A 243,719-nucleotide genomic window follows, 5' to 3' on the forward strand; every position below is an offset into this window, starting at 1 on the left:
ACTTGGGTAATGGAGCCCGATTAGGCCAAAAAGAATAGACCGGAGATTACATGCTAATATAACAAATTTTACTATTAGGTCAAATAATTGACTTAAATGGCTTTATTTTCTTCTTACGCTTAAGTTTAACGCGCATTTAATCCTAGCAATGTGCGTGTGCACTTACAATAATTGTCGTACATTGAAAATTATTATTCCACAGAATCAGCGTCCCACAGCGAGCAATAAATAACTTAGCAATTATATTACACTCGAGCACAATAGGTGAAACCTGAGGGGCACATGCGAGGGCATTGCTTGTACATTAAAATGATTACAAATTGGCGTTAGATGGGCGCGAATCACGTTACGGCCCAAACAAAGCACACTTACCCTTATAATAAAACGACTTAAGTATTATGTCATCTGTATCGTTTCGTGTAAAAAGGGACCCCAGGGCTATTGGCGTATACATCATTTTTAACATTGCTAGCATACAAATGCTAAACTCCGTGACGTATGCGACATTTTCCTAAGCTCCCATTTCATACCAAAATGATACATTTATTTAGTTCTTATTTCCTTTTATTTTTAGAAGACTACGAAGTAAGAGTATGGAATCAAGTTAAGCTGGGTCTGATTCGGTTAAGAATGAATATGGGTCTCTTGGTGAGAGGGTTTGCAGGGCAACAGTCGTGTGTTGTTATTGTTGGTTGTAATCAAGTTAAGAATTATTTTTTGTTATGGGCATTGGGCATTTCTCGTTCGAATGCATTATAGATCATCTGACAGTGAACCAACGAAAAAAGTGATGTGAATTCGTTTTCAGAGTAAAGCTCGGTTGCACCTTGCACCAAACCGTAAGTATGTCACCGATAAAGCGTTCGCTAAATTTTATTGTACCTATGGGAAGTTTCATAGTTCACTGCTGAGTGACGTTGCAGTCCACTATTGTGGTTAGTGTAACTGGCCCTTAATCCATCCGGTTGTTTCTCTTCTCATGCTCGTATAGTTAGTTAGCTTTAGCCTGCCTGTTTATCAGTTTTATCACTAACCTTAACTTGTACACGTTACGTTAGATCAAGCAAATATTGCAATATTGTGTCAAAATATAGACTCGTTTTAGAATTTGGATCATATTCTCAGAAAAAGGCACTTCATGAGTTACCATGAAGTTTTGGTTTCGCAGCAATATTTAAGACCCATTGAGCCTCACAGGAAGTACATTTGGTGTAAAACTTGCTACTAGATCTCAAAAGGCCTATGTGTGTATGAAAGTCGCTTAGATTAAGGACTTTACGGTTTGCATTGCGTACGCGTCACCGTGACGAACGCAGCAGGCGGTCGTACGCGCACGCGCTTATCGCTAAACTGGGGTTATCGGTGGTCCACGAGCTTACGATGTCTTGAGGTATAGTAGTAGTCATTATCGTGTACGAACGCTGCTTAAGTGCGATTAAGTCTAGACTTAATGGGATGAAGAAAACGTTGTAACAGGTATTTCGGTTGAAGCATAAGTCAGGTAACAACTAATAATGACTCATTACTCTCATTAGTTAATAGAAAGTCAACTCAACTCAGATAATATTAGTGTGAAGTTGTAGGGCCTTGTAACCATAGCCTTATTGCTACGGCCGATATTGAAGTCTCGTCCAGTCCTGCAGTGGACCCACTTTGGTACAGTTGTGGAGCTACTTCACGAGAAGCCAGTGGACACACGTTACTATTGTTGGACCAAATAGCCTCACTGCGTCTCCCCCGATTTACGACCGATTTAAAAGCCGTATCCAGTCCAATAATGGGCACACGTTGCTACTATTCTAGTGCTATAATCCTATAATAGACTCGTCTCTTCTCAGTTCTATATCCGAATAAGAACTTGTGTCGTCAGATTTAAAAGTCGATCGTGTCCAGACCAACAGTAAGCACACGTAGCTATAGTTGTAGAACCACAAAAGCCTCGCTAAGTCTCGCTCGATTTATAGAAGTCGTGTCAAGTCCATGGGCACAGTTCTAAAACTAGACAGTTGTGTTTCAATGGCCTCGTCATTTCTTGACCGTTCTATGCCCAAATACGAACGTATTCGTGTCCAGTCCAGTCCAACAGTTCACACATATTGCTACAGTTGTAGGGTCACAATAGCCTCGTTACGTCTCGCTCGATTTACGATGCCGCGAACAATGCTAGTTGTTATCGCGCCGCGAATAGAGAAAACAATATTTGCCAACTTTACTCTCACAAACTTTTATCTTAATAAAAGCATTTCAACAAAAATGAACTCAACTGCACAACACATTAAACTCAAATTTAAAACGGCGCGCTTGTGAAGTAAGATTTTGTAAAGGTTATTGAACATTTATTTCATTTTATTGCGGCCCGACACTGGCCGGTGAAATTATGGTGTTACCTGGAATTCGTAGGTGGGTGTGCAGAAAATATTGTTGTCGCTAAATTCACTTTTGAATTTGATATTTATTTCATACAAAGTCCTCTTGATACGGTTACCCAAGGGGAAATATAAATATCAACATCTAAATATCTGGAAGTTGCTCGGAAAACATATAAAAACTCAAAAATGCGCGTTGCCCCAGAGATAAGACCTAGCTAGATCGATTCCTCGGCTATCGACTAACCTTTATTAAAACTATTATTTAAAAGGGGTGTATCTCAGCTTGTCATACACCACAGCAAAAAAGCCGGAAGCGGAATCATAATTCCCATTTAATTCTATGCAAGTGACTGTTCCATGAAACACAATATCGCACGCCGCATCTTGCGGCGTCGCATATCGCACGTAGGTAATTTGATCGACCCCGCCACCAATTTGAATACATTTGTATTCATTAAATACATTTTGTATTCATCACTGAGGAATTAATTAAATCATGACAGTCCGATCGGATTCCATATTGCTCTGCCGAATAAAATGACCATTAATTCCGATTGACTGCGATATCATTTCGATTTGATGCGCCCATAACTAACCGCCACCATTACCTACCTCAATTACACTCTGCGAATGCAAATTCGCACAATCGGTTGTAGGCAATACTTTTCTACGAGCTGGTTTTAAAACTTTTAAACTGCAGGTGATGCGTTATCCTACAAAACCTGATTTTTACCAATGACCTGTTTCTCCGAGTTTGATCTACATTTTTAGTTTAGGGAAAAATCGTAAGGAAGACATGTTTATGGAAGCAGTTAACTTTGCAAAGTAAGCGTCATTGCAAGCGCCCATAGCACGCCCATAGACTGCGGTGACTACTTAGCTTAAAAAATAACCATGTAAATAAATTCGTTAAAAACAGGCTCTTTTAGTTTTTCTCCGGGACTTTTCACTTGATTCGACACGTTTTTAAGTTGTCTAAAGTCTATTTTTTTATTCGGTAGACTAAAATGACATTTCATAGTATGAGATGACACATGATGTTCATACTATGAAATGTCATTTCAGTCTACGGAATAGAAAAATAGACTTTAATGAATTCTATTTAACATACGAGAGTACCTACTAGCAGCAATTCAAAATCATAACTATTTTTCTCACACGTGCCAGGGTCTTTGACCCATGCTAAGCATTCTCATTGAGGCAAAGCTATGAGCAGGCAATTACTTTAATCACCTCTTTTGCTGCTTAGACGCCGTATTCTGACAGCCGCTGGCCGGGAAAGTTTGACGGCTTGGCTGTTACTGTAGTGATTTGAGTATACGTATTACCTATATATTCAATTTGGTACGTTTAAAGTTTCAAAAATCATAGTTGCAATGTAGTTTCCTACAGACAATCGTTGATAAAGAAGAACACTTCAATTCAAAATATTATCGTAACTCATCAAACCACTGTTTTCAGACACATAACTTCACATCAGCAGGTCTAGCATAGAAGTATCTTATCCTAAAAGGCACAAAATATCTCTCAAAGTAAAGAAAAACCTGCTCGTCTGTGTCCTCGTCCTCGAGCTTCAGAATACTGCTCTCGCCCACTGCTACCATTCTTTCTAATTCTAGTACAAAGGTGGGTGTTAAAAGACCCAAAAAGATAAAAGGGAACTTAAACCCTATTGACTAGAGTTACGGCATTGTTCCTTTTAAAAGAACACTATTTGTCCAAAGCGCTGAGAGCTTCGTACATAAATTATTAGCATTGAGCACTTGCCGCTAAATGTTATCTCTTTGTACCGCAGTTTAGTAGGTACATATGTCTTGCTTTCTGAAGAAAGTCTTCTCTGAAAGTATACTGAATCATTCACTAGTAATTTTAAACTCAGCACAGGCCTGGGCACTGGATACAAGTGCAAAAAATAGGAAATTCGCAACGATTTACTGAATTTAAAACACGACTGAAGGGAGTCGACACGAGTTGCGAATTACCTATTCGCACGTGTATCGTACAACGTTTTACAGTACATATATTATGGCCCTTTAAATTTTCGACGTATCGTAATGTAGCACCACTGTAAAACAACTAGCGCTTGCAAATATTCGAAACTTTCAGATATTCGAATATTCGACTTTTTCTGACGACGTATTCGAATATTCGAATAATTATTCGAATATTATAAAAAATAAGAAAAGGAACGACAAATCGGTTTATTATCGTTTTATTCAAAAGCTTTTTACACATATTGCTAAAACTAACGATATTTGGCAGAAATCCACTTAATTGACTAGATTTTATCATCCTACTATTTATAAGATGCCCACATTTATAAAAACAAGTAAAACGCCAAAATTAGACGTATTTAATATTTCTAGATAAAACTTATTATAAATGCGTCGTTGCGTGAAATAATATAACTTTAACCATCCAAACACCTAGGTATGTAAGATATTTTTTTAGTGGGTAATTATTTTCCGATTTAAATTAACTTGTAATCACTAAGAGGCCTGTAAAAAGGCCTTTAATTTGATTGTATTTTGAATCTTTATTGACTTTATTTGTTTTGGCAAGTTATTATTCCTAATGGTCGGCTAATTATATAATATTGGAATATTTAAGGGAAAAAGTTAGTTGAGTACTGGGTGGATTATTCGTCAGCTAAAGGTGCATGGTTAGATTACCAAGTTGGGCAGGTTTGGTATGATTAAATTTGAGAATTGCGATAAGTGGCAAGGTTTAGACTTCAAAAATTCGCTTAACGTAGCGTATTTTTGCGCGACGTAGCGCGTTAACGTATCTACTGAATAAACAGAATGACCCTTTAACTTAAAACTTACGCACCGTAAAAATAACATACTTTTTGATTTCGTTTTCTTTTAAATTGAGTTAGGTTTCACTGTATTCACGAAGTCTATCGAGAGGAATACAGTAAAAATATTATTTCCTTCGTATTTGGGTACCTACCGTTCCTCATTCACTGTAAATACCCGTAAAACACACAGAAACTGTAACTACAGCGGATGACATAGATTTTTTTATAGTAATAAAACATATTCGAATATTCGAAACCTGAGCGGCCGAATATTCGAATATCAAAACAGGTCGAATATTCGACAAATTCGAATATTCGAATATTCGAATTGCAAGCCCTAAAAACAACTAAGCGAACCCTTTTCACTTCTCAAAAATGAGCAAGGACAGTTGCCATTACTGACATCGTTCAGTTTTCATCAATATCACCCTAAGTTTTAGGTTGCTACAAATCCTCGATATATTATAGATATAGGTATTATAAAAACCAATGCAACATGTATTACATGTATGTATATGTAAAGTCTATTTTTTTATTCGGTAGACTAAAATGACATTTCATAGTATGAAATGACATTTTATGTTCATACTATGAGCTGTCATTTCAGTCTACCGAATAAAAAAATAGACTTTAGGTAGGTGCAGCATGGATTTTTCCTACCCGAATTAAACTCCTATCTCATTCTGTCTAAACAAGTAAAAAAGAGACAGACATTATAATACTGGCGATAAACTAAGCATGCTGCCCGCGGGGTTGTATTTTCAGTTTCACGTCACGTAATATCGAGCGAGATACACCCCGCCTTATCTTGAATGGCGCACGATAATTTCCTTATAAAGAGCTTGGGCGTCTTTGAATGGCGTCGTACTGCATAATTATGTTTTGTTTACGAACTTTATATTGAAGCTCCCCTGTATCGGATTTAGAAAGTGTTTTCTAGCAATGATTTAGACGTATAAACATGTTGGCTGATACTGAAAGTCGTGTGTTACGTAGGTATTACCCAAGTAAAACACGCCGATTTTCAATTCACAAACAACGATTCGTAGATGCAGAATTTTATTACGCACGGTTAAGTATTATGTAATGCTTGTTTTCAAATTCTCTTATTAGTTGTAGTTTAAAACATTATAACAAATTATAAATTTTCATTTTAGGTATTAATTGTATTCGTAGAGCAACTTACTAAAATCCTTCCCCCAAATTACTGTAAATTAAAACCAATAATACTAATATATCCCACATTAATCAAACTGGGTAGAAGACCACAAAAGATTAAGCCGTGGTTGTGATTTAATCGTCCCCAACCCACGGCTTCGGGACTTTCAGGTGAAGTTTTTCCTGATTAAATTGTAACTGGAAATGCGTACAGAATACACAGAATCAGAAAGTTTACTTTCTACTTGGATATTGTGATCATTAACCACAATGTTAATGAAATTGGTAAATTAAGAGTAAAATAATTTTGATCACGATAGTTTTAAGTTCAATTCCATTGTATAGATATGTACCTACATCAAGATGTTTGTACCTAATATGCTGGGCTTCAATATAGTTAAGCACTCGAGATTTAATTTAAACCTCATTATCTCAAAACAAAGAAACAATAACAGATTTATGTGTTTGTAGGAAACCTAGTGTCAGTTTCTATGCAAAGGTATACTAAGCTAATAGTATTGCTCACTATGCCTAAGCTAAATGATTAGGTAAGTACGTTTTAAAATCAATAATTTTGATTAAAAAAAAAACAATATTCGAAGAATGTATACAGAGTGCTTCCTGTAACAGGAGCAATAAATTAAAGTGTAGGCTGTACTTCTCAAACTGACCAACATTTGTTCAGCAACTTTTGAAAATAACTCAGGTTTTGATTTTTATTACACTTTAAAGTTTATTCTAAGACCCAGTGTATTGCAAATTTTGTTATGTTTAAAGCGTGACAAGCAACGTCAAACACACTGATGTCAGCGTACATTGAAGGCAATATTTATTTTGTATGAAAAAGAGGAAGCACAGAGGAAGTCTAAAGGATTCATCATTTTTAAAAGTTGCTGAACAAATGTTGGTCAGTTTGAGGAGTACAGCCTACAGTTTAATTTATTGCTCCTGTTATAGGAAGCACCCTGTATACTGCACATTCTGCACTAGGTACCGTGTAGTAAGGCATAGGGCGGAGCAACAGCAAATTACATTTTAATTAGAACCTTCCGAATTACGCTCTTTGTTTAATTTTCCGCTCATTCCCACTCCCTGGCGCGGCGGCGCGCCCCGCGGTGCTCAGTTTGCACGAATCTGTTAGTAATAATTGTTTATACTTAGTAATTAAACTGAACTTGGTGTAATTATAATGGCCGGAAACTCTGTCATAACAGTACTACTACCTTACATAATTTAATGTTATTATTATGTACTTGTAGAGAAAATCCTGCAACCACCTATTTTAAGTTAGGTATTTTGCGTATTAAGTGTAAGATGGTGTAACTAGGTAAGATCTAAATGGAAAGAAGATTTATAATAATAACTTTATATGAATATGGGCGTAATTCCTAATTATATTATTAAGGTTTTTGGTTTGCCTCGTTTCAGCGGAATCGAAACGTCAGAACATATAAATAAACATAAGGAGGTATATTAGTCTCGTACCTTTAACAGTGTGAACTATAATAGTTAAAGTTTGTTTTTTTTTTCATAAGATTTATCCACCTTACCAACCTATATAAATATGTTACATATTTTAATATTGCTAAAAAAATACTCCGAGTATTATAGTATTGAGTATTGTAGTATTATACTCGCAACTATTTTATTATTCTTTACGTTACAATATTATCTTTCTGAATGACTTCCGCTAGTTCCGCCAAGTACACGTAGGCGTCGGTACACCTACATTATTCGGATGAGGTAAGGACCTTACGAACCCTTTCATGAACCCATATTCACAATATTATAAGAAAATATTTAACGCACATATACCAAATAGCAAATATTTTCACACATTGAATCCCTCCGGAAAATTGTAAGGAGAAGGAAACCTCTGCTCAAAGAAGATTTTTCAATATCATACATTAGTGGGTCACGTCATGCTTACAGCGGAATAATATGAGGCTTATTCGGTACGAGGTGAGATGAAGTATTATCAGCGGTTTAGGAAGGAGTAATGTTGTTCAATGTATTAGCTTTATAGCTACTTACTGCGTTTTTGAACGGGTTGCAGAGCGGCGGTTTACTTACACCTTTGAGGTGAGCTTGCAATTTGTAGGTACAGCGGTTTCCAGATCCTTCTTCTTCTTCTTCCTTGCCACTTCCCATCATTTGGGGTCGGCTCTCCTCGTTCTAAGGCGCCAGGACGGTCTGTCCTGGGTTGTCGCACCTGTAAGTTGGGCTCGCTCCAAGTCGCGGGTTATAGTAGCCAGCCACGTGGTTTTGGGTCTTCCTTTGCCTTTTCTGGTGCCTGGCATTGCCAGCGCCTTCCTGACCACGTGATCTTCGGGACGCCTCATTATGTGGCCATACCATCTGAGTCGGCTTTCGGTGATCTTTTCTGTGATGGGCGCAACTTTGTAACTCCCTCTGATATACTCGTTCCGTATTTTATCGAGTCTTGTTACGCCTGCTGCCCATCTCAACATCTTCATCTCTGCAACATGGACTTTGTTTTCGTGCACTTTTTTTATAGCCCAGCATTCGGCCCCGTACATTAATGCAGGTCTTACAGCAGATTTATAAACCTTCCCTTTTACCCGGATCGGCATTCTAGCGTCACAAAGAACTCCCGTAAGGGACCTCCACCTTTGCCAGGCAGCATTCACTCTATGGGTTACGTCAGCTTCGATATTAGCATCAGCTGTCAGCATCGCTCCTAAGTACTTAAACTGAGATACTTTGGGTAGTGGCTCTCCTTCGATGTAGATCGTACTGGGAGTTGTGGTGTCACCGCTGAAATTGCATTCAAGGTGTTCAGTTTTAGTTCTGCTAATACGAAGGCCGCTGGTTTCGAGGACGTGCCGCCAGCGTTCGAGAGTGATTTGTAGCTGTTGTGCACTATTATTAATTAGGACAATATCATCTGCATATAGCATGCAGCTGGGCGAGGGGGACTGGATATCTCTGGTAAGAAAGTCCATAACCATGTTAAAAAGTAGAGGGCTCAGGGCGGAACCTTGATGTACGCCGACTTTGACCTCGAAGGTTTTGCTTTCTCCTGCCAAGCTTCTTACTTTCGTACTACTCCGAATGTACATGTCCTGGACAAGAGCTACGTAATGTTCCGGTATTCCTTGTGCCCTCATTGCTTTCCAGACTAGGTCCACAACATGCTTTTAAATAAGTACTTTACTTGTTTAAGAACATCTTTGCGAGTCACAATAAGAAGTTGTTTGTTCACTTTGTTCTATATTCTATAGGTATAGTACCATTGGCGTGGCCGTGGGTGGTACTGCAAAATTCGTATTTTCATCTTGGTCAGTTCGTCTTTACACACATTTCAGTGTTTGATTACAAAGTTAAATTCCTTATGTTGTGAATTTTATGAACTTATTTTTCTCAAAGATATCCTACCCCGGATGATGGGAAATGGCCCAGCCAGATGACGATGATGTGAATGTTATGCATTTGTCAATTAAAAAGTTAACGAACGTAAAAATTCGAAAGCCATTTGTATATGACACCGTAAAATTGTGAACCCGTTAGTTTATAATGTAACGTAGGTTAGGTTAGTTTATAATCTCCCTACGGTCAGTTTATAATTTAACTAGCGAGATTATAAACTGACGAGTGTTTACAATTTTACGGTGACATATATAAGTAACCACCATGCAGACTTGCAGAGTCTTGTGCAATTTATCTGTTCTTTATTAGGTACTTAATTAAAAGTCAACAGCCTTATTTTTGTACCGTAGGTATTATTTTTCTTCATTGTCAAACTTGATTCATTGTCATTATTACCTAGATTCTAAAATACAGAAGGTAGGTACGTGTGTGTGTGAGTCTCGTCGAGGCAGGATGCTCGACGGGCCGATGTCCTGCCTGATTATTCAGGTTCACTGGCTTCAAGCATCATTCCTGGAGAAAAAGTTTAATTCGCAACTTCCTAAGTAGGTAAGTCATATAATTATCTCCTTACGCGATGGCCCAGAGAAACCCTATGTACCTACCTATCTGCATTTTTATAAACACATTTATGTATTAGCTCCTCTAACCCTTTATATGCGTAACTATATAATATTTATGTATGTAAATGTATGTAGGTTTGGTGCGAGAGCAACGTTGATTAGTTATATATTAAGGACAAGAGTAAAATAGTGTGAACTGAGCATTTCGCTAATATAACTTAAACCATTTTGTACCATTTTGTACCATTTGGAGTTGAAACTCTAGGTCCATGGGGTCCCAGCGCGCATAAGTTGTTCGCAGAAATCGCGAAGCGTCTGGTTGACGTAACTGGTGACTGAAGAGCTGGCGGCTACCTCGCACAACGTATCAGCATTGCGATACAGCGAGGAAATGTCGCCAGCATCCTTGGTACAATGCCTCAAGGGCCTATTTTAGATTTAAGCTAGTTTTTAATTTCTTTTAGTAATACACTGTATATATCTTGTTTGTAAATAAATGATGAAAAAAAAAACTTAAAACTGTTGAATTGACTATATTTTTTTTGATATATAGAGCTATCCATAATCTAAACGGTTTCATTTAAATAAAGATAGAAAAGATAAACAGATAACTACCAAATTATAGTCTCACTACCTTACTTTTTGTAACCAGTTACAATACTCGCCAATTAAGACTTCATAGAGAACCCATTTTCTCATGAGTTGTCGCAGCTTCTGTCCCATCTTCACGGTACATCGCAGACATCGCAGTTCTGGTTTTAGGTTAATGAAGCGGCGACGGACGAGCGGCGGGCGGGCCGCCCGCCCAAAAAGTCCAACTGACGTTCACAATACATCTTACCTCGACTGCCAGTGTGACTACTACTAACCAGAACCTAGAACAGGGTCCTCGCGACATATACATTGACCCTTCTAACTTCTTAACCTTCGGGTCGATCCCTCTTATATTCGACCTAGACAACTGTTAGTAACTTCACGTAGGTATCCAGACAAGTCGACAACCTACCTTCTTATACTGGCTACCTCTATGATTTTTTGGTAAGTCTTGTGAACAACCCAACTGAGCTAAGTAGTATTGCAAAACAAGCAAAGAAATAGAACTTGGAAACAATATGGTAGACCATTAATGTTTCTGGCTGAACAGATTTTTTTGTGGAGAGGGAAAAGTATTGGCGTGGATTGCACGAAATAATTGATACCTACAGAAAGTTGCCATGGTGATTTTTATATTTTCTTGTGTATTTTATAGGTAATCATGGGTAATTTTGACATGCTCACAAAAACTTAATTTGGCAAACACGTCAATTTGGAAAATTATGAAATTTAAAAAACAAATTTAAAGATTATTTATTACTTATATGACAGGAGACCGAGTGTTTCAAGACCACAAAAGACCTATTATAAACAATCTATTTTTATTTAAAGCAACTATAAATAGATAACATCAATTCTGCAATTCCTTTAATATTGATAAAATTACACCCTCAATCTGAAAACGAACTCAAAGAAAAACAAAATCTAATTATACGGTGGATATGTTTTTCAAAAGACGATCGGCTCAAAATAACTCCAAATCTGAAAGGTTCAAAACACAATTTCATGAAATGATTTAAACGATAACCCTTCCTTTAATCCTGAGATGACAACTACTTGCTCTCTAATACTCCTATTTCTTTATCTCGAAACTTTTAAAGTGAGTCTTATGACAATTTTAATAGAATGAGTTTTCCAGTGATAGGTTCGAGTTAGAAAAGACTGTGCTAAGCAAAGGGTCGATATTCAAAGCTGAGAAAGATATTCCTATGGTTACTGGGCATTAGCAAGTCGAGGGCTCTGGAGAGCCGCCTTCCTACAACCATTAAAATAATATGCTTTTCCGTTACGTGTAGCATTCACGACGGCGGTAAACAATCCTATATGATAAGGGGACACAGCAGCCTATGTAAGTACGCCTGTCTGGTGGGTCTGGTGGTGTCACAAGTGCGTTGCCGACAGGTTAAAGGAATAAATGCAAACACCTCACGGCCCATAACAGTGCATGGGAACTCTCACTATCATCGTCTTTCTGTCAGCCGAGTCAGTGCTGTGACATCGAAGATGATATAGTCACCAGACTAGACTCAAAGAAAAACTAATCATCAACATGGCTGATCGCTTAGCTAATTTCTGTTGTCGAGCGTGACTCCTATACATAACGGTTTCAAGCATAGAAAATATAAAACCTTTTTTTTTCCTGTGGTTCCAAAGCTGGTTCGCTTATGAACTCACCACCCGAACTCGCACTAGCATTGTTGACTACACAGCCCGTGCCGGAGGTATTAACCGAACGAACGTCTATTATGCAAAGATGAAGGGTGCAAACGAGGCGATAGGGTTGACAGCTTAGGCAGCTGAAATCGAAGATTTAGGCTGCTGCTGACAGTATTTTACGTAAAGCATGAATTTTATTTTTGAAATATAGATCTGTAGATGACGGTTACGACGTTGATCGGTCTCTAGATGCTTCAATTTACCAATTTTACAGTGAGTGCAGTCAGCATCAATAGTAACGACACGTATGGAACAACGCACCAAAATTATCTGCCATTTTCCATTAAATTGTAACTAACAATATCTACAAGTACTTGCAAGAAATCAATGTACACAGGTTTAGTATAATATGTTCCTGCGGGCTTAGCACGGGCGTATCATATTGCACGTGGTATGATACGTTGTCTTCTAACGTTATTGGTAAATTTGTCATATCGCTGAGCATGGCCCCGAGCTACGATAAGCCTACCACGTCGATATTGAATAAAGTTATCGACTATCATACGATAGTGACCACGACTGTCTATGCGTAGAGCTTATGAAAAATCTATTCAATGGCTGCCCTTATTCATATGTCGGACGGTGTCGGACATAGTTTGAACATGAATAGTCAATTTTATTACTACACTTCCAAATTGAAAAGTGTTTAAATGAGTGACAGCTTTATACAAATTGACCTACATTATAACATGCACGGATAATCGTGTTTGACAATTGAGTCAATTGACAATAATTTGACATTGACAAGCATCGCGTACGCGCGTGATCAGTGAAAATATCAGAATACAAACCAAGTTGAAGAAAAATACTGATTTGCTGTGAAATCTAAAGAAAATGCCACGCATAATGTAAGTTTCTCTAAAAACCAATAATTTATTTACAGAAAAAGTTATAATTCGTTTGATCATAACTGATTTTGTCATGAATATGTTTTTCAGTCGATTCTTTGACGCAGAAGAAAATGCTAGCAAAATATATAACTCAGCATCCCCTGTTCGCCTACAGGGAGTACAGGGAGGACCATGAGCCTCTCGGAAGCCAGAGATAAGTGCAGTGCTGCATACAAGTTCTATGAGAGCACGATCCGTACAGATCAGTGGCATCAGTGGCAACAGGCATGGAAGTCGGTAAGTACTATGCTAATAATTAATACAGATCAACCTCATCTCAAACTAAGCAAAGTTTGTAGTATGGACACAAGAAACATCCATAACTTAGCATTACTTAAAACATTCAGTGCCAGCGCGAGCTACGCGCTACGAGTGTAGCCGATAACACGGGAAAAACCGTATGTAGCAAAAAGCGCCTACGAACAGTGAACTCCCCTAGTGAGTCGCTGGCAGTTAATGTGTTAATGTTTGTTGTTTATCTTGTTGATATTAGCCCAAATCCAGTTTCTAACTACCGTTGCAGGTAGGGTCATCAAGTCATCACTGAATACAATTTAGCTGTTAAATGTGTCAATTATCTATAAATTCTATTTTTATTGTCAGACTTGTCGTTAATTGAGCTGCAAAGTTAGAAAAATCAATGTGGCAGCAACCCAGGCTCCGCTAGCAGTGAGCGGTAACTCAACCAATTACCGGGAGAACTGGCTTGTCTAAAATGGATCCAGAAGAATCAAGGATTGGAGATGTAAGTACACCTTTCTTAAACTAAAATCATGAAGAGTTTATTGTGCCATTTAAAACTATTGACACTGATCTTCTACTATGACTATGTTCTACTAAGTGACAAAAGTTTGTTAAAAACTGTTCTATGACTACTATAATTGCATGAAGTTGTCATGGCAACAATGGATGTTGTAAAAGTTGATCCAACTGTAGATTAATTACCTAACTAGAAAGTTCTAGTTTGTTATACTTGTTTTTGGTAAACTAGAGTTAACAACATTGAAAGATACACTACTAAACTACCAATTGACATTTTTTTCACACTGCAGAAAAAGGTCATAATGATTGTAACAACAATTAAAAACTTTGGAACCCGTAGACCTCACTTTCAAAATTGTTTTTTTACCCTGTCTGAATATTGTAGAAGCTGGTTTTGTATGTAAGAATTCAAGTGTATTGACAAAAGAAAAACACCACCACACTTTGTGCCATGAATCTAAGACATAAGGATAAAATATTATTAATATTTAATTTTTATGTACAGTCTAACTGCACAGGTAAAAAGGCATTCGACTGCAGTTTCCAAACCGGCTTTACCTGTGCAGTTGAACTGTACAGTGTACATGCTAAACTGCGCAGGCATAGCCTAGTGTGTATTGCCAGCAGTTTAATTGAAAGATTTAAGTAGGTACTCTTATTTTAAATGTTTTCATTTGCAATACCCTAAGTGGTTTGATTGTATACGTGACAATGGGAAGAATTATGATTTTAGCATGTAGGTATGTATTATGTATGTAGGTATGTATGTATGTGTGTGGGTATGTTTGTGTCGTGTATTACCCTAGCATAAAAGCTTAACTACTGAGACAAATATTGTTGAATAAGATGTTCATTGGTATGTTTTTATGCCGCAGGTGGCATAGACTACACTTTAATACATAATAGGTACTCTTTAATAAAATAATAATAACAAAAATGCTTTAAATAACGGATTAATAGTTACTGGAACAAAATTTAATTTATTTTCAGTCGAAACGAAATCGGACCAATGAAACTATAAAATCCCCCTGACTTAAAAACGACAGCTTTCTAAAAATGACATTAATTTCTTATAATTTGCAAATGAACCTCTGTACTAGCCTGCGCCACTATAGAATCATGACCTCATCTAATCTATTTGTTTCTGTTTCAGTCATAACATATTGGAGGACACTCAAGTTATCGAGGACACGATAGAAATTAACTAAAATCTGCAGCCTCAATTATTTAATGACTTATTTAGAAAAGGGATAGTCATAATATTTAGCTATAGAACGAGAGAGTGCGCCAAAAAAAAGTTCTGACTTTCTGCCTGGAACACACTTCTCAGCAGGCACGTCCATGCATTTCGAAGTCAATAGTAAAAGTGTTTATTTGTTAAGCATATGTAGGTGAAACTATTACAGTGGTATTTAAAAGGTTTTTTCTAACAAACCTTTAAGTTGCAATGTATGTATCAAGTACATATTACAAGATAAATTAGACCCCACGTCTCTTTATTCGATTGAGCTAAAACTTAATATACATTATTTAAGTTGGGTGATAACTGATAACGCAATATTATGGTACCACCGAATATCTGATGATGGACGCAGGATGTGGGCAAAGAAACTCTTTGATATATATAAAGCAACCTAATTTGTGTTTGGGTTTCTTAGAAATTGTTTTTATGAGTAGGTATTAATTGCCTGTTAAGGCCCCAGTACACAATGCGCCATTCTGGGGGACGCATTTATGCGTTAGAGGGAGCAAGTGATATTGCTATCTCATTCTACCGCATGGCTGCGTCCCTTGGTTTGGCCGGCGATGGCCCATTGTGTACAGGGGCCTTTATAGTCGGCAATAAAAACTTTTATCAAAAATATCATTTTTATTTGACAAGATATGTACTTACCACCTTATTCATAAAACTTTACGGACCTGATTTAGTTAAATAATTTTTTATCCCTTTCTTTCAAATACATAAGGGAGCCGGTCTACCTAGCTTTATTTGACGTTCATAAGCGCATTGTAATTATGCCTACTTGAATAAACTATCTTTTATCTTATCTTTATCTAAGTCAAAATGACAGATAAAGACAAACGATTCATAGCTAATTCAGGGCAGTAACACTTTTATGAATAATGCCACTAGGCTAAGCGTATTATGAGACGCAGGCGACGCAGTTCATGCAGCGCAGCACAGAGCAGATTTTGTAAAGTATGGAACGTCCTTACTCTGGAGTGTGCGTACCTAAAGGACGTTCTATACTTTACAAAAATCGCTCTGTGCTGCGCTGCGTGACCTACGTCGCCTGCGTCTCAGCATACGCTTAAGTTTCCGTCACACAGGCGCGTTTCCCGGGCGGGGCGTGAGCGTTTTATATGTAAAAGCGGCGCGCCCCGCTAACGCCCCGCCCGGAAAACGCGCCTGTGTGACGAAGCCTTTAGCCTTACGGCTTGGCCATGACATTGCTCGACTGGCTTCGGCTAAGGCGACAACCATAGGTTGTAGCGAGACACAGCGATCGGACCTTTCGTTCCCATCTAGCCTTCCCTGCCTTAGCCGGAGCCAGTCGCGCAATGTGGCCAACGCGTTAGTATTTTTATAGTTTACCCCGCGACATCATTAGTAGTTTGTTTCAGTTCTTATAAATTGAAATATATGTCATACACTAAAGATAAAGTGATCAAGTCCACCGGTGGCCAAGGCTGGAAACGAGGCAGAGTACGCGGCTAACGTCCCAAATTCTCTTATGTAAGTACATATATATGTTTTGACGACCGGTCTGGTCTAATGGGTAGTCACCCTGCCTGTGAAGCCGCGGTCCTGGTTCGAATCCCGGTAAGGGCATTAATTTGTGTGATGAGCACAGATATTTGTTCCTGAGTCATGGATGTTTTCTATGTATTTAAGTATTTGTATATTATATATATTAGTCTAAGAGCTAGCCACGGAAATAGGTACTTATGCAATTTATAGAGCAACGAAATCCCTCTAGTTAGTGGGCCATACTATCATTATTAATTAATCCAGCATGGCAGCAGTTCAGCGGTGGGTGTGTGAGTGGATGGGCAACAAAGGGGTTGTAAAATGATATCATAGCTAATTATATATTTAATTCAAATATAACAATGCCAGGCGTTTTATTTGGGGGAATAGTAGTGTCAGGTGATGAAAGTACACAAACCACTTGAGCGCCTGCAGGAAGACCATGAGCAAATTCCACCTGACTCACAATTGCTTCACGCATAGTTGTATATGTCTTCTACTTTTTCTTAACACATACCTAGGCGTAATCGAACAGAGTAGTACTATTATTTATTCTGTGACAGAGTACAAAAAGTACGATTGCGAAAAGTACGAGTGGATTATATACGTAAAGCAAAAACGCCTGGCATTGTTATATTTGAATTAAATACATAATTAGCTATAATATCACACCAAACACAGAGCTCTATAAATTGCACACCTTCAATTGATTTTACAACTCCGTTGTTGCCCAACCACTCTCACACCCACCGCTGAACTGCTGCCAGGCGACCGGATTAATTAATAATGATAGTATGGCACACTAACTAGAGGGATTACGTTGCTCTATAAATTGCATAAGTACCTATTTCCGTGGCTAACTCTCCGGTTATATCGTTGTCTGAGTACTCTGAGTGTGTCTGAGACCAAAACACTTTTTCCCTTTTCAGGTCATTACTATGTATACCTATACATTACGGCCCTCGCTCCGAGCCGTTCCTGGTGCAAAAGCTGCCCATAGTAATCCAGCGTTGAAAAGTTGCTAGCATCATGGGCACTTTCGCACCGGGGACGACAATTAATGATTTGTTTGTATACCATAATTTAATGTGAAAATAAACTTGGTTTATCTTTTTGGCAATAGTTGTGTTATTTACCCATTTATAATATTCTCTCCAGCAGCACAGAGCCGATATTGTTAAGAGCCCATCAACGTGCACACTAGCGCCACTGCTAAATAATCGTTATTATTTCAAATTAACGTCAGGTATTTAAAAAAGGGGGCCGCTACGTACTGTATTTTGTATTTGGGGCATTATCTATGAAAAGGGACCTTATTGTCGATGGCGCTTACATCGCGCGGCATTATATTTATATCGGAGCATCTTTAATAATGACGTAAGCGCCATCGACAATAAGGTCCCTTTTCATAGATTCCGTCACATTTAAGTACCTCTTGAATACATCAAACTAGTTTTTATGTTGCTGGATTCTTCAATCTATGCGTCCAAAGTTAAAACGGCCGTTTTTGTTTTAAGTTCATAGATCGGCGAATCCAGCAACATAAAACTAGTTTGATGTATTCAAAAGTTACTTTAATACTATGTAGATACAATACGTAGCGGCCCCCTTTAAAAAAATCTTTCGTTAAATTTAAATTATCACGATTATTTAGCAGTGGCGCTAGTGTGCACGTTGACGGGCTCTTAACTTACCTAGTAAACATAGAAGACTGACAACAGTGCCAACGCCGCGAGAATATTGACATTGTTGTTAATGGATTTAACATAGTTTTTTAAAATTTAACATTAATTATTAGAGTATTAAACTCTGTCTGACCGTAGTTATAGTTACTAAAGTAGGTAGACTTATAGCATAATAGAGCATTTAGGAATATTCTTATTTAACCTTTTGACCGCCACAGACTAACTAAATGCATCTTTAAATAAGAACGTGCTTAAAATGCTTTAATTATACTATAGTGTATATATATGAAAGTCGGATTAAATACGTTTAGAAGCTATAAGTAGTAACAGTGACAGATTTTGTACGCTAAAATGAAAAATAAGAATAAGCGACACCTACATGCGGGGAATGCTGTTTTGTATGAAGATTGACCATAGAAAAATAGGTAAATAGATTAGGTAGGTATTTGTGTGATAGTAAAACATAGTTGGTTATAGGCGAAATAAGTATTTATTAAGCTGGCTCGCACGCGCACATTCTCAAGAGCCCATCAACGTGCACACTAGCGCCACTGCTAAATAATCATGATTATTTCAATTTAACGAAAGATATTTAAAAAAGGGGGGCCGCTACGTACTGTATCTTGTATTAAAGTACCTTGTGAATATATCAAACTAGTTTCTATGTTGCTGAATTCGTCAATCTATAAACTCAAAACAAAAACGGCCGTTTTAACTTGGACGCATAGATTGACGAATCCAGCAACATAGAAACTAGTTTGATGTACGAGTATTCAAAAGGTACTTTAATACAAGATACAATGCGTAGCGGCCCCCTTTTTTAAATATATTTCGTTAAATTGAAATAATCACGATTACTTAGCAGTGGCGCTAGTGTGCAGGTTGATGGGCTCTTAACAACAGCCGGTTTTGTGCATGATGCTTAGGAAGTCCTCGGGGAGCGCCTTCCTTAATTTCCCCCTGTATCCACGAGAAGTTTTCTGGAAGAAAAATAAGGAAATAAGTAACAGCAGGTTCATGTGGCAGCTATGAATGAAATATTTTCACATGAGTGCAGGCTATTTGCACCCAAAATATAGCTACTAGTAACTAATCGACGGGAACGACCATTTCGGGGAATAATATCCATTGGTTTTTATATATATTATCCGCTAGTTTTTATATATATGTATTATCCATTGGAGTCTCGTGAAGAGCAATATGAACGCTTACTGATGCACACCAAAAATATGAAAGTTAAGTTTTGTCCTAGACTCAAAGTTGCTGCTTGCTGCGCATTCCGCTAGTCATCAAGCAATAGGCCTGTATTATTTTTTTTGAATAAAAATATGACTAAGTATGTTTGTCAACAATGCAGCACATTAGAACTAGAACTGGATGCCTTAGTTAAACCTTAAATGCATTCCCAGATTATGATATGATATGATTTATTTATCTCACAATATACAATTTCACTTAAAATTACACATGGTAGATTTTCAGGAATTTATATTGTGATTGTCAGTTTTTTTCACATAATGAATAATTGAATATGAAGAATAACAGTATGTATCCTAGACCCAGTAACTACTTAACATAACTATCAAACAATAGTTACCTATCTCATTGCACAATACAGCCACACTCATACTTATTCAAAAAAGTTACTAAGACACGCCTAGTATTACAGCTAATACTGTTAAAACCTAAAACAAATAAGAACATAGATGTAATATTTGTACCTAGGTAAGTAGACTTTCCCCTTTAGGTTAGGATATGAATGTTGAGGTAAAAAGTGGCTTAAATAAGTAACCTCTGTTAGTAAGTATAAGATTGTGCAACAGAATATCTTAACATACTAATTTTTACAATTATAATATGAGATAGTATTTAAGAGTTTAGTAGCATTGTCATTGAGACGCCTGTCTTACATGGAATACATATTAACTTTAAAGAAACACTACAATTTTATTAAGCATTACCTTTAAGGTGTTTTGGTAATCCATCACCGTTTTGAGACTCTGCGTTAAGTTCGGCACATAAATGCACTGCACACTCCTTACACTCTGTAAATATGCCGAAACTCTTCGTCTGGCATATCAAACGGGTTGCAAGCGTTTCTTAAAGCTATGCACGAGATTTTTCGACGCTTTGTTTCTTCAACAGCAGCCGCGAGTAGGAATAATAAAATTTGACTTCCCTGCAAATAAAATATTGACTATATTATATAAAGCGGAACATTATAACTAATAACTCTCAATATAATCATAGAAAAACGGATATTTACCTGTAATTTGTATTTGTAATAGGTTTATTCACTAGTTTTGCTTTCACGACAAGGCTTATCGTCACCTAAGAAGCACTTAGATAAAATTAACTAAGTTGAACTGTCAAAATGGGATAATATGTCAAATTATCCAACCCCCATGTTATGCAAATTGTCTTCTGTCATCTACCGCTGTCAAATGTGGATAACTCCATATATCGTCTGCTACCATAGTATGCATGATAAAATCGTCGGTAACTAACGTTTTATTCACATATTTTATACCATATTGCGTGATAACTGCTACCGTGCTAAGCCCACAGGCTCCAGATTGTATGTCTTTACCAAAAGTCGGTAAACACTGTTAACGGATATAAAAAATCCAATTTACGTCCGTTTACAACAGCAGCTAAGTATTAAAAAGAGGGAAGTCCATTGTTTAAAATACCTACTCAAGTTAGTGTGTCGACCCTACGAGTAAGTGTGAGATAAAGCCATGAGTTAAATGAAGTCTCTCCTTGTTGATGTTAGTTGATGCTTCACGATGAGTTTGCCGTTCGACAACCGGCAACTTGTGCTGAGGCAAGTAAGGGAACTAGCAAATGTAGTAAATTGATTAGACATAACAACCTAACCATAAATATATACGTTGCTCTTAAGACTTTAAGTAACTAATTTACTGACGGTTGACATATTGCCCTTAGTTTCTGTTTCAATCTTGTTCCACAGCAAAACATAATCAATCAATCAGAGTCCGGAGGAGGTCGGAAAGCAGAGGACTTAAAAAACTGTAAGTTTTCCTTGCGGCACATATTTTTCTCCCAATCCCAATCTGGTAACCACAACAAACCAAACCAAAAATCCACCCCGTATTTAATGAGTCACGAGCGAATTTCCAACATTTGCTAAACTCGCAACCAAATTTTTATGCAAATCACGCGTTTCAATCGCGCGGTAATGCCGACGAAATGAATTGATTAAAAATGATTGATTCGCTACCTGACGCGCGGTGATTGATCGCGATTTCGTTCAGGATTCATTAGTCGCGTTAATGACTTCAAACTGAGATGTTTACCCAATGGCTGCGCTATTTTAATGAGTTCTGAGGTTTTCAGCAAATTTTCAGTGAACTTTAAAACACAATTTAATTATGGTTTGAAATTAGAACAGGAGTGGTATTCCGATTTTAAAACATATCATAATATGGTTTTGATATTGATTTGAATGATATGATACGAGCGTTCGCGCTCACCTATTAGTAGAGTCATTAGTTAGTAGCGGAACTATCAGTACTGCTACTTGACAATAGATGTAGCACCGACCGGAAAGTCTTATCTCAACAGCATAAGATTTTCCGGTCGGTGCTACATCTATTGTCAAGTAGCAGTACTGATAGTTCCGCTACTCGATGCTAGATGCTAATAGTATTTTTGGTACTAAAACTGATGTATGGAGTGAGCACTCTATGTATTTTTTACCTACATTGTTTTGGAATTCACCCAATTTTACACACCTTACGCCAGTGGTTCCTAACCTGGGGGTAATTACCCCCGTGGGGGTAAAAGGTAAAACTGCTATTTTACGGGGGTAATAAGCTAACCTAATATAACAATACAACAAACGTACACGTTTTATTTTTTATTACCATTGGGAGGAGGGGTAAAATCAGGTTCCCTAGTTAGTCATAGGGGTAACCGAACTGAAAAGGTTAGGAACCACTGCCTTACGCGCTTAGTTACTTCTTCTGTTGTATTTAATTTCCATACCCTATTACCCAAAGTGCACGTGAGAAATGCGCTCATATCGCTGCTATTACTCGTGTACGGCATGAAACTGAACGTTAATTGCGTCATTTCTCCCGCAGAGGGCGCCATCAATCCGCTCCCGCATTTTCCCGATTTCCCTCCGAATTACGGATTTGGCTTTATTGTTTTTATCCACTGCGGCTCGTTAAACTTTATGATTTATTGTTGCTTATTCTGACCGATTTGTTAGCCGTTTGTTAGACTATATTCGTCATAATTTGCTTTGATGATGGATTTTTGTGTTTTTTAACGTCCATGTTGTTTTGTTTCTGATTCCGGTTGGAGTACCTAAATGATTGTTTGTGGACAATTTATGCCTATATATTAATATATATTTACATTGTTTTTCTTCCTTTTGAGACACTCATATATAATCTGTAGTCAGATTTGGGGTCGAACATAGCTCATCTATTTAAAAATACTTTTTGGTACCTACCAGATACCAAACTAGATAGAAGATAGTTTAACTGATAGTTTTAGATAAGTAAGTACTGATGAAACCTAGTATAACGTGCGGTTTTACTGAACAATAGACAATAGGATAAGCCTTCGGGCTCTACTAGAAAGCTACAAACTATACGACTGCATCGTTATAATTTTTTGTATTTCAGGCTGAATGTGAGTGATTTTAGATTACCTACTAAGCCATCGTTCTAAACGTCCCAAATTTTATAAAAACCTATAAGTACTTACTGCACTACACTCATTAAAACCCACATTAATTCGCGGCACTACGAAATGGGAACAGGAAATCGTAGTCCCAGTGTCCCGAGGGCCCAGGGGGAGATACGCATCTTTCAAATCTCACAGCACCGACAGACAGAAGAACTAAAGAGTACCTAAATGTCTGAGTATAGTATAAATGTGTAAGTATGTCGTTGCGTAAATATTTTTGAAACTTTCAGCCTGGCTTTTATTTTATGTTTTAAGTTAGGTAATTTGTAATATGAACATAAAAGTCAAATTTAAAAACGCATACCCACCAAAATATATAGGTAAACACATTGGTTACTACAAAAAATGCCCAGCAGGTTGCCGATGGTTAGGGCGCCGCGGATAGAGGAACCGAGTGTTCAAAACTACCATCTTGCAGAATTTGACCCTGGATCCAGATCCAGCCAACTAGCGAGAGTTATTATTAAAGATTACCAACAGTGGCACAACATCTTATGACTACAGTTGCTAATAGTTTGCTTAGAATGTGAAAATTGGTATTAACATACATAATGTAGGTACATATTTTATTTGTACTACTTAAAAAAGTCAATTGACCATATATTTTATTGATATAAATACATGCCCAGTAATTACATTACATATTCGAATAAACAAACTAGAGACATGTTTCGTCAGTTTTGTATAATTTTTACATTCCATTCCATAAAAGTTTAGTAGCGAAGCGACTTCCTATTAGTCGGTGTGCAGTGCAAATAACCACGAGGCGTAGAAATTACGCTGCACCGGTAGCTTGTAGAGTTTTCACTGAGAGAATTAAATTTTTCTGAATATTACTTTGTAGAATGCGCTTCGTTTCACAACTCGAGTGGTGTAATTATAACAGTTCCTTGAGGCTGCGGCTGTTACAACACTCGCACCGCTCAGAAAACCAGTGTAAGTGTGATCTCTGATTACATAAAGTTATTAAGAATCTGAAGTCCAATTTATACCAGGGAAGAGATTGACATTCTTATGAATTAGGAGTCGAGACAAATTCGGGCTGTCACCTGGTGCGCGTAGGAATTTTTCATTTGCAACCCTGGCACGAAAAACCATCAACCTGCTTACTTTTCTCTTTAATTAAAAGAAAATGGCGTTGAATAAATTAATTTCTAAAATATTTATTAAGTATGTCTACTTATGGTTACATAAGCAATGCACTTACTGTGGAAAGTTACATAATTAAGTAGATATTACCACTTTTATTAATTCATACTCTTTTGTTACCGAAGAGGTAAGTAATAAAACATAAACAAGACGATGAGAAAGATGTTTATCACACCTTGCAGGAAATTTATTGACAAAAAAAAACTGTTGATAGGTAATTGTATTTAATATCACTATCACTACATAGTATAAAACAAAGTCGCTTCCCGCTGTCTGTCTGTCTGTCTGTATGTTATGTACCTATGCATCTTTAAAACTACGCAACGGATTTTGATACGGTTTTTTTAAAGGTTTATGTACCTATAATTTGTTAACCCGTGCGAAGACGTACCTACATAGGATTTCTGAACTAAAATACCTATATTTTTTGTGGCAAAAATTTTCAAAACATGATTAGGTAATATCAGAGGGACATTATTAGGTATACATATAATTTATTAACTTAACTAATTATATTTTTCACATTCTTGCTTCAGAAGCTATCTTCTGGAGCAGTAGTAACGTTTAATTAATAACGTTATCAAGTCTAAACTGTAGTAAATAATAAAGTAGATATACCTATCAAGATCAAGTACCTAGTCAATTCATAAACGAACCACAAAAACCTCTCCACTCGATTTTACTCATTTTTCCTTCCCAACTACCCTAAGTCCTTACCGTCAATCAAGCCTGCAATCTCATTACATTACCCTAATCCGCAATATCCAATCAAACAAGGCACTCGCTTATCGCGGCCGCCCTATCTCGGGACAAAGCTCGATCAGTAATTACTACCCACAGTTACTACCCCTGATGTGATGTTGAATGTAACTAGAACTTCATTACCCTCCGTTTTAGTGCCCGGAGTGGTCCAGATTGCGTCGAAAGAAGCGTTCTTTATTTGTGGGGTTAGTAATAAAACCTACGAGTATACACTAAAACTATAGTTTTTTTTTCAGGAAAACTATTTTACAGTACTGTCGTTACAGTTATTACATTTATTAACTGATCGTGAATTCATATCGACATAGCCGGCGTGTGATAGATTTGTCCTAGCGGCTGTCATTTCTCCCAGCCGGCAAACGTAACTACGATTTCATTACTGCACCCTGTCAAACGTAACTACTCATACGACTTCATTACCGTCCTGCGTACGGTGTGAATCAATTGTCGAAGTCGTGGAATGTGCCGAGTCAGGTAAGTAATGAAGTTTGTGACAATGAGAGCTTCTTGAAGGGGAGGTTACAGCGTTCGGAATCTACATGAATTTAAACTAATACGAAGAAAATAAAATGTTATTAAACAAGGTTATTACATCATCATCGTTTTAGGTTAAGTTTATTTATTGCTAAATAATTAAGTATGTTATGTAAAACATCACCATTTTATATATATGTCATAAGACTTTTGAGATTTGTTGTAAAAATTTAAACTAATACGAAGAAAATAAAATGTTATTATGTTATTAAACAAGGTTATTACATTATCATCGTTTTAGGTTAAGTTTATTTATTGCTAAATAATTAAGTATGTTATGTAACACATCACCATTTTATATGTCATAAGACTTTTGAGATTTGTTGTAAAAATTTCGGGGGGAAAACTTGTAAAAGTACATAAAATCCTTGTTGATTGTTTTGACTAGTGCAAATAACATTTCTTAGAGGGTTCATATTTTACATAGTGGTGATGCTAGTGTCTTATTCTAATGATGTTATTTGCTTTTGGAGCAAAGTATACGGTTGTAGTATTGTTCTAACCTAAATAAGAATGAAGCTCGGGTATCAACTTTTTTGATTTTAGGCGTGATCTTCTCTCCCGGAGGGAAAGGAGAGATGGCCAGTTCAAGTTGGGGTATTATGGCCATATGGCCGCGTAGGCACACAGTGATGAAGATGTTTCTATCACGAATTAGGTATTCAAAAGGTTATCAGATATCAGTGACAACGTTCCCCTATGCATGATAATGATTAAAAAAGGAAAAAGGAGTTCATTTAGAAAGATAATTATTGCAGGTGTGGGAAAAAATATCACGTGCCTCTTCTCCTCCATAATTGCGTTGAGTGCGCTGTTTGCTGGTATTAGGTGGCCTAAACGGGGTCTTGAGAAGAAAAGGGACTTGGGGAATGAAAATGTAAAATATATTATACTCAAATGAAGAGTTATGTTATGGCCATCTCTCCTGTAATGGTATGATCATCTCTCCCGGATACCTCGGGAGAGATGGCCAATTGTATTTTTTTTTAAACATTTTTTCAAGCTGTTCGCAATAGAAATATTTTTTGTTTCTTTTCATTTTAATCAAAGTTTATGAAGAAGTAAATATTTCTTTAATTACATGTAAACTTATTTTTTTATCGAGCCCTAAAAAAAACTATGGCCAACTACCCCGGAATTACCCTAATTAAATTTGTTACAAACATTGTTAGAATTAACGATAATACGCTGAAGCACTTCCGTGCCATATCCTCCCCCACACATGTACGGAACACAAATAAACCTTTAATAGCCGCTCTTTAATTAATCGAAAGCAAACACACTGGGCCGCGCTTTTTATACGCCATTACAGCCCTTTTGCTAACCGATAAAAAATGCACTGACAGGTCCCCGAAGTTACCGTTAAAATTTAGATAAGCATGCAATGTCATGAATTACCTTCAAACTGCTGTAACGCAATAAAAACAGCAATTATGAACACGCAAAAACGAACGTATCAGACAATAATTAAATTAGAACAATAAAAACATGCAAAAAGTTTCGCAGTCGGTAGGATTCGAACCTACGCTCCCAGAGGGAATCTGATTTCTAGTCAGACGCCTTAACCGCTCGGCCACGACTGCTACGGGTAGCGTAACGAAATTAAGCATTTCGTTACGCAATCTTGTTTTATATAAATACAATGAATATTTTTGGGATTCGTGGATTATTGATAATGATAAATCAGATTTTGGTTAAGACAAGAAGCATGTTTGTGATGATTTGATAAAGTCGTAAATGTGATACCGTTACATGGCATATCCTACTTTATCAATTCTCGTTTACAAGTTACAGGTAGGTAGGTAGGTAGGTCTATTGAAAATTTCTGTCAATTTTATACGTACATACTTATTCGTGGAAATTTAACCACACGACACGCATACCTAACCTACTTTATATCTGAGACAGATGCACACTCCTCTTTAGAAATTATCATGCAGAGAAGCGCAGTAAATCGCTTTTGAAACATGAAATACCGACTAAACGTGACGTGTGTTATTTTATAAAAAATATCTAAGTAGGTATATATCAAACTGAAGAAAATGGGTAAATACTAAATTAGCAATCTTAACATGTTTATTTATACTATATGTTATGTGTATATGTTTATTTATTACCAAAGAGAATTAAGTAGATCCTTTGTGATACTACGTAAACACATTTTTATCTACATGTTTACGCAGCCGGATAACATGTTCGACTATTTCAACAACTCCACACGTGGCGCCGTGGCTTAGTTGGTTAAAGCGCCTGTCTAGTAAACAGGAGATCACGAGTTCGAATCTCGTCGGGGCCTAGATGGATAAGCTTTTTGAGTGTTTTATTTTTATTTTTTATACAATATTATTTAGATCACATTTTGGATTAGTAAATAGTATAACAATCATTATTTAATTTCCTTATTTATGTTTAAATTCATTGTTTTTAACTGTAGGATTATAATTTCTACGGGAAATTGACTAAGTAGCGGTTTGTTTCTGTTTATAAATCTTATATAATAATGTATCCGATCCGTTGGTTTATAAAAATGTACTTGGAATATTCAGTTCGGCGGGATCTTGACCCCGTTTCGGCCATCTCTGTCTATTGCATATTGTGGTCATTGTGGATGAAGGTATTTTTCTATACATACTTGCTTCTAATGTACTTCTTCTCTTCTTCTGTAGGTACCTACTGTGTATAAGTTTAACCCTTTCGGCGCCACGCCTATCGTGCGTGGTTCACCGTAAACTGTCGGAATGCACGTAGTAGGTTGACATTGCATTGGGCTGTTGCCGTGCACGTCATTTGACGCCTTTGGCAGTCAAAAAGTTATATAAGTACAAAGGTTATAGAGTCTGTGGGGAAAGAGAAGAGTCGTGGAATGTATGGGGCCCAATACATTCCACGACTCTTCTCTTACCGAACAGACTCTATTGTATAAGGGTTCCATAGATGAAGTTGAAGGTAGCCTCTTGACGAACGTTGTACTTCAATTTATCCCATATTTCTAGCCACTCCAGTTTTCGGTTAGTTTGCTCACGTTGTGGTTATTGTACCTACTTTTAGAGTAGATAGGCATATTATGTGGGAAATCAAACAAACAAAGTTCATAGTAATCACTCGTATATTCACATTTTTGTCATTTTATATTATTTACACATGTACAAACAAAGGTACGATAATACTCGCCCATACAGGGCACTTCGACTTAATTACACAAATAAACTTGCTCTTCCGATAATCGACTTTTATAAAGAAATATAAGCATGCTGATGCACAATTTTAACCAAATAATTTAACGAATTTATAAAAAAAATATCAGTACGGATATGATGGTCGTTCTTGTCTACGTGACAGCGTGATAAAACGGTGTCCGTCACTTTCTTTCCCACGGTGTTAAACAGTGACAGTTATTTTATCACGTGGATAAAGATGGATAAAGCTATCCATAATAGGCTGGCTGGTTTTCAGATGCCTCCATTTTTCTGACATTTGATTATACATATTAATCTCGTAAGGTCCAATATATTTACCTATATATGCCATTTGTGGAATGTACCACATTATAGGTTGAATAATAAAATTGAATTTTTATGGCGGAACCACCGACAATAAAACAATAAGTATCCTTTTGCTTGAAGCTTCTTGAGACAAGTGAAAAAATGACTTGTGTCCTAAATATTTTACGCTCTGTTTGAGATATAGAAATAAATTATGGATTTTTGGCCTTATTTTATTTGTTATCCTAAAAAAGTACATTAGGCCTTACGAGTTTATTGTGTTGTGTCACTTAGAAAAGATAATGCAATTGGCACTTGTTTACATAGCTGCCTGATGCAACGTGGTTCTTATTGCGATAAAATGTAACACCAATTTATTAACATACGTTCAATAATAATGGATATTTACTTGTTTGCTTTTACAATGTGGGGAATAGATGGGTTGCGTAATAACAGAATACATGAATCTTAATTTAAAGGATTAAGGGTTATTTTTGAATAGCTTTAAACAAATGGCAAATTAAAGGTGTAACACTGGTTTCAAAATGAACTCTAATTAAAGACAGAGAGATAAAAAAAGAAACTTGTGGCAACAGGAGTGGTATTCCGATTGTAATAATCTGATCTTATTTTGATATTACGCTAAATACGAACTACAAGTAATATCATATAAAAATCAGATTTTTAAGACGCTTCAAGGTCTGTTCCATTATCTGTTCGGTGACTGCAATGAAGTAGCAAAACAATTGAAATGAATTCACTTTCAAAAGTTAACAGGTACATTTTTGAGACACCTAAAACTACCTTACTTTATTACGGCAATAAATTTTGATACAATTTTTATCTCGGTATTATTTTGGCACGAAACGCTAGCAAGCTAATGAACAATTAAGATATTTTATGATTCGCTTTACTACTGTAGTAATAATTTATTGTCTACAAAATTCTTTGAACAGATATTAAACGGTTACAAAGTCCTTGTTTTTATACGAAGAAATCTTTACTATATGGTCGGTGATTGGCATAATTATTTGATACTTAAAACACAGTACAGACTTCCTTGTTTAAAAATGTTAATTTTATTACACGATACAAAGAAAATAAGGACAACAATTCATTTACATTTTATCTTCACGACCTGTTACTCAACTTAGAGTACTTACGATATTATAAAAAGAGTATAAACAGTTTACATTAAAAATTTAAGAGGCTATCATGAAGTGAATAACACGACGTAAAGATCAGTAGATATCAGAGACCGATTAACCATAAAGACTGCTAATGCCCACACAGTTTCGTAGATAATGTCCCTTTAGCGATTTCATTTTGGGCGCTTTCGGCAGTGATTTCAATTGTTTGCAATTTACCCATTATTATTTGTAAAGAATATAACTTTGTATGAGATTTAGCAGTCTGTATAATTGACGTGTCTCTAATAGTTATACGTTGGCAATACTTTAGGCAAAGTCGATATAATTTTATAATATAGTCTTAATTTAGTTTATATTTTTCTCTATTAAACATCTAAAATCTTTCATAAAATCTGAGGCACATTTAATATACGTATCATACATACAATCACAATGTAACTAAACTTTAGTACTAATCGATATTTACAAACCAAGTTTAATCTAATATGGCAGTAATGAGGTTTCAAACAATAATTAATTGTAAAAGTAAATTAGATGACGATTATCTTGAATTTGTACTTTGTAATTTTGGCACAGAAGAAATTATTATTTGAATGTCACATTCAACTAAGTAACTAGACAAACAATTGAATGTTCAAACAATAATTTATCGTTTTAAAAGGACCGAAGACGAATTCAATATAACCGACATCGGACACTAAAATGTACAATAACTAAATAAAATCAGTCTCTGTATATAATCACCACTTTTCACTCAATAACACGAAAGGGTACTGCGCACTTGGTATAAGGCCCCTAACGTTTGGAATACTGTATTGTTTTATTCACTGTTTATTTTTATACACTGTCTTATTTTATTCATCGCAGTAATTATTTTTGTCTATTTTATTTATTTTATTATTCATTTCGTTTCACTGTGTTAAATGATTTTCACTTCAGTAGAAAAAAAATGGTTGTTTATTATTTTCACAGTAGTAATAGTTTGATCTCACTTTGTCTTTTAAACCGTAGTTCTTTTCGATTGTGTTTAATTTTTGTTAACTATACCAGTTTTGTTTCACTGTGTTCATTATTTAGTTCACTGTTCACTAAACTAGTTTTTGACAGTGTATTAGACGAATCTCGTGAGTTGCGTGTGGAAGTCCCTTAGGAAGATCTGTAGCTGCGGCAGAGTGGGCCGGTCGTCGGGCGACATGGCCCAGCAGTACGCCATTACAGCGAACCTGAGGAAAAAACGTTGTGTTATAAAACTTGCTTGGCGTAAGGAATTGCTTGCATGAAAGTCGTTTCTCTATGTACATATATAGCGACCGATCTCAAAAAAAAAATTAGTATCTCGTTTAGGGGGGTATGATGCAAATTATGTTAAGTATATTTTAATTAGGTATAGCTGTTTTTTTTTAGTGGTCTTTATGCGAAGAAAAAAAAAATGTTGCCTAAAAGTTAAAAAATACTAGACTTAGAGTTACAGGCTTTTTTTGTCTATTATAATTTATGTTGTTTTTGTTTCATTAATAAACTTTCGGGCACCGAGATATCGTACGCAATGCGACATAGGTATCAGGGCATTTTTCCAACTTGGCATATCCGTTACAATTTTATTTTGAGAGTATAGAGTCATTCGAATTCGAAGTAGGTACTTACAATTCATCCGGACAGTTCGCCGGCTGTTGTAACCGGTATCCATCCCTCAGATACGCTGCGACTTCAAACGGGTCTACTTCCGCGTACGGCTGGTGAGCCAACGTGGTCAACTCCCACAGCAGCACTCCCAGCGCCCAAACATCAGCGGCGGGGCTGAACTGGCGTTTGCTCAGGGCTTCGAGGGCCAGCCACTTGATGGGCCGGTTCTCGTTGTCGCCTAGGCAGTGGTAGTCCGCGGGGAACAGATCGCGGGAGAGGGCGTTGTCGGCGATCATCACTCGGAGGTTTTCGTCGACACTGTTGAAAAACAAATTCTAATTAGATTACAGTATTCAACAATACGCTTGACTCCACCGAAATAATATAAAATGGGATAAATCGCGTTTGAATTCTGTTCATCACATAAAATCTTGCGTCAAGTCAAAATGTTTACTTACATGCAATTTCTGGCAGCAATGTCCTTGTGTAAGACATGTTGCGAGTGCAAAAACGCTAATCCATCCAGCGCGTGTAGTGCCATTCTGACAACATGTTGTGTTGTAAGCGGTGGCGGCGGTGGTGCGCTCCCCGCCGCCCCGCCCACAGTCACTCCTCGACACGCCAGAAGGAATTGCTTCAGGTTTCTCCAGGTAGCGCCCCATGGGTATAGGAGGAATGGAGCAGTTTGGTCTTCGATGCTAACGCCGAGCACTGATAGTACACGTTCATGTCGCAGGCCGTAGAGCATGCAGCCTTCTTGAAGTAGCAATGATACCTGTGAAAAGAAGGTTCATTTTAGCATTGACAACTACAATATTAGCATTGACAACTACAATACAATAAAAAATTAAGGTAGAGGCAGTGTGTGGGATAGAAGTGTTAATTTACCTGCACTTGAGAAGCATGTTCTGCAACAGTCTTAACGAGCACCTCCTGTTCCCTGGCCTCCTCATCAGCGTACGTTCCCTTGTACACTCTTCCGAACGTCCCCTCCATCGCCACTGAGCGCAGTCTGACGCGACATCTCTGAATCGTCAACTCTGCTATTCTCTGTTGCAGGTCCCTCGCGCGCTCTTCCGCTGCCGCTGCGGGGATGGAAGTAGGACGTCGGTAGCTGGTGTAACTGGCAGCTGACTTGCAGGAGGAGTCTGGGAGGAAAGCGTGTGCATCCTGTTCGTCGCTGCGTGCGCGTCGGAGTTTCCTTGCCCGGGCTCTACAAGCTGCCGCCGCTACTGCCGCTATCAGAATCGCAGCGCCTGCACAACCGGCTCCCGCATAGAATATGTCCGCAGATGTAGGTGCCTGTGCAACGCTGTCAACCCTAACCGCCGGCCTGGGCGCTTCTTTTAAACAAATCTTCCTCCTTCTGAAGTGAAGCGTGGTTGATGTCGATCCCATAGAGACATTCAGTGATATCGTAATGTCCACTTCGGCAGCGACGGTGTGCGTGCAAGGCAAATCGATTTTCCATGTTCGCGGTTCCGTCGGAACGAATCCTTCTCTCGTGATGTTGAATGTCGGTGGATGCATTGCGTCCGCATGTGATACTACTTCAACGTTTAGCGAGTACGGTAACTGTAACAAAAGAAAGAGGATTTAGTCAAAATTCAAATGTGAATTTCTTGCGTAAAGAATATTTCGTCGACATAGGTATGCGAGACAAATGTCTGATCGACATAAAATTCTCAGAGGACCGCAAAACGTATCGACAAAAAAATGATTTCGCAAGAAGCGTTAACCGCGCCTTGGGAACCCAACCTGGGCCCCGAGCACTTAATTTTTTATTCAGATTTGCTATTCCAATTCCATAAATAATACCACAAATGTACGTGAGCTCATTGCATGTCCCGCCTATGTGGAGTAACGGTAACGGTTCGGAGCCATCACGACGGTAACCGTATAAGATTGACGGACAGCACGCGAACACGGCGCGGGATCAAATGTCGAGTCTCCGCCGCGGGACCACGATGCCGCTCCTTTATAGGAACACCCTGTAGCCGTAAGGTCAGACAGCATAACGTACTCAAAAATGAATACTCGCATAATTGGCATCCGAGAAATGCATCGTGAATTTACCCGCATGTTAGGCTATGTAAATAAACCTAGCAAACTTGGACTTCCTGAATTTGCATTACGTGTGTGTACAGTAGAGTTTACGCTAGGTCAACGAGGTTTCCTTTAACGGTGGATGTCAATGCGGCCTGCCACTCAGTCGTGAATAGAATCCGCGGTAATAAGCCAGTCTTGAGTTGTATTCGGTATCTGAATGACATGTTTATGTACGTGAGATAGCTAATACACGTTCGAGAGTTTACTCGTCGAGGTTTTTGCGGCGGAGCTAACAAGAGAAAATAAACATGTGTTTCACAACTACAATTTGGGAGTATATGTAGATATGATTGAGTGCCGACTTCAAATGCATGCCGCGTGTAAACCGGCAACTTTTATAATGTAACGATTAAATTAGAGTCATTATCTCGTTATTAGGCGAGCGGTGAGAGCAAAGCAAATGAAACTATTCCCCGCAGGCCGCAGCAGCTACCTAATTTATTTTGAATCGGCTGTGTACGTCGCTAGTCCCTAATATAACTGGGCCTGGAGATTCTTAATGGTTATACGCAATTGCAGATCACACTTATTTTGGTTTGGCTGCGACCAGTGAGTGTTGTGAAGCTAAATAGTCCGAGGTGAGACTGTGAAGCTAATTAAATATTATCATTGCAAGACAATAGCGGCACGATCGCTCATCGGCGCTAGTTAACCGGTCACCAAATATTTGCTGTACCTAGTCAAAGGCGCCGACTGTAAATAAGGGGCCACGATCTGATAGCGCTCCACAAAGCCGCGGAGATGACGATAAGCCCCGCCTGATCGCGAGCATATTCGGAACATTTGCTTTTTAAATCCACCCGCTCCCTGTGGAGATACACAAATTCAAATCCTAGCCGCTACCTAAGCATTAAAAGTGCCGCCTCCATATCTGTTTAAATTTAGCTGAGCTTTTCAGCTTTTAGGCCGCATATTATACAGTGTCGGTGTGTCTCGTGTACCTACTGTCTAGCGCTCATATTAAATTTCAAACATATATATTAGACAAAATAGGAGAGTTATATACCTACCTACGAGCAGTAGCGTGGTAATACATTGTAAGTAGGTACATATTTGCCTATCTTATTTTATCAAAAACTACAGCTGAAGAATTTTAATTGAAAATGTGTCTGCGCCTTGAAAAAAAGAAAACAGGCCGATGAACAAAAGACTTAACTTAAAAAGACATGACATGACTTATTTAAATATTGCTTCTATTATCATGAAGAAACAAGTAAAAAGTTAACTTATCATAAGATTTTACCCACGTCCCGGATTCAAATGGCGACGTCTCGTATTGCAGCCGTACTTATGACTTGCAAATGTCCGTCCTAAATAAGCAGATGTCTTATTGACAAGTTCACTGAACTTGTTTGCGCTGTTCTGATGCTGGTCGTGCATTGCCTATGCTCACCGAGCATGGGGTGGTTACAATTTTACGCTAGCCACTGTAACGTTGACTTCGAGATACGTAGCGATTATAGGAGCGTACTTATACTGGTTTGCTGGAGCATACGAGTCGTGATAACTATTGAAATAACATCCTGATGCTGGCCGTTGAATATGTAAAGTTGCAGTCGTCGTGACGGTTCGTATCAAAGTTCCGAGGAGTGGTCAAGTGAGGCCTTTGTTTGGAGAGGGTTCAGCGGAGAGCTTGCAAACGTGAGAGAACAAACAACAGCAGTTTTCAAAGAAACTTTATTCGTTGTGTTTGGCGCTTCTTTCATCAATTTCCTAATAATAATCTGTGCGGTGAACAACATAAGTACTTTAATTTGCAGCTCTCATAACATAACGTACAGCAATTGATTTTCAATGTTCCTTTATGCATGTAGCTGTTGTCAACTGCTCGACCTAAAAGTACCTATTAAATGCCCATCATTCTGATAACAGGCTATTTAATCTATATTGCGAGTGCAAATACCTATGTAAGCTATTATTTCTCATCGCAAGAATTCAACCTCGATGATTCTTACGAATTCGAAAAAGAGAAATTTATTTATTATTATTTATTCACCTCCAAAACCCAGCTAAAAGACCGAATGCAACCCTACGCAAGATACATATATGGAAACGCGAAAACAAATAAATGCACATATTTGGTTAGCCAGGCGGGATGCGAAATGGCTGGAGCCGAGGATTTGCATGAGGACTGAGAGTGAGGAGCGATCAAACACGCCGGCGGAGAGCTGATTACTCAGGAAAAAAGCGCTGTCGGAAACATCCGTTAATGGTATTCTCAATGCTGAGAGCAAAGACGAGTCGGAGGCCACTGGTGAGTCTGATATGAAGAACTCAGTTCTTCTAGAACCGGCGATAGAAAACTAGAAATACCTCTCAATCTTGTGAGTCGTGATAGCCTTTTTAGGTTCATGACCTTATTAAGATTTGATAAACATTATTTATTCAAAACTCGGTCATTAGGTTATTTATCAATGTATTAGAAATTAAAATTATTACTATTAAAAGCGGTGGGCCTATATAATTAAATAATAGCTTAGTTATCGAAAAACTGAATACAACTGAGTTTCGATCGAGTTTCCAAAGTCAGAAAAAACTTCTTAGTCTCGTGACTTTACCAACTGTTAACCAGTTAAATTATTTGGTTCTTACAGGTTCCGATTTCTTACAGCTTATTCAGAGAGCTCATTTCTTATTGTTCGCCTAGTGCTCAACTAGGCAAGCGACTGTAGAATAACACCCCTGAGGTACCAATAGACAAGGAAGGCAAGACAACTACGTCTAAGTTACTGCCTGAGGTTGACTTCCTGTAAACAACTTGCAGCTTTTAACTTTTTTCTTCGATAATGATCATGTTTCACGATGTTTCCATGTTTTCACCAGGAAATACTCAATATGGTCACTGATTTTCTCAACATACCTTTTAAAAACTTAGGTTAAAGACTAGCTAGACTATCGCACTTAGTTTGATGAAGTCTTCCAGAACACCCTAAGTTCAACATAAATAACAATTGCTAAACATAAAACCAAATGGTTATTGCAGTTTAGTGTGATATCTAGTTTATAGTGACATGTTCAAACGACTGGCTTTACAGCTAAAGCAATAACTCCGTTTTATTGAACGGCCAGGTAATAGCAATTCAGATATGGATAGAGTAATGTCGGGCGATAATAGCAACAGTTTGTTTACGGGCCATCTAAATTCTGCCCGGGCCGCATTTCCATGAGAATGGCTTGTTCGCCAAGTCGGACCACGGGAGACTGAATAAACTTACCTGTCCAAGTTAATTACAAAGTTTGGGAGAAGCCAGAAAATGGCGTGGCTAAAAAAACTTCAATTAAGTACATTAACAAGTATAAGTTACTGATTGAGCTTTTGTTCAGCACAGGAAGTCTTCGGTTTATATGAAAAATACTGCTCATGCATAATCATGCTGAGTGAAACATGTCGAGCGTTTTCGACTTAAAATACGTGAGTGACCCGCTTTTAATATATTTAATATAAAAATATATACTGATTGAGCCGTTCATATAAATTAATACTTAGGTGTTTTAGGTGACAGCAACAATCGCCTTGCATAAATTATTTTGATCGTATCGCTTCGTGTCATGATGCTCAATTATAACAACGGATTATAAAACCACAATTGAATGCATTGCTGACTGCATAAGAAGCTGAATGGGTGGTATATTACAATGCACATACGCCAAACATTTCATAACAATCAAGGCATCGTAAACGGAATATAAAGTAGTAACTACACGAAGATTCATTTTCAAGACAGTATTTTAAGTAACCGATACTCGTAAAAGAGACATTCTTCAGTTTATCCTAGAGCTTTAATACTCAGACAATTTATGTTCAGTTGAGCGTTCACAAATTGTGAACGATGAACATAATATTCCAAGTTAAATATGAGAGGCTAAAGTAAAACAAATGACTCGTCGTTCGAGCTATTCGTGTTCAAAAGACGACCATTAGTTATGCATCGTTTAGAATTCTGTTCATACATGAGATTACCATAAGGTTCTATTGTTTTTATCAAATCGATTGTTCAGCGGTTAGTCATTGTGTTAGTGTAATCAATCAGTATTAGAATTTACTTCCTTTAAATATAGCAAACTAGCTTAGTAATGCACCGATATACTTATTGAAATTTTCTTTATGAAAAGTTGTCAGAGGACCAAAAGTTTACAAGGAGTAAAACATTTGACCCTTTTCAATGCGTTCTTTGAATACGTGTAGATATTTCTGACAAAATCCGAGAAGTTTTGTAACTTTTTGAGAACCTTCTGCAACTAATATACTAAACTGGCTACTTTTCTATCCTTCAAAGAAGCTGAGAAAACCCGCCATGTTTAAGCCTTATAGGGAGGCTAGACGAGACGACATAAGCGTCTACATGTTTTTATCCTCTATATTTAAGTTGTATCACAACAAGTACTAGTGAACACCAAGTGACATCCCTAGTTGTAGTTAATAGATAGTCGGCGCCTCCAGCGAAATTTATTGGCCATTAAACTGTTGAAACACGGTTTTTATCTAGCTAACTCCAGTCTAATCTTGAAATTTACTTGAGACTTTGAGTTAACAAGCCAACCTAAGTAGAATTTCGAATTTTACATAAAAATTGTATTAAAGCAATTCCTATTCCTATCACGCTTTCCGCTCTTTACTAATGAATTCTTAAGATAAACGATTCATTTGGAATAATCTAGCTACATGCCATGCGAAGACGGAGCAGGAATCCTCTACTGAAAATTATACTGAAGAGTGAAGATCCCTCAAGTATATATATATCTATATTTTTAGGGTTCCGTAGCCAAATGGCAAAAAACGGAACCCTTATAGATTCGTCATGTCTGTCTGTCTGTCTGTCCGTCTGTCCGTCTGTCTGTCCGTCCGTATGTCACAGCCACTTTTCTCCGAAACTATAAGAACTATACTGTTGAAACTTGGTAAGTAGATGTATTCTGTAAACCGCATTAAGATTTTCACACAAAAATAGAAAAAAAACAATAAATTTTTGGGGTTCCCCATACTTCGAACTGAAACTCAAAAATTTTTTTTTATCAAACCCATACGTGTGGGGTATCTATGGATAGGTCTTCAAAAATGATATTGAGGTTTCTAATATCATTTTTTTCTAAACTGAATAGTTTGCGCGAGAGACACTTCCAAAGTGGTAAAATGTGTGTCCCCCCCCCCCCCTGTATCTTCTAAAATAAGAGAAATTATAAAACTAAAAAAAATATATGGTGTACATTACCATGTAAACTTCCACCGAAAATTGGTTTGAACGAGATCTAGTAAGTAGTTTTTTTTATACGTCATAAATCGCCTAAATACGGAACCCTTCATAGGCGAGTCCGACTCGCACTTGGCCGCTTTTTATGTATCCTACTGTCTCCTCCATATATTGTTTACGTCGAAATAAATCATGTTCCAGCTACATGCCTACATGTTTGTTTTGGTATGATCATCTCTAAATACAGGCGCGCTGTCCTTTAGATGACTTTATCGGTTTTTATTGTTTCGTAGCAAGAGTGGCTCAAAAGACACATTGTCTTTTGGGATATTCTCGGTGTTTGACCGTCGGTTGTAAAAAATACTAGGTTTAACAACTTTAGTCGAATTAAACAGTTCTTTCTATTTCGCTGAATATAATGAATGAACTGAAAAATTAGCAACTCACCGGTCTCCTTGTCAAGCTCTGCCACGTAAAGTGCAACTCTCCGATGGTGGCCGGCACTGGCACCACGAAGTTCAACGCGTAGAAGTTTATCTGTCCCTCTCGCACGTAGAACAGCTCCGCTGTTAATCCTGAAACAAGAGAGGGTCCCATGAGTAATGAAAATCATTTATGTAGCCTGAAACCGCCCGCAATGTAGTTTTTGGCTGTATCAAAGTTGTAGGCATTTGTTTCAGGAACAGAAAAGAAGAGAACCAACCATGCTGAAAAAAATATCACAAAATTTGACATACCTAATTGTCCACGGCATGGGAGTTCACCACGCCTGATATTGTAATATAAAGACAATTAATTAGACACATGATATCGGAGCGGTACTTATATTAGATAGTATAGATAGAACACGATAGATAAGCATAAATAACACACGTGCGACGCCGGGCAGTCTGCCGCATTCGCCGCAAATTCGGCAAAATGTCGCGTAAACAACAAATTCAAAGAACATTCATAGATCAATCCGCATCTATAATGCACGGGCCGAAAAAAGGCCAATACAAAGCCGCGGCGAGATCAAAGCAGTTCAAAAACACCGCAACTAGCGCCTGCGCCACCTGCCAACCTATTCACAAGACAATTTTTACGCGGCTGTAAGCACATCTCTGGTACAACGTGACCTCTTTAATCATAAGAACACTGCGAGAACAGAATTGATTCTTACACTGGTCCACTTGTAAAATTTGCGTTGTGAACACGCTTGGCTCCATGGGAACAGATAAACCGACATTTAAAACAAGTCGAGAATAAAATGGTAAATCGCCCAAAAACCAGTAGCCCCGTATTTCATTTTTTATGGCCCTCGTTCACATCGTTAAATTGGGCGATCCCCGTTTCTGATAAGCTGCAGAACATGGTTTTATTTAGTTGGTTTGATAAGGCCAATTTAATTAACCAACTAGATATCTCTCCAGTTTAATTCTCTGATTACTCCTGATTATTGCACTGCGAGAATTGAATTTACTTTCTATTGCCTATTAAGTATTCTCTATTAGAAGTAGGTAATGTAGTGTAGGTACCGTTGTTATTTAGAAGCTGAAAACAATAAACCATAGGTACATAACTAACACTTTCCTCTAGAAAGCAGTCGTAAAGAACAATTTAGTAATAAAGGTCTTCCTCCTTAGGTATATAAATGAATACCTCGTATGACCATTAAAAGTAATATGAGAAGATTTTACAAGTAGAGATTATGAGTGATTTCCTGCCTTGCAGTATTTCCGAGAAACGTTAATGTTTACTACATGTACCCCTTGTTATAATAGTAACTATCGAAGGTAACAAGGTCTAGTGTTTTCGACATTATGAGCTAAGGGGCTACCTCGGCTATTTAACTCTCACAATATACCCTACAACAGTGTCGTGTGACTCAGTGTGAGTAGGGCATTAGTATGAATAGCTATAAGATCCTGTTGGTGACTTGGTGTTGGTTGGTAGTGGGTGTGTTATATGTCAGACAATAATTATAAGCTGGACTTTAAATGTTAATGCCCATATTGTTTAATTTTGTCACGTAGCTAATTGGCTGATAACTTGATGAGGGCTAACGAATCGAGTCTCCGGACCCGGACAGGAGAAGTGACGGTAAAGAGAGTCAATACTCGTATACATGGTCCCAATACTCCCAATAACACTCTCTGTATATTTAAACTTTTAAAGGTGCTGTATAGTGAATATTAATAGAAAATAATAAATATCATAAATTGTAGTTTAATTAAAAAAAATTTATGTTTCCATGTATTAACCAGTTTTAGTTATCATGCGAATATCCTCTAAAACTACATACTATAACTTGCAAACCCTCATTTTATCTGTTTGTTACCAGTAACAATTAATTAATCTAATATATGGGGTCTGCTCCTCGTATATTATGGACTTAAACAGGTTTTTATTATAGCCGCGGCGGATACGTGGACATCCAAAAAAGCAGTGTGAGGCATAAATTTAGGACTTTTTGGTTGTATTTCTACTACCCTACCTTTACAGTTACGCTTATAAATGTTACCGTAAAATTGTAAACACTCGTCAGATTATAATCTCGCTAGTTACATTATAAACTGACGGTAGGGAGATTATAATCTAACCTAACCTAACCTACGTTAGATTATAAACTAACGGGTTCACAATCTTACGGTGACATAAACATGTATACGCTTTTTCAATTTATACCATTGGAATAAGCTGAATGTGTCTATACTTATTTATGAACGCGACTGTACTGAGCATTCATTGTCGCTATCGTTATAAATTATGTCCTGTGTAAACTACTAATATAAATTTTATAGACGTGTGCAAGGGTCCCTCGTTAAATTCGGGGCCAAATTATTATTATGGAAAGTAAATATTTAAGGACAAGCTAGTAACATTAATAAAGTGTGTTGAATAATAAACAACCGATTAATTTATAGACAAAATCCGCAATTTGGTGGCTCATAACTTTATTTTGTTTCCAGCTTCCAATTAATATATCGTTGTATAAATCTTAGCTTGGTTGTTTTATGGTGCCTATAGAAAGCAAATACTTATTATTATACAGTAAGTATTGGTTTCAATACAAAAAATAAAATTAAAAAAATATTTGCCGTAACTGGACAATCTTGGAATTTGTTTTCATTATATTTTTATGCTCAGTTGTTTTTATTATAAAATATCTTGAGTAGTGCATTAACGTCACATGACACTCATTGAAATAACACAATAATTTCCAATGATAAAATCACATACCATCGTCGACAAAATAAACTGACTCGTACACCTTATTGCAACGAAATAACGTCTACTTTAGGTCAAGTGTATTGCATTACATTCACATCGCCGTGCCAACCAACCGTTTCATGCAAATGAGACACTGTGGATGCGATAAAATTAATAATTTGACGCCGTTTATGGTTATTTGTTTGTTTGTCGTGACACGGCGATTACCCCTCATGTCATTTGCATACACGACAGCCACAATAACTGACAAGAAATAGACTTTAACTCGTGGCAATAAGCTTTATGGTTGGACAGTAAAATGTGTCGATGTCAAGACAGGTCGCGCGGCTACTAATCGAAGCGACACCTTCCACTGGAAATACAAGACACCTAATTAGATATGTATCTAAAAAAGACAATCGCATATCCCTATTTTTAGTAAACCCAAACGTTTCCTATTTAAAGTGTGTTAACAAATTATTATAATTTTATTAAACATAAATGTGCATTTTTATCGATTAATTATTCTTTCATCCTGAGAAAAGGGCATGAAAGTATTGTTTTCCATTCACGGAAAAGGATGATAAACAATGCTCTTCAACAAGTGAAATGGGTGCATTTATTAGGTGCGTGTGCGTGTTCTAATTAGATATTTCTATGAGAAGTACTAGTTAATCGAAAATGAATTCGCGATCCGACGAGTGTAGTGAATTTGTAAAATAACGCAAAAGACTACGTCGCGTGAGTTCAGTGCTGTGCCACGAACGGTGTTAAGATATTCCAACCATTAAGATGAAGACCGATTAAAAAATGCAGATGCCACGTAAATTACATAGTAAAGTTCTGTTATATACCCATGTTAAGTACCTACTTAAAAGGTCCCGAGCGCGGCTACCGGGCGCGGCGCGTTTGAAGCAGCGGCAAAAAGAAGCTACGATACGACAAATAACAGAGATAAGCACCGTGCTCCATCGGCCGGCGCCCACTTTTTGCTTCTTATTTAAACTAATTTCTAAGAGCGCCGCTCTGAACTTCCCTTATCGCAAAATTTGTTAAAACGCGTATACATACGGCGCCGGCATAATATATCACCTTCCTCTCATTTTTAAAGAACTGGAATCACTCACTTGTATTACTATTAGTTACTCACTTTGCTATTACCTTTCGGTATAATACTGAGATGAGATAACTATTTACGAGATATGTACTTATTAACAAGTAAGTACCTACTGTATGTCTTGAACTTACCCTCCCACCACAAGAAGGGCGGTGAATAATAAAATATTAATAAGTCTCTATTGTGCTGTAAGAATATCGCGTGCTTCACTATTGACGCTATAGCATTCGCACCTCCGAATAAAGCGCTCATTACATTCGTACAAAACCCCATTTGTAAGGATAAAATGGCGACGCACAATAGACCTGATATTTCGTACGTCCCCTTCAATATATTAAGATTTTAGGGCACAACACGGGCATTATTCTGAAATTATGCGAAGCGAGGCGAGGAAGGAAATAAAATAAAAGTGCAGAGGTGGTTGAATAAAGGTGTGCAGAGTTATGCACTCGAGTCAGAGGCTCAGAGGGGTTCGTCGGGGAAAATGTCGTGGTTTATTATTGTCGCCTCCGTGCAAAATGCGCCGGAGCAGTAATGATTTTTATCATTTAAGAATATAATTGATAACCTCAGATACCCGTGCTTAACTAGGTACTTAAGGTTTCAATATTTACAGATGAAATACAAGCGAAAACTATTGGACATGTTGCGTTAAAGTCAGAGATCTTCGAAGCACATGATGAGCTGCCACGCAAGACACAGTACAACTGTACATTCTGCACAAGTACATAAATACATTCAGCGGGGGATAGTGGTTTCTACGAAGAGGTATGTCTCTCACAATTTTCAAAACTAAATGTCAAGTATAGGGATGATGACCAATGTACATAGTAGGACCAATACTGCAATGTCAATGCATGCATCGGCGGTTCGGCGGGTGAAGGTACGAATGTTTTCGATTGATTGTATTACCTGCTTCTTCTAAAATAACCCTTCAGGCAACCAGGCACGACAGTGAAGCAACAGGAAAACCACTAAACGAACAACAGTTTACAGCCTCACCACATCCCATAACAAACGATATGGTAATCATAATACGTGTGCTGGGTGTCGGGAATAGCGGACGCCGTTAACTTCGATACATAAAAAGTGTATTTTAATCGATGCATGTTGCAATAGCGACAGTTTTATTAGTTGTTAGCGGAACGGAGCATTGGCAAAGGCGCGAAGGTATCCGTGCCGGTTAGAATAGTCAACTTCATAAATGTGTGATCATTTTTCGCCTTGTTACAAAGGAATAAGGCACATATTTTAGCGAGGCATTCTGATTATAACGCTCAAGATAACCAGTAGACTGCGGCCTCGAAATCTGTAACAACTATGCTTAATAAGAGAGCGCTTTTTTTCTGGTTCGGTTAACAGTAAATACCATTATTTCGTTCGAACATTTGAGTGGAATAATCCGTGAATAATATAGGTTATTGCACACCTTGTTCCACACGACGAGGACATAACATAAATGGCTATACACATTTGAATTTTATTCCTTTCGATTCCTTTTTATGGCAGGCCGATTTAACGTCATCCACATAAACCGTATGTATTAAATTGTGCTATAACAATATCAGAACCAAGACACAGTGAATTCCATTAAGGGACCGATTTATAGCTTCGCTCGCAAACAAATTGTCTGGTTGTCGTATTAGAACTGTTGAAAGGTAATAACTTGTCGTGTAAGACGCGCGTGGGCAACCTAATTCAACCGTTGGTCGTATAGCAAGTTTACATTGCGCAGACACAGACAGAATTAGACTGGGATATGGCGACACGGCCCGCTCACAACAATCAACACCTACAAATCAGCTTGTAAAACACCTTAAGGCATCATAAATTAGTTTAATTTAGTGCTGTTTACACTAAAATGAGGAGGACAGGCGAAGGCGAAAATTTAGAAAAAAAACCTACAATAAAAGGTTTTTGTTATTCGAATAAAATAGAAGGTAACGTGATATGACACACAATAATAGATCAAAATCATCATGTTGTATATCAAAAGATCCGGAAGCAATGTGTGAAATTTGATGCCTTATAGTCTATTTGTCAGTCGGTTAACCGCTTTGTCCTTAACAAGATTCGTCTTAACAAAGAAATTCAACACGATCCCTTTCACAATGATTTGTGAATTAACGCTTTCAATAGAATAAGCGGAGGTGTGAAGACGTCTTCTATATAAGTACCTACGCTTGAACCCTCTTTTGTAATAAGATAAATATGTAATTGCATCGTAGGCTGTGAAATAAAACTATAGCGACATTTAAAGTACCATGGCACTCTTAGAACGAACGAAGTCACTAGACTTAGCGTTCATTTTCAACCAATTGAGCACTATATTATCTTAAGGGTATCGAAAAAAGAATAAGCCTGAGAAATAAGGCTCGGATTGCCTAGGAAATATGTCAAATACGCCGCTAGTACCCAGTCTAGTACAAATATGTTTATAACGATCGCCGACATGCCTGAAAACGCTCCTATAAAATGGAGCTTAATTTTCCTTCATTGGGGATTTTTCTCTTGAAATTGAACGCAAGACGACTGGCGCCCGTTTTACGGTTTCCTCCAGTCTTGTCTGATTCCGCCAAGCTGAATAACAACTCTAACACGTTCTTTTATAGACGAATAAAATAAGTAAAATGCCGGCGGCAAAATCCCCGCTGAAGGGGATTGTTGTCTCGTAAATATACTTAGTATAGTGAATTAAATAAAACCAAGGTGTAATGCATAGGTGTGCTTAAGCATTTCTAAGGGTGCAGGGGAAGCGTGGGCGACATCCAGGGGTGGATAATACGAGTAATAATCGCCGTCATTCTTCACCGCCGTCGCACGTCGCTTTACCCCGCCTTCCCCTCGTGTTTATCACGAATGCAATTACACCTACACTCGTTTTAATTGTGCAATTAAAAATACACTAAAATGTTCTTAAAATAAAGTTGATGACTCAATTAAGATCTTTTAATGACATTACTAATCCATACCGCTTTTATACTAATTGCAAATACCGACATCTGATACGCGAGTGTTTTTAATTTACAAATGAAGTAATTGGGATGAAACAGTCAATTAATTTGTGGTTAATCACGTCGTGTGATACGCATGCCGTCATCCATATCGACTGAATTAGTCAAGGGTATTTGACTTTTATTTTGGAACCGGCTCCTGCCGTAAAAGGTACGAGGTGCCGCATCCATTGCGGGGATTTTAGGAGTTCTGACGCCGTCTCTGTTTGAACAAGGACTTGGATGTGAATTGTTCTGAATCCCCCGTGAAAGTGAAGTGTTTTAAAAATATCCGAGCGCTTATTGGCCCGTTGATGGATGCCGCTTTTTGCCCGCGTGCCCCGGTTCGGCTTCGGCCTAATCCCACTGAATTAGTTTGACAGTCGGTATCTTTTCCTGATTTTTTGCGTCGAAAACCCCAGATGTTTATTGGACTCTCTTAATTATGTGAAACGACACGAAAACTAGGTTCATAAATTTCCTGAAGGCGTCAAAGCTTCCTTGTTACATAATCATTAAAGTTACTGTATTAGGGTTGGTTTATAGGTGTATATAGAATAATATTCGGTCGTTACGGAGGCGTAAGTAAACGAAATAATAAATAAGGAGTGTTGTAATAAAATAAACAGCAGTGTTTACGAGGCCCACCCTGCGAGTGCTGCGTTGACGGATTTATCCCCAGCGAGGCAAGTGTTCCTTAATACGTAAACAAAAATGCGTACCTATAAGGTGTCGCTGAATACTTACGCGAACACCAACTTAAAAATCTCCTCTCACTATCAAAGCAGAAATTCGGAGAATCCCAAACGGCTACTCCATTTGAAGTTATCATATATCTACAGGTAGTGCTTCTATATTCAAATAGGAAATACGCAGATTAACGAGGCACTATTAGCACTTTCCTTGACAAAAACAATTATCAAGCAACCGTGTAATTCAACCAAACAAGGACCGAATTTGTTTTTCGTAAATTTCACACAATTCTGACACTAATCTCTGTATAGATAGCCTAGTATAGTCAAATCAGTGTTTTAAAGGCCTCGGTTATTTGAAGTTGTATATTCATGATATAACTGAATTGCCAACAAACGCATCCTCTAAACCGTCTATCCAGCTTTGTCTGAAGTTCTCTAATTTACGAGATCAAGTGCAGCGGGTGTTAGTAACAAAGTTATGCGAAACACGATAACTATTAAACATGTTATTTAATTAGGGCTCTCAGGAGTATTTGATGTGCACTTGCTATTTCAGTATCCAATAAACATGTAGTTTCATTGATATTGACATAGTTGAAATCTAAACAATGACGTTGGCGTAGTCTTTGATCTGACAGACTTAAAGATGACTCACGAAAGCGTGCCTGATATGATCGGCCACCTAATTCTTGATACAGTTGACACTGCAGCGTTAGTCAACAAATTGTATTTTTATTTACCCTGATCGGAAGGAGCGGAATATGCCACTACTCACCAGTTTATATTTTAAAACCTAATTATTAAGTCTTACTTATAAATTATAATATAAATCACATTTGCGAAGGAATAAGTACAGACGACGCGGCGAATTTCATTCTTCAGCAGTAATGAAGACATAGTTATAAAGGAGAAAAAAAATTTCTGCGGGATATTTAACAGGATCGGGAGCTCATCACGAACTCGGTGAAGCGCAAATCATCCTTAATCCGTAAAGTAAATTGAAGCATCGTCAACATCAGTTGATTGGAACATTGGAATAACATTGCAACATGCAATTACGGTGATTCAGTTATCTTATCGAGCTAGCGTTAACGAAGCAACCTCATTATCAACGTAGGTGCGAAACAGAGTACAATATTGCAATTATGCCAAGGGGTGATCTTGTAATCACTTCACACGCGCAGGCATATCGAACGCTTTTTAAACCAGTATGTGAACGCTCTACAATTACTGATATGTAGTTGTAATGGAATTCGGTACTGATCCGACTTACCGCGGTCGACTCTGCGCTCAGCATTGAGAAGAATACTGGGCAAGCTCAAGCGAGCCTCTTGAAACAATTTTTTATCGAACACATGCCGTTGACGCGCACCAGTACGGATATGATGGTCGTTCTTGTCTACGTGACAGCGTGATAAAACGGTGTCCGTCACTTTCTTTCCCACGGTGTTAAACAGTGACAGTTATTTTATCACGTGGATAAAGATGGATAAAGCTATCCATAATAGGCTGGCTGGAATCTATCATGTTGGAATATCAATCTGCTCTATTTGTCAATTTACGTAAATATCTCAAAAGGCCATTTCCCTGGCAGCTAGAGTAATAATGAAATTGCTTATCGCCGAGCCCTGGAGACGGTCGTGATTGCGGAGAACGGAACCGTGCTGGCCTGCGGACCACAAACACAGCAACTAGAGTTGTTATTAATAACGCCGACAAGCAAATCTCCTCAGGCAAACCAATGTAGATAAAGCCTACGATTGCGCATAATTGTTACGGTTATTGATATCAAGTTATACTAGGCACGAGCTTACAATCGGGCCAAATAGGATTGCTAGATCGCGGCGGCTACCTAATAGCTCCGACACTCACAAAATTACCTATCCCCCAAGGCTCGGCAAACAACGGATATGCAATCTGAAACTTGTAAAAAAGTTACCCATTTCTCTCAACAGTTCGAGTGGCGAAGGCTCCGTCGACACAAGAGGAAAAAACAGGGGGTTTTATTTGTTCCAATCGCTTGCCGAAAACATACGAACCAAAGTAAATGTGACCTCTGATTACGCTGAACTGTTACGGATCTCGGAGTCAATGCTAAATGGGTTTGCATGCGAGTTAATGAGACTGTGGTGCTTTTATAAGTTTATAAGCAACATGAATACCTGACGATGAGAAAAAACACGACCGCGCTCGTGACATGTTTGTAAATGTGGCGGGAATGCGGAATCACATGAAACCCGCGTCAATTTCGTCTGTCGTCTATACCCAATTACCGAGTCGGGCCACGTGTATGGCACGACTAATATTCCAAGCCTTCTCTGTGGATTACTATCCTTAAAGAAAGGGTATCACTTATCAGACGGTAGCCCGCCACTGGAATTCATCGCTTATCACGACCGAATGCAATACAAGATTTATATTCCTCGATAAGATATTAGGGATGATAATGAAATCTTATACCAAAATTGAAAAGCTTTCTGTCAGATCTTGGAATATGCTTAATCAACAAAAAAACGGTTTTTTGTGGTAATACAGGTATGTACATAACTTATCCGAAAAAAAGGGAAAGAATTACAGACTGTCAGACAGGAACTTTTAAGAAAAAATTGTGCGTCAGATGTTCAAACATGTCTTTTCAACAAAACCATGAACGGCATGGAACCATGGTTTGTCAGTGCAATTCAAATAGAAACTGTGTACCGAGTGGAGGTGTCCGATGACAGAACACACGAACACGCTTGGCAAATAACGCTCACCAAATATTATCTGACTGCCACAGTGTATTATGTCGTGGATTTGTACTAACATGCCACGGCAGGACGGGAGCACGGTGCTATTTGCTCATGAGACTAGGGTGCCGGACATATTGAAAGGAAACATTTGCTGCATGCTGTGCTCATGTGCTGACATGACACTATCTAAAATAAATCACGATTTACATCTTGTCTCGGCGCTAGAGGCGAGGAAAGTTTTGCCAAGGGCCCTTTAGAGTTTTGTGGAGGAGCGTTGGAGTAATGTTAAATATGTTTACAAGCAGCGCATCTTGCAGAATTTTTTAGTGTGTATAAACCCATACTTGAAAAGACGTGACTCAAGCCTAGGAATGTCACGACTACCTAACCTAACCTACCTACAGCAAACAGAAAAAAAAGAATTTCTTAGAGCGTAAAACGAGACTCGATAAATTAGAATCCGCGATCGGGCGGAATCGCATGCAACCGGCAATTATCGAGTTGGCAACCGTTCAGAAAATATAATTTACGCCGCCGACGGACACGATGGAAATCATAAAATTTAAACATCGCCTGCAAAGTAAACAATGGGCAAAAAGAGCAAAACGGTCGGTGCGAGCCCTCGGCCTCCGGACGCCGCGCCGCGAACTCTTCATTTTTTTACTCAACTCTTTTTGAATATCATAAAGTATTCGGTTGTTAACCAGCATCGCTGCGCTGTTCCAGCGCAATTTGAAACAGTTTCATTATAAACGGTCTCTACTTGACCTGTTCTGTTCATTATAAAAATGTGTTCCGGCGTTCATTGTTGCGGAGGAGATAGGAAAAAGAAACTGCTGTCCTGTAAATGTGGCTGTGCGTTGGAGTGGAGGTGACACTATTTTATCGGCGTTAATGGAGCGGCGTGCACCGGACGGGGTTATTAGCGATCTAATTATACGGTTTTCCAGGGTTTCCGCCGCGGCCTGTTCCGGCTGCGCTGGCGTCGGCCCGTCAACCCGCCATTCGCTGCGCTTCCAGGGGCGTCATTGTAGTCAACGATATTATGAAGGACTATGTGAACCAATCTAAATTCTCTTTTCGGTTTCGCATAAGTGTTATGAATTACGAGATCACTTTACATTGGTTTGCCTGAAAACCAGGCTCGCTTGTGCTCGGAATGGGACTACACGGCCAACTCTAATGTGACGAGCCGTGACGGAACACGACAACTTCAGGATTGGTTAATTTATTTTATCAAAGGCAGCAGGTTACGCCATTGGATGTGACGGGCGCCATATCCCACCTGTTTCCCTTTAACAAGGCATTGTTAGTAAAATTAGAAATTCTAATCGCCTGACGTTTAAAATGTTTAAGCAAGCGTGAGATTCAAATAGCATAACAACAGAACAAATTCAATTAATTTCCCAGACACACTACGATAACATCTGTTCGGAATATAAAATACACCGACACGTCCCGTTCCTTGTTTAAAGCCCACATAAAAATTAGACCCCGAGCGCCTGACGGTAACGTGAAATAAAAAACCTCACGTATAAAAACTACCTACACGTACATTCAAGGAGATCTTAAATTTTGATCTAACGACCCTGAAAGGATCCATTATTATTAATAACCGATGTCTAAATAAAACATACGACGGACATAAAAATATAGGAATAAAAAAAAGGATTTTTGGAGTTGGAGTCATTTATTAACACTAAGGAGCGGTGAATCGAGATAAAACAAACATGGCGGGCAGCGCGCGCGCATATAAACATGGAGTTTATCGTGGGAGGCTGTCACAACAGCGACCGGCGGTGACGGCCGGTGAAAGCTAAGACACCCTGTAATACGACATATGAGATGTTATCGTACCCACAAAAACATTTGAAGCCTACGCGCGCCTTGTAATTTCTAATCTAACTTTGAATTCCATTACATTGAAGATCATTAACACACATCGGTAAACATCAAGCTTAACTACATGCGTTTATCATAAAAATATGTTTTCGATTTCAAGTGAAGTGATTTCGCATAATAATTAATAAAACATGACAACGTATGTTTTTCTAAACCTATCTCGTAAAGCACTATTCAAACGTAACAAGCTGCTCCGTTTATCAACGGAGCAAAACAACAAAGAAACGGATCGTGATCTTCATCACTGATCCATCAACGAGCGACCGCGAGATGGATTGCTCGTATTAACCCAACAAGCACCTATTCCATGGCGACGGAACCACCGCTTGGCAGCCTCCTTCGAAAGCCAATTTAAATTTCTTACGAACGAACTAACGACCTTTATTTTTCAAAATAAGGTACCTAAACAAACATTATAACGTAGTGGAGTAGATGTCGATCTGCTCCCGGTGATTTACCTTAGGTGGTGCCGTATAAATTTCATGCGAGATGGTAGATAAACGCAACAAAGCCTCGTTACGGCGCGGATTTCTGCGAAAAATCTTACACGAACCGTTATTAATAAAAAACCTATGGACTCGACCTACGCGGTTTAAAGCAGTATTTTATTTCATTCAAATACAGTGTTAGATAAGTAAGAATTATGAATGAGTTAATTGATGTAATGAGCTGGGAACGTAGGGGGAATCAACCCGTCGCGGGAGATATAACCACAACTCCATAATAACGGCATGCGGTACCTATGAATCATAATTAAGGATGCTAACCAGAGAGATTCGGCTTTCGGTGTCGATTAATGCCAAGCCGAAAACAAACACGGCCGGCCCCGCCTCGCTTTTTTGTTGAAGCCTCAAGGCGAGGCGGGCTTTCCATCTGGCCGCAGCCCATTACAATTAAACAAGCAGACCATAGTATTTATAGTCGCTACCGGTTGGTAAGATAAAGGCGACGGCACGACACACCGAATGTTTTGTTCTTATAGTGCCGATAAAGTCCGCTAAGTCACGACACGACACCGGCGACACGGCGAGTCGGGACTCGGGACGGAAAAATAAAAGTCGCATTCGCACATTTCGCACCACACGACGCAAACCCACGATCAGTTAAACGGTAGCGCTCGGAAATAAATCGGCAAAAGGAGTTAGTTGCAAAAATAAAATAGAACCGAGTCGTGCCGGACTTAATGCAATGGAATAAAGAAGTTTAAAAAGACTGGAGAAAAGAAGGTAAGGGATTATTTTCGTTAATGAGGCGGCAAGTACTAGGTCCCTAATGATTTATCATTATCAGAGGCCGAGCAGTCAAAGCTGTCTAGTGGAAACCGTCGACCCTAACTTTCCCTAAACAAAACCACACACTCAAGTAATTTTAGTTAAAGCTTCGAGCACCCATGACTCCCATGAGCATATGAATGCCCACTCTAGCGTGCACTAACATCCGGGTGAATACATATTTATCTTTCGCACAAACCATAAGTATGTACTTATGAGTTGTATGACTACCTAACATAAATAAAATAAGGTTTCAACATAGACTAGGAATCCTCTAGACTGAGTTTAGAGCAATTATTTCATGAAACCGATGCTGCCAAAAATACGGGGGTGCGGGGGGACGAGATGAGCGAATCCCGTGCCGTGATTGGTCCGTTCAAAGACACGGACCAATCACGGCACGGGATTGACTCGAAGATGGAGTAAAACTACCGTATAAGTGGCAGAGGGGGTAGCGTTACTATGCTCAGTCTAGAGGATGTCTTGTCTGTGGGTTTCAAGGAATTAAATTTCCAAGCAGAAAAAAGTATTTTTTTTTTCCAGAAGTTATATGTGTGCAAGAGATGCATTACATTTAAAATTGCACATGCAATATAAAACGAATACCTACAGTAAACATTTACATGCGGTATATTCCTGCAAACGATTTTGCATTTGAATTTGCACACAGCGAAGTATAAGACGCTTACACAGATCGTGCATATTAGCATAAGATTGATTTTTCTGAACTGTTTAAAAATAAAACATCGCACAGCGAACTGCTTAAATATAAATTCTAGAAACAAATTATTCCATCAAAAATTATGATACAAGTCAAACTGCCTCGCATCCTGGTAAGGTAAAAACGTGACTATATGAGACATTCTCGAATGTCCTCTGATCACGACCCCGCGATGCAATCTCCGCGACGGGGCTCGTACATGGTAATGTGGCACGATGGGCGCGCCGATACAGGAGCCATACTGCACAATTAACCTAACAACCCTACGGTTCGTTAAATCGTCAGCCCGTCTGGATTTTACTACAGTCTGAATCTGAATTCTGCGAGAAATGTTTAGCATTTAGAGATAGCACAAAAGATATGTAAAATTAGGTTCTAATTACGAGTTATTTCGTATCTCGTAGTCTATTTTGAAGATGAATATAAGTAAATTTAGTACGTGACGTAAAGGCATAAATCAAATAGTTCTGACATAACAGAAATCTTAATGATGAACGGCGCTCGGTTCGGTTGGTTTGAGCCCAGTCGCCGCTAAAATCCACACGCGGTCGTTACGAGAATTACGAGCGGTTAAATAAACGCACCTCCATTAATACGATTGGAACCCGAACTGAACGTTAACCGAGCCAAAAATAAAGTTAAACCCGACACCCGAAAGGGTAAGGTATGCAACAAATTAGTTAAGAAAATGCGTTAGCCGCGCTTGGATTAAGGGAAAGAGTACATTTATAGACTACGTTTATGGTGTGTCAAAAGCTTTTGTGACTTGTAAGATGATGGCCACCTTTGGCATGTAATAACGACCTCTGAAGAGTGTCCAAATATTAGTCCACGCGCACCTCCGAACGGATTCATCCAATATTTGAACAGCGCGACTGCTTCTCCAAAGTGTATTTTCTGATTCAACAACTTGTAACGTTCGACTATCGTGACTACAGTGACACCCACTGTGCACTGTGTGTACGCAACCAAGACAGCAGAGGAACGCAAATACCACCAACTTGCTCACAGCAATAAATGTAATTTATTTGTGACAATAGAACCAAAATGATAATAATAAAAGGTAAATTTATTTTCGTTCACTGGGTACCTAAATCCTGCAGTTAAAAGGCTAATGTCGATAGATGTCACAAAAAATGACATTATCCATGCATGGAACAAAAAATAAACACATAATAGTCGGGCTTATATAAACAAACTGACGCTCACAAAGCGACGCAGCTCCAGCGTCATTCCCCAGGGGTCGCAATGACAATTCGTGTATTTTATTGATTCTGTGACTAGACGTTATCTAGTCGGCCGTGGGGCCTCAGAGCGCATCACAATAACCCTTATTGGGACCGAGAATGTAAATTCGGGCCCGTGCGGGCCCTCGCAGCGCGCCGCGGGAGGCCCGCGCCCGCGACCGCTCGACCCATCTCTACTTCACGCTGCGAAACATACGAATTCACTTCCAGACATGTAAACGTTTCCTTCAAATCAATCCACGTCATCCATAAACGTTAAGATGTTTTCATTTACTCGAAATGACAACATTGGGAAACATCGGCCCAGACTCAGTGTCTTATACAAATAATGCCCACCCCACGTATTGTCCTCGATGCTTCCTCTGCGGAGATAGTAGAAAAACTGCTGTTTGCCAAATTCCTGCTGAGAAGCGACGATGGTGGTCGCCGATAAGCGCAGGCGTGTTTCACTATCTGCCCTAAGTAACATTTCAATCCTGACATAATGGCTATGGTGCAAATGCTTAGATTTTTTGTGACAAACCCGCACATTTTGTTTCAAATTATCACGGCGAAGTATGGTTAAGTCGAAACAGAAATATTGCTTCACAATTCCGTAAAGGAATTTCTAAGAAAATCTCAAGTTTATAAAGGACTTACACCTATTACATATTTCTTGCGGCTGAAAGTACTAAAATTTTACTAGTCGTAAATCGTACCTACCTACGAGATGTTTTCAGCTATTATTGATTGTTGTAGATTCACAGAAAGCCGTCGTCACATGTTATTGTAGTCCAACCTCAAATCAGATAGGGCTTTGCATTAGCAGTAAACTTCACGGGGACGCATAAAACCTGGCACGTCGCGTCTGTCCCATAAACCGTAAGTAGTCATCCGTCAATCCCATGGCAATGGTGGCCAATAAAAGATTATTATTTAGGAGCTCATAACTGGGACGATTTAGTGCTCATAAAACAAGGTGAGTTGACCGCATCCCACCCTCGAGATATATTTCTTGCACGATAATCCTAGCTCAAGTGGCAGTAATTAGATCATTGACCACGTCTGCATTTGAAGCGCATGATGGATATGTTCGACTGGCAGCCATATCCGGTGCAAGCAAATTTAACTCTAAATAGCCTTGTTTATTCAGGGGTGCACTGAACCATTAAAACGCAGCCGAGTCGTAACTACGTCGACCGCGTTAAATTCTTCAATACTATCATAATGCTCAGCTTTAATTGCTTTCTTACGAAGTCATTAAAATAAAAGTGGCTGCAACGCCATAGTTAAAGCCCCGGTTTAATTTAAACCGCAACGCAATAAAATTAAAACAATTACGTTCATAGAACCTCGTTACGCCGATTAACATTAGGTCGATAGCGAGGTGCTTAAATAATAGCATGCTTCAATCTAAAAGCCATAAAACCGGTCCCCCTGTTTAACGTCAAAAGTTTCAGGCCATTTCTACGCTCATAAACGTTTTGACAAAAGAGCTCGTGGCAAAAAGTGGAGTATTGTCGCGACCCTATTGATTAATTTGTTTCGCCATTAGAATTCTCTTCACGGCACCAAAACGTCCCGGTGGAGAGCATCGCAGCCGAATTTTAGGGCATTATTTATGGTGTGCCATTCTCTTCAAAGGACTGTATGATTTACAACCGACCGAACGCACAAAGCCACTGCCTTATTATGACGTGCTGGCCCGCGCATTGTGCCGGCATTTTATTCGTCCGATTGTACCCTGTTTGTTTATTTTGGGTCCTTCTCCGTAAATACAATATTGTCACAGACACACAATTGACTCGGGCCATATTTCACGGTTCTTAATTTTATTATGAGTTGAATTCGTTATGTTTTGCCAACATGACAAAACGCGGTTCGAAAACGAAAACCACTTCAAAGTTGAGACAGATACAAGCACGGGTTTTCTAGAAGACAATTGAAATGTAAACTTCTTAAAATGGGATCTACTTCAATTTGTTTTTAAAGCCATCAAGTAACAGGATTATATATAGATGTTGAAACAGAATACTTCGATATGGGAAAGTACTTTAAGTTATCGAGATGCTAACGAGGGCAAGAATGGCGTTCCATGATGATAGTGGGGTATCGTGTTTAGAGGTGATTAGCGATGGCCGAGCTAACTGGAAAGATACACAGACGGGGAGAAACAGCTACGTAGGTGCAAGCCAGTTACCGCCCAACGCCTACTGCATTTGTGGACATACTGATACAGACAGCGTGTGTGTGGTCTTAAATACTATATTTAAATACTTGTACCTCCCAATATGAATGAAACTGAACTAATAAATATTTTTGCCCCATGTGTTAGGCATCAATGCAAGGTGACAACAGTATGGCGATGACTAACATCACGTCATTCGTTTCAATATAAACCCTTCCTGTCGAAGCTCTGTCAACGAAACAGCTGTCATCCCTGAAGAGAAACGACGTGTGAAACAATGTTTCTTGGCAGTACCACTAAGTGCATTTAACAATTTAGATAATGCCCCAGAAGTGCTAAACCATTCCCGCGCAGTAACATAACTCGCTTTTAACAAAACTCACACGCAGGGACTCCGCGAAATAATCCTGTGAATCTCACACGATGGTTTATTACACACATTTATTTACACATTTCCATTTAACCAGCCCGGGTCGCGTGGCGTTCCCAACGCCTATTCAATTACGACGCAAACTAAACAAAAATTGTCACCGCATCATCCCTAATGGGGCATCTTTAAGCCTTAAATAAATGCACAGGAGAAATAATATACTGGTCGTGTGCCATTGCCATCACAACGGGAGATTTAATATCGTTACGCGTAGCGTGCGGTTTCACGCGGAGTGCTTCACGCAGTATTAAGCGGACCATTAACTATTGCTGCGCTTGTATTTTGGTCAACATCATCAGTAAGCCCCGAACTACTCAAACAGCCACCTTTCGATGTCAAAACACAACAAGTGACCGAATTGGATGTTAATGTCATTAGCGCTAAAACATTAACTTGTTGGACAGTTGCTATTTCAGTTTTAGGTGCATTCTTCGGTCGCACATCATCGATCATGGTCGGGGAGCTGTCAGGTTTTAAACTGAGCTTAAACTGAGTTTGAACTGAGTCGTCGCCGGTGGCAGTTGATGGATGCGTCGTGACGGACGGACAGCCGGCCTGCCGGGCTGACGGCCGCGTCAGCTTGCCCGACGAGGGTCTGCTGTCTGACCGCTTGCCCTCCGACTCCTCCGAGTTTAAAGTTTTCAGGAATCACATCACTTTGTTTACTAAATCGATTCCGACGTCAGAACAAAGAAAAGATACATTTAGCCAACTAATTTGTTCTCGTCGTCAACATTCCATTAGAATAGTTTTTGTTCGACTAAAAGCCCGGTAACGATATTAGGGATGGAGGAAGTAGGCAGAGCTCGTGCCGCGGCCGCGGCATTTTTCCCGTCGCCGGCATTGTCTCGCGCGCTTGTGCGAGCGTCCCAGAGGAGCCGCACTCTCACAAGTGATTATTTTGTGTCACGATATTGGAAAGAACACTCTCCTAGATCAACTGTTAGCGCGAGTAAGTCTGAGATTAAGAAACCATCTGCATGGAATGGCTTTTTCATTTTAAACTTTCTCGGCAGTTTATAGTCGGTAGGAGTAGGTTTCTCAAAATGATATAAAATACTATTGTGGTTTGTGAACAGTCTTAACAAGTTACTTTTGTGAAACATGAGTACATTTACAGGATACATTGTCCAAAAGTTCGAGACATTGTTGTGAAGTTTAAGACACACACGGTGTCGCCGGCGTCGCGCGCGCAATAACCTCAGCTCTGATCGATCGAAGCTTTTTGTCGAGCTGACGTCTCCATCCATTCCCGGCAAATTGCCACAAAACCGACGCGACACAATCCCTTGTCGAGGTGTGATTGAGAGCCCGTCCTAGCCTCGACCATTATTTTGAATATGCCTCTATCGATCACGTAAAGCTATTTTAAAAGTAAACCTTAGCCGGAGCAGCTCAATATTCTTGATGTGTCGGCTACATAGTTTGTTCACTATCATGCATCAAAATCTTTCACTGTCAGTAAAAATACCTGTCTACCTTTTACGTATGCTAAGATAGATGAGATATTTGAGAACTTTACAGACCATATGCTGTTCGCGAAGGTGTACTGAGACGTAAAACTAATATTTTTAACTTGAAGCGATAAATTATATCCATTTATCATGTATAGTTTTTCAAACAAAACTGCCAATTATTTTTACTCAACCGGGCGGTGTTATTTATGCGATTGTTGATGTTCGTTTTAATTAGTACTAAAAGGCGGCATCGTCAAACAGCGGTCTTGACATCACTACGAGAACCGGGGATAGAGCAACACTATGCTGTCTGTCATCTAGAGATCGGTTTTTTGCGCGTCATCGGCGTTGCGTATTACCTAAGTCCAAAACTCTGATTATTATTGTGATTCCGTAATAAATATTGTTTAAAATGGTGCTCTGGTGTTTTTACCCTTACAGCTTCAGAAGTGCGATAGTGATTCCTCGCCTACTACGATATAATTTGTCGAAATTGACATTACGAAATTTACCGCGCGTAGTCCTTCCTTGTTTCATTGTTCTGATCGTTAATCTGATTGTAATGAGTAAATGCACCAACACCACTCATCAGTTAGGGACTTAAATATACAAAGTCCAAGATTGGTGTCAAAATCATACCTACAAGAATAGCCTACAAAACTAACCTGTGCCGGCTATTGGCTGGCGTATCGTACCTTTGCCGTGTGTTTTGTGTGTTTTGTGTTTGATTTCAGATACCTATTTCAGTTTATGTACATCAATGATCATGACTGTCAAAAATAATACATATTGACAGTGTAATAAAGCTGCTGGCATGTATGTATTACAATATTCACAGCAGAAGATCACAAGACATAAGCTGACAGATACCATTAGGTACAATTGAATTTTGATATTGGTATGAATGAAATAAATCCTTGGGATTACAGAGTAACTCAGGTAAAAGTTAACTCAGGTAAGAAGTCTGTGTTGATCCAACACCTAACAATGCTCATAGTGGTAAATATTCACTGCCTCACTTATATGTTGTGTTATTCTTGTAATCTATGTGCTTTCAGATACATAACATAATGTGATTAAGTATGTCTACATGACATATTAACAAAATGCTATGAACATTTTCTAAAGTCTGTGTCGTGGTGAAATTTACATTCAAGTAAAAAGCATATAAAACAAGTTTGGTAATGTAGCCTTGATTGATGCTATATGTATGGTGGTAATATGCTTTCATGATTAACAATGAGTGCTATTTAATACTTTATCCTTTCAGTCAAATTAAAATAGATTACAAGTTTTCAAAAACACTGGAATATTGGTTACAACAACAATGAGGAGAAATTACTTGTTGTTTCATATGTGTTTGTGTGTGTGTGATATTACACATGCTTATTGCAACTGAAATAATGCTTTGTTGGTATGTTTTTAGTCTGTGTAATTTCCAGAAATTTGACAGCAATGATTCTTGAATTGTACGACCATACCGTCGTTGAAGGCACTAGAGTGGCTATCGGGTCAGGCCTCTGTAATGAACCCGGATGGACATGGCTAATATTTCAAAATTAGTTGGTTATGGATGCCAGGTATAATATGTCCTAGTGTTCAACTAATTCATTATATGGAGAAAATATGTTGATAAGTGACTAATCTCCGATGTCATGGAAAATGAGGTATTTATTTAGAAATAAAATGTTTGTTCATGTTGTACATGTATACTAACGGTCAGTACGTGTTACATTGACTGTGTGTGGTTAGTAAAATGCGCTTTGTGAATAAGCGAAAGGTGACATTTATTTCAAGCTGGTTAGTAGTGTCTGTGACAAATGTAGTCACTCTATGTATCCGGAGCCTCCTCGGACTGAATATTTTAAGACAGTTCATTTCACATATAACCTCCTGCATCTTTGCAATTAACATTAAGCTGCAGACATACTGATAAATAAGGCAGTAAATCATTTGAGATGTTGAGAAAATTTCTGTCTGTACATATTATTGATTGGTTCTATGTATGAAAAATCTTATGAATGTTTATACAAATTAATTGCATACAGCTTATAGTATGTTGTGGTTGTTGTTTTGTTCATTGGGATGTTGGTTAAAGTTTGCATTGCAAATATTTTTCACAAAATGTCATGTTATAATATGAACCAAAGACATATATTTAAACAGACTTACCAAACTAATGAAAGTTTTATTGGCATGACATTGTCAAGTGTTTGAGTTATTGACAATGATAATCATTTGTGTTCTAACAGTATGTTTCAGATGCATTTTATTATAACAAAACTTTATTACTGATGAAGTTTGATGAATTTCCAAGGTTAAAATCTTGTCAAAGAGATGGACATATTGAACAAGATATTTACTGAGCTGAGTATGACACTGGTAAAGCAGGTTGTTGCTAATGGTAAGCGAGGTAAATACTTTCAGGAGTCAATATGGATATTGACGGTCTACATGATACATGTCTTTTACATACAAGTGCGACTGGACTCTAAACGTTCCAGTCCGATAAGTGTTTTATGGGTGAATATTAAACGAAGGTAAATAGCTTGGTTAAAGCTTTCCTAATAACTATTTTAACCCATTCACTGCTAATGAACATTGACCGAAGAGTATCATGTCATGAGCTACTGTTTGAAGTTATTGACGGTTTTCGTCTGAACTTGTAGTGTGTTATGGTACCGTTTGCATTAATAAACAGTACACTTTTATTACTTCTGGGTTTCATAAATCAGAAGTTATAAATAATAATATGTTTCGCAAATTTTGTGGGTTCACTAAGTATGTATTTCATTGTTTTGAAAAATGCATAAATTGTGGTTTATTATGTTATGAACTCATTTATCTTACAATGTGTGCTTGCATGGCATTTAACAAAATTATTTAGTTTTGTGCAGGTATAAGTTAACCTGGATGATGATGTGTTGAGTTATCTACACATAAAATGCACATACACAGCTGGAGAAAATCAACCATGTGTGTCTTGGGATTGGAAGCTTTATGGTTTAAGCATATGTGCCATGATTTGACTGATTGGTCATTATCAATATACACTTCATGATGGTTGAAAAATACAATTTGTGAAACCTCGATAAGGCGAACCTGGGTAAGAGAGGAACCTCGATAACATGAACTTCTGTTCAGGCTCTACTGTAGTTCAATGTTGGTATAGTAAGAGTGTTGCCTTTATTTAGGGGCACGGAAGAGGCAAGCCAAGTTGCACATGATCATTTACAATTGGTTGCATAGTAGCAACTGCTTATTATTTTATATTTCCCATGTTAAGGGCAAATGCTGTTATTTCAGGTACCGTTTTCAGATTAAGAACTGACTACGAGTATATTCTCAGATTAGGAACTGAGATATAATTTTATGAGACACTCTGATTGAGAACTGAGTGATTATTTTATTTATATTACTTACTCTCGAGTTCGGAATCGAGTTGTGATTTTGTTTTATCCCAGATTTAGAACTGGGTTACTGTTGTCATACTTATGTGTTTTGTTAACAGGTTTGCCGACTAAAATAAACACATTGTGCTTGATTAATTTTATTAGACGCTCGGATTGAGAACTGAGTGATTATTTTATTTATATTACTTACTCTCGAGTTTGGAATCGAGTTGTGATTTTGTTTTATCCCAGATTTAGAACTGGGTTACTGTTGTCATACTTATGTGTTTTGTTAACAGGTTTGGCGACTAAAATAAACACATTGTGCTTGATTAATTTTATTAGACACTCGGATTGAGAACTGAGTGATTATTTTATTTATATTACCTACTTACTCTCGAGTTTGGAATCGAGTTGTGATTTTGTTTATCCCAGATTTAGAACTGGGTTACTGTTGTCATACTTATGTGTTTTGTTAACAGGTTTGGCGACTAAAATAAACACGTTGTGCTTGATTAATTTTATTAGACACTCGGATTGAGAACTGAGTGATTATTTTATTTATATTACTTACTCTCGAGTTTGGAATCGAGTTGTGATTTTGTTTTATCCCAGATTTAGAACTGGGTTACTGTTGTCATACTTATGTGTTTTGTTAACGGGTTTGCCGACTAAAATAAACACATTGTGCTTGATTAATTTTATTAGACACTCGGATTGAGAACTGAGTGATTATTTTATTTATATTACTTACTCTCTTCAATGTCTGCTATAGAGCTTTAATTATTATGTGCTCTTTAAGAAGGGCTGTTACTTTAGTCTTGGCAAGGGATGCTATCCTTAATAGGCTACTTCCTGGCGCCGGTAATCGCAACAGAGGCTTTAAGGAGCGGCCTGTTGCTTGTCACTATCCTTGAGAGGGTGGTTGTTGCTGATATTTGCAGTGTAGGCTTTAAGAAGCGGACCATTGCATGTGATATAAGACTATCCTTCAGAGGATGGTTGTTACAGGTATTTGCAGTGTAGGCCTTAAGAGGCGGACCATTGCATGTGATATAAGACTATCCTTCAGAGGACGGTTGTTACTGGTATTTGCAGTGTAGGCTTTAAGAAGCGGACCATTGCATGTGATATAAGACTATCCTTCAGAGGATGGTTGTTACAGGTATTTGCAGTGTAGGCCTTAAGAGGCGGACCATTGCATGTGATATAAGACTATCCTTCAGAGGACGGTTGTTACTGGTATTTGCAGTGTAGGCTTTAAGAAGCGGACCATTGCATGTGATATAAGACTATCCTTCAGAGGATGGTTGTTACAGGTATTTGCAGTGTAGGCCTTAAGAGGCGGACCATTGCATGTGATATAAGACTTTCCTTAAGAGGATGGTTGTTACTGGTATTTGCAGTGTAGGCTTTAAGAGGCGGACCATTGCATGTGATATAGACTATCCTTAAGAGGATGGTTGTTTACTGGTATTTGCAGTGTAGGCTTTATGAGGCGGACCATTGCATGTCATATAAGACTATCTTTAAGAGGATGGTTGTTACTGGTGTTTGCAGTGTAGGCCTTAAGAGGCGGACCATTGCATGTGATATAAGACTTTCCTTAAGAGGATGGTTGTTACTGGTATTTGCAGTGTAGGCCTTAAGAGGTGGACCATTGCATGTGATATAAGACTATCCTTAAGAGGATGGTTGTTACGGGTATTTGCTGCAATGCAGGCCTTAAAAGGCGGACCGTTGCATGTGAGCTTAGATTATCCTTAATAGGCTAATTTTGTTACTGGTATATCTGCAGTGCAGGCCTTAAGAGGCGGACCATTGCATGTGATACAAGACTATCTTTAACAGGCTAGTTTGTTCCTGGTATCTGCAGTGCAGGCTTTAAGAGGCGGACCATTGCATGTGATATGATATTATCCCTAAGAGGACCATTATTTCTACTACCGATGAATGTTTTATCTATATCGTATCGTACTATTTGTTGTTGACCTTGAGAGGTTGGCTTGAGACCTTGTTTACAAAAGGATATTTTAATGACCTTAAGACTGATGATCTCAAGGTTACCTTGAAAGGGTTGCTTGCACTTATACCTTCTAGGGATCGCTGGCGAAGTACCGGATCCAGTAGAGTTGGAGGGAGTGCCTGTTCGAAATACCCAGTTGGAGCGAGTGCGTGCACCGGGCTCCGTGACAACCTTATCGTGAAGGGCCGACTTCTACGGTCGTTGCGCCTACAAGGGCAGTGGTGTCCTAGCCTAGGCAGCTCCGCACATGCATGAGACGTGTCCCATGTTAGCCTCTCACGAGTTGTACGCATTTTTGTGCGTGCATGCGAGGGAGTCTTACATCCTACAACGGAGAAGCCAATTGTGAGTTTGTTCCAAGTCTTTGCTTTTAAAACGACACAAATAGTCATTGTTACGTTAAGCGGTCAGTATGAACGCACCGCTCAATGGAAGGTTTGGGTTAGCTGCATGGGTATACATGCTAGAAATTTATCAAAATCTAATAAATCCTTCAAAGTTATATGACGTTATTCACAAGAAAATAATTTATGTTAGATGGTGTTACAAAAAAAGGGGGTGGTTTATCTACCTGCCGCTAGATGTCACGCTCATCGCAATATTTTATTATTTTGCATAATTAATTAATTGGTATTTATATCCTCTTGGTGTCATATGCACGTGAATTAAGCCTTTTGTGTATTTCAAGCAAGTGCTGAGCAGACTTGCATATCCTAACACCTCTCATACCACGGATTATTTGGTACCTAGCCTGGTCATGCTTTCTTACATTTGGTTCAGTCGGCTTAAGCCCTTACTCCAATTCGACTGAAATAGAACTAAATATCTTGGTGTAAGTTGACAATAACGAAATAGACCGTTTCAACGGAACTCGAGTCGAATTACTCAAAAGGACCAAGGCTTGTATATCGGCTGAGCGTAAAAGGTGCTTGTTCAATTCGCAGAATATTGAACTGGTGGAGGCTACATCCACCTGGTGAAGACCCAGCTTGCTGCGACTGCGTTGGCTGTGGCAGACTTCAGTGGCTGCACTGATGACAGTGACCTGCGGGGCGCTGGTCGGGTCAGGCGATGGCCGAGCTAAAAGGCGGCATCGTCAAACAGCGGTCTTGACATCACTACGAGAACCGGGGATAGAGCAACACTATGCTGTCTGTCATCTAGAGATCGGTTTTTTGCGCGTCATCGGCGTTGCGTATTACCTAAGTCCAAAACTCTGATTATTATTGTGATTCCGTAATAAATATTGTTTAAAATGGTGCTCTGGTGTTTTTACCCTTACAGTACACATCACTTATTTGCTAAAGATATTGGTGTTGACACCGACAGTACACAATTAGTAGAGAAGTTTATGCGTTCAAAGGGTTTTAATTTGTAATTCTGTATCACAAATAAGAAGCTGGTTCATGTGGGTGTTTTCTGTTTAGCTAAGTGGGATGCAATAAACTTAAATTTGAGTAAGTTATATATTATAAGTGGCTTGAGATACCCATTTGAAATTGCTAAATTTAGTGGTAATTTAGTAGAGCCGAACGATCTATTTGCTCAGCTGCAGCCCGCCTGACCTGAATACATTGCCAATGTGTCACTAACGCGATATGAAACTACAGCAACTACGTAATGACATCAACAAGGCACACCCGACGCTTGTATTCAAATTCAAATTTCAATCGCACCATACCATAGATATGTAGCAGGCACCATGACTTCAATCTAGAAACTTCATAGTTGACGTAGCATAATTTGCAACGATTATCCATACAAATTATTAGAAAATAAAATCTTAAACAAGCAGAAACGTCTGCGACCGATGCTATTAAGCTAGATTTTAGAAAATGTTTGAAAAATCGGCGTAAACTATTTATATTGCGTCAACTGGGCGCATGATACGAGTAAGGTATATATATGTTAAAAACTAGTAAGATGCATACATAGTTACATTGAATCGAGGTGCAAATACTATATTCAAGTATTCACCTATAAGTACAAACGGAAATGGCAGGTAGTCGTACACCCGCAGAAGTCAGGTTTACAATAAAAACGGAGCTGTGAAGACCATAATATACACAACTCGAAGCATTGCAACCATACCACTACGATATATGCAGCAAGTGCATTTCAAGAGACGATCAATTTTATACCTTGTTCCAATAAAATAAGATAAACAATTGATTGAGTTTTCAAATATAGTTGATACTGATACGCTCAGAGCTAGCGTGGTTATCGTTATCGGGTAAATCAGTGGCTTGACGGATTGCCGCCCGCCACAATAACACGTTACTCGCAGCTCGTAGAAAGTAATCAATTCCTGTACGAGAGATAAATAATAATAGGCTTGTCTGTTAAAGATTACTTGGATAACCTGTTCAAAATGGAATTTAGGTTTTTGTTTAATGGGATTCCATGTTTTTCTCATTTTTAACACTCGCAAATTAGTGATAAAGCACAATGAGTACCTACACGAGTATGTAAGTTTACAACAAAGCTTAATAGCTTTTACTGTCTAAGATTACTTGAATGGTCAATGTAATGGAATAAGTACTCATTTTGTTTTATTTCTAACACACATAAAACTTTCTTAAAAAGTTTAAAATTCTACAATTCAGAATTTACCTAATGTTCGACTATTATTTATTACAGAATAAAGAATGTCTTTAGGCATTCAATAAATGAACTGTAAATTAAAGTATGTTAAGGTTCAATACACGACTTCATTTAAATTTGAAATCATTTTTACAAGTATATTAGCTGCTTGCTTCACGTTCCAGGTAGAATACTGAATAACAATTATCGGTTATGTCCGGCATTACATGGAATTTAAATTCAGAGTCGCACATCAATAAATAGTAAATACGGTATTACCAGCTTATAGATATCTTACCAGCGAACAAGTAAGGGATCGAGTTGAATTTCAAGTGCCGTGTATTTATAGAGAATCCTTAAGTTTTTACTTCGGCTCGGTTAATATTCATCAGGCAATAACTCATGAAACTCATTTTATGTTCGCTTAACAAGAGGACCTTATCTCGATTGTATGAGCATTCTTTCTGGCCTTATGAGAGTAAGTTTTTACGAAGCTTACAGGCTTGTACGGCTTGTAGCCCTAGTTGGTATTTGGTTTAATTTGCGGTCCGGGATCATTGCAGTGGATCGCTCAGTCGTAATTGTCTTGATTGATTCTTGCATAATAAGAGCACAAGAACGGAGATGGTATGTTCGTTTTCTGTTTTTCTGGTCCTAACGTAGGTAAAGCTTACTGCGTACCGGCACGTACGCTCGTGGTAGCGATAGGCGGCCAGAAAAACCTCCCATTATCACACCTTACGAAGTATATAAATGTGATTGGCCCCTCGTTATGAAGACTCCTATTGCGGCTAACCTATTAGCATTTAGGGGAAAGAAAGTCTGAAGCAAAAGGAATAGTAATCGTACGATCTTAAGTCGAGACACAAGTAATAAGTATATTAAATTGTTTATGATTGTTTTGTTTCATGTTTTACCATGCATGTATGTACATATGTATAATGTTTACCTGTGGCGACATATGCCCAAAGTGTATAAGCAGGTATATCGTAGGTAAATAACTCATGTCCACCATAACATGTCCTATTTCAATTAAAGTTCACATTGTCACTATGTTGCGTAATACCAACAAAACGCCGGCGCGCAATAATTGAATAGTCATCACCCATTTAGTAAAAGCAAACGCACAATACGCACATATGCGCAGACAGTTGACAGATGACGTATCTTTATGATAAATGTGCGCAAAGTCAAATGTGGACGCAATGACAAAGCATTAAAATTAAAAGTGCACGTGTCGGCAAAGGATTGCATAGGTCCGGGCTACGTTCAGGGTTGTCAGACACTAGGATTTTCCGTGACATACATGTAGATATACTTGTATCAAAATACTTATTTTACGGGTTTTATAGGCAAGCGGTTAACTTGACCATAATGTAATGCATGTTTTTTTTACATAATTTAAGCAACAAGTGATTTGCTTGCTAATATGTACTACCATACCACTACCAGTGTTTATCTGTTTTTTGGCCAATCGTGATGTAGAGATCATAGTGTAAAGTCAGTCGGAGTATTTTTTCTTGTAAGCTAAATAACGCGCGCGATTTTAATAAAACATCGGCATTACTTGCACTTTCGATAAGTGGCAACCCTACATCTAAGCCTCGCTCTCCGTAATTGAAAATAACGAGTTGCATATTCATGTAACGCGCATAATCCCGGCTGTCGCCTGCGGCTCGGCTCTGAACCTAATTCTATTTCTGCGTCCGAGTGCCCCTAAGTGCTGAAAGCTTATGCTGGATTTGTACCAAAATTATGCTCAACGAAACGACTGTCAGGGTAGGACTCTAGTCTTCTTTGTGGGTGTTATTTACTGCACACGTTAATAGGCTTTAGTTGCCTACGTCTATTATTTAGCTACAATAGTAACTTCATGTAATACCAAGTATTACGAAGATCAACTGATTTGATGAGAGATCTACTGATTGACTACCAAACTTTGGTTGGGTAAAAGCTTCGTGGTAACTTACTTTCATCGACGCTATATATTAGAGTCCGTAAGCTTATTTAAAACCCATATTTTGGATGGTTAGTTTTTAATTATATCTTTTTAATTCGAGTCACGGACCCGAATCGTGTTCTAAGTGAAGCTTAACCCGCAGGTACATCCACTGGAACACCCGGATAAAAACCGGGCCCATCCTCCCGTGAAATTAAATTTATTTAGGCCCACTCCACGTCACTCGTGTCAACGCTGTTTACATAACGAATAGTTCCCGAACGCGCCCATATTTATATAACGCCGTCGGTTTATTGAAATATTTCATTGTTAATTCTTATAACGACGTTCGCTGCTTAGGGGCGAGATCACAACTACTGTCGCTAAATGGAAAAAGTCATATGAGTGTTGAAGCAATGAACGTTTATGGATCTTTTTGGCTTAACACAGCAGACGCTCTGAATGCAACATTAATAGTATTTATTATAATAACAAAGAGAGGTTTATGTCTATCCCGGACCTCTTTATTGAATCTCTCTCCTAGTACCTGGAGAAAAAAAATGTGCCCGGATGTGAAGGATAAGCCATAGGACAGGACAGTTTACACGTAGTACGGGGAAGGTAATGTTGGCATAGGTCGGAGAGATCGTACTGTAGATAAGGGAGATAGCGCCGGAAACACCCTTCACACACCAACCTTCAGCCCTAAACAAATTGCAGTAGTAATCTATGTCAACCTTTGTTGACAAATGATAAGAGTTCTTAAGTTGGGTATTAGTTTTAGCCGTCAGGATTTGGCTCCATTTGGGAGGTCCGTAGACTCCAAATAAGTACTTGAAATATCTACAACTTCTAATAATTCAGGCCAAAATTACGTCAAAACTTATATTCACATAAGTATGACTCATGGCAACATGGCACGCTGAAATCCAATTTCCATTTATCTTTATGAGATGCACTAATCAATTTTGATTACTCGAACATTTAAATGCAGCATGTGGTCGGCTGGTCTCACGGCATACGGTACTAAAGCCAGTTATGGTAGGTAACCGTGTGAAGAGGTTACGGTGTCTAGACGAAACCTTACACGACCACCAAGTATCAAGTTACTTAAGTTTACTTGAATTTTTTCTTATTTTTTATCGCCCACCGCAGTTCTAGCCATGAAACTTAAGCCGTAATAATAAGATCTTCTTACCGCTGGATGCTGTAACGTTAGAACTGGTATTTTTTGTGGTAATTTTTGTTTTCTATTGTGGATACCTGATAGCCTGTAAATTATTGGTCAAATTATCCATGCGATAGATTTACGGCTGAATGCATTTGTGGTTGGCAATGTTGGCATACTTCCATAGGTACTTGTTAGTATAATTGACAGGCAATTGTTACCTATTGTTATATTGAGACAGTCCATCATACCATTGTAAAGGAGAATAAGACATGCATTAGCCGTTAGAATAAGTTTGTTTTACCACTCGGAATATTATAAAACAAAATAGTGCATGGCTTCAAGCCGTGAGACTACCTACAGACTGCAGGGAAATCCCCTTACAAATGTACAAATTTTGGAATGTATCATAGGCAGGAACGTAGGTTTTAGTCACGATTATATTTGTCTAAAGCTAAGCTATTCAATGAGGTTGGCCCTCACGTCAACGTCTCGTTATATGATATATGTAATTGATTAATAAAGGAATGGTTACCTACCTTTAGTTTGGCAACTAAATCTACATCCTAACGCTAAAAGAAAATTAGGAACACCATATCTTTTGATAGCTTAACTATATTTATTGGAAATGTAACAAAATGGTCGCTAGCGATGTAAACTGCAGAAATTTCCATTAATTCAATTATCTGGTAATGTACATCAAGGAAGCCCGCGCCCGCGCCGGGTGCTTGTGAAACAATGCGCCCGCGCACCTCTCTTGCGATCTTGCGGCGACGAAATACACAGACGGTCGGCGATTTGGGACAAATTAAACACCTTGCTCGCGATTCTGAGCAAATTAAGAGAACGGCGAGGAAAATATTAGTTAGTATAGTTAAACATTCGTATTTTACGTTGTAGATACTAGGACCTATTAGGACTTAGTTCTGCAAACGGGGCACTAAAGTTTTAGATCATGTAACACTCTAGGTTCAATTTAAAAAAATGTTAGGTTGGATCCCAAAACGAAATTCTAATTGATCTCGCATTTCACAAATTTAGTAAGTACCTACCTAGATTATGGTATGTTTTTAGGGTTCCGTAGCCAAATGGCAAAAAACGGAACCCTTATAGATTCGTCATGTCTGTCTGTCTGTCTGTCCGTCTGTCCGTGTATGTCACAGTCACTTTTCTCCGAAACTATAAGAACTATACTGTTGAAACTTGGTAAGTAGATGTATTCTGTGAACCGCATTAAGATTTTCACACAAAAATAGAAAAAAAAAACAATAAATTTTTGGGGTTCCCTATACTTAGAACTTAAACTCAAATTTTTTTTTTCATCAAACCTATACGTGTGGGGTATACAGGTCTTCAAAAATGATATTGAGGTTTCTAATATCATTTTTTTCTAAACTGAATAGTATGCGCGAGAGACACTTCCAAAGTGGTAAAATGTGTGTCCCCCCCCCCCCTGTAACTTCTAAAACAGAATGATAAAACTAAAAAAAATATATGATGTGTACATTACCGTGTAAACTTCCACCGAAAATTGGTTTGAACGAGATCTAGTAAGTAGTTTTTTTTAATACGTCATAAATCGCCTAAATACGGAACCCTTCATGGGCGAGTCCGACTCGCACTTGGCCGCTTTTTTTTATTTTTTATCGATTTGACTCCTATTCGTTTTCCTGTGGCTTGCACCATCGCCGACTACAAGGATTCAGATGAGCGATAGTGTGTAACCATAAACCATGCTGTCGTCTGATACGCCCAGCGCAGCATCCTCTCCGCACTAACTTATCATTATCATCATTCTGCAAAGAGTTTCATTATTACAGGCACCTGCAGTTAATACTTTTTCACGACCGTACTTGTTTGTGGAACTAAGAGCGTGTCGTGTTACGTTGGAGAAGAAAATCGATTGCAGCACAAATAAAATAAATGTATGGCTATGGGAAATTGGGCGTACAATATTAATTAACATTTATAGTTTAATATGGTCAGTATTCAGATCTTATCCAACTATGTAGCATGTAGCAGGTTCCATAAATAAACGGACAATATTAGTATCGGCCGTTATATTTCTGGACTGTCTTCTATCTTAATAGCCTCGCGCAATTGTTTCAAGGTATTTTAATGTCTCCGATAGTCACTGCTAAACCCAGTGCTTTGGAGATCGTCTGGAAGAACACATTCCTACATAATAATGTGATGTGCATTATCATGTTACCGTTCTCACGGCGTCCTCGCAGGCTTAGTTTTATAGACGTGTAGGTGTTTCAACATCCACCAATACCTACTTATAAAGCTTATTTATCGCAAATAAAAGTTCAGTTTTGCAATAATGTTATTTCTCGGAAGGTGATATGTATATTCAAACGTGTTAGGCGCTGGTTTTAGGCGTCGCTTATTGGCCGAGATCCATGGAATCTCCATAAATGTCAACAGAAATAAATTACAACTAACCACCAACCGATCCGGTCGCCGATACGAGCATACATGCCGTTCGAAATTTACAGATATCGAATAAAGATGTGAGATATGGTAATTTTTATATTCGTGTCGTTATCGATAAATTACAAACATTTCAAAACGAATGTGTGAAACTGTTTCTTATAATCGTGTATTTGTTTTTTAAACGCGACCAAAATACATTCGGCGTGGGCGATTTCATTAACGCTAATGTGATACCATTGCCAAGGAACGGTTTGTGTTTTCTTATAAATATTAGCGTAGTCCAATTTTCATCTCATATATAATTAATAATGAACTCTTAAATGGTTATTATGAGAGGCATAAAGAAGGTAAAATATAGACTTGCTGGACAGATACAGAACTATAAATTTCTCTCTATAACAGTTAACACCTAAATAGTTGGTATAAAATGAGATCTTTCTTTTAATAAGTATGCTTAGCTCCATGAACCTATAATATTACGGACAGAGTTTCGCTTACAACACAACTGTGATTCCAACATCCACCAGTTTCTAAGTATTTACGCGTGACACACACATATTGACAGCCCACATCCACCAGTTTGCCGTCAGACGGATCGAAACGTCATTGAAGTAAACATGTCGAAGAAAAATATAAAATATGCCGGCATGCGTAGTTAAATCCTGCTAGAATTGTACCGATCGTAAGAAAAAAAGTCACGGAATAACTTTTCATACTTAAGTTTATCAATTAGTACGTAAAATCACGATAATTTGTTGTTTATAAATTATCAAATTGCAAAACAGGAGTGTGACCAGTAACATGAATAAGGTAACTTCCCGAAAGTAGGGTAATTGATACCCTTCTTATTAAATCATTATGTATTAAGAGATCATTTAGGTAAATGGTTAAATTATTGATTGTGCATTTCAAACTATGGTAATTTCCCGATACTAAGGAACGTTTGTTTGTTATGTATTATAATTTTTTTGTTGAAAACCAGATATGTTTCAAGTTAAATGTATAAATTAAAAAAAACATGACGAACTCATTTCGTTACGATGCTAAATATCATTAGGTATTGAAAATAATGTTTGCACAAAGTAATTGTGCAATATTGCGCATTTTCAAGAACTATAAAATCAGATACGTACACACCTTTTTTATTGTCTAACGTAAAACTGTCCTAATTTTTTTATTTGAAAACAAGGAGGATATTAAAAATAATTGTTTCACTATTAGGGGAGAATTTGTGTTACATGGTAACACTCGTCTACACGCACACATTCAAACCGTCCGCCATTGCAGTGTCACAGTTTGTCTTAGGTGACAGTCCGTCCGTAATATTCTAGGTCCATGCTTAGCTCTCGTGCTTTCAAAAAATTCAAACGCGACGCAATGACTACTTTCACAAGTACGTAAGCGCTACTGGTGACAAATGGTGTACGTCCTTCAAGAAACCGTTCGTAGCTCATTATTGTTTTGTGATTCTAATTTCTAAGCAAGAACAAGAGGCAGATGTTCGAGACGGGGACAAAGACGAAGTGCTTTTACCCAGCAGGTCACAATAGGGAATGGACAAAAACTGGTAATGTGAGGCGCGTATACCTGCGTGGACGCATGCTTGTAAATCTGTCATTCCTTATCTCAGTGGACATGACGAGGGAAGGTATATTGTTGTGACGTCCCCTAATTAAAAGAAGAGATTAAATTTCCCAAAAAAATGATGAGATTAATTCTTCACGCTGTTTACATACAGTAATTGCTTAGGAGGGAATTAAATCTGGACTGATAAGTTATCTGGGATTAAGCTGGAAGGATTAAGTTGCCCGCATGGTTGAGTCTAGTTTAAAGTGTAGGTACTGTTAGTTATTAATCCTTAGGAAGATTGTCTTAGTCACGATTATCATGCCGGAAAGCTTAGGTTTGAAGCTAGTTGAATGTTCGGCTCTCGCACCTAAACTAAGTACTATTGGTTATATTAGTACCTATTAGTTGTCTACAGTTTGCAGTTTGTGCGTTGTCCGTGTCCGGTAGATCTAGTAAGTATAACAAAAGTAAATAAATAAGGAGTTAGTGTTCAAAAAATGATATATGGTATTAAGTTATCTTTCAAAATGTAAAGTTTTAAATGAAAATTGCTCGGTTGCATATTCGAACGATCGGGGGTAACAAAAACTTTCTAGTTTATTACACTTTTTTTGCATTAAAAATAACTATAAATTACCTATATAGCATGAAATTTTTTATCCGGCATTTCATCTAGAATCTACGGTACAGTAAATAATCTCAACAAGCACGATTAGGTAATTATTGCTTCTTACTTCTTATTCTTATTATAATGTTAACATTTTACTGCGTCAAATTTAGAACCTCATGCAGTCATGCTTACTTCCGCGGTGTTATACCTATTTGTAATCGTAAATAAAAAAGTTTGCCTTCTGTTAATTTTACTGTCTAACTAAATGTGTTGAGTATGGTTCTGAATACCTATGGGCATCCTATTGTAGTTGCAATAGTTGCATGAGACTTGCACCTTGCGTCTGCCTGTTTCAAAACCGATCACGATTCTAGGAAACTCCTTACAGAAAAAAAAACCTCAAAAAAGCCTTCTCCGAATAAAACGCGCGACACGTTTCTGAAAGGCACCTTTGTCAAGTGAACTCAAATAAAGGATCTGACTGAGCCCTGTTTGACTGTCGGCTCTGAAAGCTGTGAAGCTTATTTTGCTTAACAAAATTGGTGTGAAACGAGATTATAGCTAACTCGGTTATTGAACTTTTAATTTGCGACAAAAAAAACACACACAACTGCCAAAGAAGGGTGGTAAGTGATAAGTGGATGACATTGTAAATTAAAAATAATTTAAGACATTCTTACACACATTTACTAAACCTCATAGTAAGCTTAAAGGCTTCGTCACACAGGCGTGTTTTCCGGGCGCAGCGTGAGCACGCCGCTTTTACATACAAAACGCTCACGCCGCGCTCACGCCCCGCCCGGAAAACGCGCCTGTGTGCCGAAGCTTTTAGGCTGTTAGGTGGACTTGTGGGTAGGTAAATGCCTACCTAATAAGAGTAATAAGACATGCCTTTACGATGGACGTACGATAAATTATATACGTAGAAACATTAGAAAACACAAAAGTCACAAAACACCAATGACTGAGAAACAAATACGGTGTGCATACTTGTTCTTCAAGTGCCTTACCGGAAATTGAACCTTGGACACTAGACTAGACTAGGCTACAATCGACTCAGTCAGACCCAGTCAGTCCGGGTCACTATCGACTAATAGGCCACCAAACGAAGGAAAATCAGGGGAAATAATAGGTGTATAAGCGAATTTTGGCACAGTTGTAGGTAAAAGTGCTTTTCTCAAACATGCAATGAAATGTCGTCGCTCCGGGCGTTATATCAGGCTTCGAAGTATCACGTTTAGGGCGGAGCAACTCCAGAGAACTGTAAAGGAATTTCATACGAAATTGAAGGCCTAGGCCGGGAAGTAATTTTTTTTTAAATTCTAATGTAAACATGGGGTTAGAATCCATGAACAGGCTAGCCGAATTATATTTTTTATTTTTAGTGAATGAATGGTTATCGAACCAAAATATCCGTGTTAACGCCTGTTATACACGAACGTACTGATGATATTAAGAATACGAATCTGTATGATTCAATGTGTTGATGAATAAATTTAAAATCTTGTCTATACGTATGTCACCAGCTCACCAGAGACCATAGACAATATTTAAAATCCTCTGCATTTATTTTATTTATTGAAATTGAGATTCTTATTATCAGGTTGTGTATAATGGCGCTAATAGGGTCTATTCGAACACTACACACGCGAAATACGGACGACTTCCGTAAAAAAAAGTCATTATGGCAGGATTGGAAGGAAAATTAAAAAACTTTTGTCGTGTAGCTATTTGTGGTTGATATTTATAATTTGTTTTTTTGAGTGGTGATTTTTTTTTATTTCATTGCATATGTTTGAGAAAAGCACTATACATGCCTAGCCGTGAAAAGGTCTTGCCGACTTCGTATCACTATCCGGCCTCCCTACGGTCGGCCGTCTATACCTACTCACCCGGCAAGCCCTTCTTTCCCGGCGTCTGCAGTAATGTACTATTACACAACATACTGAAAGTACTGGTGGATGGGGGTTGTGCTAACGGGTGGGGGGGCTAATATCTTTTTGAATATTGACCTTAGAAAAAAAGTGTACGGAATCTTTCTTGTAGGCAATTTTATGTAGATTACTTATGTATAAGAACATTTTTTGCTATGAGCCACTGTTTACGAGTTATTTACGAAAAACTAAAAAAAGGGACCTTTAACCCCCCCCCCCCCCCCACCCGTTAGCACAACCCCCATCTACCAGTTCTTTCAGTATGTTGTGTAAGGCACTTTTACCTACAACTGTGCCAAAATTCGCTTATACACCTATTATTTCCCCTGCGTGGCTGTTTTTGGTCTTCGTTTGGTGGCCTATAGTGGTGGTAAACATGTGTACGGCCTGGTCGGCCTGACTGATGAATTGATAAGAGAACACCGCGTAGCCTATAGACGTTTACGACACCAGAAGGTAAGTAGACAGACATACTCATATTTACCAACACTCGCTGGATAGCAGGTAGGTAGGTTATACCTATTATCAAATAAAACACTGCACTTAATCAAACGTTTAGGTTTTATCGATATAGATACGAGTATAGGTACATATCTACTTGCTTTTGTTTTGCATCGAGATAAGATAATATTCATAGTTATTTCCCTACTTAGAACTTACCTACATGTCCTAGATAGAGTTAGACCAAGCTAAATTGGCAGCAATTTTGATAGACCAGACGGTGCAAATGTTATTTAAACGTCATATTCTCATAGAAGTTGGAAGCGATTTCGCTTCCAATTTAGCTAGGTAGGTCTAACTCTATTTGATTACCTAGTTAATTTCGGCAGCTGCATAAGAGGGGTTCATTCATACTGCAGGGATCTATGCTGCAGGGTATGGTGTCAAGGTGTCATGCACCTGCCAAAATGAACTACCTATCTAATCAAATATCAGGTGACCTAACTTCCACCATACTAATAGAGGTTATAGGCCACCAATGGGAACCTATTACAATATTACCTACAACTACACTAAGTCATTATTGTGTTCGTTTCTTTAATTTTAATTAAACAGCAACAATACCGGCTTAACTTTGTAGGTTATGTTGCTCTAGGACCGCTCAGAAAAACACAAGTAAAATTTATTTTCAAATAGGTGCACATTAAAGTCAGTTACTTACCTAGTAATCTCCATACTTCTGCACTGCTCAGGTAAACATTGAGATGAGCCAAACACGAGGGCAGCAAGAACACAAAAATATACCACTTCATCGTTCCACCTTTTCCTTCCAGTTTCTTATATATGAACCAAACCGGCAACCTTCATCTCGGTCTCAAATGTTCACAAACAACACAATATTAAATTTTGTTTCACATTTTCAACCACCGTCCGACCAAATCAACGAAGCAGTTCTCGGCGATACAAGATTATACACTAATAAAACGTAACAAATTTACAAGAAACACAGCTAACACGGGTATTATATAGATTAGTAGCGAATGTTATTAACTTTATTCATAAAAACATTGTCCAGGTAATTTATCTCGGCGAATTTTGTTTATAAACAATGATAATTTCAATGTTGTTGTACAAAAACGCGCAACACAACCTCCCAGCAACGCTGCTTTAATCAAACTAGTTTTCGTTTCGTACGATGCTCGCATCGCATTGCATCGGCAAAGGCGATTCACCACCCCTTGAACAGAGTTCAGGTCGTTTTGGATCCATCCCACGTGCGCTGTGCTTGCATTGAGTCGACGTAGTTTTACTTATATTTGCTAGATGGCGCTGTTGTCAATACTAATAATCGAAAAAAGAAAAATGAACCGCGCGCGGTTGAGATGGGTTGAGTGTTGAGTTAATAAAAACAAATTGATTTAAAACACAACTGTAAAATTATTTATATATAATAATAATTTAAATAAGAGTCACCGCACACGACAACTAAGCGCTTAAAGATATGTAATAAAAACAACTTACAACAACTATACGAATATCAATGTTCACTAAGTTCTTTTATAAATTTTATAATCGAAGACTAAACTAAACTAAAACATTCAAAGTACCTACCTAACAAATGATGATGAAGGTCGACTTTAGAACCGTGAGCGTTCTTATTTGCTACTAATGAGGTCTGATACGGGACCAGCCGGGACCACCCACGAGCTGCTACCGAACCGAACCGCTAAATGGAAATGGAACGACTAAAACATGCACAAATCAATTAAATTAATGAAACAGTAGTCAGAAATGAAAAACAAAGACGTTTCTTTTAAACTTCGAACTAGTTTTTATTTTCGTTTTAACTTGAGACTATATTAAGCTAGTAGGTAAAGTAGGTAGGCTAGAAGGGATATTCACGTATTGATTTTATATGTATTATCATAATTCTGTAGCCAGTTGAAAGTTAAAACACTAAAACTGCAAGTATTTCAAGAATACCATAGCTTAATATAATAAAAAAAGCGGCCAAGTGCGAGTCGGACTCGCCCATGAAGGGTTCCGTATTTAGGCGATTTATGACGTATTAAAAAAAAACTACTTGCTAGATCTCGTTCAAACCAATTTTCGGTGGAAGTTTACATGGTAATGTACATCATATATTTTTTTTAGTTTTATCATTCTCTTATTTTAGAAGTTACAGGGGGGGGACACACATTTTACCACTTTGGAAGTGCCTCTCGCGCAAACTATTCAGTTTAGAAAAAAATGATATTAGAAACCTCAATATCATTTTTGAAGACCTATCCATAGATACCCAACACGTATGGGTTTGATGAAAAAAAAATTTTTGAGTTTCAGTTCGAAGTATGGGGAACCCCAAAAATTTATTGTTTTTTTTTTCTATTTTTGTGTGAAAATCTTAATGCGGTTCACAGAATACATCTACTTACCAAGTTTCAACAGTATAGTTCTTATAGTTTCGGAGAAAAGTGGCTGTGACATACGGACGGACAGACAGACGGACAGACGGACAGACGGACAGACAGACAGACAGACAGACAGACAGACAGACAGACAGACATGACGAATCTATAAGGGTTCCGTTTTTTGCCATTTGGCTACGGAACCCTAAAAAGGTACCTACCTGTTTATGTCTAAGGCTCTAAGCAGGTAAATTAGTTTGGTACTGATGGTAGGTATAGCAAGGTAAGTAGCAAGAAGCAAACTACATAGGTAGTTTATTTTTTACAAATTACGCTCGTATACGAGTATACTCTCGGTAGATAATACGAAGCAAAACCGATAATAGACGATAATCTTATGGGATGCCAACCTAAATTAACATTGAGCAACCTCAGATCATTTTCTACCGTAATCAACGTACGTAAGTGTAGGTACCTACGTACCTACAAACTCACGGAGACGAAATAAGCTTGTTTGTTTCTGGAGTAATTTCCAGGGAAATTATTCCAGAATAAACCAGTATACAATGACCGTGGTATCTTTAACAAATACGCTGATTGGGAGCTCTTATTATGATGGTTCGTTGCTCCCATGGTATGAAGCGGTTGAAATAAGAGTCCAGCTAAATTACAGGGTGCCGAGTTCTGTAATAAGTCTGCGATCGGCCCATAACAAGTCTTGTTTGCTTATTATTAGTTAACCTTGTCTGCATGAGTACTAAATAACATCTCATTAATCTCATTATATATTTTGTACGTAGCTATTTCAGAGGAAAGAAATTATTGGTAAAGCTTATTTTTGCCGAGGTACTGTAAATGAAGACATGAATATAATAAGTTAAAAATAACGATATAAGTTAGAAATAACGATAGAAATACATACACATTACTTCAATATTAACAATTAATTAGGGTTCCGTACCCAAAGGGTAAAAACGGGACCCTATTACAAAGACTCCGCTGTCCGTCCGTCCGTCCGTCTGTCACCAGGCTGTATCTCACGAATCGTGATAGCTAGACAGTTGAAATTTTCACACATGATGTATTTCTGTTGCCGCTATAACAACAAATACTAAAAACAGAATAAAATAAAGATTTAAGTGGGGCTCCCATACAACAAACGTGATTTTTGACCGAAGTTAAGTAACGTCGGGCGGGGTCAGTACTTGGATGAGTGACCTTTTTTTTGCTTGTTTTGCTCCATTTTTTGTTGATGGTGCGGAACCCTCCGTGCGCGAGTCCGACTCGCACTTGGCCGGTTTTTAGGGTTCCGTAGCCAAATGGCAAAAAACGGAACCCTTATAGATTCGTCATGTCTGTCTGTCTGTCTGTCTGTCTGTCTGTCCGTCCGTATGTCACAGCCACTTTTCTCCGAAACTATAAGAACTATACTGTTGAAACTTGGTAAGTAGATGTATTCTGTGAACCGCATTAAGATTTTCACACAAAAATAGAAAATAAACAATAAATTTTTGGGGTTCCCCATACTTCGAACTGAAACTCAAAAAAATTTTTTTCATCAAACCCATACGTGTGGGGTATCTATGGATAGGTCTTCAAAAATGATATTGAGGTTTCTAATATCATTTTTGTTCTAAACTGAATAGTTTGCGCGAGAGACACTTCCAAAGTGGTAAAATGTGTGCCCCCCCCCCCCCCTGTAACTTCTAAAATAAGAGAATGATAAAACTAAAAAAAATATATAATGTACATTACCATGTAAACTTCCACCGAAAATTGGTTTGAACGAGATCTAGTAAGTAGTTTTTTTTTATACGTCATAAATCGCCTAAATACGGAACCCTTCATGGGCGAGTCCGACTCGCACTTGGCCGCTTTTTTTATTATATCTCAAGTGATCCGTTTACTTTTACTACAAATTGATTGAACTAACTATAAAATTCAACTTCTACGTCAAGTCTTCGGTAGTATAGTGGTAAGTATCCCCGCCTGTCACGCGGGAGACCGGGGTTCGATTCCCCGCCGGAGAGACCAACCTTTTTACTGTTTCTTTTTTTGCAATTTAATCAGAACTGTGCCAATTATCACTAAAAATGTATTGCTAATATTATTAATAGCTACATATAATTTAGTAGATTAACAGTCGATGATGACTACATCGTGACATGTCGTGAATACAATTTCTTTTTAATGCATACAAAATAGCTGTTTGCGAAAAATAATCCTTTATAGTACTTTGATGTTTTTGGTCATTATACTATTAGTATTTTCTGTTTGACACATATTTTATTACATTATAAAATTAAATATAAATCTAATACCTTTAAACGAGCAATTCTTGTATATTTATTTATTTATTTATATGTATATATATTTCGGGGTTCTCGGGAACGGCTCTAACGATTTCGATGAAATTTGCTATATGGGGGTTTTCGGGGGCGAAAAATCGATCTAGCTAGGTTTTATCTCTAGGAAAACGCGCATTTTTGAGTTTTTATATGTTTTCCGAGCAAAGCCCGGTCTCCCAGATATATAATATTATTCGTATACATAATGTTTCCGCCATCTACCGAATAGGTGATGCACTACAAAAATTGAACTAAATTTAGCAGCTAGTGCTGCCACCTGTTATGTTTGTACAAGTTTATCTTTGTACCTAAGACTGCTTGCTGCAATGGCGTTGTAATATGCCATATATGCCAAAAATACTTTTTCACCTCAGCAGCTCGAACAAGGGTACTTTGATTCTTAAAAACAGTGAGCAAAATGCGATTTTGCTCACTGAGTGAGACAAAATGACATTCAAGTGACCTTTATAGTCAAATGTCATTTCAACATGCGGGGTCTAATAAAAGTTCGAAATACTTGGGTTCTATTATCTCTGTCCCTTTTACACTGTTAGCAAAAAGAAACAGACAAAAAAAATAAGTTAAAACGACATTCAACAGTATATTCACGGTTTATAATAGACCCCCGAAAAACTTCAGACCGCATCGTTCCAAACCACGTACGAGTATGAATTCTTAATAATTAATAAATAAAAATAAAGTTTAAGATTTCATAAAAACTGATAAAATACTATATTTTAGGTATTTTATTGTACAATTAAAATAACGAACTCAAAAAATACACAGATCATCACGCAAAATTAATTATTTTACTTTTAAGAATTTCTACCATAGTTGACAAATAGTACGTATCCGCAATTCGGACCGTATCCTACAAAGATTTTTTTTGTTGTCAAAGTTGGCGATTGAAGTGTCAGTTAATGTTTGTTATTTCTATATTATTTTACTGGAATTTATTATTACGTTTTGTTTTTGTGTTCCATTGCGGTAATTAAACTTAATTGTTTGTATATCTTAAGAAAACATGAGTGCAGGTATTAAGTGATGAAGAAGGATTACATTTTTCAAGTTGTCTAATAGGTATGTTCTCACTGCGCTGAGGTGAAAAATGTTGTGTACTACACGAGATCAAAGTTATTTACATCTCGTGCGCTTTTGAGTCCCTTACTACGCTCAAGATTCTAAATTAGATTCACTCGCTACGCTCGTGAATCTATTATAGAATCTTTCGCTTGCACGGGACTCAAATAAGCACTCGAAGAAATATCAAACTTTGATCACTTGTTGTACAAATAACTATTTCTCAAAAATGAACGGCAAAGTCGACGTTGCCGGTTAAAAAATAGGTCGCGAAGTGTGTAGTTTATGGTCATTCTAAAAATTAAAAAGGTAAAAACATTGCAGTCTCGATTTCGGGACTGCAATGTGTTGCGGGACTGTAATTAAAACTTTAAATGGCCATATCAAATGAAGGCATAGGTCCATTAAACAGCCAAACAGATGATCAGCACTTATTATTATAATGTTGGTACCGCGACTATTTAGGTGTCTCAAATACGTTGGCGTATTTTCAGGAGAAAAATACACTGCTTTTTTTTAAAGGCGGCAGGCAAATCTTTTTAATAGTTTTACTTTTCTCTGCACGTCCGTTTAAAACGAATCCTCATTCCTCAGCCTGCAAGTAGCTACTTCCGAACCTCGACAATAATGTACTATTGTGGTCCGCTTTTTACAAATGGCGCCATTATAGATTTCCATATCAACCCTAACAATAGTGTCAAATTCTTGTTTTTTTTTTGTTTTGAATGATGACCTCGCCTGTGTTTTCATAGAACAAAACTAGAAACGGGAAACCTATGCTGATGCCATCTATAAAAACCTTTGCAGTTGCCAACCATTGTCAAGTCAAACGGATCAGGGTGCGTTGCCAACTTGCCATTCGTTTACGCTCCGTAGCGAACGAAACTATGGAAGAGTGATAGAGACACAAAGCGTTTCGTTATAGTACCGCCGCCGCGATTGTCACCTTGGCTAGGCATAGGCACCCTGAGGTTCGCTCTTTAGCTTGTAAGTAGGTATGGCTTTTTGTATTGTACGAAGGTACATTGCGGGTGCGGTCGGACCGCACTATACTAGTTTTATTTAAAAATATAAGATGCGAATTAAATACTTTACTTTACTTTAGGGTTTTGATTGACTATGGAAGGGCCACTAAAATAAAAGTACGAAATTTAATACAAAATATACTTTAATTTCATACAAAATTACAATAATTTCGTTTCAATAAATACGTCTCATATAAAACTCCTTTGGTTTAACAATTTATTCCAAAGAATAACCAAATATGATTAATAACATTAGGTTTTTAAACATCACGTAAATCATTAATATAAGGCAAAATAAATATCAAATTTTCGCGTTTACCAATACTCGACTGGGCTATATAGACTAGAAAGTACAAAATATGATTGTGTGATGAAAGTAGTTAACACAATAATATCTAACATGGTATAGGGGGTTACGTGGCACATGAAATCATATTCGAAAATTAAATAAACTTAGAGTAACAATTAAAGTAGAAAAGAGAGGTTACAAATATGGCACAGAGGAACTGTCGAGTGGCGAGCGCTCACTTTTCTTTGGGTTTCTTTTCCTTCTTGCGCGGCGGCGGCACCGGGGCATCGCCCTCCTTCTTGACGACTTTCTTTACGACCTTCTTTTTGGGGGCATCCTTAGGTGCCTCCGCCGTGGTCGGGGTAGAGGGCGTCTCCGCGATAGGGGTGGAAGGCTCTGAGGTCGGCGTAGAGGGCGCTTCCGAACTTGGCGTACTGGGCGTAGCGGGTGCCGCAGCGCTAGGGGTAGCGGGCGCTTTCGAACTTGTCATAGATGGTGCCGCCGCACTTGGAGTAGCGGGCGCTTCCGCCACTGGCGTAGTGGGTGCCGCCGCGCCTGAGGTAGCGGATGATTTTGTGATTGGCGGAGCTGCTGCCACAGCACTAGGCGTACCGGGCGCTTCTGCGATTGGAGTAGCGGGTGTCGCCGCGCCCGGCTTAGCGGGCGACTCTGAACTTGGCGTAGATGGCGCCGCCGCACTTGGCGTAGAGGGCGCTGTCGCGCTTGGCGTAGATGGCGCTGCCGCGCTTGGCGTAGAGGGCGCTGCCGCGCTTGGCGTAGAGGGCGCTGCCGCGCTTGGCGTAGAGGGCGCTGCCGCGCTTGGCGTAGAGGGCGCTGCCGCGCTTGGCGTAGTGGACGCTGCCGCGCTTGGCGTAGAGGGCGCTGCCGCGCTTGGCGTAGAGGGCGCTGCCGCGCTTGGAGTAGCGGGCGCCTCCGCGCTTGGCGTAGAGGGCGCTGCCGCGCTTGGCGTAGATGGCGCTGCCGCGCTTGGCGTAGAGGGCGCTGCCGCGCTTGGCGTAGAGGGCGCTGCCGCGCTTGGCGTAGAGGGCGCTGCCGCGCTTGGCGTACAGGGCGCTGCCGCGCTTGGCGTAGAGGGCGCTGCCGCGCTTGGCGTAGATGGCGCTGCCGCGCTTGGCGTAGAGGGCGCTGCCGCGCTTGGCGTAGAGGGCGCTGCCGCGCTTGGCGTACAGGGCGCTGCCGCGCTTGGCGTAGAGGGCGCTGCCGCGCTTGGCATAGAGGGCGCTGCCGCGCTTGGCGTAGCGGGCGCCTCCGCGCTTGGCGTAGAGGGCGCTGCCGCGCTTGGTGTAGTCGGGACCACGGAAGATTCTATTTGTGCAGCAGTGGACTTCCCCTTAGGCTTGACGCCGATCTGCGCGAGCGACACCGGCGAGGCGGGGGTGGGTGCGGGAGGGTCTGTGGGAGTGAGTTCCGCGGCGATGATAGACTGCGCGAGCGCCGCGGCGTCCTCGAGCTCGGAGTCGGGCGTGGCGAGCGGGTCGGCGGCGGCCGGCGGACTCAACTGCAGCTTTTCCACCTTCTTTCTGCGCTCGCGCTCCTCCGCTACAACCAAATCCCCTTTATTCTCTCCTCGTATTAGGCGTGGCGTTAGTATGGCGTCACATTAGAGAGCAAGCTCGGTTAGGGCCTGGAACAAAGTCGAGGGAAAACAGAGCGCGTGTTAGAGAAACTGTGCGGCGGAAAGTTAGATCGGTGTCAATTTAGCGGAGATCTGAAGCGCATTACAAGGATAATCATCAATGACTTCGGTGACAAGTTTTATTATCGTTATTAAAACTAAGTTCTACAAATGAAGTGTATTCTGTGCGCAGAAAAAATAAAAGAAATGTGTGTCACGATGACGAATGATTAAGCATTGAAGAATGCTCCTTGCAATGTGTGAAACATGTAAAGCAAATAAAACAAATTTGAGGTTGCAGCACTTTGTCCATCGAAAGTGCAACAACCTGGGATGAGTGAAGTGCATCACGCAACATGCAGCCAAGTTCACTCTGCAATTTGAGCAGTATTCGACTAGGTACTATTGCAGGGTAAATACGGCTCATTCCACCGTCGCCTCAGCCTCGCGCGGAGAATCTGAAGTTACATTCGATCCCAGAATAGCGTCCTGAGTCGTTGACCAAACGTATTTCATCCACTTGGACTCAACCCAACATCCGCTAATAAAATGACGTCGTTTATTCGAATTTCAAGGGCGGTGAGATTCGGAATGATCGATCTAGGCATAATAGGTGTGTGCGAATTCTGGCAATATTGCGTCGGTTCCAAGTGCAAGTTGTTAAATTACCTGATCTATCAAAGCCGCGTCTCTTGCGCTGCCTCCTCGGTAGCTGGGTGAAATAACAACGAATTTTGAAACGTATGCTCAGTAAATCAACATAAAACCAAAATCATCACAAAACGGCACAAAAAACATGTGGATGCATCGCGTTGTGGATCGAGACGTTTAGGAGGCGCGACCGAACAAGGATTCGCATTCGGACCGGATCATGAAACCGTGAAACCTCGAAACAAAGATATACCAATAGCCCATGAAAATAGTACGGAACCGAATGAGTAATGTTTCCCATAGCAATTGACTATGAACATTTAAAGCTGACTGAAATGATGTCCGAACTGTTGTTACAAATATTTTACTCAAAGTGAAATTTGGAATAACATAAAGGCGCGATCAATTAATCTACGTAATCTTACAGCCGATTTTCTTTTTAACGCGATCCTCATTCTTCGCCACGTGCTCGATCCGCGCCTCGTTTCGATGCGGCTACACATAAAACATTAGTAGAAGTCTAGAAAACTGCAAAATGAACTAGATGAGAGTGCAAAGCCGTTATCGCAGCCGTCCGGGTCTACTCACATTTAGCGGCGGGGTCTGCGGGCGCGTCGTCCTTCGACGGCGTGTTGGCGAGCGGCGGGCTGTCGCTGAACGCGGAGGTCGCGTCCAGGGTCTTCTCCGGGGTCGCCGGGGCCGGCGATGCGGGGGCCTCCGCCGCCGGGGCCGGCGACGCGGGGGCCGCGGGGCCTGCAGGGGCCGCAGGGGTGGCCGGGGCCGCAGCGAGCAACGCCTCCGCGACGGCGGGCGCTTCGGCGACCGGGGTGGACGGCTCCGGGGTAGACTTTGGCGTCGCCGGCGGTGTAAGCGGAACTTCGGGTTTGTCAGTCTTCTCTTTGATCTCCTCTTTGGGAGGCTCGGCGGCCGGCGCCGGCGCCGCTTCAACGGGGGCCGCCGCTGCGGGAACTATGGGCGCTTCAGCCGCGGGGGCGGGCGCGGGGGCCTCTGCCGCGGGAGATATGGGAGTTGGTTTACCTGCCGCCTCGGCGACCGGCTCCGCTGCCGGGACTTCGGCGGGCTTGGCCTCCGCCGGTGTTTCGGTGGGCTTCGCTTCCGCCGGGGCTTCCACGGGGGCCTCTTTAGGCGGAGACGGTTGTTTAGGCGCGGGCTCTTTCGGAGGCGAGGGCTGTTTCGGCTCCTCTTTGGGAGGCGAGGGCTGTTTCGGGGCCTCCTTGGGAGGCGAGGGCTGCTTCGGCGCCTCTTTGGGAGGCGAGGGCTGTTTCGGCGGCGAGGGTTGCTTCGGCTGGTCCTTGGGCGGGGACGTCCTCGGCTGGTTGAGGGTCTGCGAGATCTTGGCCCAGATGTTGTCGAAGGAGTCTGCGCCCATGTAGTCGATGTTGCCGGCCTCCCAGCCCTGGCGGCGCGTGAGCTCGTCCAGCGCCTCGCGCGCGGCCGCGCCCGGCACCACCCGCGCCAGGTTCCCCGCCACTCCGCTCTGAAATAGAACGTTACCTTATCAGTAGCTTTACTCCGAGGCCAAGCTCGACCGATAGAGTGAATAGGGAGGTTGGTTAATAAAAGTGGCGTGCTAAATACACTAGTCATACGGAGCATGCGAAGCTTTGTCAAACTGTAAATAATTGCGATTACCTGGCGGGTCCGTGATATTTTGAATGATGAAGTTTGAAGGCGATACATACCTGACGTCTGACTGAAGGGATGCACTTACTTGAGTTGCGTGGTTTTCGAGTGCTTCGTCCTCCGCTTCTGAATCTTCGGGGGTCATATACTCTGGCGATGGAGACGGCGACGGGGTGGGGGGTATTTCGTGGGAACAGATCTTTCGTCCGTACGAATCTATAGTGGATATATGTTTAAGATAGTAATTGTCGTACGGGTGCCTCGGTTTTATATCCTCATGATCACAACTTTCGGTCTCGGAGGCATCGCCGTTCATGTCTTTTATCGCCACCGGCACACCGGCTTCCCCGTTTCCTCTTTCGTTATCATACTCTATGTGAACGTGATGTACTATGTGAACCCGTGAAGTGTCTACTTGCGTGTGATCATAACCCTTACTCCACTGGGAGTTAGATGATTCGTATGGCTGGTCAGAATGGCTATGATCATGGTGATGATGGCTCGTGTGATCGTAGTGATGATCATGAGGATACTGTGCGTGAGTTTGCCCGTCACTGTGGTGGTTTTCACTATGATGACGGGGCGGGGTTTCGTGATTCGTGAAAGATTGACCTGCCTCATGTTGATGGTACCAGCCGTGGCGTTCGTCGGTGTGATGGATGTGAGTGTGAGAGTGGTCCCGGGAGTGATCTGTATGGTGGTGGCTGTGCGTGTGGTGGTGGGGTTGGTTGTGCCAGGGGGTGTGGTGCTGGTAGCCGGCGGGCGGCTGCCACGCGTCGGTGTGTGCCGGTGCTTTATATTCCCACGCGTAGTCTCTCACTGCTCTGTGATCACCCGACACTTCCGGGTTCGGATGGGGCGGGATGTTTCCTTTGTAATTCTGCCAGGGATCGTAGAAGTCTGTGAGGTCAGGTTTGTCTGCTACCGCTTCGTCTTGGAGTTGTGCGTCCGGGTGGTGCCACCGGAATTCAGATCGCGGGTCCAAGCTGGGCTCGTAATGTTGGGCGTCCGGAGGGGGCATCGGGGGGGCCTCTACCTCAACGTCCTCAACCTATCGGTTGAAGTGACAAATACTCAGTGGGGAGGCATGCACACACGCTTGAACTAAGCTTCGCGAACACGACACACGGAGCTTTGTCCAAGCGATTATTAGTTGGTCAATACTGACCGCGTGACTAAACAAACATACGGATTTCTTTTTTCAAATATCTATTTGTGAGTTCCTGTAATTGGCTCTATATATCTATTTAAGATTCCATTGTCATTTAGTTAGCTGTTGGATCTCCTTATGTAAATAAATAAATAAATAAATAAATAAATAAAAAGTTCATAAGCTTTCGGCGATATTAAAGAACACATCATCTATTTGTAGTTACAGTTAGGTAATAAGACCTGTTAAAAAAGCAAACATTAAGACGGGTATTATATCTGTATATTTATTAGTCAACGCGGTAATTTCACCAAAATACCAACACCAACTATATCCCAAACATTGACAACTTCAACAATCCGTGCAGCAAACAGGCTTAAAAAATGTTAGTATTTTGGGGAAATATTATCACAGCATAAAAGAAAAAAAAACGGTGCTAAGGAATAGTGCACGAAGCTGATGCAAGCGGTAGGTATTTAGTCACTCAACAAACAAGCACTATGCCAAAAACCTACAGTCTAAACTCAAACTTGTGCATAAGGTTGTGTACATATGTCTGATGCGTCTATTTATATAATTCTCACCTCTGAAACACTAACGTCCTGGTTGGAATGCTTGGAAAACATGGTGAACAATTAAGATCGGTGTTTGGTGTGGAAATGGGTCGGTTTACTGGACTCGTGAGTCGGCGGTTACGGCCCACCGCGAGGGATCGATTGCAGTGTCATTCAATATCGAGATGCACATGAGTGTGCAGGATGTTACTGAATATGTATTACCACTATGTGTATAATACGGTAGATAATAGCATTGATTGTATAAGATGTGTATAGTCTAAGACAGCTAATGTACCTACATTGTGCGGCAACTCTGGTTGTCATCAGTTGCCAAAAATATATGGTACAGCTCCATCTTTTTCGGCTATAAAACTCTGGGGCACGATTTTTTCTTAGTCTTTACACATCAAATACAATTCAACGATTTGACACTGAGTCCAGAAAACGGATTTTGCACACCAGACCCGAAACATTTTTAAACATTTTCTAGACGGCGAAGTATGTGTCAGGTTTTGAGAAGGGGTCTCAGACTTCACACTTAGGAATGCAAATATTAGATTGTCAACAAACAGTACACGAGCGCAAATTCTGTGGAACCGGTATATTTTGTTTTATATTTGTTTTTCTTTTGATTGCGTCAATGCTTTTAACTATCCAGTTTGTATATAACCTATAGCTACATACATAAGGTACATTGTAGGTACATATATACAATAAAATATCTGCATTACCTACGTTATTAACGTGTGGATTTTATCCTTCTCACCACATATTTCCTGAATCATGATCTAGTGACATAGGTAAAGTTAAAACACATTTTTTGACGACGATCATTCTAGTCGGAATGTGCTGCATGGGCTCTTATCTAATGTCAAATAATTCAGCACTCTTCCCATGCTATAACAGTTATCAAAACATGAAATATGGAACCTACAAGTAGCTTTTTTTAACATGGGCACAATAAGAAACATTATGCATCATTAGATAAAGATTTAACAATAAATCCCTAAATGTTTACTACACTCTATTTAAGCTAAGTCTGCACCAACTTGGCAAACGACAATGTGTGGTACGCTACTGTAAGCATCAAATGGAAAATAACTAAATCAAGGTTGATTTGATAGGCCATTAGGTTAAATTTAAATGAAAATATGACACGTATATAATGGCGCTGTCACACTTAATCACTGTCTGGACGGTATAAAGTTAAGGCTTCGTCACACAGGCGCGTTTTCCGGGCGCGGCGTGAGCGGGCGTGAGTGTTTTATATGTAAACCCCGCTCGGAAAACGCGCCTGTGTGACGAAGCCTTTAGCTTAGACGGCGTCTATCAATATACATAGAATAATGTTCGCCAGACCATAGAGAAAAAAATACATAGAGTGCTCACTCCATACATCAGTTTTAGTACCAAAAAGACTATTAGCATCTAGCATCGAGTAGCGAAACTATCAGTACTGCTACTTGACAATAGATGTAGCACCGACCGGAAAGTCTTATGCTGTTGAGATAAGACTTTCCGGTAGGTGCTATATCTATTGTCAAGTAGCAGTACTGATAGTTCCGCTACTCGATGCTAGATGTAGACACTGAAATTAATAGTCTGAATTGATGTATTTTTTTTTTTTAATATTTATTCATTTAAAACTTATGCTAATTTGATTGATATACAATGGTAATTATCCAATTTATGCTTAAATACTAGTACATTCATAGATTCAACTTAAAATAAGTAAAGGTCATGTTAAGAACTATAAATACCGGACAAATGTGTATTTTCTGTCGCTAATGGAAATTTGATAACTATGGATAATTTGTATGGAGTGAGCACTCTTGTCTTACTATATTTCTCTATGGCCAGACTTACCATGGTAGTGTCGAGCTGGTGGTGCACCTGGCCCACGAAGAGGTCCCACCACGCCTGCAGCAGGCCCCGCAGGTGGCCGGGCGCGGACACGGAGCGCGTCTCGAAGTTGTACGGCTGCAGCCACGGCTTCGCCGCGCCGATGAAGTGGATGATCTTCAGGTCTTGCCCGTAGCTGGAAAGTGTGGGGATAGTTATTGAGAATTGGTTTTAAAGTTACGACATTTTATTCCGTTGACTTTAAAATAAGTCACCCGGCAGGGTTGAATAAGGACTATTAAGACTGATAATCAGAGATCGGACAGATTGACGTCATTGCTCGCAATAATGTGGACATGACTCCAAATTTGATTAAATAATTAATCATTTAATTAATTATTTACCTGAGATTTAATTTTGTTCCCTAGTCAATAAATAGCACTTAAATATATTTTTGATATAAAACATTTTTATTTTTTTTATTTTTTTAAATAAATTTACATTATAAGAACTCTTTGTGTTATTTATTGATTAGGAATCAAAATTAAACCTCAGGTAAGAAATTAATTAAATGATTAATTATTTAATCAATTTTGGAGTCATGTCCACATTCTTGCGAGCAGTGTCGCAAATTTGTCCGATCTCTGCTGATAATATACGCTGGTGGCCTAGCGGTAAGAGCGTGCGACTTGCAATCCGGAGGTCGCGGGTTCAAACCCCAGCTCGTACCAATGAGTTTTTCGGAACTTATGTACGAAATATCATTTGATATTTACCAGTCGCTTTTCGGTGAAGGAAAACATCGTGAGGAAACCGGACTAATCCCAATAAGGCCTAGTTTACCCTCTGGGTTGGAAGGTCAGATGGCAGTCGCTTTCGTAAAAACTAGTGCCTACGTCAATTCCTGGGATTAGTTGCCAAGCGGACCCCAGGCTCACATGAGCCGTGGCAAAAAAATGCCGGGACAAACGCGAGGAAGATGATTAAGACTGATAATAAGAGTCAACATTTCCGGCTGACGGTGACCCGCCCTGATGGGTCCCAAGTTCAAAAAAAAGCGACGTCTAAGACAGCTTGAGGGCAACATCGATTCCAGGTGTACCCTCGAGTAGGTACGCAGGTCCCGCGACTCGTACACAATTTAAAAAAGGATTTTTTTTTTAAACTTAATAAATAAAGCTGGTCAAGCAAATATTGTCAGTAAAAAAAGGCGCGAAATTAAAATTTTCTATGGGACTATATCCCTTCGCGCCAATCGCGCCTACATTCTTCAAATTTGCCGCCTTTTTCTACTGACAAGATCTGTTTGACCATCTATAGAAAAACAATGCCATACTGTTTGAGTGCCGGCAGGTAGGAGTAGAAAGCAGCTGAGGTGACGTTGTAGAGGAAAGGCAGATGCTTGTTGATGTCGCCGCGCGCCCAGTCAGAGAAGAACGAGTTCAGCAACCCTTGGTCGCCACCTGACAACATCATTTGGAGGTTGAAAGAAAACTATGTGACTAATCCACAGAAAACCGGTGGTTGCTCTGTGAACTAATCAATTAGCCTGAATGCTTACCTCTATAACACCTATATTTCTAAAGTTTTTGGTTTTTGTTTCATTTGTCCGTTATTTGTTTTAATCCTACTAGATTTTCAGGCCTGCCTAGTGCCTATTACATATTTATTATTGGGGTGTTGTGGGCCTTTGAGTGCCACGTCAGCCAAGCAGTGATCTATTGTGACGGCCCTTTAAAGTTCACTACTAATGCCCGTTGAATCCAGGAAATTTCAGATTCTTTGGGCTGTAATGCTCTATGCTATGCTAATGCCTATAGTGCCTACCTATAACTCATGGACTTTTGAACACAACATCCGATGTTGACCGTTTTATCGCCCACACATTGAAATGGCCATTTCTAAACCTTATTGCGATGACATAAGGACTGTTGTTATTACTGTGTTGGTACAATAGGGTATTTGATTTTTTTTTATTAATAGTAAATATCAGTCGATCAGGTTTGTTTTGAGGATGAAATGTCTGTATGGGCCGCTTGTCTTAAAGCAATACAAAAGTACAAATGATGGCCAAAGTCTGGCACCCTCACAGTACTGACTAAAAGCTTCGAACAAAATGGCAAATACATCGTGACGTCACCAATGTAACGTCAGAAGCCGTTCTTGATGTATGGGAAACAAGAAAATTGCGATTTTGTCGGTGAAATATTGCGTTTATGTATATTGTTGCTTTACAATATTTTTTTAAATAAAATGTAAGGAATTGAATGATACCATATTTTTTTCCTATTTGGAAGTTAATTTTTTTTTAAACTTTAAGGTCTTTTATTTTTTTATTATTCCTATATATTTTTTAAGTTTCCAATGTATTGTGATAAATTGCTCATTTTCTATCTATTTAACTAGATTTTGTTATAAAATTCAACATGTGTCAACAATCCTATTATTACAAGCACTTATTGAATAACAAATAGCGACAACTTTTCATTTGTCAAATAGCTTTTATCGTTTGGCAGACGAGTAAGTGGCGCTAATAGCACAGAATAAATAATAGTACTAGGTACAGAAGACTCACTCTGTAACAAAACGCGTCTGTTACGATCAGCACAGATATGGCCGCTAGGTGGCGACAGCGCCACGCGCGGCTTATGGCTAGCCACCAAAATTGGTGTCGAACGGATGTACTTTTAGCTACCTGTAGCAAAGCGACGAAATCGCGGAGTGAGCCACGCCTGCTAATAGTTAATGACAAGGGGGTGATACTTGATAATTTATCTGGGAATATAAATGGCGCTATAACCTATTACAGAATCTTAATGTGTCTGGACAAGCGACGAGCGATATTGCGATCTATTTCAATATAAATATTTACAGTCCAAAAATATGCGTATGTCTAGCTGCCAATCATAGTGACGACAGACGATATGCACCTAGAGTGATATTTCTAGATAGTATAAACAAGATTGATACTGGCACTGCGTCACAGCGTCCGATAATAGGATGCAACATATATATTGTCGGTCCATTGACTATCAATGACACTCCTTTGACCATAATCTTTACGTTTTACTGACGTTGATCGAATCGTAATGTTTCTTGTTTAAACACATTTTATTAGACATTATTTATATCGGAGGTGTACCTACCTAATATGTTTTTCTACTTGATCTATATTTCTAGCAAAATTGGAATCTCATCCAATTTCTTCGGAATTGGAATTGCAAAAGTCGAAAGACAACCTTAAATTTGTCTTTGTACGTTTGTAGTTCCTACCTAGTGTAGTATATAGTATATACAGTGTAGTATAAGCATCTTCTTTAGAAACCCCTGGAGGCGTGACGACAAGGAGAACCAAGGTAAGAAAAAGTCGTGTTTTTTTCACTTTCTTCCCTTTCCTTAACCATAATTTGTTGACAATAAAGCTTCTCAAAATTGTCCGAATAAGAACGGGTAGGTACGTGAAAAGTTCTTGAACTTTGGATCATAAAGTTATAGTTTGTCAAAGGACTGTCCCATTTCAAACATAGACAGAAAGAATCATACTAGCTTTGTCTTTCACTAGTACTAGCACCCTAAAGAAAAGGATAAGTATAGTTTTTTGTGTTCTTATTTACTGCCAATTTGGTTTGACCAGCTATATATTACCGTCAAAACTGCCGCGCTCCTGCGCGAACTTGATAAGCGCGTCGAAGGTCGCCGTGGAAGGGCTGTAGACAAACACGCCAGAGTTGAAGCAGTCGGGCCAGCCGACGTCAGGGGCCGCAGAGAGCTCTTCCCGCTCGAACAGCTCATCGCAGTTCTGTACCACCTGCAAAAAGTTTCGAGTTCAGCTTCTGATCTGATCAAACAGTTTCTTCTAATATACCTACCTTCGTCACACCGTTAACTGACATTTCGTAGAATAAGAGCAAGAATAAGAAGAATATGCTTCCGATAAAATATAGTAAAAGTAAAAGAGACTGCAGAAATTATGGTTTTCATAATTGACAGCGAATGCGTTAAAAAAGTAAGAAGTATCGCGTGGGAATAATACAATGATTAAATGACTACTACCAGTACTACCTAATTACTGTCATGTTATGGCAATAAAATTATTAGTTTTACAGCTACATTAAATAACTCTATGTTCTCTTCAATTAAATTGTTTAATTTTCCGGTTCGCATCATCGAGTTCGGCTTTCACGAACTTTCATATGCATGTTTCCCAACACGCTACGATAAAATATTTTATTTTTGTGCTACTTAATTATTATGCCAGCCAATAACATGCAATGCAAATACGCATCAACTAATGTAAAGAAACTAGTATTCGTTTTAGGGTGGAGAAATCTTCGTACGGTAAGCATCCATTCATAAAGCACATCAATTGTGATATTATTTCGTATCACGAATTGACACTCCTAGTACCTATATACTTTAATAGGTAAGGTACGTGAGCTAAATCCCACGTGTGTGTAATGAGGAACATCGTACGACTGAAACAAGATAAATATTTAGCGCACTCCTAACAACACTAATGTCGCACGTGAACGCGAAAACACAAGCTGTTTAAGAAGCCTTTATCTGAGCGCCGATATAAGTAGATGACATAACAACCCGCGATAAAAAAACGTAGCAAGTCAATGAAACTGAAACACTATCTCATTGTTTGTTGTTGGAACCGAAACGGTAGGTAAATTAAATAATGCACACGCATCGAAGTCATGTTTTTACCTAAAGTCTATTTTTTTATTCCGTAGACTAAAATGACATTTCATAGTATGAACATCATGTGTCATTTCATACTATGAAATGTCATTTTAGTCTACCGAATAAAAAAATAGACTACATCATTTTTGTTGTTTCTTAATTAAACGCCTGAAACTATTAGGTATGTCAGAAAAATTGGGTCAGATTCTCAGACACGGTTGACCCAAAGACTTTCTTAGACGAGTATATGTAATTCCACGCTTTCTGTCACACATGTGCTATATGAAAATCATAGAATGAAAGTGTAAATGTTTGGAGCAGGTCCAAAAAGTCGGGAGGAAATATGTGGGCCACGGTTATGCAGGCCGTCATCTCGTGTTAGGCTAACATCCACATCCGGTAACATTGACTTTCTTATCATCTAAACAATTGCCTGTCGAAATAGACTTTACGATTTTCGTGTGATTTTAAGAAAAAAACAGAGCGGTTGTAGCGAATAGGTAGCCTTTCCTATCTGTTAATCATCGATTTAATCCATGCCTCGCATTCCAAGGTATTGTACAAATATATTATGTGATTCACGTGTGTCTGACCCTAAATTATCAAAGTATTGTAGCGCCCAAACAGATACATTGATTTCTATTAAGATTTTTTTGTTTCACCAATTTCAAATGTCTTCGTTGAAAAGTTTACATTATTTTAGTAAGTTTTTAAAAGGATCTCAAAGATTTTTTGTGATATCATGTTTTAGTGAGGATTTCAAAACATAGGTATCATTTTTATCACTGTTTTAAAATTTAAATTATGAAACAAGCTGTTGTTCTATAAGTTAAATTTCCTATAATGTTTCATGGGGTTTCCTCATCCTAATAGATGCGACTTAGGTATTAGGTACCGTAATTTGCATGATTTTATGGCAAGATTAGTAAGAGAAAGTTACTGATATGAATCCTTTATCTCTCATGTATAAAATAATAATAGGTAGGTATTGACTGTTGCCTGGGTAACGCAAATAATGTATAAGTACTCTGTTATCGTCATGGCGTTATCCTCATACTATCATAGAAGTTAAGTAGGCGGCTGGCAGATACAATGCACTGACTTTTGTATACGATATTACGTAATGCACAAGCTTATCGCAATAGTCTTAGGGCCAGTTGCACCAACCACATTTGACAGACTGATCAACGTCAGCCGGCGCGCCCCAGCGGTTTACTATGAAACTTTCCATACATAAAAATTTAGCGAACTCTTTAACGATACGAACAGTTTGGTGCAACCGACCCTTAATGAGGTTAATGAGTATCGCCTTTCCGTTTCATATGTCATCGCTCGGAGGGTAAAAGAAAAAAATACAAGCGCATGTAGGTTACGTTATTTTAAAACAGGAGTTAAGTAATAAGTATCCTTCCAAACCCCTTTTCCCAAAGCGCAGTCTCAAAATGGACATGGATGTTTGGATAAGACGAATAAGCCAGTAGTTATGTTTTAGGGTTTGTTTCTAAAAAGTAAGAAACCGTTTGTCCTTGATTTTGTAAGAGTAGTTAGGTACTTGTTAGTATCACAAATTTATACCTATACTTAATTCCTTAAACGAGATGGGCTTCAGCTAACAGTACCAACTTACCAGGGTATCAGCGTCCAGGAAGACGCACTTCTCGTACTGCGTGAGCCCCCAGCAGTGGATCTTTGTGAAGGTGATGCCCAGCTCGGGCCGCTGTAGCAGCGCCAGGTGCGCCGCGTCGCGCGAGTCCAACACATCCACGGTCACCACCTCCGTGAATATTGCGCGGAGACGTTCTCTGTGGAATTAACAAAATATGATTTTTACGTTTGGAAGAGAGGTAAACTTTTGAAATCCCTATTCTGCAAATGGTCATTTGTACGAGTGAGGTTTTCAATGCTTAAATTCAGAGGCCCATATTTATTAAACTTCCTTCTCTACAGATTACCATGCCATTCTGAAAACAGTTTGATTAGCTTTGGAGTTTATGTTCGACGAACGGAGCCCTCGTAAATATTAAAAGTACTTACCTACTCAGGGAAAAGCGTGTAGCACGCACTCACAATAAATCTTAATCTATTTTGTAGAGATTTAAAATGAATAGGTTGACTAACGAGGTCCTTGCTTACTCGGTTAAACAATAAACATCGCTGTAGCTTTACTCTCTTATAAAAATACCTACCTAAAAACATTCTTTTCTAACGGCATACAGAAAATAACTTAAATTTGACCCTGTAAAACCCACTACTTTGAAATATACTTAATCAGGTAAGTACTTGCACTGTGCTGTGACATTTGAAACATTCAAATGCTCATTAGTCACTCACCTAATTAATTCTCATTGGAGAAAATCCAAAATCCAGCAGGAAATCATTATCCCAAACAGCATTAATTAAATTCATTCATTAATTTTCCATTATTAATAAATTAGTCTGGATATTTGGGAGGCAGTAGCCCATCCGGATTTGGAATACTTATTTATATCACGTGCCTCGGTTTGCAGCGAGAGAAAGATAGTTCGTTGGCATTTTACGCTACAGACTCGATTTTTGACAAGCCACGCGCCTGTAGGCGATAACGAGCGAAGCCGGAGCAGATAGTGTGCTGTGCTGGCATCGGTATTGTAACTGAAATCCACTTGGAAATGAATAGTGTATCACCTCATGGCATCAGTAACTGATGGTGTGATGAGGACCACGGTGGAGTGCGTGGAATTAACGCGGCGCAGGGAGTGTGCCAAGACCAGTGCCCCCAGGCCGTAGGAGTCGTTTGTGGCCAGCGTCACCCATGCTCGTTCTGTGGACAAATACATACAATACGTTAAACAAGTATTTGTTGAAAGGTAGCCTGGGGGAATTCCAGGATCGCGACCAGACAATTCGCTACACTGTTGCTACTGAAGTTTGAGCTCCAGCGAGATCAGATGATGTGTTGAGAAATTCAGCCTGATCAGGATGTAAGTGTGGAAATCGAATAAATTGGAGTTTTTTCGCTGGTTTGCTAATTGGAATAAGCATATTTAACGTGCACAATATTATCAATTTTAATCTATGAAAACCAATGTTCTAATCCATCGAACTGTAAGTACCTGACAGCAATTTATCAAAATTCTAAAATGCTAAAACCTAAGGCTTGCTGATGTATTGTTAAGTAGAAATTATGCTAATATATTTATGTTTGAACATGATTGAGGTTTATTCCTGTTTAAGTGGGCGTAGCGTAGGCCTGCATTCAATTCAAATAGGAGAGCCCGTTATTTATACTGAGTCTGGTTTAGTAGACAAGGTAAGTATTTGAAGTATGATCCTAACTGCACCCTTGTGTGTGTATTAGTAGTAAATATTATAATTATAAGAATACAACAGAACTTGAAATTATTAGCTACCTACTAGCGACCCGCCCCGGCTTCGCAATCTATTAAAAAAAAAGCGGCCAAGTGCGAGTCGGACGGACGGAGTGGTAATGTACATCATATATTTTTTTTAGTTTTGTCATTCTCTTATTTTAGAAGTTACAGGGGGGGGGGGACACACATTTTACCACTTTGGAAGTGTCTCTCGCGCAAACTATTCAGTTTAGAAAAAAATGATATTAGAAACCTCAATATCATTTTTGAAGACCTATCCATAGATACTCCACACGTATGGGTTTAATGAAAAAAAAATTTTTGAGTTTCAGTTCGAAGTATGGGGAACCCCAAAAATTTATTGTTTTTTTTTCTATTTTTGTGTGAAAATCTTAATGCGGTTCACAGAATACATCTACTCCAAGTTTTAACAGTATAGTTCTGATAGTTTCGGAGAAAAGTGGCTGTGACATACGGACGGACAGACAGACGGACAGACGGACAGACAGACAGACAGACAGACAGACAGACAGACAGACAGACATGACGAATCTATAAGGGTTCCGTTTTTTGCCATTTGGCTACGGAACCCTAAAAACGCATCGAAATCCGTTGCGTCATACATAGGGGCAGACAGACAGCGGGAAGCGACTTTGTTTTATACTATGTAGTGAAGATATAATAGGTTGCGTGCCACAAATTTACTCCATCAATCGGTTCAGACTAGCATAGCTGCATAGTGAGTGATAGAATGATAGAGTATGTGCGGAAAGAGAAGAGTCATGGAATGTATGGGGCCCAATACATTCCACAACTCTTCTATTTCCGAGCAGATTCTAGACGCGGTATAGATATGAGACGTAGGTACCTTCCAAGTGCATACTTCCAAGTGCAGATGTTCTACTGGTTTCATTTTATTCCTCAGTTATATAACGATTTAAGAAAAACATAAAATTTTAGCGTCCGTAATATATTATATATCTACATAATACAAAGTACTTATATATCCAATTCAAGAGACCATTATATAGAAAGCTTTGTAGGAACCTGATCTCTCTTCAAAGGAATCCCGAAAATATTCCAAAATAAAACGCTGGGCTTGTTTTGATTGTTGTTGAGACAACGCGCATTTTCAAGGTTGAAACAGAAGTTTCATAATGTCAAAATATTTTAAAAATATTTACTTACGCTTTTAAATTTAGCCGTGAATTACAACATTGGATTCTGATCATCACCGCTCTCCTTAGGTGCCAAAGACGCAGATGTCTGAAATAGCTGGAAATCGCGTTTTAATGGAGTGTTACGCAAATCTGTATTTCTGCGTTTTCGACTTGGGCTAGGATATTTAATGCGTGTTTATCTTCCTGACTGCGTAGGTCCTAGACGTAGGAAGTTGGCATGTGGACGGGATTGGCGCCTAGGTGCGTTTGCGCACAATTATTCGCTGTCAATACCAACACGTGTAGAATTAACGGTCATTGAAATTGAAAGAATAATTGAAGCTTGATTTATTAGTTGATCAGTTTCTTTTTTATTAAGCTTTTACATATCTACATAATTATGATCTTTACAATCCAACGGGTATAGTACCTACAACTTGAGAAAAATTCAAATTACTTATAAATTGCTACTAATTTTGATACACTGGCTAAGTAAATCTAGATACAGCTAGCATACGGTTTCAAATGAAAACGACTGTACAAAACATTTACTGGTAGGTATATTTAAAAACATATTATAATGACATCTAACTACATGTTTTCGTTGTAATGCCAATTGGACAAGATGTTAATGTTTTAATAACACTTCAAACTTTATTTTAGCGAGGTTTGACAATCGTAAAAAATCAGATGACCTTTTGATTATATTTTTTACAGAATGCACATGTTTAACGTCTAGTCAGACGTTTAGTATTCTGAAAAGCATTCACGTGAATAATGTGTTGAAGTTTGTGGACGTGGGCTACTCGCATGTAATAGGCAAGTGCCGCACGCTGGTCCGAAATAGCGCGACACAAATAAAATTGAAAATAAAACCACTGGATAGCGTCAGATACTCAGCGCTGGCTGACGACGCCTTTGCATTCCACAATTAAACCGATAAACACATCAGTCTTCTGGGCTCAGCCTACGCTTCGTTAGACGACCACCACATGCAACTGTAGCGCCAAGTGTCAACGACTCATTTCAAATCGATTTATCGACAGATATTGGAATCATACAGGCATACATCTATCTATTCATAGATAGGATTTATGATGAACTACGTCAACTCTGGAAGTCTGGAGCACCAACTACTGAAAATTTTATTCGTAACACACAAACTAATTTTGGCATAGGAAATGCCGCCAGTCGAGGCTAAATTTTAATGACCAGGAATCTGCACCCACAAGATGTTTGTTTTTGAAATTTTAACTACGCATAACGATTTTCTAATCTCCCAAGGTTTCAGTCATTAAATCAGATTTCGGCAGTGAAAATATTATTTTGACGCTAGGTACTGAATCGCGTTGTGAATATTCAGAATAGTTCGGTAAAGTAACGCTTTTAGACAGTTGCTGATCTATTTATTAACACGAAGCATGTCAAAAGGAACCCGAGCAAGGCACTCGAGAGTAGACGCAGGATCAGGCGTGGGTCGGGAGCAATGTCCCTGCGGTTTCTATTTAGGTGCGGCCGGTCTGGCGGGATGGGACCACGCGGGCAGTCGACCGCTAAACGGAATAAAGGAATGCAATCGAAAACCCATTCATCTTCAATATTATGCCGCCTGTCAGTAAGATGGACAAATTAGGAATAAATTAAATTTGTAATAAATATGAATATTTATTGATTGCTGGTTTACATTCGTTAGTGATCCATAACAGCATACGCTAACTGACGTGAGTGTTCTGGTTGCGTTACTAATGTCTAAAATTCATATACCTCTTAGGTTTCAGCAACGCCGAAGCCACCGACCTAGTGATCATTGTATAGGTTATAGAGAAAGTAGGGTAAAGTAGGTAGACAAGTACCGGCAGTGGCGGATTTCCCATAAGGCACAGTAGGCTCGAGCCTAGGGCGGCGAGATATTAGGGGCGGCAAATTGTGACAAAAAAATCGCTGATGATAACAAGAAATAACTTAAAATTAGGCCAGGCAACGAATTCTCAAAAAAAGGTATAGAGGGAAATGCTTGGAACACAATTTTTGACTTCGTAACTTTGTTTGAACTAGTTAGGAGGTGAACATATCAAAAGTCCCCGGCCGTAGCCCTTGAGCCGGGGGAAGAGGGAGGTTTGAAGTTCCTATTTTTCGGTTTTTCGCGTATATCTCGGAAACTATGCGTTCTAACGACTGATCATTGTACAAAATGAAAGCTGATTAAATTTGCTACAAGTTTTATTTAGTACAGTTTTTCGATATCTTGAGGGCCCTCCACAGTTGTGCGCGAATCGCGGCGCGAAGCCGCGAACGCGAGTGTGGCGTCGATTTCACAGATTGTTCACGCCTTCGCGCCTTGTTCTCCGTTTTTTGTTGGTTTTTCGGCCAGCGTCAAAGGAGGCGCGAAGCGCGAACTTGCAAGACTCCACAATACACACTAATTTGGCTCATCAGTTGCAAGATAAATATTAATTCTATTATATATAGCGGCTATATTTTACGGTTTTACAACAAAACAAAATGGGAAAATAGCTACAGCAAGTATGATGCCTTAGATAAATGACAGTTAAACTCGATCAGCTGATGCTTTTCAGCCATCTTGGCCCGAACTAAACTGCGAAATCACCGAGAAGTTTGCGAGTGTGGGTCATACGTCAACGTCGCGATATGTTCGCTCGGCGAAGTCGCGCCGCGATTCACGCACAATAGTCTGGAGGGGGGCTTGTATAGGGCCCTCCACACTCGTGCGCGAATCGCGGCGCGAAGCCGCGAACGCGAGTGTGGAGTCGATTTCGCAGATCTGCTACACTGTTAAAATCTTTCGGGTTCCTTTCCTCGTGAGCACCGTGAATATTATTGATGGAAATTTAATGCAAAATTATAGACATTCAAGAGCGGCTATCTCAAAAACTAAACAAGATACTGAAGATACCTATCGAAAAACTCGACTGTATAAAACTTGTAGCAAATTTTATCAGCTTTCATTTTGTATAATGATCATGTCACAACGATGCATAGTTTCTAAGATATTATAAGCGAAAAACCGAAAACCTTTTGAACCTTGGAACCTTCAAATCAAACCCCCCTACCCCCGCTCAAGGGCTACGGCCGGGGACTTTTGATATTTTCGCCTCCTAACGAGTCCAAACAAAGTTACTAAGTTAAAAATGTGTCCCAAGCATTTCCCTCTATACCTTTTCGTTGCCTGACCTAAATGTAGTCAATATGATGAGTGCTGATGCTGAAGGGGCGGCTACAGGGTCTGAGCCTAGGGCGGCAAAGACTGCAAATCCGCCACTGAGTACCGGTAATCTGACAATGCGCTGCTTTCATAAGTGGTCGTTAATATTTTATGGAGGTTGGACAATGCCCTGAATATTTTTAATGAGTTACTCTTATTTAATTACACAAACGGGTCTACCGCGATATAATTTCATTGTTTTTACCTTTAATTACGACGTTTCAGCTGAGTTGCACCAGCTGTGGTCACGGAAAGACTGACGTCCCAACAAATGTCATCGGAGATATTAATAAAACACTACTAAACTACCCGAAATTAGTTAATAAAAATGTTCGGGGTAGACAAAGAAATTGCAGCTACCCGTCAAAGTTTAATGTTTATTGTCCACGGCACGACACGCAACACTCACAGTATCCGCACACTGGTCCGAAGATATATCCGCTGGTTTCAACATACAATAAAATGGTATAATATGGTATATAGGTAAAAACAATGAAATTATATCGCGGTAGACCCGTTTGTGTAATTAAATGTGTACAAAACGCGAGAGTTTAAAGAGTTACTCTTAGTTACCATGCCCTAACTTATGTGCATATTTATCAATTACTAATAGCGTACCTGTCGGAATTTATACTCACATTGACAATTTTTACAGTATTTATAGGAAACATTTCTGTAAGTTATTTTCACTGTACCTTATTTGCAAACTTGCACACACATAATAATTATAGACACAGGCATTCATAGATAGTGACCGCCAATAAATTTTAACGACCAACTAACTATCGCGATCGTAGATTGGAATTAATTGGGATTCGTTTTTTGGGATCCGAGTGGGTTTTCTGATTAATAAAACAGCGATCCTTTAAAAAATAACCATAGAATTTGAATAGGCAGTGAAAAACAAAGCATTACCTTATGAAGCATGTTAATTTTCGTCAGCAAGAACAAAATTCATCGTCAAAGAAGCAAGAGTGTTGGAGGTTGCACGGTTGGTCTACTCTACTAACTGTCCTGGGCATTTTTTCTGATTTGTTTCTTATTTTGATTATGGGGTTTAATTAAAGACATGTAAATTTGTCTTCTAGACATGACACCGTTTGTTGCACTTGACTTGAGTGTGGGTATGTATCATCGGCGCCAGACCAGCCGCAATGCCCGCAATCGGGTCGAATAGGACTGCGGCCGGGGTTAAATATCAGTGCAACCGCAACCTCCTGCGAATCCTACCTTAAGTTAATGCGACAATAGATCCAATGTTTTTTAGTAATTTATGATAATTATTACACAACAGACCAAAATTTCGCATTTCAGGAATATCGGAGAAAGTATCGGGACCACTATATTTATGTGTTACAGGTCTACATACCTATTGATATTTTGAAATGTTTAAGTTAATAACTATGGAAAGATGCGTCGCGAAATGACAAATACAAATTGTACATACTTTTTAAGGGTAGATCAGACTGATCAGATCACAAAGATAACAACGATCACAGTTATTAAGAATAAACAAATATTAAGTAGTGAGGGAGATTAGGATTTTGACATTTCTAGGTGAACTTATGAATGAAACTACCCACTGAGGCACTGACAGACTGCATGGTTCTTCAAAAATGTAGGGGTCATATCAGTATCTACGAACGGTTTTAGGAAGTATTTGGTTGTAGTTAATACAAAAATTTGTCAAAAACATTATCTGCAGCCTATGCGTATAAACTTAAAGTCATGGTCAAGACCATTCGCTAAATATAATAAGCCTCTATGATAGTGTTGTTGATTAAGAATGTGTATAGCAGATAGCGTGTGTTTATTTACTCGTACTGCACTGTGTGCCGCTTTGCGTTATCTTTAGAGAATAAAATAAAATTAAAATCATAGTTCATCTATAAATAGTTACATTAACCCGTGTATGATTTATTTCGTGTAAGTAGCTACTTACCTAAGTAGATTATACCAAATACAGATATAAATAGAGATTCTTCTATGTAAGTAGTCTATAGGCAAATTTTATCTTGATCTAAATTTGCCATGGTCAAAATTAAATGACTTCTTTTTCGGTCAAAATTATTTAATTCAACATTTTTATAGCGGGTAGGCGGAAAAATCTAACACATACAAACGTCGCATCAAATAAACTTAAGTATCAGGCCGAAGAAATCATAAAATTGGATTAATTTTAATTGAATAGAAACCTATTCATTACAAATTACTCAAATTAGACGGGATTGGCGGTATTTATATTTACCAGATATACATGTACCTATACCAATATACACATATACTTACGTGACGGAAATTATGTAGGTACATAACTTAAAATTCTTGAATAAGTTATCTGGAATTGGATGTAATTCTTATGTAATACAAATATATAGACCACTTTTAAGTAAGGTGTACCTAACCTTAAATCAATATTTATTTAAAATAATTAGGTAAGTAAGTAACAGTGTTGGGTATTCAATTCAATGCGATTTTTTGGATAGTAAATACAACAACACTTGCCGAGCATTTTTTTAAGAAGATACCCTATATTTTAACGAAGATAATACGATAACCTCTACTCAATACAATTTATTTTTCAGGCTTTCAATCATAGATTTTTTTAAATTTGAAGAAAATTGTATATTTTAGGAAAGTTGTATATTTGGACGTAAATAACATGCTGTCTAGAATAAAAAAAATGGTTAAAAGTTATTAAGGACTCACTTGACATTTTGAAGCAGGGTGTAGTTTCGCGTGTGACAGTTTAAGTCACCTCTAATATCACGAACTACACGCGCACTCCGCGCAGCACTCGCAAATGCATGCCCGAAGCGTGCGCGAGCCCCTCGGAGCGCCGGTCACCGACACACGCATGCACACATGCAAGGCTGTAACGTCATTATCTACGCACACTAGCAAGTTAGTAGCAATGTTTACATCAAGCAAAATTAAGCGAACAAAGCTGGTAAATAATTAAACTGAGCAATAAAAAGCAGGTAAACATGCCAATATAGCTAAAGTTGTAATTTAATTAGTAGAAAATGATGTCTTATCAATAATATTCAAAGAATGACAATAAAGTTTCGACGGTTGGTTAATTTAACTCTGGCAGCACTGGCGCTCATCAGCAGCATCAGCTGTTCCGCGGGATCGATAGATGTCGGTGGGAGTCGCTTTATTTTCGACATCGTACAATACACATATAACTAACTATATCATAACGGTATCCGTAGTAAAATCACTTTGCTACCCAATGCGCTAGTTTCTTTCATGGTCCGCGGTCTTTTTGATGTCATCGTTCGTAAACCCGGGTCGATGAACGAATTCGGTTTAAAGATGACGAGAAAATTATGCAATGCGAATTATATTGACGCATCCTTATTTATTTATGGTGGTCCGAAATAAATCACGGCCCAAAATGCGTGAAATTCCGTAAAGGGCAGGGTTGTGCTGTTGTGTTTGTTTTCGGTGTTTCGGTGGAAACGATGGCTAATTCTCCAACGAGCATTGAGACGCAAATAGACAGTTTCTTGGAGCAATTTAAGAGAAGTGCCTCTAAGGCGATGGAGGAGCGAATAGAATGGCCTGACGGTCCATCCCCTGGTGCGGTGGTGAAGTCTCGCAGCAGCTGCTTCGCGCTGGACTCTGCAGCTGGTGAGTCTATTTTGAATGGTCTCTAGTGGGTGAAGCTCTTCTAAGTACGCTTAAATAAAAAAGCTCTTGAAGATAGCATCAGTAAACAAAATCAAGTTAAGTTGTTGATAATTGAGATAACGATAACAAAAATACTTACATAGGTACTTGAATGACTCATGCCTACCTTGTATTAAATTAGATTAGGGAAATAATATTTTTCCAAAATTGCAGTACGTACACTACGTAAGTACTTGGCTCCAAATTATCTTATGACATGAACAAACCAATCGTAACGATTTTTTTGTTCCAATTTATGGCCCACAGATAAATAAACCACGTAAGTACCTACTTTTTTTTTTATGCCAATTTGGGTATTTAATCCGAGTATCCTTCAAACTTTAGATAGATTTCAATTAAAATGTTTCATGTTGTGTTCATTGTGGATCATGTGTGGATTTCGGACAAGTAGCTATCTACTTGAGCTAGTTGAGCTACTTCATAACAAACAATGGGAGGGCTCTTGATCAATTAAGTATTGAACGTTTAGATAACCCAGTAAAAATGTAGGTACTTTATTATTAGTTGGTAACGCACAAAGGAATCGAGTATCGCCTCGAATTAGGGCATCGTCCTCGGAAATCCGATAAACGAACTTTGCTGACAGGATTCATATTAGACAAAACAGGACAAAACTTAACGATGTCCAATTACTAAAACCTCACTAGGTGCGTATCAATAAAATTTAGTGTTTTTTTTGTAAAACAGTAAATGGGGCATTATCTATGAAAAGGGACCTTGTTGTCGATGGCGCTTACGGCGCACAGCGTCGCGCGGCCTTGTATTTATATCGGAGCGTCGTTAATAATGGCGTAAGCGCCATCGACAATAAGGTCCCTTTTCATAGATAACGTCACAAATGAATATTAGGTAAATTCATAATAAGAAAGGAATAAAATTTACATACCTAAATCATTTTAATTGCAGTTTTTATCAAAAATGTCATCGAGTCCGGTCTTCAGTCCTATTTCGCACGCTACGTGAAGGTTCCGCAATTGATAATTAATTAAACCCACGCGTTTCCATCTTTCTATTCGATTCTAATCAATGTGATATAATTATCTACCTACATATACTTAAGCTTGATAAGTCCTATTTACCTATTTAAAGTTACTTTTTAGAATTTTTGTTATTATGTACTTATGTCATGTCTGGGAAATCCTGAAGAAAGGCCAGGTCAAGAGCACCCTAAACCGGCGAGTGTGTATGAGGAATGTTATGAAAGTAACGGAAGGGAAAGACATATCGTAGCAAATGGAAATCCGTGGTCTCTGCCTACCCCTCCGGGAAATAAGCGTGATTATATGTATGTATATCATGTCTGGTGTGCCTTTTATGTGGGATAATGGTGCCCCGGATATTTGGGGAGGCGAGTGCGGGATCCACGACAGGAAGTCAACACACTCTTTTGTCCGTTCTATGAATTGTAAGATTTGTAAGGGTACATCGAGCACACGCTGCTGCCTGCTCCTGTCCATGCCACGGGGTGCATGATGTGCAGAGATTGCAGAGACAGTGTCCGCGTTTATGTACTTAGGGAATCTTATAGCTCTGGGCTATGGGGTACAAGGATGGTCTAACTTTAAAATGAGATTCCAAACGTCTGCCGAAATAAAATCCACCATCCACCATCACCCATTAGGGGCGACGTTAGATACGGACATGGCTCAAGTTGACATCAATGGTGAGGGCTAGTTTTAGAGAGGTTTCAATAAATAACGAAGGTATTCTTTGTTAATGTCATTTTATGTTGCTTAATTCACGATGACGTGACTAGTTTACGTACTTACTGTTTTAAATTAAAATATTCCTTATAAGATAATATAATATACGTTTTTGTCTCTTTATTACAAAACGTAAGCTGATTCAAAATGCCGAGGTAAAAATAAGCCCTCATACGCAGGTAATGTAGGTATTATTATTTGTTCCGCATCGTTACAGACCCTCTTGGTTGGTTTTATATTATTTTTACTCTCATATCACCTGCCTACATACGTTTTCCGTACACCGAAAGTGTCGCCTATGGTGATATTGGACAATATTGGTGGTAGTGTTACTTTTTGTTTAAAATGCGAACTCGATCACCAGCACCATGATGTCCATGATTCGTGTAAAAGCATAAAGGTTTAGATACCTATTAAATTCACCTAAAACTTAACCATTGTATTCTTCAGAAAACCTCGCATGGAATTATACGTATTCATTCATTCAGCATAATACGTTTTGGAATGTGGAAAAACAATTCTGTAGGTCCATTATCCTTTCCGCCGACTTGTATAGTTACTTATTGTGTATTGTATTGTGAATCCATTGACTTCGTCATTCTTATAAAAAACTTCATAGCGCCAATTGAATCAAAATCAATGGGCAGGTTTGTAATGTATATAGACATGTGATAGACCTAGACACTAACCTCTAGGACTCCTAGGAGTAACTAGGACCAATTGTAGAACAACAAGGATCTTTTGTTGTTCTTCAACTTACTAAAAAATAAACCTATCCAGTGAAATACCGCATCTCGTTATTCACTTCAGGTTAATATGATCAGCCCACCATCCTTTGCATTTGCACATATTTTTGACCTCGTTGGTGAGAACGAACAGGTAACGCTTGTTACCCATCAGGTACCATATGTATCTACTTAAGCTTAGCTTTATTATGTCCCGTAACAGGCTTAATAGTCTCCGGACGGTTGTAACCGAGAAACCTTAAAAGGGGCTAGGCTAGCTGCGGTCGAAGGGTTTTACAAGTAGCCTTATACAACTAAAGTAAAGGAGTCCAATTCTCCACTGTATCTTTCTGTAAAAATTCTGATAGGTATGTATTTTTATCACGAGCAGACTTTTTTACATTACATGATCCCTGGGATTTGAATAATTTATTCATTGGTCCCTTGCCGCTTTTCGATGGTTACGTCATGTCATCAGGGTCGTATCATGGGCGTAGAAAACTACAATTTGGCATGGGTATAATAACTTTATTTTATTAATCACGCCGTCAGTGGTAAAATAAAAACTAGATTTTTTAAGGGTAACCTAATACTTATTACCTCTACTTCCTCTATAACGCAAAGTGGGGATTTTCACTTTAACACTAATATAGTGTATGTGCATGTAAATATTGCAAATATTGCGGTTGTAACTAGATTTTTATTAAATTTTAAAACGCCAACATCCGGATTTTATTCGAAGATTCGGATTTCATCAAGAACAAAATCGAAAATTAGGATTTTGATTAGCATGCCCCGGATTTGCAATCACTAGTTACTTGTGACCTTTGTTTAGAAATTATTAGCTTTCATAATCCGTCAAATCGCGTGATTGTCCAACGCGGCAGTCGCGGCACCAGATTAATCTTTATGGCAGGAAATGCGGTGCTGAAGGGTACCTATAGGCGAACCGTAGGGTTACGCATTATCCATATTGTGATCCGTCAATTATATTGACGGATTACGATATTTATTGACGTGTAGGATAGTGTATTGACGGATCACAATATTTCGCTGGATTTCAATGCTTGTGATCTGATCCTAGATCCTGGATCGTGATATTTATCTTGCGTGTAGTGTCGCGTTTGATATTTATCGCGTCAGTACGCAGTACTGTACTGACTGAGTAACGTACTGACGCGATCCGTATTGATGGTGTAGGGTGTGCCGGCCCAAGATACATAATAAATATCATGATAATTATTACAATATTTATTGACGTGTAAGGTTCGCCTAGGTACCCAACTACCCACTATCCCGCAGATCCCGCTACCGAACGGCACAAATGATGGTTTGTTCCATGGTATAATAATATACTCCGCCTGGTACTCGCTTCCGAAATTCGCGAATGACCTTACTGTCACAGGCCTACGTCATCATGCGGTTTACAGGTTCTCAAACTTTAAAATGTGGGAGAATTTTAATCAACGGTGAAAATTATTTTAACGGCATTAATTTTAAGTTATTCATGTAGAAACATAAAGTAAAGTAAAGTAAAGTAAATTTTATTTGTAGAACACAGGTGATACAGGTCTTAAGTAAAAATAGGTGATTACAGAGCTCTGTGTTTTGCCTATTGGCGTACAAATGTTATAAAACTTAAGAACTATGGTTACTCTATGGTATATATTAATAAATTCTTACAATTAAATTAGCATGTTATCAGAAACAAAACAATTAACATTTAAGGTATTATTTATATGTACATCATATTAAAGATATAACATATCAATATATCAAATTTAACATTCAATTTTTTATATTAAGACAAATTATATTCATTACATATGAAGACTGGACAAGTTTTAATTGGGTGCTCTAAGTATCGGCAAGAAAATCATTTACTGAGTAGTAGCATTTATTTATTAAATATGATTTTAATTGTATTTTAAATTGATCAGTTGGCAGGGACTTTATATTATTTGGGATACTATTAAAAATTTTTGGGGCCATACCCAATATACTTTTGCCCAAGAAAGCTGTGTTGTGTTGACTATTGCAGATGTTGTAATGATATTGCATACGTACGGTATATACGCATAGTAAAATAAAACAAATCTATACTGCCCTTTTCACTCCTACTCTTACAGCCAACCATTTTTGTAACAAAACATATTACCATGTTTTATTAGACCATGGTTTGTTCCAATTCCAATCAACGTTTGTGTTGCACCATGCGTAATGCGACTAAATTCCTACATCGCTACCTATACACTTTCAGAAAATGAGACACTAATGAGTGAAGCGTTGTTTATTTTTAGGGTTCCGTATTCCGTACCTTCCTCAACGTCCGTCCGGTCGGATGTCAAGTGTCACTAGGGTTGCCAACCGTACTATATTATATAGTATTGTACTATATTTTGGCTCTCTGTACTATATAATTTTGGAAAAATATATAGTACGCTAAAATACTATATTTCGCTTATGTTTAGTTATTTTATCTAAAAGTACTATATTTTTTTGAAATTACTATATTTTTGATGCCTCATTCTGGAAAATACTATATTCCACGAAAAAATAGTTGGCAACCCTAAGTGTCACAGTCTCGTGTTTTATTTAGAATTAGCTTTTTGTGGGATTTGTTAAGCCACTCTTCTCTGACAAGCTATATGCCTTACATTGGGTGATAATGATTCTGTTCCTTCGTTATATTCATCTATGTATTTTATTAGTCTGTGCGGAAAGAGAATAGTCGTAGAATAGAATGTACTTATGGGCTCCCTAACATCTCTTTCCGCACAGACTCTAGCTTATTGATAGAACTCCAATCGAAACTTAAATAATGTATGGAAATAATCACGATTCACGCTCGTTGTTGTTTGTGAATAAGGCTGCTTACAGACGAGCGACAGTACGCGACACACTGTCGGCGACGGTCGCCGACGGTCGCTGACGACCGCCTGCGACGGCTATCGGCGACGGTCGGTGATAGCTGTCGCGGCGTCGCTCTTGTGTCACAGCACGCAGTTGTCGATGTGTAGTTCAAGAGATAGCACGTATTTTCTTTAAACAATAATGCATCAGCATCAAAATCGTCATTACTCATTTTGAAAAAGAAAATACGTGCTCTTTCTTGAACTACACATCGAAGACTGCGTGCTGTGAGACAAGAGCGATGCCGCGACAGCTATCACCGACCGTCGCCGACAGTGGCCGACCGTCGCCGACAGTCACCGACCGTCGCCGACAGTCACCGACCGTCGCCGATAGCCGTCGCAGGCGGTCGTCAGCGACCGTCGCCGACAGTGTGTCGCGTACTGTCGCTCGTCTGTAAGCAGCCTAAGGCGAGACGGTCCTTCTATTTCTGTTCTATTCTGTATAGGGCAATTTGAGGCACATAAGAGAACCGTGAAATTTGGAAAGGGACAGGACTCAGGACTGCTCAATTGGTTATAATCAGGGATGTTGCGAACATCCGCATCCGCAACCGCGGAACTTCCGCATTATTTTCAACATCCGCATCCGCATAAAATCGATGCGGAGCTTATGCGGATGCGGATGTCGAACAAGTCGGTACAGGAACGTCTTAGCGGCGGAGTAAGCTAGGTAATTTCGTCATTACCTAACCATAACGAAATCGTCTAGCTGGCGAAGTTAAATAAAATAAATAAATAAAAAAATAAATAAAAAAAATAAAAAAGCCATTTATTCTTACTAACTTTTGTTTACATTTTTGTGTTTTAAATTTAATTGTCCTGTGCTTAGTGGTGAACCCCTCTTTGGGTGAAGGCCTCCTCCAACTCAATCCATTTGCTTCTGTCTAAAGCTATTGACATGCTGGCGAAGTTACTGTTTAATAAATATATCGCACCTATACATATTCTTGCACAAATACTAAACGTTTTGTTTTTTTAAATAAAAAAATACTAAAAATGTAATACTTGACGTTTTCTAAGTACCTAATCTTGACATCCGCATCCGCATCCGCGGATGTCAAAAAAACTGCATCCGCAACATCCCTGGTTATAATCTTCGGAGTTTAATCTATAGGTCATTACACTATCGGCCTTACCCGTGCTCACATGCCGTGCAAGATCGTGTTTCCCGACAGGTTATAGCTGGGCTTGATGGGGGATATTTCTGTACCACACTATTCATAATGCTGTGTTTTTTCATATTACATTTTTAAGGAGGTTACTAAAGTTCTTATAACGATCAACTTAACGTCTTTACAGAATTTTACTACTCAAAAATATCAAAGCTAATCGCAACATTCGCAACCGCACTAATCGTAACATTGCCGCCATTTTACTGATTTTTGACTTTATTTATTGTCAACTTTACTTTTTTGTAACAAGGTATAGACTATAGTCTACTTCTTTTATAGGTTTACAGAGCCATACAGAGCCAAGGAATTTTGGGTGCTTTATACCTGCAACCTTAGTCGCTTTAAAAAAACGTGGCATTGTGAAGTCTTAAAAATCCGATACCTTAATTTGGGCAATGTTACACGTGGTGATCAATGTTTTTATTATAGCTGGTCAACCAAGTCTTGTCAGTAAAAAAAAGGCGTGAAATTCAAATTTTCTATGGAACGATATTGCCGCCTTTTTCTACTGTCAAGATCTGGTTGACCAAGTATATATTGTTTTATTTGATTATTATTGAATATTAAAAATTTTATTCTTGCGCGCGTTCTCCAGTTCAGGCAACTAGTTTTAAATGTTGGCGCCTTGAGTTGTCCGACAGCGTCAATACGGAAAGTCGGAAACGAACGACGGTGGCGCTGCCAAGTGGTGGCGCACTGTACTAAAGACGTGTTCTGCGGCGTCCTCCGATTTTATTCACAGAAAGTGTTCGCCATATTGCTTCCGTGAATTCAGTGGAATAATTGTGCATTTCTCTTCAATTATGACTGCAATATGAAAATAGTTTAAAGGAAAATAATCCATGTTTGATTAGTAACTGTGGCTATACATTTTTATGCAGCTCAGACGTTAAAATAACGTGAAAACCGTAAGTTTTATTCTTCCTCTGCTATGACTATATGGCCCAATATTCCACGGGAGTTCGATCCGCTATGCGATAATGAAACTTAAAAAACGCGATTAAGGTTAATAATTGCGCGATTTTTGTTGTGTTTATTTACATGAATTTGAAAAGTTATCGCGGTTTTCTCGTATTTGTAGCGGGGTTGTGAATTCTCATAGCAATCGGGGCGGGTTTGTCGCGAGGTTGTACATACACATATACGTAGGCACATGTGATTTAATGTGAACGATCGGTTGTATTGTAGCGTCGAGCGGGCAGCACACCCATGTCGTACGAAAAGATGGAGGTGGTGAATCCGGCAGAGAAGGAGGCGAGTGAGGTTCTTCACTCGCTCCTGTCGGTGGAGCGCCGGAGTGTGGACAGCAAGGAGGCCATAATCGTGGCCATTCCGCAAGACCAGAATGGCGGAGGGGAGTATGGAGAGAGCGCTCAGTGGCACACGCCTGTCATGGGCCAACACTCTGTGTTTGAGATGGGAGCCTCTCAGAACATGCAACAGCACAACTATAATGGTCACCAAGAACAGGTAACCTCCTAACTAGTCAATCAGCTGTTTCAACAGGCTCTATTTGAAGTGTCTTATCCTAACAGTAACATTACTAATTTCAGGTTTTATGGCAAGGTCACACTATCCAAGTGGAGAATGGCGAGGCTAATATGCAAGGAATGCAAGGTGCTTACAGCATTGAGTTCTCCAATGTGGATGGTGATGGCATGGAGGTTGAGACAAAGCCTAAAATGGAGAAAAAAGGTGGAGCTAAGAGGAAGAAAAAGGGAGCTGAAACAGATAGCGATGAAGAGGTCCTCGATAACAAACTTGAGGATAATCCTTTACAAGTAAGTAGATTATACCTGTTATTAGGAAATATATAAGGATCAAATTAAAACAAGAATGCAAATTTACCATAATGTTTCATAAGACTAGAATCCTGAATTCCATTTTTATAAAAAAAATTGCCTTAAATCAATTTTAGGTTAGATTAGACTGTTGGCGACTAGATCATTAAATTTTAACTTTACTCTAAATGGATCTACGAAATCAGCAAAGAGAATTATGTATATTATTAATTTTTATCAAGAATGAATACATATAGAACACCCAAGACTCGGGAACAAATATCTGTCCTCATCACATGATCACACAAATACCCAGGTCTGTCGGCTTCATAGCCACGGTCACTACTGACTAAGCCAGACCGTTCATCAATTATTACAGAACTTAATATATTTTATATATTCTTTATTGTTATTTTTTGTGTTTGTGAGAAACTTATCTTATGATGTGTAATGAATCTACCTCGTCTTTATGAGAATTAACACTATTAAATAAAAAAAATCTAAAAGAGGGGGAACATTAAACTATTTAGGTTTTGGCAACATACATGTAATTTTTATGATGAATCAGGATTTTTATTTAATTTCACATGTTATTGGGTACATGCTACTTTTATGATTTAATTAAGTAAACACTAAACTAAGCAATTGAAACCCCCAATTGGTTTTGTTGTATCCTTTGTTTATTTTAAAAGGTTGTAAGTCATCTATGCAACTGCAATTGAATTTGAGTGATAAACATTTAGGGTTAAGAAATGCAATAAAAAACTAACTTATGAATACATTCATTACAATTTTTAAGTGACAAAGTCAAGTACCTATTCCATTTTGTTTTGTTGACGTGATATCAACATGGATCTGAATGTCTAAAAGATATGTGATCTTTATAATATGTATTTACATAACTATTAAAATAATTACAGCTACAAGCTCGCCTTTTTATAACATAATTATTTAAATTTTCAGGTGAAAGAAAGATTAAGAAGAGGATGTGATTGCAAGGATAACTGCTACCGTGGGCTAAATCCAGAGGCTGTCTACCGCCACCGTCTCAACATTGCTGAACTGACCAAAAGTGAACATGACATGTATCTAATGGGCATCACTATGGCCAGTTTGGCTAACCCGGCAGAAACATCGCGCCACAAGGTCAGGAGGAGACTGAGGGCGTGCTACGTATACCAAGGAAGAAAGGTCTGCTTGGAGGCTTTTCTGTATCTAGAAAATGTAACACATTATCAGCTCAAACGCATCAGGCAGCACGTCATGACGCACGGCGTCGCGCCTCGGATACACGGTAACGTTGGCAAGAAGCCCTACAACACGTTCACCTTAGACATATACAAACATGCAACTAATTTCTTAAAGGAGTACCTGAAACAGCACGCTAGCTCGCCTAAAGACGTCCAGCCTTCCGGCGAACAGGGCAAGAAAGCCAGCAAGACCATTATTATACAGGGAGACTCACGGAAGCACTTGTTTGAAGCTTACAAAGAGTATGGGGAAATTCTCGAGCCCGGAGTAAAACTGATGGGATATTCCACTTTCCGCGCATTCATGAAGGACCAATTCCCTCACGTCAAGTTCGCCACTAAGAAACAAGACATGCCCAAAGACATGGTGCCGTTCCGCAGCGGGAAATGCATGTCGTATGACAAAAATAAGGACCCGATCAGGGCGCAACACGACAAAGACAAGGTGGACCATAAGAAGGCAGCTATGGAGGCTAAAAAGAAGGAGGATCACGACAGGGAGCAGCACGTGCAGCAGCAGCAACAGCAGCAACAACAGCAGGTGCAACAACAACAGCAACAGCAGCAGCAGCAACAGCAAGTGCAGCAGGTGCAAGTGCAGCACCAGCAGATGTCGAGCCAGCCGCACGTGGTGATCCACCAGCAGCAGCCCGGACAGCAGTCCATGCAGCAGCAGATGCTGGTGCCGCAGGTGTCGCAGCACCAGCAGGTGCTGACGCAGCAGGTGGGCAGCGTGCAGCAGGTGTCGCAGCACATGCAGCCGCTGGGCGTGTCGGACGAGCCGCCGCAGCCGGTGGAGATGGCGCAGCAGGTGATCCCGCTGGCGGTGGTGCAGCAGCAGCAGCAGGCGTACATCGTGACGCCGGTGTCGCACTTCCAGACGCGCGTGCAGGGCGCCTGGTACAGGCATTGACGGCGCTGCCACCGTCGCGCAGGAAGTTAGCGAGAATACTTAGGTTACGCCTATTCAGTATTGATAAACTGACATATAACGACTATCTGTAAGGATAAATTTAATCATATTTACACCAGTAAATTAGCAGTAGCTATGTAGTTTATTTTTAAATGGTTTTAAAATTGATAGCGTTGTTTTACTGAATTGACGGTTTATGTAGATCTTGCTGGTTAGATTGCGAATGTACCGAGTGTAGTTATATATTTTCCGCGTGTGTTTAGATGTATATGGATCATGATTATTTTCTTTTTAGACTATCTAAGCGTTCAGGTGGTGTTGTCAATCAATATTAAATTCACTTTGAAAAGCAGTGCCTTTAAAATTTATGATGTGGAATAAGACATAGCTATGATGTGTGATTATACTTTCAAAATACAGATTTAAGAGACAAAATACAGAGAAGTATGTATTAATGCATACTAAGGCGTAGGCAATACAAGTTGATGAAGTACATATCACTTTATTTTTATTGGTTCAGAAAAAGATAATGTCTATTTTATTTTTTTAATGGATTTGTCCTTTTGGAGCTTTTAGAGGATTCCATAGTCGAATCACTTTTTGTTATCTATTTCTGATCATGTAATTATATAATTAATGAACTGGCTATGATACTTGTTATGCCTCCTATGAGCCTCTGTAACATAGTTTTTGTCATGTCAGGGTATGAATTGGTCCCATTTGAACTAAATTGTGATGACTGTTTTTGATTTTAATCACCTAGCCTAGGTACAGTCGCCATCAATAACATTGTAATTACACTTTTTCACTTTGTAGGCTAAGCACAGGAGCAGTGCGACAATATCTCACCTGCGAGATAAGATTCCGTCCCTCTATAATTAATACAGTTAGAAAAAGACGGGTAGTCTATCTCGCGGGCGAGATACTGTCGCGCTCCTATGCTAGGCCTACTGGTATTTATCTGATGGCGACTACAATCAAGTGTAAAAATACGGCAACAACACAAAATGTTCCTAAAAATCCTTATACTTAACCTAATAATAAGGTTCATTCAGTCAACAGTACAATTGGAGAACGTTGAATGCACCCAGGCATGTTTGTTATTTTCGTGTAAAACGTACATCTTAGTCAGCTGTATCAAGGTGTTACTTGTATAAAAATGCTACTTAAAATAGCCCTTGTTGGCAAGCGGCAAAGAGATGTACTATTGCCTGAGATTATATCATTTTTCCACTTGAAAGTACAAGCAAAGCTGGCGGCTGTCGGATACAAATAAAAGACTTCCATATAATGGCGCTTATGAATTCCTTAGTTTAGTTTTTAGCCAGTTAATGGGTTTTGGCTGTATCTCCATTGATTGCGCTATAAGAAATAAATTATTTTAGTATAGGTAAAACCAATATTTTAGTTGTGGATGTTATAATCATCACATGCATTATATCTTGGTCTTTCACATCTGTCTATAATGTCGAAAACTGGGAGCACTTTTAGGACGTAAGAGTACTGATTTTAAACGTATATTTTATCTTTGATTTCATTAATTAAAACAATAATATGTATATAATACATCTATTTAAATTGTGTTTTCTTCATGATTTTATTAGTGGTGTCTCTTTATTGTCTCTTTTAACATGTTTAAAAAATGTACTGACGCAATAGTTGTTACCTCTGGAAAATTATCTTGAAAATCTCATATTTCTTTCAACTACGTTAAGATAGACTTAGTATATGTAACAAAATAGAAGTGTGTAATCATTATCAATTTTACTATAGACAGTACAGAATTGTGCCTAGAAAATATGCTTATCCATGTATTTTTATAGAGCAATAATGTGTGCGATTCGAAGCAGATTCATGTAACTACATAATCATTTTTCAAGTACGTCGACATTGTGTGAGTGATTGATAGTTGTTTCACCTGGGTCGTCTTCGAATCATAGTAATTCACTTAGCATAAAGTTCGGCATCTATGTCAAAATTGTAGGGAGACATCATGATGTGATAGAAATTAAACTTTTATACTCTACATTTGCTTCTTTTTATTTCTGAAACTATAGCTGCTTAGTGCTTAGTATTTACCAAGTGATTATTTACCAATATTTCACTCAATTGAATGATATTATTTTAAGTCTGTAAGGCGTTATTTCAAGAACCCTAAAACTTACCTATTAAAAGCCAGAATGCGCTGTTTCATGTAGTAAAAAAATCCTGAATCACTAGACACCAGTCTAACTTAGACTTCGTGGGATAATGGCACAGTTTACGAATCTCACGTTAGATGGCGCTGTTCCGTGTAGTGACAAATCCTGAATCGCGCTATCAAGATTTTTCCTGGGACGACCCCAACGCCTACTAGTTGTTTAGTTTATGAATTCAACGACAGGTGGCGCTGTCTCGTGTAGTGAAAAATCCTGAATCGCGCTATCAAGATTTTTCCTGGGATGATGACCCCAACTCCTGTAAACGTTGTTTAGTTCACTAATTCAACGTTAGATGGCGCTGTTCTGTGTAGGGAAAATCCTGAATCGCGCTATCAAGATTTTTCTTGGGATAATGACCCCAACTCCTGTAAAAGTTGTTTAGTTCACTAACTCAACGTTAGATGGCGCTGTTCTGTGTAAGGAAAATCCTGAATCGCGATATCAAGATTTTTCTTGGCATAATGACCCCAACTCCTGCAAAAGTTGTTTAGTTTATGAATTCAACGATAGGTGGCGCTGTCCCGTGTAGTGAAAAATCCTGAATCGCGCTATCAAGATTTTTCCAGGGATGATGACCCCAACTCCTGTAAACGTTGTTTAGTTCACTAATTCAACGTTAAATGGCGCTGTTCTGTGTAGGGAAAATCCTGAATCGCGTTATCAAGATTTTTCCTGGGATGATGACCCCAACTCCTGTAAACGTTGTTTAGTTCACTAATTCAACGTTAGATGGCGCTGTTCTGTGTAGGGAAAATCCTGAATCGCGCTATCAAGATTTTTCCTTCGTGGGATAATGGCACAGTTTACGAATCTCACGTTAGATGGCGCTGTTCCGTGTAGTGACAAATCCTGAATCGCGCTATCAAGATTTTTCCTGGGACGACCCCAACGCCTACTAGTTGTTTAGTTTATGAATTCAACGACAGGTGGCGCTGTCTCGTGTAGTGAAAAATCCTGAATCGCGCTATCAAGATTTTTCCTGGGATGATGACCCCAACTCCTGTAAACGTTGTTTAGTTCACTAATTCAACGTTAGATGGCGCTGTTCTGTGTAGGGAAAATCCTGAATCGCGCTATCAAGATTTTTCTTGGGATAATGACCCCAACTCCTGTAAAAGTTGTTTAGTTCACTAACTCAACGTTAGATGGCGCTGTTCTGTGTAAGGAAAATCCTGAATCGCGATATCAAGATTTTTCTTGGCATAATGACCCCAACTCCTGCAAAAGTTGTTTAGTTTATGAATTCAACGATAGGTGGCGCTGTCCCGTGTAGTGAAAAATCCTGAATCGCGCTATCAAGATTTTTCCAGGGATGATGACCCCAACTCCTGTAAACGTTGTTTAGTTCACTAATTCAACGTTAAATGGCGCTGTTCTGTGTAGGGAAAATCCTGAATCGCGTTATCAAGATTTTTCCTGGGATGATGACCCCAACTCCTGTAAACGTTGTTTAGTTCACTAATTCAACGTTAGATGGCGCTGTTCTGTGTAGGGAAAATCCTGAATCGCGCTATCAAGATTTTTCTTGGGATAATGACCTCAACTCCTGCAAAAGTTGTTTAGTTCATTAACTCAACGTTAGATGGCGCTGTTCTGTGTAAGGAAAATCGTGAATCGCGCGCTATCAAGATTTTTCCTGGGATAATGACCCCAACTCCTGTGTGGTGTGGGACGTTAATTAAGACAACCAATCGGTTATAAGTATGTCTTTATTCTGGATAATGTTCCTAAGTGCTAGCGTATATATAATAATAAGGCTACGTAAGAGTGTGCGTGGCTTAGCGCACACTACACCTCCCTTTTAGAAGGAAAAAAAAAAAGATTACAATACAAGTAGCTAATAGTCTTTTTTTTTTTTACCTACTCATATTAAACAAAAACATCAAAACACAACTGATACAAAAAAGGTAAAATTTTAGAGTACATTAATCAATAATATTTTTTATTTGATTATCTGATTACCATAAAATATAATAATAGATTTTTATATTTAAATGTTATATTATACCTACATTATAAATTCAAGTTAGGAATCATAACAATAATGAAATATTACCATTAAAAAACATTGTTAAAAAATTACACGCAATGATGACGAAACAAAACTCTAAAACTATTTTCAATGTTACATGTTATTTAATAAAGATATAATAAAATAATTAATATAAACTAATCGCAAACAATCTTATAAAAATAAAGATTAATTAACCTTGGTCGTACATTTCAGTCAGTTTCAAAATTTTTCATTTTCGTTTAATATTCCGTGAATGAGGTACCTTTTATTCATTATAAATTCATTTGTATGACGTCCCTTTTAATATAATACATATTTCCATTTACATACTTGCATCTAAAGCGTGCATATCTCTTTCGGCAAGGGTACACAACGCATTCACATGCATGGTCGGCCGACCTTACTATAATTATTTATTTATTTGCTTAGGATACAAGGGTATTTATTTTTAAGCGCGCACACATACTATTTATTTATTCATACAGGCAGTTCTTTTAACACATCCATACACAATATTATTCCGTGTGTCCAAGGGTCTCCACGATTGATGCTCGATCGAATCATGGTCAGACGCCAAGGATTCCGTGCCTGCCTTGTATCCTGGCGTACCCTTGCTAAATACCTAATCACTCAAGGCCGCCTCTCGGGCCACCGAAGATGTGATAGGCATATTTATTTTCTTCCATAATTCCCTCTCAAAACACAACATTCAAAAACAGACCACAACACAAGACCATGAAACTTCAACAAATAAGAATTTCAACAACTCTTAGGTGATCAGGCTAATCGTCCTTTGAAAAACTTATCTGTTTCAGTTTTCTCACGCACTTTTCCGACAGCAACCAAATTCCGTTTTACTAATACGCAATCTAAAATCAAACATACCATTACTTCACATTCCATACCTTTCCGAAACTTTCATAAACATTCAATTTCATTCATTACATACTAACTTGCGATCCGTCGATCGTACTTACAAAAACTGGTCCCACACTAACTTAATTCAATTCGGTTCTTTACAACACCTATCAATGATTGATACTAAAGGTCATGTCCATAATTATAATATTTAGTCATTATTTCGTTTGTTAAACATGTCACAATCGTGTAAAAAATTGTCTAGTCCGATACAATAGTAAATTGCTATTAATAAAAAAAAACAGTAGATAAAAATAATCTAAACTTCTAATACATGTATTTATATTTAAAAGTAAAACGTTAATCTAGAAGGTATATGGTTAAAAGTCGGTAAATATTGAGGCATAGGTACTTTGAATTTTTGAAATGTAATGTACGAATCTTTAATTAAATTACAACAAACTTTAAACGATCGAAAACCCGGCAAGAAGACTATGAAATGTGAGATGAAATAACAGACGACGCCTGCTAATCCATACATGGATTGCACGCGCCGCCGTCATGTCCATATATTCTAGGGATTGATGAAAGTATGTCATGTACCTATGTCATGTTTTATTCTAACCGAAAATGAAGTAATTTATAAAACTATAATTTAATATGTTAAAGTACTTAACTGAAATTCATAAATCAAATTCATTAAAAAATTCAAATAATCTCATTATTTTTCTCGGTAATCTAGTAATAAAATATTGAATCGAATTTTTTGTAATTGATAACCACCCTTTCAACCATACCTATGCATTTCGTCATCACGCTGCATTTGAATAACATCAAAACATAAAAATAAATCAAATATGCTGCCTTTAAAAATATTACAAGATAAAAATCAACCTAAAAAATAAGTATACAAAAAAATAAACATATGTCATTTTCTCCACACAAAAAATACAGAAATTTTCGGCCTATTGGACATAAATATAATTTGTTTTTATTACAATTTTGCTTATTGGATACGTATATGGCGTGACACTAATTTTGTAAATACGTACTTCCGTAATGACTTATCTACTGTATCTACACTAATGAAAATATATAGTTCTTAACAACTTTAAAAATAATTAAGTACGTTTAACACAACGACACAAAGTAAGTCCGTATTTATATTTTTATGTATAAGCATGTATTGTTCCACGTATCATAAGCATGTACCAAATGCCATGTCACCACGCACTATCGAATTCCATATCGAACAAAGGTTGTTGATCCTCCTGTTCTGGAACTTAGCGACATCACCAAGGTCGACATCCACGCCCAAGGACATCAGCAACCCGGCTCTAAGAACGACGACATCCATTCTTCATAGTAAATGGCAGTCCTTTACTGGTTAGTTCAGGTATTATTTAAGTTTCCGTCTATCACAGCCGATATGTCCACTTTTTTAAATTTTATTTATTTGTGAAATGTTCACTCTTTATTTGCAGTGTCTGTTTTCACTTTCTTTAATCCACTATTGCTTCCAAACTACAAATTCACCATGTTTTTATTTTAAAGTCTCACTGGCTAGCGTTTCAAAATGTTCTTTAAACAAGCGAGGTCACGCACAAATTTTACAAGAGGCCACACACGAAGTCCTTTTTCTAGCGGGCGCAGCGCGCCGCCAGTGCAGCACGAGGCCGCACTGGCAGGATCGCCATGTGGTGTGGGACGTTAATTAAGACAACCAATCGGTTATAAGTATGTCTTTATTCTGGATAATGTTCCTAAGTGCTAGCGTATATATAATAATAAGGCTACGTAAGAGTGTGCGTGGCTTAGCGCACACTACACCTGCAAAAGTTGTTTAGTTCACTAATTCAACGTTAGATGGCGCTGTTCTGTGTAAGGAAAATCCTGAATCGCGCTATCAAGATTTTTCCTGGGATAATGACCCCTACTCGTACAAAAGTTGTTTAGTTTATGAATTCAACGATAGGTGGCGCTGTCCCGTGTAGTGAAAAATCCTGAATCGCGCTATCAAGATTTTTCCTGGGATAATGATCCCAACTCCTGCAAAAGTTGTTTAGTTCACTAGTTCGCGTTAGGAAAGGTAAGTAAATCTTGATCGAGTTTGTGTATAAATATTTGGTGCAACTGAAAGATAACTTTTTAAATTCCACTTATAAGCTTATATATTATATACAATACAAATCTTCTTTATTACACAACCTCAATAAAACATTTACAGGGAGACAACACACAATGCATGAAGACAGGTAACAACGGGCGGTCTTATCGCTAAAGATCGATCTCTTTCAGACAATCTTTAGGTAGTTTATATAGAGCGAATATAATATTTATATGCTTTATTTATACACATTACCATAAGCACAGCTATAACTTTGAGTTCTTTTTTTGTACTCATTTTTATTAGTGTTCCGTACAAAACTTTTTACCTTTGAATTAGGTAAGGTATTTGTACCCTTTGCTCCTGTACCTTACTCCTTTGCAATAAGGCGAAAAATTTACCTAAACATATAGGTGTCGTTGCGATCAACTATTAGTTTGCGTGTGCTGACGCCTTTTTAGCGTCCTGCCAATTTCAATGAGGGCTACAAGACCAAGGGTCGAGGGTCCCACGCCTTCCTGCAATTCGCGAGTGCACTGCAACCGGAGATTGAGTCGGGGGTGTCCGTTCGTCGCACTCGCGCGACTCATTGCTCCCGACAATTTAATAATCGTCCGCCAGACGTTTGTAAACAAAAGTCATTGTTTCGGCCTCAATCGGACAGTTCGACGATGGCGAGTTGCCTTAGCGGGCGCCGCTTGTGCCATCTCGCCGCCTGACCGTGATTTCCGATATGAAGTTTTGGAAGTGCTCGACTAAAAGCGAGAGACGGGCCGCTGCCATCGGTGAGATCTTTTAGATTCTAGAAAACAGTTTCTTCACATATATAGATAATATCTTATTTTAACATAAGGAACTTTGCTCCGAAGTTGCAAGTAGGAAAGTTATTGAATTAACCCACTTTCATGAAATAAATGATTTCTGCAATTTGTCTTCATTGTAAGTAGATTGCGAGGATGAGACAATTTAGCCCGTTGGACTATTTATTTTGACCTTACGAACCTAATAATTCGATTTATGATATTTTTCGGTTATTGGGACACATGGCATAATTTTATTTAAGACTAAAATATTTATGGTCACCATCACTTGCATAATCATCATCTTCATCTTCCTCGCGTTGTCCCGGTGTTTTGCCACGGCTCATGGGAGCCTGGGGTCCGCTTGGCAACTAATCCCAGTAATTGGCGTGGGCACTAGTTTTTACGAAAGCGACTGCCATCTGGCCTTCCAACCCAGAGGGTAAACTAGGCCCGTATTGGGATTAGTCCGGTTTCCTCACGATGTTTTCCTTCACCGAAAAGCGACTGGTAAATATCAAATGATATTTCGTACATAAGTTCCGAAAAACTCATTGGTACGAGCCGGGGTTCGAACCCGCGACCTCCGGATTGCAAGTCGCACGCTCTTATTGCTAGGCCACCAGCGCTTTTTTACCATCACTTGCATAATATGCCTTGTTATTCAGGTTAAGTATGTAGGTAATTCTAAAGGGCCTTCCGATATCGTCCGGCGGTTTTTTTTTTTCATTTGTTATATTTGGCAATGCTATGAGTGGTTTCGTAGTGTTAGACCAAGATAACTCTGCAACGATTTTGAGAGCACAGACTGTGCAAGTGTTATTTATATGTCATCATTTCATAGAAGTTTGACGTTTAAAATAACACTTGCACATCTGGGCTATCAAAATCGTTGCAGACTTGGTCTTACTCTAACTCAACTGTGTCCCTGACTCCCTGTGTCCGTTTTACTGCGTCCACATACCTAGGTATTCACGTTTTGCTATTTGCATCATGATCATGACTCGTCGCATATGTAAACGCGGCATTTTAGGATATCTAATCAACATGCTGGCCGTATTAACAAACATTTCATGACACAATACTCCAAACAAACAATACTTCCTTTACCTACTCCTCCTTTTCTTTGTATGTAGGTATAGTGAAGTGTAAAAATATGGGTGCACTCATCATACTCAAAAATATGTCCCATAGATCTTATGTCAGCGAATTAAGAACTATTATTGAGTAAGTTGTATGCACCCATATTTTTACACTTGACTGCACTACGGATATTAAGAGCACACTGCAATTGCAGCCAACACTTCTCGAACAATAAACGTTGATTAGTATTAATGCTTTCTATCAAACTTTTTCTTATTGTAGTTTTAATTCAGCAAGTCCAGAAACAGTTAAATAAAGGGTTTGATGGACTCATCCTGGCCCTTTTATTATGACAGATTAAGGAAAACAATAAACGCATTTATATATGTAGATCTATTTAAGTAAATAAGTATATTTACATACATACTTCCTTTTAAGAAATGAGATCTATGCATACTATTAATTTAGTAGATATATGTCTTTACTTCATTCAGTTGGACTCAGGACTCAATGTTTACTATGGCTAGAATAGGGTGTACGCTTACCTAGTGTCCCTATGTTTTATTTTTATTCATCTAAGGTTGAACAAATGATCATATGAATGTCCGCCTCAATAGTTGACGTATGCCGCATTGTATAAAAATGTGTGCCCACTTTATCACCAGAATCACATTTTTGCCACATTCGTGAAAATTGTCTTCGGTTCTCCCACCACGAACGTCGCATATAGCCAATAGGTACAAGGGGGCCTAGCCAAGATGACAATCGTTGATAGAAAACACCAATCGAAACTTTAATCTTCTTCTTCATCCTAGAGTTTTCCCGGCCTAGCGCCAGGGTCCGCTTTCCTGCTCAGTCTTCTCCACTTTGCCCGGTCTTCGCTAATCGAAACTTTAACAATGTATGGAAATAGTCACGTGACTTTTCGTTGCATCTGTCATCCCGATATATATTTTCTTTTTGTTCGGCGTTTGTCAGTGTACGTTTGTCATCTTGGCTAGCCCCCTTCCTTGGTCTCCTGTAGAAATTTCGCGACTCGAGGATGTTGGTCTGTCTGTGGCAAATGAGAGAATGAGTCCTGATTACTTGCAACGCATATTACATTTTTATTAAAAGTTGCAAATCTTGTACCTACACAAAGAGTAGTATATGTACCTACTATACCACAATGTAGAGCTGCGGGACTGCTGGCAACTCCACTAGTCTATGACGAAAGCTCGACGTAACCTAATTCTTCCATAATATTATCCTTAGTTAAAAAAACACTTAATACGTACTTAAATTAGTTACTTATTGCGTAGGCTATTAATTCTTCCAACGCCCCACAGGGCGCCACAGGAGCCCGTAAAGGAATAGCTTTACACTTAAGGATATCTATAGCAGTTCCGCAGGGTGACTGTCCTCACATTGGCAATGCCTCCTGATTGCTATGCGCGCACTGTCCGTCCTTTGTTCGGTTTCGCATTGTCCTGTCCTGTCCCCCATTTCCGATTTTCAAACTTCTCTTTGCGTTTCATTTTAATTTCTCTGCTGAACTGATTGTGGATTGTGGGCAGTAGGATGGTAGTGGTCGACCTAGATAAAACACGATGCGTATTTTTCAGGCTACCTGTTCGAATTCCTTACTAATAATTTGTGATTGTGACATTTCTGTTTTGTATCGTTTTGTTACGGATGAAACAGTATGTATGTTAGGTGTATCTAGCTCACCTTGAGAATGCCTGTAGGTAACGGTTGTAACTATAACAGCAACAGTAAACAATCTTTATTTAATTGCCTCGTCTATTGGCGTAAATAGCAGACCTGGTCCTGGTCGTAATTCTTTGGTAAGTAATCTTTTATTTGATTTGAAGTATTTGAATTATATTTATACGTATAATGTGCATGGTTTTCTTCTCAGTGAATTCTTTGGATAATTATGGTATAATAATGACTTTTTAAATAGCCCGCTCTGACTAAAGGGTAGTCTGGGTAGTTATAAAAATCGAAGCGTTGATACTTAAAGCAAATACGTATTTTATGTGGATAAATTACATGACAGGATGTCTCTTTGATTGAATTTACCCAGACCTTTACGAGACGTTGAACACAATAGGGACGAGCCATCAATGCTTACTTATTAGATGGTAAACTCCAATTCAGCCGTATAACAATGGGCAGTACCTACTTCGTTATCATAGTTGACAATGAATATTATGTCTGAACTGAACAGGTGACGCACTCGCGTGGAAAGGCACGTACCTGTTTCTAATCTGTGTTAATCTGCAGCCCTTGTTACCGTAATATTGACAACACGGGAGGAAGGTGACCTATTCAGGTATTAGTAGATGGGTGGAGAATCATCAGTTACAAGGCAGACTAAGTAGCAATTTTAGGGTGTTCATTGTTTTTCAAAAGATAAGTTAGGTAAGTACATCAATTAATTTTGGATTTAGTGACCTTATGTTTTCCCATATTAATATAGTAATTATTCTACTAGCGGTTAGTGATTAGTGATCCTATAAGGTAGGTTAGAACGTCGTATGTTACGTATAATTACGAGTAATAATCTAACCACCATCCTTATTAAAACGGCACTATCGTTTGCCACATATCCTACGTGTCTAACGGATCACACACGTGCACGTGGGAGTCCGACCGCATTACTTATCTGCACAATGCTAGAAAACACTAGCAACGTTTTCTTGGCTAATTGAGAGCAAACCCTGTGGGCCATGTATCCTAAATCTGCGATCAAGAAGTCATTATTAGATTGGTTTACAAATAATTTATACAGTTTTTTTTTTTTAGTTTTGTCACCGTAAAATTGTAAACACTCGTCATATTATAATCTCGCTAGTTACATTATAAACTGACGGTAGGGAGATTATAATCTAACCTAACCTAAGCTACGTTAGATTATAAACTAACGGGTTCACAATCTTACGGTGTCATATATACCTAGCCTATTTCGTTTCCCACTGCTGGGCAAAGGCCTCCCCTTTCTTCCGCCACTCATCACGGTTTGTTGCATGTTCCCGCCAGTCGCTGCAAAACAGCGTCAAGGTCATCCCGCCATCTCTTTTTTTGGTCTGTCTGGTTTATACAGATATACGTTATAAAAAAATCTTGCCATTTTACTTATCTCATTGGCTATTTCTTACGTTTTTCTGACATCACGTTCGTTCCTAATGTAATTTTACCTGTAAATTCGTCTGAATGTCAAATTTATGGTCCTACTTCGACAAAGTAGTGTCGTGAAAATATGTAGGTATAGCGGTACGAGATATCATCTCAGCTCAGACATATAAATCCAATCAGAGCCCATTTCCTAGAGCTAAATGAGTGCGAAGGTGTGCAGCGCAGCCGCTCCTAAAAATACCCGCACGCTCCGACATGAAAAACATTAGCATTCCTAAACAAACTTGTGTGGCAAACGTTCATCGTAACTTGTTTTGGTAATGCGTTTTTCTGTTTTTGTAGAGAAATTGTAAACGTAGTTTTAGTTCCAATGCTGTTAGTGACCACAAACTCTGTTTTCTCTATTACGCCAGTCAGAAAGGCTCTCTTTATCGTTTTAAATCAGCGTAGAAAAATAAATAGTAATACGGCGTTTATTTTTAATACAACCCCAAACTGAAACGGTCACATAAGACAAGGCGTTTTAAAATGTCTGACTCTCTTTCTTTGCGACTCTACAATCTCTACATCCACTCCACAAGTCATTTCTGTCTCTACATTTAGAAGCCTAAAAAATATTGGCCCGTTTTGTCGGCGTAAGTAACTAATAAACTCTGGTAACTTCAATCAAACCTACTTTCGTGCACTTAAAATTTAATGCTAAATTATGTGTCTCTGTGCTACTGCTCTGATTACCTGTTCATAATATAATATATATTACTAAAACGTTTATCATTTTATGCAACGTTATTGTAATTGAATTCCCACACTATTATTACATAGAACACAGCTTAGACTCGAGAAATTCGTTCTCATTTAAGCAGGAGGCCAATTCAAACTTACATTCTGACATCAAAATGATATAATTAAATGATGTCATTCAGTTATCATTCGCGCGTTGAATTCGCTTGTACTTGTCGGTGTCTACAGTATGTATTGGCGCAAGCTTCAGAATGATATAAAAATTAAGTACATACTTTTGATATCATTTTGATGTCAAAATGTAAGTTTGAATTAGCCTCCAGATCCACTTAGACGCGACTTGTAATTACTTCCTGGCAAATCGCACTTTAGTTCTTGGATGGCACCTGAATGTCCTGAGTGGAGCAAATTGGAGCGGGAATGAGGTTTTATGAGTGACACTAACTTCGCAAGACCGCTTGAGTACCTATTAAATAATAAAGACACATGAAAAACAGCTGTAGTTCTCCAAAGAAAATGACACGTTTCTTTACGATTTCTCTTCTCGTCAATCCATACTATAACGAAATCACACATAGATCATAATAGACGAGAGGATAGAAGTGAGGTAAGGCACGGCGAAATGTCATCATGCTTGAATCTGCATGGAGCACACCAACTGGGTGGGAGTTCCACCTTACTGAAGACCACAGCCATAATAACAGTGACACTTACCCTCTAGGTATGACTCTTGTGTTCCTGATGGTGAGTAAGGTTCCCAGGGTTTCTTTCTAGCTAAGATGATAATCGTTTGCAGAAAACGAAACGAAACGCTCTATCATTTCCATTCGTTATAACGTTTATCTTGGCGTTTCTTTTCGCTTTATGCAAACGGTCGTCATCTTGGCTAGGCCCAGAACTCCAAACCCTTAAAGGCCGGCAACGCAATTACATTCCCTCTGGTATTGCGGGAGTCCATGTGGGATGGTAATCACTTACCATCAGGCGATTCGTCTGCTCGTTTGCTTCTTATGATATAGATAAAAACAAAGACTCATAACATATGGCTCACTTGCGGAATATAGGTTGGTCTATTTCGTTATTCATATATTATTTATGCCTGCGTGTCCAGAATAGACGGCCCTCTCTTATTCTCTTAATTAAAAACAAAGTTGTGTTATCTAAAATCATTTTGAATACATTGCACGCTTCTGTACTTTTGCCCACTCTACCATAGTCCTAAGTTTTTTGCAAAAGAATCGTACTAAACACTACTGTGACCAAAACATTTACTTCTAGCTTTTATCTGTTATTTATGTTCTACGAGTATTTGTTATTTACTTACCTACCTATGCAACACGAATCGATAATAATTACAGCATTTTATTTCCAGATACATCTACGTATTTCTTAGCCAATGGCGCGGGTATCATAATGTTGACCTACTTGGTATTGTATTGAAGTAGAGGGAAGTTGGAAACTCGGACAATGTGCACGGAACCTTGTACCAGTTGCTAACTCTAAAGACTAAAGACTGACTGAAAATTGCCAAGTATACCGAAACCACGCAATGCGGCAACTGGCAATTTGATTGTCAAATGAGATTGTCGAATTTTCAACAAGTTGTTGAACAATAAAAATATACAGTCTGACATTATCTAAGCTTCAACGGGTGCGAACCACTGCGAAGATATACGAAGACGAGCTTACCACAGTTACCACCTTTACCAGTTCACTCAAGTGTGTAACGCCTCGGGTCTCGGGTACCTATATACCGCAGTTGTAAACCTCAAAGCCTGGAAATTGCCAAGTAAACCGTAACGCTGGAAGATTCGATCAAGGCATGCAGTTCAAATATTAGGAGTTCGTACTCTTTCGTAATAAAAACTTGATAAAGAAATAATAAACATCTTTTTCGCGTTTGATTTAGGTACAGTCAGCAGCAATAGTTGCTAAGCGGGCGAGGTGTTCAAAATGATCTTGACGCGTCTTTATTGTTAAGAGAATAAGAGTGCGTCAAGGTAATTTTGAACATATCGCCCGCTTAGCAACTTCTGCCACTTCTGCTGCTAACTGTATTAGGTACACTGGTGATTCTACACTTTTTGCAGTAGGTAGGTGATTTGTAGTAAGATAGAACTGTAGCTTTATATAGTGTTTAAAAAATTGCGAGGCGACGACGTCATTAATTGAAAACTTATTTTATTTTAACGGACTTTGAAAAATGACGTTCCATGGTGATTCCGTGTGATTACCCTAGCTTTTTTCGCGAGATTTGGCCTTAAAATTGGTAGCAATTAGTCTTCGGTAACAATTCAATTTGTGTAAGATACCAGAATAGGTATACGGTCTACATACTTCTATTCCAGCAGGAAAGTACAAAGAAAGTCGGAAACATAAAACAAGAACATCAGACGCTTAAAAACGATTGAACAAGGAAGTTAAGAGAGTGGCAACAACTCTGTTGTGACGTTGCGCGCGTTATCAAAACATCTCTAATCTGCGTTTCGTCACATGTAGATTACATCACGACTAACGCATCATGTTCGGTTGTATGTAGGCCGGCGCGGCGGGAGCCATCCCGGGGTGTTACAGTCGTGTAGGCGGGAGAGACGAACGCTGGAGCAGACCAGGTTAATTAGCGCGATAGCGAGCTAAGCAAATTTTCTTGGTTGTGCGAGATGTCAGTTTGATTGGAGAAGAAGAAGAGCCCGTACCATGAGTCAGTGACAGTGTCAAAACTGACATTTACGCTATCGAGAACGTAATTTACTTTCTATACATCTCGCTCGTACTCGCATATTTGTGCAAACGAGATATATAGAAAGTAAATTACGTTCTCGATGGCGTTTATGTCAGTGCCAAACTGATGGTAGCCGTACTAAAGACCTTTCGCTGGGGACTGGCGCCCAACCATGATAACAGGCGCCCCGTGCGGTTGAATTCTGCGCGCCGCCCTAGGGCGCCCCTGTGAGCATTCACATTCACACCAATAGAGAACTTGTCTTATATTTAACTGTTTAATCGGCTGCCAAATTGTTATTGTTTTGCGTCAGGATTTTCAAGTTATCAAAAACGTAAAAAAAAATAAGGAAGGACGGCGCCGACTATTATTTAAACATCCATGAATTGCATAAATTATGATTATGACATCTCACACGAATAGCAATATGGTTATAAAAAGATCGTCTTTTATCACTTTTCTGGTGAAAACCTAAACCGATTTTTAAAGCAAACATTTATTGGTTATTTAATGCGATGTGTCCTATCATGGTTTAGGTAAGGTATGTTCGACTAAGATCGGACACCGGGTAAGATCGTATGATTCAAATTTCTGCCTGTTGCGGGGCTTTTTTTTAATGCTGGCAAGGTGATGCAATGCCCGGGACAAAACAGCGCATTGCATCACCTTGCCAGCATTGAAAAAAAGCCCCGCAACAGGCAGAAATTTGAATCATACGATCTTACCCGGTGTCCGATCTTAGTCGAACATACCTTAAGTACCTGCTTCAAAGTTGAAAAAATGTTTTAAGCTTCTCCCATGCGCATATTCGCTACGAATCACAGTCACAGTTAAGCCCTTGCTACACGGTCGCCGACAAGCCTTCTAACCGTCTGACCTTGGTCTGACCTTGATCAGTTTTGGTCTAATTTTGTTGGAAACAACTGTCTACACGGTCCGGGACGGACCAAGGCCACGCGGTCTGGGGGCTTGTCGGCGACCGTGTAGCAAGGGCTTTACACTGGACCCGGCTGTTCGACTCGCCACCGCTCAAGCGTTGGCAACGCCCGGCCTGCGGAAGGACGCGCGCTCAGTCCGCGCTCCGTTGTCATCGAAGATTGCCCGATCCGCGCCACTGCCTCCGGCCCAAATACTTTTATTCGCGAGTTCACCAGTTCAGAATTTCGGAAATTAAACACGATCAACTCGTGTTCGGACAACAAATTCGGAAATTAAAGTGAATGTTGGTGTAAACAAGTGACATGCGAATACGGTTCGAAGTGCCGAACAAGTTGGAAATATCGTTTGGTGGAGGTGCATAATATGTTTTATTTGTGTTCTTTGATTAGCTGCATCTGCAGTGTGTGGATTACCTTCTATTAATATTGTGTTCGTAGCATGTGGTTAATTCTGCATAGAATGGGTAAATGGGTAGTACCTATTATTAGTTACTTTATAATTATTTATACATTATTTTGTTTTGATTTTGAGAGATACTCGGAACCATAGCCTAGTATTTTTCATTCAATAATTATTACCTTATCGTCACATAAATAATAAAAACGTATAAAGCCATCGGAAATAGGGAGGTACACGTTGCAACCATGGTCCAAATAAAAACAACTATGTAGACTAGAAATATCTGACTGAGACATTTATCCTTTTGTAGCTACTACTTAGGTATAGGGTTATTTTACCCTGGCGTTATATTACAAATAAACTAGTTAAATAGCAAAAAAAACTCGTAAAAAGACTGTAACGTAACTATTTACTTTACCTACTCATCTGTAAAACAATATTAGCTTTTCCGTGATAACGCCGAATACCGTTGACGATCACTAAGATTACATTTTAAATTCACTTAGCTTACATGGCAGGCAATCCTACAAACTCAATTAACTGAGCAAACCCTCGGGCTTCGCCTTCGCAAACAGAGTTATACTTAGGTTCTAATATTATGTTGAGGTATTTATTACTCCCGTTACATATCTTTGGGGACTGGGTTTATTAATTATAGGAAATGTAATCTTCCATGTTACGAATTATGAAATTTATGAATGTTATTTAAAGGACTTATTAATAGACTTAGTAGGCCATTTTATTTACCACAGATTGTTTATTTGGATTTGTATGTAATTTCTACTCGGAACCATGTGCTCTTTCGATCCTAATACATATAAGAAAAATAATAATCTTAACTACTTACACTACACTTCTTTATATTTAACTGTCTACATAGGAATCGGTTTGAAACGCCGGTAATCAAATTCATAATACCTAGTTTATATTAGATAATCAATACATACCTAAACATAATTCTTCGTCAATATTACTTCATTTTCTACAACAACGAAAAATGTCAACGCATTATCTGCTCATAATAAAGGTTTCTAAGCTACTTTATTAGCTTTCGAACATTCTTATATGCCCGTGACGTTCCATGCCTAATGGGTATTTATGCTCCATGTGCATTAGGTTAAGGAAGGACCCTTTAGACGTGCAACGCGACATATGTAGTTGATGGGAAAAATCGGGTAGGTAGATCTTCGATACTCAACCCCATTTGATCCTTCAACGTGACACCTCGGCTTAAGCCATAAACTCGTAAAAGGCAAGTGTTAACTTTTCCGGAACTATTTTCCGGGAAAAACCTTTTGATTGACGGCCGGACGGACGGATTTGAATGAAACCACGTGCGTACGAGTACGTTTACTCGTTCAGCCATAAACTATTTTGACATGTATTGAATGGAACTTCGGTACCTATGTAGAGTGAATAAATCAGTTATACAGGATCAGATACTTAAATGCATAACTTAGATATTGAGATCATAGATAACCATCTATGAGCGGAGAACAAAATAACACAAAATGATATAACAAAACAGACAATTCAAGTGATCCATGTTCTATCATCGATCAACGCTGTAGCGGTGCCTAGCCTAAGGGAATCTGTAACAATCTAACAATCCATCTCAACAAACTATACACAATATATTAGGGTAGCTCTAGCTACATTGTGCCGCGCCGCCGGCATATTTAACTGCATTCGCATTTTGAATAAGTTTGCGTAGGCAAGCGAGGTCGTAGAACAATGGCAACACCATCGTACGTCCGAAAACAAGGTCAAATAAAAACATGTGTTAAATTCATTATCATAATATGTAGACATTAACCTTATAGGTATCGGTATAGTTGAGAAAGAAAGCAGTTTGCTTAAACCAGAGGCTTCAAAATGGCAAAAGCTGGAGGCGTATATGGGCAATGGGCATGCGTCCTGTTCCACAGGGTTTATTTATACAGGAATGCCGTTTGTGGGGTCTGCGATTGATCACTAAGCTAAGATCGAGTTGAAACTCTAATGAATTATGGGTAGGACTGGTTTAGACGAAATATTAAATTGTATATTTAGCAATAGATGAAATACGATCACTGAAGTCTGACTGAAACCATAAATATTCGTCTGGTTTAAAAGTCAAAGATATTCCGGGCTAATTTCCGTGTGCACTAGTATGCACATTTGGTATTTATTTCTGGGTTTTATGAGGTAAAATAGGTATTTTACTATTGAATGCGTGTATGTAGTAGGAAGGAACAAACCCTATTTTTGTCCTTTATTGCTCTATTATTGTCCTTTATGTTTATCGACCAATTATCTTCTATATATATAAATACAAGTGTCCTGACTGACTGACTGATTCATCAACGCAGAGCCGAAACTACAAAAGCTAGAAAGTTGAAATTTGCACACTAGGTTGCATTTGTAAAGTGTACAAGAGATAAGAAGCGATTTTGAAAAATTCAACCCCTAAGGGGGTTAAAAAGGGGATGAAAGGTTGTATGGGGTTCAAGTTTTAGTTTAAGCTAGGAATTTGAAACTTTGTGAAAATGTATTATATTAAAAAACAAGAAAACTAATTTCAGCGTTTTTGAAAATTCATCCCCCAAGGTGGTGAAAAAGGGGTTGAAAGTTTGTATGGAGATCAAATATTTTTGTGAGTGTGGGACTTGAAACTCTGTATATGGGTATATTATTATAAGACAGGAAAAGTAATTTCAGCGTTTTTGAAAATTCATCCCCTAACAGGGTTAAAAAGGGGTTGAAAGTTTGAATCCATTACAAATGCTTGAAACTTCTTAGAAAGGCATAATAGCCGATTACAAAAAAAAGTAATTGCGACGTTTTAGGAAATTCAACCCCTAAGGGGGTAAAAAAGGGGATGAAACTTTGTCTTGGGGTGCAAAATTTATTTTAAGCTAGGACCTTGAAACTTTGCAAAAAGGTATTAAATTAAAAAACAAGAAAACTAATTTCAGCGTTTTTAAAAATTCATCCCCCGAGGTAGTGAAAAAGGGGTTGACAGTTTGTACGGAGATCAAATATTATTGAGAGTGCGGGACTTGAGTCTTTGTATAAAGCCATATTATTAAAACTCAAGAAAAGTAATTTCAGCGTTTTTAAAAATTCATCCCTTAAAAGGGTTAAAAAGGGGATGAAAGGTTGTATGGGGTTCAAGATTTATTTTAAGCTAGGAATTTGAAACTTTGTAAAAATGTATTATATTAAAAAATAAGAAAACTAATTTCAGAGTTTTCGAAAATTCATCCCCCAAGGTGGTGAAAAAGGGGTTGAAAGTTTGTATGGAGATCAAATATTTTTGTGAGTGTGTGGCTTTAAACTTTGTATATGGGTATATTATTATAAGACAGGAAAAGTAATTTCAGCGTTTTTAAAAATTCATCCCCTAACAGGGTTAAAAAGGGGTTGAAAGTTTGAATCCATTACAAATGCTTTGAAACTTTTTAGAAATGCATAATAGCCGATTGCAAAAAAAGGAATTGCGATGTTTTAGGAAATTCAACCCCTAAGAGGGTAAAAAAGGGGATGAAACATTGTCTTGGGGTGCAAATTTTATTTTAAGCTAGGACCTTGAAACTTCGCAAAAAGGTATTAAATTAAAAAACAACAAAACAAATTTCAGTGTTTTTAAAAATTCATCCCCCGAGGTGGTGAAAAAGGGGTTGAAAGTTTGTACGGAGATCAAATATTTTTTAGAGTGCGGGTCTTGAATTTGTATAAAGCCATATTATTAATTCTCAAGAAAAGTAATTTCAGCGTGTTCAAAAATTCATCCCTTAAAAGGGTTAAAAAGGGGTTGAAAGATTGTATAGGGTTTAAATTTTATTTTAAGCTACGAATTTGTAACTTCGTAAAAAGATATTTCATTATAAGAGAAGAAAACTAATGTTAGCGTTTTTCAAAATTCAACTATTAAGGTGGTGAAAAAGGGGTTGAAAATTTGTATGGAGGTCAATATTTTTTGTAAGTACGGGACTTGAATCTTTGTATAATGACATATTATTAGAATACGAGAAAAGTAATTTCACCGTTTTTAAAAATTCATACCCTATAAGGGTCCAAAAGGGGTTGAAAGTTTGTATAGGGTTCAAATTTTATTTAAAGCTAGGAACTTGAAACTTCGTAAAAAGGTATTTTATTAAAAAACAAAAAAACTTATTCAGCGTTTTTAAAAATTCATCCCCCGAGGAGGTGAAAAAGGGGTTGAAAGTTTGTATGGAGATCAAATATTTTTGAGAGTGGGAGATTTAAATCTTTGTATAAAGCCATAGTATTAGAACAGAAGAAAACTTATTTCAGAGTTTTTCAAAATTCATCCCATAACAGGGTTAAAAAGGGGTTGAAAGATTGTATAGGTTATAATTTTATTTAAAGCTAAGAACTTGAAGCTTCGTAAAAAGGTATTTTATTAAGAGAAAAGAAAACTAATTTCAGAGTCTTTGATAATTCATCCCCCAAGGTGGTGAAGGGGGTCGAAAATTTGTATGGAACCCAAATATTTATTGGAGTGCGGGACTTGAATCGTTGTATAAAGGCATATTATTACAATACCAGAAAAGTAATTTCAGCGTTTTTAAAAATTCATCCCCTAAAAGTTTAAACAGGGGTTGAGAGTTGGTAGAGTTCAAATTTTATTTAAAGCTAGGAACTTCAAACTTCGTAAATAGGTAGTTAGGTAGTAGGTTTTATTAAATAGTGGACTTGAAAATCTTCTGGGGGTTGAGAGAGATTATATCGAGATTATCGAGAACAATTTTATTCAGTTAGGGGCTTGAAACTTCGTAGCCAGGTTGTGAAAGACAAATCTCATGCGTTGTATAATAATTAACAAATGATTAACCGTTTCTACTGCTATCTTTTGCTGCGTAATGTTCTAAGCTAATGTAGAATTTATAACCACCAATATACAAATCCACGCGTACGAAGTCCCGGGCAACAGCTAGTCGACCCATAATTTTACAAAAAAAAATGTATGATGTAATTAATGGACGACGCCATATAACGGACTTCATATCCCAGTACAACCTGGGATATGTATGAAGTCCGGATGTATCATTGATCATTGTAGGTATTCTGAAATGATAGATAGGTACTGCTTGGTTTCCGAATCTCACAAATTATCACGAGAAACAAATGAGCTGCCGGCTTCATGTGAAGGTACTTCCATTTTCCATTACTTATTCATACAACACATGTTCAATCATGTATATCAATCAGCGTTGGTTCCATGCAAATCTGTTGATTTGCGTTTCGATTGTTACGTAAAATCGGTATATTTCACAACCCAATCATAACCATGACTGTCTTGTTTTAAGTGCAGTAACATATTCAAATATTATAGTAGAAACAGGAATTTATTAGTAGGTAAAATCACCTCTATAGGTATAAGCTAGCTAGGAAAAAGGTAGACACTATGCATGTTTTGTCCAAATGATTCATTGATTTATAATTTGATTATATTCTCTAGGGTCGTGCTAACTGTACTTAAATAGGTCAGTTTCGTTAAGTCACAACAGTGGACAGCTTTAATCGTTATCACTTGATATTAAATCAACGACTATCTCCCCTGCTGTAATTCTATCTGCCGCTTCTCGTATTAGTAATAGCATTGGCTATCGATTGGGCTAAAATACGGCCATATTGACCGCAAAAGAAGCTAAGATCAATGTGGTAATGTAACGCGATCACTATTTTGTATTTAATATTGAAATAAATAATGTGTAATGTTTGTCCTTCCTTAACAACAAGTTGCCTGTTATCACCAAACTTAAATTGGGAACAATGATAGATACATAAATAATGGTAAACTGTTTTCACATCCATCACACATAAATAGGTAATTGTGTTCAGATTGTAGGTACTTAACTAATAAATATATGATAATATTACTCGTTGATTTCGTGTGTGCGTTCCATTTCTTGTGTTATTTTGCTCCATTGATTAGTTCTAATTGAAGCTTGTGCCTAAATGAAGCTATACAGTGTGCAGAATGCGTAGTTGAGATGCCAGACATCAGTTCCACTCTGGTTCTGCCGTGCCGGCCGGGTTCCTCAGTATCGGAACCGAATGATTCGAATATCTTTGTTAATTCTTCTTGCTTCACAATGTAATTAGCGATCGTAATTTTATTTTGCCTGTTTGTTTTAGAAGTAGGTAACAGTTATTTTTCACGTCTCAAATCAGATCAGATTAAAATGTTTCCTTTAAACAGCATTGTATTAAAGAATTCGAGCCACATTTTAGCACTGACTGAAATTTATTATTTGGCTAGGGACTAGAAGACAACACACGGCGTGCCAAATATTATGTGAAGTTTCTTCTTTTTGTGTCCCATACCCACCGTGGGCGGCAAAATTGCGTACACGCCCACTATATTTTATTGCATAGTGTCTTTGGTACGTTAAAATTCGCCTTGAATAGTCCCCTTCTCCTTGTCTAATACTCTATTTGACACATTTCAACCCAGATAGCGCTATCTCGAGATTATTTGGGATAAACACTGATAGCAAGTTACACTTCTCATTTCCCTTATTCTATTTATATTTTGAGAGAGAAAGGTACTCGCGTAATACAAAAATAGCGTCAACTGCTCGAAATACCGTAATAGATGTATTGCGAAGCCCTCACACGGCCAATAGATATGAGAGTAATCTCATTCCGATCCTCAATTTATCTCATCTCATTGATGGGAAGCCAACGATAACGATTTTCAATTGCCTGACATTTCAGTCGCGGTTCAGCGCGCGCTTTGTGTGTGTGTGGATGGATAGCGATATTTTGCTGCATATTGTGTGTGTGGATTAAAAGCCATTGAGCCTTATATCGCGGTATCGGGTTCATGTTGTCGATGAGGGGTGATGGTGATGTCAGAGCGTGACAGTGCTAGTGTGACGGTAGTGGCCGGGGCTTGCTGCCGCGTGCGCCGCAGGATGCAGTGCTTTGGATTCAGCGGTATAATTCTTACCATATCCATAGAACAGTCTGCTCTTAAGCACACTTAAGTAAAGTTTTAGCACTCTAGCGCGACAACTTATGAAAAGTTGTCGCGCTAGAGTGCTAAAACTTTACTCAATAATCAATAACATAACACGAGCGTAATTTCCCATTGTTATTTAACATAAACTCATGATGTGTACATACAGTCATAACAAACGTACTCGTAGCAGCTATCAGTGAATCCAGTGATATTATGTACCAACCAACACTCAGTTTCCCAAACTTTAATAGTCTTATTAAGGGCCATAGCGCGCGGCATTTCATTTCACTCAAGCATTAGGCGAACCATGAAATTGATTTGTCACTTATTTTTATTATCAAGCCGAAGTTACAAAACGTCTCGAAGTTACAACGCAATGGTTTATCCGGTGGGATGAGCACTTGAGCAGTCGCATCGGCTGCGTCAGTACCGGCGCACGCGCCTCAATGTGTCGCTTCAAGTACCGCGCTAAGATCGCACAGATGAGATTGAGTTTGTTTTTTGTGAAAAATCAGAGACTAGGCAAGTTTTTGTTAGTGATTATCAAACCTTTTCTTGTCGCACATTTGTTACGCACTGAAGCGGATAATGTTGTACTTGCTGTGAAATTTTTCACGAGAATTGAAATCTCAATTGTGTTTTTGTTGTTGTTAAAAACGTGTCTTTTACATCCATAAAATATCGAGCTACTAAATACCTGACGCCGTAAATTACGCCGCACCGTAGGTAATTTCGCAAAATTTGCAATTTTCCGTGGGAAGTAAAAAATTGAAGGACGAAGCTAATTCGACTTTAACAAGTTCGCGCGGGCCACAAATGAAGTTGGCATTATGTAAAGCAGTTACCCTTTCCAGCTTCTCCGGATTTTAAGAATAACCCGGAGACCCAAATGCGGTTGGAGAGAAAGGTTATTTTCTTTAGCAGGTGGTTCTTCTCATTCGAGAGTAGAAAAAATCCGCGGAATTCGGATTATATTATTATCCAATATTACCGAGTTTCCAGATTTGTTATCATAATCCAATACCAGTCTGGTTTATTTTTAGACCGCATTCCAATACCCGTCGATAGAATTTATTTTTATCAGTTTGTGTACATTCTGTTTCAACGAGATCCTTGTGGATATACCGTTTTGGCGTGAATATTGGCGCACTGGTGCATGTACGCCATAATCGTTAATTGGATTTCATTAACGAACTGTTTACGTTTTTTTAAAAGTGTTTAATTCTTGTTATTGGCTTTCTCTTATCAACACTCATGAGTAAGTAATCAAAATTTAAAACAGGTAACTTTGTATGAAATATAATAATGACCCGTTTATTTCTCTTTTACGCTCTCAATGAGACTCCATTATCTAGCCCGCAAGAAATGCTAAGGTACTGTACTAACTAACCTTTTTTGGTAATTTACTTACTACGCAGCAATTCATCTAAAAGGGAAAGTGCTTACTTTGTCCTAAAACCGCGCATTTATTTTATACGACCTATCTCAACAAAGTACCCATGTGCTCGAAAACAGACATAAAAGACCCTTTTTCGTGGGAAGGCGCCGCTCGTTGCATGCCAATGGCAGACAACTAGGGACCTTCGCAAATAGAACCTTTTCAATCGGACCCATGTGTACAAAACTGTAGATTGTGTATCTGAAGAACCGACCTTAATGTATGTACTTCTGTAATGTTTGTTTATTTTAGTCGGAATCTGTTTTATAAACATTATTAAGTGCAGTTTAAAATAAACAATGCTAGCACTGTAGCACTGAAGGAATATAATTATACATACGGAGATCGGAAATGAAAACAACTATAAAGACCAAAATTAATAGCGGTAGTATTTTTGGAGATCTGAAGGTAAGATATAAAGATATCCCACCATGACACCATCACCATGATTACTAGAAATATAAGACGTCCTATTCGACTTTACTTTCGACGTTGACACCATAGGGTTAATTAGGACCTACTGCGAAAAAAGAAAGTCTAAATTTCTTTATATGCCCCTGTCGTTCGAATATTTATGCAAGAGCAGTCTTGAGAATTCTTGAGAAGTTTTACACCTTCGATAGTAATTTAAGTGTGAACTCTTACATTTGTTCGATTTCACATTTCACGAATACAATTTCCTACCAATAAGGCTGTATTTTATCACCGAACTTTATAATATAAGCTATGAAACATGAGATATTATAAAATTCTAGGCAAATCAGTGTTATCACGGAACGGCATTTAGTTACGGAAATACCTCCATCAAGTGCACCTAGCTAGCCATGTGACAGACCGTGAAGTACGTGCACTTAACGATGTTATTACTACTAGTATACAGGGTTGGGCAAAATACTGGCTTCCACGTATTTGAAATACAAATTACAAAATACATTTTTAAAAGTATTTGAAATACAAAATACAAACTACTTTGGTGACGGGTATTTGAAATACAAAATACAAATTACAGTGTTTAAAATAATGTATTTCAATTACAAAATATACCTTTATTTATTTTTTTGTTTAGCATTTAGTTTTAACGTTAACGAATATCCTTTCATATAAACTTATAGGGTCATTGCGCTAGTTTTCGTCCAGCTCTAGTTTACGTCCACTTGACGAAATTTGAATATATACCTACATTCCTGCACAAATTTGGACTGATTTCAATCCTTATGTCTAAGGCGTCTAAGCAATATATCTGTCTACATATAACAATGATATTTCGCAAAAAGGAAGCGCTGGTGGCCTAGCGGTAAGAGCGTGCGACTTGCAATCCGGAGGTCGCGAGTTCGAACCCCGGCTCGAACCAATGAGTTTTTCGGAACTATGTACGAAATATTATTTGATATTTACCAGTCGCTTTTCGGTGAAGGAAAACATCGTGAGGAAACCGGACTAATTCCAATTACGGCCCTAGTTTACCCTCTGGGTTGGAAGGTAATAACTAGTGCCAACGCCAATTACTGGGATTAGTTTCCAAGCGGACCCCAGGCTCCCATGAGCCGTGGCAAAATGCCGGGACAACGCGAGGAAGATGAAGATTTCGCAAAAAGTAGTAAATTAAAAATGAAATATATATTTGATAATCCGTCAAGTCGTCGAAAACTAGTGCATGGACGGAAACTACTGCAATGACCCTATCCCCTAGATTTAAACGAAAAGTTCCACGCAGAAGTTGACCTAATATAGATCCAGTATCCAGCCAATGAAAATTGTATCTCGGCTGGATCGGAGGTTCGCGGTCGGCTCACAGCTTGTGCGAGAGATTAGACATTTTAGGATTATAGAATTTAATAAAATGTATTTATAGAAATGTATTTTGAAGCTTGAAGTATTTGAAATACAAAATACTAAATACATGTGAGTGCAGTATTTGAAATACCAAATACAAAATACTTTTGAGGTAGTATTTGAAATACAAATACAAAATACTAATTTGTATTTCAAATACGTATTTCAAATACATGTAATTGAAATACTGCCCAACCCTGCTAGTATACAATAGGTACTTCAACGCATATGGGTAGGTACTTAAACTATATATTAACCTTTGTCTCTACATGCCCCAAGGCACGTGCCTCTACGACTTCCATAAACGCTTTGGTTACACAGAAAATATTATTGTATTCTGTGGTCAATTACTTTTTATTTTACTTAATATGTACGTCGATGTTTTACTCGCAATCTCGCCAGTTGAATTGACCCACTACTCTCATTTTGAGAAAGTAATTACATCGCAGTTTTCTATAGTTTGCTTTAGTTTCTAATACAAAATGATGAGTTTGTTGGATGATGGAAAATCATGTACTAATGTATATAATTAGGCAGGTACCCACCTAACCTACCTGTAGGCAAAACTCCTCTCTCATCTTAAGGTGGTTCGATTTTCATACAAAATTCAATCGACTTTCATTAAGTAACTACACACTATTACTACATAAATATTTCCGATTTATCTTCTTTCGAATATTCATTTTCGCTAAATGAATAGGAAAACAATGTTTCATACAGAAATCATGCAAAAATCATAGTTAACTTTTCATCAATTTTACGTATGTGTGCGTCACAAATGTCGTGTACGGATACATTTGCGACGTTGCCATACCATTTCCGACGTTGCCGGGCTGACCACGGCGTGAATTTGAAGTGCCGTCATGTTTAGTGCAATTTTGTTGACCTACCCGATTTTGTTGAATAAGTACCCGAAGTTCGTCAGCTTAGCTAAGAACTATCATGGTGCGTTTTGTAAACAGTCGCTTTTTTGCTTACAAACGGAAGGTTCCCGGTTCAATCCCCAGTCATTGTATGCTGGGACATAACTTTTTGTATTTTTTTACACCTAAATTTCGTGTTGTTCTTTTTTTATTTAAGTTTTCATATTTTCAAAAATCGATTGATTAAGTATGGGCTAAGCGTATTCGTTTAATTTTTACAAAGATAATTAGAAATTATACTCTACCTAATCTCTTTGATTTTTACAATCAAGACATCCTCACAGCAATAAAAAAGAAATGTATAAAATTTCCTGTGGTTGAAAATAATGGAATTTTGTCTATAAATGAAAAACACAATTATTACTAGTTACTACCAGGTAAGTAAATTATAACTTGATTATAACTTTATTAGAATCCATATTGTTGCATCATCTTTCTTCCTATTACATTAGAGATTTTTTCCTATCATGATTCATGATATTATATTTCTTTCAGGTACAGGGACTACTACGGATAACAAATATGAAAAAATGTACTGTAGGTACTTAAATTCAAAATAAAATAAAATAAAATAAATGTTTTCTTTTATTTTACAATTACCTACTACTTTATTATAGGCTGGGCAGTAAGGGATTGCTTTACTTGTAGAACAAACTATTAGCGCTTTAAAAAAAACTGATACCTGACACTTACAAACCTGGACTTCCTTGGGCTCATTCTACTAAGAATCGTCAGTAGGTATTCTCCATCCTAGCATAAAAAGATATCCTAAAATGTCGGTCATCACGTCAGGTTTTAGTATCAAAAATGTTTCCCAGCCTGCGTGACGTAGCGGAAACTAAAACTTCTATACAAATATTTGGGACATAGTTTTTATATTAGCTTTAGGATTCAACAAGAATATGCTAGTGATTCTGAGTTGGAAGAACCCAAAAAGATCATAATCTGTGAAAATCAGGTATTGAATTTTTTTTTGAAAACGTTGATAAAGTAATTTATTGATAATAGCGACCCGCCCCGGCTTCGCACGGATTAACAAATTATACATAAACCGCATCAAAATCCGTTGCGTACTTTTAAAGATCTAAGCATACAGACAGACAGACAGGAAAGCGACTTTGTTTTATACTATGTAGTGATAGTGATAGTGATGATACTGAATATCCTGGGGGAAGCGCTGGTGGCCTAGCGGAAAGAGCGTGAGACTTGCAATCCGGAGGTCGCGGGTTCTAACCCCGTCTCGTACCGTCGTATACCAATGATTTTTCGGAACTTTTGTACGAAATATCATTTGGTACCTTTTTACCGGAACCTATTTATATACCGATACCTATTTTTCGGTGAAAGAAACCAATGTGAGGAAACCGGACTAATCCCAATAAGTTTACTATCTGGGTTGGAAGGTCAGGGCAGTCGCTTTCGTAAAAACTAGTGCCCATGCCAATTCTGGGATTAGTTGCCAAGCGGACCCCACGCGAGGAAGAAGAGATTGAATATCTGGGAGACAGACCAAAGCTCAGAAAACATATAAAAACCCAAAAATGCGCGTTTTTTCACAGATCAGACCTAGCTAAGAGATCAAACCCCTTATAGCAAATTTCATCGAAATCGTTAGAGCCGTTTCTGATAACATCCAAATATATAAATAAATATATATATATAATAATTGCTCGTTAAGATAACACAAAAAGGACAAAAATAAACACAAAAAGAAGTTACCTACTCGCACCAGTCTTGAACCCCAATCCTCTTGCACGTATTTCCACGAACATACCGTAACGCTATTGCAGAATACTTACGTTGTGTGAAATTGTCTACTACAAGCATCACGGAAACACTGTTTGCATGTGTGAGTTATAGTAGGAAAAAGCATGACAGCAACACTCCGTCGACTTTTTAACGTCCTTTAGGGTGGTTTTTGCACAATGAAGTATTCAATGTTTATTTTAATAGTTCAATATTTACTTAAAGAGTTCGCTAAACATAATTTTAAGTATACAAATACCAAGACCATTCCACAAAAAAATAAAACATTAAATTTTGCGAAAGTGGCGCCATCTAGCGAGGGTTAAGCTTTGAGTAACCTAGTCGAACCACCTTAACGTTTATCACGGTTGAATCTTCAGCTGCTGCTTTGGAATCTAGAGCCCGCCAAAATTAAGACATCCATACCAAAATATAAGTGTAATAAAAGGTTTGGTCATAGCCCTCTAGTCGCGACAAGTGACAACTGTGGCTTTGAATATTGCACCTTTGACAGCTACATGTTAAACTAATAGGATAATCAAAGTCAAAAACTAACCCAAGAAGTTACCGTATCGAACCTTGAACCAACTAAAATCAAGAAAATGTCGAACCATCCTCGTATCAGCAATACACTGAGGAGATTGACCCTCTTCAAATCGCAGTCTCTGCCACGCCGCTGGCGGCTAAGAACAATAAAGATCAGTACGTATCCTCCGACCTTGCCCTTCGCTGTTACACTGGCTACAGCTACTCGTTATGTAATTGTGATTGTGAGTTGTGACGTTTGGTTACGACGGCTTAAACGGATTGTCATTACCGGTATTTCTTTAACTATGTATTTGATAGCAGTGTAACAAATCGTGTAAATTACTTGGTTTTTGACGTCGCGAAGAAGAACGTTGGTACCTCAGGCTCTTAAGACAACGTCATTCTCCCACCGCTCTACAAAAGATATGCTGCGGACCCCTCTATTCCTCTCTTGAACTAGCAACTAGGTATCTACAGTTTGTGGTTAAGAGCGCTCCAACAAGAAAAGTCAAAATAATGCAAAATTGATGATATTCCTCGATGACATTCAGTACTTTAGGGTCATTATTAGAAACAATGAGTACTTGTTACGGTAAAAGCGTCTTCTTATCTTTAGGAATTACTTTTTAAATATTGGAAAAAGGGCTTATTAAATTAGTAATGATTTTTTTTCTGATGGTTGATTCCGAAAAACCACGTGAAGCACTAAATTGTGAGCTCGTATTTGTAAATGTTGAGAAGTTTACTCTGGTAAAGCTGGCTATTTTGTATTACTAATACCCTGTACATTAGGAATTACTTTTGACATTTTTCCTAAATACCTTTGAGAACGAGAAAATCGAAGAAAAACAAACTCAATTTTCTCTCCGAAACAAGTGTCAATTCCTACGAAATTCTACTTAATATCGAAGTCATTTTCATACTCAAGCAATCTACAGCGTTTGCTTATACTGATGGTATACATTAGTGTTTATGAAATTCTACTATAATTTTTTGGCAATTTTTTGAAAACGACTCTAATATTACCGATGACACGCGGTCGTGAGCTCAGTGCCGCGGCAGAGCTTGTAGAGGTAGGACGTGTGTCGGTCGGCTCCGCACGTTTTCAACGGCGACGACGAGGTTTTTTATCATTGTGTGCGGCAGGCGCCGTGTAAAATGCTATACTGTGTGCGTGACAGTGCGTGTATACGGCGACTGAGAAACTTTGATCCTAGTATTGTGTATTTGGTTTTATAGTATAGTATGTAACTACCGGACAGCATTAAAGTTATTTGAAATGATCTGATATTTTATAGGTACTAAATTAAAAAATGGCTGAATACAAATGCTTTTGATGACATGTCAGAATCAGAATATTATATAGGTCTGATGATGGAGCTGGGAGGTGGTCACCGGTACCAATCAACCATGCAACTAAACCACTTCGTGTTTCGGCTCGTTTGATTCGTCTCAACAAGATCTTTGACACAAGATAGGACTCAGGGTCTGATGATGGAGCTGAAAGGTGGTCACCGGTACCAGTCAACCACGCAACTAAACCACTTCGTGTTTGGGCTCGTTTGATTCGTCTCAACAAGATCTTTGACACAAGATAGGACTCAGGGTCTGATGATGGAGCTGGAAGGTGGTCACCGGTACCAGTCAACCACGCAACTAAACCACTTCGTGTTTGGGCTCGTTTGATTCCTCTCAACGAGATCTTTGACACAAGATAGAACTCAGGGTCTGATGATGAAGCTGGAAGGTGGTCAACGGTACCAGTCAACCATGCAACTAAACCACTTCGTGTTTCGGCTCGTTTGATTCGTCTCAACAAGATCTTTGACACAAGATATTACTGAGGGTCTGATGATGGAGCTGGAAGGTTGGCACCGGTACCAGTCAACCACGCAACTAAACCACTTCGTGTTTGGGCTCGTTTTATTCCTCTCAACGAGATCTTTGACACAAGATAGAACTCATGGTCTGACGATGAAGCTGGAAGGTGGTCACCAGTACCAGTCAACCATGCAACTAAACCACTTCGTGTTTGGGCTCGTTTGATTCCTCTCAACGAGATCTTTGACACAAGATAGAACTCAGGGTCTGACGATGAAGCTGGAAGGTGGTCACCAGTACCAGTCAACCATGCAACTAATCCACTTCGTGTTTGGGCTCGTTTGATTCCTCTCAACGAGATCTTTGACACAAGATAGAACTCAGGGTCTGATGATGGAGTTGGAAGGTGGTCAATGGTACCAGTCAACCATACAACTAAACCACTTCGTGTTTCGGCTCGTTTGATTCCTCTCAACGAGATCTTTGACACAAGATAATACTGAGGGTCTGATGATGGAGCTGGAAGGTGGTCACTGGTACCAGTCAATCATGCAACTAAACCACTTCGTGTTTGGGCTCGTTTGATTTGTTTCAACAAGATCTTTGACACAACATGGTACTCACAGGGTCTGATGTGCAGCTGGAAGGTTGTCATCCCAGACACGAAGTGGTTTAGTTGCATGGTTGACTGGTACCGGTGACCACCATTCAGCTCCATCATCAGACCCTGAGTATCACCTAGTGTCCAAGATCTTGTTGAGACGAATCAAACGAGCATAAACACGAAGTGGTTTAGTTGCATGGTTGACTGGTACCGGTGACCACCTTCCAGCTTCATCATCAGACCCTGAGTCCTATCTTTTGTCAAAGATCTTGTTGAAATGAATAAAACGAGCCCAAACACGAAGTGGTTTAGTTTCATAGTTTACTGGTACCGGTGACCACCTTCCAGCTCCATCATCAGACCCTGAATATCACCTAGTGTCCAAGATCTTGTTGAAACGAATCAAACGAGCTCAAACACGAAGTGGTTTAGTTGCATGGTTGACTGGTACCGGTGACCACCTTCCAGCTCCATCATCAGACACTGAGTCATATCTTGTGTCAAAAATCTTGTTGAAATGAATCAAACGAGCCCAAACACGAAGTGGTTTAGTTGCATGGTTGAATGGTACCGGTGACCACCTTCCAGCTCCATCATCAGACCCTGAGTATCACCTAGTGCCAAAGATCTTGTTGAGACGAATCAAACGAGCTCAAACACGAAGTGGTTTAATTGCATAGTTGACTGGTACCAGTGGCCATCTTCCAGCTCCATTATCAGACCCTGAGTGTCACCTAGTGCCAAAGATCTTGTTGAGACGAATCAAACGAGCCTAATCATGTTACTACATGGTTGATTGGTATCCGTGACCACCTTCATCATCATCATCAGGCTTCATCATCAGATGCTTAGTATCAGCTCGTTTCTAAACTTAAGATACAAATTAAAGGTTTTATTATATAGCTAAAATAGTTTCACTATACAACCTATACCATATGCAATGACGAAAAATGAAAATAAGCGAGTACCTAAGTAAGTACGTATAATTTCTTTCTAGTAATAATGACCTATATAAGTATGTATATTTGCACTGGATTTAGTATTTTCGTACCAAATAACATTTTTAGAACTTTGATATTAAAGTACAGTTAGTGTTGTTATGATTGATTTCAATGTGCTTCACGTTCGGATCAAGAATGTTTAATCCATCATTGTAGTGCGACCGAGGGAAAATGCGGTGGAAGGGTTCGGCGACCTGAGATCGCGGGGCCTGCCGCAGCGCGTAAAATACCTAAACTCGCTCATCCCCGAAATGTAATAGCACTCATAATATAAGATCATTATATTCAGGACTGTAAGACGTCCACTGCCTAAAAAATACCACTATGACTCATTATGTTGGAGCCTCCTTATATGTATATAAATCATAATATCTGGGTGAATAAAAACTCGAAAATGCGCGTTTTCCCAGAGATAAGACCTAGCTAGATCGATTTTTCGCCCCCGAAAACCTCCATATAGCAAATTACATCGAAATCGTTAGAGTCGTTTCCGAGATCCCCGAAATATATATATAAATAAATATATAAATAAACAAGAATTGCTCGTTTGAAGGTAAGTATTAGATTAATACCTAAAGAACACTTATTTTAAGGTGTGTACTATTCACTTCTCACGTTCTTTCTTAGTTCGTGTAAAACTAGTTTTGTTTTGAAATGTAATCCCTCAACTAGAAAGGTATTTGCAGACCGACCATTTTCCGAACCGATTGACACCGCTGACTCCCGTGTGTAAATCGAAAGCTGGTACTCGAAACCTTGCTGGTGAAAGCAAAAGGCATACATCATACATACAGTATGTTTAGGGATAGAGGTAAGTACTTCTTTGTAGAAAGATGCATCTTAACCCAATTTTGAACGTCCGGGAGCGGAGCGGAAGCCCTTTGTAGTCTATTTCCAACGAATTTGGAGCGACTGAGACAAAATTTACAGGATTAAATGCGATATGTGATAGTATGTTGTCTATGTTAGGTACTCTATTCGAGTATCAAGTATTTTAAGTTATTTTCCATTTTTTAAATTCAGGCTAGATAAAAAATAAATACCAAATATTCGATCTTTCTTTGGAGGCGCTGCATTTCAATATTTTGCTATAAGTAGAAAGTAGGTAAAAAGCTGCTTTTGGAAAATCGCAATTCTTTCTGATACCGGCAATTGATTTGAAACGAGCCGACTTCTCAACTTAACATTAAAATATCCATTTTAGAACATGTTTCTAATATACCGAGACCGACTCCTAACTTGTCTAAAGAACTCTCATTAAAAAGACGCGCGAATTAATTATTCACCGTCGATCTAGATCAATATGTACAAGTACCGTTATAAGTTCGTTCGCTAATCCCTCGGCTAGTCCAAAGTCTTGACCTTTCCGCACGTGAATATGCCAGGTCTTTGAACTCTAATAGGTATGCATAGGTAAGTGTTGGCAATTGGCGCGTAGGCGCATCGATCATCGCGTATTTCAGTAGACAATAAGTTTCTTAATGACTGGGGCCTACTTAGCCAAGGCAGTAGCAGTTGCGAAAGAATCCGAGCTACTACGTATCTACCTATGTATGAACTTTTCATTAAGTCTGGTAAAAGGGACGCCATTAAAAAATATCGTATCGTGGTTAGGCTGATGCGCAAATGTGTATTAAGCGTCGCATTAAAATTTTACAATTTCGTCGGTAATATTGATTATTTGTATTTTATTTCACAAGTACCTATACTTATAAGTATATGACGTTTGGTGCTTTAACTACAGGTTAATATGTAGGACCACGACTATTGTCCAGGGGGCCGATTTTTGAATCTCGATCGCTCGATTTCGCCACTCGAAATTCAGTGGAAAACGGCGAAATGATAATTTTTGAAATACGAGCCATAGAAATTGGGAATCTAGTGGTATTGACCACTCGACTTCAATTCTATTAGTAGAATTTAGATGCCTAGCAGTGGAGATATTATTTAACGAAATACATGAAATCGAGCGGTCGAAATTCAAAAATCGGCCCCCAGGCGGTAGAGCGTATCTAAGTTATACAACTTAGAGCTCATTCATAATCTTTAAGGATATACATATTCAGTGGCTTTTATATGGGCTTTTAAATCACATTAATATTTACGCTATGTTTAGCAACTGTGTTAAATACAAGGGTTACGTGCGTACTCATCGTGAGGTGAGTGTATAATAAAATTAATAAAATACATAGATAGAAAAATTGACAGTTATTATATGTCGGCTAGATTACCGATTCATTAAAAAAAATTCGTGCAAAAGTTATTCTGTTTCGCGCATTTTCTTTAATCCTTATTTACATATCTAATTTTTCTTCGAAATTAAACTTTCGTGAGACATATTTTAAACTGTTTAGACGACACAACGGTTTCACTCACTTAGATAATTTTTCTTGTTGCAATCCGTTTATAGTGTTTATACAATGGAAAAACTTTAGCATTTCATTTAAAATCGTTTTCTGTCACGCAAATGTCTAATATGGATTTGAATTAGCAATTTAGCAGACATCGGCATTTTTGTGTTAAACTTTGACAAGCTTAGGGGAGAACTGAAAATACCTAAAAAGAAAATAAGTAATTAGAATTTTACCTGATTCCGCTCCGTGGCGAGGATGATAATTATGTGAAGTATTTTTGTGCAAAATTGAGAATTTTAAACGGAAGTTAGGTAATAATATTTGTTTTCGGTAAAGTTACACGCACCCTCGTGATTAAAGACATTGACTTTTACCATTTAAGCAGAAAAATGAATGTATACAATCGAAAATGCATAATAATATAGGTACATAATAAAATTATTTGCTATTAATCAATCGTTAGATTATCAATTACATATAATTAATTTACATTTTGTGTCAATTTGTAACTTTTGCGTTTAGTAGCGATTTCTGACATACCTTCACGCATTCACGTGGTATATATAACCGCAACATACGTAGCCACAGAAATGGCATGCGCACAATTAACCATAATTTATTTTTTGCCCCAGCCACACGAGAACATAAAGTCTATTACATTCGAATTAGAGTTCCCACTTGGCGTAATTTCGAGCCCATTGTCTTGATCCCCTGTAATTATAAGCGCTCCACAAATGACACGACAATTCGATTTAGATTACAAGAGAACCCGTATCTTTCTGTTTGTCAAGTTCCGTCTTAAAGAGTTGTCATTCACCGCCTTTCTCATCCATATCGTAGGACGATGTACCGATATGATAAAAGCCATAACACATCCGACTTGTTTCATTGTAAAGATAGATTATATCAGGGGGTATAATTTGACTTGTGACACTGTTTGATTGACGTGCTCTTGGTTATTTTATACGTACATATAGCCTTAGTCACTTTCTTTTCTTCGCATTTCTGCATTTAAAATGTCTACACGTTAACAGTTAAATTGAACATATTAGTTTACAAAAACAATCCGGGGTTTTGAAGATATTAATTACCTATATTGATATTACACAGTATTTTATATATCAAAAACCACTACCACAAATACTACCACTTTTCGCAAAAGCTCATCGACATGTCACGACTCAAGAGCTTTCGTTTAAAAAAGGCGAATGCCCCCAGCATTGGATAGGCCCCCAGTGATAGGAATCTAGGAAGCCAATTGTTGGCATGGCGATGGCGCGGTGGACGGATGCTGTCATACGCGGTCACGGGCAAGACGTGACATAACTAGGCCATTGGGGAGGAAACTGTCGCTAGAATAATATAATAAATGTTGGTTATTCGGAAGAATGTGAGCTTATTTCATGTTTTCGCTGCTTTTTATGAGATGATTTCCGTAATTCAGGTTAAGAACTTGTATTGAACGAGTGTGATCAATTAGGTATGTAAATCCAATCTAAGTGACATGATCCGCTAATACTTATAAATGACATGACATTTTGGGGATGTACGTAACGTAGACTCGACAATTAATCCTCTGAAAGAGGCTTAAATTGACAATGATCTAGACGAGCTCACAGTTAACTCATCAGTCATTAGAGCAATTTTACGCTTCAAGAATTTAGCGCTCGTTTTTGCGAGACGCTTCATTTGTTTTAGGTCGTAAATTATTAACGTGACTGGCAATTTACTAATTTGTAGTCAGATTTTGTACTCTGAAACAAAAGATATGTAACTGGAGGTTTTTGACCTGGAATATAGTCGCTTAGAAAACATTGAGAGTTATTTATTCAGAGACCATACTTTTATATCCGCAACGCAGGCTTCGTCAGGTAAACACAAACTTACAATCAGCTACAGGCATCGTCACAAAAAACTACAACGATAAAATCCGCAACAGGCTTCGTCAACAACATTGTGAAAACATTGTGAAGTGAAGGATAAAAGATCAAGGTAAAATATGGCAGCCGTATTTTACGAGCATGAGGAGTGAAAATATTATGAACAGTGCGTGTTACACGTAGGTGACTTAGGTAGGTACCTAGGTGACTTTTACTCTGACCATACTCGTTTTTTCCAGACGCGGGCTGCGATGACTGCGGCGAGGATGAAGGCCGGCTGGTCTCCGAGCTGCTACTCCCGCAGTACGCGCTGGCCACGGGCGGGCTGGCGCGCGACCATCGCCCGCTCATCACCTTCCCCGACAACAACAACTTCCACCTCCTCACGGCGCCGGAGTACCGCCGCCTGCTGCTGTACCTCACCTCTGTGCCCTCGTGAGTACCTACTGGCTACTCTGTACCTACTAGCTGACCACGGGCCATCGTGAGACAAAATCCAAAAATACCTGTGCCCGAAGGATTCTCATCACTGCCCGCCCATCCCCACCCAACCCCACTATTCTGAGATGAACATATTTTCTTGTTATCAAACACACTTGAAACCCCTCGTCTAGTGTCTAGACGATGAATAACTCTGGTAATACTGGCATACCAAGCCAGCTTAGCCAGCCGGTGTAGTACCTATAACAAGTTTAGGCCCATGTGAGTCCAGTCTTAGGATAGTGGTTACCACAACAATGTGTGACAATACTTTTCACCGTTTAGGAAATAGGACACAAGGTTCTCTGGATTCTATAAACATCCTCATATTCCTGTTAATAAAAATAAAACATGATTCAGTACTTAGTTTCTTAAATTCTATTACCTATTTTTACATTATTTGGTCTAACTAAAGATCCCAATCTCTAAGTGAATACCTGTTGTATTTGACCTTCGAAGAACAGTTGCAAGCATTTTTTTGTGAATCCAAATACGCCTTACAACGGAGAGTAGATGTGGCGCTGTATAATGTTTTGGCTACAGCTTTGCAAGCTGCAAAAAAACATGTCAACGGAATTACGAGTAGTAGTACGTACGTATTAGTAGTACGTATTAGTAGTACGTATTAATAGTACGTATGCCAAATTAGGTAGGTATTTAAAAATCACATGAGAATTTTGCGATATTGGATTTCAATTGTTTGTTTAAAGAATATAACTACTTACCATGCAGCATATAAAATAAATATAAATGTTTTATATATGGCCATACAAACATTTCTTAAACTCTTGGTCGCAAACATCTTTGTTGCTGTTGCAAGTGTCTTAGCAAATATCGTGGTTGTTGCAAACATTGAGTTATTTCCTTCAGGGACACGAAATCTGGAAAATTCTCTGAGCCGGGGGTTCCGCAGCTGTCTGATTGGGGAATGTGATTTGGGTTTGGTTCTGGTTTTGAGCCTGAAAATAAAGAAATATATTATCATCAATCAATTTAACTCCTATTATTTTTGCTTTAACATTTTCACTCGGAACTCCAGGCGTAAACACCTACCATCGTCCATACTGTTAACTAACAATTCGTTAACTTTATGCATAGACAAAAAGCTTCACAGTTAAGTGAAGCTTTTGTCTATGCTTAAAGTTGCTGCTGCCGCTGTTAGTAGTTTAGACTAGTACCAAAATTTAATAGTGTCTACTAATTGCTTTCTGATGCTGATTAATGTTTATTAACGAAAACTGTGTATAGACCTTGAAATAAAATATGTTTAATACGTTAAAATACATTAAAAATATAATAAGTACCTACCTCTCGGACATTTAAAGATGCAATCCTCTTCAACAGCCGCGACGAACACATCTCGTAACTCTCGCAACTTCTCCTGCGGGCTCAGCACGGTTCCATTTTTATCGACTATCACTATGCCCGTCACTTTCGCATTTACATACTTGTTAGAACGTGACAGGCATGGTGATAAACGATAAAAATGCGACCGTGCTACTAGGGCTGGACATATGGTATCTTGCGGTATATCGACTGCGCTATCCAGAACTCACTCAATAAATTGGTTGCCACTATAATATCACAATACACTACTACATATTATTAATATTAATATTTTTCTCTTCGAAATGTTCGTCATTACTGTTGAATACAATATTGAAATCTAATCTTAGAATTGCAATACAGACCATGCTGGAGTTGTAGATAACGATATAACGATGTCTGATATAAGCTATAGGTGTCAGACTGATTAAATTAGGTATTCACCATTAAAATCAAGAGATATATGGGGGAATCCCCATTTATAGACTTTCATTGTATCATTTAACTGTAATTTTCTCCAGAAAAGAAGTTCATATGTTGATAAAGATAGCGTCATTTCATAAACGGTTGTCAAATCTAACAAACTGTTGATAATCGTTAAAAAATTAACAGAGGTTTGTAAGAGGTTACTGAGTTTTATGAATAAAGGGGTTAGGTCCTTAGCATCCTTACATCTACATAAATATCTGCCACAAAAAATTAAATGCCTGTTATTTCTCATTTAATGTATGATGTTTTTGTTTAATTTCAGATTGTTAGAAGCCGACATGGGGTTCCACATAATAATAGATCGAAGAAAGGACAGATGGAATTCAGTCAAAACAGTATTAATAAGGATCTCAGTAAGTAACCATCCTTACTTCCCGAGGGCCTACCGCGAATACCCAAACCTCGTTAATCGCTGAAATATACTTACTTACAAGAGCAGGGCTAGAAAATTAAATTTCGAGTTTCCGTAGGTATTCGCGGTATAGGTACCCTCTGTTTACGACAGTATTATTAGTAGTATAGATGGCATCAACTATTTGCATTATCTCTATGAGATCGAAACTATCAAAAGCCGTAAACCGTTGCCGTTGAACCGTTTTACATCTACATTCCAAATACCAATTTCCTATTTGCAACAAAGACAACTTCGACAATGTATGCATCGGATACTAAGTGTGACTATACAGTGTGTGGCACACTGTATTAAGTATAGCGCTGCAGGCACGAGAGCACGCGACCACTTCGCCGTCGGCTATCAAAAGTGTAATAATGGCCAGTCCTGCTATTTAGATTCAGAATAAACTCGCATCAGGCGCATCTAACTAGATAATTCGTGCTCGGAAAACCCATAAGGTCTAAAATGAGTTCCGGTTCGTTAGGCGTTGGTCCACGGACAATGTATTTAGGCTTAATAAAGATTTCCATACAATGTGCATTAGTAGCCAGCTGCAAACGTGCACGGCCACTTTACAAATGAATTCATTTATAATGTGTCCATGCAAATATGCAGCTCGCTGTACAGTTCTACGAAGGGGAAAACCCAAGTGTTTGAAATTTCTGAGTTGACTATTTCCTTTATTCCCAAATAGGACTACTTATCGAGACTGATTATTTTCTAGCCAAAAAAAACCTTTGAATGAGTAGGTTAAGTAGGTATACTATTGTAAAGTAAAACTCAGCTACATAACAAAATAGCAGTCAATAGATACCTACAACTATTACTGATTTAGTGGCAAAAAGGTGCAGACAATTTTAAGCGTGTTAATTTATATTACGTGTATGAGAGCATACAATTATTCTTAGGTATACTGTGTGTTTCAAAATTCTTACCATATAAAACATTCTTTCAGGAGTTTTTCCCTGGCATCATCCACACAGTATACGTGCTCAGACCAGCCAGCTTCCTCCAAAAAGCGCTCTCGGAAGTGAGCAGCAAGCTGTTTAAAGAAGAGTTCCGGTTCCGAGTACTAGTGTGCTCATCAGTTGAGGAACTGTATGAGCACTTTGACCGGTCGCAACTCACGCCGGACCTTGGTGGGGAGCTGCAGTACTCGCACGCTGAGTGGATACAGCAGAGAATTGTGAGTATTATTCGTTGTTTTACATTTACACAGGCGAGGACGCTTCCCGCCAAGCCGCTCGTCTGCTCGCTTGCTACCTATTGCGTAAAAAAATGTTGTTCTACCTCAAAAGGATAGAGTTTAGCGGAATGTCTCATTTCCGAACAGAAGAAACCTAAGAAACCTAAATAAACTTTAAGTACTTTAAGAAACCTAAAAAGTTACACAGCATTCAACTACAGCTACACATTCGAACTAGATAAACGCACGTGGCTACAACGAAAGATACGCAACAAATTTACATCCATCAATCGAGGCTCTTAAGCTTTGATTGATGTATATTTTTTACATTACCTATCGTAAGTTATTTTGTTTAGTGAATACATACATTAACTACTCAATAAATATGTATACTCATCATTCATGTTTAAGAGTCACACTTTCTGCACAATAAACCAATTCAAATGTATAATTGTTTGAGTCATTTTAAAATATTAAATATGTTTACTTACCAAACACACATACATAATATATTTTACAGTACATATGGGGCTACTTTTCCGCACTAGTGCGTAAAATAGCACTTTTCGTGCGTATGTCGAAACTTTAAAGTGCCATATGTACTGTAAAACGTTGTTCGATACACGTGCGAATAGGTAATTCGTAACTCGTGTCGATTTAAAACACTCCCTTCGGTCGTGTTTTAATTTATCGCCACTCGTTTAGAATTTCCTCTTTTTCGCACTTGTATCGAAAATAACTATTTGACCGAGCGAAGCGAAGAAATATAATCTATTTCTTTGTTTGTCAGCCATTTTGAAATGTTTAAAATACTCATCATCACTTCTCAATTGGATGCGTCGCGCTATCCCGGCATTTTGCCACGGCTCATGGGAGCCTGGGTCCACTTGACAACGAATCCCAAGAATTGACGCAGGCAATAAGGTTCAAAAAACTCAACAAAAGAATGCTCACAATATTTTACAATGCAATTAATAACTCAGAAAAACATCATCTCAGGAAAAGTATTTTAAGTAATAAATAAAATGCTGCTTCACAATAAATTATTTAGACGAAAAATAACAATTTTCCTTGCTACAATACATCTTAATTATATTTTCTTTCATTCCAGGCCCTGGAAATGTTCTCTACGTTAATGAAAGAGATCTCAAGCAAGCTGGACGAGTTTATGCACGAAATAGTGGATTGCGACATGGGGAACGATCCGACACAAACCAAAGAATTATTAGACTGCCAGGAAACTAGGTTAGTGGCTGTTACATTCGTTTTATTGCTACGACACGTTCGGTGTCAGAGGGCCTACCGCGAACCACGTTCGACGTGTTACCTCCCTGTCACACTTACGTACGAATTTACAAGTGCGATAGAGAGGCAACACGTCGAACGTGGTTCCCGGTAGGCGTTCTGCCCGTTCTGGGCTGTTTTGTTTTAATGACAGCGTTTTACACAAAAATAAAACGCTAATTAAATAACTTACCATATTCGGAACCTAAAGTAATATATTGAGAGTGGCAACACTGTAGTTAGTCGTATTGTCCTTTTCTAGCATATACGTCCATCTCTCTCCCACACCCCCACCACTTCAGGCAGTTGCGTTTGACAATTTTGACAGTTAGAAACAAACGCAAATTACCTCATTGTCTCAAAATTATACATATTTACACCAGGCAGGATTAAAACTTTAGGTTCCGAATATGGTAAGTTATTTAATTAGCGTTTTATTTTTGTGTAAAACGCTGTCATTAAACAACTGTACCGATATTCGGAACCTAAAGTAATATATTGAGACGTGTTTGTTATCGCCTGGTGGTGGGAAGACGCCAAGCCAATGTGATTATACATGTACTTACATATTATGTATATGTAATATTATTATATTAGGAGTGTTTAATTAATTAATTAATTATGTAGTACACCCTTTATTTTAATACATGTGAGGAGAGAGGTATTTAGTAAAGCATACAATTTTATATACCATTATATTATGATACTAACTTTCCATTTTATATACGTATTTAATGTAGGTACTTATAAATTTTCAACGAAAATAAGTGAGTCACCACAAGCTGCTATAGTACTTAATTATATGTATGTGAGACTATGTAAAAGAAGATAAGTCAGTCTACTCTTCAGGGAGCATACAACATCTGTGATATGGAGTGATGTAATTAAAATATGAAAAGATAAAAATCATAAAGTACTCGAGTAGTTTTTATTTATAACTCCCAATTATTGACAAATTTGATAATAATTATCTAGTAAGGTAAGCAGTTGCAGGATATAACAAGGACAAGACCTTTCTTATTTCCAGAATCCCTCAGGATTAAGTAGACGAATATTTTAAATATTCGTTATATCACTATCACTACCCACAAAGTTAATATTGGGTAGGTACTTAATAAAATATCATAGGGAATACTTTTAATGATTTTACTGAATTCTTTTAATGACTGTGAGCCAGTGTGAGCTATTTATTTGGTTATAGCTATAAAATGCATTTAATCGTTTGTACGCTTTACTAACGCGAACGCGAGCTAATGGACCTAAACAAACCTTACTTAAAATTGTGAAGGTTACTTTGAGAGCTTAAGCCATATCATAATACTCATGTGGGCACTAGTTACGACGCTTTTTGGTGCTCTTGGCGTTCAAATGGTAAATATAGAATTGCCACAGAGCTTTATCAATGATATTTGTATAGGTGCAGCTCATTCTGCTTATGTTCATGTTTAGCTATCATCAAGTGACCTTAATTGTACTCATTATTGTCTATATATGCAGTATGAGTAGTTTACCTTATCTGGTGCCTACTAGTAGACATAAACTTGATTGTTTCTGAACGCTAAAGTGCTTAATTTATGTAAACCATTCATAGACATAGCTTAATTCTGAATATTCAGTCTTCTCTTTCCAGATTAAGAATAAGGTACTTAATTCGAAACCTTAGCTCATCGCATATGTGTTTTTAACCAAAATGAAAATTTGTGTTTATTTTGTGATTTTACATTATTTGCAATAACTGTGCGGAACCATGGGGTCCCCGACCTTTTGCCGGGCACCCGTGGGCCCAAAGCCAACAGCGCAGATGCCGTTTAAGAGGAACCTCTATTTTATCCAATGCTAGGGTCAACACTTTGTCGAATATATTTGATATTTATGTATATTTATCCTCCTTATGACCTAAGGGTAGGTAATTGTAACTTTTTGATATCAAATATACGCAGAATAGTCAATTATTTTGTATTCTGAAGTGCATATAATATTACTGGATTTGGGCCAGTGTGCTTTTGTATACTATATCTCTGGCCTACTATATAGGCTAGTCTATTAACATCCCGCCTCCTGGAAGGCAGTATACAGACTTCTTAGATATATTCACGGTAGTGCTAAGAGTGTGGACCTGGTTTTCCGACACTTGACTGCATGAGATTATTTTTTCAGGTCTCGAGCAAGAAGGGTGCCTAGATAGGTTGAGGTCCTCAACTTCAAGAGATTCATGTGCATTCATGCCTTCAGGTTACACTGTAGAGACAGACTAACACTTTGGCAGAGTTTTGCTAACATATAATAAATGATTGCATTTGTTTGGGTGTACAATTACATGTTCCACACCAAAAACATAATTATTTATATATTTCAATCTATTTTTGAAAGGTTTGCGTTTCAAAATAGCTTCGCCTTTTCGCAAGGCGTGCTCCTGTTCCCCTATTTTATTGTGCAAAGCGAACAGTATCACAATGCTATAATTTTGTATAAATTGAGAACTAGAGGGTCATGCCCTAGACGTGACCGCCCAGAAACTGTGCTAGAACCGTTCGTACAAACCATTCAGTCACTATTTTTAAAAACCTTTTGTAGTGGGTACATTCCACGGTCTTAAATTTATTAAACGTGTAGTATCAAACTATGACAAGTCATGATAAGTGAAATAAGTGACAACAGTATCTGGTCCGTGCATAGAAGCACTTGCCCTTGAGGTTAGGGCATGGGTAGTTTATTATAAACTTAATCCGTGCATAGGAGCACTTACGATACAGGTGGTTTAAAACTTCCAGGGTCACAATACAGACACAAGGGTGTAAAATACATAATTCATAAACGCCCGTTAGGCCAGTTTTGTATATTTTATTTCAAACATGCTTGTGCAGCACCGCCAGCACATGATAATTTTCCTAATATACCATGGCAGTCAGGGATATAATAATTATGTAAAAAGGTAGGTAACCTTGGTCATGTCGTGTACATAGGTAGGTACTCGTAAACATGTTAACTGAAAGACAAGTGCTCTCCAGCCAAATATAATTTATGCAACTGTGAGCTGCTCTTACATTGGGATCATATGTATTTATTTCTAGTCTGTCATATTGTAGCAGGCCTAGACTTCAAAGGTTTGTAGATGTTTATAGGGCCGTTAAACGGACCCTTTGTACACCTTGAGCAGGCTGTTTGTTTCACACCATGGGTAATATATATTGTAAACATAGCTTATTTCAGAATGGAATCGTAAGCTCTGTCGTGTCGTGAGCTTACCGAGCCTGATTTAATTAGAGTCCACAGATTGTATGGACCTTGGAGGATTGAGCACTCCTTATTCTAATTATCAATATTCTGCCTGGGCTTATAGCTTAGCGTCTCCAGACCACAATTTTATATTAGGGTGCAAAGATTTTTTCCATCTTTAAAATAAAAATGAGTCGAGATAGGCCTGGAATCTTAGGTTTTTATTTTACCTATTATAATTTTAGAAATGTTATGTAAATGGAAAGCAGTTTTCACTTTTACCACAGTTAATTAGCCCAATTTCGGGTTTAGCCAATAGGGTCTTCGGGACCCTTGAAATAGATTGGTAAACAAAAATGAAAACTCTAATAACGAAGCCTTGCCTATTTCGACTGATTTTTACCCAAAACATTATTTTAAACCATTTTTACATTGTCTAAAAAGAGATATTTACAACTTAATCTTTGTAATATTTTTGTGATTGTGGTCTACTCGCACGCCTGTGTTATGACCATATCATTTATATTTCTGTGAATATGTCTGACGTGCCTTGCGCAGGCTTACATAGGTTATAATATCATCATCAATAACTTGACGTCAGTTTGTGAACGAATCAAAGATTCTTTTGGCACACCTTACGCAGGTGTAAACATGGCAGCCTTGCGCAGGTTTAGATAGGTACATAATATATTGGTTTCATCACAAATAACTTGACGTTAGTTTGTGAACGAATCAAAGATTCTTTTGGCACACCTTACGCAGGTGTAAACATGGCAGCCTTGCGCAGGTTTAGATAGGTACATAATATATTGGTTTCATCACAAATAACTTGACGTTAGTTTGTGAACGAATAAAAGATTCTCTTAGGCGCACCTTAGCAGGTGGAACCATAACAAACGTAAGTTTAAGAATAAGTATCATTCAAATCAAATACCCTGAGTTTATGGGTAATATTCCCTAAGTTGCGGGTTCCTTGCTCGACAAGGTGAAAGGCTTTACGCCGGCTTTAACAGGCACTTTTAGAAAGTGTCATTCACGGTGACGCGCAGATTTGCCAAAACTAAACTTTAACTCTACAGTTAACTAATATAATTTGACAATATGAACCAAACCATGCGTCTTCGTCAATGAATCAATCTAAAGATTCCCGTATCGTTAATGCCCTTCCATGTCACAGGCTTCCGATTTTATTTGAAACGTTTAATTTAAGTGTACTATTTATGTAGGTAGGTAAGTAGGCTTAAGAATTGACCCTCTTGTATGTAGTTACGTATAGAATTAATAATCAAGTTATTCAAATTCAAAATAACACAAGCACATATAGCACCTACATGCAAGAGTTCTTTTCCTTAACCTTTAAAGCTGTAAGTACCTGCTAAGTTATATATTTAAGTAGGTACCTACCTACATAAATCAAAGATCTAGTTGGTGAGATATAAGTTGATAGATACAGAGTGAAATACTTCACGAATTCGCATGTCATTCTTGCGCAGAGCCATGCTAATCTCTCTCTATGTCTAGTCAGATTTAAGTTTATGTACTGCCGAAGTACTCACTTTCCACAAAAATAAATGCAATGTTTGCGATGTAGGTTTGTTCGTTACCTTGTGTCCCTTAGAGCGGAAATATCGTCGACTCCTATTCGGGTACACGTTATTTATCAGCAAGTTTATTACCAAAAAATTAATTTTGCAATATTATATTAACCCGGAACGGGATAAAAAGATAAATTGCTGATAGATACTTGGACAGATAAAAAACCTACACGTCTATAAGCTTCTACCTTAATACGTAGGTTCTACGTAACACGTATTAACTATCCGATCCATTCGTATTCGAAAACACAAATCACTTGAAAGGGTATACCTCCACACATCACCATTTAAGTATTATATAATTTCAACCGTTATTATACACACACAAAGATTTAAACTAACAAGACTCGGAAGAGACTTAATAAAATTAAATTATAATGGTGACACGTGCACGCTTTACCAGCTCGATGTGTTTTCTACCATGTGTTTTAGTATTTTCATTGGCATAGCCACGGTGCGCGCAGGCAGCCTTTGAAAACACTTGCACATCACTATTCCGGATCATTTTTATTTGCTAGATAGTTTAACGGACAACTAAATTTAAATATTTATTTCGAACGGCAAAAGCCGTTAGAAACTGTTTTTCAATATAGTCAGCTAAACTGGGGTACAAATTCAAAAACTCACCAGCAGTTTAGCTTCACGACCTTCCAGATGGAAAAACAGCAAGCCAATGAGGTAATTTGCGTTTGTTTCTAACTGTCAAAATTGTCAAACGCAACTGCCTGAAGTGGTGGGGGTGTGGGAGAGAGATGGACGTATATGCTAGAAAAGGACAATACGACTAACTACAGTGTTGCCACTCTCAATATATTACTTTAGGTTCCGAATATCGGTACAGTTGTTTAATTTGATTTGTTAGTGCATCCAGACGTGGTCATCAAACGACAAACAAGTTACGAAATTTACCAATACCGGCCAATAAAGTTTTGACATAATTGGGACCAGATTTTACTGACAATTGAACGTCTCTTTCTGGTTATCATCGAGCCAATCCGTAACTACCCTCCTATTAAGAACAGTCTTTAATACGCATCTTAATGCATAAACAGAAATGGATTTCTATCGTGAACTCACGATATCTATTTACATAAATGTAATAACCATTCAGACTCGGACGAACTATTGGTTACCTGCTATTCGGCTATTCAACTTCCAGTCACGTATCGTTTCAACTTCAGGATAGTTTGCCAAACTATGCTTTATGTTAATACAACTTTCTTACAAGGTGTCTTTACATTTCAGGTATAAAGAGTTGAAGACGGAACTGGCGGCGGCGACCACGCAAGGCGAGGAGCTGCTGACGCAGATGAGGAAACCAAATCTAACGTTTATTAGTAATATTATAAGTCACGTAGCCGCTGTTGAGAGGTTGGTATATTTATCGTGTACACATATTTTACTACACGGAACAGCGCCATCTGTTATTAAAGTAGTAAACTAAATTAATTTTGCATGAGTTCGGCGTCAACATCGCAGGAAAAATCTTGATAGCGCGATTCAGGAATTTTTGTACACGGAACAACGCCATCTATCGTTCAATTAGTAAACTAAACAAATTTTGTACTCGTTGGGGTCATTATTCCAGGAAAAATCTTGATAGCGCGATTCAGAAATTTTGCTACGCCGAACAACGCCATCTATCGTTCAATTAATAAACTAAATAAGTTTTGTACGCGTTGGGGTCATTATTCCAGGAAAAATCTTGATAGCGCGATTCAGGAATTTTACTACACGGAATAACGCCATCTATCATTAAATAAATTTTGTACATAAATCAGTTCATTCACGGCGACATGTACTTTGTTGGTTCGTATTGTCATGCTATTAACCTTTTGGACGCCAATGACCGATATATCCGCACCGTAGGTTCAACGCCAAAGACCGATTAATTGGTCACAGACCACAGAGCAACATAGACCTACGTGCATATGCATAAAGTTCAATTTCAGTTTTGACACTTCGGTGACGTGGCATCAGCGTGACAGCTTTTGTGTTTGACACGGCGTCGAAAAGGTTAAAAGTTAGATTTTACAAATCTGCGCGTCATCGTGAATTACACTATCTACAGCTTTCAATCAATACCTAGCTAGAGTATTCCGATATTGTTGATCCCCGGCGTCCCCACCGCAAATAAACTCTACAGTATATAGGTACATATTTATAGTATTAGCTAGGTAAAATTCTAATCGTATCTTTATTTACAGGTTACTAGTACAACTAGAAGAGACTGAAAAGCAATTCGACAATTTTTGGCAAAAACATTCCACAAAATTAAACCACTGGCTTCAATTTAGGACATTTTTATTAAATTTTAAACAAATGCAGGTATGTTAACTTAAGTTTTTTACTTACTTCTAACTTATTCTAATTAACAACGTGCCTTAAACTATGGATGTAATGGTCTAAAAGTAAAATGCGATCGAGGTTTATTACGTTCGCGGTGACGAAAGTCAAACATGGGCGTCTTTGGAGTGCATATGCGATGTGAATCGTTAGAGTCCTTCGCCGGCCGAAACACGAACGCATCCGTTTTAGACGCCGCTCTGTTGACCACTAATTCTGAAATGTCCATGCATTGCTCATGATTGTTACTACTTTCAAAATTATCAACCCGTATGTCTTTCCGCTTCTTGGCATCCAATTGATAAGTTAATTTCTGGATTTTACGGTTTTTGTCCTCTATATTTGCTTTCAGCTCCTCTGCCTGTTTATTCTTCTTATGGGATTCTGCTTGTAATGATGAAATCTTTCGTTTGCATGTTTCCAATTCAGCCTTTAACTTTTGCACATTTAGCGTATTGATTTCTTCCGAGCATACGAGTTTTTCTCGCATATGCTTTGCCATGCTTTCTTGGTACAGGGTTTCCTGTTCAACTTGATATGACCAAAATGACATTGCTCTCATAGCTATATCCATGATAGTATCTGGTCGCATACCTGCTAAGACGATTGATTTAAAAGTTTCTGAAGGACGCAGATCCGCTTGTATAACATCAAATTTGTCCCGCAACTCATTGCCGCAAGCCGGACAAGTCAAGGAATTTTCAATATTTCTCTTGAATTCGCTTTTTCCATGCTCAATACAAAATGCATGCGAACACGTTGTCACCCACGCTTGATTTGTTAATGATTTTCGGCATTTTCGAAAATTACACACCATGTCGATCGTCATTTTCGATATAATAATCAACTTACTTTTATTGCACTTATGAATTACAAGTTAGCGCATTAGCGCATAATATTTTCCGTTTGTAAACAATATTTGTTTTTAGGTTATGATTTTTTTTTCTAAATCTAATGGCATCATAATGGCATTATGTATTTAAAAAAGTTTTTGTGCGGTACTTGCCAGGTACATAAACATCATAAGGTTCTTTATTGTGCACATTTTAGTAATATAATTTTTCTTTTCGGTTTTTACCGGTTTTTGAAACCCTTATTTTTATAGTTTTAATTTTATTATTTGCGACTGCGACTTATAATGCCACAAATTAATGAAAAACTTGGAGGATACAACTAAACGGAGTAGCCATTAACAGGCTTTCCCCTCTGTCGAAAATAGGCGGCCAACGGTCATACACAATGTATGGACTGACGTTTATCTGACATGGCTATTTTTACGTTACGCATACATTTGACGTTCCCCTCCCCCGCAAAAATCGGCAGACTGTTTTGTACAGAAAATTACAGACATGGCATCTCCGTTTGATTATATCCTCCAAGATGAAAAATATAGTTGGTCAAACCAATTTGTCAATCAGTAACAACGAGGAAATGCCAGGAAAACTATACCTACTCATCCTTTTCTTTTGGGTGCTAATGAAGTGCTAATACTAACTAGTATAAGACAATGATACTTAGAATGATTCTCTCTGTCTATGTTTGAAATGAGACAGTCCTTTGACAAACTAAAGATGGTCAAGCAAATCTTGTCAGTAGAAAACGGCGGCAAATTTGAAAAATGTAGGCGCGAAGGGATATCGTCCCATAGAAAATTTGAATTTCGCGCCTTTTTTTTACTGACAAAATTTGCTTGACCAGCTATACTTACTTTACTGGTTGATATATTCTGTCAAAGCCATTTCCGTCAGTAGAAAAGAGCGGCAAATTTAAAAAAATGTAGGCGCGAAGAGTTATTGTCCCATATAAAATTTAAATTTACGCCATTTTCTAGTTTCTACTGACAAAATTCTTTGACCGGTATAGTGATTTTGTATATATTATTTTTATGTGTTATTTTTTGTTTGTTATTCAGGCTACTTTAGACAATCATCTGAAGGCAGCATGTGACATGACCGAGGTTGGAGAAACGGCGAGTAGAGTGGAAAGTTTAATTCAAGAAGCTATTGATTTCGAAAAACTTTGCAACTGTGATCTAGATACTGCTGCATCCGTTATAGACGACGGTACGGGAATATTAATTATTTTTACATATTGCACACTAAACGCGTGGGAATTACACCCAAAACAAAAAAAGACATGTCTTTTTGTATAGGAATTCCCATACAAAAAGATTCGTTGTCTTAGGTCTTGACTGTATGTGACTCTGACAATACCGGTACATATCTATGATTGTACGTTTAGCATGAGTACCTACTTAGTACTTACCTCGTGTCGATAACCCAAAATCGATGCAATACTGTCGAATCATAAACCTCCATACATTTATAACACAATTTACTTGATCAGATTATAAATAAATACATATTTCTGTAGTAATGTTGAGGAACACACACCACACACATCACTTAATTTGTTTGGTTATTTTATGTTTAAAAAAGGCTTTTCCTGCAGGAGAGAAGCTAATGCAGGACCCCCTCAGTTCAGTAGACCACATAGAGTCCAAGTGCGAGGAGCTGCGCCGCACCAGTGCGCTACTCGCTGACAAGATACAGAAACGGACGCAGCTGCTAAATAAGGCCAGGGAACTCATGGACAGGATAGACAAGGTAACTTGCTCAATGATTTATTATAGACCTTATGCATTTGTAATAAGATGCAATATACCTCACAACTATGTAAACACAATTGTTCAACAAAACAAGACAACTAGAACGCAAGTTAAATCAGTTATGGACCTAATCCCTTCGCAATACGGTGTAGAATCCCTTCAGCTCTATGGATACAGCCCAGATTGTGTCAGATTTGATGCAATATTTCTTCGAGTTTACAACTCTTCTAAGTATATGTATGATAACTCTTTGGACTAGAGGGAAATCTAATAATCATAATTAAGACATATCCTCCTAAGGCCCAAGGTCCTACCGGTACTATTTCTTCAGTTCGATGAAATTTAAACCATATTCAATTGGAACAGAGTTGCATTTCATTTGTTTCGTTAAATAAAAATCAACTCTATTTCCTGCACTATAGGTTCAAATTTCAGTGGCAAATTTGGATTTTTCAATTTTATGGCTGGGCCTTTGGAGGGTATTGTCACCACCGAAACTTATCTTCCCCAGGCCAACGACTGGTGCGCGACCGGCGTGGAGATCCTGGCCGGCGAGGGCGGCCTCATCGCCGTTGACAAGCTGCTAGAAGACGCGCAGGGTTTCGGCCTCAGCGCGCCCGACCTGTTCCGCGAGGCTTTATTACAGTCCGCCACGCAGGAGACCAAGGCGCTGGTCGCACAGGTACGCACACCCACACTAGGGGGCGGCCTCATCGCCGTTGACAAGCTGCTAGAAGACGCGCAGGGTTTCGGCCTCAGCGCGCCCGACCTGTTCCGCGAGGCTTTATTACAGTCCGCCACGCAGGAGACCAAGGCGCTGGTCGCACAGGTACGCACACCCACACTAGGGGGCGGCCTCATCGCCGTTGACAAGCTGCTAGAAGACGCGCAGGGTTTCGGCCTCAGCGCGCCCGACCTGTTCCGCGAGGCTTTATTACAGTCTGCCACGCAGGAGACCAAGGCGCTGGTAGCACAGGTACCTACCACGCTTCTATTCACTCAGTCAGTTTGTCTACTCTTCTATGAGTTCAGCTGCGAAACGACGAAGAAGTTCTTTCTGGTTTAATTTGATATTTGATATTTATTGAAATCAAATTTTACAGCATTACAGCTAACACCAATGCACTGTAAAATTAAGTAGTAAAATTAAATAAGTAGGTAATAATAAAGCGATTAATAAACTACCTATTGCATTTTTGATTCGCAGAACCGTAAAAAATCTTTAAAAAGTTTACGACTTTGGTCGGCAAACAAGTCGCAGTCAGGTGCAAAAGATAAAAGATTATTAAGGAGTGTCCGGGAACGGATAATTGGAGAGTACTGGTGTGCAGTCGTGTGAAAGGTTCCATTATCTAGGAGGCGATGGCCACGACAACGTAGGTAGAATTGTCGGGAACAAACAAGGTAGTCGTTTTCGCCACCAACTCTAAGCAGTCTGACTCTCCCCTTAATATTTTAGATGTAGCAGACATTAGATTAACATTACGCCTTAACTCGAGGGAGTTAAAGTTATTGAAATTAAAGAGGAGAGTTAAAGAGTTAATGACAGTTCGGGTTCATTTAGACGGCGCGCGAACTCGTATACGATTTTAGTTACACTGCAGATCATTGAGGTGACATCTATTCAGCTGACCGATCAAATGACGCAATATAATGAAACTCTCATGCGAGTGCGCGCACCGTCTAAATGAACCCTTATTCTGCAAATACCACTGCCGGTATGCGAACAGCTTTTGTGATTAAAGCATTTACCAATTACCAGTCGAATATCTTAGCTCCATAAAAGGTATCAAAATCTAATGGAAATTTGGAGTTTTATGACGTAGTGACCTAGTCGTGCAAAACTGTCTAGATTCCACAATCCTCCCTTTTTTCTGGCTACCCGTCCCGAATACCATTTCACATTAAACTTCTCCCCAGGTGGCCCAAAGGGTGGAAGATGTCTGGCTAATGGCTACAGTGAAGCGAGCGACACTTCAGCGTGCTGCAGCTAAACCCGCGCGGCCCGTGCAGTCCGTGCCTCCGACCACCGTACCAGCTGTCAACACACAGGTAAGATTTCCAGATCAGAAAATGTACACTAAAGAGAACATTTTGGGGAAAGGGTTTCAAGTAACGGGTGATGCGTCGAAAGGTAATCTTTAACCTCTTTTAAGGACCTACAAAACCATCCAATACTTGAAGATATAGATCGAAGTACTGGATAATATCCACAGCGAAGTGTGCTGTATTTTATAGTGTTGCAGCCAAATCTGCGTATCCGCGCGGTGCTGTGCCTTAGGTACATGCTGGTTGAAAATACTTAAACTAACGTTATAATCTCCAAATCCTTCATTTTATACTATAAGGCATGCTGGAGGTACACCAAACCAAACTGTATCATTGCATGGCCAATTTATGAATAATGTATCAATAGTCATTACAATGGGGTCTGTGCCTATCTAAGAAAGGACTCAACTCGTGTCATAATATATCCCCATGTAATGAATGCTTGGCATCACTACAGCCCAGCTTGAACCAGCAATTAGATATGAACTTTACAATTTTAAACTTTGAGCAGGTTGAGAGAGTAGAATAGTATTTCTATTCGATGTAGCGGACGTGTGAATGTTCAGAACCTCTATAAAATTACATTAGGTAAGAAGAAATAAGAATAAGAAATAATTCATAGACTCACGATACGGTAAGTAATAAGAAATAATCATTTGTTTCACATCATGCTGTCCTCTATCTGATTAAGATTTTAATGGCAGATATTAGACTTCCGCGTTCCCTCAGCTACTGTAGCGTCGTGACCGTATGACATAATATCAACATTAATGCACGGGGCGGCCGTTTCACAACAATAGCTCCGGGTTCGACAGTTCTGTGCGCAAAAACTCTCTGATGAACTTACACATACGACATAATGCGTGACCAGGAACTGATAACGGATATTGGGACATCAGTGCACGGGAATAAATTGGGGCGTTGTGTACAAACAGCAACACTCTTTAACTGTCCATCGGTGGACCTTATGCCTTTTGTAATAAGGTTTACAAACTGTCAGTTAACAGTGAGGGCGATGGTACTTTGATGTTTACTTGTCCTTCCGCGAACGCTTTGGCTGTAAAATAAACTCCCTGCAGAGGTATTATCTAGTGACTACATACTGAATAACTTGGGCCAACCCCAACAGCGCAAAAACATATGCTGAATCAGAGATTTTGGCGAATCGTATGTCAATGTTTATGTTTTCTATGGAACACCAGTTTTTTCCGCGATTTCGTGGTTGAGGGACGAAAGTGTCTATTTCCATACATAATTAAGTTTGGAGTGGCGTTTTCTATATACGATTGTCATCTTGGCAAGGCTGGTCTGACTGACGTAATATAAACTCTCTAGCCGTTGACAATGAAATGCTACTGACTGATCTGGACTGAATGAAGTGAACACGCTTATGATACCCAAGTACTTTTGTCCCAATAACGTCGCTCATAAAAACACAATCGCAGATCTAAACGGCCCTATCTCCACGTGTAAGGGCTAGATCTTGTGCGACGGCTTTCTGCCGCCGTTGTATTTGTATGCAAGGGGCAAGTGGACGCTACTCGCATACTAAATACTTAACTACTGTAATTTAGTGAGGTTGAAAGTCGTCAATGTTGTATGCAAGTGATTCTGAGTATGTATTAATATTTAAATGATATGAGCTAGTACATTTGCGTTGCATCGTTTTTTATGCAAGTAGGTATCACACACGTAAAATTACCCAAACACAAAGGTGTAAAGGTTCTCTTTCTTCAGTTTCCGATCTGATGACAAAGAGACCTACTGACCCTATAAAATGAAAAAATCCTGTCCAGCCGTTCTCGAGAATGGGAAATCCAGACCAAATGAAAAGTCGGGTAAAAAGGATAATGATCACCGGGAATAACATAACCAAGCTGATTTAAAGTTGCCTCTGTAGGCTCTTCAGAGCCCGTGTCGCTCGATAACAAGCCTAAATAACTTCGTTTCTGTTTACTGTCCTTACTTCGTTTGTGCCGGTCACGAGTTTCTGAAATAATTTATTATTTTCACCGTTCATTAGCGTATTTAAGGGGACGGACTGAAAATCAGCGCTGCGCAGGCAATTTGTAATGAAATGACTGACGCAGCGTATGCTGAGCCCGTTCCTTTTGCCGCACAATTATTCTTATTTTTTCAATCCTTATGTTTTGTAACCTGTATGCTTTTTGTGTTGCAATAAATGGTTTCTTATTCTTATTCTTATTCTTATTCTTATTTTCTGCGCAAACGTATCAAACAACGTTTGACCCAGTTCCTGATACGGCTGCGTTAATTGAATTTTGCGACAATGGAACACTAAAGCATGTTATTTAAACAACGACAAAACAAAATCAATGAACAGTATAGGTATAAACAACTCTTGAAATGAGCTATTCATTTGTCAAGAACTTTGTCAAAGCCAAGATTAGTTACAGTGATCGACAAAAGAAAGCATGGAAATAGTCATCGGTTAAAGACGTAGGTACATACATACGTGTCACTCACAGGTTTATGAACTAGCCATATCTCCCGTGTAATATAAACGCAAAAAGGTTATAATCTGTTAGAAAGCTGGGGTCGTATACGCGGAGTCAACGCAACTTTCTTCCTATTCTAGTTGTGCTTTACCTTGCTTTTGTAAATGGTCACATGCACGTTAAGATACTTACAACATGTAACAAAGCAACATAATGCGACGCATTGGTGGCACTTTCTATTGATATTTAGGGCTGCGAGGCCCTTAACTGCGTGGTATATGATTGATTGAATTGTTATTGGGTTTCTAGCTTTCTTCACGTACGTTATTGTTATCAGATACACGTATGTAAACATTCGGTTAGGTTATTGCTAACACTGCCGATATATCTACACAAGTACACACGTAAATGCTAGGAGCATAAATGGGTAATTGTTGGGGTGAACAATGGTTAGTATTTGGCCAATGCTGACGCGCTAATCGTAATAAACTATCTGTTTGTCACCTCTTGACTAAATGTGATGCAATTAAAGTTGTCAACTCTCCACAGCCACTCTCTTAGTATAGTTAGCAACTCAAAATGGCGATTGTACCTACTGCAATTTGAAAGGAAATAACCACAAATAGGGAAGCAAATGCTCATAACGAGCGCGCATACCTATGTCATGTGTCGAGTACGAGAGCGACCCAAAAATCTAATCCGATGGTTTGGAAAGCGATAAAATAAAGCACTACATCACACAATAACACGAGCACGCAATATAATTGTCCAAAATGGCGGAAAATTGAAATAAAAGGCCTGAACAGAGGACGTAACTGGAGAGGGAATTTCCTAGGGCATCGGAAATGTTAGGGTCGCGGCCGCCTTTTAATTTTAACCGCGATCTATGTTTAAAATAGACCTTTTTTATCTAATTTATTTTGGGTATTTACCATTTATTTTTATTCTATTCTTCAATTATTTATATTCAATAGTTCGTTTTTTTTTTGCATTAGAAAGAGCTTGCAAGAAGGTAAGCGATCTTGACATGTCTTTTAATAGAAAAACGCTTTTTATAAATCAAAAACTATTAGTTATGAAAATTCGGCGCCAGCGGTGTAAAAGGATCGAAGTCAAATAAGAATTTAGCACAGCAGCTGTACTCAATATCATGTTACTGTTTACTGTAGGTATGTTTATCGGTAGCTTCGATTTGATTGCATAAATGAAAGTTTAAACTGATTTCCAGTTTTTACAACATATAAAGGTTCGGGCGTGATGAGATCATTAGGTTAAATATCTATGGCGTTATTCATAAACGGCTGCTAACTTAATCAGTTGATGATCGACGTTTGTCCCTATCTGTCGTTATGTCATAGAGAGGGAGAAACGATGATCATCAGCTGATTAAATTAGCAGACGTTTATGAATAAGGGGGTTAGGCATTTACTTTTTTACGCTATTCATTACATTGTTTATTTTATATAAAATACACTGAATTAAGGGATATAAACCGGTAAAAAAGTATATAAATCACTGGTAAACCTTGAAATTACTAAGTAGTATTTTTTAACTAAACATTTAGGTACCCGTTCCATTCCCTACACTGAATACTTATAATAAAATGATCGGCCACATAGTGTTGCAAAATGTTGCACCGGGAAGTTTTTCAAAGTCAATAACTACGTTCTACTTTCAACACAATGAATGCGCCCACGAAATGCCTATCCTATGATTTACTATTATTAAGTGGTGAATCGCGATCCATTCTGCCTGCATTATACCTACTGCTACTGTTCCCGGGGTCTATTTGACTCAATACACTATCTGAGGTGACTTGGCTACGATATGTCTACTTTCTATAATTTACTCAATGTAGCCATTCCATATTCACGTCACGATCACGTCAATTTGTTGAGTCAAACAGGCCCCCTGTGCACTTGACCAGTAACTTGTCATTCACAATAGTGGATCATTTCTGCATACCGCAGGGCCGTGGGAGTGCCTCTGCAATTACATAGGACCCTAAGGTCAACTGCATCAGAGGTCGAGCGAGTTTACACACCCAGTTCTTTATGCGAGTACTTTGATTGGATTCAAGCTTTATTCAGTTTCATTGTAGGGTCTTTGTTTAAAATTGTTTTACATTACGAGGCTTTCTCAATGGACATCATATGTATGTTATAGAGGTATGCATATCTCTAGTAATTATGTAAATACTTACATTAAATGAGAGTAATTGCGTTGAATGAGTCGATGATTTTGAGCAATAGTTCGCTTGCATGTAACTATTTCCTTATAGCGATCAAATAAAATTTACTTATCAATACGCATTCACACAACATTACATAAAAAACATACGAGTATTAGAAAAATGCAAAACATTGTCATTTGATCGCGGAAATACGAATGAACAAATTCCCAACTTTCTCTAAAGAAACTCCCAGGTTTACATGTTTATGTGGGTTATTGTTATTGCTTGTACTAAACTTATCCTTTTTACGATGTCCCTTAATATCATATAATTTGTCGTAGTCAAAGTTATGATGCATTATTAAATGAAATAGGCACTAATTAAAATCAAATGGCCTTTCCACGATCACAAGCCACGGAAGAAAGTTGCAATAAAATATCGCGCGTGCGTGCGGTCCTCTTCGATATGAAACACATAGCTACTCGTACAGCACCCATACAATAATCAATTACGAGTACCTAATAGATAGCGCATTTACCACCGGCGGTCATCAATCGTAGGCTCCTCCATACGAACTTGGTATGCCAGCAAGTTTTTTGCGTCTACAACTCAAAAAATATCCCGTACAGAAGAGTCGTGGAATGTATTGGGCCCCATACATTCCACGACTCTTCTCTTTCCGCACACTGGCTCTAGACAGTTTTTATCTTCCTTGTGATACAGACAGCTTCTTCCCTCGATGTCGAAGTTGGGGTCAAAGTATTATTTATTCATCTCGGGTATGTTTTGAATGTGTAGGTATATAGAGTGTCGTTTCGACTAACACCCTTTACAATGGAGTGGGATGTAACCGAGTGGAGAACATTTTCTTACAATGCGCTGATAGGTAGTCTAAGTATGCACCATATTTCGCGTATTATAATGCCGGCCATATATTGACAATGATAGTGTTGAGTGAAAGTTATTCGTAACTATTATGACAGGCATGGGCCGCGCAATATCCGTGACCGTATTCGTGATCCGATTAATTGTACGTCTATATGTTATAAGTCCGTAATTTGTCGCTAATACCTGGCTAATGTGTGCGTTTCGGTTTCGACCGCGGCGAGTCGAACACGACGATTTATTCGCTCTTATCATGCAGGTTATTTTTTATACATGGCCTAATAAACTGTTATAAATTCATCTAAATGTTATAATTATTCATAGTCCACATTAAAAAGGCAAAGAAAATATAACGTACCTGTATTGCATAGAGACTGTTACAGAGTAAATAAATACTGAAACATGTATGTATGTACATCGAGAAACAAACTGAACATCTATATTATTCGCGTGTTCGTATTTTGAAATCGATTACATTGTTTATCATGAGTTTAAACTGTTGTAAGTCGCAGAGAAAGCATTGCAGTAAAACTTTTTACCAATAAAATAATTTAAACCATGGGAATATATTTATTATTATTACTTTTTAAAATAGTAAATTCGATTAGCAAGAAGCACTACGCACGCCATTAAATAGAAACTGACACAACAAATTATCGACTCAGTTTTGATATTGAACGTTGTCTTTGCTATTGTATTGGTTAAACGATAAAGTACATACTCCCCGTCGACTATACGCTTCTTCATGTCATCTCTGTCAAATTACGGGCGTTATTATGAGTGATGCTGATGTTAGTCATAATAGATATTAATCGATTATTCGTGGTCAGGGCTCGTCAACCTCGTTGTGCAACCATTCCAAATGAATAAAGTTGTTCTTTTATATATGCAAAGTTCATGACCCCTGTGTATGGTTTTCTATCATTTTGCCATTGCACGTTTTACCTACATAATTTACGGCTTGGGATATTCGGGATTATTTTATTACGGACAGTCTAACACTAAAAAAGTTGCATGAAATGAAAGGGCTACGCCTGAAATAAAAATGTTTGCGATAGAAATGAAAGTAGGTAGTCACAGACAGTAGATGGAAAATTCGAAGGACATTATAAGTAACGCAGTATTTATATACTACAATTTTCAACATAATTGAAAAAAAAAGATTCAGTATAGCTACTTCTGGAAGTCTACGAGTATGAATGAACTCAACCTATACCTACATAACCACTACATAACATGGTTAAACATATATCCATGTGATAGAGGTTTCATCACATTTCGCAATGTATTTAACGGATGCTATTCGATATTCTACCCCAAATAAGGACAGACCTCATGCGGTTTCGTAAGAGATCGGTAATAAGATGGATTAATTGGATACCATATTGATCTGAAGTAGCAGTCATAAGGCATCCTGCCTGTTTGAGAGAGCTTTGTCTGGTATACTGGCATAAAAACGTTCACACAAAATCTCATGCCATTTACTCGTAGTAATGGGTCAAACACATTTAAGAAAAAGGTCTCCTTTGTGGTCAATGTAATAAAAGTTAACGACCCGGGTATAATGATACACATATAAGTGTATTATGGTTTTCTTATTTGAGTCTCGTCACGAGTAGTGAAAAAATATATGCCGTCTGTAAAGGTGCAGCGTATAGATTAAGCTTTCGTATCTCTTAACTTTGCCTAAAGAAAAGTCGCGGAAGAGATAAGCAAATAAGCATACCTACATACAATATAATGAACAGTGTCCATCATTTAGGTTATTTGTAAATATGATTGCGTAATCGGAGCCAACGAATCATGGAGTGAAACTGCTAATGCTAATTGTTTACAAAGACAAAAATCAGTCTAACTACCTAGGTTTTATTTTTAGCAAAGTTTGCTTTCCCCTGTCATCAAGCAAGAAACGTAGTAAATATTAACCTTAACTTTGTGTAGAACAAAACTGGGATACTGATAAATGTTTTAGTTCAAGGAACTTATTAATAATTATCTATTACGTCATTTGGGACGACAATAGCGATTAATTTCACTTTATTAATAAAGGGGCGAAGGTGAATAAGAGCATAGGTCAATCAAAGATAATAGAGGTCATATTCATTAAACTGTTAAAATCTCGATTAAATCTAAAATTATAGGGCGCCTATTTATCAAAAGGAGTACTTTACTTGTCAAAACAACGATTATTCCGCCCCGTTTTGTGTGTTATTTATTTTGTATTTTGTAGCATTTGCAACAACGGTTTGCGGTAACTAAACCAACTGTTTTCCCTTAAAGGTTTTTTTTATATAATTAAGTTAAAGTCGGCTGTATCTAAGCAAATGTTAACTAATAAATCGCAATAGACCCCGGATAAGATCGACAACCTAAATAAGTAAATACCTACAACTTCATCATCTCACGCCAAAAAATAAACAACATCTCATGTGATGACAAGGAGTTGGTGAAATTGTAGTTGTAGAGAATGCTTTACATTTTTAAATCTTTATCATTATTAATAAGGTAAATGGATATTCATTATCCGACAAAGTAGGTATACGTTTTGTTTGCTCGTGCTCATTTGACCTTAGAACTCGTTACTGCTCTCCTTCCATATTGAATAAAGTTTATTTAATAAATAGTAGTCAGTCGCGCGTTTTTATTATACTAAGGCGTGTAGAATACTGGCCAAGCCTAGGAACAGAAGCTTCCCGCTCAGTGGAATGCTGGCATCAAGGCGAAGTGACAGGACTGGACGTAGTAGGCTCAACTGATGACGTAGGCGTATCTCGCCATCAATCATTGATACTTAAATGTTATTACGTGTAATTCGTGGGTGTAGATTATGAAGATTCTAGCTTATTAGAAGGTGATTCAGTAGTAACAAGTAGCAGCGTCTGACGACATATTTTATAGTAAGGGCATTTGCATTTTTACTTGTACCTTAAAGCGCGATTTAAGTTGTGTTTCAGTAACGTCTGAACCATCACATTCCTGACAAAATGTATGGGATTTGACATTGGGGGCATTTCACGTGAAGCGGACAGGGTAAAATGGTTGAGGTTTCCGATTTCGGTTATATTCGAGTATGTTACACATGTATGAGTTCTCGACACAACCACAAAATATTTTTACAATTGGAAGCCTATTTCATAAATTATGAGTCTTAGAAGATTTGACTTAAGGCGAGATTTACACTTCTTTAAATGTCACGACTCAGTTAGAGGAAGTATAGTGAACCAAACTAACTGCTACATTTAATTAACCCTTAAATTGCCTTTATTACCTCATATTTCGATTTCGTTTGTAACTTTCTTTTTATGAAAAAAAAGTGTAAAATATTTTTTTTTTTTTCTTTTTTACAAAGTTCGCATTTTTTGAAAAACATTTTTGCTTGTTATTTTGAAAGCCTATATTATGTTTATACTCTACGCAAAATTTCATAGTGGGCCGCAAAGTAGTTTAGGAGCTATACGAATAACAATACCAAAGTGCGGGGTCAGCCCCATAGTAGCATCACTCCGTCCATAGTTACGACGACACATTTTCGTTTCAGATACATTTTAAATACTGTTATTAATGGTTGTGTCTGATTAATTCGGTGATTTCCCACTAGTTACCACCAAATTGTCACCAGTGGTAACAACTGGGATTTTTTCCCCACCTGTTCTCACTGGAAACAATTGAAAAATGGAAACAATTGAAATAACTGCGATCTAATATTTAATGTAGATTTTGAAATTTATTAGGTCTTGTCGGTCTCTCAGCTGACATATCGAGCGAGATATTTTGCTAACAATTTTACAAACACATCAAACAAATCTGTTTAAAATTATAATTCTTAAAAATAATCCACATGTTTTTACTGCATTAAAAATTTAAAACGAATTCCCACACATTCCGGCATGTTGAGAGAGTCAAACACAAATAATCACAGTTCCACAAATAGGTTGCACATGGTAATTAAGGAAGGGTTATAAAATTAACCCTCATAACGCTGAAGCTCAATCAACACCACTTAATTTAAACAAATCCGGTCAGAAATCCCGTCATCTGCCGTCAAGCTAATGAGTCCAAAATAACATTTTCTTCCTCTGTAATTGAGTGCTTTAAATCAACTTTAAAATTTACGACGCAAACGCGATACATGCATGCCGTGATATTAAAATAAAATAAGGCCTCATCATCCGTGCACTGTGCTATAATTCCAATTTAGAGACGACTAAAACAGTAATTTATAAACAAAATAAATATAAAATATACTTGGTCAACCAGATCTTGACAGTAGAAAAAGACGGCAAATTTGAAAAATGTAGGCGCGAAGGGATATCGTCCCATAGAAAATTTGAATTTCGCGCCTTTTTTTACTGACAAGATTTGGTTGACCAGCTATACTATGTTTTTATTGCTGTTTAAAATTTAAAGCGTAGACAAATTAGACGACTTTTAACTTTTTACTGTCTGTCATATTTCCCTCAGAATTCGATTCCTAAACGGAACAAAGTGGTTCTTTTAGTTGTAAACTTCTTCCGACATTCCTTTGTTTGTCTGGCATCACAAAAATAGGATTGTTAAAAAGCGACACGAACAGAAAACTAAGTAGTGTTTTGTTTCTCGGACCTTTCAAATACACTTCCTGTTTCTTGTGTTCTAGCCGAGAGGGCAAGTTTAACTGAATCTGTTTAGTGGGTAATGCAACATTGAAAGCACGTACCATCCATTACGCACTGGATGTTTTGCTCCTACTTCTCTGAATTGATCAGAGAAGTTTTTTTTTAAATTTATGACGAGGCTGAGATCCTGTATGAGTGCCGATAGGAACTGACATGATGATAGGTTTGGTTTTTGTGGAGTTAAGTAGTTAATCATGGATTATGTATCGTAATACTTGACGCTTATAATTACACTATTGAGCAATAAAAACAGAGTACATAATATACATTATTATTATTAATAATACTACTGTAGAATAACAGAGTGTAGGTTAAATCATGTTTTTTTAATATTCCTACATACATATACCTAGGTATAGCCGGTATAAGCTCTTATAATACGTTGATAAGTAATAACTATCAAAGTGTAGTTTATAGCAACTCAATAAATATATCGGTAAAACTTTTGAGTTTCCCAATGTAGTATCGGTTGAAATAACTTATTATGTTTTCCCAATGAAAATCTTTTCCAACTTTTCCCAAGTATTCCTTTGGACCAAGTCAGGGAATGTATTAAGGCCGGCATTTATACGTCTTCCGTAAGCGTCCTGCTTTCACATTACCGGGAGTTAGTCTTTAATTGGCTTAGGATTCTTTCGCGTTCTTGGGGGAATATGTTCTTTGAAAACTTTTTTTATTTGGAAAATGGTATAATAGGGGCTTTATTTTGTCGGGATACTTTTTACTTTCTAAGTCGGGTATTCTAAGCTACGCTACTAAGAAAAGAAAAGCCTTTTGAAAAGAAAAGTTTTCTAAAGATGTAAGTAGTATAATATCCCATTAGTAGAAAAATTGAAAAATAAGCGTTCGGAGGTACACTTTAGTAGAATGCTGCTGAATGGCCTCTGCCTTCGCAAACAAATAGGTAAATTGCAAGTATTGCAACATTCCATAGTTGCACACTTAAGGTGAGCACACTGCACAGGTCTTATCTCATATGTTTGAAGTTCATAAAAACCTGATCTTTATATGTCATGTCCAACAATAGCTAAAGATACGTTTACGTCACTTATGCGTAAATACTTATTTACCCGAGGTTAGAGTATAGTAGTGATAGAGCAATAAAAAAACCTTACTTACCTATTAAGATGACAACTGTGGCATTTGAATGAGAGTAAATTTTTTGTTTGCTATATTAGTTTCTCATTTTAGGTAGGTACCAAAAATAGTATACATATTTCCTTGGGAGTATCAAGAATAAGTAGGTATTATATCATCATCATCATTCTCTTGCCCTTGTCCCATTCACTTGGGGTCGGCGCAGTAGGAATTATATAACTAATCTTATTTATCTTACACGCTAAACATTTAAGTTAATTAAAAACTTACCTTTAACGCCTACGCCTGCCTACAATATGATAAGTACTTAACTAAATTTTTCATTTTTTCCCTTATCGTTATCGTATTGATATTTAGGTAGGTCTTATTGTTCACATATTCCTCGATGGTTTAGAAAACAAATATAGACAATATTGTGATGTAAATCTACATAACCTAACCTAGCACGGCCATGTAACACATACAATACAGCCACTTATGGTTCCCTACATGGCGCACTATGACAGTAAACGCAAAAGCAAAGTTTCGCAGCTGTTCTTGAAACCCACCCGCGTCCTGCCTTTTTTATACGCCTCGTAAGTACCGTTAAGTGCGTTTAGATTCATTGTTTACCAACTCTATAACTTTACAGCATCCGGCTTTATACAAAAAACTACCGTCTAAGAGAAATAAAGTAAATATATTCATTTTATGCACTCACATGGCTTTTTAACGACTTGTTGAAAATACGTGAGACTCTGTTAATTTTGCACAAACAAATAACTGTTAGCATGCACTTGAATTCCCAAGATAGTGAAAAGTGACTAACAAGACAAGTATAATTATGAGTTGAAGAAAAACATCTTCAGCCATAAATATAAGAGACACTTTACTTTGTACCGGGACTATTTCATCTGCAGCCGTCAGTGACTAATGAATCAATCATGTCTCATCGCGCAGATTGATCCAGATCGTGATATGAAGCGTTAACGAAGAACCCAATGCATGGGGATTAGTTTTTAGTCGTTCGCCGGTTTCCTGCTACAGTTAGAGCGTGTCGGTATTGTGGAAGTTTTTGTCGCCAACAGTGGCATTGTTACGCGGTGGTCCATACTCCATACCAAGTGATCTATCGCGGCCCTGCGGTGTTATTCTTTTACAGAAACACAAACGAATATCGGCTTCTACACATACTGGGTATTGTTCTCCCTCTCTGACTGAAATTAAAATAGATGGGTGTAAAAAGGACAATGTCGCAACGAACGTGTCACAGGCTCGTATCGCACAGAATAAAACTTAACGATCGTGTTTACTCTGGGAACGTGACGTGGGAACTGTTCTGAGAACATCTTAAGTAATTTCTTTCTAATACTAATTTGAACGAGCGCCGATTGTATGATAATGTGTAGGAAGTGGCTCCGATTGGGCTTCTGTCGTCTTTATTTTATCCTTGTGAATTTCCACACTGGTGTAATAAAGTGATTCAAATGGGCTGTTGAATCTTTGGGGTCTCACCACAATTATTGACGCGGAAACGCATTTTACTTACCGGTCAGATCTTTTATGTCGATATAAGAGTGAACCCGGACGACACGGTTCGTCGCCGGCGTCGCAGCGCAGGCTGACAACGAATGTGCTTCGTCCCAAATGTCCGATCGCATATTTTCAAATTAAACGAAGGTATCAGAACTGAGTCAGTACTTACTATAAAAACTGTTGAAAATTATTTACACATATGTGAATGTGACCGATTCTGCGGCAATAAGTGTGGTGATTCCCTTGAGTTTTGGTCCACTCGTGCAGCCTAAATGCCGATCGCCCACCGCTTGCCTTATTTGGCTTGAGTTCTTTGGCCCTGGCCGGCTAAAGTCTCTTTATCGCGATTCTCGCTGTACTTTTTAATGAGTATGTCAGGCTGATATTTTACTTTTCGCTCGGCAGATTATAACACTCGCTACCTAAATACTTATTCCAATAGGATTTCATGTCGAAGATGCTTCTACTTGCCCATTTTACGCAAGTTGCGAAAAGGATATTGTATATTGCCTCTCTTTATTTATTCCTATTGCATTCGTTCCACTGTAGCTACCTATTTACTAATACATATGTCTATTTAAAAGGGACGTTATTTAAACGTTCGGTTGTTTAATTTTAGCTGTAAAAGTTTAAGTTTGTTTGTAGTTATTTAAATATTTTACTAACCAACTTCATGCTGTACAAAATACATTCTGCATTTCGATTTCTTAACGCTAAATTTATCATAAAGTTAGTAGGCGTCGGTGAAATAATGTTTGAAACGAGTCAATAATGTCAATTTTACCACCTTGAGATGCCAATATCGCAGCCCACGCTGCGGCGGAATCAACTCGATCTGTCCTTATAGAACTGTCTGAAGCATTCCGATTCAATTTCCTACTTTCTAATAGACTTTTACGAACTATATTCTCTATCGCTTTTGAAATCTAACGTTTTATTTATTCTTGGAAATTGGTTCAGGAAATATAGCAACTAACTGAGTAAGCCTTTGAAGGATAATATCTTCATCATCAATTGCCCAAGACCTTCCTTCAGGTTTTTCTGGAATCCCACTTCTGATCACAATTATTCGATCGATTCGATCCTCAAAACCTATTTACCAAGTTCAATGCCGCTGCTATTGAATGATAATAGCAACAACGATGAGTCTGCAATATCTTTGATCTTTGACGGAAGCACAAACGATACCCAAAATATACACTCGTCGTCTTATTGTAAAGGAATAAGGTGCAAATCTGTAATCTTATTTTTATAATCGAATGAATTTCATTTCGTCGTCTCATTGTATCGTATTTGTGGTTGAGTACAACTGACCTCAAAAAAGTCTGCTTTTTAATTAAATAATTAAGTACTTAGGAGGCTACCACGGAGCTTATCGACCCGTCAGCTATATTTTGACACTGATCTTTTTTTTTACAATTATGGCCTTGTCGTTAAGAAGTGTTTTTTCGTGTTGTTATACTTTGCGTATTGTATACAAAAAAGCTAGCTGTGGTAGATCGGAACCATTTAGCGCAAACATGACTAACGCATTAAAGATTCTTGCTAAACTTGCATACTAAATATGTTGTAGGACATGTCTTTGAACTCGATATCCTTCGCACGCAACCCACTCCATTATTTTACCATCAGCTTCCGCCGTTCGCGTCTCGAAATAACACGAATTTAGCAAGAAAGCGGCGACAAGCGTACCTTTGACAAACATGGACATTAGGCCCAGGCCGAGCTGTGGCGCAACTAACGACGTGAAATACCTGTGCACCAACGCAGGCGGCAAGGGTCTCTGATCACAGCTATGAAGTTAGAAACAGTATTTTATTAACATTGCACGGAAATCGAGATTTCACCACTTTCTTCCAGTACATTTGCCATTTCTGGTCTAGTTTCTGAAATCCGAATCACGTACTGCCAAATGACCCGTTGAAAGAGAGTGTGGTCGCGCTTTGCACGCGTGCGGGGCTCTCGGTCGTGGTTTGTTCCTATTTGGATGAAAATTTCACCAAATTGTTTAGACAGTATAGCAATGACTGCTCATGAATAACTTTTTATCACTTTAGGTAACCTTTTTTTGTAACTTAATTGTTGAGAATTACAATCACTGTAGGTACATTTTAATCTGCATGATGTCCTGTGGCTTTTTAAATTCGTACTATTTTGCAGGTTTTAGTAAATGCTAGAATGCTGGACAGAACTAGATGGAGAAAGCTGCTTAAATTTAATTGGCTACACAGATAAGAATGATCAAAATAGAGCCATTAGTGATAATCTTTTACTAGAAAATGCTAAACATGCGAGATCGTTTATTAGTATCATAATAAATATCATAACTAATTGATTGCGTTACAGCCCTTCAACCTGGATAAGTCGACGGATCGTGAAACTGTACATAATATTCATGCATTGCTCATAAATAATTAAAATATGCCACGCACAGCACGGAGCACGTCGTAAGGAATCTGTTATGCCGTCAGACGGACAGGTAGATCAGGGTGTACGAGTAAAGACCAGCAAAAACTTAACTAGAACGGCATTCCGTTTGTATGCATTCAGACTAGTTCCTCGGACAGTTTGAGTTTATTTTATTTTCAGTTATGTTTCGCCACTCGGAAAAACCTCATGTCGGCTAAATTCAATTTTCCCATATGAAAGGTGGACCCCAAATGAAACTGCAAATTAGTGCTAAAATGAGGACTATGTCTATATAAATATTCATAAAACTGGGACAGTATTATAATTATTATACCTTTGCACTGTATTGTACGTTAAAGTTATTCAACGTTATGTTATGTCATAAGATTATTGTCAAAATTCGAAGCAATGTCATAATCCGCATTGTTATTATTACAAAACATTTTTATTAGCATAACTTTGTGTGGGAAACGCTGCGTCCGAAATATTCTGACATTGAAATTATGTTGATACGTAAATCCATTATAAATGAGCGGAGAATGTTGACTTGTTGAGGTTGTTTGCAGAAACAAAGAACGAAGAATGAATGTATGTTTGTTTTAGGCTATTATTTGTAAACAACGCATTATGATTTTGAACCAAGCGAATGAAGCGTCATCGCTGTTTACCTTCGTGTCGGAACCGTCGGCAGTCGGTTATCGGCTCTACGTGTTATTATACTGCATTGTACTGCTATTCCAATAATGCCATTACTTTTTTGATTGTGTGGTGTTTGTGTGCACACATGTGGTGTGCTGGCTACATTCGGATTTCATCATTATAAATTAAGCAATTTAGAAATAGGTTTACGCGCATATTCGGTTTTCTTTGTTGGTATAAATACTGCCTAATAGTTACCTATAGTTCTTAATTAGGTTAGCAATGGTATCCTTTGATGTAGTTAATGTTGATGGAGGATTTCCTTAGCCAAGGAGAGCGCGCCGCGGGTTGACGTCCGTCTCGCGCTTGGCAGTCTGTCCGATGAGCCGTAGCGCGGCGGTCCTGCCGCCTGGCTTCGCGCCACCTACGCTATTTTCTTGATTGCCTAGTACCCTACCGTTCACGTATATCATAATCACTGTGATTAATAAACTTTTTAAGCATATTTGAGTGCAATTAAAAAGTGAAACTGACCATTTTGTGTATAAAACTGCTGTTGTTGTGAAATTGAGCTTGTTTCATAATAAAGTTTAAAGTGCAAAGAAACTTTTTATAACTGTGTTCAAACATTGATGGATTTCTGCGAAGTGTGACCAAAAGGCGATTAGTTGGTAATTAAGAGTACCAGGAGATCAGCCTGATGAAGCGGTCGACGTGGGTGGACGTGGAAACCGGCGGCCGCCTCGGCTGCAACGGCGAGATCTTCTGGAGCGAATGCACTGAGTGCGATTGCGCATACTGCAATCCCAACTACATTTGCGTGTGCAGCGACAAGGTATAAATAAAAATATAAACAAATCAAACTAAATATTGTCAAAAAGCGTCTACATTTATTCATATTCAAACAAAATACAACCGTCACTGCTGCAGTGCTACAACGGCTATTTTTGTCGAACAAGAAAGTTTTAAAGTGATATATGAGATATGACGATGACGTTACCAAATGATGTTATCGGACTTATCAAATTGTACTAAGAGCAAATATTTGTACTTGTAAAATGCCCAAGGTTCAACGTTTCTTGAAAAGTTTGAACAACGGAGAAACATGTTTATCATAACCATACCCCTGTCCAAATGATAGCTGAAGGTATTTAGTTATTTAAGTGTTGTAGAGATGAAATAGAAAGCTTTACGTTTTTTACATTTCATTGATACTCGCGTACCGGCCGCTCATCAGCCATCAACCTTTATAATCAATGATTTTTTGATTCGCTCGGCATACTAAACTCCTTTCTATAAAATGACTATCATCAGAAGCTGTACATCGAGAATAAAATGCTATCTTATAATTTAAGGTCACCTTTACTTCTAAAGTTGTTTAAAAACGGATGAGTCCACACAGGCACACATTACACACTAGGGAGCCAATCAGAACATGTTGAATATCGCTCCGGGCGAAATTGCACCGAAACCAACATTTGACTCAAATCTGAATGGATAATAATTTCAAATGATGTTAGGTCCTGTTACTCAAAAGTAACAAGGCCTTCATATTTAAACATTTTAAACGTCCATTTATGAGCCATAACATTTTAAAGTTTAGGTGTATAACGCTCCTAATATAATTAATTATACATTACAGAAGCAAGCGTGTATAAAATTTCACTCCGGTACGTGTTGTTTTAGTATAGATAGCTACAAATCAATTTGCAGTGAAAGAAGCAAACGCTAAAGGGCAAATGCTAGAAAACTTAAGGTCGATGGCATCTAAATATTTTATTTGTCTAAGAAATCTTTACGGCTAATATCTAAAAGACTCATTATATCAATTTAACCCAGTAAAGTTCAACGCTTTACCTTGGGGTTCATTATAAAGTCTCTACGTGTTGTTTATCTGGTATTGCCAAATATGTATGTCGAAGCCTTACCAAATATGACATTATGACCGTTGCCCAAAAATAATTTTATTTTTTATTTTTATTTTATGTTCGGGGTTATGATCACATCGTCTGCAAATTTCAGTTCTTTGTTAGTACAGCTTAGATTTTCTTTTAAGACAAAGGCTCTCAAATTGCTTGCTGAAATCACTTCGAGCATACGCACTTCAATTTGAGCATGCACGTTATTATGAGAAAACTTCGGGCATTCTCTTTAAAAAAATCCTAGAGGGCTTTACAAGACGTCTTTTCAGAAAAGAAGGGCTTCAAAAATCCTGAAAGGAGCTAGAAAAACTCGTCTGCTACCTTTTATGCCTTACAATGGTGCTACACAATACACGAGGAAAGTGAAACTTAGGGTTTTTTTCTTAGACTCTTTGTTTCGGGCGCCGTGAGACGCGCGTTTTGCTCGTACGCCTGGGAAAGCTTTTATCATTATTGTTTATTGATGTTTGATATACTTTGTGTGTTCATTTTCACGGCCACTATTTTCTAATCTCTTCCATTTTGTATCGCTGCATTTTGTTTGCAAACGATGGTACTTTGCAACAGTAATTTGACTCATAGCGTAAAGTTACTTTGCAATCTGCAGTGCGGTAAATGTAGAGGTAGAATTTCGATCGGCTTTTCGCTGAATATCCTAATCCTAGTGTAAGTTATTCTGATTTGCGCAAGCTCGATCTAGAACACGATAGAGTTAGGACCTTATTTAGAATTCATATAACTCAAGAGAATAGGCGTCGTAATTTGTATGTCCACGGTTTTCTCCTAATAATCTACATTTCTGGTCCAGTTAGTTACTGTCATATTTATGAATGGTATTTTGTTACGAAATTAATATTACCTCACAGTCACAGTTGTTTAATCGATTGAGACATAGATTGCGACGATTTGGCCAGTTCTGAAACAATTTAAGCATTATATTCTCTTGGAGGTATTATTTGCATTATGGGTGTTCGACTAGAAGAGTTTGCGAGGTGTTTTATTGCGCCGCTGCTTCGAAGGCGAGAAAGTAAAAAGCTGCCAAATAAGTTGATTATATATTACTCGGTGATAATGGCCGTCTCGATTAGTCAGACATTTTTATCTTTTTAACTATTATTATTGAGTGATTAATTAATACGTTAACGCTGAAATTGTTAGCTGGCTATTTAATAACGTGATCGAAAACGACATGCATCTTAATTTTATAAGTATTAACGTTGGCTTACACTTTAGTTTTAATTAATTTAATCGGTGAAATAACAGTTTGACCGGCACCTGCCATGACGGAAGTCGACTCGGTACCTACTCTCAACGCATTTATCGGTAATTGTCTGAATCTAAAATGGTGCTGGCATGCTAGGGAAAGGGTTCATACTTATCCTCGCACGGTCAGAAACACGTTGTTTGTGAGTGAAGCAACTGAGCTTAATCGGCCTTCACGGGACGTAATACTAATTGAAAGCTTGATTATTGGTCACATTTAGCAACAATGGTAAATGAAAAGTCATACAAAAAGTTGCGGAATGATTGAATTATTATGGACATCATTCACAGGTCTTTTCATATTAAGTACCTACTTTCCATTCCATTTTAAGTCCATTAAGTATTGCAGTGAATCAGCTCTACCGACCCCTTCTTAGTGTCCGATAATACCGAAAGAATGAGTTATGCTCAGTGCTAACCGCAACAGTCCAAACTGACCATCGGTGGGTCTTATGTCCTTGTAATATGGCTGACCAATTGACAATTTGGACGATACTAAACCTCTCCTGATAATATATAGGTATGAGCTGTCTGGCTTTTTGCGAATATCGATGTCAAGTGTGTAGTTAACGGCGTCAATTTAACGCTCATGTACCTATCTTGTACATTTTCAGATTTTGCATTGGTAGCTTCTCGACTCTATTTTGCTTATTGAATTCGATTCGCATATGGTATATAAACTATAGGATAAGTATAGGTAATGCTCGTTTATTGTCTCGCTTCATAGTTTCTACAAAAAGAGAGCTACCGCAGTTGTTTACGATTGACACACTGAGATGGTTGTCTCTGATCGGAATTGCCTACTTATCTAACTTCCACATGTTATTTCCTCTCGTGGCCTTGCGGTGATGTGATTTTTAATAAACTATTCTATATCTAACTATTTAAAACTTGTTCTATCGTGTTGGAGCGATCGTTTTCCGATTTCTAATGGCTACATTACCATATGCCTCGGCCTTTCACGCCGAGATTGGATAACGCACGCGAATTTTGGGCCGATCTTTATGCTTGGTCAATTTGTTCCAGATGTACCCAATATTCTAATAACGTGATTCATTGTTTTTAACAGGTTACCTACTTATTAAATGCAATGCTTACTGAATATGTTATTTGAATTCTATGTTTATTGGAAATGTTACAGCTGGCTACCTGTATTCAATTAACAAATTTTCGATAGAGAAGAAAAGTGATCATTTAACGTAAATTCATTCTCGTTAGCTAATAATAAAAGAACGTTCTACACAATCACAATGTTAGAGCATTTTTACTCACGACTGAAAGAAAGGTATATGAGTTTAGGGTAAAAAGCCGTACTTATATGAGTTTAGGGTGTCAGCTTGATTACGTGGCCAAGCGAGTGGTCATTTAAATTCAACACGGGTTGTATATATTCTGTTCTATACAGTATATGATGTGATTTTTCTTAAGCTAAAATGTATTGTCGTGGGTTTTTTAAATTGAGAGTTACGTAGCAAAATAACTGTTTTATTATGCCAACGTAAATAATTAAGTACAATATCACATTTAGGTGTTGGTACAAGGAAATTTCAGTTATTAATTTCATAAACGTGTTCATCAGTTTTCCTTCAATCGATGAATGTACTGGACGTCGTCATAAAGTCGTAATATATTTATTGAAATATAATTATCATGAGTGCATTTATATTTGACATCGCAATCTTTATTCATGATAGTGGACATCCGTGAGTTATAACTCGTGTGTTAATGTGACAAATGTTAGTGAATTGAATTATTGTGGTATAGTGTTTTGTTAAAATACAACCCTTCGTCCTATAATTAATTCCTTATCTCCTTAAACTTGACGCTTACGAATTGTATCTAGGTGCACAACTCTGTGTAGTTGCTCCCTAAAACTGACTGCGGCCAATTTCAATGTGTAGTATTATTCTCTTGCAAATTTTTGCGAATATGCTTCACATACGCGGAATTGGCCTTCACTGTTAGACCGGATAAACAATGGTATCTTTAGCGGCGGCTTGAGGTGCGAATGTGTTGTTTGCCGACCATACACGGCTGGCCATTAACACATTGCTAATTCTCGTATAACATGCCTACCGGTATTTTACTGTATGATCACCGTCGTAACTGCCAATAAGTGATATAATCTCGGCTTACGGTTTTGTTTAGACATTAATAAATTCTAACACGCACGGGAAACGAACTACCTAGGTATTTAAAAGCAATGAATCAAATCGTAACATATACATAGTAACATTAGGACTTATATTATCGTCTACAATCCTTGTATTCAGCATGCAAGCAAACGTTTTCATTTAGCTTACCTAGAGTAATTACCGCATATACTTTTTGTATAGTCAGCATCAAAACTTGACAAAAAGAAATATGTCTTTATACGATTATGTAGAACAATAAGACTGTGGCACATAGGTACATAGTTTTACACGCGAATTCTGTAGATACTCATATATTTCCCGCTATTATTTACATAGTAAGTACATTATGAATAGAACTAATATGTTTGATAGCCCTTATCCATTCGTATTTGTGTTCCGCTCTTCCAATCTTTCTACTTCAGAAATACCTAACTTTCTTGAGTCGTCATCGTTTCTAGGCCTCTAGGGTACCCTTTGTAAAATGTGTTAGGTTATCATATAGGTAATCAGTTAGGAAATTCGGGATCGGCAACAGATTTTGGTTGCTATTCAAGTTACAGAACTTTGATACTTAAATATTCTGCGATGATCTCTAGTACATCAGCTCGTTATTACCTATGGTTTTATGAAACTGGCTGCAGCCATGCCATAAAAAACGTGTCGGACATTGTCCTCACTTAACTAGAAGACTCCTGGCTCTTGCGGTTCCACTTGCTCCAAAGTAATTCCAACTCGGACCAAGCTATTCCTGTAGTTTACCCAGTCCATGTATCAGAGCAACCAGTATAAGTTTGGTTTCTGATTAAGCACTGTTTCTTGGACTCGAGGTTGAACTTATGCGGGTTAACCCTACACAAAGCAGTTGATGAGCTGTTAGAATGTACGAGTACCTAATAGCAGGGGATGCGGTCTGCGGTTACCGGCTGTCCCATGATGATAACAGATGTCACCGCTTATTTCTGTTAGAAAGTTTCAACAACATTGGTCAATTTATTGAAATTCACACTATTCTATACAAACTCAGACCCGGAATTCCCAGTTCTCGCATTACACATTCAGTTCCGGGAGCATTCCCTAATTCAGACCTTTTATCTTTGGAGGAAATACCACTATAAATTAACTAGATAAGACGCAACGGCATTTCTTTGCAATCGTTAACTATGAATGCCCGCAGTTAATTTAGCCTACCTTGTGAGCTGTTGCGTTTTTATTTTAAATCTTCTCGTAGAGAATCTAAAGTTGTTTATTGCATACTTGCATAACGTGATTTTGAATCCGTAAGGAAGCTAATGCCTAGTTCTACAGACATCCTGTAATTATTCTTCCATTCAATTACAGAACATATGATTGCGGAATCACTTAGTCGAGTCGTCTAACCTAGAGGTTCATAGCGAAAGTTGTAATGTTCTCTTAGGATCGTTGTATTGGGTCTTGTCCCTACCGGGAAACGATTTATTTCATTCGATTAATTACCTAATGTTTAATACGAGTTCATACATTTACTACTTGTGTTTAGAGGCCCTAAGGGCTTTAAATATTTTAGTATCTTGTAGGTAGGTACGTGATTGTTAAATACAAAACAAATTAATCGATACATCAGCATAGTAGTTATTTTGGCGATAAAAATCCCAGAATAAAACGCGTTCCCATCTGTCCCTTGCGAAATCCAATCACGTGGAGTGGGGACAAATTGCCGATTAAAAATATGTCATGTCAATTAAAAATACGTCGGAGTGCTTGTCATGAAGTCATGATTCAGTTTTAATGTTGATGCAACCATATTTAAACATTTTAAACCTACTTGATGTATAATAGTCGTCTAGGTTTGCAGCGAAAGTTGATGTGTCGTTAGGGTCGTTGCCTGCCGATTGTCGACCCTCATGATCCAAGATCATCGTGTGAATCACGACAGGCAATACGCGGTAGTGCTTCAAATGATTGAGTTGGATACCTCACTGCAACCAGATTGAAGCAGTTACTCGATGAGATTGATAAACTAATTTAGACTTATCCTTTATGTTGAAACGTCTCGTCTGTTCTTAACGGTTTCCTTTACTAAAATTCAATCTGTTTAATTCGTGTTATCGAGGCCTTTAGGTTCAAATAAATATTTATATTGTCATAGTTGTAATGAAATATATACATATAAACGTCATTCAAAAACTGGAACAATATACCTACACGTTAAAATCCAGTAATCCTCTTCATTATTTTACATAAGGAAATGTTTATAAATACATACCTAATAGTTCGTTTTATTTTATTTTAGATTAAGGAATCCCGCAATCGATGTTTTTCAATTAATAGATTGAATTGAACGTAAGATACATAGTTTCCTCATGACACGGTATATTTATTTAGGTTTATAAAAAAATCCCTTCCTACGTCACGTATTGACCAAACCGGAATAAGGACAATAAAATTGTGCATGTCCGAAAAAATTGTGTGGCATATTAGACACTAATAACATTATTCTTGTAGGCACTAAATGGCCTTATAGTGCTTCTGTTGCACATAAATTCTGAAAATAAAGTTAATAGATAACGATCTGCAAAGTGAAATAGCAGATCTATTAAACAGCAATAATATTCTAATGAGCGCATAAAATCAGCGATGTAATCAACAGTAACCTTAAGTAATCAACAGTAACCTTAATCATAACTGCTCCCTGCTCCGTTAGTTATCACATGTTGGCAAAAACTGCTCTTGACACTGCAAAATGCACTTCACAATGGGTAACGGAACGCATCGGCACCGCAACCTTCTAGTCTGAGTGCATTGTTTGTCGCCTACTTGAGTGCAACTGTTAAATACAACTAGTAATTAATAGTTAAGTGCGAACTGTTACGGTTAGTAACGTGTCGTTGTTAGATACAATATTGGTTAGTTGAGCAAGAAGGGAATTTCGAAGTTTCAGTTTTCTATGTATGTTTCATCATCTTCCTCGCGTTATCTCTGCATTTTGCCACGGCTCATGGGAGCCTGGGATCCGCTTGGCAACGAATCCCGAGAATTGGCGTAAGCACTAGTTTTTACGAAAGCGACTGCCATCTGACCTTCCAACCCAGAGGGCTTTCTATGTTTTTTTTTATCTAATTTTTTTTGAGGCTTTAGACACTCTAGGTGAACGTTTCAGCCTCATGGATGAATTTTATATTCGTATTTTCTTCAGACAATGTCGTCGGCAACAAAAAAAAAATCCTATCAGAATATTGGCAGTGTTACACACTAGGTGCGTACTCTGTTCTGTCGATTTCCGTCCCCGTACTATACCTATACCTACCTAGCTGTATAGCCCCTCATTAGTTGCAATAAATAATGTTTAGAAGCCAGACGCGTTTGCTTTGAGATTCACCTGCAATCGAAATTGAACCTTATCCCGTAAAGAACATGGTCCATACGAACCAAGATGCTTGAACAGTGACACGTAAAAATTAATGGTTCAATAGAAAATTGGTGTAATTTCGGTGAAATAACGTTAAATACATATCAAAATGTGGTTAATTAGTTGGACAAATATGTAACAAAAGTGAATTAAGCCAAAAGAACTGTAAAGATTCAGACAATTCGGTGTTTTTACAAAAATAGTTTTGCAAATTAATTACGTGTGATAATCGGACAAAGGACAAGGTGTTATCGTGGATATAACGTTTTGTGTTGCTTAACTACAAATAAGACAGTACTGTGCCGTGTATTACAATAGTGAGTCGCCGTGATTTAAGTAAATTTGTTGGACAATTTCTTGCGGCGCTCGCTTACCCTACACATAAAAAGTTAACAAAGGTGTGGAACTTTCCTACAGTGGTTACGTACTTTTATTGCTGTGTTTTGACTATATGTGATAGACTATTGATTTATTAGTTGTGATAGACTTATACTACAATGGATAAAATTGAAAAACATATAGTTATTCAAGCCGATACGCTAGAAAAGGTGAAAAAGGCGTACGTTAACTACAAGAAATCTCCTAAGGAGAGATTAACGGCTGGTTATGTGAAGGGAAGAATAGATACACTGGAATTGTACTGGAAAGAGTTTCAAGTCGTACATGAAAAGTTAATTTTGTCGGTTCCTATGGAACAGCGTCAAGCTACAAATTATTTCGCCGACAACACGTTCGAGGCATTTGAAGAAGCATATTACACATACAAAGGCGAAATGATGTCTATGTTAGATAGTATGGTTCCGACAAAAAGTGAGTCTAAACAAACACTTACACCTAGTACATCGAATACATCGAATAATAGTGAAGTAAAATTGCCAAGAATTTCGCTTCCTTCGTTTAATGGCAATTATACTGAATGGCAGTCTTTCCATGACTTATTTATGGCATTAGTGCACAACAATGAATCTTTGCAAGATGTTCAAAAGCTACATTACCTAAAGAGCAGTTTAGCTGGAGAAGCGGAGGCATTATTACGACAATTTTCAATAACCGCTGAAAATTACAAAGAAGCTTGGTCAGTACTGAAGAAACGTTATGCTAATAAGAGATACATAGCAAACTGTGTTTTTAAGAAATTCTTTACACAAAAGACGTTAACACACGAATCGGCTACAGCTTTAAGACAACTGCTGGATACTTCGGTGGAATGTATGAGTGCACTGAAACATCTGGGCTTACCTACGAATAATTGGGACGCAATTATTAACTATTCCATAGTGTCAAAATTAGATTCGAGCACTCACAAGGAATGGGAAGAGTTAATAAGCAGAGATGAGACGAACGACTTACCTAGTTTTGATAAATTAAAATCGTTCCTGGAAAATAGGTTCCGTACTCTGGAGATGGTTGAGCCTGCAAGTAAAGTATACAAACCTGTGAAAACAAAGATGTTTCATGTAACTGCAACGAGTGAAGTGAAGTGCACATTCTGTAACGAAGATCATTACATTTATCAATGTAAACAGTTTTCTAAGCAAACAGTAGAAGACAGATACAGTTTCGTGCAGAAAAATAATCTCTGTTTTAATTGCCTGATACCAAACCACAGTGTATTTAAGTGTAAACAAAAGACAACTTGCCAGATTTGCAAAAGAAAGCATCATTCGTTATTGCACCGAGAGAAACAAGCAAGTGGAGAATCGCATACGTCTGGAGAAACAAATAACAACAATAAAGAAACGATACAAACCGTCGTCGTGGCGCACGCGTCGAGCACATCACAAGTTATACAACCTGGTCCAGGCACCTTGTTGACGACAGCACTGGTGCATGTCACAGCGGAGTCGGGGCAGTCACACGTGCTTCGGGCTCTCGTTGACCAGGGTTCAGAGGAGTCCTTCGCGACTGCGAGGGCAGTCGAGTTGCTGGGTTTGAAGAAAACTAAAATCAGCGGAGTGATCTCTGGTATTGAGGAGTGTGAGACAACTTTCAAACATATGGTAACGTTACGTATTCAATCAAGGTACGATATTTCCTATTGTATAAATGTAGATGCTTATGTATTGAAGTCTATTAGCCGTCAGCTACCATCTAGGGAAATAAGAAGGCTTAATTGGCCACAAGTTAACGAATTAGATTTAGCTGATCCCACCTATGGCTCACCAAGGAGGATTGACATTCTTCTTGGTGCGAGAGTTTACAGCAAAATCCTAGAAGCAGGTTTAATGAAAGGTCCAGGGAATTGTATTGCTCAAAAAACACACCTGGGATGGATTTTGTCAGGGGGTGATAAGAATACTAATGCGTCATTTAATGTTTCACAGCACATTACAAGTCTTCATGTTACAAGACAAATTGAAGAAGATAACAACCTCCTGAAAAGGTTTTGGGAGGTAGAGTCTGAACTATACACGAAGAAGAGCATGTGGACGAAAGAGGAAGAAAAGTGCGAGGAAATATATCAACAAACAACAACGAGGGACGAGACAGGGAGGTATGTAGTACAGCTTCCTTTAAAGACAAATTTTGAAGAGGCTGTAAGGTCGTGTGGAGATACAAAGCATCAGGCAGTGTGCAGATTAGAGCAGCTAGAAAGGAAGTTCGCCCGAAACGAGCACCTGAAAGCAGAATACACCAAGGTTATACACGAGTACTTACAGTTAGGCCATATGAAGAAGGTCGACGCAGAAGATGAAGGTAAGGCAGTATATCTTGCGCATTGTGCTGTAATAAGAGAAGATAAGGAAACATCAAAGCTACGCGTAGTCTTTGACGCGTCAGCAAAGGGCCCTAACGGATGTTCCTTAAACAACAGCATGATGATAGGACCTACAATACAGCCAGATCTACGTAGTCTGGTGTTTAGATGGAGAACTCACAAAATCTGTGTTGTTGGCGATATTATAAAGATGTATCGTCAGGTAAGAATGGATGACAAACACACAGATTTACAACGCATAGTATGGCGGGATAATACATGCGAGAAGATAGATAGTTACAAGCTACTTACGGTGACATTTGGGACAGCAGCTGCACCCCATCTGGCTGTCCGTACGCTTCAACGTTTGGCTGATGATGAACAAGAGAACTACCCTCGAGGAGCGGCGGTAGTAAGAAACTCCTTTTATATGGATGACCTTATGACAGGTCATGAAGATCTCGACGAAATGAAAGCTACCTGTAAAGAAATCAATGCATTATTAAAGGCAGGTGGTTTCGAGATGCAAAAGTGGTCTAGTAACTCTGAAGAACTCCTGAAGGACTTGGTTGATGACACGAAGACTCGGGAACCTGTAAAAGACAAGAAAGAGATTAAATTAGATAAAATAATAAAAATACTGGGACTTACCTGGGATAGAAAGGATGATACATTTCACGTTTCAGTAAACTTACCAGCAAGCAGGATACCTGTAACAAAGAGAGTGATTTTATCTGATGTTGCTAGCCTATTTGATCCTTTTGGATGGCTCTCACCTGTTGTAATAACAGCCAAAATCATGATCCAAAAGTTATGGCTTTGTCATTGTGGTTGGGATGACGAGTTATCTTCAGAGGTGGTTGACGAATGGATGAGCTTCAGAGACGAATTACACGAGCTGCAAACTATAGAGATTCCAAGATGGATCAAGATGTCATCTCGCTGCAAAGAAGTGGATCTGCACGGGTTCTCTGATGCCTCAACACTTGCATATGCGGCTGTTGTATATGCAAGGGTTGTCGACGAGCACGACGTTGTTCATGTCACGATGTTAGCTTCAAAAACAAAAGTAGCTCCCCTGAAACAATTGACGGTTCCGAAGCTTGAACTTTGTGCTGCGGTGTTATTAGCAAAGCTGCTGCATGAAATTTCAGGATTATTAGACATACCTATGCACAGAATCTACGCCTGGACAGACTCAATGGTGGTTCTTGCATGGTTGCAGTCCCCACCCAGCCGCTGGCAAGTATTTGTAGGCAACAGAGTTTCGGAGATCATTCAGCATATAGATAATGATAGGTGGAGACACGTTTCATCGGAAGACAACCCAGCTGATCTTGCCTCAAGAGGTATTAAGGCAAGTGTACTAACAAACAATGAACTTTGGTGGAGTGGACCCGTATGGTTAAAGGAGACAAACACTGAGGTGTTAAGGGCCACTACCATTCCAACAACAGATCTAGAAAGCAAGAAATCATTCCACACTTCAGTACAAGACGCACCTATTTGGGAGAGATTTTCTTCGATGATCAGGATGAAAAGAGTGGTAGCTCAATGTAAGAGATTTCTAGATTACAAAAACAAAAGAAATGATATCTTGAGTGCAGCTGAATTGGATGAAGTTGAAACCTGCTGCGTAAGGTATTATCAGAAACTAGTATATAGCCAAGAATTCGAAGACCTGAAAAAGAAAGGAAAGGTTAGAAACAAAAGTTCGTTAATTAAACTTACCCCGTATGTAGATGAACACGATTTACTGCGAGTTGGAGGACGGTTGAGTAAAGCGGATCTGCCAGAAGACGCCAAGCACCCGATTATCGTACCAAGCAAGCAACATGTTGCAAGGTTAATAATAGCGGATGCGCACGCCAAAACTTTACATGGCACAATCATGCTAACCATGACCTACGTTAGAAGTAAGTACTGGGTCATAGGTCTCAAATCCGCAGTTAGAGACTTTACTCGTAAGTGCATCGTGTGCATAAAAAACAACGCACTTACAAGACAGCAGCTAATGGGTCAGTTACCCACCTCAAGGGTCACTCAGAACCGCGCCTTTTACCACAGTGGAGTTGATTTTGCTGGGCCGGTGTATCTGAGAACGTCAAAGGGTCGAGGTCGTACATCTGCAAAAGGCTACATCTGCTTATTTGTCTGCATGTGCACCAAGGCAATCCACTTAGAAGCAGTGACTGATCTTACAGCTCAAGCATTCATCGCGGCGTTCAGGAGGTTCGTCGCACGTAGAGGACACTGCGCACAATTATGGAGTGACAATGGGACCAATTTTATTGGTGGTGACAAGGAACTAAGAGATATGTGGTCCAAGAGCACTAACAACGTACCTAAAGAGATAGCTGAACTTCTTGCTAATGATGGTACGACTTGGCACTTTGTGCCGCCAAAGTCACCAAACTTCGGAGGCCTGTGGGAAAGTGGAGTCCGTTCGGCAAAGCGCCATCTGTTGAGAGTCAATGGAACTACGACGTTGACATATGAGGAATTTTCAACTCAGCTAAGCCAGGTTGAAGCGTGTTTAAATTCAAGGCCACTCTGTCAGCTGGATGATACTCTGGACACGCTTAACTCCCTCACGCCAGGACACTTTCTTGTAGGTGAGGCCTTGATAAACATTCCTGATAGAAATTATGAAAACAATAAATTGCATTTGTTGACACGCTGGCAACTCGTACAGAAACAAACGCAAGACTTCTGGAAAAAATGGCAATCAGATTACTTAAACACACTCCAGCAAAAACAGAAGTGGTACGATGTGGTAAAATCACCCTGTATAGGAGATGTTGTCATTATGAAGGAGCAGGACTTACCACCAGCCAAGTGGCTGCTAGGCAAGATCACGGCACTGCACGCAGGGCCTGATAACTTAGTACGCGTTGTAAAGGTCCAGTGTAAGGGCAATCACATTCTTAAAAGACCGTTGTCTAAATTAATATTGTTACCTAAGACTGCAGATTAATAGAAAGTTTACGTCTGTAATGAAAAATAATGAGCTATGGTGGGCGGTTAAATTTATTTCGTATTTAATAAATTTTAGGTACTAATAATTCTGGCCGACTGTAGTTGTAATTTGTAATACCTACTCAATACATAAGCACAAAGATTTGCGACACAAGCTATTTTGATAAAAATACCATTGTTGTATTACTTATTCAAAGCGCCGATACTTTGTTCTATGTAATTTATGTTAAGGATAAAAAAACTGCTAAGTTTAAGTATGTTATTTCATTATGTATCCATAGGTAGATGCATTAATTACATGTTGTTGTTATATATATAACACGGACCCCTCTGGTCAATTCTTGATATTGGATTACCGAGCGGATCCCTGAATTTCTTATAATCAGCATTTAAGCATACCATTGTAACATTATTACATACAAAAGTAATTAAATGCTCACGCAAAATAGGTTTGTAAACCTTTCATTTGTTTATATATTAAGTTTTCCTTGTTTACTTACCTATTCAACTTGTTTTTAAAATAGAACGATTTGTTCGTTAGAAGAATACCTAGATGTTAAGATATTATGCTTTACGTCACCCATAAAAGCAAACAAAATACATACATACAAACATAGAACCTCCTTTTATAAAGTCGGTTAAACAAAATAATTTTATTTATACAGTCCACTAAAGTGTATGCTATGTAACAAGTTATGTTATTATGGTTGACCTATTTACCTACTATTGATCTTATATTTAGAAGTAAGCTTAGGTATTAAAATGTTAGTTAAAGATACCCTACGCGGGAACGCAATTATTACCTACGCGACGCAGGCAGTTAGTTGTTTACTTGTAGAAATCGAATATTATTTATCAGTATCATCTTGCTTTGGCTCCCGCCAGCGTCGCTCGAATTGTAGTTAGTTATTTGTTGTTATGCAAGTGAAAATGCATCGAAATCATGTATTGTGTTTATTAGTGTTGAACTTAAAACATACGGTGATATTAGTGCTTGTGGTACTTATGTATTTTGGATGCATCAGTTCGAGCAACTATGTACGTAAGTTTTAGGTTATGTATCTCGCTTAGTTAAGTTAAAAACTGTTGTTTTTGGTGGGCGGTATGTTCTGTCGATTTCCGTCCCCGTACTATACCTATACCTACCTAGCTGTATAGCCCCTCATTAGTTGCAATAAATAATGTTTAGAAGCCAGACGCGTTTGCTTTGAGATTCACCTGCAATCGAAATTGAACCTTATCCCGTAAAGAACACTCCACTTGTCCACTTCCATTTACGAACTAATGAAAGCCATTTTGTCAAATGACAAAAGCATGTTACTCCGCAATTTTTGTTGTGACTTTAAGTACTGAGTGGTCAGTGAAAGTTCTTACGTGGGAAGTTTTTTACTAAGCGTTTTCACGGAATCGACTTCGGCAGGATGTGTAACTAGTCTAGCGAGGTTGTCATTGCGCTAATTGAACTACACTTGTCTATAAAAATTATAAACGTCCAAAATAAATAAAACTACTCTCTCACCCCGGACAAGAGACACTTACTTTATGTCAAGATTATTTTTATGACGTTGTAAATTTTGCTTTTTGCTATAAAAAACGGATTTGATTTAAATCGCGGCTTAAGTAGCACTTTATTAATGTAAATACCATACAAAAGTATATGATAATATTTTATGCACTTTCTTTGAGCTCTCGGATAACATGATTTGCATGTGAAGAAAACATTGCCTGACTCATTGCAGTGCAATTACCAGACATGGAAGACGGGTGAAAATCGTTAAGGAAAGAGCCATTGAATTGGTCTCGGGTTTCTATCAGTTCTTTGAAGTGTATCACAATAACGCCCATATAGTTCGTCCGTGATGCCAATCGGCTTCAATTAGTTCAATTACACTAAATTGTTTACGGCTTTGGATTCGTGCTGGAAATCATTATATGAAGTGCCTTTATAGCCAGATTATAATGAGCAAATTCTTTTCCACTTTCCCAACTCAATTTCCCGAATTTCTCATACCAAAAATCACGGTTTGATTGATGATACACAGGTTATTAAAATGTTTATAATTAGAGTCGTTTCCAACATAAACGATCTATGGACACTTAAAGCAATCAGTTATTACACACCCAGCGCCCATATTTTTGATATACTTAGTGAAAGTGTACCAAAGGCTCCGACTTCAGGTCGCAGGTCAAACCCATTAGGTTCCTACGCCCCGCGACTGTCGACTGATGTAACTATGTATATAACTCACTTCCGTACATACAAGCCGTAGATAATAATTCAGAATACTAATGAACGGATGCTACAAGTATTGACATCGTCGGACTCGTTGTTTACTCGACTGTGACAAATTGCTCTTTTTACATCATCAGAACTGCATGTAGGTACCTAATCGACGTTTAGTCTTTCATAATTTATTTATCTTAATGGTATTAGGATCTTGCTTATTTTGATGCTGCTCTGTCATCAAAAGATTGTAGCGCATTTATGAAACGGATTAGTTTTGAAATTCTTTGACCTATCACGATGTACGTAACATCAACATCTAGATGACATTGAGGTGCTCCCTCAGGCCAGACGTGGCCGGTCGGTAGGAATTCGACATTTTCATTACTTTTGAAGGCCGTTGCTGAGATTAAGCGTGTATCAGGTTGAGTAGAAACTCTGGCCCACTTCCACTACCCTGGGTCTCTGGCTCGTTTCGGCGCGACCGGTTATTTTGATTGCGAGTCGAGCAGAGAGTTTCGTCGCAAAACGGTACGGTTTGCGCCGTCATCCGGGTCAACGCAATTAATTCACAAGACCGCTAAGAGATATTAATGTCTCGAGCATGGAATACACACGTTAGCTAAGCTTTGATCACATTCTTCTAACATAACTCCACGAAACCCTTTCGAAACCAACAACTTATCCTTAACTATTAAGTTTGCATCACGTATCTGTTGATTGCGGCAATTATTAAACGAACATACGAGTCGATTACTGCTAAAGGTACCATTTACATTGTGTTATCTCCGAATGTAGCTGGAACGCACTTCGACCTCGTTTGACAAACTCATTTATGTAGCCACAATCAGTTTAATTCAAGCACTGCGTGCATTTACCCGTAACATTCGATATGACTTTTCGACATGGTGAAGTGCAGTGCCATGACCAATTCAGAGACTTTAAATGGACTTGATCATATCACGATGTCGGAGAACAAGTGTAGTGAAGGACTGAACATGAAAGGTTCAACCATGACTTTAAACGGGTTTGACCACATTTCGACTTTGTCAGAAGACAAGTGTTATGATGAAGAAGAGGACTTGAACGGTTCAACGACGACCTTAAACGGCGATAACACTGATAACGATCCAGTGTCTTCAGAAGTAGATAAGTTTAATGGTGAAGTGTTGGACAATAGTTTAACGTTTGTGTTCGGGAGACAGTCGGTGCGGCGCTCATGCTGGAGCGCTCCAGCCTCTATAAGGAAGTCCAAATCTACAATTAGGAGAGATCTAAGCGCAATGACGAATACCAATCCGGAGTCGGTGAAAACCGCTCCAGGTACACTATCGAAGACTGGTTGTAAAACGAAGCCCCCAGTCCCACCGAAGCCGCGGCCAAGCTCCTGCCATATTTGGAGCAGTGTCGTTGAGGAGCTCACTTGGAAGCTTAGTTGTGTAAGTGGTGTTAGTAGTTAATTTATGTCGTTAATAACCAAATATCAGCCTTTTTACCTGTAGGTAGAGAGTAAAATTAGTTAATCACTGTTTGCTAACCCAAAAAAGATTCCAATTTAAGAACAATTGTGTGTAGTCAGCAAAACGATTAGCTTAACATCCCTGCATGCAGTTTTGTATGCAGGGGTACTAAGCTAATAGTGTTGCTGACTGTAAATAAAATACATCACTGGATCTGGAGCAGGGATGTTGCGAACATCCGCATCCGCATCCGCAACCGCGGAACTTCCGCATTATTTTCAACATCCGCATCCGCATCCGCATAAAATCGATGCGGATTTAATGCGGATGCGGATGTGGAACAGGTCGGTAAAGGAACGTCTTAGCATCGGCGGAAGTGCTAGACTGCTAGGTAATTTAGTAATTAGCCAAAAAAACCTATTAGAAATTAGCAGTCAAGCGTGAGTGGGACTTATTGTACGGAACCCTTGGAACGCGAGTCCGACTCGTACTTGGCCGGTTTTTTGAAATAAAAATTACTAAAATGTAATATTTGACGTTTTTTATGTACCTATCTTGACATCCGCATCCGCATCCGCATCCGCGGATGTGAGCCTCGAAAAATCCGCATCCGCATCCGCGGATGTCAAAAAATCGGCATCCGCAACATCCCTGATCTGGAGTAGCAAGCGCCCATATGCTATGCTTGTTTGCTACTACCGTGGTGTTTCCTACACGTACAATATGACTTCCACATTACAAAAAAAGCGGCCAAGTGCGAGTCGGACTCGCCCATGAAGGGTTCCGTATTTAGGCGATTTATGACGTATTAAAAAAAAACTACTTACTAGATCTCGTTCAAACCAATTTTCGGTGGAAGTTTACATGGTAATGTACATCATATATTTTTTTTAGTTTTATCATTCTCTTATTTTAGAAGTTACAGGGGGGGGGACACACATTTTACCACTTTGGAAGTGTCTCTCGCGCAAACTATTCAGTTTAGAAAAAAATGATATTAGAAACCTCAATATCATTTTTGAAGACCTATCCATAGATACCCCACACGTATGGGTTTGATGAAAAAAAAAATTTGAGTTTCAGTTCGAAGTATGGGGAACCCCAAAAATTTATTGTTTTTTTTCTATTTTTGTCTGAAAATCTTAATGCGGTTCACAGAATACATCTATTTACCAAGTTTCAACAGTATAGTTCTTATAGTTTCGGAGAAAAGTGGCTGTGACATACGGACGGACAGACAGACGGACAGACGGACAGACGGACAGACAGACAGACAGACATGACGAATCTATAAGGGTTCCGTTTTTTGCCATTTGGCTACGGAACCCTAAAAATGCTTAAAATAAAAGTACTTAAATGCCATTGGTCAGTTCTGATATCAATGCAGGTGATTGTAATCGTCATAAAATCTCCAAATTCAGCTGCAGTTCAATTCAAAATTCAGCAGAACAACTGCAGGGTTTACGTAAAACCTTAAGCATTGGCGATAACAAAGGATGCTTTTTTTGGCGTCCAACGTAACGGCTATCGGCACGGTTTCGTAAAACCAACCAAAAACGTGTTTTGCACATGTTTATAATTGCATATCAGAGACAAGTAATGAAGAAAGACTATTAGTTGCATCGTCATTGTTGAAACGACCAATTACAACTTATTGTGCAATGAATTACTGAGAGTCGCTTGATATTGATAGGATTGTGTCAACTGATCTTAGAACGGACCGTCATTAAATCAGTGATTGGATTGCGCAGTCCCAAAGTACCATCCGTTTACAATGTAAAAAAAAAATACCTTTGTTTAACACTAAGGCCTATTATTTGAGTTCTCTTACTTGTCTTAGATACGCGTATCTCATCTCAATAGATGAAATTACAGTGTCAAGCTGAAATCAAAGCACTTTATAAATTAAGTATGGATCTGAGACTGAGACATTGCTAAGTAGCATGTGGTGGCGTTATCTAGAGCCTCTAGAGGCACGTAGTGGTTACAACAATATTACCGAGAGACGCAGTTTTATCTAGAGATTAACAATCTTTATTATTTCATGTCTCTCGTGCATATTTGCACGTTCACGTAACACAATCAAAATTCTCGGTAGTATCGGAGTATGTAATTAGAACTGCGGAGATTAGATAAACATCGGTACAGTAATTATGAATGACGGAGAAATAAGACATTGTTCTCACAAATCTCACGTGCACACACGATCTCGGACGTTTAGCTAAGTGGATACAATTGCTATATCCCCGATACTATCGTAATTGTTTAGGTGAAAATACTATCTAGCATAATGTATTTTACAAGTGGCGTTATGTCTGCAAAAGGATTTTACAGACCGAAGATTGCAAAATCCACTGAGTTTTTAAAGTATATGCTCTGCGAAGCTAAAACAGGTTGTCAACAACTTTTTCTTCCGAAAAGCAAAAAAAAACTATCCTATAGAAAACACCGACTGATCAGACGAAATTGTATATGCAGCGAATAGCCTTTTTTTTTCAAGTTAGGTATATGCAACACTTAATGTCATGATAAGACCGCGTATTTATTTAATTGTGCAAGATATAATTTTAGTTGCAATATTTTAGGTGTGGCCATGAATTGAAGCTAAATATAGTGCGTTAGTAACTTAGTAACTAACAAAAAAAACTGTTTAGTGTGGTTTAGGTAACATTTGAATACGAATATAATTCAAAATAGTCCACATGAAAATTAATTCGCACGTCTAAAAAAGCAATTTGATATACATATATATTTTATAATGTACTCGTAACTTAACAACGTTTTGCACGTAATTATTATGTTATTCCTAGCGTGTTAGGCTGCTGTATTATTAATTTATTAATATATGCATTTGTTGGACTATACGTTTTACCTTTGCATAACACTTTCATTATTATTTTCTTTGATCATTCCATCCGATTATTGGTCATCTTATTTTTATTAATTGTATGATAATTATATAATTGTTATTCGATGTTTACCTCTCTTGGTGTGTATTTTGTTTGTGCAGCTAATAACACAGTAATTGTACCTACCTATCAGAAGAAATTGAAAAATGTAAAATAAGCCAGATACAAAGTTACCTAGTGCAAATATTAACCTTTAATGTTAATGTCGGTTATCGTTTTTAGCGCGTTAGGTATCCTTTTGCGAAGTTTGTGGTTTTGAAGTTTGTTGCTGTAGTGCGCGGTAGAAATGTTACAGTATCAGTGAAATATCCAAATTTTCTCTAACCGTTTCATGATTGTCATCTTAGCCCTTAGACTCTGATGTGGATATGGCAAACTTTTTTGCCACTGTAATTGTGCAGTGCCCCAAGTTGTACCTAGGGTTAACAAAACAAAGTAAGCTGTAACTGCAGCGGCATAGCTGCAAGCGGGACACCCCGTTACATACCGTTACTGTAATGGCCGTGTGAGATGCAGCCGATTCGAGACGTTCAACCCTATCTTCAATCTGCCCGTTAACGGAGAGATTCGAGGTATTCATTGTTCAACCCTAGGTATCTTTACGAGTATATTGTCGCCAAATATGAGTAAGTACGTAGGTTTCGTGTCTTGGCTATCTCTTATTGTCACTAAATAATACACACGTAGGTATTGTTTGAGCCTTATCTATCTTCTATCTGGTAGCAAATAGATGATGTATCTTGGGGATACCGTAAGTTAGCTTTACATTTTAAAAATGGCTAAGATATCTGCTTTACATAACTCAGTAATAAAATTCTGCTGTGGGTGACTCGAGTTTTGACGTTACTTTAACAGGTAGAGTAAATATATTGATGGCCGATCTATTATAAAAAACAAACGGATTATAAATATCGATCTAGGTATACCTTAAAAAAAGGCATGTAGTTTAAGATTACTTTAGATTTAATTGACGTAACGTAACTAAGTACATGGACAAGTTGATTTACATTTAATATACGCTCTGACATCGTTCTGATTCTACAATACAAATGCTTGGTGTGCAATCATATGTTACATTATCATTATCAATCAATTATTGCATATGTTATTAACGTGTTAGTCTAATTACGCGAATGTTACGTTTCATTTAAAAATGCATTCACTAATTGTAATTAGTTTTCGTATAATTGCTTCGAATCGAGACAAATTGAATAACAACATTTCGAAAGGACCCATCACTTAGTCAAATATCCATGTTAATTTGAGCAGTTTTGAATAATTATTACGATATAACTTACATACCTACATAAGAATAAGAAGAAGAATAAGAATCATATGTATTACTATCATGTTTTTTTTACAATTTTTTAGTTTTGGACGTTATTAACACAAAAGGAATTGTTTTCATTTTACTGGACTAAGAAAGATCCGACTTTATTATCGTTTTGTCAACTTATTACAAAACGTAACCCATCAAGGCTTCAAATGAAACCACCCTTTAAAAAAATCGCGATCCATTCACAATTCCTTTTTATTACGTTATATCCTTTTATAGTACAACATTGTAAATTTTTAACAAAGAGCTTGATGGACAAGCCCTAACTTCAATTGAATTCAGTTCAACACCGGTTTAAGCACAATACTGTATTCATATTCAAAATTGCGGCAATTTGCTTTGCAAATCTATATTACCCGCTGGAGCAACTACCTACATTTGAATTAATTCTGAAACTTGTATCTTAGAAAGGAAATCCTAAAATTAGACGTGATTTTGGCTGACAAAACTTTGGTACAGTCGTCTCTTAAATAATTATGTACACGGGCAATAATGTAGGATCTTCTTGTTCTTTCAAGTTTGACAGATATTTTTAACGTGCGTCATAGTATAGAGACCAATACATATAAAAGACTGTACACTGTTCTATTGACTAACATCTGCGTGTATTTATTTACATATCTGTGTGTAACATACGTACATTAATATATGTACAAGAACCTGCCTTATCCTTTTATAGGAGCTTAGCAAACAAGGATGAAGTAGCATTTGAGCAAATATGAGGTATAACATCACAGAGCAAATAAAAGATTTCATTTTATCCGAAGTTCAACGTTGGAGGTAAAAGGTTAATGCCACTTTACCTTTCGTTAGATTATAACATTTATAACTAACTGCCTTTGTAACTACATAAATAATTATGTAAGTAGGTATTATAAAAAGTAGGTAAAGGAATACATTCGGCGTATTTTTAACACGCCTTTATTAGGTCGACCTGTATGTAACTAACATGTAATGGAAGATCCACTTCCCGGTTTCCGATTGAGCTGAAATTTTGCATACACATGTAAGTCGGGTGACAATGCAATATTATGGTACCATCGAGCTGATCTGATGATGGAGACAGGAGGTGGCCATAGGAACTCGACCTGTATGTAACTAAATTGTAATGGAATCTTGCAAGTTAAATTTGATCCACTTCCCGGTTTCCGATTGAGCTGAAATTTTGCATGCACATGTAAGTCGGGTGACAATGCAATATTATGGTACTATCGAGCTGATCTGATGATGGAGACAGGAGGTGGCCATAGGAACTCTGTGATGAAACAACGCAACCTAATTGTGTTAGGGGTTATTAGAATTGTCTCGATGAGTATTAGTTGTCTGTCGTAAGAAAAGTACAGTCAGCGATAAAAGCGTGTACCAAAAATTAAATTTTTGCCAAAAACTTATTTAACGTTGAGCCATATGTGGGTCAGGTAACAATGTAAGTTGTCATAATACTTACCTACTGAACATGTTTTACTATAAATATCTGGGTGACTCGAAAATGCGTGTTTTCCCAGAGATAAGACCTAGCTAGATCGATTTTTCGCCCCCGAAAACCCCCATATAGCAAATTTTATCGAAATCATTAGAGCAGTTTCCGAGATCCCCGAAATATATATATATAAATAAACATATAAATAAATAAATAAGCAAGAATTGCTCGTTTAAAGGTATTAGATTATCGTTTAGGAGATTAGATATAAAACCAACTAGCACTGGAGCTGACTGTGATTGGCAATACATAATTATAAATCATTATTCCTCAGACTAATACCTATGTAGATAATCGAAAGTTTTGGATTTCCTTTTTCAGCACACCTCTACATGTTCTAAAATAACTAGGCTCTGTTCTAATACACTATTATTACCCCTTATTACGAGTCTGGAACTAACATAAGCCTATGGCTGCATACGTCGTTCGAATACTTAATTACTAGAATAACCACGCAGCCACGCACGTTCGGCACGCTGCGAACTTCTAATAACCAACGTGGGTACGCAGGAACTGGTAGTTAGGGTACCTTGCTCTAATTTTATTTTCACTCTGTAATAATTTAGGTATGCACTAGGATCTAGACTAACAACGGCAGTTTTTTTAGGGAAAACTTCTTAACCAATCAGTTATCTAACCAAAATTGGATTTGTGCAGGCTGTCACGTTCAGCACCGATCAAACAAAGGTCCAAGATAGAGCCACCGATTTGACCCTCATGTAAGTTCAGTGATCGTACAGCAAACAACAGAGTCGGTAGTTGGGGCTACTTGGAACACGTGTCTACTCGTATTAGCAAAATGAATACCTACATAGTTACTTATCATATCCACTTTTTTTCCCAAGATTCTGGTATAGCAGGCTGCATATCTTAGGTATATCTACGCAACGATCACTTCACTCCCACCTCGGTCGGTACGAGTATGAATCACCGCGCTCAATTGAGCCCATGATTGGAGCTACATATGGGCAATCAGTTCAAGTGCACAGGACTCATGCCGGGATTTACATCTGTCATAAACACGTGATGGATATGATGGTCGTGTGATTACCGCTTGTCGCCGTGGATAATTAAGACGTCTGTCGCTTTTTGACATGGTAGTGAGAGAGTGACGGATGTTTTATTTTCAGCGAATAGTGATAAACTGATAAACATGCGGTCATTGCAGCAAGGATACGATAAGTCATTTAAACATATGTATACCATTGAACGTACAGTCGCCATCAGATATATCGGAGCGGCTAAGGCGCCTACAAGCCTATTATTATCTACAAGAATAACACGTTTATATGAAAACTCCTACTCTACAATATTCTTTTATATTTATGATATGTACCTTAGTTACAATTTTCCATTTCAGGTCGAGTGAGAGTTTCAAAGAATCACATGCTCACATATTTTCATGACTCTCATTGAAATAAAAAAAACCTTTGAACAATCCCGACCCGACTAGGTAGGTACATCCCGCACATATATTTAGGGGTCAGTCAACTCTGCAGCGTAGGTACTCTACGTCAGGAATTAAGAAAGGTGATTTCCATAAGATGTTCTTTATGACAACCACATTACTATTCCCAGCACAGCCTTCGCACGTGCCTATACTGCACTATCAAAACAAAAGACTGCCACAGATGCTTCTCAGAACATGGGCAAAAAAAAACGAACAATACCGCTCGGACAGCCGTTTGAGATCAATACCAAATATATCTCAAGATGCTCACCATGACATTGAAGTTTAGTCCTTAAGCAGTCAGCGTAAAGTGCGTTTCACCTGTCGTGTCGCCGCGATGTAGAAGAACTGTAGAAGATACGGGTTACCCAAGAAGTCACTTAAGCCATTTGACTTTAGACTTTAGTGTCACCACGTACAGCCCATTTTACACGTTTACCTTAGCAGAACTGTATAAGAAATGAGTTGAGTCCCATGGTCTCTGTACAGGGATGCATCGCATTGGCAGGTGTGCTCTACTAACACTAATGTACACGACACACACAGGCGTTTCCACGATGCGGCGTCCATACACAACAGGCTCGCCCTTTATTACCGATGCAGTTTGACAGATAGGTTGCTCTAATTCGGTTAGGTCGTGTGATGATATATTCTTAATTCATTATTCATCATATTCTTAATTCACTCAATTAGAATCGTTTATCACCGTAATAAGTATATTATGTTAATTTGGAAAGTTGAGCCCTTCGTGATAGATCCGCTTGTAAATGGGATTAATTCGTTGAATATGGTATTTTATATAGAGTTTCTTCTTACACATTAATGCACATGTTATACCGAGTATATTAAAAAAAAAAAAATTTGTTGATCATTGAAAACGATGATAACGGTCATATATGACTCATATGAAGTCCAGTCCAATTTGATGTAGGTAGCAGGGATGTTGCGGATGCAGATTTTTTGACATCCGCGTATGCGGATGCGGATATTTAAAGGCTCACATCCGCGGATGCGGATGCGGATGTCAAGATTAGGTACTTAGAAAACGTCAAATATTACATTTTTAGTATTTTTGTTATTAAAAAAAACGAAACGTTTTAGTATTTGAGCAAGAATATAGGTGCGTTATATTTAATAAACAGTAACTTCACTGGTTTTTCTGGATCTAGACGATTTCGTTATAGGTAATGACGAAATTACCTAGCACTTACGCCGCCGCTAAGACGTTCCTGTACCGACTTGTTCGACATCCGCATAAGCTCCGCATCGATTTTATGCGGATGCGGATGCAGATGCGGATGTTGAAAATAATGCGATAGTTCAGCGGTTGCGGATGCGGATGCGGATGTTCGCAACATCCCTGCTAATAATATTAATAAGTCTAAACAATGTTCAATATTTGGAATTTAAACTGTTGTGAGCCATACTAACATTGAATAATTTTACGGTTTAGACTCACATGTCGCGCGAGTGACTTTAAACAAGTGAGTCTAAACCGTAAAATTATTCTAATTAGTCTAGATAGACATACCTACTTACAGTATTTACTAAATAAGTCGGTGGAATATTGTTTTACCCTTTATCAGTGTTATGTAAATAATTAGAATTGTATCGTAAGGACTAGAAACTGATTAAATAACTAACAATAGCCAACTCGGTAAAAGTCATTAGGAAATTGAATCATTGGTATCAATGTGGTAACATTGCGACACAAAGTAGGCTAAATAGTCAGTGTAGTGTCATTAGATATCGTATTAACAATTCCATTTCAAAAGAACTCTGCTTTCAAAACTGGAATAAAGTGGAGCATCCCGCCATACGGTGCGAGCAAAAGTGGAGGCAACAACTTTTTTTATGCTCCCAACGTATTCCCGCGCCCCTGCCATCCAGCCAGTTCCTTATTCTTACACACTCAAACAGCCAAGCAGCTTGTGCCATGTGCTCAGCCCTTATAAACACCGGATATATTAAATTAAAAATAAAAATATTTTAATTGCTTCCTCTTAAGTGTTATTAAGAACAAGTGCAGTATATGTTTGCGAAGATTTTAGTTTTCAGTGACTATGGATGCCCTAAATGTTGTAGTTAAAACGAGCTATAATATTTTTAAACTGTTTTCGGAACAACATAAGCCCGTAAGTTATTATTACTTATTACTTATTATGATCTATTTATAATTAATGGTTGTAACATCGTGTTCGAGAGTTCTTGTTTATGCGGGATATATTTGGTAATATGTATTATAAGCAGGATTGTTTTGACTACATCGCCTATTATAGCGTTTATAGCTTGATTAGATGGTATGTACATTTAAACATAGAGTCTGTTCGGAAAGAGAAGAGTCGTGGAATGTATTGTGCCCCCATACATTCCACGACTCTTCTCTTTCCGCACAGACTCTACTGAATACCTATGATATCTTCATCATCATCATCATCTTTAAACTTAGATTTTTCTTGTGGACTCTGTGCGAAAAGAGAAGAGTCGTGGAATGTATTGGATTCCATACATTTCACGACTCTTCTCTTTCCGCACAGACTCTACATTCTTGTTGACACTTGCCTTCTGATAAATTATATCCAATTCGGTCTTTTGCGCCCGCATGACATATCTTATTTGACATTATACAGGGTGCTTCCTGTAACAAGAGCAATAAATTAAACTAAAGGCTGTACTCCTCAAACTGACCAACATTTGGTCAGCAAGTTTTGAAAATAACTCATGTTTTGATTTTTATTACACTTTAAAGTTTATTCTAAGACGCAATGTATTGCAAATTTTGTTATGTTTAAAGCGTGACAAGCAACGTCAAACACACTGATGTTAGCGTACATTGAAGGCAATATTTATTTTGTATGAAAAAGAGGAATTCTAAAGGATTCACAATTTTTTAAAGTTGCTGTACAAATGTCGGTTAGTTTGAGGAGTACAGCCTTTAGTTTAATTTATTGCTCCTGTTACAGGAAGCACCCTGTATAGATATTAGATAAACTGAGATAAACCAATGAACCTACAAATTATGTGCCAAAAATCAACACAACATTTTAATTAAGTAAATTAAATGGGAAACATAACGGCTGAAAATGTAGTCATAAACTCCATGAGCAAGGTACGTTGAATTCCAGGCATATGCCTATTAACTGTCTTTTACTTTTTATACACGCACTACTTAACATTCCGTAAATAATGCGCTCAATCGCACCGACACGTTCTTGCGATGCTGATGCGAATCGTTTCATTAACGCACTTTATTTATTAAGGATAATTTATATTATAATTGTTCAATAATTAACAGTCCGGTACGATGCGAAATTGTGGATGTTTAAAGAGTAACAATGAGTAAAAGGGCTTATTTTAAACATATCGAATATATGTGTTTGTATGTACCTATATATAGTCTTTTTTGGCACAAGAGTGATGTGCGGTTAGGTTACATAGCCTGAGTTTGAGAGCGTCAATTTAGGCTTTTTGTTTCTCTACCTATAAATAATCAATTAACTTTTCTTGCAAGAAAAGGTAGTCATAATCATAATGAGGTACGAGGTAAACTTTTTTCAAGATAATACTGTCACAGCACGAAAATTTAATTTGAAGAAACGGATCATTCTAAAATTGAAGTCAATATTTGTATTAATAATTCAAGTCGGATCGAATACTTAAGTCTCGTAGAGCCAGTACGAGTAAATCAAGTCCTTTGTAAGGATACTCAGCATTAGTCGAGGCTAGTTTTTCAAGCTTAAGCTAAAAGCAATCGTGGCTCCTCTTCGTCTGAACAGCTTTAGGATTAAAACAAACAGACTAACAAAACTGCTCTACTAACTAGAAAGACTGGTACTTACTGTTTCATGCGCTTATTATAAAAATAAACTAATAGTCACATCGAATCGAAAATACCGACCTACGGCCGTTTCCCATTCGATCCGTTAATCACTTATCAAAAATCCTAGACATCTATCGATTTATAAACCTACTCCAATGACCAAGTAAAGTAACTATTGTAGAAATAGGTACAGCTGCCATCATTCCAAAGACTCCTGCAATCTTCAGCAATCAAATCGTCAGTCCATCATGTATAATACACATTATTGCTATCGGTAGGGATTTTAATAGTTTCATAATTTAATTTCAGTACTACCAATTCATACCTTGTCACAGTGAAAATCAATATGAAAGTCCTAAGGACTTCATAGACATATGTGTGTACTTCCAGTCATGGTATGGATGGCAAAACAAATCTATCGAGTCAATCAGCCTCATTTCGTGGTTGAATATAATTTATTTAAAATATGTAATGTACTACGCTCTAATCTTGGAGATTAATGACTATTAGGTACATTAATTTTTGTGTGCATCGTGTGAAACCCGATTCCAACGGCTAGCATTACGCCATACATTACTGATTATATACCCGCTATATACAGCGGTAGGAAAACGTCTCTCATTAATTTAATTTTTAATTTAGTTCAAACCTGATACTTTATCCTGGTTGGATTCATATTTAGATTGTGTAACATGTACTGAATACTGTCAGCAACGCATTATTCTTTGACAGAAAAGTTACTTTATCAGATTTGCCAGATAAGAATAACGCATCGCATACTACGTACAATAGGTAGGTACGATATAAACAGCACAGGTATACTATTAGCCATTACTCAATTTTAACCCATCATTTAGCTGTGTTATCGATTGTCGGTACTAATAATAATCTGCACAGCAGTTTCTCATATGCACTCGTGATGCACTCATATCATTTTAAACACTATTCAAGTAGCCTTTTCTGCTGTCATCTAAACTATATGTGGTAGTTGACTTTATATTGTGTTAATATAAGATGGTTGTGTATAATTTACTTTTAAATATATTTTTATTAATTTAATTTTCTGATTGTCGTAGATGGAGACGTCAGGTGGTTCAGAGAGCTCGAGCGGCGAGGACGCAGAGGCGCGGCGGTTGCGGCGCGGGCACGTGCTCGCGGAGCTGCTGCAGACTGAGCGGGTCTACGTGCAGGAGCTCGGTTCAATACTCACTGTAAGCACAGCATAGCTTCCTGTAGGAACTACTAGTAGCGGTGAGTCTATTAGGATGAAGACTAGGAAGTTCTGACCCGAGGGCGAAGACGCAGAAGGCCGTATAACCATAGGCTATGTGGGTTCAGTTGGGCTTACTGTTGTAACACTACTGATAAGTCAAACCCTCCCAATGTAAGCACAGCGAACATTGCGAAGAGGTAAAATGTAAAAACATCCAAGTTGGCCCCTTCAGTCGGGCCAGAAATAAAGATTTTAATTACAAGAGCAAGTCGCTAGTCTTATCCGTCTCCAGAAGCGAAGATGCTTGATTGATCGAAACACCTCTTCTAGAAACTGAGCAATACCCGCGTGTTCGCGCGAGTCTATGTAATAGCGTTAGTAATATCTAGTCGGCTAGTACCTATAATTTAAATCGAGTTTGGGTTGTAATCTAATAATATACCAATTATGTTATGCGCAGTATCATTCACCACATGACGCATGCTATTAACGTCATTAACCAGCACGTAACCTTAACCAGTAGGTAACTGAAAAGAATCCATCCACGTTTCCCTAATGCAAATCAACTCATTGATAAATGTCCTTGCGTCCCGCTCCATTAGGTTGCGCGATATCTCCGCACGTATTCACCATATCGATGCGCGCTCTGAAAACCAATGGCATTAGTATGCAATTAGAGCGTGATCTACATCGGTAGCCGGTGCAGTCGCAGGCCCGTGCGCATGTGCATCGGATGCGCGAGCAGCGGAGCGTCGTGCGCGCGCGCCCGGAACCAAGCGATGCACGCGCATTCGCGCTCAGCACGCCGCTCCAAGCTCTCCGTCGCGTGCTCGCCTTCACAATGAAATATGGAAAATATGACCTACATAAATCCTCGGCCAACATTAGTGTCGGGACCTCCTATTCCTGGTACTACAGAAAAAATGACAACCCCACCACCCGGAAGAAGAAAAAACTTACGCGCTCTGCGTCAGATTCCACGCTGTTCAGCGATTACGCGAACCAAATAGCGTTATTCGAGAAAGAAAAGGCGTTCCGCAAGAAATGTAAGAAGTCAGTGAGTGATGTTGGTAAAACTGGACGTGTTAAATATAATCCGCGGAACATAAAACCAGTGTACATGGAACCGTTCACCGGGAACTTCTTCTACGGTAAGACGCTGCCCGGTTACGAGTACAAGAAGTCTGAAGAGAAAATCACTTATTTGCCAGACTCAGATGCTGTAACAGCATCCGAGTCCCTGACAACTGCGGAATCCCTCACTACTACTGCTCCCACGGTTGTCGATGCTCCTGAACTAGTAAGAAACCCCCTTTATGGATGTGCCGAAGCAGATGTACAAATACCGACGCCACAGTACTCGACCGACTCAACTGCTTCAAAAGATTCGCTGCTAAAATCATCTAGTTGCACGGAATTAAGACGGACAATGTGTAGCAGCAAGAACACTGAAGACGTCATCTCAAATATATTGAAGGATTACAAAAGAATTATGAAAGAGTGGAATACAACTATCGATGATCATTACTTTTCAGTTTCTCACGACAATAAAAGAGTCTCCACTATGTGCCGACAGAGCAATACTGATAGCTACGTTCGCAGTCTACATTCTACATTATCGTGCCGGAAACCCAGCCGATGCCACAAGTCTACGAGCAACAAATACTATCACTACGCTTACTCCCAGAACCTAAACAACAGAAAGGAAATACCAAAGAGAGCATCTACTTTAGATCGGAATCAAACCTTTGGAAATTGTTCTTCCACATTGCAAAATTTTAAGAAAAAGACCATGTTCTGGAAAGTCGGCAATAGCCTGTCACCTTCCGAGTGCAAATGCTTGGAAGCAGTTTACAGAGATTACGACAAGCGCCTACAAGATTGGTGCGATACAATCAGCCAATGTTCAACGCTAATTAGTTCGGTAATCATTCGATGTATCTAATTTATGTGAATATGTACAACAAAGGCGCATTTAACGCGGTAGTCTTTTAGGTATGTCACGTCATAGCATCGTAAATTATGTTTGCGTCAAGTTAATCATTTTAAAAGATTCTACAACGTTAAGAAGTATAATAAGTAAATATATTACGACAAAGCACGCAAAAATGTTCAACACGCTCTTTGGGCTTTGCAAATTAAATTGTGATAGGTACTCAGATAATTTTGGGCATATGTTATTGAAGGTTACTGTAGATGAGTGTAATCTCTTTTACATCAACATACATCAAATCTCCACCAGCCCATTCCCAATTCTCTAACGCCGCACTAATATCATTATCTTTACTTCTCGTCTTGATTGTGACTGTTTTTTCAACAACAGTGCAATCTATTTCATTGTACCTGTCTCCTTCCAGGGTTACAAAGAGGAGATCGAGAAGCCAGAGAACCAGCACCTGCTGCCGGCGACGCTGGTGGGGCAGGCCGACGTGCTCTTCGGGAACCTGCACGAGCTCTTCACATTCCACCAGGACGTGTTCCTCAAGGACCTAGAGCGGTCCATCTCGGCTACCGAACTCGTTGCACTCTGTTTTGTTGAGAAGGTATGATTAATTTATATATTTAGGTATTTGTTTTTCAATTACGATTAGTATCGCTATGCAGCGAGGAAACGCGGCCAGCCTTCTGGGCACCCTGCCCGTTGACGGTGATTTAGGGATTTTTTTTACCTGTAGCAAAGTGTAGTAGGCTTAGTAAGTGTTATTATGTTGTTTTTATTATTACGATTATGAATTGACGAAGAACAGGTATACTCAGCTAGTATTTAGCTATCAATTAATTGAGTGTAGCCAATTTATGATGCAATGATGTTCAACATTGCTTTACGTTGAGCACGTCACGATCATGATAATTTCGTCACGTACAACTTAATAGTTATCATAGGGTGGTTTCGAACACCTGTTCTTTGGTGTTTCTTGTTATCATTGGTTTAAACAGAATAAGCTATGAATTTTGCATGTTGCCCATTCCTGTCTAATAACAGGGGTTTCCTAACTTAAGTTACCCTCAGACGCGTCGCGGCGTTGTCACAGGAGTGTCACTAGTCACTATAAGTAATACACACGCTACCTTCATACACGCGATATCTTCATTTACAAGGGAGTCGCAATTATTTTTTTTCCTAGCCTATCTGAGTGTGTGCTGAGCAAAGGCCTCTTCCCTTGATTTCCACGACTCCCGATTTGATGTTTCCTCTGGCCAGTTTTACAGGAAGCCCAAAAAAAATATTCGCTTAATAATTAATTGTTGTCCACAGCGAGAGACATTCTTCCGGCTCTACAGCTACTACTGCCAGAACATCCCCCGATCGGAGCGGCTGCGCGAGACTCTGGTGGACACACACCTCTTCCTCCAAGCGTGCCAGCTGCGGTTAGGGCACAAGCTGCCGTTGGCCGCGTATCTGCTCAAGCCAGTGCAGAGGATCACCAAGTATCAGCTGCTATTAAAGGTATTGTATTTCTTACCAATAGAATCGTTCTGTAATGAAATATTGAACACCTATGTATATACACGCATTTTTAATGCCAGTAAACTGGAGGTTTTGGGTTCGACTTTTTTTGTTACTTTTCTGATTGTACCTATATTGATCATACCACCTACGCAAATCCCCGCATAAATTATGAAATAATTTACTTTTAAAGCTCGATATCTCTGAGTTGGCCATCTGGAATCATGTTTAATTTAGAAGTTATTTTAATATAGGACGCTGGTGGAATAAACGGGTTACAAGGGTATGCAACTATGCAGTTTAACATAAACAAACTCGTACTATTTTAAACTGTCCACCTGCTCTTGTTTATCTCAGAACCGACCCAATATGTTAGCGGGCGACTTAAACTGGGTTCAAAATAACTTTATCTCGTTTGAAGAAGAAACACTGATAGCCTGTAGGCAATAAATAGTTAAAACCATTTTTAGTCAATGTGTTTTAGACATATAATTTTATGTCAGAGATACCTATAACCTAACTGAAGATGCTAATATCGTGTCAATAGAACGCTGAGTCAATAGGCGTCGTTAATTTTGCATTTACTTTGGTCATTGAATGATTGTATTCGGTAAGCGCAATATTATCGATGATATTTTACAAACACACATTCGTTTCTAGATAACAAATCACCGACAAGCGTGCATATTAAAAACCAAAACAGTTACCGGCAAAAAAGTATTATTTATGGCGTTTTTTGCTCAATAACCAATCATGTTTTTTGCTGCCTATAAATAAACATGAATAGTACTTAAAGGTTATTTTACTTTGGCAGGACCTCCTGCGGTACAGCGAATGTGGCTCGATGAGCTCGAACCTCCAGCAGGCGCTCGAATGTATGTTGGTCGTGGTCAAATGCGTCAACGACTCCATGCATCAGATCGCCATCACTGGCGTACCCGTAAGTCATAGTTCCGTAAATGATGTAAATATACTGATGTGACCACAATCATTATAGAGATTTAGAATAATCATACGTCTACAGTCCATCTAAGCTATAGTATTTTTCAAACAACCCGAGCACGGTGACTAATATCATCATAGATTTTATAATAATAAATAAATAATTTCTTTATTCAGACAATATACAGTCCACATTTGTTACTCGGCTACTTATAAACTAGGTTAATTGTACTTACGTACTACACTAGAAATGTACAGGTACTTAATTATTTTTTACTTATTTTTAACCCTTTACCGCATACGAATCCATTTATGGCGGATATAATATTCAACTCTATTGACAGCTATAAAGTTCAAATTTAATGAATTCGTTTTATTTTACCATTGCAGTACGGGGTTCATTTTAATAATAAACATCACCAGAATTAGGGTTTATTAGTGGGGGTTTATAACCTTAAAACGCAAAATCTCGCACAATTGCAGTTTTTGATTTGGTAGCGGCAAAGTATGGAGCCACTAAGTATATAATTCATATTTGTGGCCAGAGCACACCGGCTGCGAGTGCGTAGTGTATTCAATATTCAGACGTTGTTAAACAAAGTCTAGAACTTATGGCTTTTCACCCAGCAGAGTTCGAGAACCTTGAATAATAAGGTAGCATTATTTACTATGATTTACCCATATTACCATACCCGTTGAAGATTTCTCCAGCGACAAATCAGTCACCGTCCACTTAACGCGACGTATGTATAGGCACCATATAAATTACCTACGAGGCAGCTCTACTGAAATACTCCACTCCACTTTAAACCTTATTACCAGGAAATGAAGTTCTAATTTAGTATTTTAAATTAAAAACATGTTTAAGTATATGTTTTATCCCACGAGGCTGACAGGATGTCAGTCAAACGATTTTGTTTCGTATTACCATTGAATAGGGCTCTTGAGTAAGATTGATGTGTTCCCACGGGGCGCAAACTTGCGGATGGAAAGTTAGTCACGCAAGGGGCAACGGTAGTTTCAATATCCCGAATTAAGTCAATTACAGAATAATAAAAACACCGTTATGTACTTAAAGTATGTTTACTAAGGTAACTACTACAGTCAGTTTAAATTATTAATTAAATATTTGGAACTATCGAAACACAATTTATTTATATTATGTATTTTCGAACGTTGAATAATTTTACGGTTTAGATTCACTTGTTAGACTTGTTAAACCGTAAAATTATTCAATGTTAGTATGTCTCACAACAGTTTAAATTCGATTATTTTCGAACGTGTTAGATTTTATTTATTTAGGGGGGATTCTGATCCCACTAGTCAGTACATATCTGTTTGTACACTTGTCGTTAAAGTCGGCTTCGGGCTAGTCTGATGGTTATAGAGTGAGCGCATTTCAAAGACGGATTGCTTGAACAGCGAAAGAAGACCTGTGAGTAAAATCAGTATGGCGAGAAATAACAGAGAGGGTTTTATCCTCCCATTAATGCTGATTTATTTTGCTAAAGTAGGCAAAAGTCACACTTTAGTAGGTTGGTCATGTAATATGTATGTTAACTTGTAAATAAACTCTAATCATCCGTACTGAAATTGTTTATTCATGAAGTTTCTTCCGTATCTCCCCGTTGCATCTGAATTTGTTACGGCCGATTCGTTTTTTACGCTTCATTCGGCCGTGTTTTATGAACCTTTACCATATTATGTTAAATTACAAATTTTACGACATGCCTTATAAATTGTAATGCAGATACAGATACGGCATTAATTAAAATTAATAATAAATAAGGAAATAAATCAATCCAAAACTAGCGAACATTTTACTACCGACAGACGTAAAAATATAGCTATAGTCGCTCTCGCTACCTACCTCGTAGTAAATACTACGACTAGGGACGTCATAATCGTCATATACAAAAACATCACTGACACCAACACCACACACCAATATGACGAGCGCAAGCGAACTAATATAAACCTTATTCAAAAGAGTGAAGGTTAACTTTGAGAGCATACGCCATTGTAACACTAATAGTTAATTCATGGCCTACAGCGCCTTCTTATGACAACTTTAGGTGTGTTTGGCTTCCAAAAGGTTAAAATTCCAGCATCTCACATTGACATATTGCTCCAGGTGGACCTAGCGCAACAAGGCGAGCTCCTGATGCAAGGCTCGTTCCTCGTCGCGTCGGAAAGCAAACGGGACCTGCGGCTCAGAATACGGCCGCGGCGTCGGCATATCTTCCTCTACGAGAAGGCCATGCTCTTCTGCAAGCCGGCTACTAAGAACAGCCACAACAAGGCTACTTATCACTTTAAGAATGATCTCCAGGTACGTCACACGTCTACCTTTAATCTGTAGGTTTTCTTTCTAGTAGTTTCAATGAGCAAACGTGACATGTGGGTGGATAAGTCTACGGCCTCGGCATATCTTCCTCTACGAGAACGTCATGCTCTTCTGCAAGACAGCTACCGTGGCATTTTTTACATAGTTTTGGGTATGGTGACAGCTGTCATCTCTATACAATTTAGTGATAATTTATAATATAACTTTAAAATTCAAAAAAAAAGCGGCCAAGTGCGAGTCGGACTCGCCCATGAAGGGTTCCGTATTTAGGCGATTTATGACGTATTAAAAAAAAACTACTTGCTAGATCTCGTTCAAACCAATTTTCGGTGGAAGTTTACATGGTAATGTACATCATATATTTTTTTTAGTTTTATCATTCTCTTATTTTAGAAGTTAGGGGGGGGGGGACACACACATTTTACCACTTTGGAAGTGTCTCTCGCGCAAACTATTCAGTTTAGAAAAAAATGATATTAGGAACCTCAATATCATTTTTGAAGACCTATCCATAGATACCCCACACGTATGGGTTCGATGAAAAAAAAAATTTGAGTTTCAGTTCGAAGTATGGGGAACCCCAAAAATTAATTGTTTTTTTTCTATTTTTGTGTGAAAATCTTAATGCGGTTCACAGAATACATCTACTTACCAAGTTTCAACAGTATAGTTCTTATAGTTTCGGAGAAAAGTGGCTGTGACATACGGACGGACAGACAGACGGACAGACAGACGGACAGACAGACGGACAGACAGACATGACGAATCTATAAGGGTTCCGTTTTTTGCCATTTGGCTACGGAACCCTAAAAATGTATTGAGATGACAGCTGCCACCGTACCCAAACAATAATACAACAAGCCTACTTACCATCTTCTAATATCTATCCAGTGGCGTAACTAGGGGGGTGCTGGGGGGGGCACGTGCCCCGGGCGCCGTCCAAGGGGGGGCGCCAAAATGGGCCAAATACCTCCCATAGAAAATGAACCAGCCAAAATGTAGGAAACAGTCATATTTTTTTTTCGCGACTTAGGGGTTGGTCTCAAAGTAAAAATTGGTCAGTATAATCCCAAAACCTCCCTGGCAACGGAAATGCAGTTATTTTTTAGCCACCCTATACAGGGTGGTCCAAACCTTGACGTGAAAAAAATTTTTTTGGAATCCTAGCTCGTCGTTGATTATCAGAATATACCCCATGTATGTTAGCCGATTTTTAGTAGATTTCGAGTTTAACTTTTAACTTTTGTTAAGAAATTCCGGGGTGAAGCTTTGCGTTGCTTTTATGCCTTCTAATAATTGTTCGTGGTATTTGCACTGATAACATAAATAGCGATGGGGAAGTGACCCCATAAAATAATATTAGAAATAACAAAAGAGGATTTTTGTAATGAATTACTAATTTGGAAGCTTTCCACCTCAGTTCCTTTGGCCGGCGACTCTGACAAATTATGACTATTAAGTATCAGTTTTTTGACCTTTTAAAAAAACGTAGGGTCTAGCAGTTTCTAAAATAACCAAAAGTCTTTGAAATCGCTTGTATTTTTTATTTATTTAGGTAAGGGCAACATCTAAGCTTGACATGCTTGAACGTAAAAGTTTGTCTTTTTTTCCCAACTCAGCCAAGTGAGGATGCTGATTTTTATTTAGCAACTGCGCCGTTTGTGAAGGATTATGTTACAAAAAGAAATATTCAAAAAAGTTCAATAGTTTTTTTTAATAAATAATTGCTTCACCCCGGAATTTCTCAACAAAAGTTAAAAGTAATAACAATAAAAATCATAATTCGAAAACTACGAAAAGTCGGCTAACATACATATTCTGATAGCCCACAGCATGAGGAATCTAAAAAAAAATTTTGGACGGCAAGGTTTGGACCAACCTGTATAACACATGCCGTGCCAACATCTCGTTCTGTGATACTAGAATGCCGTGAAAAACCTGTGTCAGGTATTGAGGTATCCAGAGTTTTGGTGTGGGATCGGGAGAATTTAGTCCAATTCAATCCCACCAAGGCTCAATTTTGCGCGTTTACCGCTAAGAAAACCTTATTTTTCAAGGCACAACCCATCCCATGTCAGGGAGTATTGGGAGCCTCGGTGTTGACATCTCCATCAGTGACGTCCAATTTTCGTAGCCATCTTGCTGGGTAGGCTGCGCTCGTATCCAAAAAACTCTGTGTGCTCAATAAAGGGAGGCGATACTTTACTCTGGGGCAGACAGATCCATAGGCGTACCCACGGTGGGGCAAGGTGGGGCAGTTGTCCCACCCTGGTCTCTGACCATAAGCTAAGAATCTCTGTTTCAACCGTACTCTGTTAACGTCCCCAGCCTCCCCTACTTTTGCCCCACCCCTTAAAAAATGCTGCGTACGACCATGGACAGATCCCATATAAAGAGTACTGCTGTCACCTTTGGGCAGGAGCACCTAGATGCCACCTTGGTCCCTTCAAATCAGTCCAAAGGCGCGCTATGAATAGTCTACGATCCCAAACTTACAAGCGATATTGAATCTTCAAGTCTAAGGAGATCTCCAAAAAGAAGTGTATAAGTTTTAAAATGGTCGGCAACGCGCATTACCCGCCCCTGGAGTGTAGACGTCCATAGGATGCGGTGACCGCTTACCATCAGGTGAGTCGTAAGCTTGTTAGCCACCGATGGACTAAAAAACACTTATTTGTCTAAATCAAAAGTAAACTTTAATAAGTAAAAAGTAACCCTTTCGTTAGTTCATTTCGTTTGGGCGGGGGGGCGCAAATTTGGTGCCTGCCCCGGGCGCCATATCCTCTAGCTACGCCACTGTATCTATCCTCGAATCTCTAAATCTAAACTTTCTCTGCTACCTACTGTCAATGAGAACCTAAGTAATACCTAACATAAGCTTAGTTGATAATATAAAAGATTGTGTGATGACCTTTTCAAACTCGATTTTAATGTCTGTTGAGTAAGCTAATGCTTTTTTTATCTAGTGTAGACGATAAAGTATCAAATTTACATAAAAATATTTTAGACAGTAAAGTAAATTCTTAGACTAATAAATTATTTATTTTTTCTCTTTCTAGCCACTTTGTCCTAAATTGGCGTTATTTATTACTTTGCAATGTCAAAACAAAATCTTGCTTCAATGCAGTGGTTCCTAACCTGGGGGTAATTACCCCTGTGGGAGTAAAACTGGTATTTACGGGGGTAAATAATATAACAATACAACAAAACTACACGTTTTATATTTTATTACCATTGGGAGGAGGGGTAAAATCAGGTTCCCTAGTTAGTCATAGGGTGACCGGACTGAAAAGGCTAGGAACCACTGCTTTAATGTTTTAGCAATTATTTATGCGTGGAAATAGCGGAACGTCTCTAAATGAAATCGCGAAAAAAACACTAATACCAAAATAAGCTATAAAAAAAGACTTTGAATCTATTCAACGTAGTTAAGTTCTCATTAAAAATAATGCTATTTATTACCCTTGGCAGATGTCACAAATCGGACTCACAGAGTCTGTGAAAGGCGACCTCCGCAAGTTCGAAGTATGGCGGGAGCACCGACTAGAAGTACACACGATCACAGCGCCCTCTGTGGAAGTGAAGCGAGCGTGGGTCGAGCGCATTAAAAGGGTTCTACTCGATCAGCTGAAGGAACTCAAGGGCGAGCGCGTCAGGAAGTACGGCATGCAACACAGGTTTGTGAAATTGAGCAGTTAAACTTTAACCTTTTGGACGCCAATGACCGATATATCCACACCGTAGGTTCAACGCCAAAGACTGATTAATCGGTCGCAGACCACAGAGCAACATCACCCTACGTGCATATACACAAAGTTCAACTTCAGTTTTGACACTTCAATGATGTGGCGTCTGAGAGACAGCTTTTGTGTTTGACACGGCGTATTTTTTCATCAACTGAGGTATTTTTAGGGTTCCGTAGCCAAATGGCAAAAAACGGAACCCTTATAGATTCGTCATGTCTGTCTGTCTGTCCGTCTGTCCGTCTGTCCGTCTGTCTGTCCGTCCGTATGTCACAGCCACTTTTCTCCGAAACTATACGAAACTATACTGTTGAAACTTGGTAAGTAGATGTATTCTGTGAACCGCATTAAGATTTTCACACAAAAATAGAAAAAAAAACAATAAATTTTTGGGGTTCCCCATACTTCGAACTGAAACTCAACATTTTTTTTTTCATCAAACCCATACGTGTGTGGTATCTATGGATAGGTCTTCAAAAATGATATTGAGGTTTCTAATATCATTTTTTTCTAAACTGAATAGTTTGCGCGAGAGACACTTCCAAAGTGGTAAAATGTGTGTCCCCCCCCCCCCCTGTAACATCTAAAATAAGAGAATGATAAAACTAAAAAAAATATATGATGTACATTACCATGTAAACTTCTACCGAAAATTGGTTTGAACGAGATCTAGTAAGTAGTTTTTTTTTATACGTCATAAATCGCCTAAATACGGAACCCTTCATGGGCGAGTCCGACTCGCACTTGGCCGCTTTTTTCATAAACCAGCAGCTCAAATGATTCAGCTATACATTTTTGCGCCTTTTTATTATATATTTCGCCCACCGCGCGAATATTGAATGTTAAATAGTACTTACAGAACGCCATTTATGTAAGTACGTAGCACTTTTGACAAGTTCACAGACTGACGGTTTATTTTTACATCTAAATATTTGAGCTAATTTCAGACAAAAGACAAAAAATTATTAATCTATATCGTCCCAAAGAAAATTTGAATTTCGCGCCTTTTTTTACTGACAAGATTTGGTTGACCAGCTATACCTATGCCTGAAAACGTCACACTTCGTTACTGCCGTATGTACACAGCCATTATTCTATTGCGATTATTTCCGATATTAATCCACACTGTCCCTTCAGCAGGACACTAATCCAGGCCAGTTCCTGGGACCTGGGCCCCCCGGCCCCGCAGGCCAAGCCCCCCGCGCCCGCCTGCACGCCCCGCACGGCCTCCTGCGACTCGCACGACGAGCCCTGCTGGTCCACCGACCCCTCGGAGGACGAGGAGGACGAACCCGAACAGGCGCCGGTATGTGCTACTTGAAGTCAACTTTATTGCGCTGGGATAGGACTCAGTTTGGGTTGGGTGTTATTGTGACAGATTTCTGAGAGGTAGCTCGATGGTATATGGAATTGTGTCAATAGCGTTGTTCACGGCAGCCGATTATGATTTGTATTAGTTGTATTTTAAGAGGAGAGCGCACATTGAAATAAGTACCAGAATAACAGAACACCTGCATATCTTTCGGCTGCCGTGGACAAATTGAATTTCCGTTACATTCTAAGCTATTTAAAATGATTATCGCTACTTATCGTCTTATCTGTTTGAGTCTAGAGGACAAAAAATAATATTTAATGTGCATTTTCACACGCGTTTATAAATTGCGATAACCAATTTAGATTTCAAAAATTTTACTTGTTATTTGGAAGTGTTTTAATTGTAAATGACGCTTCCTCACTGTTCCTAATTGTTAATAGTGAAGAACACTTGAAATAATAAATTGTGTTAAATATTGATACTTGTTTAAATAACCGTAACGTGCTGTAACCGGAGAAACTAACAGGGTAGAATAGTGCTTCCTGTCGCCAAAGAGCTTTCTTAATACGGGTCCTAATAGCGACTAATTTTGGGTTTGCAGTGTTGAATGAAGTGAAACCCACTGTCTAAGTAAGTTTTAAGATTATTAAAGGAATGCGGGCTGAACCACGGGTGGCGCATGAGAGACTGACCCCAGCACTTAACGCTTCCCAAACATAACATTATAGCAAGAAAAGTCAGGATGCGGAATCCAATAGTCTATGCAAGCTTACCTAACCGCGAATTTGCAGCAGTTCAAATAGTCCTAGGCATAGAGGAAATGCTGCAAATTTTCCAATAACATAAATTCTCCATGACGTCCGTTAGAATTCACGCCGTCCACTGCATAATTAAGTTAGCCCACCCATCATCGCTTTTAGTTTATTTGAATCCGAAATTTGTTAGCGACCGCACCCGAGGGTTTTGGATTTAGTTCTGCACATCCGCGTGGCACAAGTTAACACGAGAAAGCTTTTTTATCAGGTCACGCTCAGCGTGGCTGCTTAATACCGGCGCCATCTTGTCGCAATGCGATCGCAAGATGGCGGGTGCTCTAAGATGTGTTGTTCAACAGGTGACGGAGGCCGTCGGTCTCAACGGTACCATACACAGAGTGGTACAATTCTTTTCTGTATCGGGGTCTACACAGGCCAACTCCACGTTTTACGTGTCCCAGTACTGATAGTTTCTCTACAGAGCTAAAAGCCTGTAGAGGTTGTAAATACAATGAGACTGAATTATCCAAAGTTAAAAGTACATACGTAACCAAAGAGTTCGACAACGAACGTGGATATATCAGTTGTTATTGCCGAACATTAACTGTCGTGTAAGTCATTGTTTTGTTTGTTATGTCATTCATTTGTCAGTGTGCTTTTTAGTTCTGTTAACTGCGCTTGCTTCGATAAATGTTCGTTTAATGTTTATGATATATTTATTTTTGTTTACGAATGGTAGACTATAATGGACATCATCGTATCTTCATGGACAATACTGTACTATCGTTTGACACTGAATGTTACTGAACTGACACGTATTTCACTATTGATACTTATATAATTATAAGTTGTGAGGAGTGTTTGATTCAGCACAGCTCGGCTCGGCACGGCTCTCGGCTTGCACTCTAACCACGGCTTCTGACTGCGATCTTGGCTTATACTTACTGTTATATTATTTCTATACACTCAACTTTGGAAGGAACGCGATGTACTTGCACTGTATACTGACAATATACATATACCTAATTAACCTTTTCCACGCCGTGTCAAACACAAAAGCTGTCACTCAGACGTACGCCACATCATTGAAGTGTCCAAACTGAAGTTGAACTTTATGTATTTGCACGTAGGTCGATGTTGCTCTGTGGTCTGTGGCCGATTAATCGGTCTTTGGCGTTGAACCTACGGTGCGGATATATCGGTCATTGGCGTCCAAAAGGTTAATTTACTCATGTCACAAATTATGTTGTCAGAATATAGTTTCCACTCTGACACGCATATCAGGAACACGATCAAAGCCCGTCTTCTTATGGAGAGTCATGAATTCATGATATAAAAGCTTCATAAAAAATACCTAAGACTGTAGTTTTAAAGAAAAAGATTTATTTTATTATGAATCATAACTAAACATGAAAGCTCTATTAGGAATAAGAACGTATCAAAACAATGATTCCCTAATTATTACTGTATCATAAGAAAACACATCAATTTTTAGGATAATATATATTATATTACCTATAGCATAATTTAGTATAATAAGTATATTGTATGTCTACTATCAACAACATAAACATATATAATGAAACGTGTGAATGTATAAATCGCTTAAACATAACTGCATGGTTTAGTTATAAGCTAGCAAAAAGATAGAAGTGCAATAGTGTTGCATTTTGCCAGCAAAGGAATAGCAATCTTAAGGTGGACTGGTTAAGTTCAAATTGCATGCTTCGGTTGCTGTATGAGTGAATGATAGTGGTTCTACTAAACTAAACACTAACATATACCTGCCTACATTACTACTCGTATTTATGTGATAGCCTACTAAAAGAAGATAAAATCATATCCAAAAACTAGTTACTTATCCCCAAATTCACAAAGAATCCAATGTAATTATGCTATGTCCTGTTTATTTCCAATCACAAGAGTAGTATCTACCTATGCAGATAAAGCTAGTTTGTTATATTTGTACTTGGGCTTAGGGCCGAACTACATTCATTTTTGATAATGCTCATATCAGCTCAATAAAGTCTAAAGTTTACTCAACACTCGTTCAAAACATATGAGTATTAGATACTTATCTCCTTATATCTCACAAACCTGATTACCGTTTCTTATAAAATAATTGATGCACCTTATCTTGTTTCTACTTCTTTAAAGAACCAAATCTAGTTTTGAAACCCCTTACTATGTGTATAGATTGTATGGAAACAGACAAGAAAGCTATTGCATAGTGATTACTAATTATCATCTATATCTTTTTGAAAAACAAGGTAAAGTAGAAAATCAAAAACCCCGTCAAAGATAAACACGTTCCCTAGATACTTCACCGGTTAACTTACCATTCGTGAACTTTATTACAAAGTCATAACTCATAAGCCTACGAGTGACTAGTTGAATGTGACACACCAAATTATACCATATTGTGTAGTTGTAAGGTTGTAATCCGTGTGTGTGCGCAGGCGGTGGGGTGCGGCCTAGTGGCGCTGTCGGAGTACACGGCGGTGGGCGCGAGCGAGGTGTCGCTGCGCGAGGGCCAGCAGGCCGAGCTGCTCAAGGTCGGCTGCGCGGGCTGGTGGTACGTGCGGCTGGCGGGTACGTATCCCGTCTTTATCACACTGATGCGGACGCCGCTCCGGTGTGAGCGAGACAGCGCTATGCACGTATAGGCCGAGCTGCTCAAGGTCGGCTGCGCGGGCTGGTGGTACGTGCGGCTGGCGGGTACGTATCCCGTCTTTATCACACTGATGCGGACGCCGCTCCGGTGTGAGCGAGACAGCGCTATGCACGTATAGGCCGAGCTGCTCAAGGTCGGCTGCGCGGGCTGGTGGTACGTGCGGCTGGCGGGTACGTATCCCGTCTTTATCACACTGATGCGGACGCCGCTCCGGTGTGAGCGAGACAGCGCTATGCACGTATAGGCCGAGCTGCTCAAGGTCGGCTGCGCGGGCTGGTGGTACGTGCGGCTGGCGGGTACGTATCCCGTCTTTATCACACTGATGCGGACGCCGCTCCGGTGTGAGCGAGACAGCGCTATGCACGTATAGGCCGAGCTGCTCAAGGTCGGCTGCGCGGGCTGGTGGTACGTGCGGCTGGCGGGTACGTATCCCGTCTTTATCACACTGATGCGGACGCCGCTCCGGTGTGAGCGAGACAGCGCTATGCACGTATAGGCCGAGCTGCTCAAGGTCGGCTGCGCGGGCTGGTGGTACGTACGGCTGGCGGGTACGTATCCCGTCTTTATCACACTGATGCGGACGCCGCTCCGGTGTGAGCGAGACAGCGCTATGCACGTATAGGCCGAGCTGCTCAAGGTCGGCTGCGCGGGCTGGTGGTACGTGCGGCTGGCGGGTACGTATCCCGTCTTTATCACACTGATGCGGACGCCGCTCCGGTGTGAGCGAGACAGCGCTATGCACGTATAGGCCGAGCTGCTCAAGGTCGGCTGCGCGGGCTGGTGGTACGTGCGGCTGGCGGGTACGTATCCCGTCTTTATCACACTGATGCGGACGCCGCTCCGGTGTGAGCGAGACAGCGCTATGCACGTATAGGCCGAGCTGCTCAAGGTCGGCTGCGCGGGCTGGTGGTACGTGCGGCTGGCGGGTACGTATCCCGTCTTTATCATACTGATGCGGACGCCGCTCCGGTGTGAGCGAGACAGCGCTATGCACGTATAGGCCGAGCTGCTCAAGGTCGGCTGCGCGGGCTGGTGGTACGTGCGGCTGGCGGGTACGTATCCCGTCTTTATCACACTGATGCGGACGCCGCTCCGGTGTGAGCGAGATAGCGCTATGCACGTATAGGCCGAGCTGCTCAAGGTCGGCTGCGCGGGCTGGTGGTACGTGCGGCTGGCGGGTACGTATCCCGTCTTTATCACACTGATGCGGACGCCGCTCCGGTGTGAGCGAAATAGCGCTATGCACGTATAGGCCGAGCTGCTCAAGGTCGGCTGCGCGGGCTGGTGGTACGTGCGGCTGGCGGGTACGTATCCCGTCTTTATCACACTGATGCGGACGCCGCTCCGGTGTGAGCGAGACAGCGCTATGCACGTATAGGCCGAGCTGCTCAAGGTCGGCTGCGCGGGCTGGTGGTACGTGCGTGCGGCTGGCGGGTACGTATCCCGTCTTTATCACACTGATGCGGACGCCGCTCCGGTGTGAGCGAGACAGCGCTATGCACGTATAGGCCGAGCTGCTCAAGGTCGGCTGCGCGGGCTGGTGGTACGTGCGGCTGGCGGGTACGTATCCCGTCTTTATCACACTGATGCGGACGACGCTCCGGTGTGAGCGAGACAGCGCTATGCACGTATAGGCCGAGCTGCTCAAGGTCGGCTGCGCGGGCTGGTGGTACGTGCGGCTGGCGGGTACGTATCCCGTCTTTATCACACTGATGCGGACGCCGCTCCGGTGTGAGCGAGACAGCGCTATGCACGTATAGGCCGAGCTGCTCAAGGTCGGCTGCGCGGGCTGGTGGTACGTGCGGCTGGCGGGTACGTATCCCGTCTTTATCACACTGATGCGGACGCCGCTCCGGTGTGAGCGAGACAGCGCTATGCACGTATAGGCCGAGCTGCTCAAGGTCGGCTGCGCGGGCTGGTGGTACGTGCGGCTGGCGGGTACGTATCCCGTCTTTATCACACTGATGCGGACGCCGCTCCGGTGTGAGCGAGATAGCGCTATGCACGTATAGGCCGAGCTGCTCAAGGTCGGCTGCGCGGGCTGGTGGTACGTGCGGCTGGCGGGTACGTATCCCGTCTTTATCACACTGATACGGACGCCGCTCCGGTGTGAGCGAGACAGCGCTATGCACGTATAGTCGTATAGGCCGAGCTGCTCAAGGTTTACAGCGCCTTTTATCCGATAATTAAAGTCTATCCATGAATTAGATGGCGATTTAAAACGGGGTAGCAGTGGTGGTATTGACATACTTGGCATATGCTTCTAGGCGCGAGATTCTAAATTGTAATCCACTTCCAGAGAGAGACATCCAATTAAAATCCACTTGAACAGAGTTATAGTTATAGTACCTACTACAGAAGAGAGACCCGCGACGAGCCCAGAAAGTTTAAACGACGGCATAGAGCTAAAATAATAATGTTATAATGTTTTCGTAACACCATCTAACGTCTAAATCAGTGGTTCCTAACCTGGGGATAATTACCCCCGTGGGGGTAAAACTGGTATTTTACGGGGGTAATAAGCTAACCTAATATGTATAACAATACAACAAACGTACACGTTTTATTTTTTATTACCATTGCGAGGAGGGGTAAAATCAGGTTCCCTAGTTAGTCATAGGGGCAGGGGTGACCGGACTGAAAAGGTTAGGAACCACTGGTCTAAATATACCTACTGTACAATGATATTGAATGTCCTGTCCAGGCGGGCACGGCGAGGGCTGGGCGCCGGCGGCGTACCTCGACCAGCGCAAGACCTCCCGCTCGTCCAGCCGCTCGCACGACCGGTTGCACGACCACTGACTGGTGACAGCCCTGCTGATATAGGTCGACAGACTGATGTTAAGAGAGTTCGATTAAGCTAAGTTTGCAATGAATGTGGCAACCCTATCGAAGGCCTATTGGCGGTCGAGTCCCGCGGACGCGATATAGAGTCGGCAAAAAAGTTAGACATCTCCGAGTCCTGGTACTAAGAGTGTTTGACATTTCAAAGTCCTGGGACTCGAGGGATTGAGCGGTAACGACTTCTTTAGAAAGGTATCGGGCATTATTACACGGAGTTACCTGCGTCTGTCAAATTGTTCATTGCAAGCTTAGCTTGATTTAATTGTATCCTTATTATTCAGCGATCGATCTATAAATTCGGACGCCATTGTAAGGTAAAAAAATAAGATGCCTAGAAAATACGAGGTGGCTTTTGTAACGCACGTTACTTAAATGATATGGATTAGGAAAAATGTCACAATATTTGGATTTATAGTGCTCCAAAGTAGCATTGAAGGAAAGTAAAGGTGTCTTTTAAGCTTGACAAGTGACTGTAGTTGTTTTTTTATTGCGATTATGGGTAAAAAAACGATGAGCAAAGCATTTGTATGTTGTTGGCCATGAGTTTAATTCTCAAGTGAAAATTATATATCTAGTGAAAGAAATTGCAAAAGTGTAGGTAACTTCAAATTGTACCCTGCTTTAAAATATCGATAAGTATTACGAGTAGCGGTTTGATATAGGATTAGGCACCTTTAGAGTCACCCCACCTCGTTAATGTCGAACAATAATATTATTTGTTAATTATTGTAAATGTTGTTCTAAAGAAGCTTTATTGTAAATTAGTATTAGTCGTACCTAGCCGAGACGATAAGGTAATCCAAAGCTAAGACCGTGTTTAAAGTGCGGACGCATGTTGTTCACTGTTACTTATTCGTGACACAGACGTTTTTACTGGCGAATTATAATGAAACTTAATGTTATGAAATTATAGTTGAAATTTAAATGGCACTCATACAATACACAAGGCCTTTGACTCTGATTACAAAGATATATGCTATTGAAATTGCAACTATAAGTTCATGGTAATAGGTCTCATTACTTTCATTGGTGTAAGAAGTGTGTGACGTGCCGTCATATGCGTAGACATTTTAAAAGGATTTTTTGGAAATTATGGATTGTGTAAATCCTTGTATTAAACATGCATTCCCACTTTATGCGAGCCTGGTAGCGTAGGGCGTTAAGTAAGCCGTGACTGTTTCATAATTGTTCTGTACATACTTTTATTAATTAATTATAGTTATTTATTTGCTACGGCTTTTGGTATTAACTCGTGCTCGCCTTTTCCATGACAGTTGTTGTGGGTGTATTGTACCGTTAGGGACCTGTGTATTATACTTATAGTTAAAGTTTGCTCTTACTGAGTGACTGTTCATGGGTGTTGTCGATTTTCTAAGCTGAAAATGCGGCTTTCCGCTCTTTAAACAAATAATAGCATAGATATTGTATGAGTACTGCCCTAGTTGTTGTCCCTAAGGTGAGACGTAGATTTCATAATCATCGATCATTTTCATATCACTAGTTATCTTTGACAAATTTATATTGCCTACAGAATTTTACTTAAATCATTATGAAGAATCAAATTATCTATTGAATAAATTCTTACATGTAAATTACGTAAGTTAAGATGAAATCAGGATCCATATTAATACATTTTTAAGTACCTTATTATGTACCTGTTTTATTGGAAGGTGCTTTAAGGTTCATCATGCCTATATGGTGCAAACGTTTGGATTTTTTGCATGTTAATGTCCAAGGGATTTGGTTAATAAAAAGAGACAAATCTAAGTATATTTACTTATTTTCGACTCGTATTTCCGTTTAATTTATAGATGTTATATTTGCCATTTATTAATCAATATTTATAAAACATGAAAGTCGGCTGTGGGCTTCGGTCTGTCTAAAAACTCCTTAGAGTTTGATTACCAAAATTAACCTTTTGGCCGCCGGATCTAGTCCGCAAAGACGCTCACTCACACGCCAGAGCAAATTTTAAGTAAACAACTAATAAAAAGTTTAGGGATTGCAAATAGTGATATCGATATTTACAATTTATGGTAAAAAAACTTCTCAATTTGGCTTTGTTCTTATCCAACTTTAATTTATTTCGAAAATGCCAAAAGTTAACATATTTTTTAAACACGACAATGTTAAAAATAAAGGTCTTTATCATTAAAAACGACCACTAAACAATATCGATTCATGACGTAATATCACCGCACTAGGCTGTACAAGAAGTCGTTTATACAAGACAACGGCGCGCATGGACTGTCCGCAGTGCAGACCGACAAGGACTGTTTCCGTGCGGATTAAGTAATAATAGTCTCTAGGTCAACGGCGTAAGCGCTTGTCGGTACGTAAACTTTATAAGCGTAACGTTAGAGCCGCGCATCGTGTGTCGATAATATAAATGTAAGTACCGGAACTGCATTGGGGAAAATTGCACGTGGGTTAATTGAATTGTCAATGAGTGAAGAACAATAATATTGGAAAAGGGTGGGGATCGGAAATGTTCGGGAATGCATGTTTCACATTCGACATGTTCCTCAGATGAGCTTCTCAGTTCCCGTATTACATCCTCCATACCATGACAATTTTTCGTCAATTTCAAATATATAACATTCTCATAGTTAGGCGACACTGACTATATAGTCCTAGCGTCCGCCTGTACCATTCTTGTGCGAAGCGGTCACTGCAGGGTATCGCTCCCCACTACACTATCATCTTAAAATGAATCTTTTGTTCTGCAAATAAACCACAAGGACAGATTTACTTGTCTGGCTCTACTATCAACAGCTGAAGAAGCTCCCTGAACTTCAGCTATAGTTAATGCCTGTCTCTCTCGTCTCGTTTTACGTATTCTAGTTACTAGTTACCACCAATTGGCATTTAACAAGTGTTCAAATGCTTAAATCAAACCAGATTTGCGATTTGATATTTATTTTGAATATTCTCATATCGAGTTAACATTCCCATCCCTAGCTGTCTTGTATACAAGACAACGGCGACGAGGAACAAGAAAAACGTTGAAATCTGGAGCAATTTTTTTGAGAGCCTTATTATAAAAGAATGGATTTCTATAGCTGCAATAAATGCAATTTTTTTTTTAACCAAGGACCTAAAACATTGACATGAGTGTAAAAAAAATTATAATTGATATTTTTTCGACATTTACCGAGCGGTTGAATTTTTGTCTTGTATACAAGACAGCGGCGCCAGTGTATCGTTCTATCGTTGTCTTGTATACATGCCAACGGCGGTCAAAGGGTTAAAGATGCCTGATGCGTCTAAGGATGACCTTTCTTAATTACCAATTTTCATTAAAAACGGTTCAGAAGTCTGGCTGTGAAATTGTCCGAGACAGACAGTGAAATTTATAATTTTAGTATGGAACTATGTAGGTAAGTATACATTAACATTTACGTCTTCTTTTCATTCCAAACCCTTGGACATTAACACCTTTTAAAATACTTTGATTATAACTAGGTATGTGTTTTTGCTAGTCGGCATTCATTTAAAATTGAATTATAATTATTTTTATAGATGAAACAAAATCATTTGTCATTTTCATTTCCCATCGTGAATGCGTAGAAGTTGTCTCTTAGTGTCATTTTTGACCTGTAGTTCCATGTACCTAATGTGTTATTTTCATTTCGTGAAAATGTTTTGTATTATATATAAACTAAGTTCATTTTCGAGCTGACCACAATACACTTATTGTCCATTTCATTTGTGTTTTATTTATTTTATACATTCCTACTATCCCATTACTAGCTTATTTTTATTCATTACCTATTATAAGTATCGTCTTTAACTTTTACGCCGCCATTGACTTGATATAAAGTCAGTAATATAAAGTCAGTGGTGCCTACCGCTTCGTGATAGCCCAGGATTCGAGCTATTCGTTTTGTATCTCACAATTCATACATATTACGTACCTACCGCCCTCCATTTGTTCTCGATGCGCCGATTCGGTAAATATGTAATAAGGCCTATACATCGCAACGCAACTAGTTAGATTGTACAGAGATGCGATTTATTTGAAATACTTCTATTTAAAATGCAAATACAAAATGCAAAATACCTATTTTGTATTTTGCATTTAAATGCCTTTTAGTAAAAAACATTTTGTATTTTATTTGAAATACTTTTCGAGATGTATTTTGCATTTTTAATATTCATTTCAAAATGCAAAATACTTTGTGATTAAGTTTAGCCAACATTACCAGTCAAACACAATGAAAAGAACGAATGACGCTTGTATTGCCGAATTTGACCGATAGAGGCGTCTGCTAGCCATGCGCGCCCTTTTTTTTTCTTTGGTCAGAGTGCGCGCCTTATAGCCGTTTAGACTCGCGGCTCGGCTCGCGGCGCGTCTCGTGGCTCGCCTCGACACACTCGCATTCGGCTTGTCATTCGGTTATAAACCTTATGCCGTGCCGTTAGTGTTTAAATTATATTAGCTCGACGAGCTTGCGAGCCACGAGAGTCTAAACCGGCTATTATGTCTGACTAGTGTCAATGTGAAACGAAAATGACGAACATTATCTATTCTATGGCTATTCTCATGATAAATACCTAAAATAAATAAAAATATCTGAGATTTGGTCAAAAGGTATTTTATTTTGAAAAAGTATTTTGAAAATACCTATTTTGCATTTAGCATTTGAAATACAAAACGCAAAACTATTTGGTATTTTGCATTTGAAATAGTAAATCTGAAAAGTATTTTGCATTTTGTATTTAAATGCTTTTTTAAAACCATTTTGTACATCTCTGAGATTGTAACGGAAATGTGGAAGCTGCATAATGCCGTAATTAATACCCTAATTCATGTTTCAAAGTGCAAATATTGTATAACGGCTGTGAATATCCTAGTGATTTTTATACTAAGTAATTATTAACCATTTTAATATCCTCATATACCGTTTTAACTCGTATTCGTAGGATTTATATGACTATTTCCCTTTTTAAAAGATCTATGATATAATCAATGATTACCTTTCCTCTGATTCTCTCCATATTGTAAGTTACTCTATAACCTATAAATCATAATAAGAGTTTCCATCATAACTGTTTCACTAGATGGCGTTGCATGAGTTATAATTCAAAATCTAGTTTATTGCTGAAACGTCGCATTTAAACATGTTTTTTTAACAACGATCGATGGTAGCTATCTTCTATTCTAGCATTTTTCTATGCAAAATATTGTTCTGTAAATCTGTAATAATGATCAAACGAAGGCGGTCTTACAATTTAAGGAGTCACGAAACCTTTTTTAGAAAACTTAAAGTCAGTCTCAATTACGTAAATCGCTCTCATAGGAGACGGCATTTACCGTTTACCTACAACGAGCTAAACATAGCAACGCTTTACTCCCACGACAAGCAATATGCGTACAAACTAACAAAAATATTTTCGACCTTATTGTCGTAGATATTAAGTTGAAATTAAAAGGTAAGGTTTACGAACAAATGTGTTCCATGCACTTTGATTCATTCAATTGTTTTGGCCCACGCTATTTAGCTTGACCTGATCATTTGGCTGATAAACTTATGCCTACTAGTATTTAGGGCACATCCACTAGTAGTGAGTAGAAACATTTTGTATTAGTCGTTTCTAGAGTAGTTTACACGTTGAAATAGGAATTTTATACATAATCTATACAGAACCCTCAGTTACCAACTTAAATATCCAAGTTTTAAGTATTTAAGAAGTGTTAAAAGCAATCTGGGCGGAGTTTTCAATGTTGGTATGCCTTTAATCGAGCTTATGATAACTTCTTAACTGTATCAATGCCTGACAAACAAATTATGTTATCAATTAATAAACTATAACAGATTAATCAGTGTTTTATTTTTTC

General features: G+C 38.6%; 6 protein-coding genes and 4 non-coding genes across 14 annotated transcripts; 4 read left to right on the forward strand and 6 right to left on the reverse strand.

Moving 5' to 3' along the window:
• Positions 1 to 27,353: 27,353 nt before the first annotated feature.
• On the reverse strand, positions 27,354 to 27,435 carry Trnas-aga (transfer RNA serine (anticodon AGA)). Its single transcript has one exon. It is a non-coding gene; the product is annotated as a tRNA-Ser (tRNA).
• A 639-nt stretch (positions 27,436 to 28,074) lies between these two features.
• Positions 28,075 to 28,148, forward strand: Trnat-agu (transfer RNA threonine (anticodon AGU)). The gene has a single exon. It is a non-coding gene; the product is annotated as a tRNA-Thr (tRNA).
• A 3,290-nt stretch (positions 28,149 to 31,438) lies between these two features.
• Positions 31,439 to 78,657, reverse strand: LOC134647310 (tyrosine-protein kinase Dnt). Of its 2 annotated transcripts, XM_063501605.1 has the most exons (6): positions 78,153 to 78,657; positions 39,854 to 39,981; positions 32,997 to 33,683; positions 32,567 to 32,883; positions 32,130 to 32,426; positions 31,440 to 31,708 (listed from the first exon to the last, which is right to left on the reverse strand). In XM_063501605.1, the coding sequence occupies exons 1-6, from the start codon at positions 78,241 to 78,243 to the stop codon at positions 31,597 to 31,599; spliced, it is 1,632 nt and encodes a 543-aa protein (XP_063357675.1). In that variant the 5' UTR covers positions 78,244 to 78,657; the 3' UTR covers positions 31,440 to 31,596. The 2 variants fall into 2 exon arrangements, with proteins under 2 accessions (XP_063357676.1, XP_063357675.1); XM_063501606.1 differs by lacking the exons at positions 39,854 to 39,981; positions 78,153 to 78,657 and adding an exon at positions 33,927 to 34,562 and having other exon boundaries at positions 31,439 to 31,708.
• A 3,140-nt stretch (positions 78,658 to 81,797) lies between these two features.
• On the forward strand, positions 81,798 to 81,869 carry Trnad-guc (transfer RNA aspartic acid (anticodon GUC)). The gene has a single exon. It is a non-coding gene; the product is annotated as a tRNA-Asp (tRNA).
• A 2,548-nt stretch (positions 81,870 to 84,417) lies between these two features.
• LOC134647308 (sialidase-like) lies at positions 84,418 to 107,347 on the reverse strand. 4 transcript variants are annotated; one of them, XM_063501600.1, is made up of 11 exons: positions 107,193 to 107,347; positions 99,415 to 99,550; positions 98,378 to 98,552; positions 95,707 to 95,869; positions 93,398 to 93,524; positions 92,086 to 92,257; positions 90,247 to 90,276; positions 88,601 to 89,563; positions 87,457 to 88,366; positions 86,887 to 86,929; positions 86,001 to 86,141 (listed from the first exon to the last, which is right to left on the reverse strand). In XM_063501600.1, exons 1-10 carry the CDS (start codon positions 107,197 to 107,199, stop codon positions 86,895 to 86,897), a joined length of 2,718 nt encoding a protein of 905 aa, XP_063357670.1. In that variant the 5' UTR covers positions 107,200 to 107,347; the 3' UTR covers positions 86,001 to 86,141; positions 86,887 to 86,894. The 4 variants fall into 4 exon arrangements, with proteins under 4 accessions (XP_063357673.1, XP_063357670.1, XP_063357671.1 ...); XM_063501601.1 differs by having other exon boundaries at positions 86,001 to 86,226; XM_063501603.1 differs by lacking the exons at positions 86,887 to 86,929; positions 90,247 to 90,276 and adding an exon at positions 84,418 to 84,954 and having other exon boundaries at positions 85,897 to 86,141.
• A 498-nt stretch (positions 107,348 to 107,845) lies between these two features.
• Positions 107,846 to 237,835, forward strand: LOC134647318 (guanine nucleotide exchange factor DBS-like; the record flags this gene model as incomplete). Its single annotated transcript, XM_063501621.1, has 20 exons — positions 107,846 to 108,122; positions 156,969 to 157,164; positions 159,287 to 159,377; positions 160,374 to 160,604; positions 161,716 to 161,849; positions 167,945 to 168,070; positions 168,907 to 169,027; positions 170,958 to 171,108; positions 171,497 to 171,651; positions 172,165 to 172,335; positions 173,574 to 173,705; positions 219,673 to 219,807; positions 222,167 to 222,352; positions 223,066 to 223,257; positions 224,072 to 224,197; positions 226,334 to 226,531; positions 230,018 to 230,223; positions 231,427 to 231,595; positions 234,819 to 234,951; positions 237,738 to 237,835. Coding segments are annotated over 20 exons (3,228 nt in total), but the record flags the coding sequence as incomplete, so codon positions are not given.
• LOC134647309 (uncharacterized) lies at positions 115,410 to 119,191 on the forward strand. Its single transcript, XM_063501604.1, has 4 exons — positions 115,410 to 115,605; positions 115,886 to 116,167; positions 116,251 to 116,478; positions 117,442 to 119,191. Exons 2-4 carry the CDS (start codon positions 115,907 to 115,909, stop codon positions 118,639 to 118,641), a joined length of 1,689 nt encoding a protein of 562 aa, XP_063357674.1. The 5' UTR covers positions 115,410 to 115,605; positions 115,886 to 115,906; the 3' UTR covers positions 118,642 to 119,191.
• On the reverse strand, positions 157,347 to 158,272 carry LOC134647459 (group XIIA secretory phospholipase A2-like). Its single transcript, XM_063501808.1, is given in 5 exon segments — positions 157,347 to 157,410; positions 157,647 to 157,761; positions 157,976 to 158,057; positions 158,059 to 158,168; positions 158,263 to 158,272. Coding segments are annotated over 5 exon segments (381 nt in total).
• On the reverse strand, positions 166,553 to 166,656 carry LOC134647699 (U6 spliceosomal RNA). Its single transcript, XR_010096850.1, has one exon. It is a non-coding gene; the product is annotated as a U6 spliceosomal RNA (small nuclear RNA).
• On the reverse strand, positions 169,089 to 169,916 carry LOC134647657 (E3 ubiquitin-protein ligase CCNB1IP1-like). The gene has a single exon (XM_063502013.1). It carries the CDS (start codon positions 169,872 to 169,874, stop codon positions 169,089 to 169,091), a length of 786 nt encoding a protein of 261 aa, XP_063358083.1. The 5' UTR covers positions 169,875 to 169,916.
• Positions 237,836 to 243,719: the final 5,884 nt, after the last annotated feature.

This window comes from Cydia amplana, chromosome 4, assembly GCF_948474715.1.
Source record: "Cydia amplana chromosome 4, ilCydAmpl1.1, whole genome shotgun sequence".
Classification (NCBI taxonomy): domain Eukaryota; kingdom Metazoa; phylum Arthropoda; class Insecta; order Lepidoptera; family Tortricidae; genus Cydia; species Cydia amplana.

Coding starts and splice junctions, on each gene's coding strand:
- LOC134647310 (XM_063501605.1), bottom strand. CDS start 78,243: ATGAAGTGGTATATTTTTGTGTTCTTGCTGCCCTCGTGTTTGGCTCAT. Junction 32,884..32,996: donor AACATGCTTCTCAAGTGCAG/GTAAATTAACAC, acceptor TTCTTTTCACAG/GTATCATTGCTACTTCAAGA. Junction 31,709..32,129: donor GCGAACTGTCCGGATGAATT/GTAAGTACCTAC, acceptor TTTTTTCCTCAG/GTTCGCTGTAATGGCGTACT.
- LOC134647308 (XM_063501603.1), bottom strand. Junction 98,553..99,414: donor TCAGTTACTGATGCCATGAG/GTGATACACTAT, acceptor TTAATTCCACAG/AGAACGTCTCCGCGCAATAT. Junction 84,955..85,896: donor CACAAATAGAATCTTCCGTG/GTCCCGACTACA, acceptor CCTATCGCGGAG/ACGCCCTCTACCCCGACCAC.
- LOC134647309 (XM_063501604.1), top strand. CDS start 115,907: ATGTCGTACGAAAAGATGGAGGTGGTGAATCCGGCAGAGAAGGAGGCG. Junction 116,168..116,250: donor ATAATGGTCACCAAGAACAG/GTAACCTCCTAA, acceptor TACTAATTTCAG/GTTTTATGGCAAGGTCACAC. Junction 116,479..117,441: donor TTGAGGATAATCCTTTACAA/GTAAGTAGATTA, acceptor TTAAATTTTCAG/GTGAAAGAAAGATTAAGAAG.
- LOC134647657 (XM_063502013.1), bottom strand. CDS start 169,874: ATGACGATCGACATGGTGTGTAATTTTCGAAAATGCCGAAAATCATTA.